The sequence below is a fragment of the Diceros bicornis genome, chromosome 9 (genome assembly GCF_020826845.1).
Source record: "Diceros bicornis minor isolate mBicDic1 chromosome 9, mDicBic1.mat.cur, whole genome shotgun sequence".
In the NCBI taxonomy this organism is placed as follows: domain Eukaryota; kingdom Metazoa; phylum Chordata; class Mammalia; order Perissodactyla; family Rhinocerotidae; genus Diceros; species Diceros bicornis.
The window spans coordinates 25,852,217-26,140,574 of NC_080748.1; the positions used below are offsets into that span (position 1 = coordinate 25,852,217).

Genomic DNA, 288,358 nt, shown 5'->3' on the forward strand with positions numbered 1-288,358 from the left:
TTTCTCAAGTCTAATGACTTTTGTTCAGTCTTCACTTTATTTGATGTTTCAATAACTTTTGAAAAAATATATTCTCCTTTCTGAAATTCTAGTTTTTTTTTTTTTGTGAGGAGGACTAACCCTGAGCTAACATCTGATGCCAATCCTCCCCTTTTTTCTTGAGGAAGATGGGCCCTGAGCTAACAACCGTGGCCATCTTCCTCTACTTTATATGGGACGCCGCCACAGCATGGCTTAACAAGCGATGTGTCGGTGCGCGCCGGGATCCGAACCTGTGAACCCGGGCCTGCCGCAGTGCGCGCACTTAACCACTTGCACCATGGGGCCGGCCCCCTCCTTTCTGAAATTCTATTTTCTCTTTGCTTTGGCAAGTCAAGTTCCTGATTGTCTGTCTTCTTCTCTTGCTAATTTTTTTTGGTTTCTTTTTCTTGTTCTGTCCTCTTAGGTAAACGTTCCTTGTAGCATTTTGAACTTCTTTTTTGGCATTTATTGAATTTCATTCCATGTTTTAGTTATTTCTATAGTCCAGATTTAATATATAGTTTACTATATACTAAATAGTAATATATAGTTTACTGACTAATATAGAGTTTACATATTTATTGTCTCTCTCTCCTTCCCCCAATGAAGGCAGGAATTTGGGATGGTTTGTTCACTAGTGTATCTCCAACATCCAGAGCAATAATTAGTGTTCAAATAATAGTTGCTGCATTATTACAAAGATTTATGTATAGGGCTGTTCAATGCATCATTATTTATAAAAGTAACACATCTGGAAATAAACAAAATTATCTAGTAATAAGAGGAAAATAAATCATGGGATTGAATATTATGCATTTATTAAATGTCATATTTTAAAAATTACTTAATGAAAAATGCTCACATTATTTTAAGTGGAAAAAAAGCAGGATAGAAAATAATATATAAAAAGACCCTAATTTTATTGAAAATATAAAGCAGGGGGATATATACTAAAATGTTATCAGTGGGTTGTGTCTGGAAAGTGATGAAAAGTGATTTTTGTTTTTCTGTTATTTTTGCATTTTGTAAATTTTTGACAAATTCTTTTCAATAAAAAAAATTTAAAGATAGAAGATTGTAAAGCTTTGAAGGAAAAAATGCTTCCTCATCAGTTGCTTTATTCTATTCTCCTCTAGTCTGAATGAGTTTCTCACTTCAATTAGAAATACGATTTGCACTTATCTTTTGGCACTGATTATATTCTGTCTAGTAGTATACATATCTTTATTTCCTCTACTAGGCCTTACACTTTCTGAAGTCAGAAATCATGTCTTATTTATAATCTTCAGAGCCTCCAACACCTATCTCTACATTTAATAACTATTTGAAAGAAAAAAAATATCTGAAATCGGGTAATAGCCAGGAATAATACACAGTGTTACTTGCTTAGGGAAACCATCAAATTATATAATTTTCTTATATTGATCTGACATCCCTCATGACTGCCTTGAAAATACTCAGGTTTAAATCTATTTTAGAATGATGGCTATAGTACAAGCATTTTTAAGGTTTGGCCCACTTCTCTGTTGCCTTTATTTACATATATTTTATTAGTTGTTGGTACATTACATAAAAACTTTTGATTCTGGAGTAAATTTGGGCATGATAGTAGATTCAGGGACTGACACATTAAGTTAGTTAGGCTAGGCTGGTATAACAAAGAGACCATGGTACAAATGGATCCAAAACATATGGCTCAAACACGACGAGTTTATTTCTTGCTCTTAAGGGTGGGTGTTTTTGGTTGGCAGGCAGGTTTCCTCCACACATTCCCAGTGCCTTCCATTTTATGGCTTCCCAGGTTATACAGCATGCCCACTGCATGTGAATTGTATTTGCTAATCTCTGCCTCCAGTAGGTCTGGCTGTAAATTCAGTGAGGGCATAGAAATGCCAGATTCAGCAAATAAAGATACAGGATGCCTAGTTAAATATGAATTTCAGATAAATAACACATAATTTTTTAGTATACATATGTTTCATGTAATATTTGGTACATACTCATACTAAAGAATTATGCATTATCTGAAATTCCAATTTAATTGTGAGTCCTGTATTTTTTCCGGCAACTCTATGAGGGTAGAGATTAGGTCTATCTCATGTAAGACTGAATCCCCAGAAAGTAAAACAGTACCTGTTGACTTTAAAATAAATAAATCTCTCAACAATATTTAATAAATAATTGGCATTCTGCTGTCAGGGAGAACCTACATCAGCAAAGAATACTTATTATTAGTTAGATTAACAACTGCTATTAATAAGAATATGTATTAAATTTTATCAGCAAAGAACACTTATTAATAATTATTGTTATGAATAAGACTACTTAAGCATCAGCAAAGAATACTTACCAACAGATAAGACAAATATGTATCAGCATTTCAAACCAAAAATGTTTTACTAAACTTCAATAAAATAAATGGAGAAAATGTCTTCCTCTAGATATCTGCACAGCTCTGTCTCTCACTTCTTGCAGGTCTCTCTCAAACGTCAGTTTCTCAATGACATGTCCTCCATATCTAAAACTCCAACTGTCCTCCCTCTGAGACATTTCGTTGCCTTTCCCTGCTTTATTTTTCCTCCTTAGCACTTAGGGTGAACGTACCATATAATTTACTTATTTATCTTGTTTACTATCTACCTTTCCTACTAGAATGCAAACTTCATAAGGACAGGAATTTTCTTCCCTGTTTTATTCACTAAATTTGCTAAATTCCCAGCTCCTGCACACACTAGAGATTCAACAAACAATTGTTGAACATTTGTACCATTGGTTCTTTTTAGAATTTATAGTTACCAGTAGTTTGATGATATTTACATGACACAACACGGACTTAATCTCACAGTATCATGATTCTGCCCACATTTACTCAGTTCACCAAGTCCTGTCAATTCTATTACCTCAGTGTCTCTCATAACTCTCTCCTTACCTTCCCTGCTGCCACTTTCAGTGATTCCTATTTGTTCCCTGGATCAACGCAGAAATTGCCTAATCGGTCTCCTTGCCCACTGTCTTTCCATTCTAATCCATCTTCCCAATTGTTACTGAAATTATCTTTCTAAAATGAGAATCTGATTATATTACTCCCTTACCCAAAATGTTTGTCTCCCTATCATCCAAAGATAAAATTCAAAATTTCTTAGTTGGGCATATGAAACCCTTTATGATGTGGCCCAGCGTCAGCTCCTACCATTCTTCCACGTACACGTTCCAACCCCATATGATTTCTGTCTGCTCAACTATCACTTGCTTTGTGAGATTAGCTGTTCTATCCTCAGTGCTCATGGAGCTCTTTGTATATTCTAATGATACATATTTTAAGAGCTACCAGCACTAAATGGTTATTTTACCCATTCTAAGATGTACATTTCTTTCTATTTTAACATCTCTAAAACTGGAATTCAGCTTGGAATAATGGTATCTTACAATGCTGTCACCAGAAGGCAGTTGTGATGTAGTTGTCATAGCCTGTACACGTGCAAACTTCATGGTTATTCCTGGTGGTACGACTAGACAATTGCAAACCCTAGACATTTCAGGCAACCAACCAGTTAAAGAAAGGATATAAATCCTGGCTGTGGTCTGAAAACCTTCTAGTTGGATCAAGAAAGCACCAGCATCAAAACTCATAGAATAGAAGACAATGGTTCGAAGACAATACCGAAGACAATAGTGGAGAATTCTCTTAAAACATGTTGCACCACTAATGCTCCTGGTTGGTAGAATTCAGTATAGTGTGGAAAAATTCCAACTGATAAGAAAGCATTGTCATAGTTTAATTAGCAGCATTTTTTCCCTTTCAGTGGTCCAAAAATAACGGCATTTCTTAGAACCCGTGGTGTCTCAGAATTGATGAAATATGGTATGTTACCTCGCATTTTCAAAACAATCCTCTAAGACAGGTCTTAGTATATCATGCCCGGGGGCTGCTGACTTATCATAATACTAGTGTATTCTCACTATCTGTTTATCTGTCTTCTGCCTTTCCACTAGATTATAAACTGTCTATGGCCTACCATAGTGCCTGTTACATAGTAGGTATGCAATTAATATTAATTGAAAGAATTACTGCAATGTTCATATTCTTTTACTAGAGAAAATGTTCCACTATAATTCTAATTCTCAATTTGGATATGTCCATTTTCAGGACTGATCTTGAATCTTCTGAGACTTCAGCTATTTCTGTGAAATACTGTTCGTTGGAAAGGTCTAATTTATCTTTTTTTTCCCCCCAAAGCCCCAGTAGACAGTTGTATGCCATAGTTGCACATCCTTCTAGTTGCTGTATGTGGGACACGGCCTCAGCATGGCCGGAGAAGTGGTGCATTGGTGTGCGCCCGGGATCCGAACCCGGGCCGCCAGTAGTGGAGCGCGAGCACTTAACCGCTAAGCCACGGGGCCAGCCCTGATTTCTTTATAATAGTGGTCTCTAGCAGCATTTTTTTCTGAGGATTGACACTATTTAATATTAGGATGACCAAAATTAAATTTCCTTATATATGTACTATCTGAATACATTCTGCTGCATAATTTCACATCTAACTTTTTATGCTTATTGCTTCATGTTTTTTTGATGTTCTCAACCTCAACATCATTGACTATTGTGATCTCAAAGAGTAAAGCAGAGAGCTGGGAAAATGGTAAGACAGTCAAAAGAAACTTTGTTAGGTTACACATGAGGGAACACTAGGTTGATCTGACTATTCTGTTCAGATAGCGCATGCAGAGACCATAAGCCAAGTCATTGGCACATAATCATTTTTAAACCGTGTTGCCCTGCTTAATTGGTTTAAAATAATTTAAAAGGGCTCTGGTTGGCTCCTACAAATGAATCTAATTCATCAGTTCTTAATTCTGTTAGAATAGCTCCATTTCAACAATTTAGCCTATTGTTTAAGCCAGAGTCACCATTCTTTCAGAAGGTTTCCTATAATTTATTCCTTCCCTTTTAAATTGGGGGCATAGCATTTGGGCAGCATTTTTTTAAAAACAGCAGCAAAGAGCAAGTTTTCCCCCACATACCTCTTCTGATCATTGCCCTCCCAGGAGAATCTTTCCTAAGCCACTAGACTGCAACAGGACAGGGTTAGCCCACAATACTCCTACTACGTCTCCCTCGAGCACTGCAGGAGCTCAGTTTCTTCAGCTGAGTCTGATGAAATAGTTGGCTTGCAAGTTTTAGAAAAATAAGCCTGAATATAACCAGAATCTTTCTAGAATCACATTCTGGAATCACAGAGATTGAGTGAAGAAGAGATTCATGTTTCACATCTTATGCTTACTCCAAGGCCTAAGCTCACTGACGGGAACAGTGGGAATCTCTGGCACTGTTTACTTCTTTTTATTTTTTGGTCAAGAATTTAAGCAATTTAAATACGCTTATGAATCAAATCTACTGTTATCTATATTGCTGTCACATTTATAGTTTTTTTTTTCCTTTAATTTGCAGATTTGTTTTAGGAGTTCTTTTAAGAAATGTAATAACTCTAAGAGGGTGTGAATTTTTAAAGTTATTTAGTGAGTACTATTAGATGCTAGGCACATACATTATTCTTATACTTTAAGCATATAGTTCTTAATGATTATTTATAAGATTCACTTGAAGAGCTTTTTAAAGCATGAGATGACCAGGGCCCATCCCAATTCTACCGAATCACTTTCCTCCAGGTATGGGGATTTGGTATATTTATTACTATTTTTAAGTTCTGTGGGTAATATTGATGTGCATCTCCTGGCCCAGAACTACTGCTTTAAGCTATCATCAAACCAACAGCTTAACTGTCAACCAGAGTCACTAAGAATAACCTTGGCCTATTTCACAATTCTGTCTAGGGACCACTCATCAATGCTTCCTGGTTTCTGATTGCCTCTTGATTTGCCCCCTGTGTACATCCTGATTTCTTTCCTGTTCTGCCTCGGGGCTTTGGCTTCCAGCACTTCTGGGCTTCTGAACTGGAAACCTGGCCTTTGATCTTAGGTGGTTATATGCTCTAGGTTGGCTCATTGGACTTGGCTCTCCTGATCTCTGCATCTAATCCTGGCTCTACCAGACCCTAGTATGACAATCTGCCAATTCCCCTGAGTCAGGGAAGAAAAAGCCATGATGGCTCCATTGGAAATGATTTCAAATAACTGTAATAGGTAAGGTCATTGTTAATGCATGCTCACCTACTTCAGTAGTCTAGTTTGATTTCCTTTAAACACTACTTTGTACTCAGCGCCTCAACTAAAACTCTAGTTTATATGGAAAAATATCCTTAACCTGGAATAAAAGCCCTGTACTATCTAGACTTGACCTACTTTCTGGATCTTATACTATTCTTTGTGTACCAGGTGCGCCAGCCCAGCTGAACTTCCCTGTACCCCAGGAAGCATTGGCAATGCTGTGCTTTCATTCTTCACTACATTTTCAATGTCTAGGACTTTTTCATGAGCAACTTCCTCTTTCTTTACCCACATATTCAAATCCTACCAATCCTTTAAAGCAGTGTTTCTCAAATCTGAATAATGTAAAAGAAATTCTTATGATTTTAGAGATTACATTTTCCGACAGGCATAGGTCCATAGAACACAATTTGAAAAGCACTGATACAGAAAACTGAAGACCAATTATATGAAAATTTCTTTCAGATGTGAATTATCACTTTGAAAGAAAAATTTTGTCCTTATAACTGGTAAAGTGATTTGTATATTGTCATTAAAATGAAAACAAAAATTTTAGAGTATCAAAGAACTGATTCTTATCTCTAGGTCTAGGATCTCAGTTTGAGAAACACTGCTTTAACGCACCGCTTAAACACACTGACCCTGGAAACTTGTTCTTTCGTCACCCCAGGGTAATAAATTTTTCTCTTTTCTAAATTATTTACTATCTGATCACTTTCTGCCTTGTAGTAGCTAATAATTGACGTGTAATATTTTTCTAGAAAAACCATAAGCTCTTTGAAGGCAGGGACCATATTTTCATAATTTTTTAACTCCACCAGTCCTCAGCAAATATTGGATGTAAGACCTGTAGTTCATCTTATTTCTAGTCCAAATCTCTTAAAAACATCTCCTTCTTCTATGGTACATACAAAACAGCATATTACTGAAATAGCCCTACTATAAATTAACAAAAACTTCATAGGTTGTCTTAAATATTAGTAAAAGTCCAAGTTATGAAACTCCAGATTTTAAAAAAGTGCCACAAACCATGTCTCTTCTGTGTTAACGTCAAAAGGACCAATTTCTTTAAATGATCGGTAGGCAAATAACTAAAAATTTCAGGATAAAGAATATAAAAATCGAAATGCAAGGCTAGTAGAAGAGGTCCTATAAAAATCTACCTGGTCTTATAAGGGTTGTATGTCCTTAATTCAACTTGCATTTCAGGCAGTCTTCAGTCTTTCAAAGAGTATATTTGAGGAAACCGTTTTCTCTGACATTTAGGAGAGAGGATTCATTACCCCAGGCATGATGATAGGGGCTTGCTTCAATAACCGAGAACGTTTTCCCTCATACAGTATTTGGAACGACTCCGAGAGACACCATACAGTGAAAGGAAAGTGCACCGGCACGGTTATGGGGAACACTCTGTGTTACCTGGGCAAACTGAAGTCAGTTTTTTCATTTTAAAATAAGAGTAATGGATTATGACTGGCTTAGGTCCCTTTTAGCTCTGAAATTGATATTCTATGGCCCTAGGTAAACATGGCTTGAGAAAGGTATTCCTTTGGGTAACACCGGTTAATTTTCCCTGAGAATAACAAGGGTACAAACTGTTTATCGATATTTGAGGCTTCCCCCAGACTCTTTTAGGGCTGTTAGGAAGGGGGTTTGTACCCTTTTTGGAGGGTCCTCCAACGAGGGGGGCTTCTGCCCTGCTCCAGCTCCAGCCCTTACCCTTGGTCGCTCCCCCAGGGCCAAGCAAGACTGCGGGCGAGGTACGCCTCTGGTCCCCACTCCCCAGCGGGAGCGGTGTGACTCTCGGAGATTAGTCCCTGGTTATAAACAACCTCTCACTTCCCCTCCCCCGCCCCGGGCCCGCCCGCACTGGGGCCGGCCCTCCGAGGCCCAAGGAAACTCCTCCCGATGCCGTGGGCTCGCAGCCCTTCCCGGGAGGGCGACCGCGGCCCTGCCCCCTTCTCCTAACTGGGTGTTTGATCACGTCACTCATCCCCTTCTCAGTCGCCCACCGGGGAAAGGGTTCGCTTCAGCGACGTCGGAAGGAGAGCTGAGGCCAGCCTCCATTTCCCTTCCGCCGACCCCTATCACCTCCAACAGCCAAGGCGAGGGCGGCCGCCTTGACGCGCAGACTCACAGCCGCGGCCACCCTGCGCGCGCCGACGCGGCCCCCGCCCCCACCCCGCGGTGCTTCCGCGGTCCGTCCCCGCCCCTTCCCGGAGCCCGCCTCCGTGTCTCCCGGCCCGCCTGCTAGCCCCTCGCGCTCCCTCTCGCGCGCACCCGACGCCCCGCCTCCGCGCGTGCTCAATAACTGTTCCCGGAGCCGGCCCACAAGCTTCCCCCGCCCCTGAGCTGTTTGAATATGCTAATAAGAGGCTGGGGACTGCCCAATAGAATAGCGGGGCGGTACGTCACATGGCTCAAGGACGTGTCAGGGGGCGGAGCCTCTGCAGCCCCTGCCCGAGTTAAAACCGGAGTGTGAGAGAGAAAAGCGCTTCAGTAGCGAGAGGGGCTGAGAAAGTGGTGACACCGCCGGGGTGCGGAGGGAGTCCCTGAAACTTCTCCCAACAGCCCCAGGGCCAATCTCCCCTCAGCCCACTCCCCTCTTCGCCAGCTCCCAGGTCCCCACTCCCTGCACCGGGGGTGGGGTGGGGAGCCAGGCCCGTCTCCCGCTGGGACACACACAGGGGCCGGGAGCGGGGACGGGACCCCCGAGGCGGGGGGGACGGACCGACAGACAGACGGCCGGGCGCCCGCCCCAGCGGGCAGGCAGGCAGGAGGAGGCGGAGGCGGGGGTACGACGGGGAGGACTGGGTCTGGGGAGTTTCCTCTCAACTATCGGGGGAGAAACTCCCCGCAGCCGGAGGAAAGACCCAGACGGTGTTTTCCTCCCGGGGGCCGCGCTCCCCCGCCCCGCGTAGCGGCGGTCGCCGCCGCCGCCACCGGCGCCTCCACCTCTACCATCTCCTCTTGCTCCACCACCTCGGGCCCCGGTGTCCCCGGCCAGCACTATGCCCATCTTACTGTTCCTGATAGACACGTCTGCCTCTATGAACCAGCGCAGCCATCTGGGCACCACCTACCTGGACACGGCCAAAGGCGCGGTAGAGACCTTCATGAAGGTACCGACTGACCGAGCCCGGGCGGCGACCCCGGCCCGGCAGCCGCGGGCGGCAGGGGTGGGGGGAGGGAGGCCGGGGGCGGCGAGGCGGAGGTGTCGGGGACCTGACTGCGGGAGCCGCCGGGCTCGGGGACCCCCTCCCCCACCGCGCGGGCGGGCGGGCGGGCGCTGCGAGCCGGGCTCGGCCCGGGCCCGGGCTCCGGCCCCGGGCGGTGTGTGGGGGCCGATCTGTGTGCGGGGGGCGGCGCGGAGGGGTGGCCGCTGCGTGTGCGGTACTGTGGGGGGCGGTGGGGCCGCTGGGCGCCCCTTCTCCGCCTCGTAACCTCGCCTCTCTGCTTCCCTCTCGCCCGCCCTGTTCCTCCTCCCGTCCCCCACCCGCTCTCCCGCAGCTCCGTGCCCGGGACCCTGCCAGCCGAGGAGACAGGTATATGCTGGTCACTTTCGAAGAGCCGCCCTATGCTATCAAGGTAACAGCCCTCGCCCTCCCCCTTCCTTCCCTTGCCTGTTCCTTCCTCGCTCGCCCTCCCCGCCCCCCCATTCACCCTTCATTATGCTCCCCTCCCCCACCCGCTGTGCTCCAGGCGCTGAGGTCTTTTCCCCTGCGGGCGCCCACTCCCTCCCCTCGCTCCGGAGCGTCCTGGCGCGGCGCAGAGTCGCCGGGCCACCGCCGTCCCCTCCCCAGCCCGACCCGGCGGCGGCGGCGGTGGCGGCGGCGGCGGCGCTGCGATCAACATGGCCGACATTTCCCCTCCGCGGCGTGAGCGGCAGCAATGAACTGTGGGGGATATTTATTCAAGTTAGCCCGAGTGACAGCCGGGCCCGGCCGCGCCGAGCCCCGGTTTGCATTAAAGGGGCATCGGCCCGAGGCTTGGCCGCGCTCGCCAGGCTGGCGGGCCGGCGAGCGGGGTGGGGGGCTGCGCGGCTTGGTCTTCGGATTCGTGCTGAGAGGGCCGCGGGGCCGGTGGGACAGCTGTAGGTTAACTTCCGAAGTCCTGCTCACTTCTGCTTTCCACTAGTACCTTTGCATCCCCAGATTTTGGGTATTAGGTTAGGGAGTGAATTTCCCAGGGAAGCTCTAAAGTGTTAAGGTTGTTCGCTACCAGAAACTGTAGAGCCAGCAGGTTTATTCTTGGCCACTTTTGGAAGAGAGTTCCCTCAGCAGCGATCCGGTATTGACACGTTAACCAAACCATACTGTAAAGTGAAGCAGCTACCTGGTGAACGGCAGATTGTAACGCCTGTCCTTGTACACAGGACTCTAAAAGATGAAAAAAAAATTCTTACATTTTTCTTTTCAGGCCGGATGGAAAGAAAACCATGCAACGTTTATGAATGAACTGAAAAACCTTCAGGCTGAAGGACTTACGACTCTTGGCCAATCCCTAAGGACAGCTTTTGATTTATTAAATTTAAATAGATTAGTAACTGGCATAGACAACTATGGGCAGGTAGGTTGAATATTAAGGTGGAAAAACAGTTGATTTTTCTTTTTGTGGAAAAACACAGTCCGGCCCCAAAACTATATAACATGAAATACAAGTATAACACGTTTCAGATTAAAACAGAATGTGCACATAATGCAAAAGTGAAACCCTGACCATGCTATATGTGGTTTTATAGCCCTCATGTTTTAAAAATGTATTTGTATTCAGAATTAGAATCTGGATTCTTTGATATAAAGTTGACATGAATTTGGTTTTAATCCCTTCAAGTTCACTCAGGACGTAAAAGGGAAAACATCCTACCTCACCACACTCAGTTTCTCTGATACTCTACCCACAGGCAATTGTGCAACTATTGCAGTGACTTGCATACACTAGTTGATTAGTGGTCTTCATTTCTATATTAGTATAAAATAGAGAAATGTTAGAAGAAATTATTCTATTTGTTGTGTCAGGGTTTAATTTAACCATATTGTATAACTACTCAGAGGTGAGAAATTTTCACTGGAGTGCAATAACTGGTTGAGTACATTAAGATTTCTCAGCTTTTGAAGCATATACAGTAAGCAACTATACAGGAAGAATTCTTAATTCATTCCTGAATTAAATGGCAGGTCCAGAGTGCAGTACTTGCTTTCATTTATTATGAGACAAGGGCTTTGAATCACATGATGGTTCACTATAGAATAATGCAAGGTGGTCCATTAAAACTTTTTTTGAGATTACTGACCTGGAAAATAAAAGATACTGAAGAATGCGTATTGTTAACACAAAACAAAGGAATATTAAACCCAAGGAGTTCAGTTTTTATGTTGTACAAAGCACTATTACCACAATGATACATTTAGGTATACATTTTGTTCTTTTCCCAAGTTGCACGAGGCACAATTTTCATGACTTTCACAAGTTTCAGGGAAATTCTTCCCATGACTACAACTTTTGGTTGCTTTATATGGACAGAAACAGAATTGTTCCCTTGTTTTAGAAATGTTTAAACGTTTTACTTCTTAGGGGTAACAGTTCAGCACCTAAACATCTTTGGAAATGGTTGAGTATAGTCCTATAGCGTTTAAAGTATATGTTGCAATTCAGTCACTTTGTTTCTATTTTTACCAAATTGCACTTCCATTGTTTAATTAAGTAAATGTGTATTTTCTTACTACATTAACCTTTTTATGTTTCCTCTCTCTGTGCTGCTTTATTTTGCAACTCGTAGTAATTTTAAGCAGATTTGCTGTGAACTTTTTCAATTTGTTTCTGTAAAATAATGTATTTCTTTCCCTTTCATATTCCTTTGTTATATGTAGTGCTGTATAGTCTTTCTAGTGCTTAAGATTTTGATCTAAAATTCTTTGAGTTCAAAGACAAATTTGAAACTTGCCGTTATTTGGTTATCCTTTTTTGGTTGTCAGGTTGTTAGTGTATAGTAGAACTATTAATTTCCTGTTTTTCTGCATCACATTTCGTAAGTGGGACAGGCATTTAGATGCATTTACATCCTACCACCTATTAAAAATATTTCTTAGAGTGCTTCTTTAGAAAAGCTTACTGTCATGGAGAGGCTGATGACATTTGTAATTTAAACCTGTATCTTCATTTTCCCAGTTGCCATCTTCCACCGGAGAACACTTAAGTTTTTGTCTATAAGGCTTACAAAAAGTTTGAGGTTGAAGGTAGTCCTGCTGTGCTGTTACCACTTTGACAGAGAGAAGAGCCTGGAGATTAGATGTTTGTGCATGTTAGGATTTATTAATTCAACAAGGGAGAGGGATAATAATTCTCAGTTATTTTGATGAATAAGCAAGGATGCAAGGGGTAATATTAATGCTTGTGTCCTGAATTGGCACATAAAAATGACACTAGCATTAAAATAATTTAGCAAGTCATAATTTCCAGATGAAAATGGAAATGGTTAAGTGTTTAATTAGAAGAAAACATCTTTCCAGAAGATATTTTTCATCATAAGACTTTCTCTTGCTGATTTAAATATACATTTTCTTTTCAAACAAAGGATAATTTATCAAGAGTTTTGGTTGTCTCAAATACTGAATACTAAATACGGTTCATGTACTTTCTTCTTTGTAAAAGTACTTTGTATCTGCCTATTTTCTGTGGAATACCTTTATTCTGTAACCTCAGTGTTTTTGCATGAATACTTCCCCTATCATGCTCTATACTAGGATCTGTGGAGCCCACAGTACTAAATACTTGTATGTAATCTCAGTACATAGTTGAAGGAAATGAGAAAAGATGAGCTAGATGAAAGACAAAGCATATTGATTTCATAGAGCATCTAAAAACCTCCATATAGGTTTCTGAATAATTTTATTAAATATCTAAATGTAGATATGTATATATTTGTATAGATATTCCCACACCTGTTCCCCCTACATACATGAACATATGTGATTTTCCATAACCAATTCCAAGAGTATTTTTATTATCTATATTGTATCTGTTGATTTACTTAGCATACCTACAAATAAATTATCTTTGAGATCTTAGCTAGGATAGTAACAGAATTTGCAGGGCATCAGTAAGGTTAAAGTAGCTGAGAAAAAGAAATGATTCTTGGCGAGTATTTTCCTCAAGCACTTTGAATATCCCACTAAAAAACTCCCACTGTGAATAGCCACTAAAAGATTCCTTGCATATAGAAGTCCTTATAAATATTTTATTTTAATAATCAGTACCATTTGCTGATATTTCATGGAACAATATGTAGCTTCTAAGCAGTCTTGATTACAGCAGCACCTTATTACATTGCTTATCATTGCAGCTAAATTTGGTATAAATTTTTTCACGTGTGTTCACCAGAGTTTCAAATAATGCTGATCTTTTGAGAACCACTGAAAATCTGAACCAGCCTTAATATCTAAAGTTAGGACATGTATAAAGTTTTAGAAGTCTGATTCAAGTTTTATATGTAGATCAGTTTATTTTTCATAGTGTTCCAAATCATTCTGTTTTCTGTCAGTGTTTTCAACATTGTCTTTTTTTGTTGTTGTTAGATTCCAGTTAGGTTTAGCTGCTAAATATTATTCTGGCCTGCAATTCATCATTTTTGTCACTGGACTAATTCCACACTCCTAGCCAACGTAGTAGTACTGATTAGATTGTTTCAGGACTTAGGATGGTACCTGACCTACTACTCTGTGCCCTCCTTGACCAAGACAATCCTTGACCAATACCCTAAAAGGCGATATAATATGTGTTTAATTTTTTGAGGCTTTTCAGTGCCAAGTGTTTACTTGATTAAAAAATGGTGGCTTTTAGACAAGATCAAATTGAATGAATCTTAGGGGGAATAATTTTAACCAGTTTTATTCTTCAGCACAAAGAGCGACTGCACTTAGCAGATGATTCAGGTAGTCTTCTAATAATGGTACTTTTTTCCCTTTACCCAAGTAGTACCCATTTAGTACTTAGCTTGTACAAAATACAGGCTTCTCTTTTAATGTTGGTAGATGAAGTATTGAAAACTTGATTCCCATTTGGGTTTTTGGTTTCCCTTAGACTATCAACAAATATATTAACAATAGTTTGGTATTCATTGACCTATAGACATCTTTTCAAAAAAGGCAGATTACTATATTTGAACATATTACTGTGCTGAATATGAACTGGAAACGCAATGGCGAATGGTATTTTGTAAATTTTTTTAAGTCCCTGAAGTTTTTTTTTCCTAATTTTTAATTCATGGTAAAAAACACCTAACATCAAATTTACCATCTAAACCATTTTTAAGTGTGCAGTTTAGTAGTGTTCAGTATATTCACATGGTTGCGTAACCAATTTCCAGAACTTTTTCATCAGGCAAAACTGAAACTCTATACCCATTAAACAGTAACTCATTTTTCCCTCCCCCTAGCCCCTGGCAACCACCATTCTACTTTCTCTATCTATGAATTTGACCACTCTGGAGATAACTCCTATAAGTGGAATCATACAGTATTTGTCTTTTTGTGACTGGCTTATTTCACTTAGCATGATGTCCTCAAGATTCAGGTTGTAGCAGGATTTCATTCGTTTTTAAGGCCGAATAATATTTCATTGTATGTATATACTACATTTTGCTTATGCATTCATCTGTCTGGATACTTGGGTTGCTTCTGCCTCTTGGCTATTGTGAATCATGCTGCTATGAATATGGTGTGCAAATGTCTCTTTGAGATCCTGCGTTCATTTCTTTTGGATATACACCCTGAAGTGGAATTGCTGGATTTGCTGGATCATGTGGTAATTCTGTTTAAAAATTTTTGAGGAACGCCATATTTTCCATAATGGTTGCACTATTTTACATTTCCACTAACAGTGCACAAGCATTCCAATTTCTCCACATCCTCACCAACACTTATTTTCTATTTTTCTGATATTAGCCATCCTTATGGGTATGAGGTGATATCTCATTGGTTTATTTACATTTACCTAATTATTATTTATGTTGAACCTCTCTTCGTATGCTGGTTGCCCATTTGTATATTGACTTTGGAGAAATGTCTATTCAGGTCCTTTGTTCTTTTTTAATTGAGTTGATGTTTTTTTGCGTTGCTGAAATATATTCTGGATATTAACCCCTTATCAGATATGTGATTTGCAAATATTTCTCCCATTCCATGGGTTGCCTTTTCACTCTTGATTGTGTCCTTTGATGCACTAAAGTTTTAATTTTTGATGTATTCCAGTTTATCTTCCCAAGAAATCATTGCCAAATCCAACATTGAAAGTTTCCTCCTATATTTTCTTTTAGGAGTTTTAGTTTTAGGTCTTACTTACTGTAAAGTTGTTAATCCATTTTGAGTTAATTTTTGTATATGGTGTAGGGTAAGGGTCTGACTTCATCTTTTGCATGGATATGCACTGTTCCCAACACCAGTTGTTGAAGAAACTGTCCTTTCCCCATTGAAAGGTTCTGTGAGGTCCCTGAACTTTTAAGCCTCCTAAAATTATTTTCAATAAATATTACTAGCAGATAGAGGACTCTACAGTCAAACTTGCTTAAATGTTTCTTCTACATCTTTGTTGTGTAAAAGAACAACAATGGCCAGGAATGTGAAAACTGGAATCCCAGTCCTGACCTTGACATTGAATTACTATGTAACATTGGGCAGTCACTTTACTGCCCTTTGCCTCTGCTTTTTCATATTTTAAGTTGCCAAAAATGAAGCCGTTGTACCCTTATTATAGAATCGATGAGAGGTTTAAATGGGATGATATATTAAAATGTACTTTAAAAATTATGAAGTGCTCATTAGACACAAAGCATACTATTTTTCCTCAGTAGATGAGTTTTTTTTACCTCTAGTTTTTATCAATTATTTTTCGGTTTTAAATTTGAAATTACAATTATAAAAATCTAGTGATATTTAAAGCTGATTTTTATTACATGCTTTGAAATATATGAGTAGCATATTAAGTGTCTACTTTTCCTTGGGCTTTGTATTGCCTCCTGGTGAAACTGTGAAAAGTAAATACTGTAACTTGGCCAAAGCTGTGTTAATGGCAGTTGATAAGCCTGGGTTCAAGTACAGGGATGGTGTTTAAAAAAACATGTTAAATGAAAACTGGATATACATAGTTCAGCAGATAAGTCAGCAAGTCATTCTTTTGCAGGAATATGTTAGAAAAGGAATCTTTACGAGACAAAAGCACATGCTTTAGGATTCTTTCAAATAGGGAGCTCCCCCTAGTGCGTTTAAGATGAGATTTACACAAGTTTGATTTGCAAGGAACCTTTTAGGAGCACATCTGTTGGGTGAATCAGGGGATAATTAGATTTGAGCTCAAAGTAGCATAAAATGGATATGATTTATTTTCTGTTGTGCATTAATTTTAAACGTGGTAATTTCAATGCAAAATTTTAAGACCCAGGTTTTATTTTCTTTGAAAACACTTGCTGTAATTTTTCTTTGTAATTTTACAATCTAAATTTCTGTTTTCTGAAGGATCAAAAAACTACCCTGTCATGATCTTTCAAAAGAAAATGAAAAAGAATATCCTAAGGACATTATTGCATTCTTAATTAGAAATTATTGAAAAGAAATTATAAGTACAAAAGGCAAAAATAATAGGTTCTGCTTCTTCAGAGAATTTTATTTTCCCCTCATGAAAGAAAATGTCAATACTTATGTATTAAGCTATGTATAACTGAAAATTAAAAGGCCAGGAACAAATCTAATATTTGAATGAAAGAATTCCACTTATTCAAGTATTTTGAATTGATTTAAGATCATTTGTGGTCAGAACTAAAAGGATTGTTTAGCCATGTTCTTATCATGGATTTCTCCAGAAAGATTGTGCAATATTTTATAACTTGAAATTTTCTTAAATATTTAAAATTATTTTTAGCCATCATAATCCTTCACTCACATTTATAATCTATGAATACAATGATCTTGGTTAGCTTTCTTTCTTTGACTGATCAATGCTCACATACACCAGCCCTGTTTTCTTCCATTTTAAAAAAGTAATTTCCTTAGATAAACTTAATTTTTTTTAGCCTTATTATTAGTCTGTTTAAGCATGGTTGCGCCAGACCATAAACAGAATACTGAAGTGTTTTTGGTTTTGTTTTAGTTTGTCTTTATTTCCTGATCCCTCTTGCCCCCAACCTTTTTACTGAGATATAACTTAAATACACAGATCCTAAGCGTGAAGCTTAGTGAATTTTTATATACACTCTTGAAAAAAAGAATGCAACTTTTGCATCTACTGACAGAACTTTTCATTGGACTTTCTATAAGTATTTTATTATGGTTATTGTTTCATGGGCTTTAGAATTGACAGTGATAGAAGTTTACTCCATCTTCCTCATGTTATAGGTGAAGAAAGTAAGGCCCAGAAAAGTTAAAATGTTTAATTTCTTTACATTTATGAAATATTTTAAAAGATTGCAATTGGTTATAGAACAGTTATGCAAATTTTATTAGTGATTTGTATATTATTTAAGAACAAATTTTATTTAAAGGTATAACTGGTAGATGTGAGTCCTCTTTTTGGGAGGTATGTCTGTAGTTCTCTCTGAAAGAATGCAATATGCATTCTTTCAGTTCCTCTGAGAAAACCAGGCATTTCATTTTGTTAGTGTGTTAATGGTTTAGCCTTTCTTGTAACACCCTATTAAAATACTGTTTGTTACATTCAGTTGGATTTCCTTCCCACTCCCTTGTTTGGAAAAAAATAAGAATATGAATGTGGAGGATAGTTGGCAGGATTTTATACCATTATTGTAAGACCTAGATGCTAATATATGTATATATTTAATGGCACTTTTTGAGTTTTTATTTCATAGTTTTTTAAATTTTTGATGTATTTAGTTAACATAGAGCTATTAACCTAGTCAGTTAATTAGTCGACTTTTCCAATGTAGTATGCCAGGCAGTATTAGAGCTATAATTATAACTTTTTACCTGGACAGTTTTGTGATTAGTTAACTATCATGTTTACTTTGATGTAAGATAATTTCGAATATCTCTAAGCGTTGTGTTTAAAGATTCAGAAAAATCAGGCTCTATGAATTCCTACTCCACCCATGAGTTGCTGGCAAGTCATGTAATCTCTCAGCCTCAGTTTCCCTATTAGGGAAATGAGATGAAAGGATCTATCTTGAGGATAGTGGTGACCATTAAGTGATATACAACATAATTTATTATTGTAACACACCTATTACCATTTTTGTGAATTTCCTTTTATTTGAATTTTAAAAATTGGAATTGTGGATACGTAGAGTATTTTATCCAGCTTTTTTCAGAACAAGCAGTGTGCTGATATGGAAAGAACTGCTTCATTAGAACTGGCTGTGCCTGGCTCTGCTGCTTTCTAGCTTATGTTGTATTGACAAGTCCCTTCATGTCACTGAGTTTCTCATCCACAAAATGGTGATAATACCAATCTTAAAAATTTTTGTAAGGATTAGAAATAATATTTGTTAATCATCTAGCAAAGTGCCTGCTTGGCACATGGTAGGTACTCAGATGATGATGACTATTATCATCCCCAATATTATGGTAAACATGTAACAGGATAAAACCTTGCTAATCTGAAAGCTTTGAGAAGAAACAGAATAAAAATTGTTCCATAACCCAACATACGTCCATCACAAGAAGCTAGAATTAGCTCTCCCGTAGTTCCAGCTAAAGTAAAATTTCTTGCCATAGTGAACATAAATGGTTTTTGGCTTTGAATTAAAGTTCTATAGATTGCTCCAAAAATACTTTCCCCTTGGTGTTACAAAAGTCTTTTCCCCAAAATCTCTCTTTCTTGTTCAAAAACAGTTTGACAACGAGTACTTAAAAAAACAAACAAACATAGTTTTGATTTTCAAAGCAAGATACGTTTTAAGCTTCTTTGAGGAAATTTAGGTCTGAGTCCTCTTCTAGGGCTTTGTAACAGTTTATTTTAGAATTCAAGTTGGTGATGGTTGGGATAGGGGTGGAGGGAGGATGTTATTGTCCAGAAGAAAGGTCAAATGTAAAATGTATGATGCCTTTTATTGTTTGTAATGTAGATTTATCTGGGAAAAAAACATAATAGGATAAGCCTAGGAAGATTTTTTTATGCGATGGTACTTCTGTTTTAGGGCAAATGTGACTTGAAATTTGATTATTGGTATATTGAGAGATAGTTGCGCATAAGAAGTATTTTAACTTAAAAATCTTATAATTAAGAGGATTAGTTAAAACCAAAGGACAAATTTATATCAGCCTAGTGATGGCTCCTCAAAATTTATTCCAGACTGTACATACTCTTGCCTTTTTTTTAATCTGTACCTTAAAAGACTATGACATTTTAACATTTTCCATCCATTAGTTTTGCCCAGATAAGCTGGGGAACTCATGGCAAAGGTCTTGGAAGAATTATATCACCTAAAAAGCTTCGTTATAGAAATGAAAACACTTCTGAGTGTGTGAGAAAAAGTAATTGTAGCGTTAGCTATTAGGTGATGTAATTTGTAACTAGTGTATGACACGTACCATGTTAAAGGAAAACTTTCCCTTTGTGTTAAAGCTGGTGAGCCTAGTTAGATATTAGAAAACATCAACAAAATCTTCAGGTTATTCTAGAGTTTAAACACTGGAAGCATCCAAACAATTATTCTGAAAGGATTAAAAATAATATGGGAATTGAAGATGATTGAGTATGCAATATTCTGTGAGAGGTTAGGCTGCAAACCACAGTGGTGATTGTACAGAGGCTCCATCCACAAGATAAACGACAGGGTATAGTACTTTTGGATTGTCAGGAATAAGCAAAACCATGTCCTTGGGGCCTCTGGTAATGCCTGAGTTGTGATGGTTCCTGATCATTTATGTGCTTTGGCAGGTAATAACTAATATAAAATTTTGAATTTTTGTTGTGCAATTTCAATTGTCAATCCCATTTCTGAAACTAGTTAGAAAAACTAAGAAATTGCCTCCAGAAAGTTGGGCCTAAATCAGGTAATAGGCAGAGTAAAAGGTCTTTATATCTAAATTTTATTGTTAATCCAGAATGGGTGATGTCTAATCCCAAACGAGATTATATTGAATGTAAGTCTTAATGTAAAAAAAGAGTTATCTTGTCGTATTCTTAGAGCTTCCATTGTAGTGAGCTATAGCAACAATCTAAAACATGTAACAGTCTGTGCAGTCATCCATATGTGACATCTGCTTTTTCATGAGGTTCATTTCTAAGGTAAAACCGTGGTGGATTTGTATATATAGTTAGGGAGGTTTATAAAGAAATTTTTTTTAAACAGTAGACCCGAATATTATGTGGTTAGTCTTTTGTTTCCCCAAATGTCATCTATTTTGAAAATTTAAAATCTGTAAACACTTGGGAAGGTATTTAGCACAGCATTAGTAAATGTTTGAATCAGAATCTAGCAAGAATGAATTTCTAGAAACTATTTACTCAAATACATAGACCTGTGTAATGGATTTGCAGAAATTTAAATGTTTCGTCCTAAAAAATCTTACTGAAATTGGGTTATCACCAGTCCTTTCATAGAAAAAGAAAAATCCGTATTTTTTACAAAGCAGGGCCCCTTAAAACTGATCTCATATTATGATTTATCCAATTAAAGGCCTTTAGCCATAGCATATGGGAAACAATAGACTGTCAGTTTTTCCAAGCGGTTATCCTGATTTGTTTCCCGTTATTAAATTTAATGCTTTATTGCTAACTACTGATATGCAACATTTGCTAGGCAGTTCCTCTTCATTTTCAATTGTAGTCTTGAAGATACTTATGTAGAATGCTATGGTCAAATTCCATCTTTTTTGTAGGACAGCTATTGTGTGTGTGAATGATTCTTTTGGGAGCATATTTGTACTGTGGCTGTTTAGAAGGAAGTAGCCAGGGGCTGGCCTGGTGGTGTAGTGGTTAAGTTTGCGTGCTCCACTTCGGTGGCCCGGGGTTCACAGGTTTGGATCCAGGGCACGAACCTGTGCACCGCTCATCAAGCCATGCTGTGGCAGGCATCCCACATGAAAAATAGAGGAAGATGGGTACAGATGTTAGCTCAGGGCTAATCTTCCTCAGCAAAAAGAGGAGGATTGGCAACAGATGTTAGCTCAGGGCTAATCTTCCTCAAACAAAAAAAAAAAAAAAAGAAGGAAGTAGCGATAATGTGATTTAACCAGACTTCTGCAAGGGTAGTATCTGTAGATTTGGTGGTGATCAGCAACCCAAGGAGATGATTAATCTTGATGGAATAGGCAGATCTTTATGATTTATTGAGGTCCAGTTAATCTTCAGCATTATTGCTATATAACTTCGCCACTTTACCTGTCTTTGAAAATATGTTTTCATCTTGGCTTTTATTTTTTAACTTTTTCTGCCATGTTTCTAGCATGTTTATTATTAACATGCTTTGCTGGAATAATTTTTTCCCAAATTAATATCTTGCAGTCTATTTAATATAATGGATTTATTAGGTTCTTTATCCAGAGTGTTAGTATTTCTTAAGTAAAGTTATATTTCTGATACCTTCATTACTCTTTTTATGCCAGTATAAACAGTTTGCCTACTTTTTAAATATTGCCAAAACCAGTTATTTATTTGTTAGAGTAATCATATTCAAAATTTAGACTCCAGTTCAAATGGAAAACTCAAATTCTGTGAAATTATTAAATATTTAATATTTCAGATATATTGAATTTATTTTAGTGTCCTTTGATGCAGTAATACTTAGCCCTGTCAGTTACTGAGTTTCCTTGACATTAATTTTTTTTTTCACAAAGACAAGCTAGTAAGTCTTTAGTTCTTAATAGTGAATATTTCTCACATTATTATTATTTGGTTTATTACTTAAATCGAATTTCAAGATATTGCTCCTTAGTCATATTAAAATAAATATATGGGATTCTTTCCTACTTTTGCTCGTCTTGTTATTCCATCTGTTTTTAATGCTGTTATGTTTTTAACATAAGGCGTATATGGTTAGATAATGCATTAGTACACAATTCTATAATGGAATTACTTGAAACTAAAAATATATTTTAGTGTGGAATTTTAACATGTTTCTCTATAGTTATATTCCTCAATGTATTCTAAGATGCTAGGTTTTTATTCACTAGCGGGTTTTTAAAAAGTTTTATTTTGGATACTAAGCACATTTTAATTTTGAAGAGTACTTGTTTTGAATATATGTAATAAATGCACATGGTTAAAAAGTTCAAGCATTATAGAAAGTTATACAGTTGCTCACTTCTATTCTTCAGAGGCAGCCGTGGTTAATCAGTTTGTAATGTATCCTTCAGAGAGCTTTTGTATATAGTCAAAGGTATTATTTTAAAAGCACTAATTTCTTAAGATGAATATTTTAGAGTTTTTACATCAAAAGACCTCATTTATGCCACACAACTTGAGATTATAAAAGTAATAGTCTTGCCGAATTCTAAAACATAAAACGTATAATTCTGGCCTTGGAATATTGGTTTAAATGTAAGCCTGTCAGGCTTTTGTTCACTTAAATAATTATTATATTTTATTTGGAATGTGTAAGTAACCAGTTGTATATTCATCCCTGTAATATAATGAACCTTCCCACCCTTTAAAAAAATAGCTAAACAGTGTTAATGGCATGAATTACTGATTATAAAATATAATGAGCATATCAAAACTATGATTTCATAGGTCTTATTGCTGTAGTTTGAGGCTAAAATAAAAAAATGGAACTGATTTAAAGAAAAATATTAAGTATATAAATATTAGCGCAGGTAATAAGCAGATATTGAAGTAATTCTTGTTGTGGCCTACAAATGTCTGAAGTTTGAGCAATACTGAATTAAAAAATGTTATCTTTATTCTAGTTAATTTGTGTCGCAAAGTATGTATTAAAAGCTTTTCCTCTTAGTTCTGTATAGTTGTAATAGTGTTTATTACTATCAGTATTATGACTAATAAGTCTTTGGATGTGAACTGCATCTTAAAATACTTTTAGAAATAAGCTTAAAGTAGAAGATTATGATGTTTAATATTAATGTTTCTATATTTTATATTTTCTTTATGGAATCAAAATTTTGACAAATTATATAGGGAAGTGTCAGAAAAAGTTTCGAAATGATTATGAGGTGATTTGTCGTATTTTAGAGGAACATATATTGTTACCTCTTTATTGTCTATGGTAATAGAGGAAACTAGTAGGATAGATAATGCAGGATTCATTTCATATTTTTACTATTTATATAGATTCTACAAAGTTGTAAATAAAGGGAACCTAAAGATCTAGTCAGCCTACTTAACCATTAGAAAATTTTTAACAGCAGTCCTACTTACTACTTGTCCAGTATAGGCGTGAGACCCTTTAGTGACGTAGTACTTATTTCTCAAGGCAGCCCTTTCCATCTTTTAACATTTTTGCTTGTTGTCGCTGTTATTTACTTGAAAAGAAAGTTTTAGCACAGGCTATTTCTGGGAGTTCTTGATTTTCTTACTAGGTGATATGCTTTTAGCCTAGATGTGTAAGATATTATATACCTTAACATCCTTTTGTTGATTTCTATTAGCCATAGCTTTCCTGGCGTATAGCAAAATAGCTAGACAGTAATAGATGTAGGTTAGCTGAAGATGCTGTCACAGGAGAGCCAGAGCTGAGCTTTGGTACACATTTCCACTTCAATAGTAGCCTTAAGTCATGGGAAAAGTGTTGCATAGACAGGCACTTGGCTATCCTTATAGGATTGTTCAAAGGACTGGTAATGTGGTGGAGCATGGTGACACCAAAAGAAAACTTGAGCCCTTTGTCCTTCAACAAAGGTAGCCACTAAGAGTTTTACTGAACGCTCAGGGCTGCCCTCTTTTTGCTTCAGATGATAATAGATAAGGCCTGTTTAAGGGTGCAGTAAAATTACTGTGCCCCTCCCCTACTACATTTTAAATTTCTTGGGTCAAACTAAAAATTATGATTCTGAGAACCAAGTTAGTTTGTATTGGGGGGAAATTAGCCTTATTTTTATATTTTCAAAACTATTTTCTTTGCCAAATAACTTGTTTTAACATTTTCAAAAGCATTTTCTTTGCAAAAAGGAAATAGATTCTAGTGGATTAGATCTACTTACTTTTTTTTTTGGTGAGAGAGATTGGCCCTGAGCTAACATCCGTTGCCAGTCTTCCTCTTTTTGCTTGAGGAAGATTGTCGCTGAGCTAACATCTGGGCCAATCTTCCTCCACTTTGTACTTGGGACGCCACCACAGCATGGCTTGATGAGTGGTGTGTAGCTCTTTGCCTGGGATCCAAACCTGCGAACCCTGGGCCGCTGAAGTGGAGTGCATGAACTTAACCACTTACGCCACTGGGCTGGCCCCCGATCTACTTTCTTTATTATGTTCTTTCAATTTTCTTATTGAGATTTTATGCCTTAATTTAATTAACCATGATACTGTTACATTTTTGAGAGAACTTAAGTGAAAATTTTTACTTTTAATCTTTAGCAAAACTCTCTTACCTGAGGCTTTTGCCCAATATTAAAATCAAATTTTCTAAATGACAGGATTTCCATTAGTAAATAGCTCTAGAGGTAGAATATTATACTTTGCATTGTATTTTCTAGTGACATGTCTAGATTTCTTCATGCCAAGAACCATGCTTTGAGAGTAAAATATCCGAGTTTAATTCTGCTAATGGCAAAAGGAAACTTTTAGTCTCTCTACTGGCTGCCTTTGATGTAGCAAAGCTTAATATATATTTTTTGGAGATATTATAACTAAGATAAAGGCTATTTAAAACTTTATGATCAACATGTATTTTGAGGGAAATTCTAATATGGACTGTCCCCAAATTGAGTAACTTCATAAACATACTTACTGAGAATAAAAATGTAAAATAGTTACTCTTAAATATGTAGATTTGAGATTATTAAACTGCAGAGGCGTGGCACCAAATAACATGATATTGCAGTCATTAAATCATGACTTTATAATTTAGACTTTGAAATGTTCAATTATTTTTTGGAAAACCTGAAAAAAAACTTGTAATAGTGACACACAACCCAAACCGTGTTTTAATTTCTTGAATAAAAGATAGTGTTCTCAGAGAAAGATGGCAATTATTTATTATGCTTCTGCCAAGAATAAATGTACTACAAAAGGCAAGGGAGGAACAGTGTAAAACTGTGTATAAGAAAACTTCATTGGAGCAACACGGTCTGGTCACTTTCTGCAGGTGATTTAGAAATTTATGCTTAAATTTGTTAATTCAAACGTTTACATATAGAGGTAGGGATAATTTTTTCCTGAAGAAATAAAGCCTTTTATGTATAAATTATATTCATTGTATTCATTACATTCTAATTTTTGTCATAACTAATACTATTGCTATTTTTTAGTGTGATTCTTGATAAAACTCTTTCATCTTAGAGAGGAAGGGATCTTAGGCACGGTGGGGTTAAATAATTAAATAGGTGAAATGAGGATGGTCATGTTTTTCTTTACTTTTTTCTACCTTTGATCTTTATCTGAATTTTCCAAAATTTAAAGCCATTACAGAACTTAATATTACCTTGTATTCGTATACATAGTCTCTGAAAGTTGGTTGAAGTTATATAGTCTTCAAAAGTAAACATTGTTATATATTGTTTTTTTGTTTCAGTGTGTTTTTGTTGGGAGGAGGTACATTGATTTATATATAGAAAAATTTGTGGATAAGAAATCACAGAGCAACAGGAAACCAAGTTAAAGGAATAGTCCTATTGTAGTTAATTTCCGTGCATAAAGAATATATTAAATAAAACCAAACTGATTGTAACACCATTCATTGTTGGGTGAATATGGCATAATCCAGGTTGGTGTAGAATTACATCTAAGAGAATTTAGCTGCTACCAACAGGACCTTCAAATGCTGCAGAAAGACCATGTGATTTAGAGTTGGAATAAGGTTCTAGCTTTTCCACTTACCAGCTGAGTGACTTTGGGTTATATCATTTAATCTCCCTGAACATTTTACCTCACCAAATTTTTAGGGTCAAATGAGATAATATAAGTGCTTTATTGTTATTATCAAGTATGTGGTTATTATAGCAATTTCAAGCATAGCTTCTGTGGAGAGTATTAGGTTAGTACTACTTAGTACTTAGTAGTAGTATTACGCTGGTAAAGTTTCAACTAAAAGCTTTGTTTTGTTGTCAAGGAAAAAGTAACTTTGATTTTAGTGTTTGAATTTAGCTTAAATTTTAGTAACTCAAAAACTTTTTGCTAAATTTTAATACATTTTAGCCTGATTTTTAGACATTATGGTCCTTAAGAAACTATGTATTAGTTTTTGGATGGACATCATCATAAGGTTCTTAATACACCATAGGTCATTGTTCTTTAGTTATAAATATGACCAGTTCTCTGGCCTCTGGAGGGTAGTTCTCAGAGTACATTTACAGGAATGATAATGCATGGATGTAAAACTTTTGATCAGAAAATATGACTTTGACTTAGGTTAAAATGTAGAGGTGATATAGAGATACTACTGCAGGTATTTCGTCCATGCCGTGGTGGCTTTAAGACATTTGCTGATTTGTTTTTGAAAGGCAACAAATCAGGCAAAGTAGTTTCAGTTTAAGGGTGGAAGCAAAATACAATAGTTTTGAAGATAATTAGGACATTTGGTTTTCTTTATCTTCCTTTGCTAATTTTTGAGCTAAAATGAATGGTATTTGTAGAGACCAGGAGAGGAGAGTTTTTGTTATATGTACATAGGTACATACATTTATTATTTATGAGAGTAGAGATTATGTATCATGTACCTAACAATGCCTAATGTATTTAGTAAATGTTTGAATGACAAACATGAATGAATAGACAGTGGACGGTGGGACAGATATAGGAGGGAGATATTATACCCTTGTGGCCTAGCAAATTCATAAGTTATGTGTTAAGTTTGGGAAGCACTCATTTATATTGAGGTAAAAGTAACATATCTGTATTTTTTGAAGCTTGTTGAAGTTTGGATAATTCTAAATGGTTCTGTGAACTTGGGCAGCTTTGTATTAGGCTGTAATTGGTGAATCAGTGAGTATTTAAGTGCCCAGTGCTTAAATATTTTGTGCTCAGTGCTGAGGAAGAAATATGACATGATCCTTGCCTTCGTTATATTCAAACACATGAGATAATAGCAAACAATACAAGATAGTGTATTTTAAAAATATTGTAGTATAGACACGTAACAAAATTTACCATCTTAACTATTTTTAGATGTAGAGTTCAGTAGTGTTAAGTATGTTCATGTTGTGCAAGATGTTATATATTTAAATTAAAAATAATTTGAGAAGGAGAGGATACATTCTATAGGGAAGTAGTATTCAAAATGTATTTCATGAAACTACTCCAAATCCAATTTTATTTTATTTATCTATATTTTTATTTATTTAATTTAAATTTGAAAACTACTGCTATTAGAATTTGGAGAGGGAGAAGGGTAATTTTTCAAGACCAGCGTAATCAGGGAAGATTTCATGGAAGAAGAGGAAGACTTAAACTGGGACTTAATGATTAGGGATTGGATCAGTTGTGGGCAGGGAAAAGGAGAAGTATTCTACTTGGGGGAACCAATCAAAGTTCGGAGGTGGGAATGAACACTGTCTGTTTCTAGATCCATGAGAAGACCTGCATTATTAGAATTTATTATTTATGTTGGGAGTGAATGTTGTGAGAGGCAATATAGTGTAATGTAATGTTTCCCAAAATGCATTCCGTTTATCATGATTGTTGTAGAGGGGGAAGGGAAGGTAATTTCATGTTTTCTTCCTTCAAGTCTCCAGTAATGTTTGAATGCTACTGTGCATTAGACATCTTCTGGAGGTTATATCCAACATATTTTAATTTTATTTGACCAGAGGAAGCTTTCTCCTTCCAGAACCATTGTTTCTTGGACACCAGTTTGAAAAATTTGTATATGTCACTTATAAGTTATGTGACTTGATCAAGAAATTTAATCTACCAGACCCCCCTGCCCCCCACTTTATGATGAACAGGTTATAATCACAATTACTGTATGTAAAAAGTGTTTATAAATTCATTCAACAAATATTGAGTCTGTACTGTAATATGCTAGTGATTGAGTTATATAAATGTAAGGGAAAGGTTAGAATTGTGGAATATTACATGAATATAACCTTTCTACATCCTTGCTATTCTAAGTATGGTCTGTGGACATTAGCATCTCCCAGCGTGCAATCTGGTTAGAAATGCAGAACCTTAGTCTTCATCCCAGACCTACTGAATCAGAACCTATGTTTTCTCAAGATCTCCAGTGATTCATATGCACATTAAAATTTGTCATATAGTGTTCTACATCATATCCAACAAAACTTCATTTTGTCCTTTCTTGAACACTGTTAGTAGCAGAGAATTTCATACCTTTGATTTCAAATACAAGGTTTCCCCTCTTGGAACTTCTACGCTTTGGTCATAGTTTTGTCTTAAAGAGTTATACAGAATGTGCTTAATATCTCAAATGAGAGCCGTTTATATCTAAAAGATAAGCTTATGTTTATCTGAGTCCCTCACAAAATGTGTCACCTGGAATTGATCATAGTACTCATAGAGTGACTTGGCCAGAGATTTGAATGGAAGTTACTGAAGTTATTTCACTGTATGTATAGAATATTTGAGAGCTCTGTGCCACTGTGATCCATGGCCTTTTCTACTGTTGATTTGTATTCTTCTCGCCGGACAATTTCTTTAAGTAAGCATTCTTAATCTTACTTTTTCATATTGGACTACAGTTACATTTTGGTAAGCTCTGAGGAGCCGTGGTGTTTCCATGGAACCAGCTCTTAGAGCCTTTCCGTCCGTATACCTAGTCACTTGGTTAGACACTTTGATTTCAGGCGTAGATTACATTACATGGTAATGTTCACCTATTATTTTGCCTTCCTCTTTAAGAAGTTTCTCAGAAAATAATTGTCTTTCTATTACTTTAATTTGTAATGTCTAACTATGTCAGATTATTAGAATTGAACTCTAAGATCATTTTTAAGAAATTAAATACTTACAGTTACGTAAATATAAATGCTCACTGTAAGAATGAAAACAATACAAAAATGTAGAAAAAAGTGAAAAATCCACCTTTTTTTCTACCTAATCCCACTTCTTCAAGGCTGACCTCTATTCAGTTATGTTTCCTTCTAAACCTTTTTTTAATGTGCAGAAGTTAATATACTATACATAAAATTTAACATCAAGAAAAGGGGATTTATACACTATTCTGAGAATTGACTTTTTACTCAGAAAAATTAAGCTAGTGTCTAGACCTTAATATGATCAATGTGTTTTTTGACTTTAGGGAAGAAACCCTTTTTTCTTGGAGCCAGCAATAATTATTACAATTACTGATGGGAGCAAGTTGACTACTACCAGTGGAGTCCAGGATGAGGTAAGTTATGTTTATATCAGCATGGATTATGCAAATACAGTTGGAAAATCTTTACTTGTATATGCACTATCAGATATGAACACCTTTAAATAGGTTTTCTCTTTGATTATTTGATGCAGTCTAGAGTCGGCTGTCTCCTAGAACTCGTCTACCTTCTCTGTTTGTAGCAATGGTCTCCAAATTCTTTTGAATAGAAATCCCATCTGTGAAAAATTTTTGAGCCTACCCCCTATCCAAATTATATGTGTATTTTTGAATTTATGTGAAGGTGACAGTGTCAGTTCATATAGTAAAATTAGTAACCTAAATTCTTATTTTCAGGTTAAAAAAAATGGGGACAGCATTCTATAATTTCTTCCCATATTTCAGTAGATTGTCATGTGTACTCCACGGTGGAGACTCCTAGACTAGAGTACAGCGAAGCCAAGAGGAGGTTAAGACTAGGAAAAGTGAAGGTTTTGGACATTTTTATTCTATCTAAGTCAGATATAGTATAAATAATTTATAGCTAACCTCACCTATTCTCTATTAGCATGCTTTATGCAGAGTTGGTTGTGTGTAGGGTGATAGGGTGAATACAATAGATTTAAGTTTAAGCTGTTTTTACTGTAGTATTTGAACTGCTCTTGAACATTATATTTATTTTTAAAAATATGTTGATAAAGAAAGGAGATAGTTTAGACTGTTCTCTTTACTATTTGCATTTGCTTTAGAATCTTAATTTAATTCTCATTTTATTTACAAAATGTTTGATTAAGTAGGAAAAGTGTAGTTTTTTTTTTTTGTGAAGAAGATCACCCCTGTGCCAACATCTGCCAATCCTCCTCTTTTTTTTGCTGAGGAAGACTGGCCCTGGGCTAACATCTGTGCCCATCTTCCTCCACTTTATATGGGATGCCACCACAGCGCGGCTTGCCAAGCGGTGCGTCGGTGTGCGCCGGGGATCCAAACTGGCGAACCCCTGGCCACCGCAGCGGAGCACGCGCACTTAACCGCTTGCACCACCAGGCCGGCCCCAAAAGTGTAGTTTTTAAGTTCAGTAATTTTTAGAAATACTTTCATTTGTGTGATATTATGGAATGCAAATTGGACATGGAGTCAGGACATGTGGATTCTAGTCTTTGTTCAACTACTTTCTAGCGGTGAACTTTGACCCAGTTACCTAACTTTCTTAAATCTCTATCCTTATCCATGAAAAAAGATGGTAATTCTTGCTTTACCTCATAGGAAGACTGAAATGAAGTAATGCATGTGAAAGTGCTTGGTAGGCTGTAAAGAGAAGAACATGGTATTCTTCTATCATGAAGTTGGAACCAGTAAAGAATTGTGATTGCCTGACCCTAATTTAGGGGGAAGAGAGCCAGAATTATTTTGTTTGAGCAATTGATATTAAAGGGAGTTTAGGATATAATTTATGGAGATAGAACTGAAAAATTTAAGTAGATTAAAATTCATAATTAGATAATTTATAGTCTATACATAATTAGTATCCTTGGAATGCCCCATAGCTGAATTTAATTCGTTTTTGGGCTTTCTTGAATTTAGTTGACATGGATAGCCAATTAGGTCCTGCCACTATCAGGAACAGATAGAAATTGATTATATACATGAACAAGCAGTGGAAATGTTGCTTAACTTTGAAAGCAACAGATTTGAAACTCTCAAATTGATTTTTCTCACTTTATTTTCTTTTGAAAAATTTGAGTGAGAGAAAGATTGAGGTATCAATAATCAAGTCAGAAATACTATTAATAGAACCCATAATAATTTACTTCTTTATTCAATTTTATTTTGTATAAATTAGAATTCTTTTGATGGTTTTGTTTTGTTTTGATCCTTAATGATTTTGATTTGTAGTTGTGATGACTGGAAAGGTATTTCTGTTTTTTTATTGTGAAATATTCGTACTTGTGAGATTATCTATTGAGGGTGCTCTGTCTTCCTGCTTTATAGAAATGCCTGTTAGGGTACAATATATTCTATTCTCGTATATCTGGATCTGTTTGGTTTGTAATATTTGTTTTGGAGGACCTTTTCTAGCTTTTAAAAATAATTTGAAATATACGTGGATATTAGAATTGCTCACTTTTCTTCCTACGTCTTTAGGAAGGATATGGGAGAAATGGGACTATGTGTTTACAATAACCTAAAACTGCCTTACTAGTAAGGTTGGAAAGATTAACCTGTGGGCAAGGGTCTTACCTTTAGGTCTCTTCTATCTTCTACAATATTTAGCATAGTACTGAGAACAGAGCTTACATTAAAAAAATATTGACTACAGACGTTGTTGCATTGAGTCTGGTAGTCATCAAGATCAAAAGTGATTACTACTACTACTTCTTATCTGAGATGCAAGATTCATTTGTTTTACGGCAAAGGTTTATTTTGGTTACGTAGTTGGAACATAAGTCTGTGAGTTGTTTTGGTTTTCAAGTTTAAGAATGTCTTTGATCCTTTGCATGTTTGGTTCTTAGTGAATGTACCCCAGATGTGCGTATTGTTGAAGCTTAACTTTTGCTAAAATGTTGTGAAATATTGATCTATTCTAGCCCGAAAAATTAAATTGTGATTCATTTTAAGGAGCCTTTCAATTCGTAAAAAGCATACAGATGCGTTTTGTTTTGCTCTTGTGTGTATGTCTGTGTGCACATATGTGCTACATATATGTGTATTATCGTAATTTCTAGTAGGGAATAACAAACAGAATTTTGCTTTTATGTTTCTTTTTCTTCAGATCTCTTAACCTTTGCCTTTGGCAGAACTTGATTCTTTTTTAGATTTATTGAATAAGTGAATGTGTCAGTAAAATTTCCACATTAGGTATGTGTGTATATAATTCTTGATTGGCTGTGACCGGTATTGATGCGATGTGTTACTGTTTATGGAGTTCTGCGTCCTACGTGTACAATATCCTTTACTCAAGAGTTATGTTATCTCACCTGGTATCTTTATTATATCTGTTTTGTTCGTGCTATTTTTCAGGAATAAGTGTTCCTGCTGCCTTAAAATCATCCTTATGGCATATAGGGAAATACAGAGCTCATCTAGTCTTGCTCTTTGTTTTACAAATGAGGAAATTGAGATCCAGGGAGGCAGAGTGATTAGCTGAAGGTTCTAACATTCGTTATTGCCATAATCTGGATTAGAATTGATCTAAATTCCAAAGACATCCCAGCCCCTCCAGACCAGTGCTTTTTTTCCTGATGTACCTACTGCCTCTCTGTTCTTCTGTTTTTGTGTGTTTTTAAAATTTACCTTTTATTTACCTGATTTCCTGTTTGTCTACTTCAGCTTTCTATACATTTGTGACGTAGATATTATGTTCTTATTCACTCAGTGTTCCTTGATGACTATTGTGACCAGGGCATTTCTAGGCAGTGAGGATAACAAAGATGAATAGGGTAGTTTTCTGGTTCTTAGATTCATAGTCTTATGGGGGAGATGGCCTATTAAATGGTTTTATGAATGATAAAATAGAGATACATACTTAGTGTATGGGAGCACTAAGAGGGACGAGGGAGGGTTAATATTACCTATCTTGTACATGTGTCAAATCCTGTGTAATTGGATTCATAAAATGGATTCATAAAATTGGACTCATAAAATTCATAAAAATGAATTTTTATAGTCATTTTAATTTTGATTAAATTCAAGGATCTTGTGGATGATTTGGTATAGGATGTTGTTCATATCTTATATCTGTGAAATTTATAAAGAAGCTTGGTATAAAGTTGTTTTGAACCTAGAAAATAGTTAATTGAAAAACTTAGTGCCATATTGTCTCTTGACCTGGCTAAGTGTGGCAGGCCAGAATGACCCAATTTCTTATAACTTATTTGTCGAAATAATATAGGGATATCATTTTCTCTGTGACGGGTCATCACTTAGCATTGTGTTAGGAGTTAGAAGAGTAATAGCTTTGTATTACGGACAAAAATCTTGAGCTATATATGATCATTTTACCTTAATTCATGACTTTAATTGTCTTCTTTGGCCTCATTTAATAGAAGTCCATGCCATTGTCTGAGGTGTCATGAGCGTGTTTCTTGTGTTGTATTTTTGGATAGCTCGCAAGGACTTTTGATGACCAAAAGTGTTGTGTTGGAAGAGTATGTGTGTATTTGTTGCCTCTTTTTTTCTAAGTGTAGCTATTTAATAAAACTGGTTGTTTGCAATATTTTAAGTTATGAGGAGTGAGTTAGATGGGGCTTTGAATTCTGATAGACAAGAAAACTATATTGCTTACCCCCATAGTAGTAATCTTTGATGTTGATAAGCACACTTGTGGCCAAATACTCATAGGTGTCATTCATCATATTGTATTACTGATATATCAAATGTTTTTGTAGCATCACCAAATTATGATTAGAGTTATAGAAAAATTTTTTTTCTGTTTTTTATTCACTGCAAAGATCCTCTCTAGTACTGTTTTGCAATGGAAAACTATTCTGCACTGTGATTCCAGGAACACATGGCTAACTATATTGCTCAATAAAGTAGCAAGAAGAAATCTTGCCAGTACTTTCTTGGTGATGAATGACATTCCAGGGTAGTGTAGCAGTTATTTTTCTCTTCCTTGAAAGTGCTAATAGTAGTATTATCTTTCAAATATTGAGATTTCTATATACTGAAGAATCTTTCTACTTCTCTTTATCAATGTTGTGATTGTCCTGGAGGCTAACATTTTAGAGAAGATATTTGTAGTCAAAAAACCTGTTCACTTTTGACATTAAAAGTTTTGCCTTATGAGCTTTCCCAGCTTTTGAAGACAAACTAGGACAACTACTTTTATAACTTCTTGGCAGATGTTCAGAAAGGGCATGTGTTTGTAGAAAGAGAATGTATGAGTAATCTCAGCTATGTGTTCAAGTGGCTATAGATTGAGGTCTTATCTTTCAACTTGTCAGTTCTCAAAGGTTGTTGCAAAAATCCCATCAATCTTTGAGATGTGAACTGGTATTAGTGACTTTGCTGGATCATTCTGGGCAATGTAGATAGTTTTACCTTTTACAAGGATAATCTATAATTAGGATCTGTAGTAGTTTATATTTAATTCTTCATGATCTGTACTGATTAAAAGACAATCCAGACTTTTTGAAATCTGTTTCTAGTATCTGAAATAATTCAGAAACTACATCTCTCTTCCCCCCATAAAATGTTTTCATTTCACTAAAATCATTAAAAATATGTGCCAAAAGCTGTCAAAACTATTTTAATTGTGTCAGTAAAGATTTTTTAACATGTATTTAACATAGTTTTTTCCTAGTACACTTAGAATTTTGGGGAACTTTTTCTTTTTTAAAAAGACTGCTAAAAGAATCTTGAGGGATGTCATTGCAGTATGATAGAATGTATCAAATAGATCTATGTGTAAATGCGTTTGAGTTTTCATGTTTATCCTTTAGTAGTGGTACCTCTTCATATTGATATTATTAGGGGCTCAGTAGCAATATCAGGATTAGCTCCTGTCTTACTGATTTGTGATTCAAATGTTCTAAACATATGTACAACATTACTATATCTGTTAGTCTCTGTCAATTCAACTTTCTAAGAACATTTAAAAGAATTTTGGATGGAGATCATTTATATTTTTTTAATCCATATTTTTTGGCCTTGTTCTCTCAACCTCTGGATTTATTACTTCTGGTGTGCTATGGAAATGTATACATCTGCAATTATCAGTATATTGAAAATAATGTAATTATAATAAAAATGCATAATTAAAAGAAGTTGATAAAATATTTCAATTTAATACCTATGTGAATTTAATACCTAAGTGAATTTTTAGCAATTCACATTTGCAGTACTCATACCTTTTTTCAAGTACATGTGGAAAGAAAAACTCTTAAGGATTGCCTCTAGACAAACACTACAGTAGAATAATGAAAAAGAAATGCTGGCTGGGGCCGGCCCCATGGCTTAGTGGTTAGGTGTACACGCTCCACCACTGGTGGCCTGGGTTTGGATCCCGGGCGTGCACTGTCGCACCGCTTGTCTGGCCATGCTGAGGCGGCGTCCCACATACAGCAACTAGAAGGATGTGCACCTATGACATACAACTATCTACTGGGGCTTTGGGGAGAAAAAGGGGGAAAAAAGGAGGAGGATTGGCAATAGCTGTTAGCTCAGGGCTGATCTTCCTCACAAAAAAAAAAAAAAAAGAAATGCTGGCTGATCATTCTTTAATGATGCTATATAGCTACAATAACTCATCTAGAATTCTGTGGTAGACTATATATATCAAAATAACTTTTATTCAGAGGGTGAAGCAACTTCACTCTGCATTTCTTAGCCTGTCAGAGCCAATAAGCAATAAGAGATAATACATATGTAAGGAATATTTCATTTAGAGATGTTTTTATTAGTCTTCTGATTCTGACTCTTCCATATATAAACTCTTGTGATATTTAGAACATTAGTTTTCAAATGGCTGTATCAAAATCACCTAGGCTGTTGTATAAACTATACGTGCCTCAGCTCTAATTCTGGAAATTTTGATTCAGTTGATCTGGGCAGGGACCTGAGAAGCTGTATTTTTTGAAAGCATCCTAGTTGATTCTGATGCACAATCAGATTTGGAAACTATAGTTTTAGAACACAATATAACTACAAATATATTTTTTTAAAATCTTCACAACATACATGTGAAAATGAACAACTTCAACAAAATAAGTTAAAACTTTTTGACTTACAAGGCCAGCAAAATATTTTGTTTAAGATAAAAATTAATTTTTGACCTTTAGAATTGTTAAACTTGGGAAGGGGTTTCCAAAGGATATGGAATAGGTCTTCTGTGCATCTTTTTTATAATGTTTGATATAGTTGAGAATTGCTTGTTGGATAGCCCTGAAATATTAACTTCTACAGTGACTACAGTCAATTTGTAGTTACTGCTTTTGCTGTGCTGTATAGAAGAGAATGCTTAGACCCTGAGTGTGAGATGGGGTAGAGGAAGAGAGGATTAGAAAAGAGGAGTAATTATTTCGTATTATCTGTCATGTGCTTGCTATCCCTGGCTTAGGGTTTTTTGTCCAAAGGACTACATAGTATTCTGTTATCCTTATTATGCTTTAATTCCTGGTTTGGATGTCTGTAAGTAGCATTATTTAAAAAAAAAAAATATATATATATATATATATGTCTGTATGTATGTGTGTATACTTGGCCCAGATGAGGGCAATTTATAAAGAATTGGTGATAGTTACACTTAATTTTTGCTTTCTAGAGAATTGCTGCTAAAATACCCTCAATTATGAATTGTTCTAATTTTGAATTCTTAAAGTATATTTTAGATTAATTCAGCAATAAGTTTTCTTGTGATGCATAGTAACTTTTGTTCTGTATAAGAATTGTGCCTCACCATACACTTATACTTACTGGGGACACAAGATGGAATTAAGCAAGGCTCTTGCCCCTGGAAAACGTATTGTCTTTGAAGATAGGCAAGTAAATAAGCATTTGTAATACACTGAGATAAATCTGTTGGCAGAAATAAACAGAAGGTTCTGAGAGAGCATAAAGAGAGGAACTAAGTTTTGAGGGATGAGTAAGGAATTGAGCCATGACATTTCAGGAAGAGGGAGCAGTGTGCAGAAGTATGAAGGCATGAAAACATTGTGTTGGGAGACTATAAATTATACGAGTAGAGTATGAAAAGTGTAGGTAGGAGGAGTGGATGCTTGAAATGTAGGTAGAGACCAGATGATACTACCCTGTGGAGACTGAACATCATTGGTTAACATTTGCAGAGGAGGTATTGAAGAGGTTAAGCAAGTGAGTCACAGGATTTGCATTTTAATAAGCTTGCTCTGCCAGCAAGGTGAAAGAAAATTGATTGATTGAAGGATGGTAAACTGGGAAGAATTAGCAAACTACAGGCAACAACCCAGGAAAAAGATGGAGTGTGCTAAAACTAAGCCAGTGCTGGATAGGAGGGCAGAAATCTGAAAGATTCGATAGGTGTGCTAGGTAGGTCTTCGGTAAGGTAGGAGAACAAAGCAAAGTGTTTGACAGGGGTTCTGAACTCAGGGTCCAGGCTTGGGCTTCAGAGTTCTGTGAATTCTCTGAAATCTTAACCAGATGTTGTCTATCTGTGTGTATGTACATTTTTCTGGGGGAGAGAGGTCTATAGCTTTAATTATATTCTCAAACAAGTGAAAAAAAACACTAGTAGTATTTCGAGGTTTCCAACTTGGGAATCTATGTGGATGTTGGTAGTGTTAACTGAAATGGGGATATTGGATAAGTAGTAGAAAGTAATATAAAATAATTGTTTGATAAAGTATTATCTTTAGGGTATGAATGTTTTAAAGGAGTTATGAGCCAACTTTTAAAACAATAACCTCAAGGACTTTTTTCTTGCCTTTTAACATTATGTCTTAGGAAAAGTATTTTATATTTAAAAACAGAAATAAGCAGAATTTTATCTCCGGATTCCACTAGTTACAATTTTTATTTTGAAGCAGATTAAATAAGTCCTAAGTCATTTTATTATTTATTTATCAGATCTTTAAGTTTTTTAATTTAAGGCCACAGTGATGCGAACATCTAAAATTGCTTATTTCAAACGTGTGAACATTGAAATTCAGACTGCTAGGACAAGAGTGTTGTGTGTGTGGTGTACACCTTGTACTAGAGTCGAGTCAGTTAAAGAGGATGCAAGCCTAATTTCTTTTCTGTTCATTAGTATGTAATTTGAGAATAGTAGTAGATTGGCTTTAACCGCATTGGCAGTTTTCTGCTAGTTAAACTCAAGTTAAAGTCAGCCTGTTAGGTGTATCTCATGCCTCTTCAAGTCAGATTACAGTTTGAGAGCCTGAAAAAGTTGAGTACTTGGTCTCCTGATAAGGCACACTAGGTAAGCATTAGGCTGCTAGTTGTTTCTAAATACCTTCATTATACTTATAAATAGTTATTTTATGTAACTTCTACTTTCAATTGTTCTTTTCAGATGTAATACAATATATTTTAAATTTTTTAGATTTGTATATTAGGAATACACTGTGCAGTGACTGGAACGGTATTGAAACTATGATCTTTACATCAAGGCAAGACTATGTTTTGATCTAGACAAGGCTATTTCGGTATATTTTTCCCCACGCTCTGTCTTTTCAGGTTGAATTACTGATTTTTCCCCCCTTTGTTTTGTTTGTTGTGGTTTTGATGTTTTTTTTCCTTTCAGCTAAAGGAGCAGCCCAGTGGTTTTCAAGAAGTGCCAAAGTGCACTGACTGTCTCATGATGACTGGTGCCTCAGGGAGGGTCATGATTCCTGGATACAGGATCGACCTGATCCTGGATGTCACTTCAAGCAGTCAGATCGTGGGGAAAAGCCTTGTCTAATGGCTAGCCTTCCTCAAAAGTCTGATGCTAGTCATCCTGGAAGGCCTCAGAAAAAGCCTTAAAGGTGAGCAGAGTAGAGTGTAGTTCTCTCTGGGGGCTGTGACTATTTGTTGGAGAATATGATTCAACATAGAATAACAACCCTAACCTGACAAATCCAGATTCAATTGGTAAATTAACTTTAGTTTATAAATTTGTTGATGATGGTGCTCAGACCCCAACTTTGAGTTATTAGAAATTACCCTCCTAAGTTTAAGATCTATAAAGGGAGGAATTTGGTATTTTCTGGCCTTTCAGAACCTTAGGTTAGTCTGTTATTTTAAATGGAAACAGCCTACTATCACAGCTAAGAAACACCTTGGTTACAAAGTTGCATTATGTTGTTAATTATGGATTAAAAAACATTTAGTGAGGTATTCTCTTAGTTTATATATTTATCATATATTGATTATATTTCAGGCAATTGGGCTTCAGAATTTGGAAGGACAAATTTTCGTTTGATTTGTCTGTTATAATAATTTTTTAAAAATATAGTCACCTTTGAAGCAGTTTGGATTTATGATCATATTTTATTGCATTCAACTTGGAGAATATTGTCTGCATCATTCGAATAACATTTTTAGCCTCGTAAAAAGATTCTTGAGAGATATTTTGAGCATTTTGGTTTGGAAAAAGTTTAATTCTAGGCCTCTTTTTCTATGCTTTGAAGCAATATTCATATAATAACTTGATAATAACCATGATTGCTGAATTTTGAAGTAAATTCTAAAACTTGTCCTAAGACTTACTAGGATTTTTTTTATAAAGTCACCTGTATTTTATATACATATTATATTTTTATAATATTTAAAAAAATATATTTTATTAATTTTTAAAAATATATATTATATAAAAATAATATGGGCACATGCCATCCCCAATGTATGTATATTTTTACGTTTAGAAATTATATATATCACTGCTGTATTAATATTAGAAAACATATACAGAATAGAAGTAGAAATTTAAAAAGATGAGATGAAAAAACTTAATACAAAGGAAGTTCTGATATTTTCTTCCCCATACCGTGCATCATGATATATGCCAGGAGTTGGCAAACGTTTTTTTAATTTTTTTTTTTGTGGTGAGGAAGATTAGTCCTGAGCTAACATCCGTTGCCAGTCCTCTTTTTGTTGAGGAACATTGGCCTTGGGCTAACGTCCATGCCCATCTTCATCTACTTTATATACGAGACGCCTGCCACAGCATGGCTTGATAAGCAGTGCATAGGTCCACACCCAAGATCCAAACCTGCAAACCCCAGGCTGCCGAAGCGGAGCATGCGAGCTTAACCACTACGCTGCCCAGGCCAGCCTGGCCAACTTTTTTTAAAGGGCCAGAAAGTAAATATTTTAGGCTTTTTAGCCCATGTGATCCGTGTTGGAACTACTCAGTTTTGCTATTGTAGGGCAAAAGCAGCCATTGACAATATGTTAAATGAATGAGTGTGGCTGTCTTCAATAAAATTTTATTTACCAAAACAAGTTGTGGACTGGATTTGGCTGGTGGGCCATAGTTTGCTGATCCCTGGAGTATACCCTGTTTTGTAGACCACTGCCTTAGGCCTTGAAATTGTGTTATACTACTTCTGTTAGGTACTTTTCACCATCAGTTTTAGAGTGCAGTTGATTTTCCTTAATGAAGTGAGCAGAAGAATACTAGTAGTTAGAATGTATTCAGTTTAATTGAACAAATACTTATTGAACACCAGTGGTGTTCAGACACAAGTGTAGGTGCTGGGATCATGAGTTTGGTAAGAGAGATAGGTAAACTCTTAAGGCATGGCATAAGAAATAAAATGATTACAGCACAAGCTGCTGAGAAAGTGAGGCTGGCGCTGGGAAATGATGTCTCAAGTTGGACTTATAAAGATTAATTCAAGTTTTCAAAGTTAGTAGATGCAGAGACATAAAGGTCATGGGAGAGAGTATGGGGGAACTATATATGCCTCAGTACTGATGGTTAGCTGAGTATTCAAGAAAGAAGCATCAGGAAATGAGACTGGACAGATTGGCATTGCCCTTCGTATATGCTCTGTGAGGGAACTTGGACTTTGCCTTATAGGTTGATGGTAACCACTGAAGAGATAGAAGAAAGTGATCAAATTTGGATTTTAGAAAGATAGTGGCAGTAGTGTGGAATATAGAGGAGTAGATATTTTTGGTAACTCATTTTTTTTTGTTTTTTTACCTCCGTGTAAAAGAGGACACAATTGTTTTTGGGTTGTTTTATACCAGACAATATTTATTAAGAAACTTGGAATACTATTTAGCAATAAAAAGGAATGAACTACTAACATGCTACATGGATGAACCTTCAAAACTTTATGCTAGCTGCAGAACACCACATATTGTAAGATTCTCTTTTTGTGGAGTGCCCAGAAAGTAGATTAGTGGTGGCCTTGGAGTAGACTGGGGACTGACTGCAAATGGGTATGAGGGATCTTTTTGGGTGTTGGAAATGTTCTAAAACTGGATTGTGGTGATGGTTATTACAATTCTGTAAATTTAAATAATTGAATTGGACACTTAAGATGGGTGAATTTTATGGTAGATAATTATACCTTAATGAAGTTGTTAAAAAAAATTAGACCTCACCTTTGAAGTTTGTTGCAGTAAAACTTTGTTAAAGAAGTTATTTCCATATTGCTGATTGCCAAATAATTGCTCTTTCCTCTGAACAAATAATTGATCTTCAACTACTAGAACCAAAAAAAAAAGTGTTTTTTTTTTTTTTTTAACTTAAAGGGTATACATTGTAACTAGAAAGTGTAACTGTAGGAACTACCAACTAAATAAATCAGATTGTTACTAAATTTTATAGAATTCACTTGGGCTTTAATAATTTTTTAGTTTTCCTTTCTTTATTAAATACAATATGAGGAAAATTATCTTAAATTCTTATATTGGATAATATTAATAAAAAGCAAGAAATAGCCTAAGGGAAATCTATTTGATTTTTTTTTTTTTTCAAGGAAATAATTGCTAAAGAAAGAACCTGAAGTATGATGATTTTAAATTTATAAATTGTTTCCTTATAAACTTAGTAGTCATAGAAAACGAATAAAAAGAATACAGAACAATTGGAAAATGGTTAATTTCACTCAATAAATATTTATTTGAAGGCCTGCTATGTGGTAGGCACTGTTTCTTAGAAACAGATTGTGAAAGATTCTTACTTTGTTATTTCCTTTTGTTCCTGGTTGCCAAAGTAATTTATGAGATTGAGCATAATCATTAAGAAAATATATATAATACTTAATCATGTTACTTTTTATTGTTTACCGGGTAACTTCACATCTTACTTAATTCCCAATTCTGTGAGAGTGAGGAAAATGAGTCTTAGTGTAGTTGATTCCCAAGTTAGAGGCAGAGCTGGGACTTGACCATTCATTTTTTCTTTTTACTTCATGTCTATTGCTCTTTACATTCTAGTGTGGGATTAAAACAACAACAGCAAAAAACAGTACAGTACTGCATAAGGATAGACATATAGATCAATGGATAAAATTGAGAGTTCAGAAACAAACCCATACATTTATGGTCAATTCATTTTCAACAAGAGAGCCAAGACAGTTTAATGGGGAAAGAATAATCTTTTTAACAAATGGTACTGGACAACTGAATATCCACATGTAAGAGAGTGAGGTTGGGTCCCTACCTGACACCATATACAAAAATGAAATCAAAATGGATCAGCAACCTAAATGTGAGAGCTAAAAACTCTTGAAAGAAAAAAACATAGAGGTAAATCTTCATGATCTTGGATTAGGCAGCAGTTTCTTAGATGTGACACCAGAGGCACAACCATAGAAAAATTAGATAAATTTGAGTTCATCAAATTAAAAACATTTGTGCTTCAAAGGGTACTATCAAGAAAAGATAGTAACAGAATAGGAGAAAATATGTGCAAATCATATATCTGATAAAGGCTTACTATGCAGACTATAAAAAGAACTATTACAACACAAAAATGAAAAGACAGCCTAATTATAAAATGAGCGAAAGATTTGAAAAGATATTTCCCCAAATAGGATATACAAATGGCCAATAAGCAGGTGAAAAGATGTTCAACATCGTTAGTCATTAGGGAAATGCAAATCAAAACCATAATGAGATACCACTTCACACCTACTATAATGGCTATCATAAGAAAGATGGATAATAACAAACGTTAGCAGGAATGTAGATAAACTGGTACCCTCATACATTGCAGGTGGTAATGTAAAATGATGCATCTGCTGTAGAAAACAGTTTGGCAGTTCCTCAATAAGTTCAACACAGAGTTATCATATGACCCCCAAATTCCACTCCTCATTATGTACCCAAGAGAAATGAAAACATGTCCACTTAAAATGTCATATCAGCATTATTTATAGTAGCCAAAAAGTAGAAATAACCCAGTGTCCATCAACCAATGAATAGATAAACAAAATGTGGTATATCCATACAATGGACTATTCAGCCTTAAAAAGGAATGAAATTCTGACACTACTGTGGGATGAACCTTGAAAACATGCTAAATGAAAGAAGCCAAACACTGAAGGCCTCTTACTGCATGATTCCATTTATATGAAATGTCCAGAATAGGAAATTCCATAGAAACAGAAATAGTGACTGCTAGGGGTTATGGGTAAGAGGAGATGCTGATGTACTGGTACGGGGTTTCTTTTTTGGGTGATGCAAATGTTCTGAAATTAGATAGTGGTGATGATTCTACAGCTCTGCCTCCTTGGTTCAGCTATTCTAAAGAAATGAAATAAAACAAATGGAAAAACTCGTATCTTTGCTCCACCACACCCTATTTCCCTCTCTAGTGACTTTCTTAATTTCCTTATTTTCTTTGGCAGCAAAATTAGAAATCATTTTTGATATCTCCTTGACTTCCCTACCTCCTTTTTACTCCTTAATCTATTACAATCTGGCTTCTGATTCTACCATTCTTACTTAATAAGGTCACTAATGACTTTGTCATCTTCCAAATCCAATCATTGGTTTTTAATTTTTCTCTTTCCTGATGTGTTGCTAGCACTATTGAACACTTTTCTTAAAGTTTCTCTTGGCTTCTGGGAGTACACTCTCCTGGCTTTACCTTTCTTTGGCTTTCTGTTCTGTTTTTTAATCCTTGATCTTAGTTTATTTGCCTATCCTTTAACACTTGTTACTGATTTAATCTTAGATTTTTTTTTCCTTTTTATTTGGCATACTCCTCTGGGGCAATTTCATTCATTCCCATGGCTTCATCCATCAGTATATGTGGATTTCCACCTATAAACAGATTCCCAAGATTTGTTTTGCTAGGCTTTATCTCTGTTTTCTTTTTAACTTCTTTATTTTTGATATGATAAACATCACTAGATATAAGCCTGCTTAAACAAAAACTCTTTAGGGTCCACAATAACTTTTAAGCATGCAAATACTGTCCAAGTATAAACTGAGCAATGCTGCTCTTGGGTATATATATATATATATATATTTTTTTTTTATTGAGGTATAATTGACGTATAACATTATATTGGTTTTGGGTGTACTACATAATGATTTGATATTTGTATATATTACAAAATGATTACCACAGTAAGTCTGGTTAACGTCGATCACCACACATAAAAAAATATTTTTCCTGTGATGAGAGCTTTTAAGATCTGTTCTCTCAGCAAATTTCAAATATACAATACAGTATTATTAACTATACTCACCATGCTATACGTGACATCCTCGTGGCTTATTTATTTTATAACTGGAAGTTTGTACCTTTTGACCACTCGCTCAATTTGCCCACTCCCACCTGCCTTTATCTTTCTATTTATTTTTGGTGAAGAAGATTGGCCCTGAGCTAACATCTGTTGCTAATCTTTCTCTGTTTGCTGAGGAAGATTGGCTCTGAGCTAACATCTGTGCCCATCTTCTATTTTATATGTGGGACGCCTGCCACAGCATGGCTTGATGAGCGGTGCGTAGGTCCGTGCCCGGGATCCGAACCCCCGAACCCTGGGCTGCTGAAGTGGAGAGCTCAAACTTTACCACTACGCCATCGGGCCAGCCCCATCCCTTCCTTTTTAATAAAACTCCTAATACTAGGCAGAAATATAAAGGTGCTATAACAGAGTGCATTGGTTCTTCTCTAATCCCAAGCTGCAAATTCTAGGATAGGCAAATTTCTTTCATATGCCTTTTCTCAACCAGATAATTTCAGTTTGGGTCTCCTTGGATTTCAAACTGTTGTTCTTGGAAATAATCAGAAAAATAACTGAAGATTATGATTGTTGAAGGGTAAAAACCTTAGGGAGAGAAGGAAAGTTGAAGGATTAAATCTTGAGTCTCACAACTATTTCTACGTCTGTTGGGAAGGAGGAAAGTCAAATGAATCTATAAGGGCCTTTATATGGGTGTTTTTTGTTGTTGTTGTTATTTGTTATGAGTAAGACCTAAGGCTGTATTATATTTGAGGAAGGAGTGTAAGAAATACTCAGTATCACCAAAAATGTTAAAATTTTATTTGAGGCTTTTTTCCATCTACGTTATCCAAGCAAATCTGAGTAATTGGGACTAGAGTGAGACTTGTTCCTGGAGGTGCCAGCTTTCTATTTATTAAATCACAAAGGCATTTAGCATTAGTTTGATTAGAATGTGTGCTTCCCTGCCTTTAATGCACATAGAGTGCTCTTTGAATGCGTACTTTCTGCAACAAAGCAAAACAAACTGACAAACATCTAGTTGAACCTTCAAAGATTCTGAAAAGCCTGTGGCAAGGTATATTTTTTAGGATATTGGTTCAGCTGCTGTAACAGGGACACAAGTAACAGTGGCTTAAAAAGATAGAAAGCTTCTTTTTCTCTCACATCAAAGACAGAACTGGTTAGTGGTCTGGGAGGTAGGGTGGTTCTGCTCCACGCTATTGTCTAGGCCCCCAAATTCCTTCTACCTTTGTTGCTCTGTCTTTGCTTCTGTCTGAATGGTTGATACTAGTTTTCCAACACATCCTAGTTCAGCACTATAACTGAGTTTCAGCCTGTGGGAAGAAGTAAAGAATGTGGAGGGCAGGCAGCTTCCCGATATGAGCATGACCTAAAACTTGTATATGGCAATTGCGCTTAGAGTCCATCAACTAGAACTTGGCCACACTTACTGCAAGGCAGAGTGGAAAATGTAATTTCTCTTTGGGTGGCCATGTGTCCAGCTAAGATTTAGGAGTTTTGATTAGAAAGAGGAAAGAGAAATTAGATTTTGAGGGGTATTTATCAGTTTCTGAAACAAAATGGATGGTAAAGAAATTAATTATGCATTAAAAGCTTTGGAAACTTCTTTACTTTCTAGTATGACAGCTTGTTCTAAGTTTATCTTGTACATTTTTGCCCCAGACCTGGAATCATATCAGGTTCTGTGTTTTAGGAAATGGTATATGGAGACCGTAACCTGGATTTTAGTGGTGATCATTGCTGCTGAGTTGGCCATTGTTTTCAGGCCTTTTTAGTGGCAAGAATTAGGAAATAATTTTTTTTTTTCTGAAAGAGAAAATAGGTCATAAATTCATACGAGTACTTCCAATTGAAATTTAAGGTAGGTATTTAAAATGTACTGGCTAAAGAATATGTTTATGTCTTACACTAACAACGATGCAGCACAAAGAGTAATTAAGAATACAATCCCATTTACAATTGCAACAAAAAGAATAAAATATCTAGGAATAAACTTAACCAAAGAGGTGAAAGATCTGTACACCGAAAACTATAAAACATTTCTGAAAGAAATTGAAGAAGACACAAAGAAGTGGAAAGGGTGAAAGATATTCTGTGCTCTTGGATTGGAAGAATTAACATAGTTAAGATGTCCATACTTCCTGGAGCAATCTTTAGATTCGATGCAATCCCTATCAAAGTTCCAACAACATTTTTCACAGAAATAGAACAAAGAATCCTAAAATTTATATGGAACAACAAAAGACCCCAAATAGCCAAAGGAATCCTGAGAAAAAAGAATAAAGCTGGAGGTATCACACTCCCTGATTTCAAAATATACTACGAAGCTATAGTAGCCAAAACAGCATGGTACTGGCACAAAAACAGACACACAGATCAATGGAATAGAATCGAGAGCCCAGAAATAAACCCACACATCTATGGACAGCTAATCTTTGACAAAGGAGCCAAGAACATACAATGGAGACAGGAAAGTCTCTTCAACAAATGGTGTTGGGGAGACTGGACAGCCACTTGCAAAAAAATGAAAGTAGACCATTATCTTACACCATATACAAAAATCAACTCATAATGGATTAAAGACTTGAATGTAAGACCTGAAACCGTGAAATTTCTAGAAGAAAACATAGGAAGTACGCTCTTTGACGTTGTTCTTAGCAACATATTTTCAAGTACCATGTCTGACTGGGCAAGAGAAACAATAGAAAAAATAAACAAATGGGACTACATCAAACTGAAAAGCTTCTGCACAGCAAAGGAAACCATCAACAAAACGAAAAGACAACCTAACAATTGGGAGAAGATATTTGCAAACCATATATCTGATAAGGTGTTAATCTCCAAAATATATAAAGAACTCATACATCTCAACAAAAAAACTAACAACCCAGTTAAAAAATGGGCAAAAGACCTGAACAGGCATTTCTCCAAAGAAGGTATACAGATGGCCAACAGGCACATGAAAAGATGTTTAACATCGTTAACTATCAGGGAAATGCAAATCAAAACTATAGCCAGATATCACCTCACTCCTGTCAGAATGGCTGTAATTAACAAGACAGGAAACAACAAATGTTGGAGAGGATGTAGAGAGAGGAGAACTCTCATACACTGCTGGTGGGAGTGCAAACTGGTGCAGCTGCTATGGAAAACAGTATGGAGATTTCTCAAAAAATTGAGGATAGAACGACCATACAATCCAGCTATTCCACTGCTGGGTATTTATCCAAAGAACATGAAAACACCAATGGGTAAAGATATGTGTACCCCTGTGTTCGTTGTGGCATTATTCACAATAACCAAGACATGGAAGCAACCTAAGTGCCCATCAAGGGACGAATGGATGAAGAAGATGTGGTATGTATACACAATGGAATACTACTCAGCCATAAGAAACAATGAAATTCAGCTATTGTGACAACGTGGATGGACATTGAGGGTATCATGCTAAGCGAAATAAGTCAGAGGGAGAAGGTCAAATACTGTAGTGTCTCACTCATAAGTAGAAGATAAAAACAACAACAAACAAACACATGGAGACAGAGATTGGATTGATTGGTGGTTACCAGATGGGAAGGGGGGAGGGGGGAGGGCGAAAGGGATGATTAGTTACATGTGTGTGGTGATGGATTGTAATTAGTCTTTGGGTGGTGAACATGATGTAATGTATGCAGAAATCAAAGTATAATGATGTACACCTGAAATTTATACACTGGCTATAAATCAATGTGACCACAATTAAAAAAAAAAAAGAATGTGTTTATGTCATAAAGACCTAGGTTTGCTTCTTGGCTTTGCAGCTAATTAGAGATGTAACCTAATTTTCTTTTGTTATAAGCTTCAGTTTCCTCATCTTTAAAATGGGGATAATAATAACTATATCTCATGGTTATTGTAATGATTAAATGAGATAATAAGTGCTCGAGAAATTTTACTGTTTTTATTATTCTCTATTACAGTACAAAAAGGAGAGACTCCTAATTCTTCTTGTAGGGGTCAGAGAAGACTTGCCCATGAAGTTAACACTGGTGCTTTCAGGAAAGATTGGGTCGTAATGGGATGTAGAGGTTTAGTGAGAAAGATATCAGGGCAAGAGACTCACTGGGGGGTATGATCATTAGTCAAGACTGGGTCATAGGTTTCTATTTTGACCTTTAAAAAGAAAAAAAAACACTTTCTTCCCTTATAGCATTTAGCATAGTGTATAAATAATTACATAGTAATCTGTGTGCTTATTTGGTTAATGTCAGCCTGCCTTCCTGCGCCACAAGGGTAAGGACTACCCTCTCTTCCTTTTGCTTACCATTTTAACCCCAGTGCCTGGCAAAGAGTAGTCACTCAGTTGATATGCATACCCGGAATGAACTTTCACAGAATCTATAAATATCACAAAATTTAGCATTTGATTATATATATATTATTCTGCAGTTATTTCCTAAGTGTTACCTTATTCCCAGCTCTACTAATTGACCTAACTTCTTTAAAATCAATAACTTTTAATACTCCACAGATTTTTGCCATTTATCCATTAACTGGCAGTGTTAGTTCTTTGCAAATTTTTATTGAAAAAGTGAATTAATGAATGAATTTGCTGGTGCTCTACTCTGTTTCGATTCAGTTCTCAGCCATGTTGTGAAATGTGTGCCAAGTAATTTACTGTTAATAAGATTTTAAAGTACTTCATGTATCCTTTATAATGCAGCCACTCTGATGCTTCCATTTTGTTATGTTGCCTTAGGTGGAAAAGAGCAGTGTACATAGTTAGATTTTCCTCCCAAGAGTTAAGTCTAGTACTCCCATGGAAGTGTGTGTGTGCGTGCATGCACATGTGCATGCATATCTTTGGTGTCCATGGAAAAGACTGAGAATGAGTATTCTCACCTGGATCTTGAGAGAGGCGCTCTTAAGAAAGAAGGCAGCATGGTATAATAAAGGTACCAGACTCCAAATTAAATGGTATATGTGTTCTAGAGCCTTTTTTTTTTTTTTTTGCCACTAAATATATGGTACTCAAAATTTGCATTTGCTTATATTTCCTTTGTTATTGTTATTGTCTCCTGTTTAGCTATAATTTATATACAATAAAATACAGCAATTTCAAGTATAAAACTTGATGCGTTTTGACAGTTGTAAACATTGTGTTATTAATAGCACAATAACGATAATAAATACATCCATCACTCCAAAAAAGTTATCTTATGCCCTTTGCAGTTACTTTCTATCACCGTCCCCTGGAAACCACTGATCTGCTTTCTGTCACTATATATGTATAGTTTTGCCTTTTCTAGAATTTCATGTAAGTGGAATCATACAGTATGTAGCCCGTTGTGTCTGGCTTTTTTCACTTAGCATAATGCTTTTGAGATTCATCCACATTGTTGCGTATATTAGTAGTTTGTTCCTTTTTATTGCTGAGTAGTATTCCATTACATGACTATACTACAATTTGTTTATCCATTCACTAAATAGAACATTTGTGTTTTTTCCATTTTTTGACCATTATAAATAAAGCAATTGTGTACATTGGCATACAAGTCCTTTCGTAGACGTGTGTTTTCATTTCTCTTGGGTATATACCTGAGAGTACAATTGGTGGGTCATATGGTAAGTGTATAAGTAACTTGATAAGAAACTGTCAAACTGTTTACTAAGGTTGCTGTACTCTTTTGCATTTCCACCAGGAATGTATGAGAGTTCTAGTTGCTCTACACTCTTCCAACACTTTTTTCAGTCTTTTAAATTTTAGACGATATAGTGGGTGTGTAGTGCTATCTCATTTTGGTTTTAGTTTGCATTCCCTAATGACTAATGAATATCGAACATCTTTTCATGTGCTTATGTACCATCTATACGTCTTTTTTGATGAAGTGAGTGTTCTGATTTCTTGCCCATTTTTTACTGGTTGTTTGTCTTGCTATTATTGAGTTATAAGAATCTTTTACATTTTCTGGATACAAGTCCTTTATTGGATACATGTTTTTCAAATATTTTCTCTCAGTCTGGCTTTCCTTTTCATTTTTTATAGTGTGTTTTGAAGAGCAAATGCTTTAAATTTATTTTTTATTTTATAGTTTGTGCTTTCTGTGTCCTATTTCAGAAATCTTTGCCTACCCAGTGTTACTAAGCTTTTTGCCCTGTATTTTCTTCAAGGAGTTTTATAGTGTGAATTTTTACTTTTAGGGTCATGATTCATTTAGAATTTTTATATGTGATGGGAGGGAAATGTTGAGGTTCCTTTTTTTTTTTGACACATCATTTACTAATTGTATCAGTACCATTTGTTGAAAAGATAATCCTTTCCCCATTGAGTTGCCGTGGCATTTTGTTGAAAATCAATTGGCCACATATTTGTTTGTCTGTTTCTGGGCTTTCTGTTCTGTTGTGTTGATCTCTATGTCTGTCTTTTGCCAATACAACCCTCGACTACTATAGCTTTATAAGTCTTAAGTCAGTCAGTTTAAGTCTCCAACTTTCTTTTTCAAAATTGCTTTGTCTCATCTAGGTCCTTTGAATTTCTGTATAAGTTTAGAATCAGCTTGTTAATTTTTACATGAAAGCCTACTGCAATTTTGATTGGAATAAATTGAATCTTTAATTTGGGGAAAATCAACATTTTATATTATTGGTTATTCTGATCCATGAGCATGGTATATCTCTCAGATTTTTTAAGTCTAATTTTTCTCAGCAGTTTGTAGTTTTCATTGTAAAAGTTTTGCACATATATTTTAATGCTATTATTGTAAATTTTTCTTTTACTTTCAGTTTCTGATTGTTTGTTACTAGTACATAGAAATACAGTTGATTTTTGTATTTTGACTTCGTATTCTTTGGCCTTCCTAAATTCTCTTATCTAGTAGCTTTTTCTAGATTGAAGTTTTTTGCATACAAAATCATGTTGTTTGTGAATATAGATAGTTTCATGTCTTTGTTTCCAATATCTCTCTGACTTTTGTTTCTTTTTCTTGCCTTAATGTACTGGTGGTGACAATGGACATCTTTGCCTTGTTCCTGATCTCAGGGGATGGGGTGGGCAGTGAAACCTTTTACCGTATAAGTGTGATGTTAACTGTAAGGTTTTTGTATATTCTTTTTATCAGGTTGTGGAAGTTCTTTGTTCCCAGTTTGCTGAGTGTTATTTGTTAAATCATGAATGGGTGTTGAATTTTGTCAAATGTTTTTTATGCATATGTTGAGATGATTTTTCTTTTTTAATCTCATTAATATAGTGAATTACACTGATTTTTAATGTTAAACCAACCTTGTATGTGTGTGTGTGTATATCTCCCTGTTATATATTTTATAGATGAGGAAACTGATACACAAAAGTGGTGATATAAGTAAGCATACATAGGAACCCAGACAGCAGCAATCTGAAATTATTTGCTATAGGGTCCAACAGAAAAAGAGATTTTAGTAGGATGACTGTATATGGCACAGTGTAAATGTTAGTTGGGAATCCAAATACATAACAAGGATGTAGCAAAGTGGGAGAAGGTGGGTTTAAATCTTGGTTTTTCCAGAACCTGCAGTAACTTGGACAAATTTATCAATTTCTTTTTGTTAGAGTTTCCTTATCCTTCTCCCACCCCCAAATGATAATTCTGTATTTCTTTGATGCTAAGAAATATTATCCACCCGTTCCCTACCCTCTTAAGCATTTCTGAAATTAGGAGAATTTGTTAGCTTTCAGCTGGGAAGTTACCTGTGATGGACTTTTTTCTGGTACTGCTTGTGTTGGTGCATATTTAGGCATAGGTGTGGGTCATTTAGCTCTCACTGGGGCTGAATGATTTGCTTTGCTAGCACCTCATGTCAAGTGAAATTTTTATATTCTATTTAAAAGAGTTGAAATGTTTCAGTTTAAGTAACATGAACACTTGGTTAATAATTACATTTACAGGAGAGCTAGTAATAAAAGCAAGACTTCCCTTCCTATTCTCATTTCTTTCCACAGAGGCTTTTATTTGCTTGTGTATTTGATTGTTGTGTTGGTTACTCACATATGTCCAGTTTTTAAAAACTTTTACTGTGGAACTTTGAAGCATACACAAAAGTAGGGAAAATAAAATAATAAACCTCGAAAACCCTTATCCAACGTCAATAATGATCCACATTTTGCTGGTCTTGTTTCGTCTGTTCTGCCCCTACCCCCATACACACTTTTTTGGGGAATATTTTAAAGCAAATTCTAGACATTGTATCATTTCATCCATAAATACTTCTGTATGCATCTTTAACATATAGGGACATCTAAATATATATATGTGTGTGTGTGTGTGTGTGTGTGTGTGTGTCTATATCTGCAATGTTCTATAGCCTAACAGAATTTTACTAAATTTAAATATAATCAATTTAAATTAAATAAAATTAATTTAAATTTATCTTTATAGCTTAACAAAAATTTTAAGAGGTCCAATAAATAATAAAATATCCAATCTATATCCCAGTTTTCCTACTTGTCTGAGAAACATCAACAATTGTTTTGTTTGAATCAGAATCCAAACATGGTTCACATATATAATATCTGATTGTTATGTGTTTTTAAACAGAAGTCTTGTAGAGGTTTAACTTAAATTTGGATCCCTAATTGTTCCTTAAAAATTTTTTTTTTTTTTTTTTTTTGTGAGGCGATCAGCCTTGAGCTAACATCCGCCAATTCTCCTCTTTTTTTGCTGAGGAAGACGGCCCCGGGCTAACATCTGTGCCTATCTTCCTCCACTTTATATGGGACGCCGCCACAGCATGGCTTACCAAGCAGTGCGTCGGTGCGCGCCCGGGATCCGAACCAGCGAACCCCGGGCCGCCGCAGCGGAGCGCGCGCACCCAACCGCTTGCGCCACCGGGCCGGCCCCCCTTAAAAATTTTTTAAGGAAATTATTACCTTATGGTGAGTTAGTATTGAGACAAAAAAAAGTATGATACATACAATAGATCACCTAACGTGCAAGATCATAAGCACAGGCTATAAAATATGACTCTGATGTTCTGCTTAACTTCTAATGGCCAAAAGGGATTCAGAAGAACCTCTAGACCCAGTGTGGAGCCTTAGACTCAAACTCTGTGATGCTCAAACTCGGTGAAACTCTATGATATGGAAGAAGAAAGGGATATGCTCTTGTATGGATAATTATGTGCTATTGTTGGAAAAATTTTTATGTATATTTAGTGTTAAATTTTGGGGAAGCAAAGAAATGTATTAAATTGATGGTACACCTTAGAATCTAAGTTATAGGCAATAGGTGTGTTAGAGGATTAAAGGAGATGATTCAAGCAGGATATCTAATTGAAACCCTGCCACAGAGTTCAGTCAGTGATGGAATTGCCAGCCTGTTAACTTGCAGTGTGATTTGGGGCAATATTTGGTGTGAACAAGTGGTCTTTAAGTTTTTTTTCTCCCTGCTTCTTTGAATTGTCAAGAAAAGGTTATTATTGTTATTTTTAGGAGATATAATTTGTTTCCAGAAGATAGGGACATATGTAATGTACTGTGGAAAGTTTGTTGATAAGTTTTTATGCTTGAAGCATTAAGTGCTTTCAGTTATCTACAAAATAATGGCCCTCAAATGATTCACAGAGCTTTTACTATATTATTAGATTTTAAGTTTCTTTATCAATGTGCTTTATTTTATTTTATAATTTTATTTATTTATTTATTTTTTCCCCCAAAGCCCCAGTAGATAGTTGTACGTCATAGCTGCACATCCTTCTAGTTGCTGTATGTGGGACGCGGCCTCAGCATGGCCGGAGAAGCGGTGCACTGGTGCGCGCCCAGGATCCGAACCCGGGCCGCCAGCAGCGGAGCGCGCGCACTTAACTGCTAAGCCATGGCGCCGGCCCTATCAATGTGCTTTAAATTAACCTGCTGATCTATTTATAATTTATTCCAGTTTAAATGTTTTATGTTAAATGCTGAATAATTTGAGATATTATTTAGTAATTATGTGTAGTTATACGTTAGAGTTGATAACATTATTGTACATCTTTTGAGAAAAATACTCATTTCTGGTGTGTGTGTATGTATTTGGAACTGAGTTTTGTAGTTTTTTAAAAAAGTTATGCTTCATATATTACAGTATCAATCATTGTTACTGTTTTGAACATGTTCAAATATTTGAACATGAATCATCACAATAATAGTAGAGGTAGAGAAAGCGTCAGGGCCTTAGGACATATCACATTGTATATTTTTACCTCTGTAATTGTCTTTGGTATCAGTCCCTTGCTTTTTGCTTTCATTAATCTATTTCTTCCTTTGATTCCTATTCCTGTTGCTATCAATCACCCTAGTGCTTTCCTTAAACTGTTACGTTAGCTCCCTAACTTCTCTTGGTTCCCTTTAATCTGTCGTACTATGGCAATAATTATTCTAAAGCACACCAGTTGAGTGTATTATTCTACAGTTCAAAATGTTTTGTTGCTTTCCATTGTCCACTAGATGCCTCAGTACCCTTCACTAAGTTGTGTACCCTTCACTAAGTTGCCAGTCACCTTATTTATTCATCTATCCATTTATTCATTCACCCATGTTTATTGCATTTCTTCTGTGAACCAGACACTTTGCTAGGCTCTTAGAATCAAATGGTGAGCAAAAACAAGCAGGAGCTCTGCCCCCATGGGTCTAGATGAGAAGACAAACATTAATAAAAATATCACATAGATAAAAGTGAAACTGCAATTATTATATATAATAATAAGAAAGGGAGGAGTATGTGCTATGAGAGGCTACAATAAGGGCACACTAGATCTAGTCAAGGTCGTCATGGAAAGCTAAGATCTGAAGAGATGAGTAGGATTTACTATACAAAAAGTGGGAAGGATGATCATATCAGGCAGAAGGGGACTGTACAAAGGTTCTTTTCCCAAAGGGAGTGTGTTTTAAAAATGAGGGACTGGAAGAAGGCTATAAGGGACTGGAAGAAGGCTAATGTGACTTGGAGCATAAAAGAAGAGGGATCAGTGAACAAAATGGAGAAAAAAGTTGGGCTTGACCACACAAGGGGCTTTGAGGCCATCCTAAGTAATGTTGTTATTTATGTAAAAGCAATAGGAAACCATCCAAGAGTTTTATTTGGAAGTAGGTGTTTGGGGAGAGGAAGACAAGTGGATGTTGGAAGAGCAGTTAGGCATTGTTGCATTAGTCCTGACAAGAGCTTGGCCAGGGAAATTGGTGATGGTAGAAGAGACAGAAAGAAGCAACAGTATCAAGAGATAATTAGAAGGTTAAATCAACCAAATTTGCTGACATATATTGCATCTGGGGGTATAAGGAAGAGGGAGATGGTTTCTTGCAAAACTGGATAAATTGTGGTGCTATTCACTGAGCTAGGAAATGTTGAAAGAGTACCATTTTGAGTGGAGAAAAATCATGCGTTCAGTTTTGAACATGTTGAGTTTGAGATACCTTTGAGCCAGTCAAGAGGGAGTGTCAAGAAAGCAAAAGAATATTTTGTGCTCAGAAGAAAGATCTAGGCCAGATGTATACAATTTTTTAATATTATCTGAGTATAAATAATAATTGAAGCTCTGGGTAGGTGGGTTGAGGGTTTAGAGTATAAATTGGCCAACGCTTAAGACTGATCCTTGAGGATCTACAGCATTTAATGGCTAGGTTATTGGAGGTTGAATCTGGGGTGGAAGACAGAGGAGCAGCCAGAGAAGAGGAGGAAAAACATGAAGAGTGTCTTTCTAAAGAGTGAATGCTGCTGGGAAGCCAAATCTGAAAAATCTCTGCTAGATTAGATTTAATGACTCCTTTAGTTATCTATTTCTGTGTACCAAATCATCCTAAACCTTAGTGGCTTAAAACAACAACAGTTGATTATTTCTTAAGATTCTGTGGGTTGGCTTCATTCAACTGGGGGCTTAGCTGGGGCTGGAACATGCGAGTTGGCCTCATTTATATGTCTGGGGCTTTGGTGCACTGTTGCCTGGGCAGCTTGCTTCTTGTCCCTGTGGCTGCTGTCTCTCCATGTGATCTCTCATCAATCAGTAGTCTAGTTCAAGCTTCTTTACATGGCTGCTGGCTCCCAAGGGGGTGACAATGAAGCTATGAGGCCTGTTAAGACTTAGGCCTGGAACACTTTCACCACACTGTCATCTACCACAGTGACCAAAAAAAGATCACTGATGACTTAGTGTGGGAGTTGTTTTAGTAGAGTGAAAAGACTAGGAAATGACTAGCAGATGAAGAAAAATTCCTTATCATTTCTCTATATTTTCTCTAAACTTGATCCAAAATAGGCTACTAATTTCTTGAATGCTTCTTGTTCTTTCCTTGCTTGCTGCCTTTCCCTGAATATTATTCCTTTGTCTCCCCTGTATTAAAATCTTACCCATTCTTGAAGGCTTTCTTAAAATCTTCAGTTTTTTTCTTTCTTTGTACTTTACTCTCCAGCAGTTCTGACTTTTAATTTAGTTTTTTATCTCAGTATTTTTTTTATTGTTATTTCTTGCCTCCTATGTTTTTTTTTTGAAAAAAAATTTTTTTTTTTTTTGTGACGAAGACCAGCTCTGAGCTAACATCTGTTGCCAATCCTCCTCCTTTTTTTCCCCAAAGCCCCAGTAGATAGCTGTATGTCGTAGTTGCACATCCTTCTAGTTGCTGTATGTGGGATGTGGCCTCAGCATGGCCGGAGAAGCGGTGCGTTTGTGCGCGCCTGGGATCCGAACCGGGGCCGCCAGTAACAGAGCGCGCGCACTTAACCGCTAAGCCATGGGGCCGGCCCTTGCCTCCTATGTTTTTGATCATGGTTTTTGCATATGCCCTCCAACTTCCAATCTAGAAGGTTCTAGATTCTCAGTAAACTTTTCATTCTTCAAGCTTACTCAGATGCTGTTTCCTCTGTGAGCCTTCCCTTGTTCATCCCCCAGATAATCACTTATTCCTCTGTACCTCATGCGTACTTTTACTATTGTACATATCATAACATATTACAGTTATTTATTTACATTTATTTGAAGGTAGGAAATGACAGTGTCTAATGTTTTGCCTTTCAGTAAATAATTTACTGAGTTATGGCTTGATTTTTGATCCCTATTCTTATTTATTTATTTATTTTTTGAGGAAGATTGGCCCTACGCTAACATCTGTTGCCAGTCTTCCTCTTCTTTTTTCTCCCTAAAGCCCCAGTACCTAGTTGTCTATCATACTTGTAGAGTTGTAGCTCTTCTATATGGGATGCTGCCTCAGCATGACTTGATGAGTGGTGTAGGTCTGCGCCCAGGATCCGGACTGGCAAACCTGGACCATTGAAGCAGAATGCACAAACCCAACTGCTGTGCCACCAGGCCGGCCCCCCATTCTTATTTTTTTTAAAAAGGCCTCACATGATAACAATTAAAAATTATATATTAATAATGACCTAATTACTTCTTTGATACTGTGCTAGGTTCATTGGTACTAAGCCAGTGCATTAAAATATAAAGAAAAGTCATGGTTTGGTGTGTGAGGTAAAAAATTTTTGCAAGAAATAATATATGGTCATGTTCTTTGTATCTCTGAATAAGCCAAGAGTTTATGAGGTTATATTCTGTGTGGGCCTCAGTGGAAGTATGTCCATATGTAAATCTCATGAGTATTATACACTGATCTAGATGGAGTAGTTGTTATGGCTTCAACACATGGAATCGTCGTTTCTCGATCCCTGCTCTAGGTGTCAGGCAGGTTTTTCAGCTCATGTCTTTGTATCCTCTATGTATGGGCACATACAAGAGCCATAGAGATTAGCTAGTTACACACATAAGGAGAGGAGAACACTCCCGGCTCTTGGATATAAGACTGCGGCTTGGTCTGTTACCCACTGCAAACATTACCATGGAAGCCGTGCTTGTGTGTGTGCATCCACAGCTGTATGTGTATTGGGGTGGGGAGAGCACAAGTCTTGTTGGCAGGACACTGAGAGGTGCTTGTGCTCCGATTGCAGCCCTCACTCTGCCCCTCTTGCTCTTGTACTTTCCTTAGGCTGTGGGAGTAAGAGGGATCTCGTTTATTCTTTCCTTTGACAAATACTGTAGGGGAACACAGAAAAGAATCAGATCCCTCTCCCTGCCCTCTCTCAAACTGGTGGGTTAATGGCAGCCAGGTAAATAGGTCAGTAAAGCTTAAGGTGGGAAGTATGATTATTAAAGGACATATAATTTGAATTACTTTAGTAATAGAACCAGTTGGCAGAACATCAAGTGCAAGGGGAAACCTCCTAAGTGTTGCTACAGATGAGTCAACCCTGGCTCTCATGGTGGACTCTGGCATGATCGTCATCTGGGAGCCAGTTAGGTTGTATGCCAGGGGAAATCTGTTTGGTTCCTGAATTAAAGATGTTTTAAAAATAAATTTCTTTTATCTTCTTTCACTGTTTGCTGACTTTTATTTATTTATTTTTACATTCTGCAACTTTAAAAAAATAAGTGTATGAAAATCTCGGTTATCTGAGGTTTTAAATAGTTTCTCTTAAAGTGAGCTAGCTAAAACATTATCTCAGATCTTTTTTATTTGGCTTGGTATAATCCTTATTAAATCTTGAAATAGGGGCCGGCCCGGTGGTGCAAGTGGTTGGGTGCACACCCTCCGCTGCGGCGGCCCGGGGTTCGCCGGTTCGGATCCCGGGTGCGCACCGACGCACTGCTTGTCAGGCCATGCTGTGGCAGGCCTCACATCTAGAGTGGAGGAGGATGGGCATGGATGTTAGCCCAGGGCCGGTCTTCCTCAGCAAAAAGAGGAACATTGGCAGATGTTAGCTCAGGGCCAATCTTCCTCACACACACACAAAAAAAATTAAAAAATCTTGAAATAATGCCATGCTTATGGTAGGTGTTCAGAGAATAAATAAGTAATTAAAATTTAAGTTGAGCTTTAGTCTGGTGTTAGCTAAGTCACAAATAATTAGGATCTAAACCATAATCAAACATAAAACAATCAAATAAAGGGGAAATCGCACTTTTATAAGTCCGTAAAGTTTGAGCATGCCTAGTGATAGACTATCACCTACCTAATCTGCCCTTTGTTTTTTATACCTATGGAGAAATAACTTCTATTCTTTTTTTATAAGAAGTTCAGGAAAGACTCAAAGGTAAAAGGGCAGTAAGATAGATCTCCAAAGGAAAGAAGGAAAAATAGGACAGTCTTCCTAAATTTAAGTTGGAGTTACATTTACTTTTCTGTCAGCTACCAAGAGAATTACATAAGATATCTGGAATAGTGATATTAATAAAATTAATCATTTAAAATGATAGTACATAAAACCTCAATTGTATTCAAGTAAAAATAAAACTTTGTTAGTATAAATAATTTTCTTTGCCTATTAGTCCATTAGACTGAAACTTTGCCTGTAATCTTATGAAGACCCTAATAAAGACCAATAATGTCACGCTTATTGGAATATTATTGTATTGTTGAATTACACGATTTATCAAATTCTTAAAATTTGCAGTCTTCCTTAGAGGCTCTAAACTTGATTATATAGCAGGGGTTCTTTGAGTATGTGTTCTCCAAACAGATGTCTCCTGACATACAATCTTATATTACAACTCATCCCTAAAATAGGGATAATAATAGTACCTACCCCGTTGGTTTGTTATGAGTTTTATATGAAAAGCTCATGGAATGCTGCTTGGCCCATAGTAAGTACTCAGTACTAGCTGTTATTGTTGTTATTACCCATGGACTTGAGAATTGGAAGAAAACAGCAAGAGGGAGAAAAGTGTATTGCTGCCTCTTTCCATTGGATAAAAGAGTGACTGGGGGGAAGCACAGGACTGTGCTTTATAAAAACAAATAATCTGAAATGTTTATAAGATACACTACTAATTAGTGGCTTAAAATCACTAGATAGATTGAGAAATGGATGATTTAAATTTTTTTCTAAAAGTGGTTATTTTTATAATCAGTTTTCTTTTTTCCATTTAATAGAATTAATGGAATTAATTTCTTTTTTATATTAATATCTCAGCACTTGATTTTTTAAAATGCAAATTATGGTTTCAGTAATGGTCAGGCAGTATAATGCAGTGTTCAAGAGCACAGAATCAGGGGCCAGACTACCTGGATTTGAATTCTGTCTCCTCACCATTTACTGTGTACCTTCTGGCAAGTTACTAAAGCTCTCTGTGCCTCAGTTTTTATCATTTGTAAACAGGAATTATAACAGTGTCTGTCTCATTTGTTTATTTATGGATTAAATGAAATTAATATATATAAAAGGTTTAGAACAATATCTACCATATAATAGTATAGTAATTACTATATTGTTGTTGTTGTTAATGACTAACTTTTTTTAGCATCATCAGTTTAGACACTTAAAGTTGAGTACTTTCATACCAGAGTTTCCTGCAGTTAAGTCTCAGTCCTGTCAAGTGTTCAGAAATGAAAATCCTAATAAATATATTGATAGCCAGTACTGTGATTTTCATTTTCTTCTTTCTGTATGTTAGCTTATCCTTAAACACATTTCTAAAACAGATTCCTTTAGGAATATGATCCCTTTCCTCAGAACTCTTCGAGTAGTGGGACTATATTTTATAATGCATCTTTAAATCTGCAGGATCTAAACATGCATAATATTTGGTAGGTGCATAAGAAATGATAAGTGAAAGCATGCATAATCTCCAGGAAGTATTCTGCCCTCTTGCAGTGTATTTTAATAGCTGATCAAGTAGAACTCTTTGTTAGAGTCTTTATAAATGTCTGAGCTTTGAGGTTAGTGATTATATTTAATCTACCTTTTATTAAGTTGAGGAATGTATGAAGTTTTCTTGTCTTCAATTTTGTATAAAATAATGACACTTAGAAAAAGAGGTATAAATCACTACTTGAATGAATAATTTACTGGCTTTTGGCAGTTATCTCCATATTAATATATTCTAATTTCTGGATGAGAGTAAGTTATACAAAAACTACTGCCATATTTGCCTAGTTTTGTTCTTTTTTGTTGTGGATTTTTAAAAGTTTAGTAAATGAAACAGAACATTGCAGATAGTTAAGGTGTAGTTTCCTTTGTTCCCCTACTCAGTGTTACTCCTCCCTCTTCCCCAACCCGGAAGCAACAATTATCAAGAATTTGGTGTGAAGCCTTCCAGTTCATATTGTCTTACTTTTACTCCATGTATATGTTACACGTATGTAAAACTACACTAAGTAATTCTTTAACAGTGCATCCTTTTGCATTTTGCCTTCTTTTTCGTCTAATATTGTTGTTGATTCAAAAGTAGACTAATGCTTGTACAGTCACCCAATATAAGAAAAGGGTGACATTCCAGAGCAGCAGAGAAAGGATGGTCTTTTCATTAAATGGTGCTTTGTCAATTAGATATCCATTTGAGAAAAAAATCTGCCTTCTCTCCACCTTATATCATAAAACAAACTCAATTCTAGATGTATTTCAGGTTTAAGTGGTAAAATAATAAAGCTTTTAGAAGAAAACATAGAACATTTTCATGATTTTTGAGTACAGAAAAAGTACTAACTATGAAAAGAAAAAATATATTAAGATAATAAATTCTGTTTATTAAAAGATGCCACTAAAGCAATGAAGGAGATCACAAAGTGGGAGAAGATATTTGTAATACCTATATCCAACAGGGGACTCATCTGGAATATATTAATAATCCTTCAAATCAATAAGAAAAAGACAAGTAACTCAAGTTTTTAAAAAGTGGGAAGAAAACAGGCACTTCACAAAAGAGCACAGCAAACTGGCCAAGAGATGTATGAAGGGTGTTCAACTTCCATAGACATCAGGGAAATTAAAACCCCACTGAGACACTACTACACACCCAAATGAAAAAGACAGCCAATACTAAGTGTTGGTGAAGGAGATATGGAGCAACTGCGTTCTCTCATGCACTGCTGGTTGGAGTATAAATTGGTCCAACCACTTGGGAAAACTGGCAGTATCTGATAAAAATAAATATGTTCATACCCTGTAACCCAGCAGTTCTGCTCCTAGGTGGATACCCAACAGAAATGCGTACATATGTTTGCCATAGAGACATGTACTGTAATTTTATAGTTGTGCGTATTCATTATATGCCCAAACTAGAAACAACCCAAATGCCTATCAACAAAAAACATGGATAAATAAATTATAGTATATTCTCTCACTCTCTCTGTCTCTGTCTGTCTGTCTCTCTCACTCTCTCACTTTCTCTCTCTCTCTCACACTCACACACATGTGTGCGGTATATGGCAATGGGAATGAATGATCTACAGTTATATGCAACAGTATGGATGAATCTCACCCCCATAATATTGAATGAAAGAAGCCATAGACCAAAGAGAACGTACTCCATAATTCCATTTCTGTAAAGTTCAAAATCAGGCAAAACTAATAAATTTGAGAGGAGTAGTGCCTGGAGGGGACATGTATTTAAAAGGTTCTGTTCTTGATGTGAGCATTAGTTACACAAGGGCATTCAACTTGTGAAAATTCATTAAGCTGTACATTCATGATTTATGTTCTTTTATGTATGCATGCATGAATATATGTATGTTATGCTATCTAAAAAATATTGTTTTGAGATCTGTCCATGTTGGATCTTAGAAATCTAGTTTATTCATTTCAACTCTGGTTTATGAACAGATCACAGTTTATTTATTGATTCCCTTATTGGATTTCTAGGTGGTTTCCAGTTTTCCTCTGTTTCAAATAATGTTGTGGACAGCATTCTTTTACATGGTTTCTTGTGAAAATATATGAGAGTTTCTCTAAGATGGATAACTAGAGGTGGCATTGCTGGTCCTAGGGTATGCTCCTCTTCAGCTTACCGGATATTATCAAATTGTTCTCCAAAATGGTTTTATTATGTAGGAGTGATGGGAAGTTCCCATAGCTATATATAGTTGTCATCATTTGGTATTGTCAAACTTTTTTTTTTTTTTTTTTTTTTTGTGAGGAGATCAGCCCTGAGCTAACATCCGCCAATCCTCCTCTTTTTTTGCTGAGGAAGACGGCCCTGGGCTAACATCTGTGCCTATCTTCCTCCACTTTATATGGGACTATGGGACGCCGCCACAGCATGGCTTACCAAGCAGTGCGTCGGTGCGCGCCCGGGATCCGAACCAGCGAACCCCGGGCCGCCGCAGCGGAGCGCACGCACTTAACCGCTTGCGCCACCGGGCCGGCCCCGGTATTGTCAAACTTTTAAATGTTGCTAATGTGGTGGATGTGAAATGGTATCTCATTGATATTTTAATTTGTATTATCTGATGATTAGTATATTTGAGCATCTTTCTACCTATTTATAGGCCATATGAATTTCCTGGGTTATTTTTTTTGCATGTTTTTCACTTTGGGGAATTATCTATTCATATTTATTGCACATTTTTAATGGTTAATTTTATATTTTTCTTCTTGATTTATGTGCAATTTGCCTTGATTCTTAAAGTCCATATATTCAGAAAGACCTCCCTTTGTGATTTTAAGACATTACTAGAATTTCAGCTATAGACTTTAGATTTGGAATAATTCAGCTCTCGTAAGAATCTTTTTCCTTCAGGCTTTTTATCTTTTTCCTGTCCCTCTTTGCCTGCCATCACTCCTTCCTATTTTACTAGCACATTTCAGCTATAGGGGATTTTTTCCCCTCATCTTTGGGGATGCCGACCAGGTGGTAGTGATATGGGGAAGGGGAAATAATCAGAAAATGAAAAATCGATAAAAATTTGACAAGTTTATAAAACTGATAATAGCTATGTGTAAGATATGCTTGTGACCCTTCTTGTTTTTTTTGTTTTACTTGAAATACGTTCTAGATCTAGCATTTTACAGCCAAAGGCCAATTATTTAATTGTGTATTGTCTCCCTTGTAGTTGCTTGTCGTTATCTGATTATTTTTGTGTGTGTATGTGATTATTATCTGATTAGTTGTGTGTATATGTGTATATAGTTTGGGGTCCATCATTGTCCTATCCACTGCATATATATGAGGTCTAGGCAGTGCTGTATCCACTGGATTGTTGAGACAGTTCCATGTATCCATTACTTCCCAGAGCAACTGCATTAACAGTTCAAACCCTCTTCCACCAGTGCCACTGGTGCTTTGGTGTTTCTACCATCTTAGAGAGAAAATGACCAAGCACCCGTACAGAGGTGGTTGGTCTGGACTAAAAGGAGGTGATGGAAACAGTGCTTTCTTATTTTCTAACAGGGTGTGGTAATAGCAGCAAGGGCTTGGAGTTCCTGACCTGTTTTGCAAGTGTCACAGAGCCTTTGCAGTTAGAGAACCTTCCTCAGAGAACATCCTGGCCCAGATTTCTTCAGCATTCCTTCCTTATTGCCTCTGACTTCTGCCTTAAGTAGGATTAGTGCCAGAGGAAGAGCTCATGACTCCTGGCCGTGGCCACAAAATCTTGGCTGATCTTGATAAAGGAGTCTTGAAGCACATTCTCTTGGCATGAATCTTTTGGAGAGAGGTGCCAGTTTAGCAGAGCTGCAATAGGAACTCTCTTCTTAGAATAGAATCTGTTTTTTTTTTTAATGGTTTCATGTAGTCAATGAAGAAACTTGAGTCTTAAGTCAGTGTAGAATGACTTCAATCTGTAGATTTATCAAGTTGATAAACCTTCTTGAGGTGAGAAATAGAAAGGCTGTAAGCAATACAATTATGTCTTGCTTTATGACTAGAGTAGTATAAACTGGCAATAAATTTGGAGGTGATAATTTTAAAGTGTGTTTTATATTTTAAAGAAAACTCTAATATTTGTGTAAATAAGTCCCTGAGTATGCTGATCCTGGGCTTTTTATTTTTTAAAATTTTATAAGTGATAAGGATTTTTGTTTTTCTGAGCACCATGTCATTATCACACTTAAAATATTAATAATTCTAGTAACATATATTTCAAATTTTCCCACATTGTCTCAAAAGTCTTCACTTTTGATTGTTCTGTCTCTTATTCTATAATAGTTCCACCAACCCTCCCTACTCTCCACTCTTTGCTTTTTCATGCCATTGATTTATTGGAGACACTAGGTCATCTGTTGTGTAGAGCATCCCACATTCTGGATTTGACTGATTTGTCCCTTGTGGTGGTGTTTAACTTGATTCTGTATCCCCAGTAATCCCTGTAAACTGGTAATTAGAACTAAAGGCTTGATTAGATTCAGATTCAACCTTTCTTTCTCTTTCCCTTTTTCTTTCCTTTCAATGTTATGTACTTCTATTGCATCACATCATAAGACACATACTGTCTGGTTGTCCCCATTTAGTTATGCTAAGATTGATGTGTGGATTCTGTTTGTATACTCTGTTACTCTGTTGGTACAGAGGTGCCCCTTAGAAGCATCACTTTTAAGCTATTTAATATTCTTAAGAATCTTAGATTCTGATTTAGCAAGTCTGATGGGGATGGGGAGAGACATCTATTAAGAAACACTTGAAAAAACCCCAGAACCCTCTACCTTTACTCATATGTGGTAAGAATCATTACTTTTAATATATTTAATATGTAATTAGAGTGACAAAATTACTTTTATGCAAATGCTTTGGGAATGTATGTTTTGTATAAAATGAAGCATAGTTGAAATTATTAACTGTGGAAATGTTTGAGACTGCTCTGGTATAATAGAAAAAGTACTGACTTGGACCCAGGAGGCCAAATCATTTATTCTCTGAGACCCATTTTTTTAAATCTAGAAAATGGGAATAATCAGATATTTATCATAGGGTTGTTTTAATGATTAAATGAAATTTATTTTGAAGCAGTCCATCACCTGGTGGTTAGTTGAATTGAAATCTGAAAAGCATTACAGCAATAGATTTTTTTCAGTTGAGGTCTTCAGAGTAAAGGTTAAGAAAACTAAGGTAACAATATCTCATGTATTATTTTAGATATATATGTGTAAGCTTTTGTTTTTGAGCTTGTTTTTTAAGTGATAGGAGACTCATGATTAATGCGTCCTTTTGGGAAAAATAGCTTGTAGAAATCTTATTGTTTTTTTTTCCCTCTTACTTTCAGCTCCATTTACCTCTTAATTCTCCTTTGCCTGGAAGTGAATTGACCAAGGAACCTTTTCGTTGGGATCAGAGACTCTTTGCACTAGTGTTGCGGTTGCCTGGCACGGTGTCAGTAGAATCAGAACAGTTGACAGGTGTGCCTTTAGATGACTCTGCAATCACACCAATGTGTGAAGTGACAGGCGGTAAGTTCTTTTGCTGGCAGTAATTCAGTGACTTAAAATAGAGTTATCTGAATGTTTTAAAATGTACATTTCAAAAACTCCATGTTTGTTTTTGTTTAGCAAGTTACTATTAGGAATTAGTAGACGTATGGTTTTAAAACTACGTTAATGAAGATCTGTGGTCTGATTTGAATAGGATGTGAATACTATTGGATCTGATAACGAATGGTAATTTTTTTCTACCCATATAGAAAATGCTGGTATTTGAAGTTGTTAAATTTATTTTCTTATCTACAAAGACTGCCAATGATTTACAAATACCGTAGAATTATTTTCTGTGAAAAATGTTTTGAGAATCATCTCATTATCCATGTAATGATTAATGTCTGGTTAAGTGGAGCTTTCCCCAGAGGCAAACAGGAAGCTAGATTAGAGGTTCAAGGAAACAGGTAGTGCGGTCTTAGCCAGCTTGTCCAGGTAGTCACTATGCTAAGTGAAAATTAATGACACTCTTGAAACAAAATATGTAATAGACTCAGAACTTCTATAATGTGGAATTGGTTAACAGGTGGGTTAAATTCGTATGCATATGTATTGAGTGCCTACTGTGTACCAAGCACTGTCCCATGCTTTAGGACTTCAGTAGTGAATATGACAGACATGGTATTCTTGCTTTCATGGAGCATTTTAGTTCTCACCTAAGAAATTTGATACTAAAATGTCCAAGTCTTACACACCACTATTTCCCTTGTGTCGGGGCCTGTGACATAGTCTCCAGACACAGTCAGTGGTCTATTGAGATTCCATCATAGTCAGCTACATACATTAAAGGAAAATATAAGGTCTAATTAATATTTTAGGTGCCTTTCTTCTAAAATTCTGTGCGGTTTAGAAATTGACAAAACTCACAAACAGAGTATCCTACACAGGTATGTGAAGTAGATAAGTTAGGAATTGTTTATTCACATTATTAAATGTTTCCATTTTGTAGAAGTACTTTTTGGTGAACTCTTGTAATACCTTCACAATTTAATTTATAAGAGAAAAAAGGTATATGAATAAATTTTTTAAGGGAAAACCTGTTGTCTAAATTTGAAAATTCACTGCTAACAATTTCCTCTGCATGGATATATTTTTCAGTGACAGTCCTAATTGTTTCTGTGGGTAGGTGCACATTTGTATTCAGGAAGTTTTAGTGTTTAGCCTTGAACTAACCCAATTGCTAAAATCCTGATTTTTTTTTTTTTTTTAACTCAAGGGTTTTTATTTAACACATTGAAGAAGGGCTTTGAGGCTGTAATGTTAACATTCTCCCATTGGAAATTACTTACTATGAATTACTTACTTTGACCTTAGAATTATGATAAAGTTATGGGACTATATGTACTATAACTTTTGTCTTCTAGGATCAAAAATATTCAGAGTGTGAAATGAAGTAAGTAGTATAATAACAGAGAGTCTAAAAAGAACCTGAGACATCATGTAGTAGTTAATATCCTTGCCTTTGGGCAGTAATATACTAAAGTTATTTTGTTTATTCTTTGAAAGGAACATCTCCAGAGGAAAAGACTCTGAAGTCACCTTTGGTAATATCTTTCAATGACCCAGAAACCTTAGTTGGTCAAGAAATTAGGAAGCTTTCCCCAAATATACATCCCGAATCTCCCCTGATGTAGTGGTTTGCTTGCCTCTCTTCATGCTCTTGCCAGCAATAATGGGAAGCTCCTCAAATGCCACTCACCTTTTCATATATCTGAACAATGTTTTCTTTATTTTAAAAGAATGTTCACTGAAAAAGTTTTGAGGATAAAACACTAGAAAAGTAGAAAGAAGAGAAAAGCTAATATCCACTGGTATTGCACTATCCAAATATGTAATCCCTGCTAACAATTCCTGTGCATTTTTTTAACTTAATGATAAGAGGAGTATGTGTACATTTATTTTCCTCATTATAGAATAATTCATGTTCACTAGGGAAAAATTAGAAAGAAATTTCACTGTGTTGCTGAAATAATTGATTAATATTTTGTGACATTTCTTATGTATTTTTTTTAAAAAATTGTATAATTGTCATTGTGAGCATTTTTCTTTTATTGTCAGGTAATTAATGAGTACCCACTCTATGCCAAATAACTGTTCTTGATGCTGAGAATACAGCAGGAACATTAGACAGAAAGCTTACATTTTTGGACTGTGACAAAAATCAGTTAAAATGAATAAATAATATTTTAGGGAGTGCTACTTACTGTGAAGAAAAAAATACGGTAAAGGTGTAGAGAGTAACTTGAGGCAGAGAATGAATATTCTTGGGAAATCTTCTGAGGAGGTGACTTTTTTTTATCATTAACCTACAGGATACGCTTACCCCAGTGTGAATCAATTTAAAATATTGCTTATCCTTGGAGGTTATTATACTTGTTGTCTAAAGAAGTAAATAAAACAGCAATTATTCTTTTATAAATTACATTTGCATACCTGTACCCTTGAAGTTTAAGCCCCTTGTTTGAATAGGGATTAAATCAGCCATGATTGTGTCTTAAAAATATTAATCCCTCTAAAATTATTGTTACAGTATGTTCATCGACGCTCTTTTTTGGTTTTTAATTAAGGTGTAGTTGACATATAACATTTTGTTAGTTTCAGGTATACAACATAATGATTCAATATTTGTATAAATTATGAAATGATCACCACAATAAGTCTAGTTAACATTTGAGCAGAAATCTGAATAATGGAGTAAACCATATGAAGATATAGGCAGAGGAAATAGTAAGGGAAGGAACACACTGTATATTTTTGGGAGCAACAGGAAGGCTGACATGGCTGGAGCTTACAGAGGGACAAGTAGAAAGTAACAGGTGGGTTTAGAAAGGTAGGCAATAGCCTTTTAGGCCATAACAGATATTTTTTATTTTCCAAGTGTGATGAGAAGACACGGGAGGGCTTTTTTATAGGAAGTGACGTCTGATTTCTATTTCTGAAAGGTCACTTCAGCTGCTAGATAAGAATGTACTGTAAAGTGGTAAGAATGGAAGCAGAGAGACTAGTAAGAGATGATAGTACTTTGGTCTAAAGTGCTAGGTTTGGAGGTGGTGAGAGGTGGTCTGATGCAAAGGAGAACAAAGGACGAGGGCAATGAGGGAAGAAAGAATCAAGGATGATTCCTAAATGATTCAATTGGCCTGAACAACTGGAGGGGAATGACTGTCCATGGACCAAGATGGCTACAGTGGGGAAAAGCAAGTTTCGGGGAGGTGCAGGGATGATATCAAATCAAAAAATGTCCGATAGACATGTTTCATGGTGAAAGTATTGAGATAAAAAGCATTTTATAAAAGTTATAAGACTTTTCCAGATTAAATAAATTTAACTTTCTTAGCTTCTATGAGGACTGTTGTCCAACTTAGAAATGTTCTTTTTGTCTCTTTTCCATTTTATTAAAATGCTAATCTAGTAGACTTCTGTGGGAAAGTTTTTCTTTTTCACTTTTCTGCCTTCAGACTCACTATATTTAGTTTGGTTTTTTTTGTGGACTTGATGTAACTACAAGTGAGCCAGCTTCTTGACTTGAAGGTGTGTGCTTTTCTCACAAATGTAATTAGTGACCCTAGAAACTTTATGGTTCAGTGCAAAGTATCATACATTCCAAGGGGTGAGTTTTGACATAAAGGTTAAGAGAAACGTTACGTAGGATATAGGCTCACTTTGTAAAGATGGCAAAATTTGCTATTTGTGCTTTAACTTTCAAAAGAATTAATAGATTTTTATTATTTTCCAAGTGACTCAAGTTTATTCACTTTTTCTCTAATTTTCCTAAAGCATCTTTGTTAGTTATTTTATTTCATACTAAGATCATAACTCATTTACTTATATTTTCCTAGTCAGTTAATTGATGGTGATACAGGTTAGGAGAGTAGAGAGAATTGCCATAATTTTACACTTAAAATTTTGTTTTTTAATGACATCTTTGGAATATGCTTAAATTTTGTGAAATAAGATATTCAACCTTTGTATAGTCTTCTAAATACTTTGTGTGTTAAGATGGTCAGCCTTTTTATGTATTGTTTTATGTATAGGTTTAAATTGAGTTGGAAAAAATATTTTAATTTACCAATTCTTTCAAATAAGTTTGACTCCATATAGACATTCTGTTTTAAGTATTGATTTCAGATTAACATCATGATGTTAACAAAGTAAGCTCAGGTTAAAGTTTCTAATACCCTGTAAGGGTTTGACTCTTGGCTGCACTACTTTACTAACTTGGATAAACTAGTTAACCTCTACATGCTTTAGTTTTCTCATTTGTAAAATGGAGACAGTAACCCATACGATTGTTGCTAGGATTAAATAAATTAGTATGATAAAGTGATAAGAATAGTGCCAGGCACATAGACACTCAGTAGTTGATCAGTGTTTTATGACTATGACTATCATTATCATATACAGGTAAGTTGTTTGTTATATATATGATACTTGTTTTTCTAAGTAAAGCTGAGTGAGGATTCGAATCACACTACTTACTGCCTAATGTTCTCTTTTCTGAGTAGCCTTTAGCAAATCATGTTAAGTATAAATTGATGTGAGTAATTTGATATGTCAAATATAATGATTATAGCCTTGTTCAGAAATCACTGGTTAAATTTATAAGAGTAGGACTTTTCCATATTGAGCTTATTGCAAATAACATTGTAAGATGTTTGATTAAAGATTGAGTTTTAGTTGTCAAGGTTTTCAGCATTGGTCTAGATCGGCACATGTGATAGAAACATGATACAAGTTATGTATGTAATTATAAATTTTATAGTAGTCACATTAAAAAGAAATGGTGAAATTAATTTCAATAATATCTTTTATTTAAATCAATATATACAAAATATTATTTCAACATGAAATTGAGATTTAAAAATTGAGATATTTTAATTTTTTTTATATTAAGTCTATAAAATCAGGTGTATATTTTATATTTACTGTACATCTCAATTTGGACTAGCCGTATTTCAAGTTCTCAATAGCCATATGTGGCCATTGACTACAGTATGGGACAACACAGATTAGATATATTTATTAAAAATCTCTATCTAAGAGCTCTTTTCCCTTAATTACTAGCATTTTAAAAGCTTCTAAACTAAAAATCCTATAGGTCAAATATACAAAAGGGAAATTCGTTTAAGATAGGTAATTCCCAAGTATGTAAGCTAAATGAAATTGAGAAAAGCACATGCTATCATCTAAATATTAAAGTGCAGGTATTTAAAATACGCAGTAACTGTCAGCAGACCAATTAAATAATTATTGAGTGTCTGCTATGTGTTAGCATTAGTCTTAGTGATAATACTTTTGGTAGCAGCAGTAAGGTTTTGGGGAGTTAGTTACTAGATGTTGTGTATGTGTATTAAAGATAAATTGTACTGTTTTAAATCACATGTAATGTATATATATAAGATAATATAATGTGATTTTTTTTCATTGTGGTTTGTTCACACCAAGATATCTATTTTCCATATACCTATAATTAGAAGAAAACATTTACATACTCTCACAAATAGAATTGTTGATTGATTGAAAATAACTATATTTGTTCATTCTTCCATATGATAATGAAATAAGTCAAATTTTACCATTGAGCTTTCGTTAATCAATACTGTCAAAAACCCCACTATGGTTCTTTCTTGCTAAAGGTAGGACTCTCTGCAACTAACTAGTTCACTTTATTCTTTTTATCTCAGGCCGTTCATACTCTGTGTGTTCTCCAAGAATGCTGAATCAGTGTCTGGAGTCCTTGGTGCAGAAAGTGCAAAGTGGGGTGGTGATAAACTTTGAAAAAGCAGGACCAGATCCTTCCCCTGTAGAAGGTATTATTGCACTTTTCTTATAGACGTCCTAAACTTGCTTTATCAATTATTCAACTAGAAATGAAAATTACTATAATTTGGCCTTAAGATGGACTAGGCCAAATTATTAAGATGACAAAATGACTATTGGTAGAGAGGGAAGATTAAATAGGAAAGTCAAGGTAAACTGGTAGTTGTTCAGTAGCGTCATTTTTTTATATTGATTGTTCATAGCCTGAAATTTTATGAGAGCCAAAAACCTTTTTAAACATTTACAGATTAGCAACCTCATGTTTCCTTTCTAGTATTGTAATGCCTCTCTGCAGTATATGTTCTTCTCCTGTGTCCCTTAATTCAAAAGACTGTTCAACCATAGGTGTTTATTTAATTCCTTAGCTATATTTTTTCTAAGGATCAGACTGGTCAGAACCAAATAGTTTGTGTGGTTCCACAATGAGGAACCAGTCCTTGTCATTAAGCTTGATTCTTTTAACTCTAGCTAAGCCCCACCTTGCTTTATTCTAACCTGCTGTGATCAGGAACTATTTATATTAGCCAGAGGGTATAGGAGTTAAACTAGAACCGATGGACAGCTTACATCTGGGACCCTCTGCATTGTATGACGTAGCTTATAACAACAATTAGAAAGTCGTAATGACACTTGGCAAAGGTGTTCCACTAGAGTGGGTAATTGGGAAGAGAGAAAGGTCATAGAGATGAAAAAATGGGTACCCTCAGAGGGGATTACAGGGAAAAAGCAGAAGGTGGTAAGATTATATAAATTGTATCACTGTGTCTGGTTTAAAAAAACAAACTTTTTCTTTTAATTGAATTGTTAGACATGGAATGTATTTATTTCAAAATTATTTTTGTACTTGGCTTAGAGTTAGGCACTAAGTACGTTTGCTGAACTGTTGAAGAGAGTTGCTGTTTTGCTAGAATTCTTTTAGATTAAAAGCAGATGCTTTGAATCTGGATTTGCATATTAAGTTTTTTTTAGTTATTAGGCTTTAGTTAAAATGATTTTTTTTTTTTTTTTTTTTTTTGCTGAGGAAGATTCGCCCTGAGCTAACATCCTTGCCCATCTTCCCCTATTTTTCAGTATGTGGGCTGCCAGCACAGCTTGGCCAGTAACAGAGCAGTATAGGTCTGCACCTGGGGAACCGAACCTGGGCCACCAAAGCAGAATGTGCTGAACTTAACCACTAGGCCAGCGGGGCTGGCTCTTGTTAAAATTATTTTAAAGAAATATTCATTTAGCAATACTTACCTAGTATTTACTAAGCTAAGCACAACGACAAAAAATTGGTTATTTGCTCTTATGATCTGGTGGGGAAAACATATCATTCATTAGACAAGTATTTACCATGAAGTATGTTTTACATATTCTGATTGGGCAAACAAACATGCTGTGGGACCTCCTTTCAACTGTTGAACTCATAGTGGGAATTTGCAGACTTCACTCTCTAGTGAATTTTAATCTAATCTAAATGTTAAGAAGTCATGATAGTATTCTACCATTTAAGAAAAATAGGAAAATCCAGAATTGAACAAGTATGAAGACATTTTTATTAAGTAATAATGGATATAATTTAATTTTTTATGTTTTTTTCCCTTAATGATATATGCTTTCTTTGTCTTAATTTCTTTGCTATAGATGGGCAGCCAGATATATCAAGGCCTTTTGGATCTCAGCCTTGGCATAGCTGTCACAAACTCATTTATGTCAGACCAAATCCTAAAACGGGGGTTCCTATAGGTCATTGGCCTGTTCCAGAATCTTTTTGGCCAGATCAGAATTCTCCAACACTAGTAAGTACTAGAGAGACTGTGACTTAGTAATAGTACCATTTAACTGCTTTTCATACTAGTTGTAAAGTTCTACTCTCAGTTAAAGGGATGGCTAATTTATAGGAGTGAGATGTTCAAAGTTCTATGATCAGCTATTACTTGCTTTAGTATACTGTATTGTTTATTATGAAGCAATAAAAAAAGCCGTCTGTTTCTTTTAGAATCTAATACTATGCTTATGTTTTTATTGTTGGCATCTGGGTGTGGAATCATAGATGTAATGAGTTTCTCTTTGGACTCTAAACATCATGTAACATGAGTATTTGTCTCTGAGACACAATTTAGAATTTAAATGAAGGCTTGAAAACAACTCTGATTGTTTGCCTGTAGTCTTTTAGGACTTAGTCTTAGAAATTCATGTTGACTTGCATGATTTTAGTTATATTCAGTGTTTTCAGTCTGGAGGGTTAAGGTAGAAAACATTTTCTGGTCTTGTTTACATGAATTTTTTTAGAAACAGTGAGGCTTGTTGAATAATCATGGTGAATTATCAGTATTCACTATATGGTTCTTATAATAATAGGGTAAAGTTATACAAATTAATATCTATTCAATCTTGTTAATACACTATTTTTTTCAGATTAGTATTGTTTCTAGTATCTGAGGACATCACGGGATATTTTGTGGGAGAGCATGACAGTGGTTCTTTTAATATTACCCTTAGAAGATAAGAATTGTATTTCAAGGATCATTAAGCAGTCTTTAATAATGTTCATGCAGCTATCATTTATGAATTAAACTGAACCTTTTTTGAAACCTTTTATACTTTAAAACCTATATCAGCTCTTCAGGATAAAGTCTATAAAGTAATACTTTTTTTATTCATTAGAGATTCAATGAAGTAGTACATGAAATTAAGATTTTATAAATTTCAGTGAAGTATTTTCTTTATTCCTTTTCTTTTTTTCTGATTGAGCCATCACAGTTTTTTAGTCTGGCCTTATAGAGAAGCTCTCAATTTCTGTGGTGATTTTACTTTCTCTTCTGAAGCTCTTTCAACTCTTACAGAACAGATATTATATTTGTACGAAATATTGTCTTGTTATTCATTCTGTTGTATTTATTTAACACCTACAGTAGTACGTATGGTACTTGCTAAGTACTAATAGAAAGAAATTCAAAACCAATATCACAAGGATCGCCTATTAATATTGCTGTAGTGGTCTATTGCAAATTGTTACAAGCCAGAGAGTTTTGAAGTGTGGGTAGGATTTCAGTTGGAGGAGGAAACTGTATGAGAAAAAAGTATTGAAGTAAAAAAAGAACAAAATGTCTTTAGAGGAATGAAAGTAGCTGAGTAAAGGTGGGTCATAACATGTGTGTAGGACATTCAGAGTACTGTTAAATAAACCAATTGCTCATGACTTTAATGCAAGGTTAAGAAATTTGAACTTTTTTCAGTGGGGTTCATAGAACAACTGAAGACATTTTTAACAGAGTGCTGCTTTAGGGAAATTAATCTAGTGGTTGTTATATGAAGCAAAATTAGAAGGAGATGAGTTGGAAGGTAAGCAGGTTACCTAGAGGGCTATTGTTATGGTTCATGTAAGAGATATTAACAGTTTGAATTAAGATGATGGAAGGGAGAATCATAAGAGATAATATTGGAAAGAACTGGCAAAATTTAGTAACTGAAGGATATTAGAAGGGAAATGAAATTTTTGTAAGTAATAGTATTTCAAATAAGAAGTATTGATACTGAAATTAAATGTGATTCATTAGAGACTGGTTCTGAATTTGAATCATGACTCTACCGGTTATTAGCTATGTATCTTTGGTTAATTATCTTCTCTAAGCCGCAGCTTCCTATCTGTTAAATGGAGATAATAGCTCCTATCTCATAGGATTGTTTTGAGGATTAAATGAAATAATGAATGCAAAATTTTCTTTACCAAGTTCTAGAGGATCCCCCCCACCCCCATTTTTTCCTCTGGGATCTTAACGTTTTTATACAAAAAAAAAAAAATTGGTGTGTTTCACAGACTGATTCAATAAGCTATGTGTCAGGTGCATGCTAGGCACAGGAGCACAAGATGAGTAAAACATAGTGCTTACTCTCTGGAACCTTACCATCCGTAGGAAGGTCAGACGTGTAAACATAATGGAGTCCAGTGTGCTAATTGTAATAGAGGGGCAGAGCAGAGCCCAGACGAGGTGCTGCCTAACTGCCTGGCATGTGTTTGGGGTACAGTGTGAGAAAAAGTATCGGGGAAGAAGTCTCTTAGAGGCTGGTACTTGCCAGTTCAGACTTCAAAACTTAGTTTGTTTGCAATATGCAAGGGAGAAAATACTAAAGCAGCCAGGGATAACATATGAAATATAGGGGCAAGAAAGACGATGATTTGTTTGGGCAACTGCAAGTAGTTTGGTGTGACTGGAGCACAGGGTGTATGTGGTGTGGTGGTTGAAAGGCAGAGTGGGACGAGACCATCAAGGATCTTTGTATAGGATATTAAAAGAAAAGAGTCTGGGCCCTATTTTTAGGTGATTGGCTGCTACTTTTGCCAAATAATTTCAGATAGGGAAATTACATGATCATATTTATATTTAATGGTCATGTGATTGATTGGAGGGGGCTGACTAATTAGGGAGACTAATTAAAAATAAGCAGTTGTGCTAGTCTAGTCTGAGAAATGATGAGGGCATGATTTAGAGTGGTAAGAAATAGAAGATAAATTTCTAGAGAGATGAGAATTAAGTATTGACAGAGGGCACTAACTAAATACTGAGCACCTACCACGTTTATGTTTTCTGCTAATTGGCTTAAAATTTGTGGTGTTGTTTTATCTCAGCCTTTTTGACGAACATGGAGGATAAAGGGGAGCTATTAAGGATAACATCTAGGTTTTTAGAACAGGTTTTGTGGTTTGGGGGAGAAATAACGAATTGGGTAATGTATCTGAGGGACCTATAGAAGATTTAAGTTATGTCTAGTAGGTAGTTGGATATATAAGAGAAATAAGAGAGATCTTGTCCCAACACAGTAGATTTTGGAGCCACCAGTGCTTAGGTAGTAACCGAGGCTAATAGGTATAGCTATGAAATTGCGAATTATTTCCTTATAGCTCTTATTTTCTTCAGTGATCTTTAATTGGTGAGATTTTTAGGAAGGAGACTGTTAAGAGGGGAAATAGAGTAACATGCCTTTTGTTTTGTTTTGTTTTGCGTACCTCTAGAACAGGGTCTCCAGAGTAGGGTCTATATACCACAGGGATAACCAAAACAGTCTACTGGAATAGGGAAGGAAAACATTGGAGCTTCTATTTATGTTTATTTTTTTTTCCTACTTTTAACATTATTTTGATATGTATTTTATTATGTACCTATAAATTAATAATTTACAAATAATTGTACATTCTAAAATTTTTACTGATCAAGGTGTATGATCAGTTTGGAAGCCACTACTCCATACAAGTAATTAAATTGCTGCAGTTGAGAACTTAATGAAGGTTTCTATACGTTAGTTGTTTCTTGGATGTAAAAATTAATTAGTACTCATTAAATTCCAAAATTTTGCATTTAACATATCTATTTCATTTTAAGACCTAAAGGGATTTTTATTCTGTATAGATTTTGAAGTGTTTTGTCTTTTTCTTGTGAATGTTACATAATTTAAGCATTACATTTTTAAGTATTTTCTTTCAGTGTAATGGTGTTTTCAGTAGTAAATTAAACTCACTAGCAAAACTGAGGAACTGAGTAAATTTTGCTAGTGAGTGCTACTGAAAATGAGTTTGTTTCTGATACTTTGTGTAAATAGTAATAATAAGATTTTCTCCTGTAGCCACCTCGTACATCTCATCCTGTAGTGAAGTTTTCCTGTACAGACTGTGAACCAATGGTTATTGACAAATTGCCTTTTGACAAGTACGAGTTAGAACCTTCACCACTGACTCAATTTATCCTGGAAAGGAAATCTCCTCAAACATGTTGGCAGGTGAGCTGAACAACTACAGTGATTTAAAAATTTAAGTTAGATGTTTCCTAAAAAGTTAAGTTGAATCAATGGTTTATATAACATTCTGTAAAGGTTATTAAATATGAAGTTTTAATCACTCCTTTTTAACAGGTATATGTGAGCAATAGTGCAAAATATAGTGAACTTGGTCATCCCTTTGGTTATTTAAAAGCCAGTACAGCATTGAACTGTGTCAACTTATTTGTGATGCCTTACAATTACCCAGTCCTCCTCCCCCTTTTAGGTAAGTCATTCTTGTCACATTCTCTGTAGCTCAGCATACATAGGAATTTTCCTAAAAACTTTGGGAACATCTCTTTGTAAGTTTTCTGTCTTCTGGAAATTAATGAAAGTGTTTTTAATACTCTAAAAAACCTATCTAAGGTTGTTTTATAGCAACCTGTGCATATTTGTGGTAAATTGAAAGTCACTGTCAAAACACCTTTGATTCTACAAACTACTGAAGATATTATATTTAAAGTTTTTAAATTAAATATTCTAAGTTTTCTGCAGGTTAGGTTTCTTACATAGTTAGAATTGGTAGTGCAGGCTTTGTATTTGGTAAATAAGACATTTTGTAGGAGTATATTATATTTATAAGATCTAAGTGTATTTTTTTCTAAGAATTTATTTATACTTTAATTTTCATTTGGCAAATATTTTTTTAAAGAATGAATTTGTTCCAAAATAATTGTGGTAAAAGCCTAAAGTTAGTTTCTGGGGACCATCTGCTATAATGTGTTTTATTTATTTATTTATTTTTGTGAGGAAGATCGGCCCTGAGCTAACATCTGCCAGTCTTCCTCTTTTTGCTGAGGAAGACTGGCCGTGGGCTAACATCCATGCCCATCTTCCTCCACTTTATATGGGATGCTGCCACAGCATGGCTTGCCAAGCGGTGCATCGGTGCATGCCCGGGATCCGAACTGGTGAACCCCGGGCAGGTGCAGCTGACTGCGTGCACTTAACCGCTTGCACCATTAGGCAGGTCCTGGCTATAATGTTTTGAGGAGTACTGTTGGAGAAGACTTCTTTCCCTCCATGGGATTGTGATTTAAAAGTTATAGTTAAAATATTAGTATGTATATTTTATAGAAAACATTGTGTATACTTTGTTTCGGTCCTCAAATCTGGTTCATGTCTAGGTCTAGAGAGGATATAGGTTTTCCTTGTGTATTTTCTGATTCTACCTTTGTTATTACATGTATTATTCGACCATAATTAGCACCTGTTCATTTCTGAAATGGTATTACTACTCAAAAATACTAGAACCAAAAATTTTACCGCTTTCAATTTTGTTAAAAAGTTATGTCTGATGTTACTCTCTCTCTTACAAATAAGAAAGCAGACTTTAAAAATGAAACTTATTTGACTTGATTTTCATGTGTGAAAACAATGAGTGATGATAATTCATTCACATTATACATTTATAGATGACTTGTTCAAAGTACATAAAGCAAAACCAACATTGAAATGGAGACAGTCGTTCGAAAGTTATTTGAAGACAATGCCTCCCTACTATCTTGGGGTAAGAATATTATTGTTAAAAATAGATTTTGCTATAAAATTTCCTATTATGCTTATAGTTTACTATAGGTGTTAAAACTCTTATTTATTGCTGTTATAGATTAAACATCATGAAAATTGAGTGTACAAATGACCAATATAGATATGATGGGAAAGAAGTGTTTCAGTGATTTGCAGAATAATGCTGATGATGATGATTATGAGAACATATATATATCAATGCTTTCTCTAGGCCTGGTACTATCCTAAGCACTTTACATGTATTCACCTCATTTCATTTATATAGTAACCCTATAAAATAGAAATCATCGTTCCTATTTCACAGACAAGCAAACTAAGGAACTAAAAGATTTAGAAATTTGTCCAAGGCTACATAGCTAATATATAGGAGACTGGAATTCAGTCCCAGGCAACCTGGCTTTAGAATTTACACTTTTAACCTTAATTGTTATACTACCTTTTTAAATTGCAGTTTTATAATTATTTCTCTTTAAGGGTACAAAATGGTTTTTGTTGCATTATTCCCTAAATCTCCAGCAACATGTTTTTAGATAGATAAGTATATATTCTCATAGAACCATGTACGTTTAGAACCATGAGTTTTCTGATTACTTAAAATCTAGTGTATCATAGTAGGTAAGACCAATAATGTGTATACTATTAAATACATTATTTATTTTATGAAAAGGAACTTAACAAAAACATCTATACTAAAAGCACTTTTAAACATTACTTCTGCTTTTAATACAGGAATATTATAGCATTTGACTGTAACTGATCTTTCTAAATGATCCCTAATAAGAACGTTAATTTCTTGGGCTTTGAAAATCATATTTTGTAGTTGTGAAAGGTAAGTTGTGTGAGTGTCTAGCACATAGTGCCTGCCATTAAGAGAGTGAAAAGGAAGAAATACTTAGAATATGAACTGTTACATATGTTGACTCATTTATGTTTCATAGCAACCCAGAGAACTTAGCCAAAGCTACATGGATATTAAATATCAGAGCTGGTATTTGATTGCATTTTGATACCAGTGCTTATACAGTTTCTAATATGTTAATGAATAGTTATCTTTTTTCTGACTCTATCCCATTTATATATCCTAGACAGTGCTGCTTGTGATATTTTTCATTGCACAAAGTGGTACTCAGTCAGTCTCTCCTTACAATTGAAAATTATTTCACTATACTACATCCTTTGTAAATGTTAGACTTTTTTCCTCCTCCTTGTTTTTCCTTCAGAGCTTGTTTCTATTTTTTTCAGCTCAGCTAATGATAATAGTCATAATGATAAACACTCGATGAATGCTTGCTGTGTGCCAGATGCTTTTATACATGCTTTACATGTATTAATTCATTTAATCTCATGACAACCCTATGAGGTAGACACTACTATTATCATTTTACAAATGAGAAACTTAAGGCACAGAGAGGTTATATAATCTGGTCCCGGGTCATAAAGCTAGTGAGTGGTCCAGCCACAGCCCATTCAGTTACCCAGGTAGAAATCTTCTCTTTTCCTTAACTCTTTTTCACTTACTCTCCAAGTTCTATCAAATCTACCTCTGCAATATGTCTCCTGCGCATTTCTTCCAAAGTTAGTATCTCCAGTGATACTAAGTAGTCCAGGACTTCACCCTCTTGTGCCCTGGGGATTATTATTATTATTATTATTTTGTATGTGTGTGTGAGGAAGATCAGCCCTGAGCTAACATCCGCGCTAATCCTCCTCTTTTTTTCCTGAGGAAGACCAGCTCTGAGCTAACATCTATTGCCAATCCTCCTCCTTTTTGTTCCCCAAAGCCCCAGTAGATAGTTGTATGTCGTAGTTGCACATCCTTCTAGTTGCTGTATGTGGGACGCGGCCTCAGCATGGCCGGAGAAGTGGTGCATCGGTGCGCGCCCGGGATCCGAACCCGGGCCGCCAGTAGCGGAGCGCGTGCACTTAACCGCTAAGCCATGGGGCCGGCCCTACCTGGGTGTTATTATTATAGCCTCTAATCTTTTTAAAGTATTTCAAACTGCCTTTCATACCACTGACAAACATTTTACTGAAATATAAATATGATTCTGTTACTCTCTTATTGAAGAAAAGAAGGAGAAATTTTCTTTAGAGAAATTTTCAAAACTGACAATATGTGTAGCCATAAATTTTTGACAAGCTGAGGATTGAGTGATGTTTTCTTTTTTCTCATAGCCTTTGAAGAAAGCTGTAAGAATGATGGGAGCACCCAACCTAATAGCAGACAGTATGGAATATGGACTTAGTTACAGTGTCATTTCATACCTCAAAAAATTGAGTCAACAGGTAATGTTAAGAAATAGAGAGAGCCGTTAAGTATTTTGAATGGTTTTGGCTAAGATGGTTAACAGGCCAGATGTTAGTTTTTGATGGTCCTTATGGAATTAATTATAGTAATATTACATTTTAAAACCACATATATCATACATTAACATAATTCTATTTCAAGTACATGGTATGCTATATTTTGAAATGTTAATTTCAAATAATTCCCAGTTTATGAAAATGGCTTCATTAATGTGGTCCTAGATTTCCTGTATATGAACATTCTTTGTTTTCTTTTGAGAAATTTATGTTAGAAAGTTGTTTTTCCTAGACAAAAAATCAGTTTCTTTGCTTTATGTTTTAAAACCTGTAGTTTTTTCTTTCAAAATGGGAATTTCTTTTGAAATGTTTGTAAAAACACTGAATTTTGTCATTTGGGCATAAATCACATTACTAAATGCTATGGTAGTGGAGCAGTATACAGTTTGACTGCCAAGTTATTAATATTGTATAAAATACATTATTTTTCCAGTATTCTGCCATCTCTACTTTAACTGCTAATTGAAATGTGTGTAGGAAAGACTCAGAATACTGCTGTTTGCTTTCTAGTGAAAAACTGTATCACCATATGCCATATCTATGAACACTGAGTTATGTGCTGATAACAGGGTCTTTAAGTAAATATTGATGAAATTATTTTTTCTAATTTTATATCACCTCTGAATTGGAAATAATATATTTTCATATAGGGTGCATTTACGTTTAATGGTTTAAGTGTGTAGTGGGTATTAACAAATAAAATAAATTGAAGTTGTATTTGTTTGCCCTGCTCCAAAAGGTTAGAATTGTAATGATTTAAAATCATAAGACATTATTGTTTAAACTATGTTTAGTTTACCAAGTACGTGACATAAACTATACTACTTGAGTTTTTAATTTCTTATATACTTTTTTAGTATAATAAATATTTAATTTATAGAAGACCAAAACTATTAGTATTTATCCATTTAGATTACATAAGACAACTGTTGTTTATTTTCACTTTAGGCCAAAATAGAATCTGATCGAGTCATTGGATCTGTAGGCAAAAAAGTAGTACAGGAAACTGGAATTAAAGTCCGAAGCCGATCACATGGTTTATCAATGGCTTATAGGAAAGATTTTCAACAACTGCTTCAAGGAATTTCAGAGGACGTTCCTCACAGACTGCTAGACCTTAATATGAAAGAATACACTGGGTTCCAAGTTGCTTTGCTCAATAAGGTAATAGTTATATGAATTTAGTACTGCTCTAGTTATTTTCTTTTGTATTGTTGAATAAATTAAATTTTCTATTATCTGACATTCAGTCTGTTCGAACTTTAAGAAGTACTTTTGTACCTCTGCAGAATAGTGATCATCTATACTATCATTGAATCAGAATTTTAGAATTAAACATTGTATGTGGTTAGTGGATGAATGGATGAACTGATGAAGAGTAACTAACTTATTTATTTTATAGATGAGAAAACAGAGGCTTATAGATTGCCTAACGTTGCATAGCTAATAGTAGAGTTCACTATAGTTTGGTACTTATACTAATGACCTTGGGCACACAGCATGATCCTAAAATGCTTTGTGAATACTCCTTATTAAAAAGATCTTCATCTCAGTAGCCTTTTTGTAGAAACAGACAAGCTGATTCTAAAATTTATATTTAAAAGTTCCTATAATAGCTAAAACAATTTTGGGAAAGAAGAAACTTGCGCTATCTTATTTAAAAAGTTACTGTAAAGCTATAGTGATCAACATGTTGTGTTGTTGGCATAGGGATGAACCTAGAGCAGTGGAACAGAATAGAGTCTAGAGCCTAGAGTCGGCCCTCACACATAGAGTCAATTTTTAACAAAGGTGCCAAAATAACCCAGTGGGTAAGAAGACAGTCTTTTCAACAATTAGTATTGGAACAATTGGATATCCATATTCAAAATAATGAACTTGATCTTTATCTCCTATTAATGGAAGTGATCATGGTCTTTAATGTAAGAACTAAGACTATAAACTTGTAGAAGAAAACAGGAGAAAATCTTCATGATGTTGGGTTATGGGTCATTGAAGACTTCTAAAATATAACACTAAAAGCACACACACACAAAACTTGATAAATTGAATTTCAGTAAAGTTAAGATTTTTGTCTTCAAAGTAAACTTTAAAAAATGACAGGCAAGCTACAGTCTGGGAGAAAAGCATATATCAAATAAAGAACGTGTATCAAAACAGAAAAAGAACTCATACAACTCAATAATAAAAAAACAAACATCCAATAAAAAATGGGCAAAATATTTGAATAGACATTTCACCAAATAAGGTATACAGACTCGAACAGGCACATGAAAAGATGTTCGGCCTTATTGGCCATTAGGGAAATGCAAATTAAAACCATAATGAGATCCCACTTAACACCCACTAGAATGGGTAAAATTTACAAGACTGAAAAAGGTGTTGACGAGGATGTAGAGCAACTGGAAGTCTCATATGTTGTTGATGGAAAATGGTTTGCAGTTTCTTAAGAAGGTAAATATATACTTGCTATATAACCAGCAGTTCTACCAGTAGGTATCAACCGAGAGAAATGAAAATAGATGTCCATTTAAAGGCTTTGTATGCAAATGTTCATAGTAGCATTATTGATAATAGCCAAAAACTGAAAACAATCCCAGAGTTCATCAACTGGTGAATGGATAAAGAAATGGTATATCCATATAATGGAATACTACTCCGCAGTAAAAAGGAACAGGCTACTGATACATGAACAGCATGGGTGAATCTCAAAAACATCATGCTAAGTGAAAAAAGCCAGATAGAAAAGATTAGATATTGCAAGATTCCATTGATAAAATGGAATATAGAGAGACAGAAAGCAGATCAGTGGTTGCCTGGGGATACGAATAGAGATCGACTACAAATGGGCACAAGGACCTTTCTAGGATGATGGAAATGTGCTAAAACTGGATTGTGATGATGGTTTTACAACTATAAATTTACTGACACTCATCAAACTGTATATCTAAATGGGTGATTTTATGGTATATAAATTAAACATCAAAGCTGTTTTTTTTTTTTTAAACCATCAAAGTCTTTAAAATTTGGAAATTCATTTTATAAGATATTTACTTCTCTTAGCCAGAATATATAATAAAATCTTGAGAGATGTGAATTTGAGATTATTTGCTTGAGCTCACTAACAGTTTTTTATCTTTTGATTCCCAAAACAGTACATTAAGATTGCATCATCACTTTTTATTTTTTAAGCTAATTAGTTAACTTGTATAACTTATTTGCAAACCTATGCTGCAGGCTAGAGATTTTAGTCTAATTCTATGTTTGAAAACAAATTTTGTCTTTGAATGTTTTTCAATAGGATTTGAAGCCACAGACATTTAGAAATGCGTATGACATACCAAGACGCAATCTTTTGGATCACTTAACAAGAATGAGATCTAATCTTTTGAAGAGCACTCGTAGATTTCTTAAAGGACAGGATGAAGGTTAGATCATGGTTTTAATGCTGGTATTTCTTTTGTAAATTTCTTTCTTTATATTGAAAAAACATAGTATGGTAATGTAACTTTTAAAGAATTATTACAGTAGTATTACATTCTTATTGTAAATTCAAACAAATGAAGTAAAAAGTGAGTCATCCCTGATTGTCTATATTTCTTCCTACCATCTCTGTTGCTGCAAATTCTATTCCCCAGAGGTAACAACCTTTGTTAACAGCTTAGTTTCCTTTTTTGGCTTTCTTCATACATTCACATACACAGACACACACACACACAGTCTTTTCTTGTAATATACTAGTATCTGATGGTTTAACTCTGGATGGTCAATACATGTTATATTCTGGTATTTCCTTCAGCTATATCCATGGCACCTACTACAAATCAAGTCAGATGAGAATTTAACCCTTTGCCATCTCTGATGTAAGCATTCCAACTATATAGCTTTATATAAAAAGGGTTATCTGTGTGATATCTCTTTTCTGTAAATTTCGCTATAATTAAATTCTACTTATGTGGAATAGAGTAGAAGAGACATTCCTTCTCATGGTAAGGTTATACATATGTATTGCTTATTCTGTACACTGAAATTAACTGCAATATTTTTGTTTTGTTTAGAAGATAAAATCAATTATTTTAAATTCTATTTAAGAAATCTCAAAGACTTTATGTCACAATATTTATAATGGCAACAAACTAACTTAGAATATGTGGTAAGGGAAGACTGCCGAGAATAACACCAGATAGCATTCATATATAAGAAGACGTTATTTGATAACTAGATAGAGTGTCATTTTAATGAAGTTAACTTTTGTTGTTGCTCTATTCTGTTTGAAAAGATCAAGTGCACAGTGTTCCTATAGCACAAATGGGGAATTACCAGGAATACCTCAAGCAAGTACCTTCTCCACTAAGAGAACTTGATCCTGATCAGCCTCGAAGGTTGCATACATTTGGCAACCCCTTTAAGCTGGATAAAAAGGTAAATTTGAAATGTTCCATTATATAATTCATTTGTGCTAGGCACTGTGGCTTTAACAGTTCTTACTTTAACTAAAGTAAACTGAAGCTATTTTCTTGGTAGACTAGCTAATGTATGTCAACATAGTTATAATATAGCTGTTTTAATGGGAATTAGAATTAGTTGTGCCATTAAAAACTGTATGTAAATTCAGGGAAATTGCATTCTTTTTGTTATAGGGTATGATGATAGATGAAGCAGATGAATTTGTGGCTGGACCTCAAAATAAACATAAACGACCTGGAGAACCAAATATGCAAGGGATCCCTAAAAGACGTCGCTGTATGTCTCCACTACTAAGAGGCAGACAACCGAATCCAGTTGTGAACAATCATATTGGAGGAAAAGGACCACCTGTACCTATGACTCAAGCACAGCCAGATCTTATTAAACCCCTTCCTCTTCATAAAAGTAAGAGATATTTTTAAATGTTATTTGCTGCTTTTTGGTTCGTCTTCAGGGAAGAGATTTTTATAATAGATTGTAGAAAAAAATTGATAAATACCAAGGATGTCTAGAGAAGATTTTTGTTTATTCTGAATTAGCATGTAATCATTTTTGTATGTCTTTTTAATGAACTTTTGTCGAACATTTCATATATTCATTGTGCTTTATTAGCTATCATGATCTAAAATATCATTTGCAAATCTTAAGTATTTGAAAATAACAATTTTTAAAGGGGTGTTATCAATACCCACAGAAGGCTGGTTTTCAATTTCAGTTTAATTCAGCAACTAGTTATTAAATACATATGCTATTTTAGACAGTGTTAGGCATTGAGGTATAGCAGTGAACAAGACAATAGTGATCTCTGCCTTCATTTATAATGAGTGAGGAAAAACATCATTGAACATTTCATTAGAAGTGTGCTGAGTGTTACAGAAGGGAAGTCAAGTATGTTGTGGAAGCATTTGATAAGAGGATTTAACTTAGACTAAGGGACTTTACTCCCGAAGTTATGTTTAAGCGAACACTTGAAAGATGAATGGGAATTAGTTAACTAAGGCTATGCATTTGCCTATGCTACAGTAGTAGTCTAAGAAGAGTATGTGCAAAGGCATACAGTAAAGAGAAGGGGATTAAGGGAACTGAAAGAATTCTAGTATGACAAAGGTGTTGGGAATGAGATAAGGTAACAACTGAAAGATAGGCAGAGGCCAGATCATGGAGGGCCTTGGAAGTCATTATAAAGATTCTAGACTGTATTCTAAGGACAATGAGAATCCATTGAAAGGTTTAAAGAGGTAGTGACCTGATCTGATTAGCATTTTATAAAGACCAGGCTGACTGTAGTGTGTGAAATATTATCAGGGAAGAATAAGAATGGATGTAGGGAACCCTTAATGAATTAATGGATTTAATTGTAGGTAGTGATCATTCATGGCTTATAACATCTTTCCTGGAGAGAAATCACGTATTATATACCTCCTGATAAAATTATACAATAGTACCTCTGAAGTAGTCTTGCAGGGAAAAAAAAAAAAGGAAAAACATTGAACATCAATCTGATTAAGCCTCTAGATCTAACTACCAATTTATAGGAAATATAAGGGACAGAGAAACATGTTAAATGACAAAACAGGGATAAAATTAGCAAAATCCAGATTTTGGGAAACTCTATAGGACAAAGAATCTGGGGGAGGGGGTGTGTGTTTCCAGAAAAAAAAAGTGCATAGAAAAAAGAGAGGTACAGGAGGATATTATAGATTAAAAGGTAGTTATGAGACATATAAACCAATTGCAATGTACAGGCCTGATTTGGACCCTGAATCACACAAGATCAAACTGTTCCACAAACAGAAAATATATAAGGTAATTGGAGATTGTGGACACTGACTTTATATTTGATGTCGTTGGGAGGCCGGCCCCATGGCTTGGCGGTTGAGTGCGTGCACTCCGCTACTGGCAGCTCGGGTTAGGATCCCGGGTGCGCACAGACGCACCGCTTGTCCGGCCATGCTGAGGCGGTGTCCCACATACAGCAACTAGAAGGATGTGCAACTATGACATACAACTATCTACTGGGGCTTTGGGGAGAAAAAGGAAAACAAAGGAGGAGGATTGGCAATAGATGTTAGCTCAGGGCTGGTCTTCCTCAGCAAAAAGAGGAGGATTGGCATGGATGTTAGCTCAGGGCTGATCTTCCTCACACACCCCCTGACACAAAAATAAATAAATAAATAAATAAATTTGATGTCGTTAAATAATTATTATGGATGCTCAGGAACCAGTTAGGAAACTGAGGAAAGAGCTAATGGAGACCTGGCAGTGGGGTTGCGAGAAGAATATGTATTGAGAAATCCTCGGATATATCAGCAAAGGACTTGGTGATGACTGATTAGATGTTGGAACCGGGGCAACAGAGGAGTCAGGCTACTGTCTTGAGAGACACTGAGTAGACGATGGTGTCAGGGGTGGAGTGGAAAAGAGATGATGAGTGAATTTAGTTTAGAAGTGCCTATTAGATAGCCAAGTAGACATCCTAAGTTAGAAGATGGATATTTGAGTTTAGAACTCAGGAGAAGATGATTGGGCTAGAGAGGTAGGTATTCACCCCCATTGGAGTGAATAAAATCTCACCAAGGGAAACAGTGAGAAGGAAAAAAAAACAGCCTAGAACAGGACCTTGGAAGTGCCAAAGTTAAGAGGAGAAATAATGTTCAGAAAAGGAGATTGAGAAGGAAGAATCCAAGAAATAGGAGAAAATAGGACAGCATTTAGTGTCATGAAAGCTAAAGGGAAAGAGAATTGAGTGGTTGGTGGTCTCAAATACTTCTTAAACAGATCAGTTGAGAGGATTGGAAAGGTTCTGTTAGTCTTTGGCTGTCTTAGCAAGAGCAATTTTGGTAGAGTGAAGAGGACAGAAGACTAAAGAAGAAGGTTGAGGAATGAGAGATGAGAAAATGTAGATAATGAGTATAAACAACCAGTTTAAGAAGTTTAGCTGTGAAGGGTAGGTGGGAAAAGAGAGTGGTAACTGGAAGAAGGCATGGGGTTAAAAATGGTGATTTTGCTTTGTTTTTAAGATGACAGAGAATTAAGCATGTTTACCTGTGCCTGCTGGTGTGATGGAGCCAGCCAACAGGGAGAGATTGAAAATGATGATGAGGGAAAGCATAATTAGGACAAAATCACTGGGAGGGCAGAGGGGCATGGTCCAGAGCTCAGATGAAAGAATACTTCTTCCAGTGAAGCAGAATAGATGTGGGTACAAGTTTAATGGTGGGAAGTAGAGGAAGTTCTCGTCCCACGGCTTTGCTTTCCTCTTTGCTTTCTTTCCTCTGAAATAGGGGGTGATGTATACTGCTGAAGAGGGAAGGAGAGTTTGGTAAAATCAGAGACGTGAAGAGAGTGCTTTGAATGGTGTTTTGTGGGAGAGTGAGAAAGGTTGTAATAAGATTGGTAGGCAGTGATAAGGTCCAAGTGCAGATGGTGATTATGACCACTCTGCAGAGCTGGGCCATATTTCTCCAGTGGTAAAAAGTGATACATTATGGGATGTTAGTTAGATAGATAAGAAAGTGGATATCTAGAAGGGATCTGATTGATAGGAGGGAGACAGTGAAGGAGTTACTGGAGTAAAAAGTTGGGATGAGTTAAAGAGCAATAATAGCAGGAGTAACGCAAAGATAAGAGTATACTCTGTTCTCCATCCCTGTATTTGTATTTGACTTGAGAGGCAAACATGTAGGTGGAAAAGTTCGACGAATCAGGAGTCCAGGTTCTTGGCTTAGACATGGAAGTCACATTCTGCAGCACTTCTCAAACTTTAATGTGTATATGGATCACCTGAGGGTCTAGTTAAACTGCAGATTCTAATTCATTGTTTGGGATAGGGCTTAAGATAACATTTTTAGCAAGCTCTCTGATGATGCTAATGCTGCTTGTCCACAGACCACACTTTGAGTAGTAAGGATGTCCTGAGGGACGTGGGGGTGGGAGGAAGTCTGTGAGCCAGGTACCAGAGACATCCGTGACCACAGAGGTGTGCCGTGGAGATCAATAAAGATAGTGATGAGGAGAAAAAGGATGAGTGGAGAGGCATAGTTGAGCTCAAAAGAGCAAGAGTTTTAAAAGAGTGTCTGGAGAAATGATCTTGAAGCGGCATTGGAAAGTGAAGGAATCAGTGACTCCACAGCTTTATTTTAAGTCCGTGGAAAGTGTTTGAGAGAAAGCAATTTATACTTCAGGTCAGAAAAAGAGCAGTTTTTTTGCAAGAGAGCTGGGTTTCAGTTAGAGCAGGAGTTGTTGTAGAGAATATTCCATAAAGTTTTCAAATCATGGAATAGGATTTAGGAGGATGTCAGAAGTTCGAGGGATTTTTGTGGGGAGGAGTTTACATTTTGGACAGTAAATGAGAGAATTAGAGATAAATTCAGCTGGTGTCCTAGAGGTTTGGTGAGCAATCAGAGAACTTAGAATTCAGCTGCTTTCTGTGGGGAGCAAGTGTAATAATCTAATGTTAAATGGCAAGCTTGCAGGCTTTTAAGTCTAGTAGTCTAATGAGCTGAAGTGGGCACAGATGGTTCAGCATTGCTCAAATAATGAAGACTAGATGGATGATTATAAGAAAAGGGTGTACTGTGAAACAACCTGTTTGGTGGTACGTTCCCAGCAGAATATTGAACAGTTTAAACTACTTATGTTTACTTTTGCCTAAATGATAATAGATGTATAAGGCAGAGGTAGGTTAGAATGAGCTAGGTCTCTCTAAGGAAAGGATGACCATGATAATCTTGATCATATATATTTCTCTCAAGCATTAAAAACCTACTTGTTCAATAAAATTGCCATAGAATAAAGCAGAGAACTACAAGCTTGTTGAAGTTGGCTTTTATTTTTCTTTCCCCCAGGGGCAAACATTGTACAGATTTTGTAAATATTGTGAATGTTTCACATTGAAATCCACCATATCTTTGGCAAAGCTTAAGAAACATATCACGTTATTTGCTAATTTGCCTCAGTCAAGGAGATCAACTGTGATTTGCTATCTGATGTTTCTTTGTAGCTTTCTTTACTATGTGCTTTGAAATTGGCTCTCATCATTTTTTTTTTCCTTATCTTTTTTTTTAGTTTCAGAAGCCACTAATGATTCGACAATAGATGATGTGGTAGAAAATCATGTTGCAGACCAACTTTCATCAGATATTACACCAAATGCTATGGATACTGAATTTTCAACATCATCTCCATCCAGTTTACTGGAACGACCAACCAATCATACAGAAGCTCTTGGTCATGATCATTTAGGAACTAATGACCTAACTGTAGGTGGATATTTAGAAAATCATGAGGAGCCAAGAGATAAAGAACAATGTCCTGAAGAGAATATACCAGCATCCTCACTCAACAAAGGAAAGAAATTGATGCATTGCAGAAGCCACGAAGAGGTCAACACTGAACTAAAAGCACAAATAATGAAAGAGATCCGAAAGCCAGGAAGAAGTATGTATAACTAGAGACAAACCTCAGATTTGATTTGTGTGTGTGCTCAGGAAAAAAAAAAAAAAGTCAAATTAACTAAAAGTGTAGATCTGATTTGATTTGATACTTTATTCAGCTGACAGACACTTACTGAATATCTGCTGTATCCAAAGTACTGTGCTAGGTATGGTGAGCAGAGGAAGAAGATACAGATAAATTATGCATAGTTCCTACCATGACAGGAACCCATAGTCTTGAGTGTTCTTCCAACTAGCAACTAGAATTTTAATGTAGCAGCAAACCCCCAAAAGATGTAGTGAATATTAATGACTTCATGTCTGTAAAGTTCTCGGCATAGTGCCTACCAATGTGTTTAAGATTTAAACCATGATAGTGACCAGGGGTATGTTTAGGCCAAAAAACTAAAGTTATGAAAGCTATCTATTGTATGAATACAAAAGAACTTTGTGGGATAAAATTTCAATATTACTGGCATTCCTTCAGAAGATGTTGACAGATCACCTGCTGTGATGGTACAGTGACCCATGGGTGGTCCAGAAGTGGCTAAGACTCAGTCCTTGCCATTTAGGAGCTTATAGTCCTTGGCAGAATTTTATGTGAAAACTTGAAACTGGAATAACACTCTTAACCTGTTTTATTATTTTTTCCTCCACTCCCCCCCCCACCCCCCGCCCTATGTTAGCTATAGTTTAGAACTTAAATTATAAGGATGGGTTTTTATGAAGGCCACTTCTTATTTTTCAGTGGCACTACCAAAAAGCTATTTATTCATCCTTCTAAGCTTTGTGTTTGATACCTTAATGGGAACTTTTACCAAAAAAGCAGTGTTTGACAAGTTATTTTATCTCTGTTGATATATGATGGAATATATGTATTATAAAATCTCTAATGAGCGGTGAAAATTTTATATAGAATATTTTTATTTTTGTCTTAGTATATCTTCATGTAGTAAACTACGATAGAAAAATATTGAATAAGAATGCAAAGGAAAGCCACTTAATTTTTCTTTTTGCTTCTCTTGTTTTAAGAATATGAAAGAATCTTCACTTTACTGAAGCATGTGCAAGGCAGTTTACAAACAAGACTAATATTTTTACAAAATGTCATTAAAGAAGCATCAAGGTAAATAATCTATTTCACATTATGAAATGATAATAAAATGAGTCCCCAGTTTATATAGTCAGTATTTTAACAGTATTTATTTTGTACTTCTGTTGTTATGCATGTATATGACACACACGTGTATATAAGTACTTCTCTTTTTTTTTAGTTTATTGAAAGAAGTTCACTTAAAAAATAGCCGTACACAAATTCTTCAGAAATTATGGACCTTTTCTCCCTACAAATTACTAGATGCTTGCATAATTCTCATTTATCCTGCTCTGTGGCTTTTTGGTGTCTTTATATTTTATAGCCTTTAATTTTTCTCCCTTGTATATTTGGACTACAGTTAATATTGATCAGTGATTAGAAATAACCTTGAAAGGCAATATTTGAATGCAGTTCGTTTGTACATGGGAAAACATGTAATTAAGGGGACCAGAGTTGGACAAATGGGCCTTATTCTGATTGCTTCAGTAGCCCAGGATTATGTACTTTAGTATAAGAAATGTGGATCAAGATTATAAATGGTAACTACGAAGTGCGATGAACTGGAAAAGCATAGTTGTATGAGTTTAGTGAGTACGGAAAGCATTATTTTATTTTTTCTTTAAGGCCTTTAGAATTTTAATATTGTAAGAAAACTTAGGGTTTAATATACCCACCCTTTAATTAGTCTCCCAGTTTCTTCCATGCTACACATAAAAGTGTTTTTAGATAACGCAGTTAATTCTTTTTTTTTTTTTTTAAGTGACTAGTGCATTGGCCACTTTGAAGGTTCAAGATAAGGCCGTACTTTTCATATTATTTATTTTGAGTATTTATGCTCTTTATGTAACATTCTGTCAGCTCAAACTTCTTTATGGATTTAGCTATATTCCTGGTGCCTGCACTCTACTTCTGCCACCTTTTAGAGAGTTGTGTACTACTATGGTGGCTATTCATATTAGTTTACAGGCAGAGAGGAAGTAGGTATAGATTGGGCAGTGTTTTGGATATTGTAAAAAGCATCAGGAGTATGAATACTTATGTAGACGAATGCAATTTTAGTCTGCTATATTTATTACTGAAAAATTTTCAAAAATTGCCCCTTGAACTGTTTGCTATATCCTGTATTACAGATGTCTAATTATCCTTGATTTGCTAGCTTTCAAATTGTGATAGTAGAACACCATGGTTTCATGCTACTGCTCAACTTTCATTTCTTCTTCCATTTTGTGGGGGATTATATTCATACTTTGTTCACATTCCTTTCAACATTCAGCTTTCAAGGAGCATAAGGAGAAGCTGTTGGAGTCATTGTTTTGGGATCCCAAATTTTGCTGGAATATTTGTAACTCTTGTGTGTATATAGGGGTTTTTTTTCTTTTTCTGTTTGATTGTGGGAGGAATAACCTCTTTCCCATTGTACCTATGCCTGGATTGTTTGTTTTAGGAACAAACTGTAATAGTGTACTGATAAAATAATTTGCTAATCTCCCAACAGATTTTATATATCATAAAGTTGTTCATTTTTCATTTTCATTTCTCTTTGAAAAATCTTCCCAACGCAGTTTCTCTCTTTTTAAAAGAACATTATACTGATCTATAACTATCTGTTAAAAGGAAATTGAGAGTGCTATTACTTATTTTTTTATACAGGTTTAAAAAACGAATGCTAATAGAACAACTGGAGAACTTCTTGGATGAAATTCATCGAAGAGCCAATCAGATCAACCATATTAATAGCAATTAAAAGAAAACAGAATGTGGCCACTTATTTCACTATCTTCTCCAAATACAAAGTAAATACAAGACTGTTGTGATCTTGCATTCATTTTTTGACATGCATTGTTGGCTATTTGAAATACTAAGAGCAAGTCTACAGATCCTTTTTCCATCATTTTACAGTGACCTTTTCTTCATTTTGGTTTATTTTTGTAATGTGAAAAGTATCACTCTAAAAAACATTTTTATTTAGCAAACTAAAAATATTCCTCCAAATCTTCTGCTTGTTATTGACTCTTGCGTGTCAATTTCCCTCAGGTTCTATTTTCTTAAACCAACCTTTAAAATTGTCACCTCTGTTAAGGTTGAACTTTGCCAAAAAAATAAAAAAGAAGAAGTTACTTTGTAATTTTTGGGGAAAAAAGCACATACATTAAAACTAGGTAATGTTTTGTATATACAGTTATTTTGGATATATTATTGTAAGTTGTACAAATGTATTTTGAAGAATATTTAAGAAAAGCACTTTTGTTATTCCATCAATAAATGCTCTATTTTACTCTTGTGTGGTTTAGGAAATAATCACATTTAAAGTAATCATTTGAAACCATCTTAAGATAATGGAATTTTAAAGGCCTTGCTTTTTAGCATTGGAAAAATACACCACTTGAAGTTCGTATTTGTTAAACCTAACTGTAATTACATGTTACATAATCTGCATTGTCTTTTTACTCTATGTTCTTAGTTTTTATTGGCCACACCAACATACTCCTATTTCTGCCTAGATAATGCAAACAGCGATACTGGTGGCAGATAGGCAGACTCTTTAAAAGCTGTTTAAAAAGCAGACACCTTTGGACGTTATTGGTTTCTTTACTTCCCTTCAACCCCTTTGTCTTTCTCACTAGGATTGTGGATGGCGCTAAGTTGAAGCTTAGTTAGGGAGTGGTAAGTTTGGAGTACACCGCATAACTCTGAAATGTCTAGCCTTTAGCAGCTTAATGCCATGCTTACAAAAGGCCCACAACAGATTGGGGGTTCAAAGGGGATCTCTTTGTTCTGCTCTGCTAGTCTCACCCTTAAACTCTCCGTTTTATTTAGAAACTAAATGGAAAGGAAACACATTTAAGATGGCTTTGCTCATTTCGCATTCTCTCTGAGTTACCCAGAATAAGGAAAAACCCACGTTACTCATGGTCCACCCTCAGTCCAAAATGGCCTTGCATGTCCTTATTGAGGATGTGACCCTATGACCTGACTCACTCACCATTCATAGATCACTCCTGTGCCTTGTAGTGCTTTTGGGGTAACCAATAGAAAAGAAGGTTAAAATACATTTAGATTAAGAGAGGGCAAAATAAATTTATAAAATTATAGTAAAATTGAAGTATTTTTAGGTTCATAATATTTGAAAATCACATACCCTTTTTACACTTTAGCAGAACATTTTTTAAATTTCAAGGGTATAGCAAAATGAAATTGTAAGTTTTTATGAAGAAAAGCATAGATGAAAGTGGAGAACATGCTTTTGAGATCTGTTAATTTAGTCTAGGGGATTTGACACTCTCCCAATACTGAAGACAAACCCTGTCAAGAAAAAGAAGCATTAATGTAATGTTATCTAGTATTTTCATATGCAATTCTTTAAACCTTTTTTACCTCTACAAAATACCTTTAAGTAAAGCAGGATACCATTTAATAGATGGAATTGTTTAGGTAATTACCTGCAGTCACATTGCTAAATTCAACAAGAGCTACACAAAATCGAGAATATATTGTCTGGTCTTAAATTATATATATTTAGATTCTGAGATTAATAGAAGGGATTACAAGTCATCTAGATAAAAGTTCATACTTAATAAGAATATTTAGGAAAAGGATTCAGCCTATTCCAATATTTAGCAGCTTTCCTTATCAGCAAGTTCTTATTTCCGTTCCACAGTTTGCTCGTGAGGTAGTAGTCCTTTAGACCCTTGAACTTGAATACATTTTCTGGGATGAACCCTAGAGGGAGTTGGGAAGAAGCACTTTGTTCAGGCTCCTCTTTTTGTCCTTAATCTCTCTGCCACTGTACTCTACACCCTCATCCCCAAACCTGGTTATTAGGTTTGAAACCTATCGAAACTCAAGCTTAATATCCCATCGCTTGCAGGTTTTTATGTAGAAGTCTTCTTGTAAGTAAAGGGGAGGGGGGTATATATGAGGGAAGTATCATGTTTTCAGGCCCTTCAGATTACTGGATGACTTTAGGCTGGACAAATGATATTCTCCAACAGGTTAATCTTGAGGTTAAGATCGATTGTCTTCCTGTTCCCGTATGTGTCCCATTTGTCACTTGAGTCATTATTTGCCCTTGTCAGTAAGATTTATCAATTTGGTATACAGAAGGCTGAGACTGACTTCTTCTGTCTCTTCAATACCCCTGTCACCAGAAGAGTAGCCCCTTTGCCTTGTGTGGTACAGGCAGGTACCTCCCAGAAAGAGAGGTCAGTGAATTCACAAGGACTATATTTAGACATGCGGTGGGTTATGGAACTGGCTTTGGATTAGCCTTATATTTTCACTCTGTTTTCTAAGGCAGTTCTGAAAACTCATATCATTGAAATAGTGGTGTGTCCTTTACTAGTTCAGAGATTTCATGTTTTATGCAGTTGAATTCCCAAAGAGAAATCATTCTCGTTTAACTGTCAGCAACCTTGATTGGCTATCAGCTTTTGGCAATGACCTTTCTGTTCAAGTTTAGTCCTGTCTGTCTGTTTCTTGAAGGAGTAGAAACCTGTCATTTTTTTCATCTTTCATTTTTAGACATGTATCCTTTCTAAGAGAGGGTTTTCTCTTGCCTGTTCTGAGTGATAAGTGACATTTTCATCTAATAAATATGGAGCTGGGATGACCATGGTGAAATACTAGGAGGATATATTCTGTTGATGGACTTTTTCTTCCCAAATAATCCCAAAATCAATTATTTCCTAGTGAATGATTATCTTCATCCTTTTTGTCACAAAAGTGTTCCTTTGATTTCTAGCGCAAGTGTCAGCAGTATGCAAATGATTCTCAGATAAAATGATGTTGACAGTATTTTCTTAACAATTTGTGTAAAACCTATGCGTAATTTTCATTATTCTGACTTTTGACTTTCTCTCCATAAATAAAAATAATGCCTGATGTTTAGTTAAAGTAGATCCACTTTTGCTTGATTTTGTTAGTCTTGTTCCATCCTATTTCTTTTTAACACATTGTTTAGACTTGCCAACAACTCTTTACTGAGAATCTCTTTTCCTTCCTAGGCTGATAATTGTTGGGGGTGGGGGACATTAAGAGAAATAATTTGAATACTTTGTTCAATATTGTTGACGCTTAAAGGACTTCTGCTTGTCCTTCTGATATGCTAAGGCTTTGCCTGTACAATACCATCGTTGGATTAAGATGAGGTTGTATAGCGGGGCTTAAAAGTACTAGGGCAAATATTATTTTTGTGTAATTTCAGCTTGAGAAAAGCTTGAGAAACATCAACAGAAAAGCTGTAGAAATCCAGGTGCATTCACTAGAATACTAGGGTTGCTGAGAAAGGACTACTTGGATACTCTAGTGGCCTGAAGGAACCATCTTCTATCCTACAATGATGAGAAAGCTAAGCAACAGCTGGGAAAAAAGTCAAGATTTATCATTTTACTTTCATGATTTTTCTAAGTCTCCCCAGATGTAGAAACCTAAATTTGAAAAAAGAAATCTACATCAACTATAAATGAGCTGAGAGAAAGAGAAGGCAAAAAACCCACAGAGAATATTAGTTTCCTTTGTAGTTATGAAATATTCCCCCTTTTCAGGATTCCTGACACAGCAACTGGGAAGCTTCTGAAGCACCATAGAAACTAGCTAGAAGGAATGCTTGCTTTAGGCTCCAGTGGACAAATGAGTCCTTGTTGCTAGAGAGACACTGATAAATATTTAATTTATATGAATTCTATCAAAAAATACCGTAATACCTGTGTTGGATTCTCTCAGGAAAAAGATGAATGGGCGATCTCCTTTAAAAATAGGAATCCGAGACCTTTTCAGTAACAGCAGAGCTGCAGGAGTGAGAAAGAATAGAAGAATCCCGTTGCATTTTCTATTCATTTGATGAAAGTCACTATTAAAATTGGATACGAAGTCAGTCACATCTGTTCATTTTTGAAGAAATAAAAGCAGCCTAACGATATTTCATTGTTTAGTGTTATGAGGGGGTGCAAATGGGAAAATTAAAAAGATACTACTTAGCCAACCCTGTGTCCTATTTTCAAAATATTCCATGAAATAAACTCCTTACTGAAGCTAATTTTCAGAATGACTCTCTTCCTTGTTTATGGGGATGATGGTACAAATCCTTTTCAAAATGGATACCTCTTTTCTCCCATCATTTTTCAAAAACTTGGCTCTCTGTTAAGATTTATTTTTGAAAAATGATGTATGCTACATCTGGACTTGAGGGTTTTTAGTGGGAAGGTTTAGAAGTAGGGATGTTGAACTGGATAAATCTAACAAAGGTAGATGTGGGGAGGCAGTGTGACCAAGTATCGCTGACTTCCCCTTGTGAACGTACCTGTGGCTGCAGATGTCCTGGTGCCTTCCTCTGAAACCTCAATCTTGGCTGTGTGGATCGCTTCAGAAACATAAAAGCCATCTTGGCCTAACCCCAGGAAATAAAAATGTGAATTGCTTATTTGCATTTTTGATGCATTTAGTTTAAGGATTTGAGTACATTTTTAAAGAATGTACTTAGTTTCAGTCTCATGCTGCTTACTGTGTAGCTAGGGAGAGATTTGTTTGGAAAATTCTTAAGGTTCCATATTTCATGCAACTTTTAAAACCTTAAATTTGGTAAATTATCTAATAAATAGTTCCTACCAAATTAATATTCGGAGCTGTGCCCACTTTTTCAATAGTTAATTTTCAAAGATAATTTCCAGTTAATATTTAAATCTTCAGCCAATATTTCTAAAACTTCAGTGGTCATAAGAATTGCCAGAGTATGTGTTAAAATCTAGATTCTGGAGCCCAGGAACCTGCTTTCTCAGCAAGCTTATGAGATGATTTCCCTTGAATGCCTTCTTGAGCTGCATTTTAAGAGCTACTTTTAAAGGACAAAGTCAGAGGTTTGTACTCTGGGCTTTAAAAGGCATAATTGAATATCAAAAATGTGTCCAAGGCTGCATGACTGCATTCTGTGGTATATCAGTTATGCAATTGACTTGCTCCATGGACTAGAATCTGCAAAGAAAATGAGAGGTTAGAACTATAATTGTTCTGTGCTAACAGTTTCAAAGAGGAATATGAGTGATAAATTAGAGGAATTGACAGATCTTTGTAATTTAACCATTAATCATTTTTAAACAACTCTCCACAATGAAATGGTACTTGATAATACAATAAAGAGTGAAAGTAAGAGTCTTTAGAACTAGAGAATCTTTAGAAATCATTCAGTCCAACCCTTTCATTTTAGAGTGAGCTGGTAAGTCATCTGAGGCCACACATTTGATAAGAAGAGAGTTAGGAATATGCAGGTTTTCTGACAGTGCAGTGCCAATTTCCACCCCACTCCTCCACACAAACACTAGCACCTTTTAGAAAGTGTATTTTAGTCAACTCGAGCATGCTACTGGAAAGGGATCCGTGGCATGTCTTAATCATTTTGATGTACATCTTGTATTTTGAGGGAGCTTCTTTGTTTCATCTTAGACTAATATTTAAATTGTTTTGCATTTTTCATGCACATTCAGGGAGATGGCAAATGAATGTCGTGAGAGAAGAAAACCAGCCCACAGTATAGAATATGTAGCATTTCATCCATCTTGCAAATACATATACACAGAAACTTGTGAGTTGGCTGTATTCACTGTAAGGAAGAGTTATTTTCCAGCATCAGTGAAGGGGACCAGACAAGGGCCAAAGGAAGGGAAAAATCAATGGAAACTTTCACCTGGTGTCACTTGTCCTAAAACCAGTGAAGAATCTGATTTATTTTAGCAGTTGGTCCTTTTCTGCAGGATCTTGTAGAAAAGAAACAAAATTCTCTAATAATTATCCCCGCTCACTAGCTGATTGAGTACAGTGCCAAAATTAGAAAGAATTTTGTGGATAAGGAAAGGTTCTTTGATGGTCTTGAGAAGGTTTTGCTAATCTATGACTACTGTCTAGTGTGGTATCTGAACATTTTATATAAATGTTGATGAAATGAGCAGAAGTTTGCTACGAAACCCTTTATCAGCTAAAATATAGTAAATGTGTTTGTGTTAGAGTCTAGGCATCTTGGCACAATGTGAGAAATGGGACCAATTGGTATGAATGAGTCTTTGATTAGATGGGCTTGGCTATTTCAGTTTCTTGAAACTGCAACTGAAGAGTTTCATTTAAATAATTTTTCTCCATCAGACTGCGGGAGTTGTCCAATAATTGACATTTACTCGTTTGCACAGCCATGAGCCAAGACCCATGGCCTGTCATGTCCCAGCATTCACATCCCTTAAATTTTATCTCTGGTAAGAGTTAACATTTCAGAAGACCAACATTTGTGATCAAAATAAGAATTCAGGAGTCATCTGTGAGTTTGTGTTTTTCTTCTTGCTTGATCTTGCATTACAGATCCCCATTTACTTGCTTTTTTAAAGAAGCTATTGAAATGTTATGCAACTAATGAAATCAACCTAGAAGAGGTCAAGCACAAAGGGATTGTCCTGGCTTTGGGCTCATCCTCTCCTGCAGTCTTGGTAGTTGCTTAGTGCCATTGAGGATCATACAACCTGTTTTCCCAAAATTTGTTCCTAAGATTGTTTATAGGTGCTATTCGGCATAAAGGGTTCCATGATTAATTAAAATGGGAAATGCAGATTGAATAGTTTTGTGCTTTTGTTTTTAGTAGTGGACTTCTTAGAGCTGCTATTTTGCTAATGTTCGTAGTGAATCTCTACAGGAGGACTATAACATGTAGTTTTTAACCAGGGAACTATCCGCACCATCTGTCTCCAAATTTACCAGACTAGCATTCTGGGGAACATACTTTGGGAAACTGTAGCCCCCCATAAGCCCATTTGCTTTTATATTGCATTTTAATATCCAAAGCAAAGGGGTAAGATTCTTCTTACCCTCCCTCCTGGCATACTCTCCACTCTTTTTCCATAACATCTTCCTCAAGTGTTTACATATCAACCTTCCTTTTTAGATTGTTAGCTCCTAGAAGGCAAAAGCTGTCTTATTCATTTTAAATATTTTTTACTTTGTTTAACTAGCTTAATAATGCTCGGTACATATATGTGTTCATTCAATGTTGGATTAATGAATAATAGACACTCCTCACACTTTACATCTGTTTCTTTTCCCCATTAAAACAGCTGCTTTAATGTTCTTTAATTTGATTTGCCTTGTAAGGAAATGTTGGTTGGTGTCTGTAGAATCATAGGAGCACAGCACAGAATGGGTCTTTGGCAAGTCTCATCCAAATGATAGTTTCAGTGCTCCCTTCCCCTTTGTTAGTGGAGACCATTATTTTTTATGTGTGGTTCGTCATACTCTCAAAAGGATTAAGAGTTACGTGACATGGTGTAACACAAGATTTGCAAAATGTGAATCAATGTCCCTCCATTTGATCCGCAGCTTCTCATAAGGCAGGATAAACACATCATTTGCTGTGTCTTTTGTCTTTCTGATTATTATTACTTACTATTGGCTTTTAAAAACTCATTGCCAGAATTTGCTTCTAGTTTATCTTTCTCATCTTATCACTTAAAAGATAGAAAGTGTGTCACATAGCACCCAGCCCAGGATATAGAGAGTGCTAAAAAGAATCTGAAATGGCCTCTGAAACTAGGCTGTGGTTGGTTGCTTTCTCCATTCTTCTCTAGTCCACTCCTCACACCTTTCTTTTCCTGCCCTCCTAGATTTATTGAGATATAGTTGACATATAACCTTGTATTAGTTTAAGGTATACAATGTGATGATATATCTATACAGCCATGCGTCACTTAATGGCAGGGCTACATTCTGAGAAATGCATCGTTAGGCGATTTCATCATTGTGCAAACATTGTAAAGTGTACTTACACAAACCTGGATGGTATAGCCTACTATGCACCTAGGCTGTATGGTACTAACCTTATGGGACCACAGTCATATATGCAGTTCGTCGTTGACTGAAACATTGTTATGCGGCTCATGACTGTATATTGCAAAATGATTACCACAATAAGATTAGTTAACACACCCATCACTTCACATAGTTATAAATTTTTTGTGTATTGAGAACTTTTAAGATTTACTCCCTTAGTGACTTTCAAATATACAATACTATTAACTACAGTCACTGTGCTGCACATTACATCCCCGGAACTTGTAACTGGAAGTTTGTAACCTTGGACCACCTTCACTCATTTCCTCCCGCCTCCCCTGCAACCCGACCCCTTGCAACCACCAATCTACTCTCTGTTTCTATGAGTTTGGTTTTTTTAGATTCCGCTTATAAATGAGATCACTATGTCTTTCTCTGTCTGACTTATTTCACTTAGCATAATACTCTCAAGGTTTTTCCGTGTTGTTGTAAATGGCAGGATTTCCTTCTTTTCTATGGCTGAATAATATTTCATTGTGGTATATATATATATATATACCACAATGAAATATTGTGGTTTTTTCCATGTCTTGGTTATTGTAAATAGTGCTGCAATGCACATGGGGATGCAGATATCTCTTTGAGATAGTGATTTCATTTCCTTTGGATATGTACCAGGAGTGGACTTGCTGGAAAATATGATAGTTCCATTTTAAATTTTTTGAGGAACCTCCATACTGTTTTCCATAGTGACCGTACCAATTTGCATTCCCACAGTGCACAAGGGTTCCCTTTTCTCCACATCCTCACTAGCATTTGTTATCGCCTGTCTTTTTGATAACAGCCATTCTAACAGGTGTGAGGTGATAGCTCATTGTGGTTTTGATTTGCATTTCCCTGATAATTAGAGATGTTGAGCACCTTTTCATGTACCTGTTGGCTATTTAAATATCTCCTTTGGAAAAATGTCTGTTCAGATCCTCTCCTCGTTTTTTAATTGGATTATTATTATTTTCTCTTGAATTGTATGAGTTCCTTATATATTTTGGATATTAACCACTTAACAGGTATGTGGTTTGCAAATATTTTCTCCCATTCCATAGGTTGTCTTTCATTTTCTTGGTTGTTTCTTTTGCTGTGAAGAAGATTTTAGTTTGATGTAGTTCCACTTGTTTATTTTTGCTTTTGTTGCTTGTGCTTTTGTTGTCAGATCCAAAAAGTCACGTCAAAACCAATGTCAAGGAGTTTTTTCCTTATGTTTTCTTCCAGGAGTTTTATGATTTCAGGTCTTATATTTAAGTCTTTAATCCATTTCAAGCTAGTTTTTGTGGATGGTGTAAGATAGGGGTCCAGTTTCATTCTTTTGCATGTGAATATCCATTTTGCCCAACACCATTTATTGAAGAGACCATCTTTTCCTCATTGAATATTCTTGGCTCTCTTGTCCAATATTAGTTGACTGTATATACATGGATTTATTTCTGGGGTCTCGATTCTGTTCCATTGGTCTACATGTCTGTTTTTATGCTGGTACCATATTGTTTTGTTTACTATAGCTTTGTAATATAGTTTTTTTTTTTTTTTTTAGCTTTATTAAGTACTGAAATGTCTTTTTTTGTGTGTGTGAGGAAGATCAGCCCTGAGCTAATATCCATGCTAATCCTCCTCTTTTTGCTGAGGAAGACTGGCTCTGAGCTAACATCTATTGCCAATCCTCCTCTTTTTTTTCCCCCCAAAGCCCCAGTAGGTAGTTGTATGTCATAGTTGCATATCCTTCTAGTTGCTGTATGTGGGACGCGGCCTCAGCATGGCTGGAGAAGCATTGTGTTGGTGCGCGCCCAGGATCCGAACCCGGGCTGCCAGTAGCAGAGTGCATGCACTTAACCGCTAAGCCACGGGGCCGGCCCATGTAATATAGTTTGAAATAAGGAAGTGTGATGCTTCTGGGTTTGTTCTTCTTTCTCAGGATTACTTTGGCTATTTGGGGTCTTTTGTGGTTCCATACAAATTTTAGGATTGTTTTTTCCATTTCTGTGAAAAATGCCATTGGAATCTTGCTAGGGATTGCATTGAATATATGGATGGCTTGGGTAGTATGGACATTTTAACAATATTTACTATTCTAATCCATGAACACAGGATATGTTTCCATTTATTTGTGACTTCTTCAATTTCTTTCATCAATGTCTTGTAGTTTTCAGTGTGCAGATCTTTCATCTCCTTGGTTAAATTTGTTCCTAAGTATTTTATTGTTTTTGATGCTATTTTAAATGGGATTGTTTTCTTTATTGTTTTTTCAGGTAGTTTGTTATAAATGTATAGAAACAGAACTGAGTTTTGCATGTTGATTTTGTATCCTGCAACTTTACTGAATTTGTTGATTAGTTCTAACTATGCACCCCTGTTATAATATTAGAAAATCTCATTTTAACTATATATTTACCATTACCAGTGACTTTTACACATTTATATGTTTTTACAATGTTAATTAGAATCCTTTTATTTCAGCTTGAAGAATGTCCTTTAGCATATCTTGTGAGGCAGGTCTAGTGGTGATGAACTCCTTCAGTTTGTTTAGGAAAGTCTTTATCTCTCCTTCATTTCTGAAGGACAGCTTTGCTTGTTGTAGTATTCTTGGTTGACGAGTTTTTTCTTTCAATATTTTGAATATATCCCCCCCGTCTCCAGGCCTGCAGGGTTTCTGTTGAGAAATCTGCTGATAATCTTATGGTGGCTCCCTTGAATGTGACAAGTCACTTTTCTCTTGCTGCTTTCAAAATTCTCTCTTTGTGTTTGACTTTTTGTAATTTAATTATAATGTGTATCAGTGTCTGACTATTTGGAGTCCTTTGGGCCTCATGAGTCTGGATGCCCATTTCTCTCCCCAATTTGGGGAAGTTTTCAGCTGTTATTGCTTTAAATAGACTTTCTGTCTCATTCTCTTTCTCTTCTCCTTCTGGAATTCCCATAGTGTATATATTGTTTCTCTTGATGAATGTTACCAACTGCCATAGGCTTTCTTCACTTTTTTTTCAGTCTTTTTTCTTTTTGCTCCTCTGACTGGATAATTTCAAGTGACCTATCTTCTAGTTCACTGATTCTTTCCTCTTCTTGGTTGAGTCTGCTGTTGAGGCTCTCTGTTAAATTCTTCAGTGCAGTCACTGCACTAAGTTGGGCCTTGAAATGATATTGAGCAAGTTCTTCAGGCAGCAAAATATAATTTGATGCCATGAGGGAAGAGATGAGTAACTTTTAAATGGGGAAGGAGTAAAATGATTCTGGGCTTTAGTTGGCAAACATATCTGTAAAAGGCCAGATATTAAATATTTTAGCCATTGTGGGCCATATGGTATCAGTTGCAACTACTCGGTTCTGCTGTTGTAACAAGAAAGCAGCCATAGATGATTTGTAAATGAATGGGAGTGGCTGTTTTCAATAAAACTTTATTTATAAAAACAAGTGGTGGGCCATCGTTTGGAGACCCCCATGTTAGAGGAACAAAACTTTATGGGAGAAGATTATAAGCCTGGTATGTTTTATCAGTAGGAAACGTGAATGCAAGGTTCACACTTGGCACATGGTAATTGCTTGATAATTATTTAACAACCCAGATCCATGAGCCTATAGTTCTGCTGATTTGAACAAATATAACTAGACTTGAATTGCATTATAAAAAAAGATGTTAGGTGTCAAAAAGTTACTTTTTAAACTAGGTTGCTCGTTAGATCTTGTCAGAGGAGTTTATGGGCCTTGGAAGTCTTTACCAATAGGGGAGCTGTGTGAGTGGGTTAAGCTCAGTCCTGTTTGAGGACACTGGATTGATGGCATTTTAAGATATACTTCTAGGACATAAAGGGAGAGAGATTTAAGAGCTACAAAGCAGCAATCAGTAAGTCATAGTGATTAATTGAATGCAGTGGTGTGCAAGAAAAGGTTAAGAATGGCCTCAAAGTTTGGAACTAGGATGATCAAAAGAAGAATAATATCACCATCAACACAGAGATGCCATGGCTGAGCTCCAGTGTCACAAGAAGACACGGATTGGATTTTGTACATTATTAAAGATAGAGTGCACTCAAGTTCTTCATCCCTTCTGTTTACTTGCCCTGTGTTTCTTTCACTTTAGTCTTTCTCTTTTCCCTACAGTGTCAGATTATACCTGTGCCACTAGGGAAAATTTATAGTTGAGTCATTCAACCAAGTCAACAATATTTATTGGGTACCCAGGCATTGTTGGGGGCACTGCATCCAAACTTGCCTATTACTTTGCTTATCTCTTTGCATGTTTAGGCGTGCAGAGTTGGTGAATTTTAAATTCTCTAGAATAGATCCTTCCTCCTGTGTTTTATTTGATAACTAACCCTCCCAATTAGTCTGTCTGGTCACATCTAAAGCCCAAGCCAAGACTTCTGTTGTGAACCAAACTCCCATTTTTTTCTGTGATTGCCTAAGAAAGAAGAATCTGAGCAGAGCTTTAGAAAACTTCTCTGTGCTATGAGGTTCTAGCATTCAAAATAGAGATTCTCAAGTTCATAGGCAAGGAAAATGTCAAGGTCAATGAAAATGCCTGCTACAGTGACATACAGATAATTTACTACTATCCAGAGCAAAGCCAAACCTGAGCCTTAGGAGTTGGCAATAGTTTAGCCAATGGTCTCCTGAGAGGATTCTGGGAAATAAGGTTCTGGCATTCCACTCTCTTTTAATATTTGATGTAAGTTCCCTGTCAGATCATAGGCAAACACAGCTCTTATTGATTGGTAGTAGTCTACTATGGGCAGAGAAATTTAACATGGACTCTGGGAAGGAGAACATTTTAGGGCAAAGTTACAGGTGCATGGGTAATTTGAAGAAAGTAAGTTAGATGGATGAGAGAAAGTTTCAAGATTAGCTCATTAGAAGAGGCAGAGGAGGTACTGGGAGTGGGCAGGGAGAGGAGGTAGAAGCAAAGGGTGACTGTGAGGCTTGCATGACAGCAGGAGGTCAGAAAAAAGTGCCCTGTTGTTGCCCCAATGTCTCTGGTGTGCTCCTAATCACGAAAAGCAGACAGAGGGTGAGTTGTATTGTGTTCTATGGCCATTGACCTCACTCTAAATGTGGTCTCTGAAAATGGTGCTTAGAGATCTCAAGAAATACCCCTCCTCTACAAAGTCCAAAGCAAAGCACTTTCTTTATTCTTTTAAATAATGTTAACTCTGGCTGTTTACCACTGAAGGCTCTGTAGAAACAATGAGAATTCCTTAACCAAAGTGTGATAAAACTCCCCCAGACACAATGCCAAAAAGCTTGGAAGAAGAACTGTTGTTACCTGAAATTCCTTTCAAGTTAGCTTTGAGTGGATCAAAAAGATCAGTGACTCCCCAAGAATTTAAAATGCTTTTTAAGTTGAAATGATTTTGGATCCTAAATCTAAAAGACAAAAACAAACCATCAACTTTCATTTAAAATTGTCACTCGATATACTTTCACACATACCACATGCCGTCCAAACTCCCTCACTTGGAAGTCAGGGGTCTCCAGGCTGATTTCCAGCTTTATCTTCCATTGCGCCTTCCCATAAACCCTACCCACCGACTCATTTGACCACGCGGGGCTCTCTCCCACCTCTGTACCTTTGCTCCTGCTGTTCTTTCCAGGTCTCCCCCATCTCCCTTGATTGCCTTTGAATTATTATCCTTTCCTCTAAGCCCAATTCAATTTTTATCTCCTCCTCTTATCTCCAGCTGTTTTGTGACCTTTGGTTCTTAAAGCCCCATTAACACTTTGTTCTACTCTTTTGATGTATAGAACATTCTTCTTCCTATTACTGTTATTTATGAGATTGAAACTACTTGAGAAGAGAGGCTATCCTGGTCAATTTTTTATTGCTTAATAATAATGAATATTTACTGAATGCTTACCATAAGGCACTCTGATAAGTATTTTATGTGGATTATTTCATTTCATGTTCACATAACTGTTATTATTAATCTCATGTTTTACAGATGAGAAAACTGAGGCTTAAAGAGTTTAAGAAACTTGCCCAAGATGACATAATGAGTGCGTGGTGGAGCTCAACTCAAATCGAGGCTGAGTGCAGAGCCTTCGCTCTTGTTGTCTACACTATGCTACCTCCCATCTCGTGTGGCATCTCACACATAGTAGGTGCAGAAAAGAAGCTGTTGACTAACTAACAATTAATAGACAGTCTCATTTGATAAGACTTATTTTCATGACTGCTGTGTGCAGTGTGTGCCTTTGACGCCCAGCAGGGGAAAAACGCAGGTGAAAACTTTGGTTTTCCTAGTAAGTCCAGAGGGCAGGAAGAATCAGCACACCAACTTTGTAATATTTCCCCAAGGGCAAGGTATTTAAATTTTACTGTGGAAGCATCCTTTAAAAGGACTACTGACATTATTTTTCTTTGAAAATAAAAAAGTTCAAAGTGGAATTAAGATGGTCTTTTTCTATAAACCATGCAAAACTTGTAGGAGAGTAAAAATACTGGACAAAACCATTTAATATCAAAGGTCGCTGTTGCTGTACAAGACAATGTGACCAATATTTTAACCAAAAGTATCTGATTTTCTCCTAAATGTATGTTGTAGATCTTCAGAATAGTTTCCAAAAAAGGTATGTGCTTTCTCCAAGTATTCTGACATTTCTCAAAAAATTTTGGACTACCTCTTCTGAAATGATCTTAAATACCTAAAACACATATTATGAAAACTCTTTTTTTTTGTTTTGTTTTTTGTTTTTTGTGAGGAAGATCAGCCCTAAGCTAACATCCATGCCAATCCTCCTCTTTTTGCTGAGGAAGACTGGCCCTGGGCTAACATCTGTGCCCATCTTCCTCCACTTTATATGGGGGGCCGCCACAGCATGGCCTGACAAGTGGTGCATCGGTGTGTGCCCGGGATCCAAACCTGGGCTGCCAGCAGCAGAGCGCACGCTCTTAACTGCTATGCCATGGGGCCAGCCCCTGAAAACTCTTAATGCTGAAACATAGTGGTGAAGAGTGTGAACTTGGGAATCCAGTGCCGGGGTTTGAATCCTGGCCCAGCCTCTTCCTAGCTGAGGGATGTGGGGCAAGTTACTTTACCTCTCTTTGCCTCAGTTTCTTCATTTGTAAAATGAGCATAATAGTAGTGCTTGGTTCTTAGTGTTGTGAAGATTAAGTAAAATAATCCTTGTAAATTGCTCAAAACAATGCCCAGCATAGCTCATGCACTTTATTGTTACCATTGTGGTTTTATTGTTTCTCAATGATATTGAGAAAGAGCTAAGGGATGTTTGAAGCCAAGTATGGTGATTATGGTGAGGGATAAAATAGGGTAGTATCATTTTTAGTAAATTAAAAACAGTAGTAAAAGTGGGGTGTGACTATAAAAGATGAGAGTGATTTTTTTGGTATGGCAACGAAGGCCAGACCAGAAGAAATGCTACTAAAATATCTTGAGTAAAAAAAGCACCCTTTACCAAAACCAGACAAAGATATTAAAAAAGGAAAACTACAGATCAATATCTCTTATGAATATAGATGCAAAAAATCCTCACAAAATACTAGAAAATTGAATCCAGCAACAAATAAATCCCACCATGACCAAGCAAGATTTATCCCAGGAATGCAAGGTGGGTGCAACACGTGAAAATCAATCAATGTAAAACACCATACAAATAGAATAAAGGACAAAGGCCACATGATCATCTCAATAGATGCAGAAAGAGCGTTTGACAAAATTTGATACCCTTTCATAAAAACAAAACAAAACCACTCAACAAATTTAGGATAGAAAGGATCTTCTTCAACCTGAAAAAAGGCAACTACAAAAACCCACAGCTAGCATGATGCTGTGCAAGACTGAATGCTCTCCCCCTAAGATCAGGAACAAGACAAGGATGTCCACCACTTTTATTTAACATTGTACTGAAGGATGTGCAGGGCAATTATGCAGGAGAAAGAAATAAAATGCATCCAGATTAGAAAAGAAGAAGTAAGTCTCTCTCTATTCATAGATGATTTGGTTTTTTTTTTGTGAGGAAGATGAGCCCTGAGCTAACATCCATGCTAATCCTCCTCTTTTTGCTGAGAAAGACCAGCTCTGAGCTAACATCTATTGCCAATCCTCCTCCTTTTTTTCCCCAAAGTCCCAGTAGATAGTTGTATGTCATAGTTGCACATCCTTCTAGTTGCTGTACGTGGGACGTGGCCTCAGCATGGCCGAAGAAGCAGTGTGCCGGTGCGCCCCCGGGATCCGAACCCGGGCCACCAGTAGCAGAGCGCACGCACTTAACCGCTAAGCCATGGGGCCAGCCCTGATTTGGTTTTGTAAATAGAAAATGCTAAGGAATCTAGACACACACACACAAACTCTTAGAGCTAATAAATGAGTTCATGGAGGTGGCTAGATACAAGATCAAGATACAAAAATCATCTGTGTTTCTTTATACTAGCAATGAACAATATGAAAATAAAATCCCATCTACAATAGTATCAGAAGGAATAAAATATTTAGAAATACTTAGAAATAAATTTAACAAAAGAAATGTAAAACTTGTACACTGAAAACTACAAAACATCATTGAAAGAAACTAAAGAAAACCTAAACAAAATGAAAGATATCTCGTGTTTGTGGATTGGAACACTTAATATTGTTAGAAAGAAACATTCCCCAAATTAATCTACAGATTCAGCACGATCCTTATCAAAATCCCAGCTGCCTTTTTGGCAAAAACTGAGAAGCTGATCCTAAAATTCACATGGAAATGCATGGGACCCAGAATACCCAAAACAATCTTGAAAAAGAACAAAGTTGAAAGACTCACACTTCCTGATTTCTAAACAAACTAAAAAGTACAGTAATCAAAACTGTGTCATACTGGCAAAAGTATAGACATTTATGCCTATAGAATGGAAGTGAAAGTCCAGAAATAAACCCATACGTTTATGGTCAATTGATTTAGACAAGGGTGCCAAGAAAATTCAATGGGAGAAAGAATAGTCTCTTCAATAAATGGTGCTGAAACAACTGAATAGCCACATGCAAAGAATGAAGTTGAACCTCTACCTCACACCATATACCAAAACTAATTCAAAATGGATCAAAGACCTAAATATAAGAGCTAAAACTATAAAACTCTTAGAAGAAACGTAGATGTAGATCTTTGTGACCTTGGTTAAGCAATGGTTTCTTAGATATGACCTCAAATAAAAAAAAAATGTACAAGAAACAAAAGAAAAAAAGATTAATTGAATTTCATCAAAATTAAAAATGTTTATGCTTCAAAGGACACTGTTAAGAAAATGAAAAGACAACCCACAAAATGGGAGAAAATATTGACAAATCATATGCCTGATAAATGACTAGTATCCAGAATATATAAAGAACTATTACAACTCAACAATAAAAAGACAACTAATTTAAAAATGGACAAAGAATTCAAGTAGATATTTCTCCAAAAAAAGATAGATAAATGGCCAAGAAGCACATGCAAAGATGCTTGACATCATTAGTCTTTAGGGAAATGTAAATGAAAGTCACAATGAGATACCGCTTTGCACTGCCTATAATGGCTATAATCAAAAGGATGGGGGCTTTCTCCTACAGTTGTTGTTACACATAGATGTGAGGTCAGACAGGCTGCAGCCATCTTGCCTCCCGCCAGGGAAGGAAGTCAAAGCAGAGAAGAGGACATTGCTGGGGGGGCAGAGAAGGTGAATGCATTCTAACTAATATAACTAAGAATAACTACATAGTTCCTGAATGCGAACTTTGCAACATCCCTACTTTTTAATCCATATTTTGGGAAGGCAGTCTTTATCCTCTCCCTACCTCCCTTCCTCCATGAAGAGGGGCTTTTTTAAAAAACTGTGGTAAAATGTACACAACATAAAATTTACCATTTTAACCACGTTAAGTGTATAATTCAGTGGCATTAAGTACATTCACATTGTTGTCCAACCATCAGCATTATCCACTCCAGAACTTTTTCATCATCCCAAACTGAAACTCTGTACCCATTGAACATGAGGAGGAACTTAAAAAAAAAAAAAAAAAAGACAATAGCAAGTGTTGATGAGGATATGGAAAAATTGGAACTCTCATACATTTCTAGTGGGAATGTGAAATGGTGCAGCCACTTGGAAAACTGTCTGGTAGTTCCTCAAAATATAAAATATAGAGTTAACACATGACCCAATAATTCTATTCCTAGGTATATAGCCAAGATAATTGAAAATATATATCCACACAAAAATGTGCATGTAAATGTTTGTGGTAGCCAAAAAGTGGAAACAAGCCAAAAAGTGTTTTGGCACCTAAATGTAGTAAATGCACCTAACGGAATATTATTCAGCCATAGGAAGTAATGACATGTGCTATGACAAGGATGAACCTTGAAAATATTATGCTAAGTGAAAGAAGTCAGACACAAAAGGCCATATGTTGTATGATTTAATTTATATGAAATGTCCATAATAGACAAATCCATAGAGAGAGAATAAGTGGTTGTCTAGGGCTGGGAGGGGGAATGCCAGTGACTGCTGATGGGTATGGAGTTTCTTTTTGAGATGATGAAAATGTTCTGGAATTAGATAGGATGATGTTTGTACAACTTTGCTAATATAATAAAAACCTCTGAATTGTACACTTTAAAAGAATGGATTTATGGTATGTGTATTATATCTCAATTTCAAAAAAAAGGAAAGAAAATACCCTTAGAAAAGCATAAATCACACACGATGATGATCAGCAGCTCCTTGAAGGAACGGCAAAACTCATTTTGGATATATGAGACCTGGTGGACTTTAAAAATATATCTATCACTTCTGATATTAGAAAAAAATGCTCATGCTTAGCTTCCTACTATGTTGACCTAAAAACTGTTTTATTCATTAAACAAGTATATATTTGACATTATTAGTCTTTCTTGTAGGGCATTACATCATTACAGATATAAATGACCCCTGTTACCACTCATTGTTGATTTTCTTGATTATTCTTTTGGGATGCTAATGTCCGTAATGAAGACTAATAGTCCTTATACATTTTATTTTATTTCTTTGTAAATAAATAAAAGTTTACTTTGGAAGCTAGATGTCATAATTCATCCAGAATTTACTTGCTTGGTGATGTTTTGCCACACAATTTTTGCATTGCTACCCATGGTATGCAAAGTTTTTGCTCTTGCTAAATGAAAAATGCAAGCTGACTACAGAACAGGTCATACTAAATGGTGAATGAATGATTTGAGGAACTAGAGGTAAATTCTTACCCAAAAGCTGACTTGTGTCTACTATGGTCCAAAGTTTTGTACCCAAATCTAGACCTAAAATAGTTTTTACTTCTTTCTCTATTTATTCCCTAAAGGGTTTAAAGCTAGTTTTTCATTTTTGTTTTTTTGCTTGGTTAGTATGGCTTGTGAAATAACCCTATTTCCCTAAACCCTTCTCTCCTTGGAGAGCAGGTTTAATAGTCTTAGGGGGATAAAAAAAAATTTATCAGGATGAGGTCAAGTGTTAACTAATACCTAGCTTACTATCATCTCTGCCTTCCCGTCCCTTCCCTGTTCTCCAATGTTTTTCAGGATCATTCCTCAGGGGGTTGTGAGTGCTAAAGGCAGAAGCAGAGACCATGGAGGGTTCTCAGTGGAGCAGGCACCTCCCTGGGGCCTCTGCCTCACATCGGCTGCTCCAGGAGGAGGCCAGCATCTGTCTCCTAAACCCAAAAAAGACTGTGGCAAATTCCTGCACCAGGTTGCATTTTCTCTCTACTTTTAACATTGAAAGCTCCTCTTCCTTCTCTGAGCTTCTTTCAAATGTAACAGAAAGATTAGAGTTACTTCTCCTTTTTGCTAGAAAGATCTGTTGAAATATCCAGTCTTGGTGCTTTGATTTGGGGTCCAACTATTTGGTTTGGAGAGATAGGCTTTATCTTAGAGTTAAGTTCGCTTTCTGCCCTTGCTACGCCAGATCCCGCTTTAGACCTTGGCCCTTAACTCCCTGGGGCTCTCTTTGTGTGTTTTTATTACAGTGCCTGAACTTATTTTTAACTCCTTGACAGGAGCATTGCCAAGGCCTCTGGCTCAGCACTGCTGAGAGCCTGGTGGGTGGAGAAGGCCACGGTGGCCAGAAGGGAAGAGAAGGAAGAAGCAGCATGCTGAAAATGAGCGCTTGGACAACATTCCTAGCTCAGTGTTGGTCTACAAATTAATTATAAATTTACTCTGATTTCAAATGTACCAAAAAAGCTTAGCATTTAAGGAAGTTCAATGAGGAATCTTTTTGTAATGTAATGAGTTTTGCAAATAGGTTTTCCTTTGGAAAAACAAAATCTAGCATCATCATTTAACTTTTTGGCAATTTGTATTTGTACCTATTGGGTTTTTTTAAAGAAGGGCTTACCTCTGTTTAGAAATAATGAGACCTTTCAGCACAGAGACTTAAAGTCTTCAATTCTTATGCCTTAATTCTGTTCAGAATTATATCTGTATTTGCTCAATTATATTAGCTATCTTGCCTCTTTGGTTCTTGAAAAATGACAGTTGTATGCTCTGAGGATGTAATAAGACTCAGGGAACATTCCTCCAAAGGAACTGACTGCTCTTCTTTCCCTGCCCAGAGAACTGGCCGTGGCGTGATGCTGGAGTGGAGGTCTGGGGGCTCCGGTCTGGCCCAGTGAAGACAGGATGTCTCCTCTTGAGATAGACCCCAGGAAATTAGCTCCTTTCAGTCTGTGTCATGAGCTAGTCAGCAGTGACTGTGAAATGGACCTGAACTCTAGGCTAACTCCGCCTTGGCCTAACCTCTAGGGGTGCCTTAGACAAGTCAGCCCGGTGGTCACGAACAGACCCACATCAGACTGCCTGGGTTCTAATCCAGGCCCGGTCGGCTGGGTTAGGCTGCAGGGCACCCCACAAGGAGGACACAGCTACTCACCTGGGCAGGAACACATCCATCCTGGCTCTCCTCAGGCTGGAGGTCCAGAGGTGGATGATGCTGGCTGTGAGGTGTGGCTCAATGCGGGCCAGTGGGGTACCTTTGTCACGAGGCAGCACCAGGAGCAGACTCGCTGCACTTCCCAGGAAGGGCAGCTCCAGCACCCCGACCTGATGGCCCGCAGGGTCCTGGAACTGGCCTGGGGGTTCAGTGGTTGGAGGATTAGTTCTGTCCCAGGAGCCAGGGGAACCAAACAGTGCCAGGCCCTGGGATGGGCCTGCTCACAGAACTGGAAACGATGCACTTTGTTAACAAGGTGTCCACCTCACCCTCAGGAAGCAGTTTGAGGCCAAGACTGTTGGGTGCTCTGGTCATCTTTTCTGATCCTAAGACCTAGAATCTCTAAGATACCCTCACAGGGCTCAGGGCCTGTTGTGGCTGGGCACAGTGGGTACGATGGCACGTGGGAGAACCATACACCCTGTCTTAAAGGGCCAGTCACTCCAATCCTGGCTTACTGTGGTCATGTGGGGACCCAGGCTTTTTGTGCTAGATCTTCCTATCTTTCCACGAAAGCTCTAAACCCAGATGTCATATGAAATTTCCCAATTTTTAAAACACTGCATAGTCCTGACAAAACATGAGTCCAGGCTGGATTTGATCTGGGGACTGATGATTTGTAACCTGTGACCTAAACAACCAGGTCTCAGGATGGGCAGCTGGGAGCTTGTGGGCAGTGGCAATGGCTGGCCAAGGACAAGTCTAGCCCATTGGGCAGAGCATGATTTCAGAAGCAGCAGACACAGATGGCCAGAGACAGGGAGCCCCAGCGAGGCTTGCTGGTGAATGCAGAGGCAGTGGCGCCACCCAGTGATCGGGAAGGAGGGTAAGGAATATGGAGCAATCCAGGGGTGCCGGGGAGACCTGGCAGCCCCAGCCTCAGGCGGAGCTCCAGGCGGATCCCTTCCCGGGGAGGACGGTGAGGCCTGGGCCCTAGTGTTGTGGGGCAGCAGAGCTGGCTGGCCACTAAGGCAAAATCTTAGGCTCAATGGGGAAAGACAGGTGCCTGCTTCATACTCCTTACTTTATCTGTTCAATAAATAGTTGTTCAGCGTCCATTATGTGCCAGCCCTGTGCACTGCATGCTGGGTGTCAAGGGAAGAACAAGAGTGTCGTGGAGCCTGCCTGCGATAGCGCAGCTGACAGTCAGGTCAACCAGCACGGGTCACGGAGGCAACAGGAAAGTGTTAGGAACAAGAACTGTAATGCATCTTAAAGGGATGTTTACTTATCCAGTAGACGTTCTTCTGTTCTCGTCTTGCTTGACCTCAATTAATAATTATTGGTTGAATAAACAAATGAATAAATTCACTGAGCACTCACTATATGTCCTGCATGGAATCAGAGCAGGATGACTAGCAAGTTTTCCAAATGCCAAAGTTCCTAAAACACTGATTTCAGTCTCACTGGCTTTTCCCTGAAGAGGAACATAGTTAGTCCCACAGCTGGAGGGGGCTGAGCCTGCAAATGAGAGTTGCCAGGTGTGACCGGAGAGAAGGTGTATATGGGCAGGCTGGCAGGGTCCCTTCCTCCCTTGCCATGCTGGCGTCCCACTGAAGCATCCACATCACACACCGGTCTGCTGAGATGGGGCTGCCAGGCATTGTGCACCCCCACTCTGACCGGGGTGAGTGACCATTAGGCAGGGTGGGCAGGAAGAATGACGGTATTTTAGGACCAGTGGCACTTTCAGTGTGGGCATGCTCTCGAGAGCCTTTTAGACTGGACGCTCAATCTTCCATCTGTTCTCAGCATCAAGCAGTGAAGCGAGTCTTCATTTTATGGTGGTGCCTGCCAAGGGAGGGGTTTGGCCCAAACATTTTTGGTTTTACAAGGACTCCTCCATCTACTAAGTGCAGAGGGAAATGTGAAGCATGAAACTGGGTTTCTCTTCCCCATCTGCCTTCTTACTGTCTTCTCTGAGTCTCCTGGCTCACTGGTCTTGCCTTACTCCACACCCAGCAGACAGCAGAGGGGACCACAGAGAAACTCAGCCCGATCCTTTAAGAGCAGAGACCTGGCCTCCTCTCCCGCCCACACTCCTCTCACCCTCGTGTTCCTCTCATTAGACAGCCCGGCCATGGGGAAGGAGCTCACCGTAGTTGACCTCGGCCATTTGGTACATCATGGGGACCTGGAGGACGAGGCCCTGGGCACAGGTGAAAGGCAGGAGCTGAGTGTCCATGGAGGAGAATCTCTGTCGCCAAGTGCTTTGGAAGGACATGGTGCTCACAAGCGCCAGCTGAGCAAGTGCTGTGTCGCTGCGCTCCCATGTCAAGCCACCTGGGCCCTCACCTGCAAGGGGGAGAGCGACCGTGTTGCTGACACCCGTGCACGCTCTGGGGGGTGCTGAGGCATCCCTGAAGTGGGGTTTGTAGCCTGCTTGTTAGTGTCTATTAGTTGTGGAATTGTAGTGTTTATAACTAGCTGTTGCTGAAGACCATGCTTTTGTTCTTTTCTGAACAGGTTGGGATGCTCCGGCTGGTTCTGGCTGGGGCCGTTGTCCAGGAGGCATTAGGGAGCACTGCTCAGGCAGAACCCTGGGAAGGCCTAGGTGCTGTGATAGGAGATGCTGCACAATGTCGCCGCCTCACCCCATCGCCCCAACAGCAGAGCCTCATTCCTGGCAGAGCCTCTGCTTAGACAACTCTCAGGGCGTGGTCATTATGATCCCACCGGTTACCAGAGAGAGGAGCAGGCTGATCGCCCCTCAAGGGGCAGTTTTTGCCCCAGCCCTTTATTTATTTGATAAACACATGCTTTGTGCTAGGCTCTGTTTAAATGCTTTAACAAACCCTCACTGACTCCTCCCAACAGTTCTTTTGTTGTCCTCAGTTCTACAGATGGGGGCACGAAGGTTCAGAGAGGTTGTCCAAGGTCACGCACTTGTGAGTGGCAAAGCCACTATCCGCCCAGTTGCCCAAGACAGAAACCTTGGATTTGGACCCACGCAGCCTGGCCCTGGACTCCAGGCTCTTCACGGCCGCACCAATTGCCTCTCTTTCTTAGAGGACAATCCACCCTGGGGATTGAGAGCAGCTAACTGTCGCCTTGGGCCCCTGGCAGCACAACGAGCTGAGATGAGGAATTAAACATTTTTAAATAAATTGAAAAGATATTGTGAAAGAGAGAAAGAGGAGGGAAGCTTCTCATCAATAGAAATCTTCGTGTTTGCATTTTAACTCTGCCCTCCTCATCCATGCATATATTGTTCTCAGTTCAGTCTTAAAGTGCACATCACCTTCTAGTCTGCGTTTTAAACAACAGTGGGTTTTGAGTGTTCACCCTATTTCTGGTAACCTCTGTAATTATCAAAGGTGCTGGAACTAGACTACCTGGGTTAGAATCCTGGCTCTGTGGGACCTGGATGGGAGACCCAACACTCTGTGCCTCAGTTTCTCCATTTGTAAAATGGGGGCCATAATAGCACTTCCCTCCTAGGATGACTGTGAGGGTGAACTGAGATAATAAACATGGAGGACTTAGAAGAGTGCTAAATAAATAAACTGAGCACTCAGTAAGTGTTAGTAATTTTCATCATCTTTAATAATAATTATAGCTGCATGATATGCAGGTGCTATAATTCACTGAATCATCCCTACTTGCTGGACAGTTAGGTTGTTTGTAAGTCTTTTTCTTTGATAACACTGGGCTGAGCATCTTATCACATATAACTTTTTCTTCTCTTGAATTATTTCCTTAAGCTAAATTCCCAAGAAACCACTTTTTTGGCTCCTACTGCATTTTGCTATTACAGGGGGTTAATTGTAGATGAGAGCAGGGCTCAGGGGGACTCACTGGGGGACAGCTGCATGGGACAAAGCCTGCAGGGCTCCCTGGAGGTGGGAGGCTCTGAAGAGCCCCTTCGGTTTGTGTGTATGTAAGGGAGAGAGAGGTAGTAGGGGGCCAAAAGTCAGCTTTGCTTGCTTCATAGAGGACATCATTCAATGTAGGGTTCCCCAAGAGGACAAGCTTCTGTTGCAATTGAGAGTGGCCTGAGTACCCATCCTCATGGCTTCTAACAAGTAATGAGTGGAATCTTTCTTTACAGCCCTCTGACATTAGCCTCACTGAGGCGGATGGTTTTCTTTTACCTGTGGTCTGCCTGGAGGCCCCTTCATTGTCCTGGATGGTGCTGATGGGCTTGCTGAGGTTGGCTGGCTCCAGGCTGCTGTTGGCCCATCTGGAGACCTGCTCCACAAAGCAGGGGGAGAGCGGTGTTCCCACCTGCACAAAAAGGGTGCAGGCCAGCTCCATCTTGGTGCCTTGGCTGGAGTTGGGTAGTGTGGCATAAACGGCTTGCAGGAAGTCTTTTACCCTTTGGTCTGTGAAAAAGGTGTTGGGATAAATTGACACTGGTGAGTATGAGTAAGGAGTTAGCACAACTCCATTTGCACAGTGCCTTGAAATGGGGCCCCAGCACCTCCACTCTTGTTTAATAGGGTTCACCCACCATGTACAGTCAATCTGGGAATGTCATAGCTAAATCGCTCAGGAATTAGCCTGGACCTGCTGATAAGAAGTTAGGGAAAAAAACCCACGCTAGATCTGGAAGAAATCAGGCTGTGATTAAGTCAAATAGAAAAGCACTATCAACATTCCAGAGGCTAGTCTTTCCTAACTTTTGGAGTCAGAGATGTTGACCGGTGCTAGAATAGAGAGAGCTGGGAAAACCACAGGTCTCGTGTGCAGAGTGATGGGGCTTCAGATATTCACAAAGTCAATCGATTTTGGGCAACCTCACAAGTAACAATGATGGATGGTGGCCGAGGTGTTGAATTGTCAGTATATCTTGTGCAGGGCCTTCAATCCGTCCCCATGACTGCATGTCATAAGCCTGAGTGACATTGAGATGCAGCCTCTTTTAGAACTATGCCTTCAATTTGAGAAACACAGAGGACAGGTAAGAACGCCTCCCATTCCCCATCTCCCTAAGACCTAGCAGACAGCTCAGGTTATTAATGTCAACAAGAACCTGCAAGAATGTTGAGGAAATAATAAGCAATCGAGAGAGTCAATAGTTTCCCCCTTCTTGGTTGGCAGCTAGACTTCTATTTATTTACTGCTTACACAGGAGATTGCTTCCTTTTCTCCATAATCAGTAGTGGATTTCTTTCTTACTCTGTTATTCAGAAGCTGCGGCTCTTATCCTCCTCTAGGCATCTGTAGCTGCAGTGAGGCCTCTTGCACACTAGCAAGTCAGGACACAGCTGAGTATCCCCAGCTTCCCACTCCTGACACCTGCAAGCTGGGCTATTCCAGCGGTCAGGTGCCCTTCCTGTGCAGGCTGCTGTGGAACGTGGCCTTCCCCTTGTCCTCCTTGCCTCTCCTTCCTCTTGGGCCCAGCCCCATGGCTCTCCACAAATCTCCCCTGTGAGACACATGCTTTGTGTCCTCTGCCTGCACCACCCTGCCCCATCCAGCTCTTCCAGGGCACCTGTTGAGATGACTCTCTCACTTGGTTGGGGTCCATCCGCTCTGACACCCTTCATGTCGCAGAGGCCAGGCCAGGAGGCAGCAGCAGACCTCTGACTTCCCCGGCCAAAGTCCTCTGGGGTGGGTGCGTGGGGCACGGGCACCCAGAATACTCCCCAGCCAGGGCCCCCAGCCACCAGGCTGCAGACCATAGTTGCAGACAGATTTCACTTGACCACAAAACTTTCGCTACCAAAGCTGCTGCTTAGAATCTGCAACTGTACAAAAGGAACTCAGAATATATAGCTCATGAATTATAGCCTAACTTGAGCGCTTGCCTTTTATTTTAACGAGAAAAGAAATACATGAAAAAAATACTTATGATCAGATTTTCCTCTACTGAGGAAAGTTGTATGTGTTTATAGAACCATGTGCCTGTAGAATGTTGACTGTCTGCAGGGGCGAAGTGAGACATTTCTCTGGTCCACAGTGTAGTGTGACCTTAGAGTATTGTCAGAGAGCTCTCCCCTCTGTCCTGTCACACGATCTGGGACCAGTGTTCCTTCAGCCAGACACACACATTAAAGTAACAAAGTAAATTGGCTTGAGAAATCTTTTCTCCACCAGAGAAATGTCCCTGCCCATTTGCACACAGGAAGAGCTGTTCTAGGCGCTGCTGGAATATACATCACCAGCATTAAAATACTGAAGGTTGATGGTGTTCATAGACTCTGTGCTAAACACTCTACATTCATGATCACTTTTAATTCTTTCAGCAACCATGTGAGTTAAGTGCTATTATGATCCCCATTTCTAGAGGAGGGAGCTGGGGCTCAGACAAATTAATAAACTTGTTCAGTGCCATGGGGTTGTGGGAGGTGGTGCTTCACTGCCCTCCCGCCCACAGGTGAAGGACAGGCGGGCTGGGAGCACTCTGCTCGGGAAAGCCTTTTCCTCTTGGAGCACAAAGCCTGCTGTTCTGCCGTATGTCATGTTACGAGTTTCCTAGGTCCCTGTTCATGATGGGGCAAAAGGGACGGATGTGAGTGATGACAAACTGGCCTCCCCCACAGCCCATGAAAGAGCATCCTGTCACTGCTGGCTTAATTCCTCTCCGCCTCCCCTTCCTAGGAAGCCGTCTTTCTTGCAGGAGAGGGGCTAGGTGGCTCTAATAGAATGCTGAGCAGGGAAGGAGGACAGAAGGAAGGAAAACCATGGGGGCAGCAGGAGATCAGAGCGTAGTGGGGGAGGCGTGTAGGGTTTGAGGAGAGGGTCCCTGGATGGGTGGAGAGTGGGAGGAAAGTGCTAGAAGGAGAAATGGTGTTTTCATAAGTTGTGCTGCAGACAGACCAGCCCTTTAACTCATTTGCAAGACCAGCGTGAAGAGCACTTTCCCTTTTAATGCATTTGCTGAACTGAACTTCTTGACTGTGACACTGAATCTGGCGGGTCCTGACTTTGCAAGGTTAATATATAAAAAATCCTCAAACTACGAGAAACATCTTTGTGACCCTGATGTTTTAATTGCCAGAGAATTAAAAGAGGGTTAAGTTTAGGATGATGTCCAAAAGGTTTGATTGTGCTGAGACAGTAATGAGAACGTCCCTGGTGAAAAATACAGAAGGCAAGGTCCTTGTGTATTTGTGCAACTACTCAGTGGCTTAGAGTGGAGCTAAGGAATTGTGAAAGAACATGGGATTTGGAGTCAGAAAATCTGGAACTCGAATCCTGGCTCCACTACTTGCCTGTTGGGTGAGCTGAGTCTTGCCAAAGTGTTACCCTCTTGTCTCATTTGTAAAATGGGGGTTATTAATAGAGGCCTAGCAATTGTATGCAGTTTCTGTGAGGATCAAATGACATAATGACTATAGAAGTGAAATCCACATGCAACATCAAAGAGAATTCTTTCCCAGGGGCCAGGCCACCTCCATCTCTGAGGCCTCTGTTCCTGGCATCGATCTCGTGCTTAAGAGAAAGCTCTATTCATTTACCTGGAAAAACAACGGAAATCCCTAGAACTTGGAACATTGGGAAACCGTGCATTTCATGTGGTGAAAACAAGGGTCCTTGATGTCTTTGGGGACATCACTGGTGTCTGTTCTGAGTCTCACTGTGCTCGTACGACCAGCAGGGGCGCATCCTGGCACAGCTCCTGGTTGTCATGTACTGGCTGGATATGCGCAGTGAGAAGAAGACCATGCTGATGTGCCCACTGCAAACTTGGATAGATCTTTCTGTTGAGTGAACAGGAACAATGCCCCCCAGACCCTGGGATGTGCTGCTGCTGCTTTTTACACATGTTTCTTGGTTAGTATTGATTTTTAAAAGAAAGACTGGGCCAGGGCAGGTGGTTGGCACTGGCAGGTTGGTTTAAGCAGCACATATGTGATTCTCTGAGCTATCCTGGGGCAAACCAAAGTACGGGATATTCTATTAACTAGAACTCGGTAAGTGCCACATTCCTGTTCATAATAATTAACCGTGGCTCCAGGAGATAATGAGGCAGTTTATGAGTAAGAAAACAAAAGGTGGGATAATGTTCCATGGAGTTAGACCGTTAAGCATTCTTGGCAGTTGGTGATTCTTGAATGAGCTCTGTGGAAACCCTGCCAATCATGTTTGGTTCTCCAGGTGCCATGACTATATCTGACAGCAGAGAATTGACTGTGGTCAGTTCCCTTTCTCTGCAGGATAGCGACACTTGCGTTTCCCACTGCCCCCTAATCCTGACTTCTGTGAGACTCTGTTTTAAGGCTGAAACGTCTGCCCCTCTTTCATATTCCTACTTATTCTTCATAACCCATCTCAGATGTCATGTCTTCTGGGGAGCCTTCCTGATCTGCCAGTGGAATAAATCATTCCCTCCTCTGTACTAACTTATTTCAAATAAATACACTTCCCGCACTGCGTTCGAGTGTATTGCCATGCACATCATTCCTATGAGACTGAGCTGCTTCCTTATATATCTGGAGGCTGAGTTCCTGGCACAGCACCAGCCCTCGCAGCAGGAGCTCAAAAGCACTTGATGAATTGCATTGCGCTGACTCTAATGTGGCTGAAGAATAACTTCATGGACATGTGCATTTCCATGATACACTTGCTGAGAAAAATTAAGCTTGATAACTTATGTTTGTCTTCAATTATCCCCAGAGAGAAAACACATTTGTCTGTTGGCCAGCAGGACCAGGAGAATTGTCTTGGCAGGGGACAGGGTATGGACAGAGGGAGATGGGAAGCACAGCTGGTGCCTTGTGGCCTGACATCTTGAGTGCTAACCTTTACTTGCCAACTCAAGATTCTGGCCCAAAGGAAGCTCTCTCCAAGACTATGTTGGTATTAGTTCCTGTACTTTCTAAAAAATATTAATTTACACAGTTGTGACTCCCATCCTTTTTTATTGGCATCTTACTCTAAGACGGAAAAGAAAAACTTATGTGGAAAGGAAGCATGAGTGTCTGTGTTAGGATGGAGTTGGTGGGTTGGTAGGAGGTGGGGCATTGAGCCAGAGATCCTGAGTCTAGGCCAGCTGTGGCTGACCTGGTGTTCATGAGACTCTTGGCGCTGCTGGCAAAGCTGCTCCAAAATACAGAATCATTGAATTATGTTGTTAGATATGGCACTGGCTAGAAGTCACAGATTTATGAAAGCAGGTTGGTTAAGAGCACAGGCTCTGTAGCCAGACAGCCTGGGCTTGAGTCCCAGCTCTGCCACTTACTAGCTGTGTGACCTTGGGCAAGTTGCTTAAACTCTCTGTGCCTATATGCTGTTCTCTAAAATAGAGATAATATGATTACCTACCTCAATAGGGTTGTTATGACAAATAATTAAGTCAATATTTGCAAGATGCTCTGAAGACTGCCTGGCACCTAGTAAGCACTATAAAAGGGCTTGTGAAATAAAATTGAAAAACTGCCATGGAACTTGAGCTTAGAAAGGGAATCTTAAAAATCATCAAGGGTAACCACGATCCAAAGTTCAAGTGCATTCTGCTACATTCCTGCCAAGTGGTCATTCTTCTCTATGTGCCTGCCCTGGTAGCTGGAAGCTCCCTGCCTCCTGAGGCAGCCTGAGAGTGAGCATGAGTGTGAGCAGATGAGTGAGAGAGTGAGCAGGAGAGAGTTGAGCATGAGCATGAGCAGCAGAGAGAGCAGGAGAGTGAGCAGCCCTCTTACCACGGACAGTGTAACCCAGAGCCTCTACTAGCTGCCGGCCGGTGTTCCCTTGGGCTCCAAATTGCAGGATCTCCAGAGGGATGGACACGCCGGCTGGAGAAATGACGATGTTTGCTCCACTTCTCGCTGCTGCCACGCTCCGGTAGAGGCGAAGTGCGAGCTCGGTCTTCAGCAGCATCAGGTCCTCCCGGAGGTCGCTGTTTCCTCCAGGGAGGCAGGAGTGAAGGAGCAAGAGAGCGAACAGGAGAGGCCCCATGGAGGCAGGGAGTGTTCCTGCAGTTCAGAGGGAAGAGATGCAGGTGAGGGGAGAGACGGTCACATCCTACGGAGAACTGGGCCATCCCTGCTCTTTGCTCAGGGGCTGGGAATGGCCGAGGAAGATGTTCAGTTAGCAGCCTTAGTTACCCACCCCCAGTCCCACCCTGCACCCGGCTGCTCTGCTGCATCCTGCTGAGTCTGCATTGGAAATACTCACTGTGAAACCAAACTGTAAGTTGGAAGACCTGGATTTTAGGCCTGCTTCTGTCACTTATTAGATGTCTGACCTTGGGCAGGGCCCTGGTCGACCAGAAGCAAACCATTATGTTGGAAAAGAAATGTAAGAAGTACGTCCTACTCATTTTTCTTGGTATTTAGCCAGCTTACAGCTATGCCATGTCTGTCATTAATAATAATAATAATAATAAAAATAATAAACTATATGATATATTAAAAGGACTTTGTATTTTCTCAATCATTACAACAATCTTAACGGGTAGCTGCTATTATATTTCAAATATAGAGATGATGAGGTTTAGAGAGCTCAGTGAATCATTTAAGAAAACTCATGGGGAAAGAAACAGGCCCGTGACTCAAGTCCTGGTCTTCTATGAGTGGTATATAAAATATCGAGATATAAATGTACATTAAAATATTGACGCATGAGCTAATTGTACATTCTTGTGATGTGAATTATTCTCATAAAAAAGAACACTTTGACAGGGAGCAGAATTATACAAATATAGCTCCTGCCACAGAAACGTACCCCTCCAAGGAAGAGAGATCATTAGCTGGAAATTCAAGCAAAGAAGAGAAAGGCAAAGCACAAAGTGTTTTCAGTGACTATGCCACACATGCAGCCTACAGCAGTGTTTGCTAAGTGTTCTAACTTTGGTATCAGACAGGATTGGTGTGGGAGAGGCCCAGTCCAAAATCACTGCCTATGAGACGTTTACAAGTGAAGCCACTGGACTCAACAGTGTTTACTTCAGATACAGGCCCACGATGGAAAAGTGTCCTCTCTTTCTCACCTCTTCCTTCCTGCAGCCAAGCAAAGATGCAGGGCTTGGATGACTTGGCATCGTAGGGGTGGGGATGTGCATGTGTGTCGGTGTCTTTCTGTGTGTGTGTTTGGAGGTAGCAGGTCCCAGCCCAGGGTCATTTGTGAAATGACCAAGTCCCAGTGCTCTTGCAGCAACTATAACCTCCCACAAGGACCCTCAACAATCAGATCTTCCTGACCCTGGGCTCCCCGTGACCACGTCCTCGCCATGGTTCACCACGGATGAGCTGCTTACTCACGGACTCTCGTAGGGCACTGTTGCGTTTCCTTGCTTGTCTGTTCTTGTGGGTCTCCAGCATTAACATGCTCCCCTTTTAAAAACGTGGAGCAGAATCTGCTTTGAATCACAAGACAGCACAGGGAGGAAGCTGGCAGTTGCCGTCTCTGTCGGCGATGTCTCTACCACTCGGTCCAGATTCCTGGAGCCTGAGGTCCTGCAGAGAGCCAGGAAAGGGGCACAGCAAAGCCCAGATCAGAAACAGAGCGGGCCGTGGGGAGGGAGCCAGCCACACCCGTCAAGCCTTCTTAGGCTTGTGACCTGGTTGTACCAGCAAGGAACCCCTCTTCTAGCCCTTTGTCACTATGAGGAATTCCACTGATAACTCTGCCCTCAGGGCTTTTGCTGGGTACCAGGTACCTAATGCTTCTCCCCTCCTCCTGTGAAGAAAACAATAAATCAGTCATTGGGCACTTGAAACTTTTAACAAATGAAATTCTGCAAAAGAGAAAGAAAACAATGCAAGATGTGGCACAATCAGATTGGGACAGGGTGACTTGCCTTATTTATTATTAATAAAAGTGAATGTACTCATTTATTTGTAATATAAGCACTATTAACAATCTGGTTCTTCTCAGATACAACAGTTAATAAATTCAATGACTTAATTTGAGAAAGAGAACATGTTGTTCAGGAGTAAATGCATGTTTTGGGAAAGTATAAACAGATTCTGTCAAAGGTCTGTCCTTGTGACCAATTCAGAATTACATACATTTCTATTAATGTCTTAGGCATTGTATTAAGTTCAAAATAGATGAAAGTTTATATATTGCTAAAGATTAAAAAAAGAATAAGAAGACATTTGGGAATGAATGCAATTCTTAGTAATTATCTCTTAGGCACCTTTTAGTGTTAAAAATGAGTGAGAATGTTTTTCACCTGACCACTACTCATACCCTTTAATCACTTTAAAGCAGAGTTTTATTGCTGACACTCAAGCCTGGGATAGTTTATAGGTCTTAGGATAGTTGCAGTTCTATAACTGTTTCACATGAAATCTCCTCAAATCTTTAATTTAGATCTAAGTGCAGTATTGCATGTCTTGGACTCAGTATGAGGAGGGAATAAATATGTACAACTTATTTTATAGCACCTAGAGAGGACATTCCATCCATCCATCCATCCATCCATCCATCCATCCATCCAACAAATACCTCTTGCTTGCCTGCTAGGTTCCAAGGTGCTGTGCTGGGTCCTGCGGATGTGGCAATGAACCAGCAACCTGAGCTCAGCTCTCATGGGATCTAGAGTCTTGTCCACTGAGAGCCGACTTTTGATGTTGATGCTGATGGTTTTAAGAAGAAAGAGCCGACCCTGAGAAGAACCATGGTAACTTACAGGAGTTGTCTCCCAATATTGTGAGTTCCCTGTGGCTGCAATTATTTGAGCAGAAGCTGATTCACTATTTGCCAGTGGTGGGGTTGGGGAGATGCTTGTAAAAAGATTCCCAAATTGGAAAAACTTCAGGCTGTGTGACTTCTATGAATATTCCTTCCTAACTCTAAGAATTTATCACTCTAAATTGCTTTTGCAAGACATACTCAAGATAAAATATGCTAGAGAAACTTAACATGGAAAAAAAAATTCCTGTGTAGGTTAAACATTTCAAAGAGTGAGTGAGTGAAAGATGAACTGCAACTGATTTTTCTTTTGTGTGCTCAGCTGTGGACCTGGGTAAGTCACTGTGTTCTCTGACCATGTAGACAGAGATTAACATGCTTGTTTCTATCTTGCTGGGATATTGATTATGCTGCTAAGGGAGCCTCCATTCTTTGAGGTATTTATTCATAATTATAACAAAAAAATAGGGAACATTAGCTGACCACTTACTGCGTTCCAGGTACTCTGTTATATACTTTCCATTCACAATTGCAATGAATCCTCACAACAGTCCTACAAGGATTGCATTATTATCCCCATTTTGCAGAGAACAAAACTGATGCTTGATGAGCTTAAGGTACTTGGTTCTGGATTTGAACCTAGGGCCACCTTGACTCCCAGGCTCGTGCTCTTTGCCACAGTCTTGGTGATGTCTGTCAGGAGCCCCAGGGCTCTTGAAATCCTTCTTGGCTGTGGCATTCTAAGACATTTGGTGGCCAGCCTAGACTCTGTTGGCTCAGGGTGTGTGTCCACTCTGCCCACATTCACCAGGGATGCTGTGGTGACTCTCCTGCAGACAGACTGCTATGAGGTACAGCACCTTTTTAATCACGATTTTTAATTTTTCACAACCTAATTTCTTACAGGCATAAGCAAATCGCTTTCAAACCCAGAGGACCACCAAACTAATGTGAAGGATAGAAGCATTGCATTTTAATTCAGCTGGAACATAATTAGGACACAGACATCTCCTCTTTGTTGTGTGGGCTGCTTGTCTGGGGTTGTGTGGAGAGAGTCCACTGTCTCTGCCCTTGAGGAGTTGGCCATGGAAAGAGAGCACACTGACCCCTAGAGACATGGAGGCCAGAGAAAGAAGCCACAGGGCGCTGCCAGAATAAGTCGGAAAGCAGCGCAGAGAACCCAGCACACGATGCTGCGGAATCCGACAAAGTGGCAAGTCCTTCAGGGGAAACCGTGCAGGTGGGCCCCCACCCGTCCTCCCAGGAGGGAGAAGATGGAGAGGGCTGCCTCTGGGCTTTCTGCCGTCACAGCTGGCGCCTGCACCCTGGCCCTCAAGTCTTCATAGTTACCCAGTGCACAGACTCAGAAGGAGGAGCTAGACCTTGCCTTTCAGCACCTTTCAGTATGACGTAGTAGAGACAGCAGGGAGGCCTGGACTCAAATCACTGCTTCTTACTAACCACAGACCTTGGGCAAGTCACGGAACTGCACTGAGCTTTAGTGACCGCTTCTGCAAAATGGGCATTAGAATGTCTACCTCTCACTGGGAAGATTAAATGAGACAGCTCCTATAAAGCACCTAGTGGGGTACCTGATAAGTAGGAAAGGCTAAAAACGTCTTGTTCTTTGGATTATGCCTCTACCCCACCCATTTTATCTTAAGAAAGGACCATTGAGGTCACTTTCATGCTCACATAGGAAGGGGCTCTGAGAATCACCATGTAAATGGCCAGGATGTGAATCTGTGCTGTTTCATCCAAAAGTATCTTTTTTGATGTCTTGTAAGAAAAAGCTTGGAAAAATTTTTTTTTTTTGGTGCGGAAGATGGGCCCTGAGCTTACATCTGTGCCCATCTTCCTCTATTTTATATGTGGGATGCCTGCCACAGCATGGCTTGATAAGCAGTGTGTGGGTCCGCGCCCAGGATCCAAACCCGTGAACTCCTGGCCACCGAAGCAGAGCATGCGAACTTAACCACTACACCCCCGGGCTGGCCATCAAAAGGTTGGAAACTTTAACAAGAGACAATGAACTTGAATTCAGAGCTAATTTTTATCAGACTTGTAAAAAGTAAGTCATTCAGTGTTGTGACCTCAGGTGCAGAGGGTTGAGCTAATCTTTCTCAGTTTGTGCTGTGGCATCACTCTGGTCCACGCAAGGATGCCCTCTTGTTTGTTATTTTGTTTCCTTTAGGAATGTGCTCTTGAAAAATGTGTATTGTTGTTTTGTGTACATGCATTTTAGATTTACATATATGGTTTTATATTCTATATTTCATGTACCCTAATGTTTTTCAATGAATGCTGTGTTTTTAAGATCCATCCATGTGGTAATATGTATACACCTGTTCCTCCCTTCCAACTGCTGGGTAGTACTCCATGGGGTGCAGCTACCATGTTTTCTTTATCCTTTCTCCCAGTGATGAACATCCAGGTTGCTTCCAATTCCTTGCCAAAATGAACAGCCCTTAGACATCCTTGTACATGCTCTCTTGTGGACTGTGTGGGAATTTCTTGGGTAACATCCCCAGGAAGAGCATTTCGGAATCATAGGATATACGCATCTTTATTTGGCTACTTGGCTCCAGACTAAGCTCTGGAATATCAACATCCATCTATACCTTAACAACACCCCCATCCCTGCCAATACTTGGTACTTCCCAGCTCTCTTATTTTCCCAGTAATAGGTGTAAAACTGTATAGCATTGTGTTATTAGTTTTCATGTGGATGATCAGTAATGATTCTGAGCATCTCATTGTATGCTTTTTATTTTTGTTCCCTCTCCTGAAATTATCTATTCACATCCTTTGTCCATTTTTCAATATTGTGGTTGGGTTTTTTTTCTTGTTGATTTGCAGTCCCTATATAGTATAAATCCTTTGTCAATTGTAGATATTGCAAATATCTTCTCCCTGTCTGTCTGTTATCTATTGACTATCATCATGATGTGTTTTGTTGATAGGAAATCCTCAATTCTGATGTATTTAAATCATCCTTTCCCATTGATTTGTAGTGCCTCATATTAAATCCCTGTATACACATGAGTATGTCTCTGAGCTCTCTACACCATTCCGTTGGTTGATTTGTCTTTATCCAACTGTTTTCATTACTATGGCTTTAAAATATCTTATTATGTGATAGGGCAAGTTCCTTCTCTTTACTATTCTTTTTAAAGATTGATTCAGCTTTCCATAGACTTTTATTCCTTCAAGTCAATATTAAAGTAAGTTTATTAAGTACCTCAAAAAAACCAACTAAAATTTCATTATGATGGCATTGAATCTATAGTTTAATCTGGAAAGAATTAATATCTTAATAATATTAAATCATCCCATCAAAGACTATGGAATGTCTTTCCATTTATTAAAATCATCCTTTATAATAGACCATTTTAATAAAACGTTAAAGTTTTAAAAATAGAGAACTTGTATGTATTCTTGATTAAATTCCTGTGTTGTATATTTTATTGCCATTTTTTAAGACTATTTTTTAGAGTAGGTTTAGGTTTCCAGGAAAATTGAGAGGATAGTACAGAGAGGTTCTCGTAAAAGCCTTCATCAAACGGCCCCTCCGCCAAGTTCCCCAATTATTAATATGTTGCATTGGTGTGATACATTGTTACAACTGATACATTATTATTATTAACTGAAGTCCATGGTTTACATTAAGGTTCACGCTATGTGTTGTACAGTTCTATGGCTTTTGTCAAATGTATAATGCTGTGTAGCCACAATTACAGTAACATACAGAATAGTTTCATTGCCTTAAAAATCCTCTGTGCTTCACCTATTCATCCCTCCCCATCCCCCACCTCCAACCCCTGGCCACTGACCTTTTTACTGTCTCCCTAGTTTTGCCTTTTCCAGAATGTCATATAGTTGAAATCAAACAAGCTTTTCAGACGGGCTCCTTTCACTTAGTAAAATGCATTTAAGAGTCCCCCTTGTGTTTTTGTGGCTTGATAGCTCATTTCTTCTTATTGCTGAACAATATTCCACTGTATGGATGTACCGTAGTTTATTGTTCCATTCACCTATTGGAGGACATCTTAATTGCTCCCAGTTTTGGGCAATTATGAATAAAGTTGCTTATGAATTTGTGTGCGGGTTCCTGTGTGGACATAAGTTTTCAACTCAACTAAGTAAATACTTAGGAGCATGAATGCTGGATCGTATGGTAAGAGTATATTTAGTTTTGTAAGAAAACTGCCAAATTGTCTTCCACAGTGGCTGTACCATTTTGGATCTCCACCAGCAATGAATGAGAGTTCCTGTTGCTCCACATCCTCACCAGCATTTGGTATTGTCAGTGTGTCTGTTTGTTTTTTTATTGTTGAATTTAAAGCATTCTTTGTATATTTTGGGTATACGTCTTTTATCAGGTGTGTTTTTCAAATATTTTCTCCCAGTTTGTGACTTGTCTTTTTGATTCCCACTTCTTTCTTTCTATGACAAATTTATAGAAGGCACAATGGGTAAATGTTTGCAAGACTCAAAGGGAAGAAGGTGATGTGACCCATACATGGTTGACACGGTCCTGAAGGTTCTAATGGAGGGTGTTGGGCAGATGTTAGAGGGATTCACGGTGATTTTTTCCCCTCATATTTTGGTTCTGATTTGGAAGAGTGATATTTGTGGCTGGGAGAAGTTTAAAGTGTAGATATTGTGCGAGCAGCCACGTGCCATGAATTAGAAGTAAGAGACTAAGTGATAAGGCAAAGAGGTGGAAGGGGCTTGGGGACAATACAAAGGCTGGGCCATACGCTCAGGGCACTTCATGGGTTTGCTCACATTGATGAGCTTTAATGCTCAGCCCAGCTGCTCTGTAGTCCAGTTTGGTAACAGAATCAGTGTGAATAGTAATTCTGCCTCAAAGCCAGCTCCAAATAAGGCTTTGGGATAAGCTAAAAGCAATTACTACTTAGCTTGGAGAATAATGCTGAAAACAGAGCAAATTAAGCAGAGAGTAACCAAGATTGAAAATAGAAAAAAGGCACCAAAGTTTATTTGGATGTTCTGATTCTTTATATGTTGCTTTCATTGTTACTTTCTCATATATTTCTGTATAATTGGCATTTTGGCCATTTTTATACAATTGCATTAAACAAATGAAAAACCAACAGGAGAGCTCGTACTAGCCCGTGTTTTCCTCTCTGGCACTCAGGCTGGGAAAACTAGACAGGTGAGGCTGTTCCTCACTAAGTCAGCATCACTGTGGGAACTGGCAGGTGTAATTAGTAGGAAAAATCAACCCAGGGGATGCAAGCCCAGGACACCTGCCTTTTTCCCTCACCCAAGGAGCTGTGGGCATCACTGACTTATTACAACGTCTTTTCTGGAGCTTGGCCTTGACTTACAAGGCCTCTCAGAGTAGGACTTGAGGCAGCCACTTCTAATTTATCATAGTTAGTCCATGTCTCAGTCAGTTCAAGCTGCTATAACAGAATACCACAGACTAGGGGGCTCAAACCACAGAAATTTACTTCTCATGGTCCTGGAGGCTGGAAGTCCAAGATCAAGGCACCAGCATATCTGGTGTCTGGTGAGAGCCTGCTTCCTGGTTTGCAGATGGCTGCCTTCTCCTTGTATCCTCACATGGCAGAGAGAGAGAGATCATCTCTCTGGTGTCTCTTCTTATAAGGGCACTAATACCATTCATTAGGGCTCCACCTTCATGGCCTAATTACCTCCCAAAGGCCCCATCTCCTAATATTATCACAGTGGGGATTTAGGCTTGAATATATGAATATATGAATTTGGGGAGAGAGATAAACATTCAGTCCACAGTAGACTGTAAGATGAAGTGTATCTGCCGTCTCGGAAGTAGCCTGAACTGTCTCAAAGGTCCTTCTGGCTCAGCTCTGAAAACTCCAATGGCCTCTGATGAGCCCACCAAGTGCAGGACTCTGCTGGCTACTGGATGATATGGCTGGACAGCTGTGTGGGCAAGGTGCCTGAATCAACTAATGCACACTGAGGAGACTGACGGATCACGCATGCACCAAGGTGGCCCTGAGAGCTGAGGCCTGGAGAGGGAGCTCCCAGGTGATGCCACTGGGCTGAGGCTGGCTGCTGCCCTGGCCATGATTCCTGTAGAGGCCGCACAGCTGTGTCCTGAGCCAACCACATCAGAAATGTCTGGTGCTGGTCACATGGAGGCCACAATCTGAGAAAAAGTCAGGAGCCACTAAGAAGCTGTGCAGAAGTTTGTGAGTGGGAGCAAGTGCAGGAGATGCTGATAAATCTTTAAGTGGTGGCTCCAGGCAAGTTCTGCTGAAGGGAGGGATTGGCGCTCGGGGAGAGGGGTGTGTGTTCCTGGACAGACCTTGAGGACTCCAGGGAGAAGCCTGTGAGCGGGATGCCACGTGGATACCTCAATACAATTGATTCTCATTCTGTGTTCAAATTGTACATTAAAGCAAATTATTACCGTTTTTTGGTGGGGAGAGGAGGGAGAAGAGGTAATGGCTGGGAGATGGAGAGAGCAACAATTAAGACAGGTTTAAAGCATTTTGTGAAAGCTCTAACATTGGAAGCGGCCCTGTGGTTTGTGGGGTTCATGTCCTGCCCTCAGGTGCCCAGCTCTCAGAGCAGCCCTGACTGGGTACCAGGAGGCTGAACCTCCATCTTCCAGCCTGCTGCGGTGACCTGGTGGCAAGGCCCCGAAGTGACATTGTGAGGAGGATATTTTAAAAGCAGAGACCGAGTTCCCAGCACACTCATTCTGTGAATGCGCCCCTACAGGAGATCAGGAGGTGAGAGGAAGTGGGTGTGTGTGGGAGCGAGATTTTGAAACTTGATTATTTCTATTTTCAACACAGTAGTGATAGTGGTGGAGATAGTGATACGGTTGGTTGGCAGTGGAGTGGAGGAGGGAAGAGTCTGTGAGTGCTGGGGAGCGGGCAGCACAAAGAAACCTCAAATGCTGGCACTGTTCTGGAATGTTTCCAGGTGCACAAGCCAGAGACATAATGTCTGTGTGAATTGCAATGACAAAAAAAACACCAATTCAGCCCCCCAGTGCTCTGAACCAGGCAAGCCAACTGGGAAGGGGGGTGTGGGTGCTGAGCTGCAGACAGAGGCAGACCCTGAGGAGGCCTCCGAGGGAGGCAGGTAGGCTGGCCTCTTGGATGGTGGAGGCCTATCGGCCCTGCCAGCCCCTTAGCTGAGGGTGTGAGGGGGGAGGTCTGGGTGGACAGGTCAGGGCCTATTACAAGGTTATGCTCCTTGGGGAAGATGTCACACCTTAGAGGCCCACTGCATCTCCCCTTGGAGCTTCCTCCTTCCAACAGTGCACAAACATGATTGTTTGTGAAGAAATGGTAGAATTTCACGCATGGGGGCCTCTCCTCAGCCTCTTTCTTGGGCTTGGCAATGCATATGATGATGATATATTCTGAGGAATTACACCTCAAGTCAAAACACGATCCTAGGTTCAGGATGTGAAGGAGTAGGAACCATCGCTCATAAACACCACTTAGCCTAAACAGTGTTCATGCCTTTATTTCCTTCCTGTGGGCCAGCAAGAGGGGGTGGGGCTGGAGGCCATGCCCACCTGTCTGGCACTGGCCAGTCGCCCTCACTCACTAAGTGCTTTGGCCACCACTTAGTCTTAGCCGCCTCATCCAGTGGTCTCTGCTGGCGGAGGTCTTGGTCTCCATCTTCCCCCGAGGCAGGAGTCCCTTATGGTTAGCATGTGGTGGACCTTGATCTTCTCAGGAGATGCGGAAGATATAGGGAGTTGTCTGTGCTCATGTGGTCTGGCAGCTGGGACTATATGCCATCTGGGGAGCCTGGGCACTGTGGGTTCACCTCACGCTCTACGGCTTTGCAGTTACATCTGCCATATTGGTTGTACCCCAAATTGCATAAGCCATTACATCATTGGCTGTATAAGTTCTTTGTAAGTTGCCTCAACTTACCAATATACTCCATAATTTTTCTGTACCGTCCAAAACATGTTTGGGACTTTGAGGTACAGCAGATGTTTATCTCCTTTGAAGGAGGTAGCCATAAGCTAATTGGTAATGGAGTAAACGTGTTTATAACTCTAACTACTTTGAGAAAAACATGTTTATAAGCAAAGGAACATTTTTGGTGGAAAATCTTGTTTATCAGTTTTAAGCACAGCAAGCAGGTTTTTATTCATGCCTGTTAAAATGTAAGATGAGGCATCCTTTACAGAAATTCATTTCACATATCACAGACTGGACCGTGGGTTACCCTTACCAGCGATTGTTTGCCTCCATATGTATTTAGGTTCACTTGCATTTTCCGGTACACTCGCCTTCTCATCCTAGAAGCAGGGTAGTGCCACTTTCATTTGGGATCATTTCATTGAAAAAAAGGTTACCAAAAATTCTTAGGAGAATAATGGTGATCTGATTGTATTGCATACTGCAGTTTGGGTTTGGATTTTCTGGACACTATACTCCACGGCGATGGGGGAAGATTTTTCTTCTTCACAACTATATTCCCAATTCTGAGAAAAGAGAATGAATGAATCAATGAAAGGAAGAATGACTCTTAAAGGACACCTTATCACCAACCCTGCCCCCCCCAGCACACCAATGCCAAGGAGTTCAAAATACTACATAGGACTTTTTACTCAAAAACTTCTTCCCTGTGAGATAAGAAGAGCAAGTATTTTAGCCATTGTACAAATAAGAAAAAAGAAATACTTTAAAAGCTTAGCCTTTGGTTTCCCAGGTGGATCCATGGTAAGGTAGGGTCTCCTGGCTCCTCATCCCAGGCTTCAGGGGGCTGGTCCACGCAGCCAGGTGGGGAAGCTGTGAGCTGCTGCCTGCCTGCTAGAGGCAGCCTCTCGTCCCACGCCAGCCCTGGGGCTCTGCATCCTGCCAATCACATGGGGGAAACCAGCCTCCCTCCTGCACCTGTCAGGCCGGTGGCTTATCCTGTTTCCACAGAGGGAGAGAGGCTTGAGGGGGTCAGGAACTGATGCCTGGTTTCTAGAGTCAGGATTTAACAGGGAGCCCAGGGTCAGGAATAAGGGCCAGGCGGTGCTGGACTTCGTTCCCAGAGAGAAGCAGGGAGCCATCTGTGAGCCACAGTGCCACCAAAGGGACAGGAGCCAAGGCCCTGTGAGCAGGAGTTTTGCACTGCGGCCCCTCATGGTGAGTCCCTGAGCAGGAAAGCTATCATGGTCCCACAGCTTAATCCTGGCTCAGCCGGGCTGCCACTCACTATTTCGCCTGGGTCTGGTCTTTTTAATGGCTTTGAGCCTCAGTTCCCTAATCTGCAAGGCAGGAATAATAGATCTATATAAATATATTATTGCTTTTAGTTAGACTTTTACTGACAGGTGCTGTGTGAAGACTTTTACGAGCATTATCTCATTTAATCATCATAACCATCCTGTCAGTTAGGTAAATGCTCCTCTTGGTCATGGCAGAAATATTTTAATGAAATAGAAAAATAAAAAAGAAAACCAAGAATACCTATGATTCCACTGATCCAGTGATCCTAGTTGGTTATTTCAAATTTCTTTGATAGCTCTGGAATGCTGATGTTGGGTAAGGTGAGGAAGAGGGATTGGGGAAAGGGATGCATGTGTGTGGGTGTGCACGGGTCTGCGCCCCGGCCACTGACTCTCATGGCAGTTGGGGTGGGGTGGCAGGGGCTAGTAGCCATCATGCCATCTACTCTGAGGTTTGTCAGGCCAGCTTCCTGGCAATCAAAACAGGAAAAGGGTTGAGAAAGACTTGGCATCCTCCAAGCCTGGTAGAGAGTGTATAATAAAACCCCAGTGATTCCCATTTATTGAGCCGTCACCATGTTTCAGGCACTGAGCTAAGAGCCTTACCATGTTACATTAAACTGCACAATACCTGGAAGGCAGATGTAAGCTAGGGTTCCCATTTTATAGATCAGAGGTGGAGGCGTAGAGAGACACTTCTAGGAAGTATCAGTGCCCAGATTTGAACCTAGATGGACTAGCTCCAGGTCCTTGAAGCCCCTCTGTCTTCCAGGAAGAGTGGGGCCCATTGAGCGTCTGTTTTTGCCACCAGTCTGCTGGGATTTCTCCTCTCCAAAAGAGGTCCCAGTGTTGAGGGGATTGTCCCCATACATAAGGAAAGAAGATGTCTCTAACACCACTGGTAGGTTGCTATTCTCTGGGCAGCTAATTAGAGGCACTGAACACACAAATGATAAATAATGTACATTTGCTTATCTGCCTCCTGTGCCCGTCCAGGCAGTGCCATGGGTTGGGTTGTGTGGTTTCAGGTGCTTTTGTCCACAAGGGGGTGAATTTTTGAAGTCAGCTTCTTTGAGGACTGAATGAACCCCCAGGGCAGGCACAGGACCTGGGCTATGTGGCCAGTAGCGGCCAGCGGCCTCTGTGGCTCTTCCTTCCATCTCATTCCAAGCCACAAGCCAAAAAGTGCAGACAATCCCACAGGATGCCTTCCAGGGCTGGCTGCTAGGGAAGGCAGTCAACAGCTGCATGGATATGTTGGAAATTTGGGACAGGGGGTGTGGGGTATAGGTACTGGAGTCAGCAAACCTGAACTCCAATCTTGGACAAACTACTCACCTTGCAAAGCCTTAGTTTCCTCAATCTGTAAAATGGGGATGATGATAATGTTATCTATCTCCCTGAGGGGTAGGAAGACTAAATGGAGGACTATATGAGGTCATGTACATCCAGTGCTTAGCACGTAGAATGTGCTTAATAAAGATTAGTTATAATAGGGGCCGGCCCAGTGGTGCAGCAGTTAAGTGCACGTGCTCCTCTGCGGCGGCCCAGGGTTCGCAGGTTCAGATCCCGGTGCGCACCGACACACTGCTTGTCAAGCTATGCTGTGGCGGCATCCCATATAAAGTAGAGGAAGATGGGCATGGATGTTAGCCCAGGGCCAATCTTCCTCAGCAAAAAAGAGGAGAATTGGCATTGGATGTTAGCTCAGGGCTGATCTTCCTCACAAAAAATAAATAAATAAATAAAAATAAAAAATAAAAGATTAGTTATAATAATTACTATTATTTTGAGATATAGACAAATCATCAACTCACCTGCCACCCATGTATACACACAAAAAGTTACCACCCATATTGTATTAGTTTCCTAGAACTGGTGTAACAAACTACTACAAGTTGAGTGGTTCTGTCTTGTTCTGTTAGAACAATAGAAATTCATTGTCTCACAGTCCTGGAGGCTGGAAGTCAGAAATCAAGCAGTTGGCAGGTTTGGTTCCTTCTAAAGGCTCTGAGGAGAATCTGTTCCATGCCTCTCTCTAGCTCTGGTGGTTGGCGGCAATCCTTGGCATTCCTTAGCTTGTAGATACATCACACCAATCTCTGCCTCTGTCATCAAATGGCCTTCTTATAAAGACACCAGTCATATTGGACTTAGGGCCCACTCTAAATGAATAGGACCTCATCTTAACTTGATTACATCTGCAAAGATCCTATTTCCAAATAAGGGAGTATTCAGAGGTACTGGAGATTACAACTTCAATGTATGTTTTTGGGAGACACAGTTCAACTCACGACACCCACTTACTTCACTTTTGCTAGAAAGTCTGCAATTTTCAGTTTATTCTTTTTTGCCATTATCCTCTAAGAATTAGTTGTTTAATTCTCCCAGAAGCTCAGGTGAGTTCATCTCTTTGGCTGAACTGCCAGGTCTTTAGTTGAGATAGAAATGTTCCAGATAGAAAGAGTTCACTGTCTTATCCATGGTTTTCACTTCAGTGTTAAAGAGTTCAGTCGTTGATTGAACAAGTGAATGCTGAGGTCCTACTTGTGCAAGACACTGTGGTAGGTCCTGGGATACAGAGTCAAATAAGACACTATCCCTGCCCTCAAGCAGCTGGGCCTGGTGGCAGAGAGACAGGTAAAGAACCAGATTTTAAATATTGTGATACTGCAGGGCCTGTGCAGGGAGCCAGGAGACCAGAGAGGCCAAAGGTCCCCAAGGGAGGAACACACCCTGCTGGGGCAGTGAAGGGTGGCCTGAGGAGAGCCCACTCCTGCAGGGCTCACAGAAACAGAGAAAGACATTCCTGGCAGGGCGCCCAGCATGGCAGAGAACAGTAAGATGTTGTGCACGTCTGGAATGGAGGGCAGAGGGGGAGAAGCGGCAGGAGGAAGGCAGCAAATGTTGAGAGTAGAAGACCCTCTCCAGAAAGCAGACGTGGGGAGAAGTATGGGGACGTGGACACCGGGATTCGGGAGGGTGTAGGCAGCCAGCCCCTGGGAGATGAGTGGGTGCAGAAAGGCGGGTTGGAGGGCCTGAGTCTGTTGTCCACAATCCACACTATGTTGTCCTTGGCTGGTCCATTAGTCAGGGTTCCCAGAGAAACAGAACCAATAGAATAAATACATATGTATGATTTATTATAAGGAATTGGCTCACACAACCCAGGAGACCCAATGTGTAGTTTCCCTCTGAGTCTGAAGGCCTGAGAACCGGGAGAGCTGATGGGGTAAGTTCCAGCCCGAAGGCCAGTAGGCTCGAGACCCAAGAAGAGCCAATGTTTCAGTTTTAGTCTAAAGGCCAGAAAAGACCAATGTACCAACTCAAGCAGTCAAGCAGGAGGAGTTCCCTCTTACTCAGTCCTTTTGTTCTATTCAGGCCTTCAACTGATTGGGTGAGGCACACCCACATTAGGTAGAGCAATCTGTTTTACTCAGTCTACCAATTCAAATGCTACTCTCATCCGAAACACCCTCAAAGACACACCTGGAGTAAAGTTTGACCAAATATCTGGGTACCCCACGGCCCAAATTGATACATAAAATTAACAACATCACAGCAGGATATAGTACCGATGGTGAATATTAATTTCTGAAACTTCCAGATCCTTCCCCATGCCCGTGAGGCCTAGGGGACCCAACGACTCTGCTGTTAGTTATTGTAAGAGCTGGGAGTGCAAACTACTTTGAACGAGGGCAAAATCTGCCATCAGTAGGAAAGTAAGTCTACTGGAGAAAAACATCCCAGTGCCGGTACTGGGAAGCTCTCCACCCAGTAGGGACAGCCGCTGCCGCAGCTCTGGGGGTCCGGGCTGAGTGAGCTGAGCTCTGGAGGTGGTGGCCAGGAGCTCTGGTCTGAAAGGCATGGAAGAGAGGAAGGCCAGCCAAGCCCACCAAATAGGGGAGCTTTGACCACACAAGGCACTTGAGACGGAGGACCTTCTTAGTCTGGGATGTACGTTTATGCAAAATAGCACGTGGGCCCATGAGTCCTGGCATTTTTTTCCTACCACAAGAACGGCATTGTTCTGACTCTTCACTGGTCTCTTGGGTTTGTTTCTCCATGTGAGCTCCGGCCTGCAGCCCTGGGTGGAGTATTCATTCAGTCTCGTTAAGGAAGGCAGCTGGGACTGCACAGAACCAGCCAGGGGTGGACGTCTGGGCTGGCCGCCTCTGCCAGGCTCCCCTCTGGTAAGTGTGCCTCAGCTCACCTGGGAGAGGCAGGACGCACATGGGCAGGTGTTAAACATTCACTGTGTGCCAGAGGCCGGCGGGCTGGGGGCAGGGATTACACAGTGAAAGAAAGGAACAGCCCCTGCCCTAGAGAAGCACACAGTTCAGGGGAGACAGATGTGCAGATACACATCCATGGTAAGTCCTGCAATAGTGTTGTATACAAAGCCCTCCGGAAGACAAATGCAGCACATAGTTATTTTATTTAATCATCACTACAGCCTTGGGAGATAGGGATTATTGGCCCATTTTCGCAGATGAGGAAACTGAAGTCAGAGGAATTTCCTTCCTTCCTTCTTGCCTGCCTTCTCTCAGTCTCTGTCTCCGCCTCTGTCTCTCTCTCCTCCCCCCTCCCCATTGCACCTTTCTTTCTTTCCTCCCTTTTTGATTTCTTTCATTAAATATTTTCTGACCACCTCCTCTATGTCAGGCAAGTGCTGTGTGCCGGGGGTGAGCAGTGACATGCACACAGTCCCATCCGCATAGGGATCCTCATAAGTGCAACAGGGGCATAGTGAGCACACAAAGAGTACCAGAGCAATCTAATCCCTATTAGAGTAGGGAGAGGAAAGGGCACACTGGGAGCATTAACTGGGGGGCTCTCCCCTAGTCTGCGGTGTTGACCAAGGTCACACAGCTGGCAAGCATCAAGGCCCTGTTACCAGAATTGAGTCTTGGGTCTTGCCCCCTATGCGGTAAGGAAGGGGATATTTAAACACCTCCTGGGTAAGTTGTGATCAGCACTGGCGGACAACAATTTCCTGGACCTATGACTGAGGAGGAAAAATCCCCAGCTGAACAGCGGCGGAATTTTAATACTAGAGCGTAGGCTGCTTCTCATTGGCGTTAGCCGTGGGGCTCCAAGCCCAGACGCAGTTCTCGAGGACGTGAGCCACGTCGCAGCGCTCGCACAAGTGTCCTTCCACCTAACGTGATCGAGTGCTCCAGGGCTGCGGGCACGACAAGGGGATGGATGTGCAGAGATGCCAGCCCAGGGACGGGCGCGGAGCTCCCTCAGCACCTGTGAGCTGAAGATGAACTTGACCAGCATACCATCTCTGATCTCAAAAACGTAGAGTTTTTGTGGAGAAGAGAGACCTGCAATTAGTTAATTACAACAAAAACTCACTCATTCATATATTAATCCAAAAATATTGTCTTTTGAGCCTTGACTTTTTTTTTGTGAGGAAAATCAGCTCTGAGCTAACATCCATGCCAATCCTCCTCTTTTTGCTGAGGAAGACTGGCCCTGGTCTAACATCTGTGCCCATCTTCTTCCACTTTATGTGGGACGTGGCCTCAGCATGGCGGGAGAAGCGGTGCGTGGGTGCACTCCGGATCCGAACCCGGGCCACCAGCAGCGGAGCCCGCGCACTTAACCGCTACCACACGGGGCCAGCCCTTTGAGTCTTGAGGCTTGACTTTGGGCTAAGACACTAGGCTAGGTGCAGGAGAGAGAAAGAGGAATGAAGGTATGGTCTGTCCCTTCGAGTCTGAGGGTGAGGGAGACGGCACATAGGTTCTATTTCCACCCTGTGGTGGGTGCACTGACGGAGCTGTGCCCAGGCCTGCAGGAGCGCAGAGCGGGCTGCAGAGCGTCAGGCAGGGCAGGTTCCGGGAGGAGAGGCAATGTTAGACAAGGCTGGGCGCTCTTTGGGTCCTGTTTCCTTGCAGTGAAAGCGTATGCTGTCCCTGAAGTGGCTGGGCAGCAGAGTGGCCTGGTCCGACCTGCAGGAGAGATGGGTACTGTGGAAGCTCGGTGGAGGATGGGCTTGCGGGGACAAGAGAGTCTGCAGGAGACCACCTCGGAGGCTGATCCGGGGCTGTACTTAGTGCTAAATGGGGGCAGGAGTGAGAGGTGCTCTGGGAGCCAGAGGAGGAATGCTTGGTTCTGACTTGGAGGTATGGGGTCAGTTTTCACTCAGGAGTTGTTGGGAAGGATTGGGGGTCTGAGGTGCGGGCACACACCAGGCAGAGGGGAGCTCACGTATGACCAAGTGCATAAACACATACGGCACACTCAGCTTTGACTTCCCACACCCCTGCTGGCCAGCAGACAGCTATTGGGGTAGCTGCAGAGCCCCCTCCATGGCCTGACCAGCTCCATGGGTGGGACCGTGGTAGCCAGGTCTTGACCATGTGACACGGTAACCCTGGTGCAGGGTGGACACCTGGACCATGCTGGCCTGCTGGCTTCTCTCTCTTGAGATTAGGACTGAGAGACTTGGAGGCTGGGGTGGGAGCTGAGCCCCATTTAGGGCAGGACATCAGAGTGAAGTTCCCAAACCTCCTGCTGTGGGCCTTGGGCTATCATGGTTCTCTTTTCTCAACTCCAGTCATTCAACTCTCCTTAGAATTCTCTGCGATGATCCTTTTTTTTTCTAAAATGAGTTTTTGTTATTTACAACCAGAATAATATTAACTAATACTTACTGGCCAGGTAAATTTGCAAAGCAAAAATAATACATATACTTTTCAAAGCCAATTTCAGATACCTTCATCTAAAAGTTGGATTAGCCAAATTATGTCTAAATTCCTGGTCTTATAAAATTTGCACTTCTTACAAGATTGCCTGCTAACCTCCACTTGGATGTGGGGCTATCTCTCGGCATGGGCCAGGCTGGCAGCTGCCTCTGGGACATGATGGCAGGAGAGCAAAGAGGCCTCTGCCCCCCACCTGCTCTGACAGGGCCTGGCATCCTGGCTTCAGCATCAGTGGGGCCTGGTTATTCCCAGAGCGTGATATGAGCCTGCTCAGCCAGTGGGTGGGCAGAGGGCATAAAGGAAAAAGAAGAAGCCAGGGATAGGCTTGATCCCCCGCAGGGTGACCATCCCTCAGCGAGTGTGGCCTGACTCTGCCACCAAGACCTGAATTTGAATGTCCTGTACGCTCAGGCCCAGTAACAAAGATCCAATTGCATGCTTGTCTTTCCTGCTCTGCTTCTAAAACACATTTTCAGAATGCATTTTGGAAATTCTTATTGGTCAGAAGGCAATGTAAGCCTCTACCATGGAAGTCAGCAGGAAGCTGGAACAACACGCATTCTGGGTGCATTATAAATTTAATTAATTTGGCTGAGAATATTTCAATTGCTTTCTCCTTCATATGAATGAAATCCACATGATTTCCAATCTGTTTCTATGGTTTCCTTCCTCTGTTCAGATACATTAATTAGCTTGTCAGTTCATTACGGATGATGGCGCCTTTTTTCCCTTCAAATCTGAGTCCATATTAATTTAGTTTTGATTTCAACAGTGTTTAAAAATAGAGCAAAATTATTTTGACTAGCATACAATCAGGCCAGTAGGTGTTTAAGGAGTTTGTCACAGTAGTCTAGATTTTCATTGCTTTTCTCTTTCCTGGGATGAAGATGTGGCTGTGATTTCTTGCTTTCCCTTGCAGCAAGGTGAGTCAGCCTCAATTTTCTCTATAATATTCAGTTTCATTTAAAACCCTTGGCTCTTTGGCCTGCCAGGCAATCACATGCTCTAAAAATTGTCAGGATCTCCTTAGGGTAGGCCTAGGCAAATGTATCTTCATGAAGAGAAAGATAAGTTATGCCTTTTTTATTTAGTTGTTGAAAAGCACGAAAAGCCCTGGACTCCTTCATCCTAAGAGGCCGGAGGCCATCGTTTAATGCTGCTCCAGAGAGCTGATGCTTTCAATCCAAGTGCTCGCCTCCGCTGCTCAGCCACTCCGCAACATGACAGCAGTGGGCACGCTGCTCCTGCTGGTGAGGTTGCCACGGGGCCCACTCCTGCACAGGAGGGCCCTAGTGTCTCTGGCTCCTTGCCTTGTTGTACTCCCAGGACAGAAGTGTTCAAACCCGGCCATACTTTTGGACCACGTGGGGAACTTGTAGAAAATACAGATGCCCGGGCCCCATCCCAGCCCACGGGAATCAGAATCTCTGGGGGTGGGGTCCAGATGTTGGTATTTTTTAAATACCTAATGGGCAGCTGGGTTTGAGAAGCATTGACTGCTCGAAGGCCTGGTATAAAGGGGTGTCATGGTTTGAATTGTGTCCCCCCAAAAAAGAAATGTTGAAGGCCTAACCCCTTGTACTTTAGAGTGTGACCTTATTTGGAGATAGAGTCTTTGCAGATGTAGTCAAGTAAAGATGAGGTCATTAGGGTGTCAGCAGGGTTGCTTCCTTTTGAGGGCTGTGAGGGAGAATCTGTTCCATGCCTCTCTCTCAGCTTCTAGTGGTTTGCCAGCAATCCTTAGCATTCCTTGGCTTGTAGAAGCATCACCCTGACCGCTTCATCTTCACATGGCGTTCTCCCTGTGTGTGCTGTCCCTAGATTTCTCCTTTTTATAAGGACACCTTATCTCAGACTTCTGGCCTCTAGAACCATGAGACAATAAATTTCTGTTGTTCTAAGCCACCCAGTTTGTAGTACTTTGCAACAGTCCCAGGAATCTAACACAAGGGATCATCACCTTGTGTTTGGAGGTGCCCAACCCTGCTGAGAGTCCCATGGAGCTGCTTTAGAATCACATTTGGATGTGTCTGAACCAGGTGGCATCCCTCACGACCCCTCACCCCCCTAGCCCAGGGCCTCGTCAGAGGGCATGGAGGGCATGCTATAAGAGGCCCATCTGTGCATCATGTCTCCTCTGTCCATCGTTTCAGGCACACCTGGCTCACTCAGTCCTGCCCAGCAGAGAATGCTCCGCTGCCAATCTTCTGTTTTCCTCTGGATTTAGCCTTCACCCACTCCTTAGGAAGTTAGGCTTTGAGTCTGTCCATGCCCCCTGCTCTGACTGAAGCAACCCTTTGGGCTGGTCCCTACACCCTACACCCACACCCTTCCCCAGTTCCTAAAACCCCAGCAGGGGTTGAGCCCTTATTTCTCAAGGGCTGGAGGTTGGGCAGGCCCCCCAAATGCCTGGGGCTCTCCTTTTGGTAGCAAAGGTAGGGATTGGGTCTGGTATCTGGAACATCCTCAAATCCGCCTTGTTGGTGTTGCCTGCTGTCCCCTGGCGGAAAGTCCATTTCAATTTATTTCATATATGTGAACATAACAATCTTCTTCCTTATGAAATAAACATTTCTAGTGACTGGTACTGCAAGGTGCATCCTCTGGTTACTTTTTCCAGGTAAAGCTCTTCATGAAATCTATATGGATGACATGCTGGATGAAACATAAGCCATTTCTACTCAGGGCTTACCATATTCTTTAAGAATGACCAGAATGACTATGAAGCACCAAAATATCATTTTAGAAAATTCCTGAATATGAGAAAAATAAGATAATCTGTAATCTGTCAAAACATCCAAGTAGACAGTAGAAAACTCAGTTTGCCATCCAAACATTTGTGTTATATATTTGGGGTAGAAGAAACATAGGCGCTGAATTTTTCACATCTGTTTTTGCTGTTAGCTCTTAACCCCTGCCTCCACAAACCCACCTCAACTGGAGTAACTGAGGCCAAGCACCTGTGAACTCAGCCCCACCTAGCTCTTAAGCCAACACTGACCAGGCCGGTGAATACAGGAAGAGACTCTTCCTGAGTGGACGAGGCCTGGAGTTCATCTTGCTACTAAGAGCCTGATGGTGTGGCCGGCAGGAGCCCTGATTTACTGAAAGCCCAGGGGCTTTACCCATAGGCAGTGGGATCTAGAGTTAAAGATAGGAGCCTTGGAGTCAGACCTAAGCTGGGTTGCTGGTCTCTGCTTACCTGCTGTGAGATCTCGGGCTGCTTCTTAAGCTCTCCTGGCCTCCGATTCCTCACCTGCGGATGAGGGTAATGAAGAACCACCCCTTACAGTTGTTGTGAGGCTCACGTGAGATGCTACAAAGACAGCACGTGGCACAGAGTAAGTCCTGGACTAACAGTGGCTTCTGTGACCTTTAACACCTTTACCTGTTCCTGTTTTGCGCCCCCTGTGCCTACGGCTTCTGCTCCATGCCCTGGGAGACCAGTGCCCATCTCTGAGCCTCGCCTCTGCCTGGTCTGAGTGATGACCCCTTACCCGGTATCTGCTTGGGTTCCTCCTTGAACTCAGGTGGACCACCAAGAACTATGTTACCTCCACTTCAGGTATTTCCTCTGCTCAGATTGGACCCTCCAGAAAAATGACAGTGGCAAATGGAACCCAATTCTCCACCCGCTTTGGTTATTGCAGGCAGGTGTCTGCTCAGACTCCAGCCCAGCCTTGTTCACACCTATCTTCCTCATCCCCCAGGTCAGCTGCTGAGGCCTCAACAGACCATGTCACCAAACTGCCTGCCTCAGGACATTGGCATATAATAAACATCAGGACTTTGGGGAACAATGGACTACATGTCTGTAACTATTTTATATTTTGAATCATCGTAGACATCCATCTTCTCATTTTCTGTAGAAGAGGAAATGGAAAGCAAAAACCCATCACATTACAGAAACCTGAATGTGGATACAAATCTACGTGGGTCTCTTGCTGCGGTTATAGGCAAAACATTGAATTGCAAAGCAAAGTGAGAACTTCAATAAACCCTTTTGTGTGTCTGTTGAAGTGACACCTGGCCTGATAGACATCATCAGTGAACGGCCTGATGAGTCAGTGTTACAGCAGCTCAGCCTCAGCGCCCCCCAGGTGAGAGTGCCCTCCCGCACCTGCCTCGCACCTGTCTGGTTATGGCTTGTTCACCTGTCTGCTGCCAGCCGACTGGGAACATCTTGTGACCTGGTCTTGCATTGCCACCAAGTGGCTGGGTTTCTGGCACATAGTGGGTGCTCAGTAAGTACTGGACAAATGTAAGAACAAGGTCCTACCACGTTAGCTTCCTGTGAGCACCCCCTTACTTGCTGCTGTTTCACATGTGGCCTAGACTTGTTGATTTCTTCTTTTTAGAAAGAGGTGCTGGGTACTTAGCTGAACACTTTTTACATACACCGTTCAGTTTCATTCTCACAGGAATCCGTGAGGAAGGTACTCTTACACTCATTTGAAGGAAGCCCCCAAGACTCAGAGGTGGAAGAATTTGCTTTGGTCACTCAGCAAACCGGAGACAGCATCGGGAATCAGTTCTGGCGTTTGCTTAGTTACTCAGATCTTTTATTTTTATTAAACTTTTGAAGCTCTTAAACCACATCAATCCCAACTATACAGTCACTGTTTTGAGGGCAGGAACCAAGTGTAATATTTCTTTGAAATTCCCACAGTGCCAGGAGTAACTGATAAATAATTGCTGATTGATCCCATGAACGGCCTTGATATCAGACAGCTGACCAGTCTTATGACAAGCCTTTCTCTTTGAGAAACTTCAGATCCACGAGTTGGCTCCAGGACACAGAGATGAAAGCAAGTATTATGTGTGAGGACAGGGCTGGGCATGGAGTCTGTAACCCTGGAAACCTGCTTTACCAGTAACTGAGCATGAGTCAAGTTCACGGGTAAGGTTCTTAATACTTTCTAACCTTCCATGCCCTGTATGCACAGAGACAGGCAGTCAGCATGGATTAAAGGAGCCCCAGTTAACCCCTAACTCTTCATAGTTGGTCATTGCACAGAAGTGGGCTGCCAGGTACTGAAGATTAACTGGTCTGGATTATCTTGGGCAGATTAGCTGGCCCAAGTTGGAGCAGCTGAGTGTCCCTCGGCTGAGTGGAGCTAACTGTAGGTCAATGGAATGGAATTATTCTGTGCAAGGCAGAGGTCTTGAGACAATTCTGTTCTATGTTGTGTTACGTGAGCGTATTAGTCTGCTCGGGCTGCCATTACAAAGTACCACAGCCTGGGTGGCTTAAACACTAGACATTTATTTTTCTCACAGCTCTGGAGGCTGCAAGTCTGAGATGAAGGTGTTGGCAGGGTTGATTTCTCCTCAGGCCTCTCTCTTTGGTTTGCAGATGGCTGTCTTCTTCCTGTGTCTTCAAATGGTTTTTCCTCTAAACGTGTCTGTGTCCTAATCTCCTCTTATAAGGACACCAGTCACATTGGATTAGGGCCCACCTTAATGGCCTCATTTTAACTTCATCACCTCTTCAAAGACCCCATCTCCAAATACAGTCACATTCTAAGGTACTGGGGGGTGGGGCTTCAGCATTTGCATTTTGGAGGGGCACGATTCAGCCCATAATAGTGAGATCGTTGGTATGGATACCAAAAAAGGCTTATCATAAATGTACCCCCAGCAGTCCCCAAGACATTCGGTATTGTAGAAGGAGCTTGTTTCTCAATGTGGCTGGGTGGATGTAAGATAGAGGCCTCTCAATAAACTTTGACTTAGAATCAAAGTTATGCCCCAGGACTCAGTAAGTAGGATGACTCTTATCCTCCAAGTCAGAAAGCTTTTGAGAGTGAAAGATAGAGCTATTAATAATTATACGGGGTCCACAGATATAGACTAAGATTGTCTGGCAAACTGGACTACTTGATTTTCTTATTAATAAATCACGTTACCATACTTCTCTGCTCTCCAAAATCCTACATTGAGTTATGTCAGTGCATCACTTGCATTGAACGCACAAGGACTTCTGGTTTGTTTGTTACTGACCTTAAGATATGCATAGCCTTATTGGAGTTCTTAGTTGCAAGCAACAGAAACCAATTCCAGCTGCTTTGAGCAGAAATAGAGTTTATATAAAGGATATTGACGGCTCACAAAATCTCTGGGAGGGCCAGAGAACCAGGCTGGGGTACAGAGCCGGGAGCAACGCCCCCAATCCCTCCACAGAACTGTCCGGTGAAGGCCTCACTGGGTGCGCACGGCAGCCTGTGCTGCCGGCACATGCTGGACGCTGGACACTGCCTCTGGCCTGGACAATTGTGCTGGCCACTCTCCTTCCTCCCTTGCTCCTTTACATTCCATTCTCTGCACAGCAGCCAGAGTGATCTCTAAAAAGTATAAATTGTATCTCATCTCTCCTGTGGCTTCTCACTACACGTAGAGGAGCTGGCCCTGCCTGCTCCCTGACCTTGTCCTCTTTGTGTTCCATGGACACCAGCTGTTCCCACCTTAGTGCCTTTGCACGTGTTGCTGGCCCCCTGCCTGGGACTCTGTGCCCCACGGTGGCCAGTTTTTGCGTATAATTCAGGTTTCTTCTCAAATGTCCATTCTCAGAAAAGAGGCGTTTTCTGACCACTCAATCCACAGACACTGTGCCCCCAAATGACTCCAGTCACTATAACACAGCCCGTGTTCTTGCAACTGCAGCACTTATCTGAAATGTTGCTCATCTATTTGTTTACACTTTCGTGTCTGTTTCTCGCTCTAGAATGAGTTTTCTATGAGTGCACCTGTGTATTCCCTGCTGTGTCCTTAGGCCCGGAACACCGCCTGACCCAGGTAACTGCTTGGTAACTGTTAGAATTCTTCTTCCACAAATGTTTGCTGAATGAATAAATGAAGGGGCAGCATTTACCAGAGAGGAGAGGAGGGGACTTTGTGTGTCCCAAGGCAAGGATGGGGGATGGAACACTCTGGTCTTTCTCCACCCCATGGGAGTAGAAATGAGTAAGCTGATTTTGAGATCCCAGGACATACCTTTTTCCTAGAGGGAAGGACGGCTGTGTCTGCGTCATAGAACAGCAGAAAGGGGCAACCCTCCTGCACCCCCCACTCCCAGGCAATGGCTCCCTGTGGACCACCAGGGAGTGAGGCACACGGCCTGGGAAAGTGGTCTCCCAGGCTTGAGGCCTCAAAAAAAAGACCAATGTCTGGCCCCACTCCCAAGGTTCAAGGTTAATAGGTCTGGGGTGGGGCCTGGGCGTAAACTAGTGGTAAAAACAATTCCTCTGGTGATTCTCAGATGAGGCCAGGCTTGAGAAGTATTGGCAGAGATCAAACTTCAACACGCCTGCGAATCCCCTGGGTCACTAGTCAGACAGCAGATTCTGACTCAGCAATGCGGGTGGGGCCATAATTCTGCATTTAGACTGAGCTCCCAGGGAATAAGGCCGGCTCTCACACCACTCTTTGAGTGTCCAGGGTCTAGATCTGCCCAAAGATATAATTTGACAGGGAAGTAGGAGTCTCCAATTTGGCCTTAGGTCCCCAAACCAGCTACCTCTAGTGGGCCCTGCATTTAGAAGGTATGGGGACTTGCCCAGACATTAGTGAGATTTTTGTTCCAATTTTGCTAACATAATGTGTGTGCATGTGTGTGCCTTTTCTCTAATGTCTAGAATCCCCCAGTTGAGGAGGAGCAGCAGGGTGGGATTCCTGGCATAGCTGATTCCCTGCCAAGATGCAGTCCAATGGTAACATATCACAACTTCACCTTTAACCTCTGACACGCAGTATGTCACACTTCCACACCCAGTCTGCACAGACACACCCAATCAAGCTTTCTTCCTTTCCCAGGTCTGTATACAGGCCTTTGGATGCGTCTGCTCCTGCATTCGGCATCTCAGCTTTGCCGGGACCACAGTGGATACTCCGAGCCCTGGAGGACTCCAGGCAGCTCCTCTCAGCTCTGACTGCTTCTCTGGACCAAATGGGGTTTGTTCCCCTTCTTCTCTGTGTCCTTCTGATGTTCACAGTCCCAAGCCTCTGCCTTCTGGATCCTCACCTGGAAAATTTTCAGCAACTTAGCCTGACACTGTAAGTTGCATCCATACATAAATTGTGTCCCATCCATCATGTCCCCAGCACCTAACACAGTACCTGACTTAGAGTCGTCCCCCAGTAAAGAATTGAAGGAATGAATGCTCTCCTACTCCCTGGTCTCCAGTTCTGACTCTAAGCACAGTCTCCTTTAGCATGGTTATTTGGAATAAGAGATAGGCTTCCCTTTCGCCCATAGTGCTGCTACATGGTACTAGACTTTTGTCCAGTAAAGGGGCATGACATGGTTCTTGGAAAAACCTGCTCAGTTATTGCAGGTTAGATATCTGCATGAGTTGTAAATTTTGGTTGAATTTACCAGCCATGATCTCAATCAATGGTTCTCAATCTTGGCTGTACTTTAAAATCACCTGAGAAGGATTTATAACTATAGATGTTGGGTACCCAAGCAAATCAATGGAAACCTAATCTCTGGGGTTTTGGCATCTCTACAGGTAATTCTGCAGCCTACTGAAGGCTGAGAACCAGTGATATAAATAAGAGTGAGGTTGCCAAGACCTGGTGTTGGTTACTCTAGGAACCTCATTGAAAAGCTTGTGTGTGGTTGGCTCACTTCTAGCAGGCTGTGGATGTGGAAATAACCTGAGGCCTTAGAACAGTGGTTCTTAAAATGGGGTCCCAGGACCAGGATCCTCAGTATTACCTGGAAACCTGTTGGAAATGCAGATTTCCAGCCCCAGTCCAGACCTACTGAAGCAGGATCTCTGGGGATGGCACCCAGCAATCTGTGGTTTAACAAGTCCTCCAGGTGATTCTAACGCACACTCAAGTTTGAGAACCACCACTTTAGGACAAACGGCACTTCTGTGGCACCTGGAGGAAGTCTGTGCTGTGGTGTCCACTTCCCTCCTCCACCCATACTGGGTCTTGACTGGGTTCATTATCAGACCCAAATTCATCCATGAAACCATTATTAACTGGGCCTCAACTATGGCTAGCAATTATTCTAGGCTCCGGAACAAAAGTGAGCAAATCAGACAAGGTCCCTGTCCTCCTGGAACTCATAGCCTATTGGGGAGGACAGATATTATTTCAAAATAATAGCCTAATATGTAATAAGCAGTGACACCTGCTGTGCAGGAAAAGAATAGCTTCTGTTGGGGCACCTGACCTAATCTGAGAGGATAGCCTTCTCCAAGGAAGTGACGTTTAAGCTGAGACCTTAAGGATTAGCACGAGTTAGTAGGTGAGGGATGATTGTGGGATGAGAGAGAGATTCAGACGTGGGAAGGGCACGTACTAAGGCTGTGCAGTGGGCAACAGCGTGACACACTCAAGTCCAGAAAGAGGCCAGTGTATGGTGGGAGCAGGGGGGCTGAACATTGGACAGATGGGCAATAGAACAGGGAGTAGCTATAGTAGTGCCTACAGTGGCCATAGTGTATGTGTGTCTATATACACATATATCCTATATATAGGATATATATAGTAGTTTATATGTAGTGGCTGTAGTATATAAATATCACATATATACACACATATATATACCCTATATATAGTGTATATATATATATATATATAGCAGTGCATATAGTGGCTATAGTATATAATTATATGTGTGTGTATATATACACATATACATATACATTTGTTATTTATATAGTAGTATATATAGTGGCTATAGCAGTATGGCCGCTGGCTCTCTGTGGCTACCTTCTTCTCGGATCACAATCCCTCATTATGCCCTAGACATGATTTTGCATCACTGCTAACTCCTTGTAGCCTTGTAGCCGCCTTGGAGCTTTTCATCTACCAAGTTCACCTCATTTTGCAGTAATGACAGCCCCCAGGAAGAGCACAGATTGGATTAGCACACGGTACTGTTATTTCAGCACCCTGGGGATTCACAGCTGTGATTCACAGCTGTGAAAAGCTGGTTCAGCCCCACTCACTTTCCTTAAATCAGCCATGACCTAAGCAAACTCACCCCAGTGCTTGGGAAATTTGGCTGGAGTCAGTGCTCTGAAAACTGGAAGGCAGCGGACAAAAATGAAAAGTTTGTGGTTCTCAAAAGCCAAAGCTGAAAGCCAGAACTTGTTGATTTATCCGTGAAGCCCTCTAGAACTCCAATTTCTCACAGAAATTGCTATTGAAAATTGTTTAAATGCAAATGTTATAGTATTTCAGTCTCCCTAGGGAATTTCACTTTATCGTGAGACAGAGTTTGTGGATGTATTTCTCATCCAACATTTTCAAATCAAACTTCAATGCTATGCACTTTTGAGCTCCTAAGAGCAGTAAGGTGCAATGTGAAATCCCTAAGGAATTCCTTAAGGAAAGCAGAGAGTAACAAAGGAGAAGCCACATGTTCCCAGCAGCCTGTGCAAGGCACGCAGAGAAGCTGCTGAATGAAGTGTGATGTCAGCATGTGGGAGAAAGAGATTAATTCTGATATGTGTGTGGAGTGATAAATGCAGCATCATTTCCTTCCTGAGAGAATAGGGAACTGGGCCTTCTCAGACCTTATTTCTTCCATTACTTTCAGTAGCCCTTTGGACAGAGAGATTATGGAGGGTAGGAAAGGAGAGAACAGCAAAAGGAAACGCTTTGCTGGTGTACTTGAGAGAACTGGTAATGTAGGCAAGAACAAAACCTAGTCAGGGGAAGCTACATAAAGACGATAAAACAAAAAGGAGCTGGGGACGAGACAAGGCAGGGACCACCTGTGGTTGGGTTGGTTTGGGAGGGCTTCTCTGCAGAGAATCGTGACGTGGTATAAGACATATGGGTGGAAACACTGGCCGAAACTCATGGTTTAAAATAACACATTGGTTAAAGTGGTGAATTGGTAAAAATGAGTATCACCTTTTTTTTTTCCGATATTGATTTTATTTTGCCAGAGGGGCAGTTAAGCAATATTTTATGTGTTTTTAAGCATTTCTGATCATTTTCTAGAATATTGACGATTTTTTTTATTGAGGTATAATTGACATATACCATTATATTAGTTTCAGGTATGCAACATAATGATTCGATGTTCATCTATATTGTGAAATAATCACCACAGTAGGTCTAGTTAGTATTCATCACCATACATAGTTACAAAAAAAATTTTTTTTCTTGTGATGAGGACTTTAAGGATCTACTCTCTCAACAACTTTCAAATATGCAATATAGTTTTATTAACTATAGTCCCCATGCTGTACATTATATCCCTACGACTTAATTATTTTATAAATGGAAGTTTGTACCTTTTGACCTCCTTCACCCATTTCTCCCATGCCCCCAACTCCCTGCCACTGGCAACTACCAATCTGTTCTCTGTGCTTTGAGCTTGTTTTTTTTTTTTAACATGTTAGTGATATAAGTGAGAGCATATGATATTTGTCCTTCTCTGTCTGACTTATTTCACTTAGCATAATGTCCTCAAGGTCCATCCATGTTGTCACAAATGGCAACATTTCATTCTTTTTTATGGATGAATAGTATTCCATTGTATATATATACCACTTTTCTTTATCCATTCATCCATCAATGGACACTTACGTTGTTTCCATATCTTGGCTATTGAAAATAGTGAACATGGGGGTGCATATATCTTTTTGAATTAGTGTTCTCGTTTTCTTCAGATAAATAACCAAAAGTGGAACTTCTGGATCAGGTGGTACATCTATTTTTTTTGTTTGAACAATCTCTACACTGTTTCCATAGGGGCTACACCAATTTACATTCCCAGCAACAATGCACATGGGTTCCCTTTTCTCCAAATCCTCGCCAACACCTGTTATTTCTTGTCTTTTGGGTAACAGCCATTCCAACAGATGTGAGGTGATACCTCATTGTGGTTTTGATTTGCATTTCTCTGATGATTAGTGATGTTGAACATCTTTTCATGTGCCTGTTGGCCGTCTGTATGTCTTCTTTGGAAAAATGTCTATTCAGATCCTCTGCTCATTTTTAAATTGGATTGTTTGTTCTTTTGCTATTGAGTTGTATGAGTTCTTTATATATTTTGAATATTAACTCCTTATGATATATACGATTTACAAATATTTTCTCCCATTCAGTGGATTGCCTTTTCTTCTTGTTGATTATTTTCTTTGCTGTGCAGGAAGCTTTTTAGTTTGATGTAGTCCTACTTGTTGATTTTTGCTTTTGTCGCGTTTGTTTTTAGAATCAGGTTCAAAAAAATCATCGTCAAGACCAATGTCAAGAAGCTTACTGCCTATGTTTTCTTCTAGGAGTTTTATGGTTTCAGGTCTTACATTGCAGTCTTCAATCCATTTTGAGTTAATTTTTGTGTATAGTGTAAGACAGTAGTCTAGTTTCACTCTCTTGTATGTGGCTGTCCAGTTTTCTCAACACCGTTTATTGAAGAGACTCTCCTTTCTCCATTGTATATTCTTGGCTCCTTTGTCATAAATTAATTGACAATATATGCATTTTTTTCCCCTGGGGTCTCTATTCTGTTCCATTGACCTTTGTGTCTGTTTTTATGCGGATACCATACTGTTTTGATTACTATAGCTTTGCAATATGGTTTGAAATCAGGGAACATGATGCCTCCAGCTTTGTTCTTCTTTCTCAAGATTGCTATGGCTATTCGAGGTCTTTTTGATTCCATACAAATTTTAGGATTGTTTATTCTATTTATGTGAAAAAAACATTGGAATTTTGATAAGGATTGCATTGAATCTGTAGATTAACTTGGGTACTATGATGTTTTAACAATATTAATTCATCTAATCCATGAGATTGAAAGATCTTTCCATTTATTTGTATCTTCAATTTCTTTCATCAATGTCTTATAGTTTTCAGTGTACAGGTCTTTCACCTCGTTTGTTAAATTTATTCCATAGGTATTTTATTCTTTTTGATGTGATTGTAAACGGGATTGTTTTCTTAATTTTTCTTTCTGGTAGTTCTTTATTAGTGTATAGAAATGCAACAGATTTTTGTATATTGATTTTGTATCCTGCAACTTTACTAAATTTCTTTATTAGTTCTAACAGTTTTTTGGTAGAGTCTTTAGGATTTTCTCTATATAATATCATGTCATCTGCAAATAGTGCCAGTTTTATTCCAATTTGGATGGCTTTTATTTCTTTTTCTTGCCTAATTGCTCAGGCTAGGACTTCTAATACTATGTTGAATAAAAGTGGGGAGAATGGGCATCCTTGTCTTGTTCCTGAGCTTAGAGGAAACGTTTTCCACTTTTCATCACTGAGTATGTTGTTACCTGTGAGCTTGTCATATATGGCCTTTATTATGTTGAGGTACATTCTCTCTATGCCTAGTATGTTGAGAGTTTTTGTCATGAATGGATGCTGAATTTTGTCAAATGCTTTTCTGAGTCTATTGAGATGATCATATGATTTTTATCCTTTATTTTGTTAATGTGGTATGTCACCTTGATTGATTTGCTGATGTTGAACCATCCTTGCATCCCTGGAATAAATCTCACTTGATTGTGGTGTACGATCCTTTTAATGTATTGTTGAATTCAGCTTGCTAATATTTTGTTGAGGATTTTTGCATCTATGTTCATCAGGGATATTAGCCTGTAATTTTCTTTTCCTGTGGTGTCCTTGTTTGGTTTTGGTATCAGGGTAATTCTGGCCTCATAAAATGAGTTTGGGAGTGTTCCCTCCTCTTCTATTTTTCGGAAGAGTTTGAGAAGGATTGGAAATAGTTCTTTGAATGTTTGGTAGAATTCACCAGTGAAGCCATCCAGTCCTGGACTTCTGTTTGTTGAGAGGTTTTTGATTACTGATTCAATTTCCTTACTAGTAATTACTCTATTCAGATTTTCTATTTATTCATGATTCAGGCTTGGTAGATTGTATTTTTATAGGAACTCATCCATTTCTCTAGTTTGTCCAGTTTGTTGGTGTATAGTTTTTCCTAGTAGTCTCTTATGATCCTTTGTATTTCTTTGGTATCAGTTGTAATGTCTCTTCTTTCATTTCTGATTTTATTTATTTGAGCCCTTTGTCTTTTTTTCTTGGTGGGTCTAGCTAAAGGTTTGTCAATTTTGTTTATCTTTTCAGAAAACCAACCCTTACTTTCAGTGATTTTTTTCTAATGTCTTTTTAGTCTCTATTTCATTTATTTCTGCTCTGATCTTTGTTATTTCCTTCCTTCTACTAACTCTGGGTTTCATTTGTTCTTATTTTTTTACTTTCTTTAGTAGTTGTAAAGTTAGGTTGTTTATTTGAGATTTTTCTTGTTTCTTGAGGTAGTCTTTTCTTGCTATGAAGGGCCCTCTTAGAACTGCTTTTGCTGCATCCCATAAATTTTGGTATGTTGTATTTCCTTTTTCATTTGTCTCAAGGTATTTTTTTGATTTCTATTTTGATTTCTTCATTGACCCATTGGTTGTTCAGTAGCATGATGTGTAATCTCCACATATTTGTGAATTTTCCAATTTTCTTCTTGTAATTGATTTCTGGGTTTATACCATTGTGTTTGGAAAAGATGTTTGATATGATTTCAATCTTCTTAAATTTATTAAGACTTGTTTTGTGGTCTAACATATGATCTATCCTGAAGAATGTTCCAAGTCACTTGAGAAGGATGTGTATTCTGTTGCTGTTGGATGTAATGTTTTGTATATATATATTAATTCCACCTGATCTAACGTGTGGTTTAAGGCCAATGTTTTCTTATTGATTTTCTGTCTGGATGATCTATCCGTCGATGAAAGTGGGGTATTAAAGTCCTCTATGATTATTGTATTGCTGTCTATTTCTCCCTCTAGATATGTTAATATTTGCTTTATATATTTAGGTGCTCCTATGCTGGGTGCATAAGTATTTACAAATGTTATATCCTCTTGTTGAATTGACCCCTTTATCACATGTAATGCCCTTCTTTGTCTCTTATTATAGTCTTTCTTTTAAAGTATATCTTGTTTGGTATAAGTGTAGCTACGACAGCTTTCTTTTGGTTTCCATTTACATGGAACATCTTTTTCCATCCCTTGACTTTCAGTCTGTGTGTGTTGTTACATCTGATGTGAGTAGAATATTGAAGAATTTTAATAGTGTTGGATTTTATTGTTCTTATAATATTTTATTTCCAATTTACTTTCAGGCATTAGTGACTGTTAATTGCTAGTCAATGTTTTCATGAATTCTTAAAAATTTGCATTTAGCTGTTAGTGAAGGCTTCATCTGGAAAAAAATTAGTTTAAAACTAACGTTTCTAATTAACTGCTTAGGTTTTTCTACCTCTATAAAACTCTTGAATGCATGTAAAAGCAATTTTGTCCATTTTCTAAGTTGTTATTATTTAAAATTGTTAATTCTCTTTCAGTTAATAGGGTGACAGTTGTCCCAGTTTGCCTGGGATTTTCAGTGCTAAAACTAGGAGAGTCCCAGGTAAACTGAGATGCTAGTGACCCTAGATAGCAATGTCTGCTGAAGCAGAGATGGTTAGCTGTCCCCCAAACATTAACATTTTCCTTTCATAGTGTCACACTTTTCCCAGCCAGAGGCACCTTTCCCAGCCTCCGTTGCATCCAGATGTGGCAGTGTGATTGCTTCTCTCAATGTAAGCAGAAGTGATGCAGAAGCAGATGCTTCTCTAACTTCTCCTCCCATATTACCTGGATATTGACACCCAGGGCAACCTTGGAAATGCTGTGCATTGAAGATGGCAGAGCTACTATTGAGCTGGGTTAGTGCTTGATTGTATGTGGCCAAGGACCCCCACCATCCTCCTTACCACCACTGTCATGGGGCTTTATGCAAGTAAGAAACAAGCTTCTATTGGGGTTAAGACAGTGAGGTGTTAAGGTTCCAGCAATTGGTGCTACTATAATTAATATAGCTCTCCAACTTTTTAAGCTATATTTTTTACCATTTTTATTGGACTTTTTAAAATGAAAAGTGTAGGGAGTTGTATCATAATTTCTTTTGTTTCTTTTCTTATCATTCCATGATATTCTATAGTTACCCTTTGATATGACTTCTGCTGTCAGATTTGAAGACTGAAACTCCCCCATGTAGATTCGGGCCCAGTCCAGACTTTGGTAGAGAATTCTTAGAATAAGAGGGGTGGATATATCCTTGACGGAAAGGCCTGCTGGCAGATTTATTGTGTGAGGGGGACTGGGGTGGAGGATGGATATGAGACACTGAAGGTAATAGTCTTTGTTCCATTCAACCTACAACATAGTGTGTTTGTCATCCCTTACCCTAGGCTCATGAAAGCTAGTCAAGATAACTGCATCTTGACTCCAAATCTAGAGTTTCTCTAGAGAGCTAAGCAGAGCTGGGAGCTCTGTAAATACTGAGGGCAGCAGCCATCACTTTGCTAACCACAATTTCACTTAGATATTTTAAAATCTGGCAATAATCATGCTTACCTTTATGAATTAGATGAGACAATGTATTTTAAAATATCTAGCAATACCTGATACTTAGTAGATGCCCTGTAAATCTTATTTTCCTTCTTTCTTTGTGAAAACAAAACTGGCATTAATTTTTTTTCCTTTTACTCACATGATTCAACTGTTCTAGGGTAGTGTATCAGTCTGAGTCCTTGAGAAGCAGATGCTAAGATGAGATTAGATGTGCAGGAGATTCATTGGGGGAAGTACCTGTGAAGAATAAAGGAGAGAGAAAGCAGGAGGTGGCGGGGGGGTGCTTCGACTGTGATGCTGGTCTGACACCTGGGAGAGGAGAGGGAGAAGGAGGGAAGGTTGGGCAGGAAGAGCTTGCGAGTTTGGTGTAGCTCTAAGGAAGTCTTGGCCAGGCAACAGGAAGCCCCAGAGCAAAGACTGCCCAGTAGAGGATCCTGCAATGGGAAGGAATGGCCTGGCTCTAGTGCTCCCACTGTGCCCAGGCTCTGTCGGGAGCAGCCCAGGGGAGCATGACTTCCTGTGAGCTGCTCTGCATCCTGAAGGTGCAGCCAACTACACTGCCTGCAGCAGCTTCTCTCTGGAAGGGAGACTTGAAGGTGCATTCCCATAATTGTCAGCCATACAGAGGAAACTTGATCCCCCAAATGCACAGAAAAAAAAATCCAACCAGAAAACCTCTATTGAGGGTTTCTTGTAGATTTCGTGGTATAGCTAAAACCAAACCTTCGCTAGCTGAGCAGAACGAACTGGGGAAGTATCCTGCTAGGAAAGGTTGGATCTCATGTAACAGCTGCGGGGGAGCCTCTTGTGTAATAAAATTTGAGGCAGCACAGCAGCCTCGGGATTCGGGGCACAAACTGGCTTAATGTCAGCCCCACAGATGGGGCTGCAAAGGTGTCACTCGGCGGAGGCTCTATCACCGAGAGAATTAAGTCTTATAATCAATTCCTTGCGTTTAATATATGAAATGAAACGTGCGCTGAGGGCTTGAGTGTGCTGGGAGGGCCATGGCACTCGAGGAGGGGCAGACTGAGTCAGAAGCAGAGTTGGGGGGAAACCTATTTTTGTGTTCCATGCCCCGAAGAGACAAAGGTTTAGAAGAGAGTTAATGAAGGATTTAGAGACCTGGGCCTTAATTCCAGCATTTTTTGCTGGTTCAAGTCACTTGGTTGATCTGGGCGTCAGAGTCTTTAGCATAAAAATGGAGTTGCCCTGTGCTGCCAGTTCTGATCTCCCCTTGGGACGTTGGCAAATTCAAATTTAAATTGATCATAAACACCAGAAATGAGCCCAAGTTCTCTGGGGCCTGAAGCTTACATAATGTGTGGGGATCCCTTTTAGAAAAAGGATAGAAAATATTTAAAACAAATTAGGTAAGAAAAGGAATACTTCCTTAGAATGAGGGAAGAAACACAACAAATTACAAATTGAAAATATCTGACAAATAGCACAAATCACAAAATCCAGAAAAATAACCTAACGTTTTAATGTACTAAGTCCCTGACACACCTCTATAATACTTTTTCTCTACATTTTTTGGTGGCATACTGTTTGTCCAGCTCTTCTTGTAATAATGATTTTGTATAATATTATCCTAAATCATACTATCTTTCTATACAGAAACTAGAAATATCAAAATTTTTTCCCAGTTTTCTCTAGATATAATTGACATATAAGATCAAACAAATTTTAATTGATAGTTGGGATGCGTTAAACATGTGGCTTCATATACTGAAGTACAAAGTACTTGTGTTATTGCTATAGGTTTGTGTGTTATAGACACAGGAATTCTAAGAAATTCTGTTTCACATCATTCCCGCAGAGGAAAAAAGCGTGTGGCGTGTTTATAATTGTATATATCGTATTATCGAATATATTCCTGATAAAAGAGAACTTTTCTGTTGACTAGGCGTCTGTGAGATCTGAATTCTCTGCTCACATTTTAGATGTCGGGGATTGGCAGGATTTTCCCCAGACAAGCTTCTGGCCTGGGACGTTTCAAACCTGTTTCTCCCCTACCACGCAAGCATTTGCAGCGCCAGGTGCCGAAGAGGACGCATTCTGATGCCAATGTGACCCCTGGCCCGGTGGGCTGATAGGGGCCTTCCTGGAAGCCGTCTTACCACTGTGACAGCAGCCTTGACTTAACTATACATGGAAGAGGCTGCAAAACAACGTGTAAGTATATCCTGTTGGACTCCAATGAAATGTATCCCCCAAATGCTTACAGCCTCTTCTTCTTACAGTTGCCCAATGAGGGGAATGAACGGAGGGGAAATTGCAGTTGAAAGAGACATCCCTGTTAACAACTTGTTAAAATAGCTTACTTTTGCAAATGTACCCGAGTACATGACCACGTGAACATGTTGCCAGGACAGAGCCTGTGCAAATGAGGGGCCCTTGGCAGTAAACCCGCCTCTCTGGGAAGGCTGAAGGGAAATTTCTCTATATAGGGGAAAATGCCTGTATGTTGAAGTGAGACTAAAATCTCAGACACTATTGTGCAGGCTGTTTCCTCTTCGTAAAAAATGTTCCTGGGCTGGCCCAGTTGCCGAGTGGTTAGGGTTCCACGCGCTCTGCTTTGGCGGCCTGGGTTCCTGGGTTCGGATCCCGCGTGTGGACTTACATCACTCACCAGTCACGCTGTGGCGATGACCCACATACAAAGTAGAGGAAGATTGCCACAGATGTTATCTCAGGGCGAGTCTGACTCAGCCAAAAAACAAGTGTTCCTGAAAACTTGCTAAAAAGTTGAGTGTGAGAAAACTAAATAGTAAATATATGAGATCTGTGGGCAGAGGAGGCATTCTGATTTTAAAGGGCTCAAAAACAGTAAAATCTCAAGTCATACATTCTCTTTTTAGGCAAAATTTTTAATTTATATTGTGTTTTTAGAAAAGATATTATATTCATAAGGTTCCAAAATTAAAGAGGCACGAAAGAGCATACACTGAAAATATTCTTTCTATTCCTGTGTCCCCAACACCCAGGTCTGCTCTCTTGAGGCAGCCAATAGTACTGGTCTCTTCTGTTTCAGTTCTATTCACACCAACAATTATGTATATATATAATCATATTCATATTTGTATTTAAATTTTTTACTATATATGTATGTGTTATAGTCTTTTTTCCCTTATTAAAAAATATATGCAAGCATACTACAGGCACTATTATCCTCCTTGCTTTTCTCATTTAATAATATATCTCAGAAAATGTTCCATATCAGTAAAGATATTCCTTATGCTTTTTTCAACTGCATACTATTCCACTGTCAGAATTCATTTAACTTGTACCCTATTAAAAGAAATTTGGTTAATTTGTGATTTTTCCTAATATAAACAATGCTTCAGTGCATACATTCTCTCTCATATGTGCAGGAAAGTCTATAGGATAAATTCTTTGAATTAGAATTGCTACTTAATAGCATTAAACACAAGTGACTTTTATTAGATGTTCCCAAACTGTCATCCATAGAGGTTGTACGGTACCCTCTTGCCTGCAGGATATGATGATGCCTCTTCCCTCACATCCTTGCCAATGATGTTCGTCTTAAAACCTTTTGATCTTTTTCAATCTGATAGATAAAAAATGGTATCTAAGTGTGGTTTTCGTGTGCATGTCTTATTATGAATGCACCTTTCTGACCCTGTTTCCGTTGTCACATCTTTTTCTCTGACTCTCTTCTGCCTCCTTCTTCCACTTCTAAGGACCCTTGTGGTTAGTTGGGCCCACCCCAATGTTAAGGTCAGCTGATGAGCAACATTAATTCCATCTGCATTTGGACACCTTTTCATCTGTTTCATTGTATTCTTTTGCTCTGGTGATTTCTGTTATTGTTATGTAGGAGTTCTTTGTATATTAGGAAAATTAGCCCTTTGTTTTAGGTATGAGTTGCACATGGTTCCTGGCCCTCCCCGCAATTTGTCACTTGGATTTGACTTTACTTATGATGTTTTTTGTTTTGAAAATCTTAAATTTTGTATAATCGAATTTATTTGCTTTTTCTTTCTGGCTTTGGGTTTTTGTGCCATACTTGGGCCCTTCTTGCTCGAGGTTATAAAGGAATCCTCCTATGATTTCTTCTGCTTTTATGATTTTATTTTTTACATTTAAATATTTTAACCACCTGGAATTTATTTTGGTGTAAGATATAATATATGGCTCCAACTTATTTTTTCCAGATGACCACCCAGTTAATTCACCATTATCTTTTCCAAATGGATTTGAAATTCCTTTTTTATTATTATATAATAATTTCCTCTATGTATCTGGGTTCCTTTCAGTTCAGTGTCTTTGATCTGTCTGGTTATTTATGCACTAGGACCACAATGTCGGGTAGCTTTATGTATAAATATCTGATAGGGATGGTTCCCCTTCATTATTTTCCTGGTTACTCTTGTCTATTTGTTTTTCCACATGAACTTTAGAATCAACTTGTCCATTTCAAAAGTCCTATTTCTATTTAATTGGGATCATGTTTAAATGTATGGACTAACATAGGGAGAGCTGATGATATCTTCACGATATAGGGACTTCCTACCCAAGAACATGGTAGGCTTTTCCATCTCTCCAAGTCTTCCTTTCTGACCCTAAGGAGTGATTTAAAGTTTTCTTTATATGTATCTTGTAATTTTTTTGTTAAGCTTATTGCTAGGGAATTTTTATTGTTGCTATTGGAAATAGGATCTTTCTTCCATTTTTCCTTCTAATGATTGTATACACGAAGGCTATTGATTTCTATATATAAATATTGTAGCCAGCCACTTTACTTATTTATCTCTGTGAGATAGTGATTCCATTTCCTTTGGATATATACCCAAAAGTGGAATTCCTGGATCATATAATAATTCTATTCTTAATTTTTTGAGGCAGCACCAAATTGTTTTCATAGTGGCTGCACCAATTTACATTCCCACCCAGTGCACAAGGGTTCCCCTTGTCTCACATCCTCGCCAGCACCTCTTAGCTCTTGTTTTTTTGATAATAGCCATTCTAATAGGTGTGAGGTGATCTCTCATTACGTTTTTTCCAGTTTTATTGAGATAAGTAACATACAGCACTCTATAAGTTTAAAGTGTACAGCATAATGATTTGACTTACATATATCTTGAAACAATTACCACGATAATTTTAGTTAACATCCATAATCTTATAGAGATACAAATTAAAGAAAAAGAAAAAAATTTTTTTCCCTTCTGATGAGAACTGTTAAGATTTGCTCTTAACTTTTATATATATCATAGAGCAGTGCTAACTATAGTCATCATGTTGTACCTTACATCCCTAGTACTTATTTATCTTATAACTGGAAGTTTGTATCTTTTGACCTCCTTCCTCCAATTCCCCCTCCCCACATCCTCTGCCTCTGGGAACCACAAATCTGATCTCTTTGTCTATGAGTTTGGTTTTTTTAAAATTTTATATTCTGCATATAAGTGAGATCATACAGTATTTGTCTTTGTCTGGCTTATTTCACTTAGCATAATGCCCTCAAGTTCCATCCATGTTATTGCAAATGGCAGGATTTCCTCATTTTGTTTATGGCAGAATAATATTCCATTGTGTATGTGTGTATACATATGTGTGTGTATATGTATATGTGTATGTGTGTATACAACTTCTTTATCCATCAATGGATAAAGTTGGATCCCAACGACTTATGTTGTTTCTATGTCTTGGCTATTGTAAATAATGCTGCTATGAACATGGAAGCACAGATATCTCTTTGACATAGTGTTTTCATTTCCTTCAGATATATTCCTATAAGTGGAATTGCTGTATCTTATGGTAGTTCTATTTTTTTGTGTGTGTGAGGAAGATTAACCCCGAGCTAACATCTGTTGCCAATCCTCCTCTTTTTGCTGAGGAAGATTGGCCCTAAGCTAACATCTACACCGTATTCCTCTATTTTATGTGGGACTGCCACAGCATGGCTTGATGAGCGGTGCATAGGTCCGCACCCAGGATCCGAACCTGCTAAACCTGGGCCACCGAAGTGGAGCCCATGAACTTAACTACCACACCACTGCGCCGGCCCCTGGTAGTTCTATTTTTAATGTTTTGAGGAAGCTCCATACTGTTTTCCATAGGGTCTGTACCAATTTACAATCCCACTAATGGTGAACAAGTGTTCCTTTTTTTCCACATCCTCACCAGCTGTTGTTATCTCTTGTCTTTTTGATGATAGCCTTTCTAACAGGCGTGAGGTGATATCTCATTGTGGTTTTGATTTGCATTTCCCTGATGATTAGTGATGATGAGCATCTTTTCATATACCTGTTGGCTATTTGTGTATCTTCTTTGGACAAATGTCTATTCAGGCCCTTGGCCCAATTTTTTTAATTGCATCTTTCGTTCTTTTGCTATTGAGTTGTCTGAGTTCCCTGTATATTTTAGATATTAGCGCCTTATCAGACAAATGGTTTGCAAATATTTTTCCCCATTCCATAGGTTGTCTTTTCAATTTGTTGATTGTTTCTTTTGCTGTGCAGAAGCTTTGTAGTTTGATATAGTCCCACTTTATTTTTTATTTTGTTGCTTGTTCTTTAGGTGTCATATCTGAAAACTCATTGCCAAGACCCATGTCAAGGAGCTTTTTTCCTATTTTCTTCTCAAGTTTTATGGTTTCAGGTCTTAACATTCAAGACTCTAATCCATTTTGATTTAATTTTTGTGAGACGTGTAAGATTTGGGTCTATTTTTATTCTTTTATGTGTGGATATCCAATTTCCCCAGCAGTATTTATTGAAGAGACTATCTTCTCACCATTTAGTATTCTTGGCTCCCTTGTCAAATATTAGTTGACCATATATTCTTGGATTAATTTCTGGGCTCTCACTTTTCTTCCGTTGGTCTATGTGTGTGTTTTTATGCCAGTACCATACTGTTTTGATTACTATAGCTTAATAGTATACCTTGAAATCAGGTAGTCTGATGCCTCCCACTTTGTTCTTCTTTCTCAGGATTGCTTTTGCTATTCGAGGTATTTTGGGGTTCCATACATATATTAGGATCATTTTTTCTAATTCTATAAAAAATTCCATTGAAAAATGGATATAGATTACATTGAATTTATAAATGGCTTTTGGTAGTATTGACATTTCAACAATGTTAATTTTCCAATCCATGATTATGGGATATCTTTTCATTTGTTTGTGCCTTCTTCAATTTCTGTCATTAGTGTCTTGTAGTTTTTAGTGCAGTGATCTTTCACTTCCTTGGTTAAATTTATTCCTAAATATTTTATTGTTTTTGATGCTATTGTAAATGGGGTCATTTTCTTTGTTTCTTTTTCAGATAATTCATTGTTAGTGTATAGAAATGCTACTAATTTTTGTATGCTAATTTTGTACCCTGCAACTTTACTGAATTTGTTGATTAGATCCAACAGTTTTTTGGTGGAGTTTTTAGGGTTTTCTATACATAAAATCATGTCATCTGCAAATAAAGACAAATTTATTTCTTCCTTTCCAATTCTGATGCCTTTTATTTTTTTTTCTTGCCTAGTTGCTCTGGATAAGACTTCCAGCGCTACGTTAAATAAAAGTGGTGAGAGCAGGCATCCTTGTCTTGTCCCTGATCTTAGAGGAAAAGCTTTTCACTTCTCACCATTGAGTATGATGTTAGCTGTGGGCTTGCCATATGTTGTCTTTATTATATTGAGGTACAGTCCCTCTATACTCAGTTTGTTAAGGGTTTTTATCATGAATGGATGTTGACTTTTGTTGAATGCTTTTCTGAATCTATTGAGATTATTATATGATTTTTATCTTTCATTCTATTAAGATGTATGTGTACAATGTGATGTATCACATTGATTGATTTGTGGGTGTTGAACCATCTTTGCATCCCTGGAATAAATCCCACTTATCATGGTGTATGATCCTTTTAATGTATTGTTTTATTTGGTTTGCTAATATTTTTTGAGGATGTTTGTTCATCAGGGATATCGGCTGGTAATTTTCTTTCCTTGTAATGTCCTTGTCTGGTTTTGGTATAAGGGTAATTCTGACCTCATAAAATGAGTTTGGGAGTGTTTCCTCCTCTTCTATTTTTTGGAAGAGTTTGAGAAGGATTGGTATTAATTCCTCTTTAAATTTTGGTAGAATTAACCAGTGAAGCCATTTGTTCCTGGACTTTTGATTGTTGGGAGGTTTTTGATTACTCATTCAATCTCCTTTCTAGTAATCAGTCTGTTCAGATTTTCTATTTCCTCCTGATTCAGGTTTTACGTTTCTTGGTAGGTTGTACATTTCTAGGAATTTGTCCATTTCCTATAGGTTGTCCAATTTGTTGGTGTATAATTTTTCCTAGTAGTCTCTTATGATCCTTTGTATTTCTATTGTATCTGTTTTAATGTCTCCTCTTTCATTTCTGATTTTATTTATTTGAGTTCTCTCTTTTTTCCTTAGTGAGTCTAGCAAAAAGTTTGTCAATTTTGTTTATCTTTTCTAAGAACCAGCTCTTAGTTTCATTGATTTTTTTTCTGTTGTCTTTTTAGTCTCTATTTCATTTATCTCTGCTCTGATTTTTGTTGTTTCCTTCCTTCTACTAACTTTGATGTTAGTTTGTTCTTGTTTTTCTCATTCCTTGAGGTGTAAAGTTAGGTTGTTTATTTGAGTTCTTCCTTTTTTCCTTAATATAGGTGTTTATTGCTATGAACTTCTCTCTTACAACTGCTTTTGCTGCCTCCTGTAAGTTTCAGTATGTTTTTTGTTGTCTCCTATAGGTTTTGGTATGTTGTATTTCCATTTTCATTTGTCTCAAGGTATTTTTTGATTTCCTGTTTGATTTCTTCTTTGACTCATTGGTTGCTCAGTAGCATGTTGTTTGATCTCCCTATATTAAATTTTCCAAATTTCATAGCATTGTGGTTGGAAAAGATGCTTGATATCATTTCAATCTTCTTAAATTTGTTAAGACTTGTTTTGTGGCCTAACATATGATCTATCCTGGAGAATGTTCCATGTGCACTTGAAAAGAATGTGTATTCTGTTGCTGTTGGATGGATGCTCTGTATATACCTGTTAATTCCATCTGGTCTAACATGTTGTTTAAGGCCAATGTTTTCTTATTGATTTTCTGCTTGGATAATCTATCCATTGTTGAAAGTGGGATAATCAAGTCTCCTACTATTATTGTATTGTTGTCTTTTTCTCCCTTCTGGTCGGTTACTATTTGCTTTATGTATTTAGGTGCTCCTCTGTTGGGTGCATAAATATTTACAAATGTTATTCTCTTGTTGCATTGACCTCTTTATCACTATATAATGACTTTTTGTCTCTTATTACAGTCTTTGTCTTAAAGTCTATTTTGTCTGATATGTGTGCCCACTTCTGCTTTCTTTTGGTTTCCACGTGCATGAAATATCTTTTTGCATCCCTTCACTTTCAGTCTATCTGTGTCCTTAAAGCTGAAGTGAGTGTCTTGTAGGCAACATATATATTTGGGTCTTGTGTTTTTTCTTTTATTTTTTATTTTATCTAGTCAGCCACTCTATGTCTTTTGGCTGGAGAATTTAGTATATTTACATTTAAAGTAATTATTGATAGATGTGGCCTTACTTTTGCCTTTTTGTTGATGTTTTCTGGGTGTTTTGTAATTCCTTGGTTCCTTTTCTACTCTCTTTGTCTCTTCCTTTGTGATTTGATGATTTTTTTGTAGTGGTATGCTTAGCTTCCTTTCTCTTTCCCTTTTGTGTATCTGTTATAGGTTTTTGCTTTGTGGTTACCATGAGGCTTATATAAAACATCTTATATTTATAATTGTCTATTTTAAGCTGATAACACTTTAAGTTCAAATGCATACCAAAACCTATATATTTACTCTCCTCCCCCATGTTTTATGTTTTTGATGTCACAATTTACATCTTTTTAGCTTCTGTATCCTTTAACTAATTATTGTAGTTATACTTATTTTAACTATTCTTGTCTTTTAACCTCCATACTAGATTTATAAGTGATTTACTCACCACCACTACAACATTAGTGTATTCTGAATTTAACTATATATTTACCTTTACCAGTAAGATTTATATTGTCATACGTTTTCCTGTTACTAATCAGCATTTTTTCAATTTAGCTTTAAGAAATTCCTTTAACTTTTCTTGTAAGGCTGGTCTAGTGGTGATGAACTCCATCAGTTTATGCTTGTCTCAAAAACTCTATCTCTCCTTCAATTCTGATGGACAGCTTTGCTGGGTGGAATATTCTTGGTTTCAGTTTTTTTTCTTTCAGCACTTTGAATATATCATGCCACTCCCTCCTGGCCTGTAAAGTTTCTGCTAAAAAGTCTGCTGATAGTTTTGTGGGGATTCCCTTGTACATAACAAGTTGTTTTTCTCTTGCTGCTTTTAAGATTATTTTCTTGTCTTTAATTTTTGACAGCTTAATTTAATGTGTCTTGTGTGAGTCTCTTTGGATTCATCTTATTTAGAACTTTCTGGCCTTCCTGGATCTGGATGTCTGTTTCTATCCCCAGGTTAGAGATGTTTTCAGCCATTATTTCTTCAAATGTTTTCTTCCCCTTTCTTTTTCTCTCCTCCTTCTAGGACCCCTATAATGAGAATATTGGTCCACTTTGATGGAGTCTCGAAAGTCCCTTAACCTGTCTTCACTCTTGTTTTTTTTCTCATCTGGACGGACTCCACCGCCCTGACATCAACTTTGCCAATCCTTTCTTTCACTTGATCTAGTGTGATGTTGAACCTCTCTATTGAATTTTTTAGTTCAGTTATTGTATTTTCACCTCTTTATTTTCTGTTTGGTACTTGCTTACTTTTTCTACCTCTTTGTTGAAATTCTCACTTTGTTCATTCATTATTCTCCTGACCTCATTGAGCATCTTTATGGCCATAATTTTGAACTCTATATCAGGTAAATCACTTATCTCTATTTCATTAAGGTCTGATTCTTGAGTTTTATCTTGTTTTGTTTATAACGTATTCCTCTGTTTCTTCATTTTTCTTGATTCTCTCTGTTGGTTTCTATGCATTAGATAAAACAGCCACCTTCCCCAGTCTTGATGGAGTGGTCTTGTGTAGGAGATGAACCTTATCATTCTGCTTGGCCCTAGCTCTTAGATTTCTCTCAAATCTTTGTGATTGTCCAAGCTGCCATATTTGTTCATAGTGGCTCCCAGTTGTTGAGGGTATGCCAAGACTTGTCAGTGTTCCAAAGGGGAGGATCTCAGCACCTATATGCAGGTTTATTGGAAGCTGGACTCCCAAGCAGCAACTTTTAAAGTATGCAAATAAACTTCTTTCAGAGAAAGACTGAGACTAGGCATTTCTCTCTTCTCCCTCTGAGCTGAGCACTGAGAGATAGCTGCTTAAGAAGTATTTCTTTGTTTGCTACATTTCTGTTGGACCTGGAACTCAGGTCCTGCTGGCCACCAAAGCCACACTATAAAGGGGTGTGTCTTCTGGGCAGTAGCTGAAAGAGCTGGGACGGCAGATATATTTACAAGTTTCTTTCAGGAAGACACTGGTGACCTAGAAGAGGGCAGAGGGAGAGCACAAAGATGGTGTCTGCTGGCCTTCCCAGTCTCAGCAAGGATTGTAGTCTGTGCTTGGATGTGTGCCTAACCCTCAGGCAGCAGTTTTTAAAGTACGCAAATAGACCTCTTTCTGGGAAAGACTGGGAGATGAGTGTTTCTGTTTGCTGTCTCTGCACTGAGCCCTGGGAGGTAGCCATGGCAAGTCCTCACAGCCTGTTAAGAACTCTTTCTTTCTTTGCTGTAGTCTTATGGGTCTTGTAGATGCAAGCTGTGTTGGCTTTCACAGCTACATGTTTTGGGAGCTTGTCCTTCAGGTACAAGTTTTAAAAGTTGGGTTGCTAGATGTTGGGTCCAAACCCTTTACTCAGGTTGAAGCTGGGAGTTTTAAGTTCCCTCCCAATTGTATGTGACTGTGCCAGAGGTGGGGTTTATGACAAGAGAGTGTCTCAGCCCTTCCTATCCGTGTCAATGTGGGTTTTTTCTCATTCACCTAATGTCTAGGAGTCACTCAGCTAGTCTCTGGATTTTTTTCAGAGGGAATTGTTCAATGTGTAGCTATCGATTTGGGGTGTCCATGGGAGGAGGTAAATCCGGGAGCCTCCTATGTTGCCATCTGGGACTGGAACCTCTGAATTCTTTTTGTTTATAATAGTTTTAGTTCTCTTAGTTTTTTCATGTGAACAATTTTATAATCTGAAAATAGTTATAATTTTATCATTTCCATTCCAATTTTTATACCTCCATTTTTTTTCTACTGGTTGATTGCACTGACTAGTACCCCAGAACAGTGTTAAATAAATAATTAAGGTGGTAGTGGATGATCTTGTCATCTTGTTTCTGACTTTCATGAGAATGCCTATAGTATTTCCTCATTAAACTGGCTTTTGGGCTGAGAGAGAGAGTTATTTTATTAAGTATACATCTATTTCTTTAAGTAATTAAGATTTTATATCAATAATAAGCATTGAGGAAATACACAGCCTAGCTGTGATTGAGTAAGCATTTGATTGAGCATCTGATTTGAAGTGAATCTTCATTCGCCAGTTTTGAGATGGCAAATCTTCCAAGTGTATAAAACTTACGATGCCTGTACCTTGTATCACTAGAGAACCAAGAGAATCCCCTGAAGTATTACTCATTATGCCCCGACTGCCTCTCCCACCCAGTTGATGAGAAGCATGCACATTGCTCAGAAGGATTACCATCAAAGGAGAACAAAGGGAAGGAAATGGTTAAATGATGGTGTATTAGTTTCCTATTGCTGCAGTAACAAATAACCACAAATTTAGCACGCTTGAAACAGCACAAATTTATTATCTTATAGTTCTGTAATTCAGAAGTCTGAAATGGGTCTCACTGGGCTAAAATCAAGGTGTTGATAGGGCTGCATTCCTTTCTGGAGGCTCTAGGGGAGATTCTTTCTTCTTGCCTTTCCAGCTTTTAGATACTTTCCCCATTTCTTGACTCATGGCCCCCTTCCTCAATCTTCAAAGCCAGTGACACAGCATATCCCTGACCCTGCTTCCGTTGTCCATTTTTTCTCTGATTTTCTTCTTCTACCTCCTCCTTCCACTTTTAAGGACCATTGTGACTCCATTGGGCCGACCTAAATATTAAGTTCGTTGGTTTGCAACCTTAATTCCACCTGAAACCTTAATTCCCCTATGCATGTAACCTAAGATATTCAGAAGGCCCAGGGATTAAGACATCTTTGGGGGTCATTTTTATGCCTACCACAGGTGGCATAAATTTAGGGAGGGTCTGTTGTGTCTGAATGGAGGGGACCAAACTTGAGGGAAGCATGTGAAGAGGAGAGAATGCGGCCAGTATTGGGGGATGGCTGAGCCCTGGTGCATTGTGCACACCAGGAAGCCACCTGTGGAGCCAAGCCAATGCCTGTAGACCCACCACTGACTTTTTAAAAAGTTAATAAACTTTATTTCTTTAGAACATCTTAGGTTAACAGCAAAATTGAGCAGAAAGGACAGAGAGTTCACATATATCCCATCCCCACACACGCACAGCCTCCACTGACTTTTGAGGGAGCCCTGCATGTCCCTTGTGCTGAGGGAGAGGTAACGGATGTGCTTCCCATCAATATTTGGGGTGTGGTGGATGCAATGCCTGCTCTGGCCCTGAGATCCAGATCCTTCCACATATGGAAGCCCTTTTCTAATGGCCCAGGACACTTGTCAGGGCTCCTAAACGGAAGATAGGATTCTGGATGACTAGGTGGGCGGAGGCAGTGATGCTAAAGAAAAAGCCCTTGACATCGATATTGGTGAATGTCATTCTTATGGCACTAATATCAACATTTAAATTCTTACTTTCCAGTAATGCGTATAAGATAAAGGCAGAATGCACATGAAAGGCAGAATGTACATGTCAAATAATGGTACAGTCTAATGAGCCAAGGTGACATTCTGGCTGAACTGAATAATTGTGGCTTGGAACTGCTGATACAAACTCTAAGTATGACTCAAAGGCCAAAGCAGGCCTGGGAAGAGGGTTCAGGGGTCTCAGGGTAGAGTGTGAGAGACATTGAGTTGGACAACACTCAAACATAGAAATTGAGGGCCTGGCAGGGTCTCAGCAATCCCCATGTGGAAGGCTGAAGAGGCCAGACCCTCCGGCGATTAGGCCCTGTGTAGTCAGACAACATGAGGGGTGAGCTGGCTTCAGTGAGTCTCCCAAGGCAGCTGCCTTTGTGGAGTCCTTGAAAATGAGTGTGCAACAGTGAAGTGTAATAGAGTTCGGGGTCAAGGGCTGTCATAGCAAACTCCCAGGGATGGTTTGTAGTCTTGGTTGCACCTGAACTTGATTGCATTTAACACTGCTTGACAGGAATGGACTGCTGGCTGGGGTTGATCGTTTTTTGTTGCTTGGAGATTTTTATTGTAATTGTTTTTGTGGAAAAGATGTCGACAGTGATGCTTTGAACCTAGACTCCTTTTTTCATCTCAGTATCTCTGTCACTTCTGAGATAGTCTGATGACAGTGTGCTTTAAGTGCTTTATTACGTGTCTTCTAGACTTTTTTCCTTCTCTTTTCTTGTTTCACAGCTTTGGTGTTGGAGGAGGGTGTCCCTTTACTATGCATAGAAAGAAACAATAAAAGTCAGTAGGTTGTCAGACTTGATTATCTTGATTGTTCAATTTGCCTTTGATCTCCAGGAGTCTACAAGATGCTAAATGCTTTATTAATTGTTCATTTAAATTTGGGGTAAATGTAATACCTCATTAAACAGAGAAGCAAGGAAAGTTTTACTATCCTTTCCTTTGGCCTGTCAGAGCACAAAAAGGAACAAATCATAGCTTCTTAGGCTAGTTTTAAGTGTCTTATTTATCGAAGTGGTGAAAGATCCTGGTTTTCATCAGGATCTCAGAGTCCTTGCTGTGAGGATATTGGCTTTCATTGGTATGTCTCTCTGTCCCTTTCTTGCATGGTGCCTCCGATGGGCAGGTGCCCAATGTAGGGTATGCTGCCTTTCTTGATTTAAAAAAAATCAAATAAATACTACCAGCTTGTTACATGTGTGTTGGGCTTTAGTATTTACAAAGCACCATTATATATAATATCTCATAAAGACCCTTCAAGTGGAGGACACTAGTACTCGGTGCTCCTGGGGAATATTAATACACATTAATATGTATGTGGAATGTGTGCATACATCCCTATGACATTTGCATGATTTATAATTTACAAAACACTCTTATAAATATATCCTCTCTAGGAGAGGAAACTGCTTAGTGCTCCTGCTCCCTGGGATATAAATAAATATTAAATTGGGCTTAATAGCACCAGGATTGCTTCCTCTGTTAAATTAGATCCTTTACTTAAACGTTGGACACCAGCAGGCTTGTAGCTTCACTGAGGACCACTGATTTGTGCTGGGAAGGACAGCATTATTCTGCTATTACAAGACAATTCATCAGCTCTTTCGAAGATTTCCCTTGATGCGCTCATGATTTCTTGCAGCTGGGAGAATAGAAAGTAAAGTGATAGCCCTTTAGCAAGCTGTCATTGCTCTGCCTGGACTTCCTGCCCAAATTTCTTATTCTTTTTCCATTTTTTAAGCCTCACGTAAGTGGCCGTTCCCTTCAGATACCAGTGAGCACTTGGAGAGTCAGATGCTGGTGCTTGCCACAGGGTATCTTACACCCACGGGCACCATTTCTGAATTCAATTATATTTTGGAAACTCAGTTTTCCTGAGTTGTAAGTTATGTCTTTTCCTGGCATTTCTTTTTTATGTCATTATGGTTTGGTAGAAATTAAAAGCACTACCAGATGCTGGGTCTGCTCACATTCCTTGCCCCCATCTGCTGCTTACTGGGGGTGCCGACCCTGCACCAGATTCTTTCATTTTCTAACACCTGCTCTACATCCAGAGGTCAATTACATCTGTATATCATTGAATCAGTGATAATAGTAATTATTCAATGAAGTAAGAATTATTTCAAATATGTACCTTTCAGAGTCTTTCATCATCTGTTCTACTCTTAAAAGACTTGACTAATTTTAAGGAAATCTGATGCCCAAAGTCAGTAAAAACCTTGAACTTATACTTATGGGTAGTCTTAAAACAAAATGTTCTCTGATATCCATTTTGCCTTCTTTTTAGTAATCAAGGTATGTGAGTGTTAGCTAGACAAATGGCCTCCAGCTCTATGTTACAACTCCCAGCCTCCTTTGCAGTGATGTATGGCCATGTGACTGAGTTTGGGCCAATGGGATGTGAGTGGGAGTCATATGTACAACTTCTGGGTTTCTACTTAAAGATGCTTACCTGGGCTTCTCTCTTTCCTCTTCCTATCACCTGGGAAACAGGCAACTACTGGAGCAACCTTGCAAGCCACATGTTGAAGGCCATGGAGCTGCCCCATATGTCCCTTCCACTTCTCCCAGACTACTCACCTGTGGACTGTAGTGTTTGACACAGCAGCTTGACCTGTTCTTTAACTAATAAAAACGTTAGAAATGAGCCCTCCTGATAGAGAATACACTAAATTTTAGCGAAAGCTCTGTATGTGAAGGTAGGGGTTATAATGACTAGTGATGGTAACTGGCCCCTTGCCTTCATTCTCTCCTTTCTCCAATCCATTCTCCAAATGGCTGTCAAAGAGAGGCCACTCTGCTGCTAAAAATCTTAAAATCTTCTGCTAGCTCCCCAGCTACCTAAAATCCCAAACCCTTAGCCTAGGGTAGAGGATATATCGGGATTTGTTTTGGCTGAAAACAATAGAAAAAAATTTAAAACATTGTTTTGAGCAATAATTTAAAACATTAAAACTAATTTAAACATTAAGACTCTGATCTTCTCTCATAATAGGAAATCTGGAGGGAGGTGTTTCTAGAGTTGGTTTAGCATCTCAACCATATCAGGACTCTGGCTTGCCTTTGCTTCAGTTTTCTTGGCTTTTTCCTTATAGTTATAAGATGGCTGCAATGGCTCCAGGCTTCACATCTTCTCATCTATCCAAATGCAGGAAGGGAAAAGTTGCTCTTCCTTTTTCTTTTTATCATGGAGGAAAATCTTTCCCAAAACCCCCTGGCAAACTTCCCTCAGGTCTCTTTGGCCAGACTGAAGCACATCCCTATACCTTAGCTGCAAGTTGGCTGGGAAAGTGAGTCTATCATGGAAGGGATACTGCCTGTGATACACAAGGGGATGGGCCTGGCTGTAGGGCAGGCAGTTGAATGTGTGCTCCAAGAGCCTCACGTACTTACCTGAAGCAAAAAATATGACTGTCAGCTTAAATATAAAAAATTTATTTCCTGTGACCATAAGGTCTGTTATAAATATTTCTTTTGAATTGCTGCTGTTATGATTTATTGGTCAGAACACAACAGACCAAAACAATATATAGTAAAAATTTTGATAAATAGTGAAATAAAACAAATAAATTTGATTTTATTGGCAATATATTTCTTAATGCTATTAAAACACATACAGTGTAAGAATATTATTTATTGCTAGAATGAGGTAGGGTTTAGCTTCAGTTGCATTCTAAGTTTCATGTTTGTGGATTTTGGTGTTGAATAACCTTGCTCCCAAATATAAGTTGATAGAAACAGAAGGCATTTTATAACTGCAAGTTTGATTAGTTCTTTGGCTTCTTCTGAGTTATGTGCTAAAATACATACAGTGATCTATAGTAAAAATTAAGTCCAAGGTTTAGGATGGTGAGATGCATGCCTTCCTCTTGTAAAGTGGGAGAAGGGGAGATGCCAAAGGGGATCCTCATAACACCTCTGCCAAAGGGCGTGCTCAGCGGGTCAGTGGTAGGAAGAGGGCAGAGGAAAGTTGAGAGCTGAGAACTGATTGCTTCAACAGCATCCATGCTCAGTATTCCTCTTAGAAAGTCTTTGGGGACCCCCAGTGATACAGGTATCCCAGTCCAAAGACCGCTGGTTGTGAGGATCAAATGATATACGTGAAAGCCTTTTGCATGCTATCAAGAAAGTTACAAATGTCATTAATAATGATATATTCCCTAGTGCATGCTTTGTTTTTCCAAAATTGTGACTACAGCCACAAAATAAAAAAAGGCTCTAAGTACTTCATGTTATAAGTCCTGACAGCTGTTCACTGTCAAGCAAGCTAGCTCCCCACTGGGCTTACTGAGACCATCCCCCACCAATACAGAAGGTTGAGGAAAGGGAGTGAGAGGTCCCCTTTTCTGGGGCGTCTTGCATGGAGGTTGGGGCAGGTGCGTGGGAGAGGGTGTCCTTTTGTCTCCTGGCTGGATGTCTGCTCTTCCGTGGCATTGCTGACCAGGTCCATAGATGTGAAAGGAGGGGAAGAGCCCTGGAGGGAGCCACCATTACTCCCTTGATGTCCCTGTTCTAGGACATAGGGAAGATGTAATCTGCCCAGGTGCTCAGGCCCAGGAGGCCAGACAAAACTGGGGTCTGTAGGCTTGCCAGGCTGCAGAGTGGGGCAAAGGTGCTCGCCTGGTGGTATGAAGTCATCAACTAGGGGCAGCCAGGCCACAGGGTTGCTGTCAGTGGTTGGGAGAGCTGCCTGGGGATGTGTTCTCTGCCAGCAGGGCTTGGGGACCACATGTTAGATTGGTGATAATGACCAATAAAGGGGGAGGGTGACCTCAGTGCAGCCACCGTGCGATTGCTGAGGTTGGCTCTGACGGGGTTAGCGGCCTTGTCTTGTCTCCAGCCAGGGGTGCACTCCTGCCTTGGACCAAGCTGGTTCTGGCTCCAGAAACAGATTCTGCAGAAGTGTCAGGATCATCCTCCCTCTGGTACTTAGGCTGTTTCTAAGGATGAGCAGCTGTGCAGAGAATTGGTTCTTTTGCAGAACAGAATCCTTTAACGAGACTAATTGTTTTTATAATAGGACTTTCACAGGAAAAGAAAAAAGCCTCTTTCATAAAAGCAAATGGATTCTCTGCTCAGAATGCACATCTTCTGCCCAGCAGGTACTGAATTGCAGATGGTGTTTTTACATTCCCAACTGGGTATTTAATGAGAAGGAGAAGGGTCTAGCTCCCCTCTCCTCTCCCTGCCATGAACACTGGCAATGCACTTCCTCTGTTCTTTGAAATTCACTCTGAGAGGGGGAAAATCTATTTTAAACAAAGGTAAGAGATTCGAGATTTAGATGGAATAAAAATCAGAGAAAATAAAAGGAAAGTGCAGAGTTGTTTCCAGCCTGACAATATTTTAAGAACCAAGCCTGTTGTCCATAAGCTGCCAATTCCAGGTGATTTTGGGAACATCGAGGCTTCTGTACCAGTTAGGACTGAGCGTGGCCGAAACAGTAGTGTAAGCAAAATGGGATCTCTTTTTCTCGCATAACAAAAAGTCTAGTATGGGCAGTCCAGAGCTGGTGTTGCTACCCAACGCATCTACTGTGGACCCAGGTTCCCTCTAGCTTCCAGCTCTTTCTGTAGCATGAAGCGCCTCTGCTTGGAGTGGCAGGATGGCTGCTCTAACTCCAGGCGTTGCCCCGAGTTGTGGGCAGGAAGAAGGACAACAGGCAAAGTGCAAAAGTGAGGGGCCGCAATCCAGGATTCCATGCTTCTTGGTATTTACCCAAATGAGTTGTAAACTTATGTCCACACAAAAATCTGCACACAAATTTTTATGGCAGCTTTATTCATAATTGCCAGTTGGAAGCAACCAAGATGCCCCTCAGCAGGTGAATGGGTAAATAAACTGTGGTATATCCAGACAATGGAATATTATTCAGTGCTAAAAATAAGTGAGCTCTTAAGCCCTGAAAAGACGTGAAGGAACCTTAAACGCAGATTACTAAGTGAAAGAAGCCAGTCTGAGGAGGCTACGTACTGTATGATTTCAGCTCTATGACACTCGGGAAGAGGCAAAACTAAGGAGACAGTAAAAATGCTAGCGGTTGTCAGGGGATAGAGGGAAGGGAGGGATGAATAAGAGGAGCACAGAGGATTTTTAGGGCATTGAAACTATTCTGTACGATACTACAATCGTGGCAACATGTCATTACACATTTGCCAGAATCCATAGAGTATGCAGCACCAAGAATGAACCCTCATGTAAACTGTAGACTTCAGTGGATCATGATGTGTCCGCGTAGGCTCATCAGTTGTAACAAATGTACTACTCTGGGCAGGATGTGTTCATGTGTGGGGGCAGGCAGTATACGGGAACTCTGTACTTTCTGCTTAATTTTGCTGTGAACCTAAAATCACTCTAAAATATAAAATCTATTTAAAAAAAAAAAAAGTGATGGGCCGGTTGAGTCTGTCCCTTTTCATCAACAAAATAGTAGCTTCTCTAGAAATCCCACCCAGTAGGCTTCTGCTTGTACCTCGTTGACCAAAACCAGGTCCCATGACCACTCCAGGCAGCAAGGGTGTGACTATTTGTATTATTTATGTATTTATTTTTGGTACTTTCTTTTTTTTTCCCAGTTTTATTGAGATATAATTGATATACAGCTCTGTGTAAGTTTAAGGTATACTACATAATGACTTAACATATGTATATTATGAATGATTACCACCATGTGTTTAGTTGACATCCATCTCCTCATATAGTTACAAAAAAATTTTTTTCCTTGTGATAAGAACTTTTAGGATTTACTCTCTTAGCAACTTTCAAATATACCATACAGCAATGTTAACCATGGTCATCATGCTGTATGTTACATCCCCTGTACTTATTTATCTTGTAACTGGACGTTTGTACCATTTGACCACCTTCATCCAATTCCCTGACCTCCCACTGCCCTGTCTCTGGTAATCACAAATCTGATCTCTTTTTCTATGAGTTTGTTTATTTAAGATTCTAAATATAAGTGAGATCATACAATATTTATCTTTGTCTGACATTTTATTTAGCATTATGCCCTTGAGGTCCATCCATGTTGGCACAAATGGCAGGATTTCTTTCTTTTTTATAGCTGAATAGTATTCCATTGTATATATACCACTTTTTCTTTATCCATTCATCTCTCGATGGACACTTAGGTTGTTTCCATGTCTTGGTTATTGTAATATGAACATGGTGGTGCAGATATCTCTTTGACATAGTGATTTCATTTCCTTCAGATATATACCCAGGAGTGGAGTTGCTGGATCATATGGTAGTTCTATTTTTAATTTTTTGAGGAACCTCCATACTGTTTTCCATAGCGGCTATACCAATTTACAATCTCACCAACAGTGCACAAGGGTTCCGTTTTCTCCACATCCTCACCAGCATTTATCTCTTGTCTTTTTGATGATAGCCATTCTAAGAGGTGTGAGGTGATATGTCATAGTGGTCTTGATTTGCATTTCCCTGATGACTACTGATGTTGAGCACCTTTTCATGTACCTGTTGGACATTTGAATATCTTCTTTGGAAAAATATCTATTCAGGTCCATTGCTCATGTTTCATTTGCATTATTTGTTTTTTGTTTTTTCTTATTGAGTTGTATGAGTCCTTTATATATTTTGGATATTAACCACTTATCAGATACATGATTTGCAAATATTTTCTTCCATTCCGTAGGTTTCTTTTCCTTTTGTTGATCATCTCTTTTGCTGTGTAGAAGATTTTCCATTTGATGTAATCCTACTTGTTGATTTTTTATTTTGTTGCTTGTGCTTTAGGCGTCATATCCAAGAAGTCATTACCAAGACAGATGTGAAGGAGCTTTTATCCTATCATTTCTTCCAGGAGTTTTATGGTTTTAGGTCTTATATTTAAGTCTTTAATCCCTTTTCAAGTTAATTTTTGTGAGTGGTGTAAGATTGAGGTCTAGTTTCATTCTTTTAAATATGAATATCCAATTTCCCCAGCACCATTTATTGAAGAGACTCTCTTTTCTCCATTGAGTAATAAATCTATTCCTAAGTATTTTATTGTTTTTTATGCTATTGTAAATGGGATCATTTTCTTTCTTTTCTTTTTTTTTCTTTTTTTTTTTGGTGAGAAAGATTAGCCCTGAGCTAACATCTGTTGCCAATCCTCCTCTTTTTGCTGAGGAAGATTGGCCCTGGGCTAACATCTGTGCCCATCTTCCTCTACTTTTTATACATGGGATGCCTGCCACAGCGTGGCTTGATAAGTGGTGTGTAGGTCCGCGTCTGGGAACCCAACCTGTGAACCCTGGGCGCCAAAGCAGAGCGCGCGAACTTAACTACTACGCCACCAGGCTGGCCTGGGATCATTTTCTTTATTTTTTTTCCAGATAATTTGTTGTTGGCAGTGCCTATTTTTAAATAGCACGTTGCTGTCCCCTTCCACCCAAATTGCAATACTGTTAATAAGGAAGAAAGAGAGAATGGATATTGGATAGCAATCCGAAGGATTTACCACAGCCTCCCCTTCCACCACCTAGCAAATATTTGCCCCACTGGCTGCCTGATACCAAAAATTGGCCAATCACTAAGTTATCCCTTTTACTTAAAGCATTGTTTTCTATTAAAAGAATCCCTGGAAAGGTAGCATATAAGCATTGTTGGTCATTTATACCTCAGGATGAGTAAATTTATTACAGATTTTCAGTTTTCCTCAAGGTCCAATTGCCCAGAAGTACCCCCATGTGGAGTCCAGGACCCTTGAGCCTTTCTTTTTTTTTTTTTTTTTGTGAGAGAGATCAGCCCTGAGCTAACATCTATGCTAATCCTCCTCTTTTTGCTGAGGAAGACCGCCTCTGAGCTAACATCTATTGCCAATCCTCCTCCTTTTTTTTTCCCCCCAAAGCCCCAGTAGATAGTTGTATGTCATAGTTGCACATCCTTCTAGTTGCTGTATGTGGGATGCGGCCTCAGCATGGCTGGAGAAGCGGTGTGTTGGTGCGTGCCCGGGATCCGAACCTGGGCCTCCGGTAGTGGAGCGCGTGCACTTAACCGCTAAGCCACTGGGCCGGCCCGCCTTGAGCCTTTCTTAGTGGCTGTAGGAGATGCTGCCTCCTGGTGAGGAGATACAAACCCAAGTCCTGTGTCCTTGTGCCCTAAGCTGACGCAAGTGGCCAGCTCACACTGTGCTTCTGTCCTGGACATTTGTTATGAATGTGGCCACTCAGATCCTTGAACAATACTCTCACAATATTTGTCTGCTTCCCCAAGGGAGAAAGCAGGACTTGTTTCCCCAGGCTTCCCCTGAAGCTAGGGCATGAGCATGTGACAAAGGTACCAACAAAGAGATGCTCCTATAGCAGAGCAATGTGAGGAAGATGGCACTTATGGAATCCATAAGGATGGCAGTCTGGCTTTGGGGGCAGCACTGTAAAGCTTGAGGGGGCTGTGGGGTTGTCTCTCAGCAGCAGCAGAGGGTCTTTGCTGAAGTTGTCCAGGTTGGACAACTTGGCTCCTGGCTGCATAATCCCCAACCTGACCCTTTGGCCCTCCCAGAGATTCGGTGAGCCAACTAATTTCTTTCACAAATCTTGGCTGTTTAAACAAGCTAGGGTGGGTCCTGTTGTTTGTAATTCATAACCCTGCTTGGTGCAGTCTTACAACACATCCTCCTTAGGCTACTGTCGAAAATGCAGGACCCTTTGGACATCTGTCCTCGTCTATGCTCTCATGATCACAACGCTCTCTGCTTTCTCTCCCTATCAGTAGTCTCCTTCTCCCTTCACCACCCCCCTTCAGTGCTCCCTGAAGAAACACCACTCCATGGTAAGTAGGTTCCTGCACCCTCAGACTCTCCACCATCTGGTCAGAGTGGAATCCTAAATGCCCCTGCCCTGGGCAGGGGATGTGGTCCTTCTTTCCTGCGCCAGGTACCTTGAGGGCGGCATGGGGAAGAAGGCCAGCATTCCGCCCCCTCCCTTCTACCTTTGTGGATGCCGTCTATGCCTTTCAAGTTCAAATCATCTGGTCACATCTTTTCATCCATTACATCTTGATGTCCCAGCTCACAGAGATTGTACATGCCTCTCTGACTGCTTATTTGTCACTTTCATGGGTGGCTGCCTTGGGTGGTTGGTCACTTACTTCATCCAATAAGATTCCACTCCTCCAAGGACCAGATCTGGGACCATATTTCCTCATACTTGAAAGCCTTGAATCTAGCACCTTGCTCTGCACAGAGTAGGCCCACAATAAATGTTTATTTAATATTATTTTTAGTGGACCTCCATCTTTTTGTTCATCCTCTCCTTATTTTCATAGTTTCCATATTGTGAGTCTTACCTTCCTAAGAAAAACATCCCCAAACTATATCTCCTAGACTTCCTTTCCAACTAGGCACAGCCATGTGATTCAAAGTCTGCTAATTTACTAGAAGGATGTGCAACTATGACATACAGCTATCTACTGGGGCTTTGGGGGAAAAAAGGAGGATGATTGGCAATAGATGTTAGCTCAGAGCCGGTCTTCCTCAGCAAAAAGAGGAGGATTGGTATGGATGTTAGTTCAGGGCTGATCTTCCTCACACACACACAAAAAGTCTGCTAATTAGAAGCACTCACACAAGACATGAATGGAAAGTGAGCAATGGCAGGCCACACAGGGAGACTGATCTCCTGGCAAGCATGGTGGCAGAGGCCTGTGGCTCTTCTGGGGCAGTTTTATTGCAGAATCTGATGTCCAATCTCAGCCATGATCTGCGCCAAAGATGGCTCAGAGCAGTAATGGTGTTTCTGCTAGAATTCCACGGAGCAGTTTGGCGTCATTCCTGGCTGCATTATTTCTGGCTGTGTGGCAGTCAAATCTGGGTCTTTGCCCCTTGCAGAGACTCTGGGATCTGCCCAGCATCCTTGAACAAGTTTCTTTCGAGTTTCAACTAGGAGACTGGATTCTATGTTTACAGCTAAGAACTACTTCCAACTAAGTAGTTAGGAGGCAGTACGGTGTAATGATCAAGAGTGTGGTCTTTGGAATCAGATAGATCTAGATCTGAAACTTGGCCCAGCTGTTCACCAGCTGTGTGCCATTGGACAGCTTACTTAATCTCACCAAGTCTCAGTTCTCTCATGGATAAAATAAATAAAAGAAAACCTATCACAATGGGTTGTTCTGATGATTTAAAAGAGAATGTTTGTAAAGAATTTAGCACAATGCTTGGCATATAGTTGATGTTCAGTAGATGAAAGAGTAGCTATTCCAGTGAGCCATGCATAGATTTCCTCTTTCAAACTATTAGATCATTTTAGAATTTGTTTCTATCGTAAAGATGAAAAATAAAAGGTTGCAAATGGCTAGAAGTAAAAGCTCCTCCTTCTGTCTCATATAGAGGTAGTTTTCTCACCTGTCCTGTTCTGTGGGACATTTGGAATTCTCTGGAAGCTGGCAGTGGGGTGAGGCACTGTTTTTCCAGAATATGGTATGGTCTTTATACACTGGACATTGGCTTTGTCACTGGGTCTAATTAGGCTAATGCTACAGTGACCCTGAAGATAGTAATTTGGATAGGATAGAGGAGGAAGAACAAAAAAAAATTAGGATCAGTCATGACTTCAGCAAGACTTTTGCAAAGATATCATTTTATTCCATGTAACATAAAAACAGCTTCTGCTTAATTCATATCTCTTTGTTCCTTCAGCATACATTTTTCCTTAGTGTTTAAATATTTCATCCTGGCCTCCCTCTCCATTTGGTCCAAATCTCCTCTTCAGTTATTTCTGGTTCAGCTGTTTAGAACATGCTGATTTATGGCGCCTTGCTAGAGAATCGTGGTAGGAGAGTGAGCTGCCAAATGCGATGGAGACATTTGCAATTCAGCAGAATGGTCTTAACTGTGGTGCCATCTTTATGCTGTCTAGAGGTGATACGGCGGAGGAAGGAATCTCAGACAGTGTAATTAAATGAACAGACAAAAATCCAGGCAAGGCAGGGTGGTTGCTTTGAAGACCCCAAATTTGTTATATAAAAATCAAATACTCACATTCCCAAATTGGTTTTATGTAGCTTGGGGAACAGCTGGACCAACTCTGATGACTTGAGGAAACTCTGTGACAAGCTTTGACTGTGCAAATGGCCCTCGTTCAGGAATGAAATCCGCGTGTGGGGCCAGGGGACTCGTCTGCTGGTGCGCTCCAGATGCTTCATCCTCACAGCTTCGTTCGTTCTGATGACCTCTGGGCTCAACCTCACCCTCCCAGCCCTCTCTTCCACTCCTATCCCTTGTCTCTCCCTAATTCTAGAAGTAGCATTATAATGTCCCACATAGAGCAAATGAATATTAATTTTGTTTTGAAGATGTATGACATCCTTTGACCTCGTTGAAAATGTCACAGATCTGACTTTTATAAACTGTCTGATCTTGCATACATTATTCTTCCTTTCTGTGCCTGATTGTCCTTATTTGTGATAAGAGTTTTAAAACACCGTCCTTCACGGCCTCCATGGGTACCGTGGAGATGTTAAGTCCCCCTTCCCTCTTTAAACCAAAGAGGGTATAAAGTCTTAATGGAGTTGAAGGTACAGGGTTGAGTCAAGGCCTGCCAGGAATGCTGGGGTACCCCACAAGGGCTTCACCCCCACCCTCTGAGGGCCACAGCAGTGAGGAGGTCTGTGGGAGCTTTCAATTTCTTCCATCTTTCCTGCTCTTCTTACCCTCTAGTTATTTCTCCTTCTTCTTTCCTTCTGCTCCAAACATCAAAGTGGTGGGAAGAATTAGGCTCTTGACTGGGGCTGGAGGCTCATCACCTGTCCAGGGCTCCCTGGTTGCAGAGGGAAAAGCTGGTCTCCCTGTCAAATCACAAGTGTGACCAAGACACTTCAGATAGAACTCTGTGGTCCTAAGTGCACTGACCATGGATGGGCCTGAAATTTTGTATATTTGACTGTCATAGAATCAGATCTGTCATATGTTACACATGGATGCTCCTGACTGCCTTCCAAAGGCAGCGTCAGACTCTTAGCCAGACACACTCCTGCCTCCATCTGGCACAAGCAGAACTTTCCTATTTAAAACAAGACCGTTTTCTCTCCAGTTAGCCTTGTTAATGACCATAATTAAGTCATAGGGGTAGAATTTTATTGGAATTTGCTTATAACTTCTGAAACCTGAATTTAGTCCCAAACAACTATGTGTTATTCCTACCAGATTTTTACCGTCAGATTCACTTAGGTGCTGTGTCTGAGAACAGCGCTGTGAGTTGTGCTTACAATTAAGTATGTGAATAAGTAAGTAAAATGCATTAATATTTTATTAACAAAATGATAAATGATAAAATAATAATAACATATGCTATACTAGATGCTGCTGGTTTAATTATTCCTGTTTGGGGGAAGCTTGACTTAAAAAATGTTTCTGCTGGGAAGGACTTTCTCACATTTTATTCTTAAAATTTTACCCATCTTCAAACCCCAGCTCAGTTGTTACTTGCTGTCACAGGAGCGATTCCTCGCTTCTCTGCAAGAAGAGAGTGCTCACGTCCCACACCTCACTCTTCCTTCTAGATACCTGGGGGTTGTTTTACTTCGCCTGCTATATTGTCAACTCCTAGAGGAGAACTCATTATATACAACTTTACGTGTTCTGATGCAATTTAACAATACTCGGTACATTATTTAAAAGGAAGAATGAATGAATGATGACAGTCTGTTGTTTGTTAGTTGAGTGATCTTGGGCAATTTCTTGTCATCTCTGAGCTTGTTTCCTTGTGTGTAAAACTGCAGCCTCACACATTGAAGATTAAATGAGATCATATAAAAAAAGTACTTAACCCAAGGCCTGGCACATTGAGTTCTTGGTAAGTGTCTTCTGTTTATCATTATTAACAGGGAATGTACTTTTCAGTGGGTACCTTGAGGTAGGGTTGTTTCTTTGCTGATCAAGGGCATAGTGGTAAATGAGAGATAGATATGATCAACGGTATCTCATAAAAGCAAAGTAACAGCAATAAAGCTAGAGTCATTTCAACTGGTAAAATGATGCTTCATGTTCTGTATGCAACAATGGGCAGATTTCCAGAAGGGCCTGATGAACTCTCAGGCATACATTCAGCACATAAAAATACAACTCAAACTCGTCATAAATTTGATTTATGGCCAAGATAATTGTGTCCATTATCAAATGAACGCATATCATGCTGGTCTCCCTGTGGTACAGCGTGCCTTTGGTGGTGATTTGGGTAGTCTGCTCTTTTAAAAGGACTCTCTAAGGAAGATTAAATTAATGCCTTATTTTTCTCTGCATTCATTTTCCTATAGCAAGGAGAGACCTTCAAAATCATCCGTGACCTTCAGGTCAATGGCCAAAATAAGTTTGGTCAATATCTGTTGACAATGATGTTGAGGCAGTTTCTTTCACTAGAGATTCTTTTTTCATAGTAAGAGCTGGATCTAGACTCTCTCCCCTTTATGTGCTCTAACTTTTCCAGTTTCACTAAAGCTGCTCTTTATCCTTTTTCTCTGGCATCATGAACTTTCACTCATCTTCTCCTACCAAGCACAAGCATTCACCTCCTCCAGGAAGCTTCTCCTAGTTCCCCAGGAAGAGGGGGAACTCTTCCCTCCTCTGGGCAACACCGAATGGTTCTTATTTGTATTATTGCCATTACCTTGTTATAGGGCAAGTGTATGTTTAAAGGTTTGTTTCTACTGGTAGACTGTGAACCTGTAAAAGGTATGGATCTGTTTTCGATCATTTTTATATCTCTATGTTGTAATAGGAAGGTTTGGGGACACTGGGATGGACAGTTATGAGGTGTCTTTGAGCCTGCCTGGGGCACAGTGCCTGTCACACTCAGGACCAGAGTTTGACTCCAGTGGCCACGATGGCTACCACCATGGACAAGCTCCAGCTCCTCCCTGGTTTCCCTGTACTGCACATGTCTGCATTATTATGTGATCTCTGGAGAGGGTGTGGGAGCCCCAGTGAAGGCTAGGATCAAATTCCCTATGGGAAAAGCAGGTGGGTGCATTGGGAGATAACATTTAATCTGTAGAAACAAAGGAATCTGATAGATCATGTACTCTAGAGTTGTGGACTAAAATCATACGAATACCTGATAAATGCTCATCATTTGTGCAGGCATTTCTTCACTCATCCCTTCAACAAATATTTATTGACCACCTGCCAAACGCCAGACCCTGAAGGACAATGGTATATAAGTTAGATGTGGCCTCCGCCATCATTGAGGGCATTCTAGTCAGGGTGCCAGACAAAAAATAATGCAATACACAGATATAGACCCTTACAAATTGTGATCAATATCACAAAGGAAAAAAGGCCAGAGGCTGAGATGGAGGATAAAAGGAATGCAGGGAAGGGAATGGATGTATGTGTGATGGATTGGTAGATAGATAGAAAGACAGATAGAGAGAGATGGTCAAGGAAGACCTTTTAGAAGAGATGGCGTTTAAACTGAGACCAAAGGATAAGAAGGAGATATGGGAGCAAAGAGTAGGGAGCAGAGCATCCCAGGCAGAGGGGACTGCATGTGCAAAGACCATGCAGAATATTCAGTGAATTGCAAGAAGTCTGATGGGACTGGAGCACAGTGAGCAAGGCAGAGGGGCGTGGGAGAAGAGGTTGCATAGAGATGGAGGGGTCGGATCATGAGGGGCTCTGTGGCCCAGGGACAGGCAATTGGATTTTTAGACCAAAGGCAATGGGAAGCCGCTGAAGGACTTTAAGTGGGACAGCAGCATGATCCAATGCACAGTCCATCACTTTCTCCTTTTCCTTTTTTTTTTCCTACTGGGCTGCGAATGCACCACCAGCTCCTGGGGCGTCTGTCTTGTTGTAAGGAGGTTCTTCGCTGCACTCTTCCCTGTGGCCTCAATGTCCTGGATGTGCTGAGAGGAAAGACCAGAGTTTTGAGCATAGAGAAGTAGCAGTGTCCCTTGAAACAGGCCTGCTGCCCCCTCTTCCTCCATCGTCCTTCGGCCCCAGTGCTGGGTTATTGCACCACATTTCCCAGTAACCTACTGTTGGAGAGTCTGCTAGTTTTCCACTTGAGTTTAAAAATAACTAACTAAGTGCACAATCAGTACAGAGATACGGTGAAGATGCAAAGCAGATGACAGAGTTTGGGAACGGCAGCTCCAGGGAGCAGCTGCAGATCTGAGAGATTCTCGGGGCACAGCCTCGTCTGAGAGGCCCTCATTTGCTGTTTTATGTTATACTCGTGGCTTTGGAGGTGCAGAAGCCCAGCCCTAAGGGAAATTTTGGAAGGTGACAATGGAAATGATTTTTAACCTGCAAAGAAACAGGTCTAATACCTGAACTCCCGGCTCTGCCTTGAATGACTATAATTCTAATCTGACAGACATTAAAGAGAGCAAAGAAGTGCGTTCACGCCCTCCCAATATTCCTTTACAAACATGTGGATTTAAGCCAGTTGGGTTTAGAATCTGTTCAGTTTGTTTTTTTGCCAAGAGTTTTGTGGGTGTAAATTTAAAAATAGCTCTGCACACACAGGACGTCTGTAGGGAAATGTGGGTAAATTCTAGGTTGGAAAAAGGTTCTGTGAGCAAGCCCCTCAGTGTTTAGCCCCGAATGTTTGTAAAGACAGGAAACATTTTAGAGATCAGAGTAGCAATCCTGTCTCACTCTGGGTCCAAATCAGGGTGAGTCTCCATCTAAACGTGGGTGTGGATGGAGTGACGCAGAGACGCGTAACGGGGAATTAAGGCCCAGAAAAAAATAATTAAAATTTTAAAAGAGGTGAAGGGGGAAGAAGGAGAGAAAATCCCGTATGGACAGGCTATAAAAGTCAGGATTCTTCAGTCTGGAAGCATGAAGGCAGATGGGATTAAAACCAAAAAAAAAAAAAAAGTAAACGGCTGAGGTTCAGGTGAATATGGACTTGCTTAGTGAGGGTCTCATGAGTTCTCCTTCCTGCAACAATTTCCCCCTCTTGACCCTCTAGGACATTTAGATTAAAAAATCATGAAATGAGCAGCCTGATTGGGGTCAGGGGCCTTGACTTGGGAATGTGAAAATGGGGATTTATCATGAAAGGAGCACCAGCCAGGCCTGCTGAGGGGCTGTGCCACAAGCAAGTACATGACTCATGCACACACTCATTATAATCTTGTTTATCGAGGTTCTGCTTTGGACCAAGGACTAGTTTATGATTTTCCTGGGTAGATAAGCCTTGTACCTAAACAGCTATAAGACTAAGTGTCCTGTGATCTGTCCCAAGTCAGGGACAACCGCGTATTATTAGCACATTACGGCAGCAGGAAGGGGGTTCTGGCAGTGAGAACCAGACAGGCTTCCTGAAGGAGGCAGTGTTTGCACTGGGCTTTGGCGGATGGTAGGATTTTGATGGGCAGAGAGTTGGAGTAATAATCTGAGCTTTGGCACACAGGTGGGAAAGCACAAGGAATGTTTAGTGGAGAGTTAAGAGCCTGTTTGGCTGGCGTGTAGACAAATAAGTGCTAAGATGGAAAAGGTGATTAGGGCCAGGTGGTGAAGACCTTGAGCGTGTGTCTGGGGAGAGGGCACTTTTGCTTGGTTGGCAAGGGGGAGCCATGGGAGGGTTTTGAGCGGGAGGGTGTGCAAAGAATTTTTAAGAAAAAATTGGCAGTTGTGTGTAGATGGACAAGAGTGAGCAGAGGTTGGAGCTGTGGAGACCAGTTGGGAGTCTATGACCATAGCCTAGAAGAGTAATAACACAGTTCATAAGACACTGGATAGTGGGCAGACTCCCAGGCAACAAAATCAGGGGTGTAAAAATATTTCTTCATTTTCTTTAAATCAAAGTAATTCTGACTCAAAGCTATCATCCTGTGTGTCGTTGGGAAATTCCATTGTAGTTATAATTGAGGACCACTCTCCCCCGAATAGACATATCAGAGTGTAGGAGGATTATATGGTATGTAAAATGGGGAAGGGGCCTCTGGTCTCTGTGGCCCTCCTGCCATCCTTGCAATCCTTGCTGTTCAATCCTGCAGTAGTCCATGAAGCCAGTTTCTGTACCATGAAGACAAATACCCTGAGAGGTGAAGTGAGTATTTGAATGCTCTCACTTCACAGACAAGGAAACTGAGTCACAGAAGGTATGGAACTTGTCCAGAGTTTCATAGCTGGTAAGGAAGGAGCCAGGATTAGAACACCCTTGCTCTGATCACTAGTCTACACCACCTATGTACCTAAGGTTGGAAGGAAAGGAAGGAACAGAAGAACCTAGAACCTGGAGAGGATGAATTAGCAAGAGGGGGTCAGATTTGATGTGAAGTTTGAGAACACTCAAAGGTGGTTGGGATTTCCTTTATTATCTTTATTATCTTTATTTTTTAATTATAAAATTATAAAATTTTTTAATTATAAAATTAATAAATGCTTACCATAGAAAATGTGTCAAGTGCAAAAAAGGAAAATGAAGCAGGAAGAATAGCCCCCATGATTCTCCCACCTAGAAGCAAAAGCTATTATACTTTGACACACTTCTTTACAATCTGTTTTTCTCTGCATTGTTTTACTTAGTCAAGGGTAATATATATACACACACACACATGCACACATTCAGGCTGTTCCCCAATGGTTTGCTATTATAAATCATACTGTGACAAACAGATGCATAACTCTTTACCTCTGTTTTGGATAATTTCCTTGGGATAGAGTCCTGGAAATTGAATTATAAGGCATAAACATTTTTAAGGCTACTTATATATCTATTGCCACACTTCTTTCCAAAAAAGCTATACCAATTACTGCTAAAAGCCATGTGTAAACATAAATTGAGTATTATTTTAAAAACTTTTGTTAATTTGAAGGGTGGAAATGACCTCTTGCTGTGCCAGGCCTTGCCTCTTGATCTCATTTATTTTTCAGAAGGATTCTATGAAGACGGCCTTGTTCTTTATAATATTATTAATCTTGCTGAGATTTTGGTGCCCTCATAAATTTCACCCCTGAGCGAGTGCCTCACCTTCCTGACCCTAGACCCAGCTCTGATTCGCTCCACTTTGCAAATGAGGAAACCAAGGATGAGAAATGAGGTATCTTGGTTAGGGTCACACAGCCAGTAAATCTCAGGGATGACATTCTAATCCAGGTATGTGGGACTCCAAAACCTCGTCTCTTTCTACTAAGCTATCTGGTGCTTCCCTCCTGGTTTATGAACGTGAATGAGGAGAAGAGAGAAGAAACCGTTAACAGAACTGAGAAATTCCAGGGGAGACTGAGCTGGTCCTTTCGGGTGTATAAGTGTGTGGTGGTAGTTTGGTGTGTGTCACGTTGATTTGGGGGTGCAGGGAAAGCAGACCTGTGCACTGTGGGGTATGCAGCAGGCAGCTAAAGAGTCAGGTGTGGCCTGCAGGAAGGAGTGTGACCGAAGGTGAGAGAGGCAGGGCCCGGCATGTGGGACAGGAGAGGGAGGCCGGGCACGCCTAATTGAAAGCTCCAGTGTTTATCGAGTCTGAGAGCAAAGGCGGGTTAGACCCTGACAGAACTGTGACCAGGCAGAGTTCCTGGGGATAGTCTCACATGTTTGGGTCACACCCCTGAGCCTGTTGCCAGGTGCCCAGGAGTGCCCACCTCTGTAGCTGCAGCCAGTTAACCGCGTCCACAGGGGCAAAGCTGGACAGCTGAACACTCCTGGGAAGCCCAGGCAGGACTGTGAGCTCGGACACTGACCAAAGGAGAAAGGGGTCACTGTAGGTCTGCAGGGCCAGCTCAGGTGATGAGCACAGGCCCAGACCGCCACTGAGCTTTATGGCCAAGCAGAATTCCAGAGCCGCTGGCATGGGGTGATTGACTTGAATTGGGCACAGGAGGCTCATTTCGCAGGAAGCAGGACATAACTCTCGGAGTGGAAATAGGAGTCGTAGTCTCCCTGCTGCACACATCAGCTTCCTCTGTTGTGCTAGGTTGCATTTTCAGTCTTCAGACCACTTCTAAGGGCCGAGGACCTGGCAGTAGATCCATTCTACTCATTAGTCTCTTCTTGCTTCTTACCTCATTAGAATCAGATGCATCTTACGCGATAAGGAGGGAGCCTGAGGGGACAATGGACACTTCTGGCTCTGGTTGCATAGGGAGCAAGGTTAGCGTCTGAGAGTAGGGCAAACCAAGGCAGGTTAGGGGGCATATGGGAAGTGGGAACAGGCTGGGTCAATTGAAGCATGTAAGAGTTGAATGAAAGTTGGCCAAGTAGCCATGGGTGGGTAGGGTGAATGGGAGTGACTCAGCACAGTGTGGTCTGGCAGCTATGCGGTAGAAACAGGGCGACCACCAGGAAGGCTCAGGGTCTGGCTGATGAGGCAACAGGACAAGGGGAAGAGTTGCAGATGCTGCAGAGGGCAGTGGTGAAATGGTCAGCCATGGGCTCCAGGTGGGGCGGGCAGGTCTGGAAACCAGAAGGAGAGACGAGTGGGGAGTAGATAGGCAGGAAGATGGTCAAGAGAAGGCAGAACAGGTTTCATAGGCTTGAGGGACTGGTGGTGGGGAGGAGCAAGAGGGAAGTGGTGAAGGAACGGACGCTCAGAGCTGGAGAGCTGGGGGAAGGAGCAGCATGGAGCGGTTGTAAGCACCAAGGTCTGGCTTTGCTGGCAGTGGCTTGAAATGGAGGAAGGAGAAAAGCCAGGGAGGTTGAGGGTATGATGATGATTTCCTGTCTGGTGGAATTCTGTCCAGAGAGATGGTTGAGAGGTGATGGTAGAACTGCTGATTGTGAAGACTACTTGGAAGCCAAACCTTGTCGGCCCTCCCCTGCACCAGGGAGTCTGCGAAGGAGACTGGAGCCTGCTGGGCAGAGCATGTGGCCATTCTGTAGCCTGAGGAAGGGAAAAGAATGTCAACCTTTATTAAATATCTGCTACGTTGCAGGTACTATAGGGACTTTTACACAAATTATATAATTTAATTCTCGTAATGACCCTCCAAGGTAGGTACTGTTGTGTAAAACACAGATGATGAAACCGAGGCACAGAGAATTAAAATAATTTGCCCAAGGTTCACATAGTGAGTGGGGAGGGGGGAAGGTCAGAATTAGAAGCCAGGTCTATTGATGCCAAAGTCTGAGACTCTATGTGTAACTGTAGCAGAAGGTAATTCCATTAGATCCATTAGGAGGACTATAAGTCCAGAGGTAAACGGTGAATAGTAATGATGGCAGTAGGAGGTTAGTTCCATGAGGGAGCGATGATGTCTCTCCCATTCAATCCTAGGTGCCCAGCATGTAGCCCACGGCCTGACACATAGTGGGACTTAGTAAATGCTTGTTGAATGAAAAGCAAGTCCACTCAGAGCCGTGAAGAAAGAGGTGCAGGGACCCAAATTCCTACCAATTTTCAGGAATTTTCAGGAGCGTGGGCTGAGGGCACTTATAACTTACCTGGAAGGGCTTCAAAGTGCCGGAAGCCTCTTTTAAGCGGGGAGGTTAGAGAACTGGAGGGACCTTGGAACTGCCGAGCGTGGATGAGGAGCAGAGGGGGCTCCAGGAGATGTGGAGACTCTCCATACACGCTAGAGCTGTGGGTAGGAGCCTCTAGTTCCCCAGTAGGCTGTCAGCCTCACTACCTGCCCTCCACTTGCCACACTCTCCAGATTTGGCCTCAAGAGTCTTGAGGAAGCCAGCCTCCAGAATTTCTGCCCAGGGCCAAATTTCCCTCTCCCCACAGTGCAGCTGGAGACGTCTAGGGAGGCTCATCCACAGCGCCAGGCTGTCTCCACTCCTCCAGGTCTTGTAAATTCCATCCTTCAATCAAGAAAACTACCAACTTGGACCAAATTAGTAACCCTACAGAGAAAATCTCTTATGAATATTCACTTCTGAGAAAGCGATTTTAGAAATCTGTGCTAAGAAAAATTTGGTTTCCATTGGGGAACGGCATTGAGGCAACTTAAATTACAATGACATAAGACAACGTCGCTAGAGTCTCTAATCATAAGTGAGAACTACTAAGCTACTCATGTTTCCCTTTTTGCTTTGGCTTGTGGGAAATTCATCCACAGCAGCTATATTTTTCCGTATGGTTGGCATGTTTATAGACTTTTTTTTTTCCTTAGCCTTGATTTGCTATTTCTATTTGCATTGTCTTATGTGAGTTTAATTTCAGTTGCCTCAATATCTTGTAGAAATAAAATAATTAAATGCAGAATGATAAATGAAAGTGAGTGCCTCCCGCGTGTTCATCCCGGTGGAGTCTTCTTCAATGAAAAGGGCAGTCGCTGACCCTCCTGGGCACGGCAGCCACTAGGTGGCGCCAAAGCTTTCCCACAGTCATCTTGAGCGAGGCGATTTGGCCTGAAAGAGTTTCTGTTCTGCTGGCCATTTCTTGGGCCGTGCCACACGCATTTGGAGTTGCTTCCTGTACAAAATGCTCTGGGTTTAGTTCTAGGGCCTGGGCAAAGCTGACCTAAGGGAGCCTGGCTGGCTTCTTTCAGATGCTCAACTTAAAAGATCAATGTTTCAAATGGGGTGGGGCAACTCCCAACCAGACTAGGCCGGGTGGGGGATGTGCCTCATCCATGGAAGCGGCTCCATTTTTCTACCCCATCCGAGGCAACTGGAGGTGGGACCCTCATCACAAACAGAGAGTTTAGGGAGCATGTCAGAGGGGCCCGGGGAAGGGACCTTTTCAGCTTCACCAAATGTTCTGGTGACTTCCATGTGAAATGAATATATTGCTCCTGATATTGGGCATGTCACTGGACAATGGTTATCACACCTCTAAAATAGAAACTGTGTGTTAAAAAGACCCAAGTAAGCAGATGCTGTCATTCACCTTTGCCTCCATTATTCATTTAGAGAAATTATGTCATTTAAAGCCATTTTGTATCAAGACCTCTATGCCCAAGATTAGAAAAAAGCCGTCAGTAGAAGTTGGAAGAATATAATTATATAAAATCTTTAAATTCAGGCTCTTGACCCCTCATGAATCCCTTTGTTATAATAATTAAGCGTGACAAAAGAGAATCCATTTTTATTCATGTCGATTTCTCATGTTATTTTCTCAAGCCTCTGCAGTATCTGATCAATTATATTTCCAGAGAATTAAAGAGCAGCAGAATCCTACAAATCAAGGGGGCATTTATGTCCAGATCAGACACATGGAGCAACGTGGCACTGGGCGGTGAGGGGGAAGGTGACTAGTCAGCTATTCTCACTGCTCTCCTGAAATTCAGACTTGGGATCACTGGCCAGAACTGGTCATTGACATAGTCCTGATGGTAAGTGGAGGGAGAAGCTCTCCACAGTTAGTTTTATTTGCCCTTAAAAATCTCTTCCAGGAATTCTATGTGTCTACTCAGGTGCCTCTTACCTGTGGATTGGAGACTTTGTTCATCTGCAGAAAGCCAGGGAGGGGAATAGGAAGATACCTGCATTTCTCCTGATTTCCTTGCAGCTGAAGGTATCAGCCGCAGGCTCAAGGGTCTTCCCGATAAAGGTGAGCATTTGGTCTCACTTGGGACATGATAGACACTGCAGTCCAACTGACTTCCATGTGACTGTGCCTCCTGCCCTCAGGCTCAGGGCTCAAGAAGCACCCTAACTACAACCCCTTTTGTCCAACCACACATCAGCCCTCCCACCATCACAAAAATCTCCTCAGTGGCTCACCACCCCACCCCCACAGGTGACCCAGCTGGGGTGACCCAAAATGATTTCTGTAGGGCTCAGCAGGTCAGTGAGGGACAGATGGAGAAATATTTGATCATTAAAGCAGATACTAGGTGTTGTTGAGGGTAGGTCACAGTGGGACCGTAAGCGGCAATTTGGGGAGTCTTATTTGGAAAAGAGGCAAATAAGGGATGGGCTGTGAACTAGAGCAGGGCACTTACCAACAGGTCAGTGCCGGGGGGAAGCGCAAGGTCAAGGAGACAAGAGGCTGGGTTCCAATAAATGACAAAAAAACTAGAGCTAAAATCTAGCTTTCCTACATCACAGAGCCTAATCCAGGAGAGAAATAATTTATGAGACGACCTCAATGTTTTTTAGTTGAACGAATTTATTGAGCACCTGTAGTATGCCAGCATCTATCACAACACTAATGGTCCACAAGAGTCGGGATCCACCAGTGGGCCTCAGGAGCCCTCCTGGTTGAGGGAAATGCTAGTATATGGCCAGAAATGGAAGGTAGTGCTTTGTCGACAGTGTCTCTGTGATCCTTCTCCACAGTGACTGCCGTTTCTGACCATAGCATGAGGGGAGGGGACGGCCAGAATGTGGTTTGTAGTGGGCTTCCCTTCCCTTCTCCCCCCGTGTTATGGGGTCATCTTGCATCTTCTGCTTTTGACTGGTGTTGCTGACGTGCTTGGGTTTGCTCAGTTTGGTAGACGGGACTGTGCTGAGGGTGGGTCACTGAGAAAGGGTGGGACAGAGAGCATTAGAGTTGGGCTGTAAGGCAATCCTAGGGGTGCATGCGAAGATACCAAACTAAGGGTATGGATTAAGGGTAACGGCAGGAGGAGCCATCACTTGGCAGTTGGTCCACTTGTTTGTGCCTCGTTGACTTGTGCTAACCATGAGCTTGCTCCATTCCTTGGAGGCTGCATCATCACCTCTGAATTATTTTTCTGCTCCTCCCTAATGTGAGCATGCTGCTTTTCATCATCAGCTACTGACTGGGAGTCACATTTCCAGGCAGGAGGTGGACAGCTAGGGGCTTTCTGGGAATTGTCTCTGCAGAAAGAAGCCCCTCACTGCCCTGAGCCCTGTAGTTCTGTAGTCATTGGTGTGACCTGAGGAGCCCACTTTCTTGGCCTCACGCACCACAGCAGTTGAGGGCTGCAGACTTAGATTCTTTATTGTAGACTGTGGCTGAGATCTTGAATCAGCCTCAGTCTGGCACAAGGGTTGGCAAACTATGACCTTGGGCCTAATCTGGCCCTCCACCTGTTCTTGTAAATAAAGTTTTATTGGAACTCAGCCACTCCCATTCATTCACATATCGCCCATGGCTGCTCTCGTGCTGTAATGGCAGAGTTGAGTAGTTGTGACAGAGACCATATTGGCTGGCAAAGCCTAAAATATTTATTATCTAGCCCTTTTCAGAAAAAGTTTGCTCACTCTTGGTCTAGAATGATACAAGACCATGTTTTTACTTACTTAAATCAGCGCAGAATATTATAATTCAGAGTCCTGGAATATCCAGGATGTTTGGGGCAGGATCTAAGGCTTTCATTACAGGGATGGCAAAGACTCGAGGCTTCAGCTCAAGTCTGATGATTGGTAATGGCTGCCTAGAGGGCTGTGTTGAAAAGGATTCTGAGGCTGTATCTGGGCTGGTGTGGGCACTTCCAGAGAGGTGAAAGCTGGGCCATGAGTAATTTAGGCAAGGAGCACCAGACTGGGAAATGAGCAAGGCAAATGCATGCTCTTCTTTCCCAAAGGTAAATAGCATCCAGGGACAGCTCGGCATTGCCCCCAGTGCCAGCACTTGGCGTTGCTGAAGTTGGAACTGTAAACATAGCCTTACTGGAGTGGGAGAGAGGTAAGACTTAAATACCATTCACACTGTGACAGAAGCAGACAACAGGCAGGAAAAGCCAAGGCGGGGCTAGAGCTCTAGCCCTAATTAAGGCTCCTATGCACTCACGGAAGGCTAGCAACACAACAGTGTTTGTTCAGGACAGCATGATGTGTAAAGCTTTCCATTCGGAGAAGAGGTGGCAATTATTAACCTGTGCAATCGAAATGCTAGTTAAAATGTTACAAATTATTTAAAAATGAAAAAGACAGGGTGTATATGATGCATGTTTACTGGAGAAAGCAGTATAAAATGTGACATACATACACACACATGCACGCGCACACACACAGCCCTTAGGTTGTGGTTTTTTTTTTTTTTTTTTTTTTTTTTTTTTGTGAGGAGATCAGCCCTGAGCTAACATCCGCCAATCCTCCTCCTTTCTTGCTGAGGAAGACGGCCCTGGGCTAACATCGGTGCCTATCTTCCTCCACTTTATGTGGGACGCCGCCACAGCATGGCTTGCCAAGCAGTGCGTCGGTGCGCGCCCGGGATCCGAACCAGCGAACCCCGGGCGGCCGCAGCGGAGCGCGCGCACTTAACCGCTTGCGCCACCGGGCCGGCCCCAGGTTGTGGTTTTTAAAACTGAAGGATCGTAAGACTACCCACTGTGTCTAACAACCTATCATTCTGTAACTCCAATGAACGATTCTTCCTCAGAAATCCAAATAAATCCAGGTAGTGGAGTGGTCTTCTGCAGACCGCACTTGTGACAGTAAATGTGTTGTTGAAAGGTGTATTTTTGTAACTCAAATCATATTTCAAATGCACCAAGAGTCTGTTACTCAGGCTAAATCCTTATAAAGCCTATCGGCGACTTATGTGTAAATCCAGATTTTCAGATGTTGCCTGGTTTCCAAGGCTGGTGTTACTGTAGCCTGATATATGTTTACTGTCTTATCAAGCAGACTTTTTTTCCTGTAAGCCGTACGTGGAAATTCTCAGGGCCACTGTTCCCTGGTAATGTAAGTGTACGTGGAGAATCCACGAGGTGCACGTTATGTTTTTGTGCACTAATCTCTCACGCAAGTCACTTAATATCTTTCTCACATTCAACATTTTAGCTGCACTTGTTTCTCTTTCACAGCATGAAAAATTGCCAAATCAGCTCTGGCTGACTGGGTTTTCCTTTCACTTCAAATAATTATATGAAGCATTTAAATTGTACAAGTGCACTAACCCATATCTCAAACGGAACTGAGTATTCGAAAAATATATTTTACGACTTAAGTTTGTTGAGAATTTATTTGCATAAAAATGCCAGTATTTTTCTACCGAGTCCCTAGAATATACCACCTCTCAGTAAGAATCGGTGGTATGGCAACTGTGCTAACGATTCCTGTGAAACAGATAATTAGATCCCAGACAGACCAGGGGCGGTGGGGCTGAGAAGCCGGGTGGCGTTCAGACCCCAGAAGGACAGTGGGGCCTGAGCCTGTGTGTCTGAGTTTACGTGCTTGAAAAACAAGAGTAGAGGCTGTTCAGATGTAGAATTCCTCCATGTCATTGTCCCCGGGTCCAGCCAGTGCTGGGGGTGGTGGGACGTCTCTGCCCATCTGCTTGGCGTTGGGAGCCTCACGAGGGAGCTCTGGGGGTGACTCTGCGAGTGAGGAGGCACCAGAAGCTGGGGAAGCAGCAAGAGCTGTCCCTGAGGAGCTGGGAGGCCCTTTGGTGGAGAAAGGGAGGGAAGCCCAGGAGGTCTCCGTGGTCACCTCACTCCCCGTGGGCAGTGGTCCTTCTCTGGAATCTTTGGGCTTTGACCAAGGGCTGCTGCATCTTTCGGAGGGGAGGGATGTTTCCACAGTGCTGCAGAACCTACTGGGTGCAGAATACGCAGAGACCACAGAGAGATCCGAGGAGGACAGCCGCAGGCCTGTGTCCACGTCGGTCTCCTGGGCCCCCTCTAAGTCATCGATGGAGAAGAGGTGGCCGTGCCTCCACTCCGATGCCCTGTGCCCTGGGGCACCTGTGCTTGAAAACCACTGTGGTACAGCTGAAGAGGCTGGGGAAGGGTCTCCTGTGGGCAAGCAAAACAAGGACTTGCTTCTCTGGAAAGACCAGGGAAGGCTGGGAGGGATGCTGGCTCGTCTGGCAAATTCCTGCTGGTGCCCAGTAGGCGGGCCCGTCTGGCTGAGCCCCAGGTGTGAACTGTCCAGCAGAGGCTGCTGGCTGCTGCCGGGTGTACAGCTCAGTGCAGTGGCGCTCGAGGAAGGCATGGAATGAGGTTTGTGCTCTGAGGAGTGGTGAGCTCTGCTGGGTTTGGGACACTTCTTGTGTACCCTTTGTGCCTGTAGGGGAAAGAGGACATATCACGTTAGTGCAGGACTGAGGGGTCACCTGGGGACAGAGATTCATTGTTAAACACATCATGAAACACACTGTTTGATAATTGGAAACTTCCAGCAATGTTGTGGCACTAAAGCTTTACCAGAAATTTCATTCTCCAAACTCGAAAGCAAAGACAGCGGTAGCAGAGCTTGGGGGAGCACGGATCAGACTTCTCAGTCTGAGACATCTCTGGACCTAGAAGGAGATGCAGCCCCTTGTCACAACAGGGAATAATACTTCTTCAAGTATACGTGGTAGGGTGTCCAAGAGATTAGCCACAAGAATGAGGGCCTGGCTGAGCATGATAGAGGAGATAAGAATCACCAATAAATGCAAAAAGAATGCTTGAAGGATTTGTTCCCCTCCAACCAGAGCACCACTGTTTGGAAATGTTACTGATGAGAGGATGGAAGTGATCAGGATGGGATATGCAGACTATCTCAGATCAGATCAACATGGGACTTGATTCCAGTACATGTGTGATTGCCAGGACACATCCTAGGGGTGGCCCATGTTTAGGGCAGTAAATCTTCTATGAGCGCGGGGCTATCAGGAGATTAGCATTTATTTACTTGCTATTAGGAAGCACTGACTCCTCTATATATTTTGCCTTTCAGAAACTGTACAGGAAAGGGAGCTGCTGACTACTGACTAACCCCTCGGATGCTCTAGGGGGCATGGACAAGGAGTTTCCCCTTTCAGACATCACTCCTGTCCTCCTGTTCTCCCCCACCCTCACTGCAGCTCACCAGGAACCTGTTTGTGTTGCACAAAACTGGGGGCCTCTCTTCCAATGCACATTTCCCACCCGGGTCTGCTTCTTTCAGATTCTCCCTCTAGTCTGGCTCAGTGCCCAACCTGACAGGCCAACCTTACTAAGCAAAGTTTCAACTAAATAATGGATTTGGGGACGGTGGGTCTGGCTCTGTTTAGTATAGGATCATCTGATTTATGAACCCCTGAAATAAGAAGAGGGTTCTGAATGTGGTTTCCTATAAGGGATATTTCCTGGCTCCTAGCAGGCTATGAGAGACACTGGCCCTTCCCTAGACAATAAACACCCCTGCCTCTCTGTTAAACAGGAACCTGGTTTTCCCACAGCCACTTGGGAAATTTAGTTCAATGTAATATACATTTATTGTGTACCTATTACAGGTAAAAGAAGGGAAACTACGATGAGAAGGACTCAGTCTTCGACCACATGAAACTTACATTTCATTGAAAGTTTAGGAAACAAAAAGAAATAACTCCAACAAGAGAATGCGATGACAGACAAAATAATAGAGCTAGGAGGGTGAGACCACGCCCACCCAGTGGGAGCAGAGGAGTCTTCAGTGGAGGTGGCCCTACAGGTAAGCCTTAGAGAGGGGCTCCTGTCCTCCTAGTGGATGGCATGGCCGGAGAGGGGGCTATGTTGGAGAGAGAGCCCAACATAAAACAGAGGCTGCCTATTGGCAGGTAAGCAAGGGACTTACAGGGGACAGTGGGCAGTTTGGCTTGATTAGAGTCGAGGTGCATGAAAAGCAGTGATGGAAGGTCAAGTTGGGAATGGAGTCTAGTGCCATCTTGGTCAAGGAGACCTTGACCACCTGGGTAAGAAATCCACATACTTATTATCCTTCTGCTGGGGTCATATTCCATCTTAATTATATTTTTTCTATATGACCATTCCTTTCACTGATTTCTAAGATCTTTATTTGCCTAATTCCAGCTATCTCTTAATCTTATAAACAGACTGATTGACTAATTCTTTCCACTAACATTAACTGAGGGTCTTTAATGCAGAGCTTCTCAACTGGTGTGTTTCAGCCTTGAATGGATTATTAAAGGTGTGCCAAGATATTGATCTCTTTCCCCAGCAGCTTCTTGCACCACATAAATATTATCACTATCATTTTCTATGTGCTCTTTGACGTGAAAAAGGTCTGGAGGGCCAGGCACAGATAATTTTGAATAAGACATGGTCTTAGGCCCCAACAATTAACAATACAACTCTCAAATATAATGAAGTGAGCCATGATGATAAAGTGAGTGGCACTATATGGGGCATGTTGGGGCACAAAGGAGGGAGTGGTTGATTTTACAGAAGGGTGAGACAGTGTGGGGGAAAGGTAAGAAAAGCTTGCCTTGGGAAGTCATGCTTAGACAAAATCTTGGAAGTGGAAGAGGTGTCTGCCCACTGGAGGGCAGTGGATGTGGCCTGGAAGGGCATTCAGACACAGAAGCAGCCCGAGCAGAGGCTGGAGGCAGGAACTGAAGCAGGCGGTGAGCCCTGAGAAGTGAGAGGAGTCTCGTCGCAGCGGGCCACGAATCACATGCAAATATAAGGCACCTGAAGGCTGCCTTTCAAACCTGAAGGCTTGAAAGCAAGATGGTGGCACGGCCAGATTTGTGGCAGTGGAGTGAAGGAGAAAGGACTGGACGGGGGTCAAGACTGGTGGCAGGAAGACCATTTAGAAGAGTCTTTCACTTTGTAGGATTCGGGACAATGAGCCACATTTTCAGTTGCTTGCATGAGTTTCCTTTCAATCACCGATTCAGATATTCAGGATTTTCTATGGATTCTCTGTCCAGCCTTCCTGATCTCCTTAATCCTCAGTCTCTACATTCTGTGTGTGGGAGGTGTGTGTGTGTGTGTGTTTGTCCCCGTGACGTGCTGATCCTATTCCTCCCCTTCAGGCTCTGAACGCCATATTGAAATTCCTGAGTCATTCTGCCAAGGGTGACTTCAGGAGCTCAAGGTAAAGAGCAGCAATTAAAAAGATTTCTGATGGTCTGAATTATAGATCCTTAAAGAATATGATGCAAAATGTTTTTAGTACGGGTTGTAACTGGGTAAGGCATGATTCTTCCAAAGATCATGCTCCACAAGGCCGTTCTCACCATGACACTTCAGCTGGAGCAGCTCCAGATTTGACGTGCGGGGAGGACCTAGCTGAACACGGCCAGGAAGGTTCTGAGCCGAACTGGTTCCTCCTGGGGAATGATCCACTCACCAGGGCCTGCTGCTCAGTGCTCCAGCATCCCCTAGATGCCCAACCCCACCCTTCTGACTCCCAGTACTGCTCCAGGAAATGATTTATCGTCTCTGCAAGGCTCTGTGCCCCCTGAAGGAGATCTTGCTCAGCACATGCCCTGCCCAGTGCCTGACACATAAAGGAGCTTAAGTACGAGTGAAGGGTCACCCCTTCGGGATGTGGGCAGCAGCCTCAGAAGGCCCACACATGCCTGAGGGGGGTCACAGCTGGGCAGCTGTGGGAGAGACAAACCAATTTTCTCAATTGTTTGAGTTTGGCTAAATAAGAGAAAATGAGTCATAAGACTATTTAGAGAAGGAAGTTCTTGGGTATGGAGGCTGCTTCCAGGAGGAGACAATGTTTATTAATTAAAATGTCTATCTTATTTTTCCCAAGGGCCAGTTCCTCTGGGGGTCCCAATGTCATTTTCTTACTTGTAAGTATGCACCATCCTGTAACTTCCATCTTCAAAGTCTTATTGGAGGAGCATGCTCTTGGTGAGCACGTGTGCAGTCTGAATCCGCCTGAAGCCTCTGGGAGTACTGCCTTATGAGAAGCAACATGCCAAGGTTCCCATGCAAGGGACTGCTAGGGGACATGTGAATCTTCCCACTGTCAGAGACAGAGTGGCGTTAAATTTGACCTAAAATCAGGAACTGGCAGAGGACAAATACTTGGTGGTTTTGCAGAGATTTTCATCACTGTGCTTGTTTAACAGAAACCTACCTGAGCTCTGTCTTACTTCTACTGCATCATGAAGGTAGGAGTCTAGATACACCTAAATTCTGCTGCTTTGAAGAGAGATGACACCCAGTTTTTTTTCACCAGAGGGGTGCCCACGTGCACTGTGGAGGTGCTTGCTAGGCAGGCAGGATTCCAGCTGGCACAGCGTGGCTGACGACAATGGCAGGATTCTGGGGCGGGGAGTTGGAGGAGGGTAGCTGGGGAGCCTCCGCACCCCCAGCTCCTGAGTTGGGCCCTGGGCTGGTGCGCATGGGGATGCACCTGCAGCAGATCTGGTGGTATTCTCCAGCTCTGTCTGGAGGCAGAGAAGTCGGCTTCCAAAAGTGGAGTCTTGTCTGTTTTAAAGACAACTCGCATATACAAAGGATGGAGCTTCTTTCTGTGCCCTTTCCCAGGGGTGGCTGTTTCTGGCCTCTTTTGTCTGCTTGTCTGACTTGACCTGGAACACTAGAGGCTATAAGAATGAATCACTGTAGATGTTTCAGGACACTCTTCCCCAGTGGACCTTTCCAGAGTGAAACAACACCCTGTGCCCTCCTCCCACGGAAGCCTCCTCCCACTCCCGGCTCTCGGGTCTCAGGGCTGCCCTCCGTGGCTTCTCCCAGTGACAGCAGCAACGTGCTTCAGCATCGCCTTCCCTTCTTTCTCCTTGAAGCAGTGCAGGCTAGCTGACTCACTGGAATCCAGTAGTTCCCCTCTTTGCTATTTATGGAACTTTCTCTAAGGAACAGCATAGCATTATATAACTGAATCTGTTTAAGGCAACCAGCCAGGGAGATCTGGTTGTCTCTGAAATCACCAAAAAATACAAACAGAGTAACTGACTCATGAGCTTCTCATGCAGCTTGGAGCAGAGGCGGTTTGCAGTTGGGGAAGTAGAGGTCTGAGCCGAAGCATCTTTCTCAAGGATCTGGGTGTCAATAGGCTCATTCTCTGGCACATGGATAGAATGCCTAGTAAAGATGATTCTGCCCCTGACCCAGTAACCCTGGATGGTGTCTCAACGGGCAGTTCACGGCTCTCACCCTCACACCTCCTCTTTCCTGGAAAGGTCATTTCCTCTTGTTCAACCAGTCTGGCTTTGTCTGCTGTGTAATGAGCCAGCAATGGATCTTTTGAACCCAGGAACTACTAAAAATTAGGGGCAGTCTCAAGGAAATTGGGCAGTGGGTTCATATGAGAAATCAGATTTTTGTTCATCACATTATTCTTCTTTCTTTGTCTTTTGGGTAGTTTTCATATACTCACTAAGAATACTACCCACAGGCTAAGCCAAATTTTTTTTATTGAGATATAATTGACATAGAGTATTAGTTTCAAGTGTACAACATAATGATTTGATATTTGTATATATTTTGAAATGATCATCACCCTAAATCTAGTTAATCCGTCACCACATACAAACTTTTTTTTCTTATAAGAACTTTTAATCTACTCTCTTAGCAACTTGCAATGTATAACAGTATTATTAACTAGAGTCACCATGCTGTACATTAGATCTCCAGGACTTATTTATTTTATAATTGGAAGTTTGTAGCTTTTGACCCCCTTTACCCCTCACCCCCAACTCTGGCAACCATCATTCTGTTCTCTGTATCTATGAGTTGGTTTTTTTTTTTGATTTCACATATAAGTAAGATCATATGATATTTGTCTTTTTCTGTCTGACTTATTTCACTTAGCATAATGCCCTCAAGGTCCATTCATGTGGTCGCTGAAGGCAGGATTTCCTTCTTTTTCATAGCTGAATAATATTCCATTGTACATATACCACATTTTCTTTATTCATCCATTGATGGACACTTAGGTCACTTCCATGTATTGGCTATTGTAAATAATGCTGCAATGAGCATGGGGGGGTGTGTAAATATCTTTTCAAGTTAGTGTTTTCATTTCCTTTGGATAAATACCCAGAAGTGGAATTGCTGGATCATATGTAGTTCTAATTTTATTTTTTAAGGAACTTCTATACTGTTTTCCATTGGCTACACCAATTTATATTCCCACCAACAATGTAAAAGGGTTCCTTTTCTCCACATCCTCGCCAACACGTTATTTCTTGTCTGTTTGATAACAACCATTATAACAGGCATGAGGTGGTATCACTTTGTGGTTTTGATTTGCATTTCCCTGATGATTAGTGATGTTGAGCACCATTTCACATACCTGTTGGCCATGTGAATGTCTTCTGTGGAAAAATGTCTATTCAAATTCTCTGCCCATTTTTTAATTGGATTTTTTTTTTTTTTTTGCTATTGAGTTATATGAGTTCTTTATATATTTTGGGTATTAACTCCTTATCAGATATATGATTTGCAAATATTTTCTCCCATTTGGTAGGTCGCCTTTTCACTCTGTTGATAATTTCCTTTGCTGTGCAGAAGTTTTTTAGTTTTATGTAGCCCCATTTGTTTATTTTTGCTTTTGTTGCCTTTGCTTTTGGTGTCAAATCCAAAAAACCATCCTGAGGATTGATCTCAAGGAGTTTACCACCTGTTTTCTTCTAGGAGTTTTATGGTTTCAGGTCTTAAATTCAAGTCTTTAATCCATTTTAAATTAATTTTTGTGTATGGTCTAAGATAGTGGTCCAGCTTCATTTTTTGCACATGGCTGCCCCATTTTCCCAACATCATTTATTGAAGAGACTGTCCTTTCCTTATTGTATATTCTTGGCTCCTTTGTCATTAATTAATTGACCATATATGTGCGGGTTTATTTTTGGCCTCTCTATTCTGTTCCATTGATTTAGGTGTTTGTTCTTTTGTCAATACCATAAAAACAAGCTGTTTTTATTACTATAGCTTTATAATATAGTTTAAAATAAGGAAGTGTGATGCTTTCAGCTTTGCTCTTCTTGCTTAAGATTGCTTTGGCTATTTGGGGTATTTTGTGGTTCCATACAAATTTTAGGATTGTTTGATTTCTGTGAAAAGTACCATTGGGAATTTGATAGGGATTGCGTTGAATCTGTAGAGTGCTTTGGGTTGTATGGAAATTTTTACAATATTTATTCTTTCAATCCATGAGTATGGAATACCTTGCCATTCATTTCTTTCATCAGTATCTTACAGTTCTCAAGGTACAGTCTTTCACTTTGGTTAAATTTATTCCAAGGTATTTTATTCTTTTGATGAAATTGTTAATGGGACTGTGTTCTCAATTTCTCTTTCTGATAGTTCACTATTAGTGTATAGAAGTGCAACAGATTTTTATATATATTTTGTATCCTACAACTTTACTGAATTCATTTATTAGTTCTAACAGTTTTTTAGTATAGGCTTTAGGGTTTTCTATATATAATATCATGTCATCTTCAAATAGTGACAGTTTTACTTCTTCCTTTCCAGTTTGGATACGTTTTATTTCTTTTTCTTGCCTATTGCTCTGGCTAGGACTTGCAATACTATGTTAAATAAAAGTGGTGAGAGTGGGCATCCTTGTCCTGTTTCTGATCTTAGAAACAAGATAGGTCTGAAAACTTTTCACCATTGAGTATGATGATAGCTGTGGGCCTGTCATAAATGGTCTTTATTATGTTGAGGTATGTTCCCTCTATACTCAGTATGTTGAGAATTTTTATCCTAAATGAGTGTTGAATTTTGTCAAATGCTTTTTCTGCATCTATTGAGATGATCGTATGATTTTTATCCTTCATTTTGATTACATGGTGTACGACATTGATTGATGTACAGATGTTGAACCATAGCTGCAGCCCAGGGATAAATCCCACTTGATCATGGTATATGATATTTTTAATGAATTTCTGAAATTCAGTTTGCTAATATTTTGTTGAGGATTTTTGCATCTATGTTCATTAGGGATATTGACCAGTAATTTTCTTTTCTTGTGGCATCCTTGTCTGGTTTTGGTTATCAGGATAGTGGTGGACTCATAAAATGAGATTGGAAGTGTTCTCTTCTCTATTTTTTGGAAGAGTGAGAAGGATTGGTATTAATTCTTTAAATCATAGAGTTTGGTAGAATTTACCAATGAAGCCATCTGGTCCTAGACTTTTGTTTGTTGGAAGGTTTTTGATTACTGATTCAATCTGCTTACTAGTAATCGGTCTGTTCAAATTTACTATTTCTTCATGATTCAGTCTTGGAAGGTTGTATGCTTCTAGGAATTTATCCATTTCTTCTAGGTTGTCCAATTTGTTGACATATAATCGTTCATAGGTGTGTCTTGTGATTCTTTGTATTTCTGTGGCATCAGTTGTAACGTCTCCTCTTTCATTTCTGATTTTATTTGAGTCCTCTCTTTCTCATGGTGAGTCTTGCTACAGGTTTGTCAATTTTGCTTATCTTTTCAAAGAACCAGCTCTTAGTTTCATTGATCTTTTCTATTGTCCTTTTAGTCTCTATTTCATTTATTTCTGCTCTGATCTTTATCTCCTTCCTTCTACTAAATTTGGGCTTTGTTTTTTTCCTCTTTTTCTAGTTCCTTGAGGTGTAAAGTTAGGTTTTTTCTTTCAGTTCTTTCTTGTTTCTTGATGTAGGCATTTATTGCTATGAACTTCCCTCTTAGAACTACTTTTGCTGTATCCCATAAGTTTTGGTATGTTATATTTCCATTTTCATTTTTCTCAAGGTGTTTTTTGATTTCTTTTTTGACCCATTGGTTGTTTAATAGGATGTTGTTTAATCTTCACACACTTGTGAATTTTCCAGTTTTCTTCTTGTAATTGATTTCTATTTCTATACTGTTGTGGTTGGAAAAGATACTTGATATGATTTCAATCTTCTTAAATTTATGAAGACATGTTTTGTGGCCTAATGTATGATCTATCTTAGAGAATGTTCCATGTGTGCTTGAGAAGAATGTATATTCTGTTGCTTTTGGATGGAATATTCTATATATAATTGTTAAGTCCTTTAGTCTAACGTGTCATTCAAGGACAATGTTTCCTTACTGATTTTCCGTCTGAGTGATCTATCCATTGGTGCAAGTGGGGTATTAAAGACACTTTAGTATTGTATTGTTGTCTATTTCTCTCTTTAGGTCTGTTAATATTTGCTTTATATATTTAGGTGCTCCTACGTTGGGTGCCTAGCTATTTTCAAATGTTATATACTCTTGTTGGATTAACTCCTTTATGTTATAAAATGACCTTTTTTTTTGTCTCTTATTACAGTCTTTCTCTTAAAGTCTATTTGTCTGATATAAGTATTGTTACCCCAGCTTTCTTTTGGTTTCTATTTGCATATATCTTTTTCCATCCCTTCACTTTCAGTCTATGTAAGTCCTTACATCTGAAGTATCTTGTAGGCAGCATATAGATGCATCTTATTTTTTTATCCATTCACAGCCACTCTATGTCTTTTGATTGGAGAATTTAGTCTATTTACATTTAAAGTAATTATTGATAGATATGTACTTATTGTCATTTTGTTAATTGTTTTTTGGCTGTTTTGTAATTCCTTTGCTCCTTTCTTCTTTTCATGTTCTCTTTGTGATTTGATGATTTCCTGTTGTGGTAATGGTTAGATTTCTTTTTCTTTATCTTTTTTGTATATGCTATAGGTTTCTGCTTTGGGGCACCATGAGGCTTACAAAAAACAACTTATCAACTTAAAGCAGACTGTTATAAATATAACAACTTAAGTTTGAATGCATTCTAAAGCTCTACTTTTTTACTCCCCTCTCAAGTTTTTGTTTTTGATGTCACAATTTACATTTTGTACCTTGTGTATCCATTAACTAATTATTGTAGATCTAGTTATTTTTCCTACTTTTGTCTTTTAACCTCCATACTAGCTTTATAAGTGATTAACTCATCACCGTTAAAACATTAGATTATTCTGAATAATACTATATATTTACCTTTACCGGTGAGATTTATACTTTCATGTTTTCCTGTTACTAATTAGCATCCTTTTGTTTCAGCTTAAAGAAGTCCCTTTAACATTTCTTGTAAGGCCAGTCTAGTGGTGATGAACTCCTTTTTGCTTTTGATTGTCTGGAAAACTCGTTATCTCTCCTTAAATTCTGAAGGACAGCTTTGCAGGGTAGAGTATTCTTGTTTGGCAGGTTTTTTTCTTTCAGAACTTTGAATTTATCATGCCACTTCCTTCTAGCCTGCAAGGTTTCTGCTGAAAAATCTGCCGACAGTCTTATGGGGGTTCCCTTATATGTAACAAATTGTTTTTCTCTTGCTGCTTTTAAGATTTTTATCCTTGTCTTTAAATTTTGACAGATTAATTATAATGTGTCTTAGTGTGGGCCTATTTGTGTTCATCTTATTTGGAACTCTCTGGGCTTCCTGAATCTGGATGTCTGTTACCTTCCCTAGGTTAGGGATGTTTTCAGCCATATTTCTTCAAATAAGTTTTCCGCCCCTTTCTCTCTCCCTTGTCCTTATAGGACCCCTATAATGTGAATGTTGGTCCACTTGATGGTGTCCCTCAAGTCCCTTAAGCTATCTTTACTCTCTATTATTCTTTATCCTTACTGCTGCTCTGATTAGATGAGCTCCAGTGCCTTGTCTTTGAGTTCATTGTTTCTTTCTTCTGCTTCATCTACTCTGTTGTTGAACCCCTCTAGCATATTTTTCAGTTCAGTTATTATATTCTTCAGCTCTATGACTTCTTTTTGGTACTTTCTCATATTTTCTATCTTTTTGTCAAAGCTCTCACTTCATTCATCCATTGTTCTCCCAAGCTCAGTGAGCCTCTTTATGACTGTTATTTTGAATTCTTTATCAGGCGAATCACTTATCTCTGTTTCATTAAGGTCTTTTCCTGAGATTTTTATCTTGTTCTTTCAATTGGAACATATTCTTGTGTTTCTTCATTTTCTTTGACTATCTTTGATGGTTTCTATGCACTAAAGAAAACAGCCACCTCTCTCAGTCTGAAGAAGTGGTCTCATGTAGGAAATGAAATTAGTGTTCAACCCTGCCTTAGCTCTTGGTTTGCTCTCAAATCTTTGTGTTTGTCCAAGTAGCCTACTTTATTCTTGTGGCTCCAAGAAGTTGAGGCTGTGCCAAGGCCTGTCAGTGAACCCAAAAGTGTTCAATCAACACCTATATTCAGGCTGATTAGAAGCCAGACCCTCAGGCAGCAGCTTTTAAAGTCTGTAAATAGATCTTTTTCTGGGGAATACTGGGAGATGGGTGTTTCTGTTTGCTCTCTCTGCACTGAGCCTTGGGGTGATAGCCAGTTAAGAACTATTTGTTTGCTATCATCCTGTTGAACCTGTGAACACAAGCCCTGCTGGCCACCAGAGCCAGGTTATCAAGGGATATGTCCTTGGTGCAGCAGCCACAAAAGCTGGGGCATTATATGTGTACACAAGCTCCTTTCTCAAAATACAGGTGACCTGGAGCTTGGAAGAGGGAAAGTGTAAAGAGAGTGAGCATGAACATGGCACCTGTCAGTCTCCCTGGTCTCTGGAGAGGACTGTAGTCAGCCTCTCTATGTGTGTTTAATTAGAAGCCTGCCCCACAGGTCATAGCTATGAAGATAAGCTAATAGGCTTCTTTTACAGAAAGACTAGGCTTTTCAGTATATTGCCTCTCTGCTGTGCCCTGGGGTGTAGCCAGTTAAGAACTCTTTCTCCATTTGTTATAGTCCTGTGGGACCCATGAGTGTAAGCCCCACTGTCTACCAGAGCCAGGTGGCCAAGGGCTGTCCCCTGGATGGCAGCTGCAAAAATCATGGCACAAGTGCATAAGCTCCTTTCCAGGAGATACTGGCAACCTGCAGTGAGGCAGAGGGAGAGTGCAAAAATGGCACCCGCCCACCTCTGTTTTGAAGAGTATTTCAGTAGGTCCCTGGAGGTGTATTAAATTAGATGCCTGCACGTTAGGCTAAAGCTTTAAGATAAGAAAATAGGCCTCTTTCACAGAAAGACTGGATGCTTTTCAGTGGCTGCCTCTGCACTGGGCTCTGGGGTGGGTGATTCTATGCAAGCCCTTTAAGAACTGTTTCTCAGATGGCTATAGCCTCGTGGGTCTCATGGACACAAGCCCCATTGGCTTTCAAGGTGAGATGTTTTGGGGATGCTCTTCAGGGATAAGCTCAGAGTTGTGAGATCTCTCCCAATTGTGGGTTGCTGTGCCAGGGCTGGGGTTCATGGTGAGACTGGGTCTTAGCCTTTCACTCCCACTTCAATGTGGGCTTTTTTCTTGTTTACCCAATTTCTAGGAACTGCTCAGCTAGTTTTTGAGTTTCCTTCAGAAGAAATTGTTCCATATGTAGCTGTAGATTTGGTGTATCCATGGGAGGAGGTGAATTCAGTATCCTCCTATGTCATCATCTTGAACTAGAACCCTATGTTGTCTTTATTAAATGGTCAGTAAAAAGAGAGGAGGAGGATTTAGAGGAAAAAGGCAAGACACACTCTAAAAATAAATATAGCCTGTGCACATTTTGTCAAATCAGTGACATTTCTAGGTAGGAAGTTTGAAAATTGTCAAAGATTCTAGGCCACATAGGATGGTGGTTTAAGCAAATCTTTGCTAGATGGTCATTTGTCAATTCCTTTATCCTTTGCCATTATGGAATTGTAAGGCTTTCTGAAGAATCATCAGTTAGAGCAACATACTAATTCTATTCCTCACAGAATGACATGTAAGATAATGCAGAATATAAGAAAAGTACTTATTCTCCAGAATTGGCAGAATGACAGCAAAGTGATAACCATCCTCCCTCACTGGCTTCCTGTCAAAGTTACATAGCCTTCCTGGCTTCACCCCCCTCCCCCACATATCTTCTGAGTGATCTTTCTAAATACAAACCTGACCATGTCCCTTGGCAGAACAGACCCACTAGCAAGCTCTATAATACCCTGTCTACCCCTTAAGCCTTGTGTCTGTCTGGAATTGTAACCTGTGCGCTCCAGCCATTTGGAACTGCCATTTTCCCCAAACACACGAGGTTGGCTTATATCTCCATGACTTCATGCTGCTCCCAATGCCTGTCTACTTAGAGAACACCTGCCACTCTTCAGAGACCAAGCTCAAGGTGATGCTGTGAAGCCTTATCTAGACACCTCCCCTCTTTTGTGAACAATATGCACTCATTTCTCTTGAGCATATAACTAGAAGTAGAACGGCTGGGACACAAGGTGAGCATATTTTTAGCTTTAGTACTGCCAAACAAATTTCCCAACTAATTGCATCCATGTATAATTCTACCAGGAATTTATAAGTATTCCAGTTGTTTCACATCCTCACCAACATTTGGTATTATTTTTCTTTTTAATTTTAGCCATTCTGGTGGGTAATGTTATTTCATCACGGTATTAATTGGCATTTTCCAGATGACTGATGACATCAGTCTGATGAGCATCTTTTTACAAGTTTATTGGCCATTTGGACATCCTTTTTAGTGACATCCCTGCTCTTTGTATAAATTCTGGATTCAATTCCCTTCTGAGATGTATGCATTGTAAATATCATCATCCAGTCAGTGGTTTGCCATTTTACTCTCTTATTAGTATCTTTTGATGAACAGAAGTTCTTATTTTTAATAAAGTCATTTATTTTTTTTTCCTTTAAGGCTAGTACTTATTGTGATGTGTTTTAAGAAATCTTTGCTATTCCATCCAGCAGCCATTCTGAACCAGAGGGTGGAGGACAGAATGGAAAGGAGCTTGGATCCCTGAGGACTGTGGGCTGCCATATATTGGAGAGAGAAATAAGCATCTATCTTTATTAAGTCACTATTCTTTAGGCCACTATTTTTTAAGTCTCTATCCTTTTCAGTTGAACCTAAGCTTACAAATCACAATAAATAAACAAGAGACACTTTGCAGAAATGTACATTTACGTATTTAGAGGAACTGGGCTAACAGTAAAATGTTTACTTGGAGTTGTAAGGCTTTTAGGAGCTGAGTTAATTGACCTCTAGCATCTACACTTATGTAAAAGTTTAAAGAAATATTCATATTTGCCCATAATGGGCACTCAATAAATTCCTAATGAATGAGTAAATGAATACACAAATACATGTGAGATAAAAATATACATCTTCTAAAATTGGTTATTATCAAGGGGATTTTTAAGGTGTTTATATATATGTATAAATATACATATATATCAAAAATCAAAAATACCAATAGTTATTATTTGGTTTTTATAGGAAAAAAATAATGAGGACTTTGGTATTATGAGAAAGTGACAGCAACCTCTAATGATAGAGAGAAATTTTTCAAGTCAAGAAATATTTGAGGGGGTGCCTCTGGGACTAGTTTTGTTTAATATCAGTAGCGCTCTTGGAAAAATGTGGCAAGTATCACAGAAGATACTAATTATAAAGGGACTGTGAGCACCTGGAAGTGCTAGAAAACAACCAGGCTATTGATCTGATATACATTAAAAAGCTAGCTATTTAAGGAGGAAGAACAGAGAAGATCAAGGTCATATATCTGAGGATTGGGAGCTGAGGCTGACAGATCTAAATCTGTAAAACTGAAAAATAAGACTCATGAAAGGAGCATATCATGCCCAAATGCAAAGCTTTCTCTTTGTATAAGTTCTGCATTTTTCCGTGAATATTTATTTTTCAGTATGATTTATGAATTACTATGCTAAAGGCTGTGAAACACAGGGGTAGACTGATTTTTATATTAACAAAGGATCATCAGAACTTGATTAAGTATTACTAATTTAAGGAATTTCAAAAGAGAAATATTCCTTGCCATAGTTCAATGAACAGATCTTAGAAGTAGCTGACTCAAATGATTAGCAACAACTTAAGCAAGAATCCCATTTTTGAAACTAGAATGAAAAAGAGTGAAGAAAGCCTATTTGAACTGTGGGACATGATAAAAGGAAAAAATATCCTCTTTTTGGGAGTCCCAGAAGGAGAAGAGAAGGAGAAAGAGACAGAAATTTTATTTAAAGAAATAGTGGCTGAAAACTTTCCAAATCTGGGAAGAGATATGGCCATCCAGGTACAGGAAGCTCAAAGATCCTTAAACAGATTCAACCCAAAGAGATCTTCACTGAGACACATTATAATCAATCTCTCCAAAATCAAAGACAAAGGAAAGCAGCAAAAGAAAAAAGAATCACCATATACAAGAGAATCCTGATAAGGCTTTCAGCAGATTTCTCAGCAGAAACCTTGCAGGCCAGGAGACAGTGGGATGACATTCTCAAAGTACTCAAAGAAAAAAATGCATCTAAGAATACTTTATCCAGCAAAGCTGTCATTCAGAAATGAAGGAGAGAGAAAGACTTTCCTAGAAAAACAAAAGCTAAGGGAATTTAACACCACTACACCTACCCTACAAGAAATGCTAAAAGGAATTCGTCAAGCTGAAATAAAAGGATGCTAATTAGTAACATGAAAACATATTAAAGTATAAAATTCACTGGCAAAGGTGAATATGTAGTCAAATTTAAAGTACTCTAATAAGCAATGGTGATGTGTAAATCACTTTGAAGTCTGGCATATAGGTTAAGAGATAAAAGTGTTGAAAATAACTATAGCAATAATATTAGGTTAATGGATACAATATAAAAATATATAAATTGGGACATCAACATAAATTGTGGAAGGCGAGCAGGTAAATGGGTAGAACTTTCTTAATGCAATTGAAGTTAAGTTGTTATCAGCTTAAAATAGATGGTTATAACTATAAGATGTATTATGAAAGCCTCACAGTAACCACAGAGCAAAAACTTAGAGACACAAAGGATACAGGAAAAAGAATCAAAGGACTACTACAAAAAATCATGAAATCACAAAGACAGCAAGAGAGAAAGAAAGGAACTAAAAAACAATCATAAAGCAGTTAATAAAATGGCAATAGTAAGTCCTTAGCTGTAAATAATTACTTTAAATGTAAATGGACTAAATTATCTGATTAAAAGACACAGACTGGCTAAATGGATTAAAAAAACAAGACCCATCTATATGCTGCCTTTGAGAAACTCACTTAACATTATGAACACTCACAGGCTGGACATGAAAGAGTGGAAAAAGATAATGCAAAAATATTAAACATTTATTAACAGATCTGAAGGGAGAAATAGACAGCAATGAAATAGTAGTAGGGGACTTCAATACACCACTTTCAACAATGGATAGATGATCCAGACAGAAAATCAATAGGAAAATAATGGATGTGAATGACACTTTAGACCAAAAGGAACTAACAGACATACACAGAACATTCCATTCAACAGCAGCAGAAAACATATTCTTCTCAAGCACACACAAAACATTCTCTAGGACAGATCATATGATAGGTCACAAAACATGTCTTAGCAAATTTAATGAAAATGAAATTATACCACAATGGTATAAAACTAGAAATGCGTAACAAGAAGAAAGCTGGAAAATTCACAAATATGTGGAGATTAAATAACATACGCATGAAAAACCAATGGGTCAAAGAAGAAATCAAAAGTATCTTAAAACAAATGAAAATGGAAGCACAGCATATCAAAACCCATGGGATGCTGCAAAAGCAGCTCTAGGGGGCAGTTTATATGGTGATAAACATCTCAAATAAGCAACCTCACTTTATACCTCAAGGAACTAGAAAAAGAAGAACAAACTAAGCCCAAATTTAGTGGAAGGAAGGAAATAACAAAGATGAGAGCAGAAATAAATGAAATAGAGCCCAGAAGAACAATAGAAAAGATCAGTGAAACTAAAAGCTAGTTCTTTGAGAAAATAAACAAAATTGACAAACCTTTAGCCAGATTAACTAAGAAGAGAGAGGACTCAAATAAATAAAATCAGAAATGAAGAGGGGAGAGAGAAGTCAAGATGGCGGCGTAAGCAGACTGAGCTCACCTCCTCCCGTGGGCACAGCCAATTTACAACTACTCATGGAAAAATTACCCCTGAGACAGAACTAAAAACTGGATAAGAGGAACTCCTGCAACAAAGGACAATTCTAATTGAGGTGGAAGAGGCAGAAATTCCCTTCTGGAGAGGAAAAATGCCACCTTCACAAGCCACAGCGCCTCACGGCCACCCGGGGGCAGCCCAAAGGTACCCAGCCCTCCCTGGAGGCGCGTGGCCCTGAGCCAGGGAGCGCCCCCGCTGTGGGCATTTGTGGACCCAGCACAATCGAGACGAGTGGCATAATATCTGACTTTGCCTGCTACTAAAACATTGGGGAGTACCCCCAGAAAAGCTGGCTCACAAAGAAATTAAAACCGGCTCTTAAAGGGCCCACACGCAAACTCACCCATTTCAGAAAGCAACCTAAAATCACCAGAAAGAAAGTTACACAGTGCTTTGGTGAAAAGAGACTCACCAGATAGGCCCTGAGTGCATCTCGGTGAGAGATGAGACCTATCCAGGGACTGAGACATTGGCGGCGGCCATTGTTGTGGCCTGGTGTGGGCGTGCTGACACAGACGCCATTGGAGTTCTCCCTGGGGCCTGCTAGCCAGGGTCTGCCTCACCCACTAGAGCACCAATTTAATCCAGCTCAGCCAGGGCAGGCAGCCCACCCTAGAGACTGGCCCCACCCAACAACAAGCCCTCAGGCAACTTGTGGGCCTGCATAGATTGGTGACTGGATTCTCTGCAGCCTGGCAACTGAGCCCACTTCAGTGGGGCAGGGCGAGCACAAGGAGTGGGTGGAGAGTGTGGGGCTCCTGCCGTGGAGAGACTGGGTCCACTTCAGGAGCTCGGGGTGCACACACGGGGCAGGACTGTGTTGACTGTGTGTGTGGACCTGTGGGCAGCAGGGCTTGTCAGCTGCAGAAGACTTGTGCTTCTCAAAGACCCACATAGGGGGTTTGCCCCACCTTCCAAAGCCTGAAATAATTGAGTGCTCCCGTGCCTGAGGCCAGCCCCACACAGCTGCAATCCTCAGAGAGCTGACAAGAGACCTAAAATCTGGAGACTTATAGCAATTGTAAGCCCCTGAGCCTAACAGCCTGCCATGCTGGGGGCCTACTCACTTAAAAGAAATACTGCAAGTATTAGAACTTGCAGCCAACTGTGCTGGGGCTCCCCACACCTGAGAGAGACTGAAGGGCCCACAACTACAAGCAGCTGAGCATTACAACAGCTGGCCAGGAGCATAACTCGGCCTCCCTGGGTGCCTACAGGGAGAGCAAACAGGCCACAACAGAAGGACACATATAGCCCACATAGGGGTCACCCCTGGAACATTGAGAACTGAGGGAAGCACACTGCAGGACTCCTAAGGCATCACTTATAGAAGGTCACCTATCCAAGAGCAGGAGATGTAGCTGACCTACCTAATACGTAGACACAAGCACAGGGAAAGAGGCAAAATGAGGAGGCAAAGGAATACATTCCAAGTAAGGGAACAGGACAAAACCCCAGAAAAGGAACTAAGTGAAACAGAAATGAGCAACCTAACCAACAGAGAGTTCAGACAAAGAGTGTTAAGGATGCTCACTGATCTGGGGAGAAGAATAGATACAACAAAGAAATGGAAGATATAAAAAAGAACCAATCAGAAAAGAAGAATACAATACTGGAAAATGAAAAATTCACGAGAGGGATTCAAAAGCAGAGTAGAGGACACAGAAGAACGGATCAGCGAGCTGGACGAAAGACTAGAAGAAATCACCCAAGCCGAACAGGTAAAAGAGAAAAGAATTAAAAAGAGTAAGGACAGTCTAAGGGACCTCTGGGACAACATCAAGCACAGTAACATCCGTGTTATAGATGTCCTGGAGGGAGAAGAGCGAGACAAAGGGGCAGAGAATCTATTTCAAGAAATAATAGATGAAAACTTCCCTAACCTAAGGAAGGAAACAGACATCCAGGTACAGGAAGCACAGAGAGCCCCAAACAAGATGAACCCAAAGAGGCCCACACCAAGACACATCATAATCAAAATGTCCAGAATTAAAGATAAAGAGAGAATCCTAAAAACCACAAGAGAAAGACAAGTTACATACAAAGGAAACCCCATAAGGCTATCAGCTGACTTCTCAGCAGAAACCTTACAGGCTAGAAGAGAGTGGCACGATATGTTAAAGTGCTAAAAGGAAAAAACTTACAGCCAAGAATACTCTACCCAGCAAGGTTATCATTCAAAATGGAAGGAGAGATCAAAAATTTCCCAGACAAGCAAAAATTAAAGGAGTTTGTCACCAAGAAACCAGTACTACAAGAAATGTTAAAGGGACTGATTTAAGGGGAAAAGAGAAGACCACAAATAGGAAAAATTGTCTATTTCCATGATAAGAGGATAATGGATACAAATGCACAAAAAAGAGGTTAGATATGATATCAAAAACATAAGATGAGGGAGCAGGGGAGTTAAAGAGTACAGCTTTCAGACAGAGGTCAAACTAAAGAGACCATCAATTCTGTATAGAAGGAGAAAGGAACAGAGAAGGACTACTAAAACACTGAGAAAAAAAAAGTTAAAAAATGGCAGTAAGTACATACTTATCAATAGCTACTTTAAACATCAATGGACTAAATGCTCCAATTAAAAGGCACAGCGTGGCTGATTGGATAAAACAAGACCCATATATATGCTGCATACAAGAGACACACTTCAGACCTAAAGACACTCACAAACTGAAAGTGAAGGGATGGAAAAAGATACTCCATGCAAATGGCAATGAAAAGAAAGCTGGGGTAGCAATACTCATATCAGACAAAATAGACTTTAAAACAAAAACTGTAAAAAGAGACAAAGAAGGGCATTACATAATGATCAAGGGAATGATCCAACAAGAGGATGTAACACTTGTAAATATCTACGCATCCAATGTAGGTCTACCTAAATATATAAAGCAATTATTAACAGATAAAAAAAGAGAAATAGACAGTAACACAATAATAGTAGGGGACTTTAACACTCCACTTACACCAATGGATAGATCATCCAAACAGAAGATCAATAAGGAAACATTGGCCTTAAATGATACACTAGAACAGATTGGCCTAGTAGATATATACAGAGCATTCCATCCAAAAACCAAAGAATACACGTTCTTTTCAAATGCACATGGAACATTCTCCAGGATTGATCACATATTAGGCCACAAAACAAGTCTCCATAAATTTAAGAAGATTGAAATAATACCAAGCATCTTTTCTGACCACAACGGTATGAAACTAGAAATCAACTATAGGAAGAAAATCAGAAAAGCCACAAATATGTGGAGATTAAAAAAAATGCTACTGAACGACGACTGGGTCAAGGAAGAAATCAAAGAAGAAATCAAAAAATACCTGGAGACAAACGAAAATGAAAATACGACATGCCAGAATTTATGGGATACAGCAAAAGCAGTTCTAAGAGAGAAGTTTATAGCAATACAGGCCTATCTCAACAAACAAGAAAAATCTCAAATAAAAAATCTAACAATGCACCTAAAGGAACTGGAAAAAGAAGAACAAACAAAGCCCAAAATCAGTAGAAGAAGGGAAATAATAAAAATCAGAGCAGAAATAAATGAAATAGAGACTAAAAAAACAATAGAAAAAATTAATAAAACCAAGAGCTGGTTCTTTGAAAAGATAAACAAAATTGACCAGCCTTTAGCTAGACTCACCAAGAAAAAAAGAGAGAAGCACAAATAAGTAAAATCAGAAATGAGAGGAGAAATTACAACAGACACCTCAGAAATACAAAAGATTATAAGAGAATAGTATGAAAAGCTATATGCCAACCAATTCGACAATCTGGAAGAAATGGATAAATTCTTAGAATCATACAACTTTCCAAAACTGGATCAAGAAGAAGTAGAGAATTTGAATAGACCAATCACCAGTAAGGAGATCGAAACAGTAATCAAAAACCTCCCCAAAAATAAAAGTCCAGGACCAGACGGCTTCCCTGGTGAATTCTACCAAACAGTCAAAGAAGACTTAATACCTATCCTTCTCAAACTCTTCCAAAAAATTGAGGAGGGCGGGAAGCTCCCTAACTCCTTCTACAAAGCCCACATTACCCTGATACCAAAACCAGACAAGGACAATACGAAAAAAGAAAATTACAGGCCAATATCACTGATGAACATCGATGTGAAAATCCTCAAAAATAATAGCAAATCGCATACAACAATACCTTAAAAAGATTATACACCATGATCAAGTGGGATTTATTCCAGGTATGCAGGGATGGTTCAACATTCGCAAATCAATCAACGTAATACACCACATTAATAAAATGAAGAATAAAAATCACATGATCATCTCAATAGATGCAGAGAAAGCATTTGACAAGATACAGCATCCATTTATGATAAAAACTCTGAAAAAAATGGGTATAGAAGGAAAGTACCTCAACATAATAAAGGCCATATGTGACAAACCCACAGCTAATATCATCCTCAATGGTGAAAAACTGAAACCTATCCCTCTAAGAACAGGAACAAGACAAGGATGCCCACTGTCACCACTCCTATTTAACACAGTACTGGAAGTCCTAGCCAGAGCAATCAGGCAAGAAAAAGAAATAAAAAGGATCCAAATTGGAAAGGAAGAAGTGTAACTGTCACAACTTGCAGATGACATGATTTTATATATAGAAAACCCTAAAGAATCCACCAGAAAACTTTTAGAAGTAATAAACTAATACGGTAAAGTTACAGGATACAAAATCAACATACAAAAATCAGTTGCATTTCTATACACTAACAACGAAGTAGCAGAAAGAGAAATTAAGAATACAATCCCATTTACAATTGCAACAAAAAGAATAAAATACCTAGGAATAAACTTAACCAAAGAAGTGAAAGATCCGTACACTGAAAACTATAAAACATTGCTGAAAGAAATTGAAGAAGACACAAAGAAATGGAAAGATATTCCGTGCTCTTGGATTGGAAAAGTTAACATAGTTAAGATGTCCATACTTCCTAAAGAAATCTATAGATTCAATGCCATCCCTATCAAAGTTCCAACAACATTTTTCACAGAAATAGAACAAAGAATCCTAAAATTTATATGGAACAACAAAAGACCCTGAATAGGTAAAGGAATCCTGAGAAAAAAGAACAAAGCTGGAGGTATCACACTCCCTGATTTCAAAATATACTACAAAGCTATAGTAACCAAAACAGCAAGGTACTGGCACAAAAACAGGCACACAGATCAATGGAATAGAATCAAAAGCCAAGAATTAAACCCACACATCTATGGACAGCTAATCTTTGACAAAGGAGCCAAGAACACACAATGGGGAAAAGAAAGTCTCTTCAACAAATGGTGCTGGGAAAACTGGATAGCCACATGCAAAAAAATGAAAGTAGACCCTTACCTTACACCATACACAAAAATTAACTCCAAATGGATTAAAGACTTGAATGTAAGACCTGAAACTATGAACTTCTAGAAGAAAACATAGGCAGTACGTTCTTCGACATCGGTCTTAGCAACATATTTTCAAGCACCATGTCTGACCGGGCAAGAGAAACAATAGAAAAAATCAACAAATGGGACTACATCAAACTAAAAAGCTTCTGCACAGCAAAGGAAACCATCACCAAAACAAAAAGACAACCTAACAGTTGGGAGAAGATATTTGCAAACCATACATCTGATAAGGGCTTAATCTCCAAAATATATAAAGAACTCATGCATCTCAACAACAAAAAAACTAACAACCCAATTAAAAAATGGGCAAAAGACCTGAACAGACATTTCTCCAAAGAACATATACAGATGGCCAACAGACACATGAAAAGATGTTAAAAAATCATTAACTATCAGGGAAATGCAAATCAAAACTACAATGAGATATCACCTCACGCCCGTCAGAATGGCTATAATTAACAAGACAGGAAACAACATGTGTTGGAGAGGATGTGGAGAGAAGGGAACTCTCATACACTGCTGGTGGGAGTGCAAACTGGTGCAGCCACTATGGAAAACAGTATGGAGATTCCTCAAAAAATCAAGGATAGAACTACCATATGATCCAGCTATTCCACTGCTGGGTATTTATCCAAAGAACATGAAAACACCAATGTGTAAAGATACATGCACCCCTGTGTTCATTGCAGCGTTATTCACAATAGCTAAGACTTGGAAGCAACCCAAGTGCCCATCAAGGGATGAATGGATAAAGAAGCTGTGGTATATATACACAATGGAATACTACTCAGCCATAAGAAACGATGAAATCCAGCCTTTTGTGACAACATGGATGGACATTGAGGGTATTATGCAAAGTGAAATAAGTCAGAGGGAAAAGGTCAAATACTGTATGATTTCCTTCATTAAGTAGTAGATAATAACAACAATAAACACATAGAGACAGAGATTGGATTGGTGGTTACCAGAGGGGAAGGGGGGAGGGAGGAGGATGAAAGGGATAATTGCACATGGGTGTGGTGATGGGTTGTAATTAGTATTTGGGTGGTGAACATGATGTAATCTATGCAGAAATAGAAGTATAATGATGTACACCTGAAATTTATACAATGTTATAAACCAATGTTACTGCAATAAACAAAAAATTAAAAAAAAAAAAAGAAATGAAGAGGGGACATTACAATTGATACCACAGAAACCCAAGGGATTATGAGAGACTATTATGAACAAGTACATGCCAACAAATCAGATAACATGAAGAAATGGATAAATTCCTAGAAACTATGACCTACCAAGAGGAAATCATGAAGAAATAGAAAATTAAAACAGACCAATAATGAGTAAGGAGATTGAATCAGTAACCAAAACTTGCCAATGCAAAAAAGCCCAGGACCAATTGGCTTTACTGGTGAATTCTACCAAACATTTAAAAAAAGACTAATGCCAATCCTCAAACTCTTCCAAACAACTGAAGAGGAGAGAACACTCCTAAACTCATTTTACAAGGCAAGCATTGCCCTGATACCAAAGCCATTTAAAGACACTACAGAAAAGGAAATTATAGATTAGCAAACAAAATTCAACAGGTGATTAAAAGGATCATTCACCATGATCAGGTGGGATTTATCCCTGGGATGCAAGGATGGTTCAACATACACAAATCAATAAATGTATACCATATTAATAGAATGAAAGAAAAAATCATATGATCATGTCAATGAATGCAGAAAAAGTGTTTGACAAAATACTTCTTTCATGATAAAGATGCTCAACAAATTGAGTATATGAGTAATGTTCATCAGCATTATAAAGGCCATATATGACAAGCCCACAGCTGACATCCTACTCAATGGTGAAAAGTTAAAAATCCTTTCTTCTAAGATCAGGAATAAGAGACATTTCCTGTTTATCTCACTATTTCCATTCAATATAGCACTGGAAGTCCTAGCCAAAGCAATTAGGCAAGAAAAAGAAATAAAAGGCATCCATATCAGAAAAGAAGAAGTAAGTTATCTCTGTTTGAAGATGACATGATCTTATACAGAAAACCCTATCTCAAGTGAACATGGAACATTCTCCAGGTGGATCATATGTTAGGTCACAAAACAAGTCAATAAATTTAAGAAGGTTGAAATCACATCAACCATCTTTTCTGACCACAATGGTATGAAACTAGATATCAATTACAAGAAGAAAACTGGAAAATTCACAAATATATGGAGCTTAAACAACATGCTATTGAACAACCAATGGATCAAAGAGGAAATGAAAAGAGAAATTAAAAAAAGCTTTGAGACAAATGAAAATGGAAAAACGACATACCAAAACTTATGGGATGCAGCAAAAGCAGTTCTAAGAGGGAAGTTTACAGTAACAAATATCTACATCAAGAAACAAGAAAGATCTCAAATAACCTAACTTAGACCTGAAGGAACTGCAAAAACAAGAATAAACTAACACCAAAATTAGCAGAAAGAAAAAAATAACAAAGATCAGAGCAGAAATAAACAAAGACTGAAAAGATAATATAGAAGATAAACAAGATCAAGAGCTAGTTTTTTGAAAGATAAACAAAATTGACAAACCTTTAGCTAGACTTACCAAGAAAAAAAGATAAAGCATTCAAATAAAATCAGAAATGAAAGAGATGTTAAAATGGAAACCACAGAAATACAAAGGATCATAAGAGACAACTATGAACAATTATATGTCAACAAATTGGACAGCCTAGAATAAATGAATAAATTCCTAGAAACATAAAACCTACCAAGACTGAATCATGAAGAAATAGAAAATCTGAACAGGCTAATTACTAGTAAGGAGATTGAATCAGTAATCAAAAACCTCCAAACAAACAAAAGTCCAGGACCAGATGATTTCATTGATGAATTCTACCAAACATTTAAAGAAGAATTATTCCAATCCTTCTTAAACTCTTCCAAAAAATAGAAGAGGAGGGAACACTTCCAAACTCATTTTAGAAGGCTAGCATGGGCCGGCCCCGTGGCTTAGCGGTTAAGTGCGTGCGCTCTGCTGCTGGCGGCCTGGGTTTGGATCCCAGGCACGCACCGATGCACCGCTTCTCCGGCCATGCTGAGGCCGCATCCCACATACAGCAACTAGAAGGATGTGCAGCTATGACATACAACTATCTATTTGGGGGAAAAAATAAAATGAATAAATAAAATTATAAAAAAAAAAAAAAAAAAAGAAGGCCAGCATTACTCTGATACCGAAACCAGACAAGGGCAACAGTAGAAAAGAAAATTACTGGCCAATATCCCTGATGAATATGGATGGAAAATTCCTCAATAAAATATTAGAAACTGAATACAACAATACATTAAAAGGATCATACACCATGATCAATTGAAATTTATTCTAGGATGCAAGGAGAGTTCAATATCTGCAAATCAATCAATGTGATGCAGCATATTAACAAAAGGAGGATAAAAATCACATGATCATCTGAATAGATGCAGAAAAAGCAGTTGACAAAATACAGCATCCATCTGTGATAATAACTCTCACCAAGGGGGGTTAGAGGGAACATAACATAGTAAAGGCCATATATGACAAGACTACAGCTAATCATCACAGTCAATGGTGAAAAGCTGAAAGCTTTTCCTCTAAGACCAGAAACAAGACAAGGATGTCCACTCTCACCATTTTTATTCAACGTAGTATTGGAAGTCCTAGCCAGAGCAAATAGGCAAGAAAAAGAAAAAAACACATACAAATCAGAAAGGAAGAAGTAAAACTGTCACTATTTGCAGATGACATATTATATAATGAATACCCCAAAGCCTATGCTAAAACACTGTTAGAACTAATAAACAAATTCAGTAAAGTTGCAGGATACAAAATCAATATATAAAACTCTGTTGCATTTCTATACACTAATAACAAACTATCAGAATGAGAAATTAAGAAAACAATCCCATTTATAATTATATCAAAAAGAATAAAATACCTAGGAATAAATTTAACTAAGGAGGTGAAAGACCTGTACACTGAAAACTATAAGACACTGATGAAAGAAATTGAAGACACAAATAAATGGAAAGATATTCTGTGCTCATGGATTGGAAGAATTAATGTGGTTAAAAAGTCCATACTACACAAAGCAATCTATAGATTCGATGCAATCCCTGTCAAAACTCCAGTGGCACTTTTCACAGAAATAAAACAATCCTAAAATTTGTACGGAACTACAAAAGACCCCCAAATAGTCAAAGCAATCTTGAGAAAGAAGAATAAAGTTGGAAGCATCATGCCTCTTGATTTCAAACTATATTACAAAGCTATAGTAAACAAAACAGTATGGTATTGGCATAAAAACAGACACATAGATCAGTGTAATAGAATAGAGAGCCCAGAAACAAACCAACACATATATGCTCAATTAATTTATGACAAAGGAACCAACAATATACAATGGGGAAAGGAGGGTCTCTTCAATAAATGGTGTTGGGAAATTGGACAGCCACATGTAAAAGAATGAAAGTGGGCCATTATCTTACACCATACACAAAAATGAACCCAAAATGTATTAAAGACTTGAATGTAAAATTTGAAATCATAAAACTCCTAGAAGAAAACACAGGTAGTAAGCTCCTTGAGATCAGTCTTAGTGATGATATTTTAGATTTGACACCAAAAGCAAAGGCAAAAATAAACACGTGGGACTACATCAAACTAAAAATCTTCTACACTGCAAAGGAAACTATCAAAAAATGAAAAGGCAACCTACGGAATGAGAGAGAATATTTGCAAATCATATATCAAATAAGGGGTTAATATCCAAAATAAATAAAGAAATCACACAAGTAATAAGAAAAAACCAAACAATCCAATTAAAAAATGGACAGAGGATTTGAATAGACATTTTTCTAAAGAAGACATACAAGATGGCCAACAGGTATATGAAAAGGTGCACAACATCACTAATCTCAGGGAAATGCAAGTCAAAACCACGAGATATCACCTCATACCCGTTAGAATGGCTATTATCAAACAGACAAGAAATAACAAGTGTTGGCGAGGATATGGAAAAAATGAAACCCTTATGCACTGTTGGTGGGAATGTAAATTGGTACAGCTACCATGGAAAACAGTATGGAGGTTTCTCAAAAAATTAAAAATAGAACTACCATATGATCCAGCAATTCCTTCTGGGTATTTATCCAAAGGAAATGAAAACTCTAACTTGAAAAGATAACTTCACCCCCATGCTCACTGCAGCATTATTTACAACAGCCAAGACATGGAAGCAACCTAAACGTCCACTGATGGATGAATGGATAAAGAAAAGTGGTATATAGATAGACAATGGAATATAATTCAGTCATAAAAAAAGAAAGAAATCTTGCCATTTGCGACAACATGGGTGGGACTTGGGGGCATTATGCTAAGTAAAACAAGTCAGACAGAGAAAGACAAATACCATATAATCTCACTTATATGTGGAATCTAAAAAAGCAACCAACCAACCAAAAACAAAACCAACAAAACTAAGACTGAGTTCATGGATACGGAGAGCAGAGTAGTAGTTTCCAGAGGTGGGTGTGAGGGGTTGGTGAAATGGGTAAACGGGGTCCAAAGGTACACGATTCCAGTTATAAAATAAATAAGTCATGGGGATGTAACGTACAGCATGGTGACTATAGTTAATAATACTGTATTGCATATTTGAAAGTTGCTAAGAGAGTAGATCTTAAAAGTTCTCATCAGAATAAAAAAATTATAACTATATTTGATGACATATTAACTAGACTCATTTGTGATCATTTTATAATATCTACAAATATCAAATCATCATGTTGTATACCTGAAACCAATATAATGTAATATATCAATTATACCTTAATTAAAAAAAAAAAGAAAACCCTAAACACTCCACTAAAAAACTGTTAGAACAAATAAATGAATACAGCAAAGTTTCAAGATATAAAATCAACCCACAGAAATCACTTGCATTTTGAATTATCTGAAAGAGATTGATGGACCTTGAGGGCATAATGCTAAGTAAGATAAGTCAGATAGAGAAAGACAAATATCACTTATATGTGAAATCTAAAAATAGTGAACTTGTAAAAACAGCGAGTAGAATGGTGGTTACCAGGGGGTGGGGGAAATGGGGAGATGTTATTTAGGAGTACAAACTTGTAACTAGTAGATAAGTTTTGAAGATCTAATGTACAACAAAGTGGTTATAGTCAATGATACTGTTATTATAAACTTAAAAGTTGCTCATAGACTAGATCTTAACTGTTCTCAACACAAAAAAGAAATGATAATTATGTGATATGATAGAGGTGTTAACACTTCTGTAGTAATCATATTGGAACATATAAATGTTATCAAAGCAACATGTTGTGCACCTGAAACTTACACTATGTTATATATCAATTACATCTCAATAAAAATATTAAAGAATCCTGTTTTTACTTTATTTGAGCAATAATCAAGAGAAAGGATATTTTTTGATTTGAATTATCCAGATAATTGCTTCAATTCCTCCTTTGAGTTTTCTAGTGCATTGAGGGTATAATGCTGGCCTGGGGGACAGAACTTTACCCAATTACTATTGCAGGCCACAGGATTATTCATTTAAGTGAAAAAAAAAAAATACACGCACATATATATTTGAGATCCTGATTGCAATCTTAGAGACTTAGTATAACTCAAGGTTTCTCTACCTCAGCACAATTGACATTTGGGTCCAGATAGTTCTTTGCTGTGGGGGCTGTCCTATGCACTGCAGGATGTTGTTTAGCAGCATCCCTGACCTCTGTCCACTAGATGCCAGTAGCGCCCCTCCCCTTCCCGGACACTGTGACAACCAAAAATGTCTCCAGACACTGCCAAAAGTTCCCAGGCATGGGAAGCATACAAAAAAGCCCCACTGCTAACCTTTTGTATTATGGAAACATAACACCCTTACATAAGCTCAGGGGTCAAAATTCTACCAGAATGCCTCCCCATCATTTTTTTAATTAAATTTTTATTTTTGTAAAGTGATAAATGGATAGAGCTTTAAAAACAAAGTAGTTCTACAAAGCTTATAATGGGAAAAAAAAAGGTTCTATTCTTACCCCTGAGTCTTTTTTCTTAGATCAGTGCTGTTCAATAGAACTTTCTGCAATGATGGAAATGTTCTATACGTGTGCTGTCTGGTACAGCACCCACTAGCCTGTCAGTTCTCCCCAGTCTCCCTCAATCTCCTGTCTGGGCAGGTGTAGAAACCTGGCAGCCCATGTTCTTGAAGCCAGGTGGAGAGAGTGTTGGGCTGGAGAGATTGCTGTCAAGGATACAGAATTGCACTTCTTTCTCTGGGGTTCAGTATAGCGCTCCCAACTCTCAACTGTGCTTGGTAGCCTCAGGTCTAGGTCTGCCAGTCACCTTTCCAGAGAAAAAGCTTTAGTCTTCTGATGGAACGAAGAAGAGGTGGGTGATTTGGGATTCAACTGCTGTGTGTGTGTGTGTGTTCCAATAAAACTATTTACAAAAATAGGTGGCAGGCCAGATTTGGCTTATGGTCTTTGGTTTGTTGACTCCTGTCAACCGCTTTTTACACCTTTCAGCTAGTTTTCCAATGTTACCACCCCCTCACCTAGACACAAACAATGGGGGTGCACTCTGCCCCACCTCCCTTTTAGCTTGGCCATCTGTTTCCCACCCCTTCCTCAGGGCCCTGGCAACACTTGGCCTGGGGAATCAAGTGTTGGCCATTCAGTGGCTAGAATGATAAAGACAAGACACAACCACTAGTCTCCTAGCTCATGAGGGCAGGGAAGGAGCACGGTTTGGGGACCCTCAATCTTGTAGAGACCAGAGGGGATGTGTTCTCTCAAAGATAACCTATTTATCTGACATGTTCCCAGCCCTCTTATATAGAGGTGGGGGTGGAAGGAGTTCCAGTTCTGCTGAACTGGGCCACCCAGCATGCCTTGAAGAGGGAAATGGCTGGTCTCACAGTTGGAGCTTCTCTGAACTTCAAGTGTGGGCTACTTACCACCTTCTTTGTTTTTTGGCCTGAACTCCAATCAATTAATTCAGGGATAACTGGCATCCATCACCACGGTCTGACATAAATAAAAATGGATTATCAAAACTCAAAGGCTGTGCTATTGCAAGGCTGAGCTAGCTGCCCATATAACGGAAATGGAACCACACCTAAAATGAGGCAACGCCAACAAGTCAAGTCTACTACATATCTTCAAAACATTCCAGTGGACTTGGCCAAGGTTACATTAGTCAGACTACTGCCATTCATCATGGTTCCCTCTTGGCCGCCCTCAACTGCGGCCCCCAACACCATCATCAGGATCAGTGAATACACGTATTTGCCAGAACAGATGCTGGTAAAGAGTCGTCAAGACTGAGGTTGTCATGAAATCATGCCAAGAGGAGCAGAAATGAGAGCAGAATTTATTGTATTACGTAGGCCAGTAGTTTGCAATCCTGGCTGCACATAAGAATCACCTGGGAAGCTGTATAAAATACCCCACTCCAGAGCAACTGAAACAGAATCTCCAGGGTGAGACCCGGGCATCAGTTGAAAAGCTTCCCAGGTGATTTTAACGTGCAGCCAGAACAGGGAGCACAGTTTTAGGCCAACTTCCTGATTTTCCCTTACGCCTGGCTTTATTTCTCTTGTGTCCGGGCCCATACCTATTTTTATGGCTACTGAAAGTGATATTCTGAATGACTAGATGATATATATTTTCCTGACTTCAAAACTTTAAAAATCCTCTTTCTTACTCTCTGTGAAGTAAACTCTTGCAACCTTCCAGCTCCAAAAATCTGTGATTCTGAAAAACTGTGAAAACCGAGACCTAGAAAATTGTGCCTTACATAATTTGCACTGGGAAAGCTGGTGAGAGAGGCGGAGCTAGCACATGGGAATATTCTTTTCTCTTTGTCTTACCCCCAACTATGTTAATTTGATTAGTGTTCACTTTTTCCTCATTTTATATAATTATTTTGGCTAAAGTACACTGAACTTGTCCTCTCAATTAACCTTTGTCTGGAAAATGATACGGATAATGGAAATCCTGAAGAATGAGTTTCCTCTGCCATGTTCCCCTGTCAATAATTTTTTACTTTGTTCTTATCTGCAAATCTGTTTTAGTAACAAAACTTGCTTTTTAGCCTTGAATCCTCATCAGTTCCAACCATTGCTAAGGCTTACGTAAGTTTCCTCTTGCAGTATTATCTGTTAACTCACTCAGAGAAAAAGCTATTGAACATATTTGTAGTGCTTATGCCAGAAATACAAGGCTGCCTACACCAGAAGAGATCAACTGATTGCCCCACAGAACAAAGACCCAGGCTGAACAAAAGCACCATCCAGTCTTCCCCAGAGCACACAGGCAGACGTCATTGTCATTGTAGGCTCTAAAGAGCAAAGATGGATCTAGTCTTTTCCATAAATCTGCCTCACTGGGGAAAAATGTTGAATGTTGAGATTAGTCTTGTAATAGCAATGCCTCTACTCAGCAAACAGAATTTAGGACAGCACCTCAAAGTTGAGTGGGTTAAGAAGAAGCATGCCAGGAATATGTCAAGAACTCACTATCACTGTCATCCGCAAAGCAGCAGTACTCACTGTGTCCTCAGGAGCTCTCCTGGCCAGAACTGTGTGTGGGCTTTCTTGGGTGGTGAAAAGCAATAAAAATATTAAATAAAAAAAAATCCTGTCTTTGAAGTACTTACTATTCAAGACACAGATGCAGAAACAGAAGGACCTAAAGATGGGACAACTTGATAGATGTGCAATGAACATGTCAATTAAATAAGCTTTTTCACTGAAGATAAGATGGGATGCAAGTATCTTCATATGTTGTCAAGGATGAGTCATTTCAGTTTTGCCTTTGCAGATATGGCAACAACCTGACATGTAGTCAGTTGGCCATTTGCCTGAAGAAGTACCAGCCACTTTACCCTGCTGGGATATCGGGGCTGGAGGATGAATATGGGTCTGGGGTCACTGCTTCAGGTTGGGCCCACCCTGAAATTGCAGAGGATGGTTGAGGGGATGGGCCAGATCCCCATTTCCATGGGATCTGGGAGAGCCCTGAGTAAACAGGACCTCTCCCGGAACACCATGAGTGAGAGTGGAACCCCAGATCTGTCTCACTGGTCCCAAACTCACTCAGTTCAGTAGCTGGGTCCATGGATGTTCTCCAGTCTTGGCGACTAGCCTTGGCTATACTTGGACTAGTTCTGGCTGGGATTAAACTAACCATCCATTAGTTACTCAGTTAAAATTCTAGAGTATCAATGCAGGCTTTCTGATCTGCTTTTGTGCATAGAAAAATATCCAAAAGCTATTTTTGAAAAATTAACATAAGATTAATTAAAGTTACTAATTTCAAGCCCTTTTTTCTTAAATTTACTGATTTGAGTTCAACTCCCAAATCTTATTACTCTACTAATAAATCTAGCAAAAACAATTAACACTTACTTTTAAAAGGGCTCTTGCACTTAATTAACTCATTTCCTTTAGCATCTTAAACTGCTTGTATATGTTTAATGTATTGATTTTCTTTTTAAGTAGTTCAGTGGTCTGATTATTAAACAAAACCTTTTAAGTACTTAAAAAACTCTTGTAAATCTAATCAGTTAAACATATAAACATGGCAAATATTAAATCCTCTTAAATGTTTCAATGTTATGAATTTACTAAAACTTTACCCTTATATTCCTCAACATAAAACTACAAATATAAATCAATTCTTTTTTTTTTTTTAATTTTATTTATTCATTTATTTTTTCCCCCAAAGCCCCAGTAGATAGTTGTATGTCATAGTTGCACATCCTTCTAGTTGCTGTATGTGGGACGCGGCCTCGGCATGGCTGGAGAAGCGGTGCGTCGGTGTGTGCCCGGGATCTGAACCCGGGCCGTCAGCAGTGGAGCGCGCGCACTTAACCGCTAAGCCACGGGGCCGGCCCAAATCAATTCTAAATTACATTTTAAATTGGAATCACAAGGGTGATCTCTTGTTCTAATAGATCAAATTCTCCAAAACACAAATTCTTAAAATACCAAACATTAACAAATTATTTATGAACCTAACACAAAAATTTTAATATTATAGGTTTTGTTTACTTTATAATTTAATTCTAATTTTTTTCTGGGATTAAAACATAAATAGCCACTAAGGAGATAACTATGTCATTCCAAACAATTTGGGGTTGCTTTTCTAGCTGACTGAGGTTGCAGATGGACAGCTATTTTGGCCAGGAGATGTCCCAACAAGGAGGGACAAGTAGGGCCCTCTTTTATGGCTGCTTTAACAGGAATTCCGGAACTTAAAGGGGTTGTTCACCTGGCCCATCTTGAATTTAAGTCAAATCATTATCTATTTTCTCTCTACTAACAGATTTCTGCAACCACCTCTCAGATTGTAGCTAACTTCCATCATTGCTCCCTTAGCTCTGCATGTCTTTGTTTTCTTAAGATATTTACATGGTACCCATTGGATTCTACATCTCTCAAGGCTTTGCTGCCTCTGCAGTTCTCTGATAACCAGGTGTTGTTGGGTTCATGGGAGGAGCCAGTTGAGCCTGGAAGGCCCAGCTATTTGACACATCCAACATGAATCTAGTGTTAAAGGAGTGACCCCAAGGCTGCTAGGCAACTGGAGAGAGAGGTAGGTTCAGGAGAAAAAGGTGCTAAACTGCTCATAACTCAACTATCAACATCATTAGATTTAAGGGGATCTTGGAAAGCAATTTCATGTACTGGCTTCCAACATGGCATCCTCTTGTGGCCATTCATGGGCCTCCAGGCCTCCAGAGTCTCTGCCTCCTCCCGAGGTCCCAGTTGGATGTGTTAATGCCACATGATCCTGCTCCCATCACCTAAGTGACTAAACCAAGAGTGGATACCTCATCTAAGAGAAAGCAAGCAAAACACTGGCCTGAGCAACTGGATTCTCTCCTGAACAAAGACACACAGCCAAGGGTGGTCACATCAATGGCATAGCAAAAGTCTGGAGTTATGTCTAGCAGAAAAAATATTATTTCTGACCCAACCCCCTTTCCTCTGGTGAAAAGGAGATTAAATACCTTTTTTTTTTTTTATAGCATTAGGACATGGATATAAAATTGTTTATTTAATAATGCCAAAGCCCTGGAAGTTTCCTCCTTGATCCTGTTTACTATTTCCTTAACTGTTTACATTGATCCTTTCTATAGTCCTTTAAAAGATGATCAAAACTGAATTTTGTCCTTTAAGACTGAATGTATTACTCTTTTGGTTGTCAAACTCATCTCACACTACTAAAAAAGGAGATTTAATGTAAGAGCTCAAATAAACAACCTCACTTTACACCTCAAGGAAGTAAAAAAAAAGAACAAATGAAGCCCAAAGTTAGTGGAAGGAAGAAAATAACAAAGATCAGAGCAGAAATAAAGACAAAAAGACAATAGAAAAGATCAATGAAACTAAAAGCTGGTTTTTTGAAAGATAAACAAAATTGACAACCTTTAGCTAGACCCACCAAGAATTAAAGAGAGAGGCTCAACTAAATAAAATCAGAAATGAAAGGGAGATGTTACAAGTGATACCACAGAAATATAAAGAATCATAAGAGACTACAATGAACAATTATATGCCAACCAACAACCTAGAAAAAATTAATAAATTCCTAGAAACATACAACCTACCAAGCCTGAATCATGAGGAAATAGAAAATCTGAACAGACCAATTATTAGTAAGGATATTGAAACAGTAATCAAAAACTTCCCAAAAAATGAAAGTCCAGGACCAGATGGCTTCACTGGTGAATTCTTCCTAACATTTAAAGAAGAATTCATGACAAAACTTTCAAACTATCCCAAAAAAATAGAAGACGAAGGAACATTTCCAAACTCATTTTATGAGGCCACGATTACCCTGATACTGAAACCAGACAAGGATGCCACAAGAAAAGAAAATTACAGGCCAATATCCCTGATAAACATAAATGCAAAAATCCTCAACAAAATATTAGCAAACTGAACTCAACAATACATTAAAAGGATCATACACCATATTCAAGTGGGATTTATTCCAAGAATGCAAGGATGGTTCAACACCAATCAATGTGATACACAACATTAACAAAATGAAGGATAAAAGTCATATGATCATCTCAATAGATGCAGAAAAAGCATTTAACAAAATTCAATATCAATTTATGATAAAAACTCTCAACATGCTGGGTATAGAGGGAGTATACCTCAACATAAACAAAGGACATATATGACAAGCCAACAGCTAACATCATACTCAACAGTGAAAAGCTGAAAGCTTTTCCTCTAAGATTACGAACAAGACAAGGATGCCTACTCTCCTTACTTTTATTCAACATAGTATTAGAAGTCCTAGCTAGAGCAATTAGGCAAGAAAAAGAAATAAAAGAAAAGAAAGAAGTAAATCAGAAATCAGAAAAGAAGTAAAACTGTCAATATTCACAAATGACATTATATTATATATAGAAAACTGTAAAGACTCCAGCAGAAAAATGGTTAGAATAAACAAATTCAGTAAAATTGTGGGATACAAAATCAATATGCAAAAATCTGTTGTGTTTATATACACTAATAGCAAACTATCAGAAAGAGAAATAAACAAAATGATCCCATTTACAATTGCATCAAAAAGCATAAAATACCTAGGAATAAATTTAACCAAGGAGATGAAGGGCCTGTATACTGAAAACTATAAGACATTGATGAAAGAAATTGAAGATGGCACAAATAAATGGAAAAGTATTCCATGCTAATGGACTGGAAGAATTACTGTTATTAAAATGTCCATACTACCCAAAGAAACCTAAAGATTCAATGCAATCTGTATCAAAATTCTAATGGCATTTTTCTTAAAAATAGAACAAACAATCCTAAAATTTGTATGGAACCACAAAAGACCCCAAATAGCCAAAGCAATCTTGAGAAAAAAGAACAAAGCTGGAGGCATCACACTTCCTAATTTCAAACTATATTACAAAGCTGTAGTAATCAAAACAGTATGGTATTGGCATCAAAACAGGCTCATGGATCATTGGAACAAAACACAGAGCCCAGAAATAAACTCATGCATATATGCTCGATTAATTTATGACAAAGGAGCCAACAAAATACAATGGGGAAAGGACAGTTTCTTCAATAAACGGTTTTGGGAAAACTGGACAGACACATGTAAAAGAATGAAACTGGACCACTATTTAACACTAAACACAAAAATGAACTCAAAATGGATTAAAGACTTGAACATAAGACCTGAAACCATAAAACTTCTAGAAGAAAATATAGGTGGTAAACTCTTGACATTGGTCTTGGTGATTATTCTTTTTTAATTTGATACCAAAAATAAAGGCAACAAAGGCAAAAATAAACAAGTGGGACTACATAAAACTAAAAAGCTTCTGCACAGCAAAGGAAACCATCAACAAAATCAAGAGGCAACATACTGAATGGGAGAAAATATTTGCAAATCATATATAAGGGGTTAATACACAAAATATATAAAGAACTTATACAACTCATTAGTGAAAAAAAAACCAACCTGATTAAAAAATGGGCAGAAGATCTGAATAGACATTTTTCCAAAGAAGACATACAGATGACCAACAGGTATATGAAAAGGTACACAACATCACTAATCATTTTGATTGCAAGTCAAAACCACAATGTCATACCACCTCACACTTGTTGGAATGGCTATTATGAAACAGACAAGAAATAACAAGTGCTGGCGAGGATGTGGAGAAAAGGAACCCTTGTGTACTGTTTATGGGAATGTAAATTGGTGCAGCCATTATGGAAAACAGTACGGAAGTTCCTCAAAAAATTAAAAGTATAACTATCATATGACCTAGCAATTCTACTTTTGGGTATGTACCCCAAGGAAATGAAAACACCAAGTCGAAATGATATATGCAACTCCATGTTCACTGCAGTATTATTTATAATAGCCAAGACATGGAAGCAACCTAAGTGTCCATCGATGGATGAATGGACAAAGAAAAGTGGTATATAAATACAATGGAATATTATTCAGTGATAAAAAAGAAGGAAATCTTGTCATTTGCAACAACATGGATGGACCTGGAGGGCATTATGCTAAGTGAAGTAAGTCAGGCAGAGAAAGACAAATATTGTATGATCTCACTTATATGTGGAACTTAAAAAACAACAACAAAAAACCGAACTCATAGCTGCAGAGAACAGATTGGTGGCTGCCAGAGGCAAAGGCTTGTGAGTGGGCAAAATGGGTGAAGGTGGTAAAAAGGTACAAACTTCCGGTTATAAAATAAATAAGTCCTGGGGATGTAATGTACAGCTTGGTGACTATAGTTAAATAATATGGCACATTAGAAAGTTAAGACAGTAGATCTTAAAAGTTCTCATCACAACAAAAAAAATCTGTAACTATGTGTAGTGATGGATGTTAACTAGACTTGTTGTGGTGATCATTTTGCAATATATACAAATATCGAATTATTATGTTATACACCTGAAACTAATATAATGGGTTTTTTCTGTTTCTTGTTTTTTTGTGAGGAAGATTAGTCCTGAGCTAACATCCGTTGCCAGTCCTCCTCTTTTTTGCTGAGGAAGATTGGCCCTGGGCTAACATCTGTGCCCATCTTCCTCTACTTTATATGGGACGCCGCCACAGCATGGCTTGACAAGCAGTGCGTTGGTGCACGCCCGGGATCCGAACCTGTGAACCCTGGGCCGCCGAAGCAAAGCACGTGAACTTAACCACTCTGCCACGGGGCCAGCCCTTAATATAATGTTTTTTGTCAAAAATATCTCAGTTAAAAAAAAAAAACAAGGAAACAAACCAACATCAAAGCTCCTGAAGTAGAGAAGAGAAGAAAAGATCTTGGCGCAGATTCACTGGCCACAGCCAAAAGAATATGAATCAGCAGGTCTGGAGGTACCTGCATTTTTATCAAACACTCTAGGTGATTTTGATGCAGGTGGTTCAGAAAAAAATATCCTCTACATATTTTGTAGAAAAGCAGAAGAGTGCATTTGAAAACTAATGTGGTCATTTCTTCCAAAGAAGGTTTATCTACATGTTTCTGCAAGTTCTTGGTCTGTATTACAGTGAATCTTAGCATGTGTGAGGACAAGTATTGCTTAAAATAACTAAAAATTCTTAAGCTTTGAGGGTTTAATAAACAGTGTTTTGATAAACACAATAAGCCTTGTGTTACAAGTTTTACAAAGCAGGTTGAATCCATTTCCAATCCCCTCCCCATAGCACCTCTTAATATACTACATAATTTTTGTTACTTCTATTATTATCTTTCTCCTCCTACTAGAATATAAATTTCACGAGGCCAGGAATTCCTGTGTCTATTGTTTACAGCTGTATTCTGAGCTCACAGTGCCTGGCACTCTATAAATTGGCTGAATGAACAACTCACTAAATTTAGGCACGATATAAATTTCCCACGACCTAAAGATTACAGATCTGTGTCGATGTCAACAACCGCCATAAGGATTGATTATGGTAGCAGATGCTCTTGCAAGACTGTTATTCCCAAGTGCCAGTCTGAGGGCAAGAGCACATGGTGGAAGCCAGAGGGCCCTGGGTGAGCAGAGGCCAAGGAACTGACTGCACAGGAGGCAGGCCACACTTGTCCAAGTAGGTGGCCTTGTCTTTAGTGGGATAACGCTCAAGTTTCCGCCCTTGCTACTTACATCCCCACTTACAGACATTTTTACAATGGCCATAAACTTACAGTATTGTAAATCACTAACCCATGTCGCCCATAATGGGCCTCCTCAGCTCCTTTAAAGTTTAGTTGCCAAGTTCTGCCATAAAGAAACAACTGCATGTGCATCCTCAGAGCCACACTGGGCCCCGCTAGCTCAACTGGCTTTGGGGTTCAGATGGGAGGATTTCTGGTCACTAATACACATTAAAATGCAGCTTTAAATACCAATTTAGGAGTAGAAGCTTGTATTTCTTTTATATTTTACCTAGTATATTACAGCTTTTATATATTCTAAATAAAAATCTGACAATGTGTATGCAGTGGGCTCTACAGATGAAAGGCCCTGAAACTATCCTCTAAAAATGGCTGAAAATGTGTGTACTTTTCTCCAATGTTTATTACGAAACTTTTCAAATATACAAAAAATGTTGAAAGAATAATACAAGGAACACTGTAGATACAATTATTATTTTGTCTTATTTCCTTTATCTACATATGTACAGATATATTTTATGTGTATTAAATTTTACCATTTGATTTATCTGAATGTATACATATATGGATGAGAATATGCATATGTAGTAGAATCTATATATAGCTTTTTGCTGAACCACTTGAAAGCAATTTGTGGCGTTCATAATATTTTACTCCTAAATATTTCAGCTTGCATCTCTGAAAAATAATTTAAGTAAATCCCATGTATGTGGCTGAGATGGTCACATGTTCCCATGTATTAGTAAAGCATCTTGAATTCTTGTCTCAGGCAGGAACATGCTTTGTTGTGGTCTGGAGAGAGACCCCTAAAGTTGGGAGGCCCTGGGAGGCCACCAAATTCAGCTAATGGCAATGCCACCTCTGTGCATTTAAATCCTTACTGGGCCACTTATTAGCTCTGTGGCCTGGGGCAAGTGGCTTACTAGCTCTGATGGTGATGGCAGTGGTGATAATGATAATAATAATAATAACAGCAGCAGCAAACACTTAATAGAACTTACTGTGTTCCAGGATTTACTATTCTAGATCCTATCCCTAGGAGCGATATCACCAAAATGGCAACATAGGTCATTCCTGCCTTTACTCCCCCTCACAAGAAGAACAACTAACAACTATTCATGGACAAGATACCACTGAGAAAATCCTAAAACACAGGGGTGAGGGTGAAGTACACCTCTGCAACACAGAGAACAAGACATACTGCATTAGCAGGGTAAGAGAAGCAGCTATGTGCTGACAGCAGTGCCTCTCCTCCAGGCTAGCACACACAACAAGGAGAGGTCTCCCCTGAGCCTCTGGTTCCTCTAGTGGGAAAAGAGAGTGCAGGGTGGACATCCAGCTCCCCCAGCATTGTGGGTCACTTCTTGGGAGCCCCTACTCCAGTCTTGCCTCATTAGGATCATGGGGAGAATCTGTGGGGCTTGACCACTGGGTATCTGACTGTGACAGAGAAGGTGGGAGAGGCTCGCAACAACCAGTGCTTGGATCTTGGCAGACCGAGTTCCTACCTACAGCACCCAAGTAGTAGTTCCAACCAGCAGCTTTGCTCATCTGCAGAGCCAAGATGGTGGCGCAGTCTGACCAGGGAACTTGGCAAGGTACAGGTCTGCCTGATTCAGGACCTTAAATGAAGACCCTTTATAGCTCTGGAGCCTGGGCTGTCCCCCTGCCCAGGCAGGGGAGCTGAGTCATAGCCCCACCCACTGCTGAGTGTAGCTCCTGGCCCTGCCTGACCAAAAAGCCAGGCCAGAACACCTGGAAGCTGCATAGCCCAGCAATGCTTGAGCAGAGAGTCCAGCAGGCAGAGCTGATCATCTGCAGGGCAAAGCCAGTGGGACTGTTTGGCCAGGGAATTTGGGGTGTGGGTCAGCTCGAGTCAAGACCATAAACAAAGAGCCTTGCTGAGCTTGGAGCCAGTTCTCTGCTCTGCCCAGGCAGGGGAGTTAATTCATAGCCCTGCTCACTGCTGAGTGTAGCTCCTGGCTCCACCCTACCAGCAAGCCTTCCAGAACACCTGGGAAGCTGTTTGGAGTCAGTTCTCCTGCTTTGTCCAGGAAGGGGAGCAAATTCATAGCTCTGCCCACTGCTGAGGGTAGCTTTGGGCCCTGCCCAACCATGAAGCCTGGCCTGAGTACGTGGGAAATGGCTTGGCCCAGCAGCACTCAAGCCAAAGCCCAGCTAGCAGATCTGCCTGTCTGCAGAGACAAGTTGGCAACTCCATCTGGGTGGAGAGTTTGGTGCACAGGTCTGCCTGATTAGCTCCCCAAAGAAGAGTCTTGTTAGCCTTGGGGCATGCTCTGCATGCCCATCATCTCACCCTCCACCCCGCTGGGCAGGGAAGCTAACCTGTAGCCCTGACCAATGCTGAATACAGCCTCCAACCTTGCTAACCAGGAAACCTAACCAGAGCTTCCAGAAATCTCAGTAGCCCACTCTGCAGCCCTGATTACAGTGGCACTTGAGTGGAGAACCCAACCAATGGTTCTCCATCTGCAGAGCCAAGATGGTGACCTTATCTGTCCAGGATGCTTAGTGTGTAGGTCTGTCTGATTTGATTCCCAAACAAAGCCTTGCCAGCCCTAGGGCCTGTTTTGCAGCCCAACCATGCAGGGAAAGTAATTTATAGACACACCTAAAGCTGAATACAGCCCCCAGCCTGACCTGACCTGGAAACCTAACCAGAGCTCCCAGGAATCTGTGTAGCCCATCTTGCAACTCTGATATAGCAGCACTGAGTAGAGAACCTGACTAGTGGCCCACTCATCTGCAGAGCTAGGATGGTGGCCCATCAGGCCAGGGAACATGATGGATAGTTTTGCCTAATTTGATCCCCAAACAAGAGCCTTGCCAGCCTTGGGGTCTGTACAGGGCCCCTCCTGGGCAAGGAAAATAATTTATAGGCCCACTCATTGCTGAATATATCTTCAGCCTGTTCGACCAGGGGACTAAACAGAGCACATGAGAAGCATAGCCCATCCTACAGCCCTGCTTATGGTGGCACATGAACAGAGAGCATAGCACAGAGCTTTCCCCATCTGCAGAGCAAAACCGGTAACCCCATCTGCCCATGATATTCAGTGCAGTCTAGCCTGATTTGGGTCCCCAAACAATGATCAGTGCAGGCCTTGGGGCCTGTTCTGCTACCCCACCAAGGCAACGAAGCCAATTCATAGTTCTGCCTACTAAAAAGTATAGTACTCAGTCCTGACCATCTAGAAAGCCTGACCAGAGAACCCAGACAACTACATAGCCAATCCTACGGCCTTGCTTGGGCAGGGAACCAAGCCAACAGTCCTATCCTTAGCCGGTGGCAGCCTCCCTGAGACCTCAGAGCCTGGGTAGTGGCCTCATCCAAAAATAGACCCTGATAGCAAGCCCCACCTGCACAAGTATGTTACCAGCTGAAATGTCCAGAACATCAAGCTAAGCAAAGTGGTGAAGAACCATCTCTGCCAAAATGAACCTGCAAAGTCTGGAAAAGCAAACCACTTACTCAAATGCACAGACACTAATGTAAGGAATCAAGGATCATAAGAAATCAGGCAAACACGACACCAATAAAGGAAACTAATACAGTCATGTGCCACATAATGACGTTTCGGTCATATGTGATGGGGGTCCCATAAGATTAGCACCATATGGCCTAAGTATGTAGTAGGCTGTACCATATAGGCTTGTGTAAGTACACTCTATAATATTCACACAATGAAACTGCCTGACGATGCATTTCTCAGACTGTATCCCCATTGTTAAGTAACACATGGCTGTAAAGCTCCAATAACTGACCTGAAAGAAATGGAGATCTATGAACTGTCAAAGAATTCAGAATAATCCTCTTTAAAAAGTTTAACGAACTACAAGAACACACAGACAGAGAACTAAAAAAATTAGGAAAACAATGCATAAACAAAACGAGAAGTTCAACAAAAAAATAGAAACCATCAAAATAAAACAAAACAATACAGAAAACCTAGAGCTGAAAAATACAATGACTGAACTGAAGAATTCAATAGAGAGTTCAAAAGCAGACTTGACCATGCAGAAGAAAGAATCCAAGACCTAGCAGACAGGACATTCGAAATTATCCAATCAGAGAAGCAAAAAGAAAAAAGAATGAAAAATAGTGAAGAAAGCCTGGGGGACTTATGGGACACAATCAAAAGAAAGAATATTTGCATTAAAGGAATTCCAGAAAGAGAAAAGGACAGAAAGTATATTTAAAACAATAATGGCTGAAAACTTCCCAAACCTGTGGAGAGAAATGGACATCCAGATCCATGAAGCCCAAAGAACTCCAGATAGGTTGAACTTGAATAGGACTACACCAAGACACATTATAATTAAAATGTCAAAAGTCAAAGACAAAGAATTCTGAAAACAGCAAGAGAGAAGAGACAAATGACATACAAGGTAACCACCATAAGACCATCAGCAGGTTTCTCACCTGAAATTTTTCAGGCCAGGAGACAATGGGATGATATATACAAAATGCTGAAAGAAAGAAACTGTCAACAAAGAATTCTATACCCAGCAAAGCTGTCCTTCAGAAATGAAGGAGAGATAAAGACGTTCCCAAAGAAACAAAAACTGAGGGATTTCATCACCACTAGACCTGCCTTACAAGAAATGCTAAAGGGAGTTTTTGAGTGGAAGTAAAAAGGTGCTATTTAACATCATAAAAACATAATAAGAGAGTGTGAAATTCAGTGGTAATTGTAAATATATAGTTAATTAGATTTTGTAATATGGTAATGGTGTGTAATTCACTTAAAACTCCAGTTTAAAAATTAGAAAACAAAAATAGTAAAAATATAACTACAGTAATCTGTTATGCAATACACAATACAAAAAACATGTAAAGTGTAGCATCAAATATTTAAAATGTGGGGCCGGCCCAGTGGCACAAGCGGTTAAGTGCACGTGCTCTGGTGTGGTGGCCCGGGGTTCGCTGGTTCAGATCCCGGGCACGCACCGACGCACTGCTTGGCAAGCCATGCTGTGGGGGCGTCCCGTATAAAGTGGAGGAAGATGGGCATGGATGTTAGCCTAGGGCCAGTCTTCCTCAGCAAAAAAACAAATAGGAGGATTGGCAGATGTTAGCACAGGGCTGATCTCCTCACACACACACAAAAAAGAAAATAATAATTTAAAATGTGAGGAGGAGAAAAAGTAAAAGCGTAAAGTTTAGGAATGCTATTGAAGTTAAATTGTTATCAGTTTAAAATAGAGTGTTATAATTTTAAGATATTTTACGTAAGCCTTATGGTAACCACAAGGAAAAGACCTATAATAATTACACACAAAAAACACGATAAAGAAGTCAAGGCATACTGATATCCAAAGACATTAAAACACACAAAAAAGATAGCAGGATAAGAAGCAAGGAACAATAGATCTATAAAACAGCCAGAAAACATTAACAAAAATGGCAATGGTAAATCCTTACTTATCAATAATTAATTTAAATGTAAATGGATTATATTCTTCCATCAAAAGACATGGGATGGTTGAAAGGATTAAAAAAAACAAGATCCAGGGCCAGCCCCATGGCTTAGCAGTTAAGTGTGCGCGCTCTGATGCTGGCGGCCTGGGTTTGGATCCCGGGCGTGCACCGACGGGCTGCTTCTCCGGCCATGCTGAGGCCGCGTCCTACATACAGCAACTAGAAGGACGTGCAGCTACAACATACAACTATGTACTGGGGCTTTGGGGGAAAAATAATAAATAAATAAAATTATTAAAAAAAAAAAAAACAACAAGATCCAGTGATATGCTGTCTATAAGAAACTGACTTTAGCCTTAAAGACACACATAGACTAAGAGTAAAAGGATGGAAAAAGATATTTCAAACAAATGGTAACCAAAAAAAAGCAGGGGTACCTATACTTATATCAGACAAAATAGAATTTAAATTAAAAATGATAAGAAGATACAAATAAGGTCATTATACAAAGGGGTCAATCCTTCAAGAAGATATAACAATTTTAAATATTTATGCTCCCAACATCAGAGCATCTAAATATATAAAGCAAAAGCTAACAGAGCCAAAAGGAGAAATAACACTAATAAATAATAGTTGGGGTCTTCAGTAAAACACCTTCAGTAATGGATTGATCATCCAGACACAGAATCAATAAGGAAGCAGTGCATTTGAACAACACTATAGACCAAATGGACCTAACAGACATACAGAACATTCTATCCAACAACAGCAGAATACACATTCTTCTCAAGCACACATGGAACATTTTCTCAGATAGATCCTATGTTAGACCACAAAACAAGTCTTAGCAAATTCAAGAAGACTGAAATCATACGAAGTATCTTCTCTGACCACAATGGTATGAAACTAGAAATTAATAACATGAGGGAAACTGGAAAACTCACAAATACATGAAAATTAAACAACATGCTGAACAACCAATGGATCAAAGAAGAAATTAAAGGAGAAATTAAAAAGTAACTTTGACAAAAGAAAACAGAAACACAACATACCAAAACTTATGGAATGCAGCAATAGCAGTTGTACCAGGGAAGATCATAACAATATACACCTACATAAGCAACAAGAAAGATATCAAAATAAACAACCTAAATCTTTGCCTAAAGGAACTAGAAAAGGGAAAACAAACTAAGCCCAAATTTAGCTGAGGGGAAGTAATAATAAAGATTAGAGCAGAAATAAATGAAATACAGAACAGGAAAATATTAGAAAAGATGAACAAAACTAAGAGGTGGTTCCTTAAAAATATAAATAAAATGAAAAATCTTTAGCTAGACAAACCAAGGAAAAAAGAGAGAGAACCCAAACAAACAAAATCATTAATGAAAGAGGAGACATTACAACCAATGTCACAGAAATACAAAGGATAAAAAGCTACCGTGAACAACTTTACACCAACAAACGGGAGAATCTAGAAGAAATGGAAAAATTCTTAGAAACATACAACCTATGAAGACTGAATCATGAAGTAACAGAAAATCTGAACAGACCCATTACTAGTAAGGACATTGAATCAGTAATCAGAAATCTCCCAATAAAGAAAACCCCAGGACCAGATGGCTTCATTGGTGAATTTTATCAAACTTTTAAAGAAGAATTAATGCCAATCCTTCTCAAACTCTTCCAAAAAATTGAAGAGAAGGGAACACTCCCAAACTCAATTTACAAGTCCAGGATTACAATGATACCAAAGCCAGAAAAGGACACTACAAGAACAAAAAAATTACAGGCCATATCCCTGATGAATATAGATGCAAAAATTGTCAATAAAATAGTAGCAAATCAAATTCAGCAGCCCATTAAAAAGGATCATTCACCATGATCAAGTGAGATTTATCCCTAGGATGCAAGGATAGTTCAACATATGCAAATTAATAAATGTGATATGTCACATTAATAGAATGAAAGAAAAAAATCATATGATCATCTCAATAGATTCTGAAAAAACATTTGACAAAATTCAACATCCATTTATGATAAAAATTCTTAGCAAATTAGGTATACAGGGAACGTACTTCAACATAATAAAGGCTACATATGACAAGCCCACAGCTAACATCATACTCAATCGTGAAAGGTCGAAAGCTTTTCCTCTAAGATCAGGAACAAGACCATGGTGCCCACTCTCACCACGCCTAATCAACACAGTACTGGAAGTCCTAGCCAGAGCAATCAGGCAAGAAAAAGACAAAGTAATGAGCATCAGAAAGGAAGAAGTAAAATGGTCTCTATTTGGAGATGACATGATTTTATATGGAGAAAATCCTAAAACTGCTACCAAGAAACTGTTAGATCTAATCGATAAATTCAGTGAAGTTGCAGGATACAAAATTAACATACAAAAATCAACAGTATTTACATATACTAACAACAAATTATCTGAGAAAGAAATAATGAAATTAATTCCATTTACAATAGCATCAAAAACAATAAAATACTTAGTAACAAATTTAACCTAGGAGGTGAAAGTTCTCTATGCTAAAAACTACAAGACACTGATGAAAGAAATTGAAGACGACGCAAATAAATGGAAAGGTATCCCACGTTCATGAACTGGAAGAATTAATATTGTTAAAACGTCCATACTACCCAAAGACATTTATAGATTCAATGCAATCCCTATTCAGATTTCAATGGCATTTTTTACAGAAGTAGAAAATACAGTTCTAAAATTTATATAGAACCACAAAATACTCCAAATATCCAAAGCAATCCTTAGAAAGGAGAACAAAGCATCACATTTCTTGATTTCAAGCTATGTTATAAAGCTATGGCAATCAAAACAGTATGGTACTGGCATAAAAACACACACATAGATCAATGGGATACACCCGAGAGCCCAGAAATAAACCCATGCATACACAGTCAACTAATATTTGACAAGGGAGCCAAGAATACTCAATAGAGAAAAGACAGTTTCTTCAATAAATGGTGCTTAAAAAATTGGATATTCGCATGTAAAAGAATGAAACTAGACTTATATCACTCACAAAAGTAACTCGAAATGGATTAAAGACTTAAATGTAAGACTGGAAACCTTAAAACTCCTAGAAGAAAACATAAGAAAAAAAGCTCCTTGACATGGGTCTTGCTAATGATTTTTTGAATATGACACCTAAAGCACAAGCAACAAAATAAAAAGCAAACAAGTGGAACTATATCAAACTAAAAAACTTCTGCACAGCTAAACAAGTGATCAAGAAATGAAAAGAAAACCTAAGGAATAGGAAAAAATATTTGCAAATCATATATCTGAAAAGGGGTTAATATCCAAAATATATAAATAACTCATATAACTCAATAGAAAAAAAACAAATAATCCAATTTAAAAATGGGCAAAGGACCTGAACAGACATTTTTCCAAAGAAGATATATGAATGGCCAACAGGTACATGAAAATGTGCTCAGCGTCACTAATCATTGGGAAACGCAAATCAAAACCACAATGAGACATCACCTCATGCCTGTTAGAATGACTATCATCAAAAAGACAGGAGATAACAAATGCTGGTCCGGATGTGGAGAAAAGGTAACCCTTGTGCACTGTTGGTGGGAATGTAAATTGGTGCACCACTAGGGAAAACAGCATGGAGGTTCCTCAAAAAATTAAAAATAGAACTACCAGATGATCCAGCAACTCTACTTCTGGGTACTTATCTGAAGGAAACAAAACCACTATGTCAAAGAGGTATCTGCACCCCCATGAACACAGCCACGTTATTTACAATAGCCAAGACAAGGAAACAACCTAAGTGTCTATCTATGGATGAACGGATAAGAAATTGTGGTGTGTGTGTAGATATATACATATACATACACACAATGGAATACTATTTAGCCATTAAAAAGAAAGAAATCTGCCATTCGCAACAACATAGATGGACCTAGAAAGTACAAACTTCCAGTTATAAGATAAATACATACTAAGTATGTAAAGTACAACATGATGACTATAGTTAATACTGCTGTATGGTATGCTAAGAGGGTCAGTCCAAAGAGTTCTCTTTACAAGGAAAAAAGCATTTTTCTTCTTTTTTTTAGTAATTATATGAGATGATAGATGTTAACTAAACTTATTATGGTAATCATTTCACAATTTATGTAAGTAATTATGCTGTACACCTTAAACTTATACAGTGTTGTATGTCAATTATATCTCAATAAAACTGGAAAAAAAATGAAAAAAAAAATCCTTTCCCTATATTTACTCATTTCATCCCATAACCATCTTGGCTTTACATTGTGTCACCTCAGCTACACTAGAACACAAAAACTATGTTTCCCAGAATTTCCTTCCCCATATGATTCTGTTTAAGGTTGGTCACAAGAGAAACGTGCTTGGGATGTGGGGTGGAAATGAAGGAGCAGCCATTTTTCGTGCTCTGAAGGTTGAAGCAGGGCACCAGGCACTGTGGAGGCTTGCACATGCTGTCCCACCTTGTGAGCACGATGCTGCCCCCGGGCCTGCAGCTCCTCCAGCTCCCACTAGAGGTCCATTTTCAGCTTCTCCTAGCTCTGGGCAGGGGTGTTTTAGGTCCACGACAAGGGTGCCAGCTTCTCTTCAGGTCAACACATCAGATGAAGTTGAGGTGATGACAGACCAGGGTTCCAGAATGCCCTTGATCTCCTTGATTTCCCATCAGCTTTTTCTCCTGACTGTTGGCCCAGCTGATCTGGGGAGAGCTCAGGTCTAACACCAGGGGTACAGCCTTTTCTGTCAGCTCCCACAATCATGTGCAGTCCTTATGCTAGATCACTCATAAGCCTCTCTGAGTGAGCCCAGGCTGATACAGCAGTCCTAAGAGGTACTTACTTTTATTATCCTCATTTGACAGATAAAGAAACTGAGGCACAGAGAAGGAAAGTAACTTGCCCAGGGTCATAGAGCTAGTATCTGGAAGAGATGGCATACAAATGCAAATCTCGGCTCAGAGGCCAAACTTGTGGTCATTTTTCTAATATGAAAATGGTAAAAATGATTCTTAGATTTTGGGGATTAAAGATGATACATATGAAATGTCTGGACTATGAAAGATGCAGATATATGTTTAATAAGTGGAAGCCATTGCTATGGAAGACAACATGGCATACGCAATTTTAAAGCTCCATCCAGTTTCAGTTGAGAGACATCTCGAAGCATGGGCCACTGGACACACTGACACAGGGGGACTGACATGTGGGGGGCGGGGGGTTGGGGAAGTGAGGATTGAGTCCCTGAGGATGCAGGAGAGGGAGTTGGCTTGGGTTTTGAGGGACTCTATGAGAATGGGAAGACGCACAACTGGCAGGGAGAGAGGGTGCCTCATGGGTCCCCCAGTGGTTGCTCCCATCCTGTCGCTATAACGTTTTATTTATGCCATTTCTAATTTATTTCCTCTTCCGAACTCTTTGACAAATAGCAATCATGGGCATTAAAATCTTGTTCCAGAGCAAAGAGGACAGCAGCTCTGGCCTAAAGACACCAATGGCTATGTAACGGTTACATCAATGGGTAAAGTCATCAGTCACCCTTGACCTCATCCATGGACACCCGAAAAACATTTCTCCCTCTTCCAAAAGCCATAGTGGAAAACCATCCATCATTACCTTGAATGATTCTTACAAAAGGAACCTATGGAGATTTAGCACCCAGAAAAGTTTGTATTTTCAGATCTGAATTTTTTTTTGTAATCAATGAAAACTGTGTTTCTCTTTCTGTTTTGGCTTCCAGGAAACTCACACTTAATCCTCAATTCCCTTCTCTCTGCCCTTTTCTATCCACTTTCTGATCTCTTAATCAGGACAACTAGCCTGCAACATATATGTTTATTTAAAATATTTTTAGAAGTAAGATAGTTTATAATTTATAAATGCCAAACACAGACATTAAGAAGTGTTGAAGAGGGCCCGGCCCCGTGGCTTAGAGGTTAAGTGCGCGCGCTCCGCTACTGGCGGCTGGGTTCAGATCTGGGTGCGCACCGACGCACCACTTCTCCGGCCATGCTGAGGTCGCGTCCCACATACAGCAACTGGAAGGATGTGCAACTATGACATACAACTATCTACTGGGGCTTTGGGAGAAAAAAAAAAAGGAGGGGGATTGGCAATAGATGTTAGCTCAGAGCCGGTCTTCCTCAGCAAAAAGAGGAGGATTAGCATGGATGTTAGCTCAGGGCTGATCTTCCTCACAAAAAAAAAAAAAAAGAAGTGTTGAAGAAATAAAAAATAAAACTAAACAGTATTATACCATTCTCAATAAGTAGAAGTGAAATGGGGGATACTGTTGACTTGCTTCCTTCCCAAGGTGGATTGGAGATATTTTCATGCCCAGGTGGAATGTTATGCTTGTTCTAACCAGGTTCCCCCCTACTTACAAGTCATCAAGCTTGAAGATCGTTTAGAAGAGTCACCTGGCCAAGTGAGAGCCCTACCATGAGACACCATGGAGATGTTGCTTCATCACTTGTTAATCGTGGTCACTCGTCAGCCAGGGGATGCGTGATGCTCTTGTATTCGGCAGGCCAGGACTAGCGAAGAGGCATCTTCAGGGATGCAGTGAGGTCCAGGGGGCAGGGAGGTGGGCAAAGAGGCTGAGACCATTTAGGTCCTTTTGGGCAGAGCAGGACTGTCAAACTCGGCTGCTTCCTTCCTGTGCTGCAGAATGCACACAGAGAAAGTGTTCTCTGCCTAATCTAGAGTCACATTTGGTCTCCTGGGAGCAGGGCTGGCATTGTGGCACAAAGATCAACTTCAATTTTCAGCAGCAGATGGATAGAGCACCCTGTGGGCCAAGGCTGGAGGTTGTCCATGCTCTGCCTCCCACTGCTACTTGCCCTCTCCATGACTGAGGCCCTTCACTCCTTCCTGCCTCCCTTCAAAGCCCACTGTTTATCCTTCCCACCCTTGGTCCACACGAAAAGGGAGAAGTCACAGCCAGAGGTCACTCAGTGGGAAAGGTTAGGGCTCCTGACTGAGGGCCTGTAGACTTTCTGGCTACCAGTGACTACAGCAGGGGCTATAGTGGGTCCAGGAGCCCTCTCCCTTCCCCCGTGGCCTAGGTGGGTGGCTCTAAATTTCTGAGGCTGGTTGGTGCTCACACTGTGGGGCTATTTTTTAAAAGCAGGTGTTCACTGAGAGCCTGCTGTCAGCAGGTACTGTGACAGTTACATTGGTACATATTAACTGGACCCTCACACAGTCCCCTTCCAGACCACCTTGGGAACAAAGTGACTCCTTTGAGGTGACAAAAATCCAAACTAGTGGAACCTAGACTTTTTGGGTGGCAAAGGTGTATCTGAGTACATAGAGGGAGACAGAGATTCCATTAGCATAATGTTCCAGAGGGTTCAGGGGGTCGTTCTCCCAGCATGAAGCCAAGAATCAGGTGGAAAGTTCCTTTAAGTCAAAGTAATGTTTGACCTTCCATTTGGGTGGGTGGAAGGTTGGTAGGGGGAAAGAGAAAACTAACCAACAGGTCTGAAGCCCTTTAGCAAAAGGCTCTTTTCTTACATTTTTTGGAACAGGTGAGAAAGAAAAAGTGAAAAAAAAAATTTTTTAAAGAAAACTGACATATACAGCTTACATGACAAAAACAAACAAAAAAACAAAACAACCCAGAAGAAAATGTACCAAAATGCTCTGTTATGGTAGCAGTAACAGAGTGATTTTTTAAAAATTCTCTAATTTCCAAAAAATGTTGGGTAATTTGGTTTTATTACTTTCTAATAAAAATATGAAAACATCAAAGGATGGCTAATTGGAAGCTAACAAAAAATATATTAACATAGAAAGAAAATTCACTGGAAATTAAAGTAGGTTTTTTGGCCTGGTGTTTTAAGGTTAGGCCAATTGGACAGAGCTGTCAGGTCACCAGGCCAACAGGATTTAGTCTAGATCTGTGGGATCTAGAGCCCAAACTCCTAACTGCTGGCTCCCAGAAGACATCTGCCATAGTCTTCCTGTTTCCCTGGCCCTGGAGGGAGGCACCCCTCCAGAGGACACCCACTGCACCCCACTTTGCTGTACCATGGGTGGCACACGTCATACTCCATGGTCTGGAGCAGCTGTGAACTTGGAGCACAGGGACTCGCTTGTTCATCTTCGTCCATCTCCAGTACCATGTCTGGCTGAGAGGAGATATTCAAAGTGTTTGCTGACTCGAACAGCTCCCCAAAGTGCTGGACTGTCCATTTCTGCTGCAGCTTACCCACAGGCATCAACACGGCTGGCCTGCAGGGGACAGGCCCTGCCTGCTGGGAGCCATGTGCCACACGCAGAAACAGCAGCACTTCCTTCCAGATCAATCACCAAACCCGACCCCTTCGGAAGCAGAGCCTCGGACATTCCAAGCTAAATAAGCTAAGGGAGACAGGCAGGCCAAGGGGGAAAGAAAACATCGCTTAAAATTCCTCCTTTCCCTTCCTCTGCCTCAAAGATCTGATTCCGAGTCCTGCCAAGGCCTGTAATCATAGTTCGCTGCTGCTCCTTTTTTTTTCCTGAAAGAAAATTACTCTTCCTTCCAGGCCTGAAAGAGCTATGATGTCACTTATACATTCTGCAGGAATATCAAACCCAGACGATGCTCTGGGAAATGACTTTCTGGGGGCGGCTTTCAACCACCCTGAATAATCTGCACAGATAAAATAACCCAGTGCAGGCAATGCGGTTGACTGGAAACAGTGATTTTCTTCAGAGTCTGGACTGGGAGCCACAAACCCTGGGCAGGTGTGGCAAGCTCGTGTGCCAAATGGTCTCCTGTTCATCTGGTGTCTTCCTGCCTCCATGTGTGGATGTCCTGCCCCCTGGGCCACTGTACCCCTGCCCTGAGAACACCAGAGACCAGGGGAAGGAGGGACAAGCTATCTGCTGAGTAGCTGCTGTGCGTCGGACATCAAGGTTGGGGCCGCAAACAGGATAAAAACAGTTTTAGGAAGCTCTGCTCACCCTCCAGATTCCTCTTGCAATGTGTACACTTTTTTAAATTGAGATATAATTGACATACAACATTATATCAGTTTCAGGTGTTCCACATAATGATTCGATATATGTATATATTGCAAAATGATCACCACGATATAGCGACTTGTACTCTTGATGTTCTGTCCCGAGCCTGCTACTAGGTACAATTATAATATACTTTAAAAAGTGAACGAGCCCCAGGCAGTGGTAATCAAACATGGGTAGCAGCACCTGGGAGCTGGTTAGAGATTCAGGATCTCAGGCCCCACCCTGCACCTCCTGGATCAAAGTCTCTGGAGGCAGCCCCAGGAAATCGATTTTCATGCCTGCTGAAGTCTGAGAAGCACTAGTAGAAGGAACACCCAGGCCCCTACTGGGTTCCTTGGAAAAGGACAGGGAGCAGCACAGCCAGCGTGAGTTCGAGAGTCAAATGTGCCTAAGTCCGTCCCCAGCCCCATCTTCTGTTGGTAAGAATGAGAGGCCGTTACTTGACCTCAGTCCAGGGTGTGCATCTGTTGGGGGTATACGAATGGTCCCCGGCTGCTGGAAGTGCGAGAGGGTTAAGTAAGGTATTAGAGTACACTTAGCCCAGAGCGTGGCACCTACTAAGCAAGCAATGAATATGTGGTATCACACCATTATTGTTTCTTGGGTCAATTCTTCCCTGCATAAGCTCTTACCCAGGAAAGAAGCTGATCAACTGGAGACGGTCTGTCCCTGTTCCTAGAAGCAGAGGCACCAAGCCTGGAGGGTGGACCATTGTCGTGTGTGTGTTCTGGCCTCAGAGACACTGGCTGAGCCTCCTCTGACTCTTGGAGCCTCCCCTAGGAGAAGGGGGGCCTCTCCCATGGCTGGATGGAGGGGAAAGGGCTCCCATCAGCATGGCCACTGTTCTCTGCACGGAAGAGAAGAGAAGCTGGCCCGCAGGGCATCCAGCCAGGTGTGAGGGCAGGGAGAGGCCTTGGGAGGCCACCCACACTTCCTCTTTGCCCTCTGCCCTGTGTTCAGTGGCTATAGTCCCGCTCGCAGTCAGCTAGCAGACACCATGGCCCAAGGAGTCCTCCCTCCAGGCGCCTCCTGTCCCCTTCTCCTCCTCTGGGTCCTCATCCTCCTAGGTCCCCTGTCCCCAACGGCCTCCTAACCACCATGCCGAGGCTTTCCACTGCTCCATCTGCCTCTAGAGGGCATGCCTGCAACAGCCCAAAGTCTCCCACCTCTCTCCCCTTCTGTCTGTCTTTCCTTCTTTCCTTCTTTATTCATTCAAACACTGAGTGCCCAACATGTGCCGACACTGTCAGAGGCACCAGGGATCCAGCAGTGGGCAAGACAGATGAAGTCCCTGCCCTCGAGGTGCTTGTGTTCTAGTGGGGAGACAGACAAGCCTATAATCGAGTCCATACACAGCATGATAAAAGGTGACAGTGCTGTGGAGAAAAAGCAAGCAGGGCAGGGAGGACGGCTGCTGGCGTGTCCGCGTGTGAGAGAACGGGGGAGGGAGGGTGTTCTTCCCAGAGTGGCCAGGCGAGGCCTCGCCACTGAGGGGACGCTAGCGGGGACCTCAAGGGGGTGAGGGAGCCATGTGGCCAGCTGTGGGGGTGCTCCAGGCAGAGGGGACAGAGCGGGCACAGGGTGTTCTGAAGGGTCAACAATGAGGCCAGGGTGGCCGGGGCCGAGTGAGGGGAGCAGAGGCGAGGAGAGTAGAACAGGGAGGTAACTCTGGGCCCCATCGGCCACTGTGAGGAACCTGGCTTTCACTCCACCTGGGGGGATGGGTGGCCCCCAGGGTTCTGGGCAGAGGAGTCACACGGTCTGACAGGTTTTAAAAGGACCCTCTAACTGTCCGGTGGAGAACTGACTGTAGGGAGGTGAGGGCAGAAATAAGGCGACTGGTCAGGAGGCTCCTGACTGAGCTGGCGGTGGCCGTGGCAGTGGCGAGAAGTAGTTCGATGCTGCATGTATTCTGGAGATGGAGCCAATGAGGTCTCCTGAAAGAGGAGGCCTCAGAACAACTCTGGTGTTTTTGCCCTAAGCAAGTGAAGAATGGTTTGCCCTTTTCTTGAGTTGGTTTCTCACCAGACACCTCCCTGCCTCAGGATGGCAGCTCGGAGCCCTGCCCACTGCCCCGGCCCGGCAGCCCTGCCCAGGCCTTTGTGCCTTTCGCTGCCCTGGAGCTCCCCTGGACCCACACCCACCCTCAGCTCAGCTCAGCTCAGTTCAGGCATTAGTTCTTCTAAGAAGCCTTTCGTGGCCATCTTCCCCACCCCTGGCCAGCATCAACCAATCCACCCTGTGTAATAACAGCTACTCTTCATTGGTTCATTGGGTGCTGACCGAGGGGTACTTCAAAGACATTCTTTCTCAATGTCTGAGTAACTCTGCAAGGTAAGAAATATTATCCTAAATTTTCAGATTGGGAAACAGAGTTTCAGCAACGTAATGTCACATGCCCAGGGTCACTCAACTAGTAAGTAGAAGAGTCAGGATTCCACCCAAATACCTCTGACTCCAAGGTCTGTGCCGCACACTGCCCTATATGAGTTTTTTAAATCACAGCACCTGGAATACTTTGCTGGATTTCTTGGTTTGCATGTCTCTGCCTCCACTGGGCTGTGAGCTACTGAGAAGAAGGTGAGGGGCTGGCACAGAGGCGTTGTTCAATAAATGTGTGCTAAAGGTTCTTCCCTCAATGTGGGGTCATAACCCAGACATGAGAGGCTATACAGGGATCATGAACCCCTTTGAGATTCCAATGATGGCTCTTGGCCCTCTTCGGCCAAATCAAATTCATTCATTCATTCAACAATCTAGTAATAGAGAAAGATAATATACAAGTAAACAGAAAAATATACAAAATAATTTTAGATAGTGATAAATGTGTAAAAAGAAAAATGAAATGAAGTAATAGAGAGTGCTGGGGTCAGGGAAAGGGAGCTTCTTCAGGTGGAGCAGGCAGGGAAGGTGTCTCCAAAACTTGAATGATGAGAAGGAAGCTGCCATGTGAAGATCTTGGAGGAGATCATTCCAGGCAGACAGAATAGTAGGTTCAAAGGTCCTGAGGCAGGAATGAGCTCGCTGCATCTCAGGAACAGACAGCAGGCCAATGTGGAAGGCATAGAAGGAGTAAGAGGGGACAGAGTGAGGAGATAAAGCCAGAGAGGTAAGCAGCGACCAGCTGATGTAAAGCCTTAGGCCTTGGTGAAGATCTGGAAGGGATTGCAAGGGTCATGGGAAAGCATCGGGAGAGACTTAATCTTGAAAGAGACATGATCTGATGCACCTTTTATGATAATGCACATAAACGCATGCACACAAACTGTGCTTGGGATCCAAGGATGGCAGGTTAAGAACTTCTGCCATGAGTCTAGATCTGGAGTGCGTAGGGTGAAGCATAAAGGAAAAGCCTCACTTCAGTGTTTGTTCTATTCTTTCCAACCACTGTCACCTCCGTACCTCCAACTGCAGAAAACAATGCCCTGTACCTCACAAACAAAGAGCAGGCCTTTCTCTGCATTCTTTTTTTTTTTTTTATTGGCAAGGAAGATTGGCCCTGAGCTAACATCTGCTGCCAATCTTCCTCTTTTTGCTTGAGGAAGATTGTTGCTGAGCTAATATCTGTGCTAATCTTTCTCTATTTTGTAGGTGGGACACCACCACAGCATGGCTTGATGAGTGGTGTGTAGGTCCACACCTGGGATCCAAACCCATGAACCTTGGGCTGCTGAGGTGAAGTGCATGAACTTAACCACTACACCACCAGGCCGGCCCCTCTGCATTCTTAGAAAATAAGTCTCACCCTTGTACATTGCTGGTGGAAATGTAAAATGGTGCAGCTGCCATGGAAAACAGTACGGCGGTTCCTATCCTCAAAAAATGAAACACGGAATTACCATATGACCCACAATTTACTTCTGGGTAAATAGCCAAAAGAAGGAAAAGCAGAGACCCAAAGAGATATTTGTACACCCATGTCCACAGCAGCATTATTCACAATAGCCCAAAGGTAGAAGCAACTCAAGTGTCCATCAACGGATGCATGGATAAACAAAATGTGGCATGTTCATAACAGAATATTATTCAGCTTTAAAAAGGCAGGAAATTCTGACACATGCTACAACATGGATGAACCCTGAGGGCATTATGCTAAGGGAAATAAGCCAGTCATGAAAAGTCAAATATTGTATGATTCCACTCATATGAGGTACCCAGAGGAGTGCAAGTCATAGAGACAGGAAGTAGAATGGTGGTTGCCAGGGGTTGGGGGAGGGGAGAATGAGGAGTTAGTGTTTAATGGGGACAGAGCTTCATTTTTGCAAGATGAAAAGAGTTCTGGACATGGAGGGTGGTGATGGCTGCACAATAATGTGAATGTATTTAATGCCACTGAACTGCATACTTAAAATGGTTAAGATGGTAAATTTTATTATGTGTATTTTACCACAATTAAAATTTTTTTTTAAAGTCTCTGGAGCCCACTCAGTCCGGCAATTGCATCCTCATCAGCATCCGTCTCCCTGGCCTCAGAGCGCCAATGTCTCCAGTATTCCAGGATTGATTGTCTAGTCAATCTCCTCGCTGTAGAAAGACAAGTAAACCAGCTGATCTGAATGAAATCTTAAAAGCTCTCCAGTGAGACAATCCCAGAGCCTTAGCCTGGCAACTCTTCCAATCGCTGACAATTCTTCATGTCAGGATTTCTTGCCTTGTAAATCTTACTTAAAACCTCTTGTTCAAGCTAATTTCCTCTTCTGCCCTATGAGGATGCAAAGAACAGCTGGTGACCATCCTCTACGGAAGAAGTCGTCCAAAGACTTAGACACCACTGTCAAATTACCTTGCTACTTTGAAGACACAGAGCAACCTGCTTTCAACATCTTCCAGCCTAAAATTGCAGCCACATTCTCTTTGTGGAATGTCTTCAATTGTGCTTTTGTCTGGGCAGACCCCAAATCACTTCTTAAGGAGAGCTTTGGCCCTGCCCATGGTGCTCCCGTAGCAGGCCTCCAAGGGAGGCAGGTGGCCTTCCCTTCAGGCCTGCGTCCTTGTCAGGCTCCTCAGAGCTCTGTAAAAGATGTGAACATACAACCCAGCTTGGCTGAGTCACAGTACATATGACTCTGTCCTTGACCAGCTACAAGGAACAGGTTACTCCACACACTTGACTGGAATAAAAAAGCCAAGCTCACCGTCACTATCTACCAAGAACTTGGCTGAGAGAAACAAATTTTGGGAGCTATCTGAAGGTGTATCCCTCCCTCTGGGATTAAACCGAGCCCCCAGGAGCTGCAGGCGGGGACCACCTTGTTTTGCCCAGCCTCCCTCTGTGCAGCGGCTCTTCTACACTATGCTTGGCTGGCACCCTGGCCTACACTGCAGGCGCTGTATAATGAAGAGCCTTGTGAGACCCTGGTGCGCTTATTCTAGAGGTACAGATGAGGGTGGGTTGTTGATACCATTACATGAGAATGTGGGGGGACAGTGTTCCCAGGACTCAGAACCAGAAATATTTGTGCATCTAAAGCATGGTTTATTTTTACCTCACGGACTCTACATCATATCATTGATGATTTTCCATTTTGTTTTTGCTGCTGGAGAACTCAAAGTCAATTTGGGGCCTATTTCTAGAAGAATGCTGGCCAACAGAACTTTCTGTGATGGTGAAAATTTTCTGTATCTGTGCTGTCCAATATGGCAGCCACTACCACATGTGGCGACTGAGCGCTTGAAGGTATCTAGTGTGACAGAGGAACTGAATTTTTAATTTTATTTAACTTAAATTTTAAATTTAAATAGCCACATGTGGCTACTGTTTACCAATTGAACAGCACAGCTAGACAGTATATAGAAAATGACATGCATTTTGGATGTCACACCTGGTTTATCTTACTTTCCTATCAATATTTTTCCTCTCCTTCAAGTCCCTTCAGTATGTAATTATTTTTATTAATCTTCTTGTGTAGTATATATCTTTACCAGCCATCTTAAATCTTTTTTTAAAAAATGTGAGATCTACTTATAAATACAAAAAAAAAAAAGATAACATAGCCATATTCCTAACTTTTTTGACTAGGTACTTCTTCCCCCCTTTTGTGCAACAGAGAGTAATTAATATGTTCATTTAAGGGAAGGGAGTCCCAGGAGCAGGGGAGGAGAGGCCTTCTCTTCTGTTTCTGGCTCTGTTCTGTTTCTTCATCCGTGTGCAGGTTACACAAATGCTCAATCTGTGAAAATTCACTGAGCTGCATATTTATGACGTGTACTTTTCTGCATGTATGTTATTCTTCAATAAAAAGAAAAACACATAAATAGTACCTTTCATGTTCAAAGTACAATGTTAGTTTAGCTCTAGGAGATGTGGCAAGATTCATAAAACATAGGCCTTGACCCCAGAAAGCTGTAGTTTAGTACTATCAAGCATTAATGCAAATTTCTAAGACACATTTTCCAGAGGGATCTCAGGCAACTTCTGATGCTAGAGACTCCTCACCCACCCACCTCCCTGCCTTTCCCCCTGAACCAAGCAATGCCAAGAAAGGAGAAGGGGTGAGTTACAGGAGGAAAGCTTTCTTTCCATCTTATCAGATCTTAGTAAAAAACATTTCCAAATTCTGATAAGAGGCTCAGTAGCTCCCAGAAAAAAACCTCTCAGCTTTTCTCCTCCAGAAGAATTAAATGGGAGGAGGAGGTTTCTGAAATATGGAATGTTAAGTCAATGGGGCAGGATGAGAAAATAAAATGCAATCTATATTTTAAGAAAGCAGTTGAAGGAGCCAGCCCAGTGGCATAGTGGTTAAGTTCAGTATGCTCCACTTCGGTGGCCCAGGTTTGCGGGTTTGGATCCCAGGCGTGGACCTACATCACTCATCAAGCCATGCTGTGGTGGTGACCCATATACAAATAGATGAAAATGGGCACAGATGTTGGCTTAGGGCTTCCTCAAGCAAAAAGAAGAAGATTGGCAACAGGTGTTAGCTCAGGGCCACTCTTTGTTAACAAAAAAAGAAAATAAAATAAAGCAACTGAAAACTACCCAACCAAGATTTTCTTCAATGTATAACTCCACCCACCTGAACAAAAGCATTTATATTAAAAATTACAGTTAAAAATGGAACTTGGAAAACATATACTGCTAAGGAGAATGTGGATAAAAAGGTGCTGTCTCAACTGCGCCCCTGACCCCATGACCTAAATATATTAATTTTGCTAAAGACTGAAACATAAATTTTTACTTTTAAAGTAACTTAAGGAGTTGGGCAGGTCTATCTCAGGATAGACCAGAACGCTGCTTTCTGTAGTGAGGCAGTAACAGTAACCTGTTCAGACGACCATAATCAAGAATTACGAGGGGGCTATTAGTCATTTCTACCCACACTAATTTAACTCCTCAACATATTACTATTTTGAACAAAGGCCTGCATTCCTGAGAGCCAAGATACAAATCTTTTTTCTTACTCTTTTCACACTTTGATGGTCTAACTTCAAAAGCCTGCACCTGTACAGATTTTATAACCATTTAAATGTGTGGATCTTCTTTGAAATATTCTTTCAATGGTTCCTTTGAGCAGAGTCCAGGCCAAGTTTTCATACTTTATTCTTTCATTTACATTATTATAGTGATCAAGAGAAAAAAATATTCTAATTACAGCAAAAAGGAAGCAGTCCCTTCAGAAACAATCACATTCATTTTGGTCTTTTAGTACAAACAACATCCTTTCATTAACTTTTACTTAGGCAACTGCATCATGTTTTGCATAAAGAATTGGCAGTCTTCAAAAACAGAAGAAAATTTTTCTCACATTTCAGAAGGGATTAAAAAGCAAATGCTAGGTAGCATTCAGTTCACTGAATAATAAAGCAATATTATTTAGTTTCTTATCTGCATAGTTCGAACGGAAATCTGAAATTATCTAGTTTCTATAAACAGTAAATATCTAAAGGTGACCTTTCTGTCTTCAGTAATGTGGCCTGGCTGTATTTTTAACCAGTTATCTGATATGTGCCAAATTCTCACTTCATTTTGTGGTATGTGGATTACAGTTCTGACGTTTAATGCCAAAAACAACAAAAACTATGAAACTTTATGGATACTTTACTGTGATTTATGGAAACTTTACTGTGATTCAAGTAACTATGATCAGCAGCTTTCAAGACAATGTCCCCTAATTCGCTTTCCACTTGCTCCTTTCAGGTAGCCACACCTGAAAACTGAGACGACAGAGGCAGGGGCTTTTCAGAAAAATAAAGTCCTATAGGCCTGGAACTGAATCACTCATTAATTCCAGAAAGCCTGGGTTTAGAAAGCTATCAGGTAGGGCCAAGTGTAGGACATTCCTAAACCTATATGCTCAATTTTGAATTCTAGAGTCTAATTAATGACCTTTAAAGAGTGTTGGACAATCACTGGAAGGATGAGAGGAGAAGTCTGGTAACTGAGGGAAGGCGTTAACGAACGGAAGGAACAGGGCAGTCTGCTGCATCTATTTCCTTAAATGTATTCACTCGCTCTTCCCCACACTTAATGAAACCAGAGCTCCAAAGGCATCACTTACTCCTTAAAACGTTTAAGAGAAAATCATTTTTCAAGTGATAACTGAACTTTAACTTACTGGCCAGCAGTAGAAGGGTGGAAGGATAGAAGGTGGGGTGGAACCAGAGGGAAGAAGAGAACAGACATCTTCTCTACTGAATGTCAACATACTTGACAATTTTCATAGATGGGTTTTCCCTCAGTTCCTTTGGGGAAGTGAAGAATACATTGGTAAAAACTCCCTAAGTGTGAGAGAGTAGACTCAGGAATCTTTAATAACAAGTTCCCAGGGATATAAGCTCCTCTGAAATCACCAGGAGCCCGGAGCCTTCAGTGGATGCTCAGACACAGCGGGGTGAAGAGGCACCTGGAGGAACTGGCAGTTGCTCACCTGAGGCACGTGGCCATGGCAGTAAAGTGAAAAGAACCAATGGAAAGAGCCCTCCATACCTCCTCTTATGTTTAGTAGAGTATGGACACCTTGACTTGGTCTAAGAGCTAGGCAGAGGGTCAGCGATCCCTCCTTTTTCTTAAGTCATTGCTCTGTCACAGGTACTAACCAGGGTTTCTGGCAGAGCCAACCCACTTGTTTCTCTATTGCCCCCAACAGACAGACACAGACAGACAGACTTCCCCCAAGGTACCTGCAGAAGGATCTTGTTCCCGTCGTGGTCCTCCGTCTGCCAGCGCCCCTCACTGATGGGGCTGCAGGGGTTTGGCAAGAGAGGCACGAGCTGGCCGATGTCCTTGACTCGGAACTCCAGCACCGAGGAGTCGGTGGGGACCGGGGTCTGGTCACAGGGCAGTCTTTTCAGGGAGAACTGGATGTCCACATCCAGATTGGAGAAAATGGGGAAGATGCAGAAGTCCGTTTTCCTCTGGCTGGGGCTCCGCCTGAGGATCAGCTCGTAGAACTTGAGGATGTCGGCGTAGTTGTCGTGGCGACAGTAGATGGTGAAGCGCACGATTTCCCTGCCGTAGTGCACGGGCCGGATGGCCCACAGCGGGGTCCCGGGGGCCAGCGTGAAGAAGTCCTGGCTGCAGGGCAGGTAGGGCAGGAACCTGCCGGGCACGCGCTCCGTGTGGTGGTGGCGCCAGGGCGGCCGCTGCAGCGTGCGGTGCAGCTGCAGGATCTGCTCCTCGCCGTACTCCTCCTGCAGGAAGAGAACCACCGCCAGCGCCGGCTGTGCCACCTTGGGCGGCTTCCTCCGCCGCCGGGACGCCCTCCTTTCAGAGACCCTGAACAGCTGGAGGTCGGGGTGGATCCAAGCCAAGACCTTGTCGATGGCCTCCTGCAGGGGCTGGGACTCCCCTGGGTCTGCGATGATGTGGATGCTAACCAGGAAAGGGTCCTGCGCCTCCTCCAAGGAAAGCTCACCTGGGAAAACACACACAAAATTGTGGCTATTTCATTAAGGTGTCCCCTAATGAAATGCAAGGTCTGGGAGAAGCTAAATTCTAACTGAACTGACTCCATGATTGTTATGATTTTCTGAGCCCAAGTTCACGTGCAGAACTCCTGTTGCAGCACTTGTAGCAGCCAGAAACTAAAGAACTATTGCTAGGAATGGTTCCCAAGTTGGGCAGTGTTGGGAAAACCTTGGTGCTGTACTTCCTCAGGTTGAGTGTAATTTCCATTAGACAACAGAAAGCCAAGTCCCCATTGATCTGGAAGGGAAAATCGGCCCATCAGAGAAGATGCTGTAGCATTAAGTGTACACTATTTAGTATTTCCTGAAGTAATTGCAGTGCCTCACACCATGAATGTACCCTATACCACTGCACACCTCTTGTTTGCTTATTTCACTGGTTTATTTTGTTCATTCATTTAACAAACATTTATGGAATCCTTTCTTTGTGCCCTGTGCTACACACTTCCTCTAACTGACAGCTCAAGCTCTGGCTGGAGGCCAACAGTGTCCCGATGGTCAGAGTGGGGGCCTGGTTGTGATCATCTTGTTGCTGGAAACACAGGGAAGAACAACCCTGGGCACAGCGTTCTTGCTGTCGGGCTTACTGGGACTGTGATTAGGGGTGGGGGACGCATGGGGAGACCACTACCGCCTGCATAATGCTGTCTTTTGGGCCTCTCCCCAGACCACGTCCACCCAGAGGCCCACACATCCTGAATGGGTCAGTTACCCTCCCTATGTCCTCTGGCAGAACATCTGGAAGCACAGAATTCCAAGTGTGAAGTTGACTGTTTAACTTGGCAGCACTTTCCCATGGGGTGAACAGTTTCCTGGCCACGCTGGCATATTTCTAACTCAGAAATATTCAGCATATTTCATCAGATAACCTGATAAAAGGCTACTTCTTTTAAAAGATGGCTTTATTTACATTCACATAAGTTTTATGACTCATCCAAGGGAAATCAAGAAATCTTTAAGTCTACTGTGACTTGGGGGGGCTAAGTTCATCTAGAATCCAGACCTGCCTTCATACACATGCCTCACCATGATCACTAGGGTGTTGGCATAGGGCAATCATGCGGTCAATACGTTTGAGAATTGTGATGTGCTTTTAGGAACCATAGCCTCGATCAGTTCACAGGATGAAAAGTAATTTTTTTGTTATAGGCAAATAAGATGTCCCAAGTGGGCTTACAGGTACATTTCATCATATGCTCCTATAATAACATGGTTTTAATTTTGTTGGATCAAAACCTGTCTGAATTTTGATCCCAACTCTGTTAGATATCTCACTTGGGAATAGTTAGTCAGTTTATTGTTGCCTTCTATCTCATTTACTCGTTCATACTTTTTTTGAGCAATCAGTATATACCAGGCATTGGGGAACAATGAAGCTGGTACCAGAGGACTATCTGAGTCTGTTTACATAGACTCTGGCATCAATAGTGCTCCCTTAGAGTTGTGCAGTGCAGGACCTGTACAACCATAGGCAGTAGCCCTCTAAAGAACTGGAAGCTACAAATGAGAACTTTATGATTTAGCTGGGAAACACAGACATGAAAAATTAAAATTCAATCTGATATCTGCCTCTAGGAAATACAATAGAGTAGCATCTTAGGCAAGGATTAGATTCTGAAGTCACCATGAGGTAAAAATTACCTATAGATAACATTACCACTGGGAGTCCCTTAAATTCCCAATATAGTACTGAAGATACCAACTTGCAACAACACAGCCAGATAGATGTTCCTTTGGTTGAACACCAGAAGAAATAACAGGCTGGCTGCATGGTTTGTGTTATAAAAGAATAGTCTTGTGTCATTAAACACTAGACCCCCCACTCAGTGACAACAGGCTTCTGGGAGCTCAAGAGGCTTCTGGAACCTAAGAATGACTAAGGTAACAGCCAAGTCAAGTCTCAGTACTCCCATAATCACAGAGCAGAATGGTGGGTGGAATCATTTAAACTCCCTCTCTTCCTCTCTCCCTCTGGCTGGGCATATATTCCCAAACTTGTGTGAGTTAAATATGAGCAGTATGCAATTCCAATTTACTACCACACGACAAAGGAAGGGGCAACTTTTTTTCTGGAGGGCTTCTGAGAAGGCTTTCTGGAGGAGGCTCCATGTGAACTGGGTCTTGAAGGTAAATGACATCCTACTTATAAAAACCTCAAGTGTGGGCAAGATCACTGCAGGAAGAGGGAAGACTGTTTATGAAGGCTCAGAACTGTACAAAAAACAAGCACATTTGGAAGGGGGTGGTGAGTAATTCTGAAACATGGCAACAGATGCAGCAGGAAAAATGGATTAGAGCCAAGTTGTACAGGGCCTCAGCTCAATTTGGTAGTGATAAGGGGCAATGGAAAGTTGTTGTTTTTTTGTTTCTTCTTCTTCTTACTGGATTACTGGTTTATTATAAAAGAATATAACTCAGGAACAGCCAGATGGAAGAGATGCATGGGGAAAGGGATGCAGAGTTTCCATGCCCTCTCAGAGAGTGACACTCTCCCCAAAGCTCTCTGAGCACCATCCTTTTGGGTTTTAATGGAGGCTTCATTACATAGGCATGATTTTTTAATTGAGGTATAATTGACATATAACATTATATTAGTTTCAGATGTACAACATAATGATTCAATATTTGTATATAATATGAAATGACCACAATATAAGTCTAGTTAACATGTCACCACATATAGTTAAAAAACTTTTTTTCTTGTGATGAGGACTTTTAAGATATACTCTCTTAGCATCTTTCAAATATGTAATAAGGTATTATTAATTATAGTCATCATTACATCCCCATGACAATTACTTTATACAAGGAAGTTTGTACCTTGTGGAATGTTTCAATAAAGAGTGTTGGGATCAAGTCAGGGGAAAGTTGATTATAGGCAAAGCAAGAAGTTGGAAGATGAGTGCAGAGTCTAGACAAGAGATAACAAGGGCTTGGCGGTGTAGGAGATTGCATTATTGGCCCCAGTTCTTTATTCTGCCCTGTCTCCTTGCTCTCTGCCATGTGACTTTGTAGCTCCTCCCACTAAATGGGTGAAGTGCATTTCCCCACCCTTTGACTTTGGATTAGACCATCTGCCTAGCTTTGTCAACTGAAAGACTCAACAGTGACATGTGTGTTGGCTTGCCTTCTTGTGCTTCTGACACTTCCACTGGAAGAACGCGCTTGGGCTAGCCCACTGGTGCCAGAAAGGAGGATGAGAGATACGTGGAGCAGAACCACCCTAGCTGAGCCCAGCCTACATCAGCCAACCTCACATACCCAAAGACACATGGTAAGAGCCACCCAGCTGAGCCCAGTCTAGAGCAGCTGACCCAAGACACATGGGAAATAATAAATGATTGTTGTTTTAAGCCGTTGTTTGGGGATGGTTGCTACACTGCAATACTTACAGATGTAGGCAGAGTGAGTGGGTATACAGAAGAGGCATAGATTCACAGGCTATTTAGGAGGCACAAGTGACAGGCTTGGAGCCCACAGGCCTGCGGGCGGAGAGCAGGAGAAGCAGGAAAGGAGTGTACCTTGATGTTTCTGGCCTGAGAAGCTAGTCTGATGCTGACGCTTAACTGAGATAGGAAATAGAGGAAGAAGGGCAGGTTTGTGGGGAAAGATAAGGAGTTCCACTTCAGCCATGTTGTCCTGAGATGCCCGGATGACTTCCAAGAGGGGTGTCTTGTTGGCAATGGACCTGTGCGTTGCTGAGGTGATGGGCTGACTTTAAGGATGGGCCAGTTACCTTTAGACCACATTCTTGCTTTTATGCAGTTATCTCGTAAGTGTGTACCCTCATATTGATTTCAATCTGTGAAAATCCATGACGATGGCTTACAAAACAAACCGAATTCATGGATTATTCTGGTCCTTTTCTTTGCCGGCTCTTTTTGCTCACCTGGCTACTTTCTGATTCATTGAACATTAGCACCACTATCAGCAGAAGTGCAGTAGGAACAAAAGCGGTGAAAATGCAAACCAGTGAAATCTTCTGCCCGTCAGTAATTCCAGTAAAGGGAGGAGAAGATACCACAACCACCTAAAATGAATATTTCACTTTTCCATGGTGCCTTGATCGCCCAACAGTAGAGACATGTGACTTTGCTAAATGTTAATGAATGCTCAATACAAATGGAAAGGGGCAGAAAGGCTTTGAACAATTTGGGGATAAAGAAATTGACTTGAGAAAATTACAGATGATTTCTATGAGGGGGAACAAGGACACGTGTTGTAGAAAGAGTGTTTGGGAAAAGGAGTTGTCAGAGCGGTCAGGCAGTCCCGTGAAGATCCTGACCCCACTCTCAGGGGGTGCACGTGGTCGTCTACATGGGGTGACAATGTTAGCTAACACACGCGTGTATTACATTTGCTGTGGGCTGGCACTTTCTCGGTGTTCTACATGTATGAATTCTTTAATCCTCACAACAACCCTGGGGGAGGCCACTATTATTGTCCCCATTTTAGAGAGCAGAAAATCAAGGCACAGAGAGGTGAAGTAACCTGCCAAGGCCACACAGCATCTGAGGTCTGTGTGCATAGTCACCCATGGTTCTGCAGAGAAGCGTGCTCACCCTCTCTGCTGTATGTGTTTCCCAGCAGCATGAGCAGCTGTCACTCTCCAGCCATTTCTGGCCATGCCCTCACCACTGCTCTCCTGCCTCCTTCTGACTGGCTGGCTTCTCAGCTACCAGCCAATAGCTTCATATCGTGGACACCCATTTATATCTCTTTCTTCTGGCCCTGGGTCTCTGAGGAAGAATAATCCAGAAACTGCCTCTCCAATGGCACATGCCCAGGTCTTTACATCTGAGCACTGCCCTCAAGGGCAACTCAAACAGGCCAGCACTGCAGGTGGGTGCAACAGTGAGAGAAAAGCAGGAGCGACACAGAGAAGGCCCACGGACTGGCGTGAGAGGCCTGGGCAGGGAGAGGCCTGCGCTAAGGGAGCTTCTGAGTCTCCCAGACAGAGCTGTCAGGGTGCTCGGCAGCAAGCTACCTCTATCGGCCACACAAAGGTTTCCCAGAGAGCAGTAACAAAGACCACGCTGAAGCCTGCACGGATGAATGAATGTTTACAGCTTTGCAAAAGGGCAAGATGCCCGGCCTCGGAGCAGGGGGTGGGGCCGAACGGCACTCCACCAAGCACCAGCTCGCCTGCCCCGGCAGCTCGGGATGCAGCCAAGAGCAAGAGAGGAAGATGGAGACCCCACCCCAGAGACCCCTTTGCACCGCCTGAACCAGGGAGATGTAAGTGGCTAAACTCCTGCCCCGAGATGAGTAAGGAGAATGAGTGGGGGCATTAGTATGCTCTGGCCATTGCCAGCATGTTCCCACTGCACGTGACCCTGAAATAAACAGGCTCAAAGAGCCACAGGATGCAGCTGCAAACTGTCATCGGGTGCTAGGGTTACATACGCCCAGAGAAAGTCTCCCTCTGTGAGCCAGATAGGAAACCAAGTGTTTGAGGGGAAGGAGAGAAAAGGTGAATAATTGATTGTGTGATAAATGAAAAGCCTCTCCATCTCCCTGGAGAGGCAGAGACGCCACGACTGTGGGGTATGCTCTGCCTTTATCGTATCTATTACATGCCTTCTCAAAGGGCTTCAGAGAGCACCTGTTCAGGTAGGGCAAGACACAGACCAAAAACAAACCGGGCAACGGATGGACTTCCCCAGAGCTGGTCAGAGGATGGGAGCTGTACACACAATATTAACAAAGCCTTCAAATTAGTTTGTACTTCCCGAGGGGAGAAGGAAGATTCTTTTTCATCTGATTATATACAATTAGAGTTTCCTCTGATAACGTAAAATGAAAACAACTTTAAGTAGAGCACTGCACTAATTCAGTCCTTCTATGAGGCAGAAAGTGTATTATTAACCTGAGTATTTCTTACATTTTTTCCCAGTATTTCACCTCTCCCGTATATCCCTTTTTTTGGTCTCTCAATAGAAAACAATGTAGGCAACAATAACCATGTATTAAGCTCTTATTATTTGCCAGCCACTGTCCTAAAAGCTTTACATATTATTCTATTTAATCTTTAAAACAACACCATGATAAGAGTGTATTCTCTCCCATTTTGCAGGTGAAATGTTAACTGACTTGCCACAGGCCATTCGGCTAGAGAAGAGCGACGTCTCTGTGTTCCCCACCAGACGCTTTCTCGCTTCTCAAGGCTGCCATCCTTATAATCGTCCTGTTCGTGTCCTGCCCTGAACCTCAGCCAGCTCGGCTGGGCTCTCAAACTGTGGCTTAGCTCCTTCAGGCAACGTGGGGGGGATTCTGCTGTGAATGGACTGACCATTACGCCTGGGCAGTCTCTGGCAATCCGTGACCTGCACGGACATCCTAACTTTGAGCCTGGTGGAGGAGGGGGAGGGGACTCAGGTCCTTCTGCCTGTTGACAGACACCTTGATGCTGGACCTCCCACTTGGCTGTCTCAGCGCTGCCTGCACTGGGACCCCTCACTGCCATTCTCTGCCTCCTGGGGCTTCACACCAGCCTCGCCTGCACTGTCTGGTGCCTCCAGACCATCCCTCCTCCCAGAGCTGGCGAACTGGGGTGTCCCCAAAGCAATTCCTTCCAGCAGCAGGCATGCCCAATTGAAGGTGCAGATCTCTCGTTCCAAAGGGAACACCTGGCCCGGTCTCAGGGTATCACAAGCTCAGATACCTCTTTCTAGAATTTTGGGGCAATGATTGATGTCTCTGTCATTTTATCCATAATTTATCACCGACAATTGGCAATTCAGTTGCAATCATTTATTTAATGAAGGAATGGTTATTGAGCACCTACTCTGTGCCAGGCACTGTAGGATGCAGTGGGGAATAGAGGAATCTCTGCCTTCCTGGAACTTATACTAGTGGGGGAGATAGACAACAAACAAATACACAAGATGAAGTCAGGTAGCTAAGTGCAAGAGACAACTCACTGAACAAACCCACCTTCACTGTGGGGATAGTAACAGGTTTCCAAGGCAGCAGCCGTCACCATTTACCATCAACTGAATAAACTGCCATGCACCATCCCAGTGCCATAAGCACTGCCAGCACCTCGGTGTTCCCTAAGCCCCCAGGAGGCTAACAGAATCTGAACAAGGGCACCTCCAGCTGCTGCAGGCTGCCTGGTTTAGGGAATTTGGCCCTGGAGCTTGGCTTGAGACCCTCTAACCTCATATGCATGAGGTCAAATAACCTCCTTATTTGCATTTCTAAAGCCCCACTCTGTGGCACTGAACAGTTCAGGGGCTGGGATACTTGGTCAGTCAACCAGACTCACATGATGAGGTGGCATAAAACCCAGGTAAGACAGTGGATCAGGTGTGCAACAGAGACATGCCCAGGGCATAGGCTGACTCCGTGAAGAAAGATTAGGTCAGAGAGAGAGAGGGAAAGAGACTCCAGAGTGACAATGAACACAAACCCACTGTGTTGTGAAGTGCCGCACGAGGGCCAGCCTCCCCGTTTAGCTGCATGGTCTTCCCAGAATGCCTGAAATAAATGCTCTCAGAAAGTGGCTTCCAAATTCCTTCCCAGGAGAGTCTATTCATCCAGAATGCAATGAATAACCTGGCTTCATCTCTTTTTTTCAGTTTTTTTTTTAATTAAAGCCAGTTCCTCGTACTTCTGAACTACCCCTTTGCCCCTGCCAACACTTAAGATAAAATCTCAGACTTTCTCAATTCTTAGTAATTTTATGATTTTGACAAGGCCTTTGGTTGGCCTAGAACTTTGGGCTGTGAAAGTGGCAAGGCTGGTCCCAATGCCAGCCCCAAACTGAAGTCAAAATTAATTGCAGGGTTGCGAATAATGGGAATCTGGTGGCAATGAAGTGACATGCAGAGTTTTAACATAGGGGATCCAAACTTCATTCATAATATAGATAATAAGGTTCTCTCTCAGCCTGAATTCACAGAATTTTCCTGAATAGAAGAATTGAATATAGACTGAAATGGTTAAGCCAAAACCTGTATTTTCATTTGACAGAGGAGACTAATAAGGAATCTTTCTGACCCTTAGCCCTCTCAAGCTTTTGTACGAAGTATGGCTTTGTGATAACTGTAGTATTTGATTGCTCTCTCAATTTTCATCATCTGTTGCAGGTACAGTGTCAGGGATCTGGATGTGTGATTCGTATTCCTGAGCTTATTCTGAAAGCAGGACACGATTAAGAAAGAAATAATATAGAAAGTGAAGCAGATATTTCAGATATCCTGCATTTTTTTCCATGTGGAAATGGGACATCCATTTTACTTTAAATGTATTTTTAAACTTCATTCTGAAACAAACCTCCTGATGAGAAGAGGAGGAGGAAGCAAAGGCCAGACATTAACCAGAGAGAAATGCAAAGACACTTTAAATTCCAATGTAGCTTGACATAAATTCTGGAAGAGGACCAGGAGGTTGATAAGTAATTAGTCTTAGAAGGTATAAAGGCAGCTAGAAACACTTAAACTTACATACCATAGTTATCTAAGTCCTTAGGACTACAATGATTTTGAAAGTTTATGAGAGAACAGGTCTGATGCACACCAACGTCTAACACTTAATGTACTAAGATCCTTTGTGTATAAAAGTTAAAGAGTTCAAAATGACTGAAGAGATTTCAGCATTTTACACAGAACCCTTTTTTTCTACACAGTAATTTCAATTCTTTCTAAACTACATTATGTCTTGTCATTTTCATCCATAGCAAAGTCATCCTGAGAGAGCCAGGACTTCAATAAAATCCTGTAGATTTGGAGACGAGGCAGCAGGGCTTGCAAACAACAAGATTAGGATAGTCATCTTGTTTTAAGAAGTGAAATACATCTATCAAAACAAAACAGACAAAAGAGGAGGATGTTAACCAAAACCTATCCCAAGGATTTGCTCATCAAGGAACTCCAGACCTCTCCGGCTTACACTCAAGCTAGCAGGAGGAATCCTCACAATTACAGTAATTAAGATTTATTTTACAAAGAGATTTATTCTGGCAGGATGTTGAGAAGTCAAATGAACAATGAACAGCTATTACAACTGTTCTAGGAAAAAAACACTACAGACGTGTTTATAAAATATATCCCGAACGCTGTAGTAGAAAAAACACTGACTAAATCTGGCACGGGTTTTGCTCATGATCAAACTAACAATGAAGGAAATGGAGCCTGTGGACTCATTTTTTCTGCTTAAAATTTAATGAAATATTCAAATGCTTTGCCAATTTGAATATGACACGGACACGTCCCTGGTCCTTGTTTCCACGTTTCCTTAGAAAATGTGTGCAAGCTTACAGAACATGACAAGAAAATTAAAGATGGGTGAGGTATTTAGTCCAGCCCCCTCATTTTACAGGTGACATCAGGTGACTTCCCCACGTAGACCAGTTAGTCAGCGGCAGGTCTAGAAAGAGAACAAACATCTCCCAACTCCCAATTTGGGGCTCTCCCTTTGTACCTCAGCTACCCCTAGCTCTGAGGTGTCCACTCCTGCTAACGGCACCAAGGACTGCAAAGCAGAGGAGACATGGTCCCTTAGGGCGCTCACAACCTAACTGAGGAGGCAAGATGTTCACACATGAGAAATATAAGATGAACATAAAATGAGAGATAAGTACTAAATGATGCAGCGGATGAATTTCAGAGATAATAATCAAAGTTTTCCTGACCTACAATTTTCTTATTGCCTCGTGGCCCTCCACCTGCAGAGTCTGGGCCTTTCATTGCTTCAGGGAGGGTGGGGGCAGATAGAGCCATAATTAAGTTTCTGAATTTACAGATATTTTCGGGTCATAGCAGAGGAAACAGTCTTGAAGGGCAAGTCTCTCTATTGCAAGGGCTGGGGTTTTGGAGACAGAAAAGGCTTTCTGAGCCACAAAAGGCTAAAAACCTAGAGCAGAGGGTTCACCCCACGAATCACAGTGCAGAAGTACAGAAGAACGTGCAATGCTGCAAGGGTGGCTTTTGCAGCTCAGAGAATGTCAAGTTTCAGCTCCTGGTGGGAAGAAGACTAGAAGGGATCTGACCAAAGGGTGAATGCCAGAAGGTTTCTGAGAAAGCATCATGTACTGAACTGGGCTGAGCCTTGCAGGCATACAGATCCCAGAGCAGACCTATGCCTTCACTTGCCATGGGGTGAGGGCAGCAGCTCAAGAGCAAAGTTCAGCTCGATTATAGAGAAATACAGCAGGTCTCCTTTCACACCCGGGCTTGTGACTGAAAATTCATACTTATTATAATAGAAGATTCTTACAGAGTTCTCGACAGATAGTAGAAAGCGTTACAATCCAACTGCTGGTGACCCTTAAGCATGCCATCTCATAGAAGACCTCCAACTTCTGAGTCTAGGTTGTCTGTGACCCCCCACAGATTTTAGCCTCACTCTGCTCATTTTAGCCTGAGGCAATGAAATACTAAATAAGGAACCACAGAGGAAGCCCAATTCTCCCCATAATAGACAAAGGAAAGACTTCTCACAACTATTCTTATTACAACGAAGGAAAAATAGGTCTTGCAAGCACAGGTTGAATAGCTCAGCTTCACTACGTTTTCAAACCAATAATAATGTCAGAAGATGTCAGGGTGAGATAAAAACAAAAGGGGGAGGGAGACTAGATGGAATATTCCTTCCCTTACACAACCAGAGTGTTGTACAAAATAGAAGTTTAATAAATGTGGAGGAAGGAGAGAAGGGGAGGAAGGGAAGGAGATGAAGGGAGGAAGGAGAGGAAGGGAGGGAGGAAGGGGAGGAAGGGAGGGAGGGAGGGAGGAAAGGGAGGAAGGGGAGGAAGGGGAGGAAGGGGAGGAAGAGAGGAAGATAGGAAGGGAGGAAGGGAGGAAGGATGGACAGAAGACTGATGGGATCCTCTTCGCTTTCCTAGACAATTCCGAACATTGTAACCTTTAGTGGATATGACTTGGCTTTTTGCACAACATTCCCCAAATACTTCCAACTTGTTATCCCCTCAGAAGTTAATGGCAACAATATTGATGTGGAATAAAGATAGAAATTGTCTACTGGGTGGGAAATACTTTCCATATAGCCTATGCAGAGCACTGATGGCTTTGCTGTGGCTGTTATTGCTGGCTGGGGTTGGAGCGGGAGTGTAATCAATACCATCCTTCAAATGAGAGCCACAGAAAAGACTTCCACCTGCAGGTCTCCAAAACCTGAGAGTCTCCCTGTTTATAATTTACTCTTCAGAGCACTTTTGCCCAATGTTATTGTGTGTATTGTGTGTATGTGTGCATGTGTATCAATCCATATCCTTTTTTCGTCCATAATTTCACAATTTTTATGAGACCCTGGCACTCTCATCCATGCCAGTGGGACAGTGAAACAGTACCCTTGGAGAAGGACCTAGCAATAGGGATCAGACGCTTTAAAAAGTAAATACACTTTTTACCTTAGCAATTCCACATGTAGGAATTTATCCCAAGGAAATAATGAAGGATATGAACAGAGACTTTGTACAAAAATATTCCTGGCAATGTTGTTTATTATAATAGTGAAAACTGAATGTAACATATAGGACCAACAAGAGGGCACTGGAGAATACAGTGCAGAAATACAATGAAATACTGTATAGATATTCAAACTATTGTAGAAGTAAATTTACTGATATATAAAGATGTTCATGATGTACTCAGTGAGAAAATTAGACTATAAAACTATACAATACCATTTTTTGGTAATAATACATATCTATAGGAATATAGATGCTCAGAAAAAAAATCTATAAAGGCAGACACCAAATTATGACTACGGGTTGTTTCTGGATGGTAGGATTCTGAGTTTTCTTCTTTTTGTTAATCTGTATTTTCTGGTTTTTCTACAATGACTATGTATTATTTGGGTAATAATAATAATTTTAAAACTGAGAAAAGCACCAGGCATGTCAGGGGAATGTGCAATGGCAGCTACTCACTTTTGTTCCCTCCTTCAACCCTGGTAGACCAGATGTCCTTGAAGCGTCACTTCAGCTTCTCAAGGAATATGTGTGGTCATGAGAAATCTGTCTCCATTTTTCTTTCATATCCTGGGTAGAGATCAACACTCTCTATGTAGTTGAAGTCACATAGTTAAAACTTATCTTTGAAGACGGAAGGACTACATCAAATATTTTTGGAAATGTATGCCCGTGGAGCAAAGCATCAAAGGAGTTGTCAGTGTGGTATATTGTCTTCACCCTTTTATTTCCTGATGCGTATCTTTGGTTATTGCTTTTTTCTTATCAACTGTCAAATAGTAATATTGTCTAGCCTTTCAGGTTCCCATTCAGAGGATTTTGAATATACAGACCCTGCACTGTCAAACAACAGTATAAGTGCACCCGTGCTTTCAGCTTCAGTAGTTTCATTCATCTCTCAGGTTTCATTTGCTACTTCCATGATCCTACAGATAAGGCTGCCGCCTGCTCCTCAAAAAAAAAAAAACCCCAAACAAACAAATACCTCTAGCTTGCCTGATAAAGGACATATCCCATGTTTTAAAATAAACCACTCAGTGGAGGAACACAATTTTCTTCTTTTACATTATCAATAAAATAATTTAAATATTTATCAAGTGAAAATTTTTCTCATCTAGACATAATGCAAATCCTAAAGCCTACAGATTGTACCATTAAAAATGGGAATCTAAAGTAAGAAATCCGGAAAAACTACATCTATCAGGGATGATTTAATAGCAGTCTTGCTTATTGGAGAGATGGGCTAGATCAGTGCTCCTCAAAATTCCAGTACAAACACTCACCTGACTCAGAAGGTCTGGGGTGGGGCCTGGGGTTCTGCATTTCTAACAAGCTTCAGGGTAATGCTGATGCAGTGGTCCATGGGCCACACTCTGAGAAGCAAGCTTTCAAGTTTGGTGATTTTATGTGCTCTGCCAGGCCAAGAATACCTTCCCTGGGCAGCTGACAAAGCGGGAGTGAGTGGGTACCCCGGCCTGCAGCAGCTGGCATTCTGTGGCTCTCAGGGTGCAGCCAAGCTTCTACTTGAGTGACTGCAAAACCCACACCTGCCAAAAATGACACACTCAGGACTGTGGTCTTTTTATTAGTGTCACCTACAAGCTACCTGCTAAATGGCTCCAGCCCTAAGAGGAAGGTCCAGGAACATAACGAGTGTCTCAAACCTGAAGCCATACTTGCCACAGAAAGCCTCAATGCCTGGGGGCACGGGAAGAGCCACCAGTAGCAGGGGCCTCTCTCCATAGTTAGCGCAAGCTGGAGCGAGACTAGTGCATCAGGAAGAGCAGGGAAGAAGCCTTAAGGATTCTTTCTTACACAGCTACAGGAGCAGCAGCTGTAGGGGAACCAGATGCCCCATACCAGGGAATGCAATAGATACTTCTGAGTAAAAGCTTTAATCTTAAGGTCACTTTGGAAGGCAGAGCCACAAAAGAGGACAGACTGAAAAAGGAAATCATATTGATCTGTCCATGCGCGCAATGTCTTAGTGGTTTCCGATTGATCTCTAGCAGCCATGGTCACAGATTGAGAAGGACTTTGTTATCAGTGATGCCATCATCCAATAGAAGGCCACTCACAGAGAGCCCTGCTAGAGCTGCAGAGTCATTCCAGCCATGCAGCAGCTCACTCTGAGTCTCTTTTGAGAATAGTTCTGCACATGAACATGACTGTTGTGCCAGAACAGGGTCTTAAACACAATAAAAATGGAGACAGTTCTTATTTGGGGTTCATTTGTTGGCAGTTGCACAGTCAAGCACTCCTGGCTCTATGGAGCAGTAGAGTAGAAATTCAAAACCCTGATTTTCCGCCACTTGGAAATATGTATACCATTTCCCTGATGCTTTGATCTGTTTTATGTCAACTGTTGGGTTTACAACACTATGTCAAACAATGTCATTAGTATTACTAATGAGCCCTTTGGAAACTGAAAAAGTAGAAAATGAATGAAAGTACTGATGGACCTGAACTGAGATACTTAAGATACTTGTCAGGTTGGTTCCTAAAGACCGTATTACCATCCATAACTACCTTTGTCTAAAAGGCTATATTCTAATTTAGAGAAAATCGGTGACTTTTCTTGTGATGCTTTTACTGGAATAGGAGCGTGAAGCTGGGGATGGAACAGGTGGATGTTTTTAGTCTTTTTGCAGACCTGTGTACATTGCCAACTACATGCTGATCACAAAATTAAGCAGGTTCAATGACTAAAATTATTCTTCATGAGGATTAATGAATAGATTTGAGTTTTGCCTAGATCTTATGGAATAAGATGCTGAAATAATATTTGTTCTGAAAATTAAAATGGGGAAAGTATTGCACACAGAAGAGAAAACTGAAAACTATGAAATTTACAAATGGATCAAAGTTAAATTGGCTACTACCATCTCTTCCAAAATGATGATCTTCCTTTTTTGGAGACATGATAAAAACTGGCTCTAAAATGAAAAAAGCATGTCAATAACTTGTCATCTCCTCTAATAAAAACAGAAAGAAAATAATGAATATTTTATTACCCCAAGTCTGAATTTAGCTCTTGGATATGGCAATACAGATCACATATATTTAAATATTCCCCATCAGTGATGAGTTCTACAGTATGCAATCATATCTTTTCAATGTGTTGACTTTAAAGCTCCTTACATCTGTTTATTAACTAAATGACAAAGAGTTTATCTTTCTCTCCATGTTGAGGAGTGGCACAGATATGGCCAAAGACCAAATCAAAATGTATTATGCTTCAGCATCCTGAAACTGCAAGAAAATGATGAAACTACTGAGAAATGAAAGAGAGAAGGCAGTATTTATGTGGAAAGATGTGCCTGCGAGAAAAGGCAGCCTCAGGAAGGATGAAATGTCCTCCCAGACAGAGCAGTGAGGCAGAACTGACAAACCCCCTTGGTGGCTCTAGATCAGCTAAAGTGCCCTGCCATTAACTAAGACACCCTGACGTTCCTATTTGAAAAACACCTGCGATCCACCTGACGCTTTTCCTTCAAGATAAGAGTGTATCCAAGGGCCCGCAACACCAGCAGGCCTAGTCCGGGCTGCCCTCAAGGGCAGGTCACCGACATGGCAGCCCCAGGAAAGCCGAGGGGACAGAACTCCATCAAAGCTACAGCCTGTGGAAGCTTGGAGCCAGCAGGGAGAATGCAGGCAGGAAACGGGGAAGCTCCCTGAGTCACTGGAAGGAAAGAGCAGGAAGCTAGGAAAAGAACGCTAGGAAAAAAAGAGGAGGGCAGGAACCTGAGGGCTGGGTGAAGAAGGGATTGAGGGACTCCCACCCACGCATGATGTGTGCCTTTCTTGCACAGCTCGGTATGTGGTCCTGGGCTCAGATCAGGAGAACTCACTATTTATGGCCATTTCCCCAAAATTTCAGACACAGAGACTTCCTCAGGGCATTGCCAAGGGCCCTCTGTATCACTTCAACTGATCTTTTACCATTTGTGCTTTGAAAAGTATGAAATGGCAGAAAATTGCAAGGCATTCCTGCCGTCACTGGCGGTTTATACGGGCCAGGTGAAGAGTTAATGATTATACCTGAGTTTTGAAAAGGAACAGTTTTAGGGCCCAAATTAAGAGGGCAAATAGAGAAGGCTCTTGGAGAACAGTCGCAAAGATAGAGAACTAGTTAATTCTTTGACCACCTCCTACTGGTATTATCCTGGGGCTAGAGATCCTCCAGAAATGTTATACTGTCCTAAAAATATCTTTTTTTTTTTTTTCCTGAGGAAGATTCGCCCTGAGCTAACATCTGTGCCAATCTTCCTCTATTTTTTGTATGTGGGTCGTCGCCACGCCATGGCCCCAATGAGTGGTGTAGGTCCACGCCTGGGAACTGAACCCGGGCCGCCGAAGCAGAATGCGCCAAACTCAACCACCAGGCCATGGGGCCGGCCCCCTAAAAATACCATTTTTAAGCTCCCAGCCTCTTCTAAGAGTAACTCTCCAAGTATGATCATAATCTTCACTTTGAACAGAAATATTCAATCACACATGATAGGAGTTTCATTAGCATTGAATTTATTTCCCCTGGTATAATTATTGTTTTTTTTTTATCTTGTTTATAAAATTTCCCCTTTTTATTTAAATCAATTAAGAATGCAAATTATACATAGTGGCTTGATGATCTTCTAACTAGGTTTCTGGAAAAACAACCTAAAATTCTGAGAGTACAAATTAAATTCATCTTCCTTAGGAAGCATTATGATTTATTGAGATCTCCTGAGTGCTAACAGTGTGTTTAGCTTTGCAGAAAACAGAAAGGAAAAGCCTATCTGCCTTGTCAATCTAAAAAAGGCAAATGGACCAGTTGCAACTAGAAAAAAATTCACTCAAAACCAAACCATCCGTTACAGACGCCCCCTCAGCCACTCCCCCCAGAGTTGAAAGTGGCATCGCACAGTCAGTGGAAATGCAATTCCATGATATATGAGGTGGAGGAAAAACAGGACGCCCAACGATCCATAGACCCTCCTCAGCCCCATATCTTGTCCATCTCTTGGCGGGGAAGGGGATAAAAGCAGCAGCTGCCCCTCAGCACAATGTCTCTGCTGCCAGAGACTTACAGGCAGCTCACAGTACAGAAGGGCAGACTGATTCTGAACAGCCCTCACTTTGGGATCAATGCTTCAGGCCACCAGAGAGGATGCCCACTCTCCAGATGCTTATTCTGGGACAAAGAAAAAAGGTACAGACTCCTCGATTCTTCACTCCTTCTTTCCTCCCTCCCTTCTTCTCTCTTTTTAGAGGAGCTTCTAAGACATTCACATCTTAGCATCCCAGAGCTTCTGGATAAGTCCTCAGAGGCCATCCAGCCCAATCACCTCATTCTACAGAGGAGGACACTGAGGCCCCGAGAGGGTAAATGACTTGTCTGAGCGCACACTGTTAGTTCATGGTGGAACCGGGACTAGGACCGAGGACACCTAAATCCCACACCACTGCTCTCAAACCTTCTCTGGGTGATGACCTTTCTTCTTCCCCCATCAGGGGCAGACAGCATGAGGAAGCAGCCCCTGCATTCTGAGAGAAGAGACGATGACTAAACAGTGACTGGTGTTCTTGGAGGGAGCTTTCCTAACAATTCTAGTAATGATGGAAACCAAGTGTGCCAAATAAACTCTACCCCTAGCTCACCCCAAGGAAGCATTTATGCCCCTGTGAACCCAGGAACAAACAGGCAAAGAAGCATCATGTGAATGCTAAGAACCACTCGCAGACATAGAAAAATCCATTTCCTAACAGTCAATGGCTAGAACCAGTCCTCAAATCCCAATCAGGAACCAGGAACCATTCAGAACAAGCCATTCAGTGGAGAGAGGCTGACAAACAGCAGTGGAATGACAATAAGATACAGGAGCTGCTCCCAGGACCGCCAAGCTGGTCACACAGAGGGTGCCGGCACCAAGTCGGCTGTGACCGAGAGAGTGACCCTGAAACTGAGGCGTTCAGGATGGATAGTAAACTTATTAACCTTCTCTAAACTCAGACCTCTGAGTGTGATTATCTAGTTTGTGGGGAAAGGCTATTTTTAAAAACTACTTGGAAAGTACTTTTATTATTGCAGCACTGTCGAACCTATGTTTTAAAGGATAGATTAAAGACTCTAGACTTAAAAATTTTGTTTCTTTTCAGAAAGGGTCCACTCTGTTACCTTTCACTGTCTGCTTAAGGGGCCTTCTCCTGAGTACGGGTGTGGCCAGGATTTATGCTCCTGGCTGGGAGGAAATGCAGGCCAGGCAATATACTGGGCAAAGACAGCTAGGGGCCCATTAGTATCTGCTCACCCCTTCTTCCTGCCCAGAACAAGAATGTGATGGCTATGGTGGAGGCAGCCATTTTGTAACCCTGAGGCAATCCTGAGGATAGAAGCCAAAAGCTGAGGATGGTGTAGCAGAATGACAGAAGGAGCTTCCACACCAGACCTGCACTGCCTCCTCTGGTCCTTTTTTTTTTTTTTTAATATTAGAGGAAAACAAACCCCTTCTTGTTTAAGTCATTATTTTTTCTCTATTATCTGTAGCTAAATACATCTCCTAACTGAAGCATGAAGACACACATACAGCCCCACTCACTAAGAGGCCCCAACAATTAAGAGTGAGGCAGGAATCACCAAATATTTGAAGAGAAAAGGAAGAGCAATAAAAGGCTGTTGATCCCAGCTGCACCGAGAGAAATTCCAACTCAGAGATGGCAATTAAAGCAATGGAGAGGAAAACATCCCAAACCAAATGATCAGTTTCACTGACAAGAGAGACGCTTTGTCGTGCCCCAGAGGACTGATCTGAGAGCTACAAATTGAGCAAAGGCCTCGGGCAAGTATTTTACAAAAATCATTCTTAAAGAAATGTAGCCTCTGGGCAAAACTGAGTGGAATGAAAATGGCGGCCGAGAGAGCGAGTTCAAGAGAGCGTCCTCTGATTTTAGGAATGCAAAAGCTTCAGGGAGTGAAGGCAGACCACTGGAGCATTCTTCTCATTATTACTAATGGTTCTTAATAACTAAGGGGCAACATTGGGTCTCCAGTTGGCTGCAATGATCAGAAATTGCTCGGTGCAGTTATACTAATGACTAAATATAATTTGAAACTAAATTACAAGTCCAGATATACAGCTTTCTGCACAGTCTCTTATTGCAAAGGAAAACTAAGCCTGAACATCAATAAATAGAATAATCCAATTAACTGTCTTTCCATTTGGGAACTATTTAGAATTAAGAGTTTAACAGGATAGGGAGATAGGACAAAAAAATTCAGTATTTACTGATTCAAAAAATCAGGGCTTTTATTATAAGACAATTTTTTGTTATTTTAAAATAAGTGTTTAATCAATCTGGATGGCTTTGGTCATTTACGTAGTGATCTTAATCACTGTGTATTGTTCCTAGATATAAGGCCTAATTTTCCATGAATATACTTACTTGTAATTTAATATTTAATATAGGTACCTTTTTATGCTCAGAAACATATGTTTATAAACATATTCCCCATCATTTTTTCACCATATATAATAATCACCTATGATACCTGCCTGCAGATACAGAAATACAAGGGAGGAAATTTGCCCAACAGTTGAGTTGGGGCCACCATGGATCCAATGAATGTGCTCTGAGCTGCGAGCCTGCAGGCAGTAGGTATTTAATAAATGTTTGTTGAATGAATGAGTCACCTCAGATTCTTCAGAGAAGGTGTTTTAGGAGCATCCATGGCTAATAAAATGTGTGCTGGTTCCTTCTGGCTGAATTTCCATAGGGAAAGTAATGGCATATCTAGTCCTGAAATTAACGTACAATCAAATTCTCCAGGAAAAGCTTCCACTTCCAGAGTTAGAGGATCCTGTGTCACCTTCTTTGGCAAGGATACCTTCGTTGATTCTTACTCTTAGAGCATGGGTTAGGCAGATGACTTCTCTATGGACATAGATGGGACTGACCCCCTATGAAGACAATGCTGAAGGACATTTGAACCATACTTACTGCTGGTGGAGGACATGTGGCTGTAGTCAGACCTGAAACACAAAACCTTAGTATTAGTAGGATTAGACATTATTTTTCTTTATCCAAATGATTTTTTCAAGCTAGAATTTTAAACAGCCCGTGGTAAGTAGCATTCAACCAGTAAAGAAACGCCACAAATTAAAAACTGTAGTGCTCAGGGTTGTTTGTGCAAGATAAAGTTATGCCTGAATTTGAAACCAAAACTTCGAAGTTTAGAAATCAAGGGTCCTTCATATGGGTTCTGCGAATCTCCCAGATGGGAGACCAGATGGATCCCGAACCATCTAAATTTGCCGGCAAATTTTTGAATGGAAGCTTATTTTTCAGGGCAGAAGGCTCGAAGTCTTCAACAGATTCTCAAAAGAGTTCACGATGCCACCAAAGGTTAAACCGCTGCAAATGCGAACCCTTCAAATGTTAGCACCACGCCATGGGGAAACGTTTCTTTGCTGCCATAAGCAGAGGAGTGATGAACCCTGGGGAGACGGAGCGGGAAACCGGGCTGTGAGGGTTTCCATGGTCAAGGTCTGGCTGACCATCAGGAAACACAAAGCCACAATGATGTCTGACAGATTTCAGTTTCCTCGGAGAAGAAATCCTGCTGGATATGAGAGTAACAGGATATGGACTGTGATTGGGAAAGTGAAAAGGCAGGGTTAGGGCCAGAGTGAAATTACCCATTAGTTTCTATGCTGACAAATCAGCTGCTGGCATTCGGCCTCTGTGAGGATGGGAATCTGGCCAAGGATCTGCCTGCTTAATCTCTGCTAAATTTCTGCTCTACTTGTGTGGCTGTTAAGCCTTCCCTCTCCGGCAATGTATTTGGTATAGAAACTATAGGTTTTCTCCTCCTCCGTGTCCCAAAGTCATTCTCTCTAGGAAACTAATCTCTCAGGCACATAGGGATTTATCCTGCCAAGGTAGTAGTTAGGGGACATAGTTATGCAAATAAAGTGGTTAATTATGTTTAATTTTATAGATGCACACTCCTTTTATTTTCTTAGTCTCATGTTGCCTTTCTTGAATCATCCAATTCTCACTCCATTGAGTTTCTTACCACATTAAAAAAGTATATACGAAAACTTAAAAAAAAAATCATAAAAAGCACGCCTCTTACTAGTTAAAATGACCTACATCTCTCACACAAAATGATACATTGATTTATCGGTAGAGGAACAAAATGGAAGAAAAACAGCATGTGGTTTTCTCTCTTCAAATGAAATACTTTAGTAGTCATAGAATCACTGAATTTTAAAACTGGAAAAAATAACAACTACTAACATTTGCATATCCCTTTATACTCGACAAACTGCATCCATTTAGATCTAATCTAATTTTTTAATATTATTGATTAGGAAACTAAAATGACACGATTTGTAAGGAGACCAGGAGGTGAGGAATGATAAGGGCTTGAACTCGGTGTGCAGAGCGGTGGCAAGGAAGGAGCTAGAAGATAGAACGGACTGGCTAGGGCATGGCAACACTGGCTAAGGGACATGGGAGAGTCAAGGATCAGTAACACTCTGAAACTCAGGATGTGTCGCCCCAGCATTGGTGCATTAAATTTTTTCTGGAATCAGGCAGGACATAAATAAACTCTAGAACAACACTTAGAAAGGTAACTATATATAAATGCAACGAATGCTCAACATCCACCCACTGTAGTAGATGCAGCGACAAAACAATTCCATTACAATATGATCATCTTAAGATGGCCAGACGCTCAAGAAATTTCAAGACAATTCAAATAAAACATTCAATAAGAATGTGTGATAGTACTATTTATTTTATTATTAAAAATTTGTCAGTATTTTCAGCAAAGATTTTCCAAATCCTCCGGAGGCAGACGGGTTTCACATATGCATACATTTTAAAGATCTGCATACAGATGGAAATGTATGTAGAATGAAATTTACATTTGAAACATATTGCAAGAATCTTAAAGTGCCACGGCAGTATTTAAGGACAGGTGCTAGCATAACTAACGCCCCCTGCCATGAATCCCTCCATATTTCTCATGGCTCGGGTCAGGCCTGCCAACTGGTCAGTCTCCTGACTGTCACTCTTGCCCTGCTCCAATTCCTTCCCCACACAGCAGCCATCTTTGCAAAGCACAAATCTGATCATATCGCTCTCTAGATGAAGCACCAGCTTGACAGCGTGCAACATAAACCGCTCTCTCCATGACTGATGGCCTCCGCTCAGCTCTGCAGTCTCATCCATCACCCCAACTTCCATCCCTCTGTACCATCAAAACAGAAATCGAACAGAAAGAAGTCACCTAAAATCTTACATTGCTATCCAGCCTCTGATCCTGTTTATGTAATTTGTACACAGTTGCCATAATGACAGAGATACAATTTTAAACTGCTCTTTTCACTAAACACCATCATAACATGTTGCTACACAGTTCCTGTAATTGTAATTTTAGATGAAGTGATGTACTATAATTTATTCAACCACTTCCCTTTTGTTGGCTATATGATTGTTTCTAATTGTTCACTTTTGCAAAGCACCTAGCAGTGAGATATTTACAAATACAGCCTAATATTTACTTTCTTTACCTTAGAAAAATTATCATGAGAGGGAATAGGGACTGAGTCGAGGTATGAACACTTTTATAGCTCTTAAAATACATTCCAAATAACCTCAAAAGATTATTTACTGGAAATACTGCCAGTGAAAGCCAAACTGTAAAGCTTAAGACAATTTTGCACATAAATATTTTCAAACAATTTCAGATATTGACTACGGTTCTCTGGAGAGATACGTACCAGCTTTTTTAGGGTAGGAGGGAATCAGAGTGGGGTATCTGTCTTGGGAATCCTGTTTATTGGTCTCACACCCTAAGAATTTACCCAGCTGGCTCAGCATAAGACATTCAACTCTGCCAGAACGAACCATGAAAGGTGAATCCATGAATTTTAGGATGAATTTATGGACACATGATACAGATGAGAATAAAGAAGGATTATGTATTTTCACACACCTGACACATATAGCAGACACACTTCCAAATATTACATTTATTTAGTATCTTGCCAATAAGGAATAGAAAGTTAGATGCCGTCCCTTGAGTGTATTTTAATTACAATTATACCTACAGGGATTATATATAAAGGGGTCTGCACTTAAGATAGTTTACCACTGTAAGCAGCCTACTTGTCAATTTATGTATATGTAACGGATACCTTCCTAAATTCTCTTTTCCAGGAAAATCTTGGCATAA

The 288,358-nt window shown here is 39.9% G+C and overlaps 3 protein-coding genes across 3 annotated transcripts in view; 1 reads left to right on the plus strand and 2 right to left on the minus strand.

Moving 5' to 3' along the window:
• Positions 1 to 8,701: 8,701 nt before the first annotated feature.
• On the plus strand, positions 8,702 to 98,231 carry INTS6 (integrator complex subunit 6). The gene is made up of 18 exons (XM_058548107.1): positions 8,702 to 9,308; positions 9,697 to 9,774; positions 10,606 to 10,755; positions 29,504 to 29,593; positions 66,617 to 66,800; positions 72,506 to 72,631; positions 74,268 to 74,422; positions 78,246 to 78,398; positions 78,531 to 78,663; positions 79,853 to 79,947; positions 82,143 to 82,253; positions 83,280 to 83,495; positions 85,633 to 85,759; positions 86,611 to 86,753; positions 86,972 to 87,203; positions 91,866 to 92,237; positions 93,266 to 93,359; positions 94,980 to 98,231. The coding sequence occupies exons 1-18, from the start codon at positions 9,198 to 9,200 to the stop codon at positions 95,071 to 95,073; spliced, it is 2,664 nt and encodes an 887-aa protein (XP_058404090.1). The 5' UTR covers positions 8,702 to 9,197; the 3' UTR covers positions 95,074 to 98,231.
• SERPINE3 (serpin family E member 3) lies at positions 96,493 to 125,943 on the minus strand. The gene is made up of 8 exons (XM_058547721.1): positions 125,688 to 125,943; positions 120,195 to 120,425; positions 118,198 to 118,395; positions 116,041 to 116,239; positions 108,433 to 108,533; positions 99,628 to 99,714; positions 99,032 to 99,115; positions 96,493 to 96,632 (listed from the first exon to the last, which is right to left on the minus strand). Exons 1-8 carry the CDS (start codon positions 125,941 to 125,943, stop codon positions 96,589 to 96,591), a joined length of 1,200 nt encoding a protein of 399 aa, XP_058403704.1. The 3' UTR covers positions 96,493 to 96,588.
• A 75,139-nt stretch (positions 125,944 to 201,082) lies between these two features.
• FAM124A (family with sequence similarity 124 member A) overlaps positions 201,083 to 288,358 on the minus strand; it is a 92,385-nt gene continuing 5,109 nt past the window's right edge. The window contains exons 2-4 of the mRNA XM_058548113.1: positions 285,109 to 285,140; positions 264,909 to 265,642; positions 201,083 to 202,541 (exon numbers count right to left, since the gene is read on the minus strand). Of these exons, the coding sequence (XP_058404096.1) occupies positions 201,735 to 202,541; positions 264,909 to 265,642; positions 285,109 to 285,140 (1,573 nt within the window). The 3' untranslated portion in view covers positions 201,083 to 201,734. The remainder of the gene's footprint in view (positions 202,542 to 264,908; positions 265,643 to 285,108; positions 285,141 to 288,358) is intronic.

Excerpts from the sequence above, each read along its gene's own strand:
- INTS6 (XM_058548107.1), top strand. The coding sequence starts at position 9,198 with ATGCCCATCTTACTGTTCCTGATAGACACGTCTGCCTCTATGAACCAG. Across the intron at positions 9,309-9,696 it reads CGGTAGAGACCTTCATGAAG|CTCCGTGCCCGGGACCCTGC; the intron begins GTACCGACTGAC and ends GCTCTCCCGCAG. Across the intron at positions 72,632-74,267 it reads AGATCCTTCCCCTGTAGAAG|ATGGGCAGCCAGATATATCA; the intron begins GTATTATTGCAC and ends TCTTTGCTATAG.
- SERPINE3 (XM_058547721.1), bottom strand. The coding sequence starts at position 125,943 with ATGGGGCCTCTCCTGTTCGCTCTCTTGCTCCTTCACTCCTGCCTCCCT. Across the intron at positions 120,426-125,687 it reads TCTGGGTTACACTGTCCGTG|ACCAAAGGGTAAAAGACTTC; the intron begins GTAAGAGGGCTG and ends CCTTTTTCACAG. Across the intron at positions 99,116-99,627 it reads CAGGACATCTGCAGCCACAG|CTCTGCTGTTACTGAAAAGG; the intron begins GTACGTTCACAA and ends TCACTCCTGCAG.